Source organism: Chlorocebus sabaeus, chromosome 12, assembly GCF_047675955.1.
Source record: "Chlorocebus sabaeus isolate Y175 chromosome 12, mChlSab1.0.hap1, whole genome shotgun sequence".
Lineage (NCBI taxonomy): Eukaryota > Metazoa > Chordata > Mammalia > Primates > Cercopithecidae > Chlorocebus > Chlorocebus sabaeus.
In genome coordinates this window covers 64,695,902-64,936,415 of record NC_132915.1, presented here as the reverse complement: position 1 = coordinate 64,936,415, position 240,514 = coordinate 64,695,902, and the positions used below count along the sequence as shown (strand labels likewise).

The window sequence follows — 240,514 nt, the reverse complement described above, 5'->3', positions numbered from 1 at the left end:
ACAAAAAAATTAGCCAGGCGTGGTGGCGAGTGCTCTAGTCCCAGCTACTCAGGAGGCTGAGGTGGGAGGATCACCTGAGCCCGGGAGGTCGAGGCCTGCAGTAAGCCATGATCATGCCGTTGCACTCTAGCCTGGGTGACAGAGTGAGACCCTGTCTCAAAAACAACAAAAACAAAGCATTGTTATATATAACATTGAAAATTCGGCATAAAAAAGCAAAGTAGCCCCAAGAAAGGAGTTTGAAACTAAGTACTGAGCACTCACTGAGTTCCTAGACCCACTCCCTCTTTTTATGAGGCCCCATGTGGGTCTCATACAGGCATTAGAAACAATCCCAAATTACTACTGCTGTGTAACCACCTCAAAACTAAACAGCTTAAAACAACAGTAATTGTTTCATGTCGTGGTTTCTGTGGGTCAGGATTTGGGAAAGGCTCACACTTGACAGTTGTAGCTCAGAGTGTCCTGCACTTGTAGTTGTCAGCTAGAATAGCAGGAGGCTGGCTGGTGAGGCATCTCCCACTGTGTGTGGTTATAGGGTCTCTCAGGTGGCCCCTCTGTGTGGGTTAGTTTGGGCTTCCTCACCACATGGGTAGCTTCAGAGGTAGAATTTTTTATGAGGTGGCTCAGGGCCACCAGCTAGTTGTTCCAAACTGCCTTTTATGACCTAGCCTTGGAATTCATCACAGCATCACTTTTGTCACATTATTCAGTCACCTCTCCGTCTAGAGAATGTCACAGATTTTGTTGACATTTAAAATTGCCACCTCCCACCTCAAGAAGCCCAGCTGGTGTGGGAGGCAAGACTACCAAAAATAAGCTGCCCCAGGTAGATGGCCATGGGAGTTCAGGGGAAGGGGGGTGGCCTTTGAATTAGTTCTGGGATTTTGACATTTGGAATGGCATTAGCAGGTTCCAGTAGGAACAAAAGTCTGTGAACAGTGATTGCTTGATTGTAATCAGATTTGACTAAAGGGGGAGGAATAAGCAGAGGCCAGAAATGTGGGCCAGGTCAAGGAAAGCCCAATTAAGAAGCTTGGAAAGGGGGAGGTAGCAGGAAAAGTAATGAAAGCTCCTTCCAGCCAAAAATAGTTAACATTGAAGAGATAGTGGCCTTTCCTTCTTGGCAATGGCAACACCTAACCCCCATCCTGAGCATGGTATTACAGTTTACCTCAATCTCCAGTTTGGAAATACCAGGTAGTTATAAGATTACTGAAATATAGCTTTAATAATTGCTTGGAACATCACCTAAAACGAGCCAGGTACTATGCCAGGTTCTGAAGGCAGATAATGAACTTACTGGTGTCTGAACGAAGCACGGGCTCCTGGAAACACCTGTATAGATCAGCAGGATGCTGCTCCAGCATTCTTTCACATCAACGTCAGACCACCCCCAGTTTGGAATTAACTGGTGGGAGCTACAGCCGGGTCCAGTGCAGCTTTCTGTGACCATGGACATGTTCTATAATCTGTGCTATCCAATTCAAATGCCACCTAACCACATATGGCTACTGGGCACATGAATTATGACTAGGACTAGAAATGTATTTTAAATTCATTTAAATAGTCACATGTGCCTGGTAAATACTGCATTGGACAGCACAGGTCTAGATGAAGGAATTTACAAGAGAAATGTGAACCAAGTGCTTGGGATGGCACAGAACCCAACATGTGCTACGGGACTCAACAGTAATGGGGCTAGCCACACGTGAATGCTGTCCTGACTCAGACTTACTGGCCAGATCCAAGTGAGTCAAGGTCTTACTAGAGTCTACGTGCCCCAGACAGACTCCTGCTGAAATATACTATCCAAGACCCTAAACCGAGGGACACTGGCAAACAAGAGCCCATCTGGGAGAAAACAACTAGGTTGGTGAGAGGATTCACAGCTGTCTCTTAGGTAGATAATGAGGGGGTTAACCTTCAGCCATTAAACTCTCTTCTCAAATGAAAATGTCCACAGAATCCCACTCTAGATCCCGGCGCTATAACCCCCTCAGCCATTAAACTCCCTTCTCAAATGAAAATGTCCACAGAATCCCACTCTAGATCCCGGCGCTATAACCCCCTCAGCCATTAAACTCCCTTCTCAAATGAAAATGTCCACAGAATCCCACTCTAGATCCCGGCGCTATAACCCCCTCAGCCATTAAACTCCCTTCTCAAATGAAAATGTCCACAGAATCCCACTCTAGATCCCGGTGCTATAACCCCCTCAGCCATTAAACTCCCTTCTCAAATGAAAATGTCCACAGAATCCCACTCTAGATCCCGGTGCTATAACCCCCTCAGCCATTAAACTCCCTTCTCAAATGAAAATGTCCACGGAATCCCACTCTAGATCCTGGCGCTATCTCAGTTCAAGGCAGGGCTGTGTGCCCAGTGGCTGTGCCTCCTCAGCCCTACAAATTTCAAGGAAATTCCTCAACCCTTCCAACCTCACTCCAAACTACAACACATCTTGAGGTCAATAAAGAAGCTTCACATAATACAGTTTGAAACAGAAATTTATTCTCAGAATAATGCACAAAAGCACAGGTTGAGGCTACTGTTGGGAGGCTTCCCTCCCCTTCCTCTTACTCCTCCCCTTCCTCTCTGAATGCCAGGGAGAACACAGTTGAAGGAAACATGCAATCACAAACAATGATCAACTCTAAAGACAAAAAGGTTTGGTCCAAAAGAACTCAACATAATTAATCCAATGACTGTGAAGAGCTTCACTGAGTAGGATTATATTGCAGATGTAGTGTTTCCACAGGGTGGCTCTTCAGTGCACCAGCGGGGCCTGCTTGAGGGAGATGAGGACTGAACGCATGCGGGAGACGTCTTTGGCCTGCTTGCTAGACTTGGGGTTAAAGTCACACAGCCGGGCCACCCGTTCCCACTCAGTGCCTGGGGATGACTCGTCAATGTCATTTACAAAGGCTTCTTCTGCTGCCCTGGAAGCAACAACAAAATATGTTGGTTTATGTAGAACCCCCTTTGAGCAACCTGGTGGCTGCCTTGCTACACAAGCAACTGCCTGTTTGTCCCTTTCTTAATGGCATTCTGGCTTTCCCAAGATAACAGTCCCTGGCCCAGGTCAGACTCAGGTAGACACGTGGCTGGCTCTCCTAGGCACAGGGTGCCCAGACCACTGTGTAAAATGTTGGAATACAGGTGTTTGGTTCAGGGCTCACTATGTCTTTCTGTCTGGCTGTCTCTGCTCCCGTGGAGCATTAATAAAACAAGTCCTTAGCCCGCTACACACTGCTTTTATTAACAAGAACAAAGCAGCAGGCTGGTCAAGAACTTGAGTAGTTTATGCTGGGCTGTACTGAATTTCAAGGAAAGTTAGAGACTTCTAAAAAGCCCACAGATCATTGCACAATAGCCTCTAGATTTATTCCTAAGGCTGGAGAGAAACGGGGCAGATCAAAAGGAATTCAAGACAAAGCTCCCATGCTAGCAGGCACTAGAGACTAAAGCCATTCTGGAAGGGGGTTTGTTAGGACATTCTCCAGTCAGCCAAAAGTTTGCCATTTTCCCTCCAGCCAGGTGCCCTGGGGCCACTCAGGGCACACTGGCAGGAGAGCCAACGTGAGTTGCTTTTTGGCAGGATGCTGCTCCAACATTCTTTCACATCAAGGTCAGCCCACCCGCAATTCAGAATTAACTGGTGGGAGCTACAGCCGGAAAGGACAGCAGTAAGACACACTATATTCATCTACTCCAACAAGCATCACGGGCAAAGCAAAAGCAATGGAGATGACTGGTCTTTGGGACGGAGGGGTGGCACTATCACAGGGATGGCCGTGGCAAACACCGCTGAAGCCCAGAGCCACTACAACACTGCGACTTCATGGCACACACAGTTAGGGGCAGTGAGAAAGGTTTACTTAACTGTTCTAGGCTGTAGCAAGGATGGTTTATGTTTGTGCTTAAAGGTGAAGAGAAGAAAAGAAACGAGAGAAACTTTAAGTCAGATATAGAAAATGAGAATGAGCTCAATGCAGATGGTCAGTAAGCTGGACATGCCCTTGCCACTCTATCTGTGCTTAGGGACGTGCAGCTGGCTTTGCTGGCCACCCAGCTGCCCAGCAAAACCAGACTCGACCTTTCCAGTCTCCATTTCTACTCCAGAGAGAATGTGCAGAAATCAAATCAAACACCACCTGTAAGTCCAGCATTTCACAAGTCTCACTGCAAATGCATCTGGGGGCCCAGGAAACCCAGTTCTGTCTTCTAAGGGGATGAACATCTCAAGGTCATAGGCCCTGAGAGGCTCTACAGACCTGAGCTCATCGCCCACCTTTTACAGGTTCCTCTCCTCTTCCATTCCACCCTTACTTCTCTTGTAAAGCCAGCCCTAATTTTTAAGGAGGAGACAATGAGAACTGTTTCTAGCTCTTCAGCAATACTGCTTTGATAACAGGAATCGTTTTTTTAAAAAAAAGAAAAACACCTTCTCCAGCGAAGATGCAGGTTTCTTTTGGGGGGTCTGGGGGAGAAGCCCAAGTGGCCCATATCAGAGACTTCGACTATCCTGATCTCAAAGCTGGGGGCTTCCCTGTGCTAGGAGACAGGACATCAGAAGCTGACCACTAAATAGCAATTTCTGACATGCGAGACCACAGAAGAACAATTATAGACACCCACTGGAGACAACCTCCTCTGCTCTGGACTCTTCTGCCTGAGGGAGAGGCAAATGACCCCACATCGTTTGAATGAACCAAGTATGGAAAATGCTGCCCCACAGCTCTGACTTTGGCAATGCAAGGTGCTGCTGCTCACTGGCTCCTAACCTCCTGGGACTGCCACCTGCTCCCAGGTGGGGGAACCTCCTTCCCACCTGAGGCAGGCAGGCAACAAGGCATGGCAGCAGTGACAGCAGCAAGAGCAACAGGGCCGAGTTTCCCCGAGCTTCAAACCCTTCCCAGATAAGATCGCAAATGACACATTTTGAAAGTGAGTTAGCTTTCTTCCTTCCAAAACCCCCAATATGAAAAATGGTCATCAGAGGATGCAGGGAGTCACAATTCTGGAAGATCCATCAACGGATCATACCCCACTTATCAATTCTTAGGCAGCCCCCAAAATGCCAATTTGAAATAATTTAAAAAGCAAAGCAACTTGTGACATAAAAGGAGCATTAACTCTAAACAAAAAGTAGAAAGAATCACAAGAAAAAGGAATTAGTTTTGCAACATACACATAACCAATCACGTCAGCGAAGGGTTGTTTGTAGAAAGCTTCATCTGCCACCCTAGACAGCAAGAGGTCCAAAAGGCAGGCAAGCAGGCAGGAAAAAAGAGAGAACATTGAGAAGCAGAAACATCTAAAATCCACAATTGAGGTGCAACTGTGCTCTGAGGAGCTGCTCCCAAGGCTCCTTCCTAACCCCCGTGAGGCTTCCAGCGCTGGAGACTTCAGCAGGACTGGTTTCCCGCTGGTCTTCCGACATGGGGATTGCTCCACGACAGAGTGAGTACTGCCAACTTCATCCCTTTGGCTTACCCCAGCAACATGGGCATTTATTAAGCACCCAATTATGGACTAAGCCCCTTCACATACATTATGTTGATTCAATCCTTAACTCTAACAACCTATGACCCTGACTGTTCTCACCCCCACTGTACAGATGAGGTAACTGAGGCTTAGAGATGAAACAACTTACTCGGCTACACCACAGTGACAGCATTCAGGACTCACAACCAAGGCAGCCTGGCCCTAAGTCCAGGGCTCTTTCTACTATATAGTCACGCTTCTTCCCTGCTGGTGTGTGCCCAGAAAGTCACGCCACCTTCCTGCCTATCTCAGTATCACTGGGCAGGAAAGCTGCCAGACACCAGATGCGCTAGGACCCAAAGCCAGTTTTATCTTGGATTATCCAACTACTGCTTCCCCACACTGGCTGGGTGGGATACATTTTCAGAATCCTGGAACACATTTGATCATTTTAAAATCTCAACCTTACAGTAAAAAACGGCTGGAGGCGAGTGGTCTGGTGGGAAGAACACTGGACTAGGATCCTGGCCCTGGCTTATGTTGTTTCTGAATATGGCTCTCTGCTCAAGAAGTGGGTACAGTTTCTGAATATTTTTACACCAGACTCAATTGGCTTTGACAAGGTGCAGCCCAGAATCCAGAACTTCATCCCTTCTTAACTCTCAGCGTGGCAGGACTCTCAGACAGGAAGGAGGGGGCAGACTGGGTGGAGAAATTTTCACAGCAGGGGCCAGGCTGGCTTTGACTGTTGCCCTGGACTGACTCCCTGGGCTCAGCCAGCCCACTCTTGTCCACCGTGGCTGGGTAGGGAACCTCACTCACAGAGTCTTACCCTGTCCTTTGTCAAGTCGATTTGGGGTGAGCGAGGGGAAAGACGTTTTTCAAGGATAACCATGCCTGGTCATTAAGCTAACCTCACATATTTATCTGAAGGCAAATTCTAGTAATTTTAATTTAAGTTAATTTTGAAGCTCACACATGCCCTTCCTTCTTTCCCATTTTGGTTTACACACAGGAGGTGTTTTGTGGGAATTTAAAGAAAGCAAAAAGAGCAGGCTGATTGTAACTTAAAGTGACTCAGCAGGAAAACGGTTGTTTGTGGGCAGAATGAGTGGGAGGAAAAGGCAAGGCAGGCTGGCTTGTAAAGCCACAATCCTTTTAGTTTACACAAAGGGCTAAACCTGATCGATTTCAACTTGGGTTTCCCTCCACAAGAAGAGTAGAGGTTTCATGACTCCTGTCAAATCATCACTACGACAACAAAGTTTGAATGTCAGGCTCTTGCTCCTTTGCAGCTAGCCCAAGACCAAAGCTCCTCAGTGACAAGCATATCCCCTGTCAGGGTTGCAAGCCCAGAACAAACAGAAAATCAGACACACACACAGGTGGCCCTCCGCTTGTCTTTCACTTGAAAGTAGCAATCCTCAGCCAAGGCAGGAAGAGGCTCAGGGAGGCTCGGGAGATGGGAGGGAAGAGGAATGCCTGCCCCAGGACAAGCTCTGGAGGCATGAATACAATGCAGAACTTCATTCCATAAACAGCCTCAAAGTGGGCATAGAAAAAAATATTTGTCATCTCTGAGAACTGTGCGTTCCCCAAAGCTTCTCAAGCCTTGAAACAGCTGACAAGCACAAATGCTACCTGTAATAGGGTAAATGTTCTGGGGTTGTTCTTGACGCGCAAACTCATCCAGCTGCAGGAGTCAGTCACTGCTCTGGCTGGCTCCTATGAAAAGGAAATTCTTTTCCATGGCTGTCACTGAATAATTCACAGCTCTTGTGCCATGACACTGAGGCCCCAACTTGGGATAAAAGGAGGGAGATGCAGTCTGGGGACTGACAATAGACTACAGATTGTGCAGGGCAAGAACCATGTCTGCCGGCCACACACCAACCCCCAGTGCAGTACCAGGCGCGATGTGCTCCTAGTGCTTTGGTGACCGAGTGGTGAGGCAGCTGGAAGGCAGGAGGCCTGAGGATGCTCTCACAATTAACTGGATGCTCTTCCTGTTTCCGAGTTTCCTCTTTCAAACTTCTCATCTTTCTGCCTTATCTCTCGGGTCCCCTTAACATCCCAGAGAGAATCATACTTGCTTGAAATGAGCACCCCGTTTTCTTTTTGAGATCGAGTCTCACTGTCACCCAGCCTGGAGTGCAGTGGCGCAATCTCAGCTCACTGTAACCTTCACCTCCTGGGTTCTAGTGATTCTCCTGCCTCAGCCTCCCGAGTTGCTGGGATTACAGGCACATGCCATCACGCCCGGCTAATTTTTGTATTTTTAGTAGAGATGGGGTTTCACCATGCTGGGCAGGCTGGTCTCAAACTCCTGACCTCAAGTGATCTGCCCGCCTCAGCCTCCCAACGTGCTGGGATTACAGGTGTGAGTCAAGGTGTCTGGCCTCCATTTTCTTTTCTAAAAATATTCACTCTTTACCCATAGACAGATAACAAGGACGAATTACTTTATACATCTAAATGGGATCTATTCCTTTGAACTCAAGTTTAGAGTCAAGCATGGATGGATATATAAATATAAAAATCTCCAAGGGAGGGTGTAGACCCTTGGAAGAAGTCCCCCAAAGTGACTCTCAAATGGCTCCCACCTCCAACCAGTGAAGAATCACTGGAATAAAGTGTAAAAGCCATCTCTTCTGTCCTAGAGCCCTGCTGACAATGGCTAGTGTGCCACTAGCTTTATGCTCTCAGGGTCAGCCCTGTGCTGCAAGGTTCCCACAAGGCAAGTGACTTGCTTCCTAAACAGCTCTACATTCTCAGTGAGTGGTGGGAAAGTCCCTTTTTCTCTCTGGAACTTAAGAGGTTCATCTGTGAGACCAGCTTACCCAGCATTCTACAGTTCCAAGTAAAGAAAGGTACCAAGGCCCAAACTCAATGCCTGGAGGAACTAAACTTTTTAAGACTAAGCTCCTAAAAACAAGTGTCATTACTCCCTCTGAGAACACTGGATTCTGTATACAGAGAGTATCCCTTTCTTGACAGTTCAGCAAAACTTCCTTGAAAAAATTTCTGCAACAGAAAGGCTGTTACCAACATATTCATTATCTAAGTTTGAAAATTTGCGTGTCAAGTTCCTGAAGCATCACAGATCCTGTGCAGGGAGGGTTGGCATGGCTACAGTACCTCAAACTAAACTCAAGTGCCAGGGCCGCTGGCTGGGGGAGTTCCTAGGGCTCACAGGGTGCTCGTACACAGTCCCCACCTGGCTTTACTGATCTGAACTTGCACCTGGGAGAAAATCATCTTGAAGGAGCAGAGGACACAGGAGCCTGGACCTGTCAGCACCACCTACTGACCACAGGCTCGACAACAGCCCCACGTAGCTGATGGAAGCCATCACGACTGGCAACCTAGCCTGCACACCAGACGGCAGTCCCACAAAACTCCACATGGAACCTGAGAGGCACTCCTTGAGCACACTGCCCCCAGAGGAAGGTGACCAGAACGCAGGCTCAAGCTGGAATTCAATGAGCTGAAGGGCTGCTAGTATACAAGAGAGTCCAACTGATCTGTCATACTTGACCCACAATGGCACTGGCTGGCTGGCAAAGCCATTAGCTCTCTCTCCTGCCACATCTCTGTCTAACAGAGCTGCCAGAGATAAGGGCACTTAACCCAACCTGCTTCCTGCCTCTGCGTACAGGAACCCAAGGCTCTATCCTGAAAATTAAAAATATCCCCAGGCCCAGTCTGGCCCGTTTATACACTGAAGTGAATGGACTGACTATTCGGTGAAAGTTGGGCTCTGAAGCTGCCTGCCCTGAAGGAAGCAACACCACATATCCTCTCTTTGCTGCTTCCAAGAAGGGCTCAAAGTGCAGGGCATTAAAGCCCAGCTGCTGGTGGGTGGTGATATGAGAATGAAAGCATTTTTCTCCTCACAACTCCTTAACCATCAGTAACTAAATAAAATCTATTTCAAACAGAGTATTTTTAATAAGTCAATTCAAGACTTTTTAAGGCACAGATAAGTACCCACAGAACCCTCAATTCTAAAGTAATTATGCTGGAACATTCTTGGCTGTCTAATTACAAAGCACATTTTCCTGCGAATGAACCCCTTCATGAAGGGGTTTTCAGAGGGCAGGGCTATATTTAGGATACTCAACAGGACCAAGTCTATAATCATATCCAAAGTAACTAGATCTGGGTGTATTCATGACACCCAGCTTTCATTTCAGGGTTCCATGAAACGTAACTTTTCCCTTGGCTGAATCACATCATTTATTAACCAAACTCTCAGAGAGGTAAGCTCAGTACAGCTGGGATGGCTAAACAATAGGGTGAATTACGCTCACAAAACCTGAGAGACTTGCTACCTGTTTCAAGTACTTTCTTTAAAAACTGCAGACATTTCACACTAAAGGAGGCAGAAGACAAAAACCTAGATTGGATGCTGAGAATGGATTTGATTCAATTTTGGAAAACAAAATGTGCTACAACCACCGTGGACTGACCTGTTGTTTGCTTTTGTTTTCTGTAGCTGCTCGTCCTGTCTTGCATACCACTCTTCTAGCTCCTTTATTGCCTTTTCTTTCCACTCTGCTTCTTGCTTCCGAGAATTGGCATCTTTGAAGGGGGAGGAGAGAAAGACAATACAACTGAGGCAAAGTGCAAACTGAAGTTCATCAGTTTATTTTGGTCTTAATGAACTTACAGTGGATGCAGGTCCACGTTTATGTGCATGTTGGGGGAGAAGAGGAGGGAGGGGAAAATAAACTTCTGTTTTCCCTGTTTGCACAACCAACTCTGATTTCAGTACTTCTATCCCTTTCCACAGTCCTATTCCTGGATCCTATTTCTGGTCTTATCCCAGTCAACTGACATCTTAGTGGGTCATTCGTTTTGTTTTGTCTTGTTTTTGGCAGAGCGAAAGAGGAGGCTGTATGTGGAAATACTGACTTTTATTAATAATAAGAAAAAGGCCATCTGGGCACCAACGGCGGGAGAAACAATTATAGATGATTCTTCACCAATGCTGCCAATATTTAGTTCAGAGTAGGGTATTCATCTTAATCTTTTAACTCTTCTCCCAAACTAGTCCATATTCTAGGTTTGACAATGGTTTTGTGGAACACAAGGTGGCACTCTAATAACTAAATATGGTAGAAGCACTTCTGTGAAGCAGGGTGCTATTAGGACAATTACCAAAAGTAGAGATGATTCAGGAACCAGAGAATGCTAGAACACAGAATATTAGCACTAGAGAGGACCACAAAGCATCTACTCCTAGTTTGCAGAGTGTGTTTGCGGCAGAGCCAGGGCAGAGCTACAAAAGAAACTCCACTGGAGAGAAGTGCGGGGGGTAGAGGTATGGGATCATTGTTAACAGGTAACCTGAATGTTCTAGAAATGAGAACAAGAAAATGCACACCTAGCAGGTTTGCTAGATTGGATTCTCAAACATGAACATGAAGTTTCTGAGGACTAAATATGGTTTTCCCACAAGGGAAAGAGACATACATCAGTAAATGGTGAGAGATAAAGAAATACATGCCAGCTGGTCGTGGTGGCTCACACCTGTAATCCCAACACTTTGGGAGGCCGAGGCAGGTGGATCATCTGAGGTCAGGAGTTCGAGACCAGCCTGGCCAACATGGTGAAATCCTGTCTCTACTAAAAATACAAAAAATTAGCTGGATGTGGTGGCATGTGCCTATAATCCTAGCTACTGGGGAGGCTGAGGCAGGAGAATCGCTTGAATCTGGAAGGCAGAGGTCGCAGTGAGCTGAGATCGCACTACTGCACTCCAGCCTAGGGAACAAAGCGAGACTCCATCTCAAAAAACAAAAAAAAAAAAAACAAAAAAAAGAAACACATGTCAACACGTCATAGCTACTGAGGCAGCTGACACTTTAAGTTAACCTGATACTTCACTTTAAACAAGTTCTTCTGGATATTCTATCTGGCAGGTGTTTTACAGACATCTAACTCAATCTTTACAACAATCCCAAGAAGGTAAACTCTGATCCCATTTACAGCAGTGAGAAAAACTAAAGCTCAGAAAGTTTGAGTGAACTTCCTAAAGGTTATAGTAAGTGATAGATCCAAGATTCAAACCCAGATCTGGCTCTAAAGCTTACACTTTGCTTACCTCATTATGCTTCCTCCAAAGGGAGGGACAGAAAGGGAGGCAAGCCTAGAAATAATCACAAAATGTGACTAGAAAGTGGCCACCAGTGATCTGGACAGTTTTGAAAGTGCAGAGCAAGAGCCCAAACTGTAATTAGTGTATTTGAGAAGGACAGTAGAAAGCAATAGTGGCGTCAAGTAACTACTAGAAGGGATGAAAAATGAAGCATTCTTGGGCATTTTTAGGGCCTTTGCAAGAAAGGTCTTACAGTAACATGCAAAAGGCTGTGTGTAACCATAAGAAAAAGCCTAATAGCAGCTAGAAACTCCCCCAAGTTTCAGGTTAGAAAGAACATTCATCTTGGTATCTAATTTGTCGGAAGGTGATCTATCATTCAGAAGAATCATTTTCTCAGATTTTTCACTGATGACTGTAAAGTATACATAGTAAACTTTTTTTGGTTTTGAGATAGGGTCTCTTGCTCTGTAGCCCAGGCTGCAGTACAGTGGTGCTATCACAGCTCACTGCAGCCTCAATCTCTCAGGCTCAAGTGATCTTCCCACCTCAATCTCCTAAGTAGCTGGGACCACAGGTGTGCACCACCAACCTCAGCTATTTTTTTTTCCCTTTTTTTTTTTTTCAGTACAGATAGGGTCTCACTATGGTGCCCAGGCTGGTCTTGAACTCCTGAGCTCAAGTGATCCTCCCAACTCAGCCTCCTAAAGTGCTGGGATTACAGACCTGAGCCACCCCACCCAGCCTCTACAGTAAACATCTAACATGTATCTATCATGGCATGAAGCATGGATGTGGAATGGAAGATGTTATGCTGCAATGAGAAGCTGTGGGCTGGAAGTGCCATGTGGCAATACCTAATTTAAAATGTAAGGCCCCCTTTTCAATCGTGGTGAAATTACTTCCAAATAATTACCTTTTTGATTGGACAGTACTTTCTATGTATTTTGATGTTCACTTAAAATTTATTATACATTAGGTCTAAAATATAAAATTTATCTCTGAAAAATTAAATTAAAATGGTGACCTGCTGAACAGACTGTGGTTACTGCATAAAACAGTACATTTAAATTGGTCTTCTGGCTTTTGCAGCTTTAGTGCCACTGCAATACTAATTTAGAATTCTTCCCCTCAGAGGATGAAGAGGAAGAGTCCCCTTAGACAGCAAAGCACACTCACAGGTGCCTTCCATTCTGGCCACCCTCGTTACTGGTCATAGAAAAGAAAATTACTTGAGAATGTAGCCAGCAGCTAGGCTGAAAACCACTGGCAACAGTTCTCTATTTTTGGCATCGTGTGCTTTCTCAGTTTTTGCAAGGAAAAAAGGTGAAATTGAAGGAACACCTTGTCATGAACCAAGTGAAAAACAATTCAGTTGGAATGCAAGGCCAAATGATTTACTTCTCTCAAAAAAGCACTTTGAATTAAGAAAACAGTTCATAAGAGTATTCCCCAAGTACCCAATTTCATAACTGAAAAATTAAATCTTTCCAGACGCCAAAGTAGACTCTCTCCATGGAGAAGAAAAACTGCTAGAGCTTGGGAAAACTATGAGCCAAGATCGTGCCACTGCACTGCACTCCAGCTTGGAGTGGTTTGGGTTCTGTAAATTTGGGTTCTGTAACAAGAAAGATACTCCAGCAGTACTAAGACCAGCTAAATCTTGGCTCTAAGCATACTCAAAAGACACAAAGAACAAACAACGACCAAAGCTGTTAGGACCGATTTTCATCTTCCTACAGCTCCACTGTCCAATATGGTAGCTACTAGCTACATGTGGCTACTTCAATGCAAATTTATTAAAATTAAAGAAAATTTAAAATTCAGTTTCTCAGTCACACTTGAAATGTGAAGCCACACTTCAAGTACTAACAGTTACATGTGGTTAGTGGCTACCATACTAGACAGTACACATAAAGAATATTTCCACCAAAGAAATTACTACTGAATGGTGCTATAAAGGCTCAAATATTAAGTGTGTTCTTTGTTCTGAAAGTCACCTAAATTGCACTAGAGAGATAAAAGGACTAGAGAGATAAATGATCTGGCACTAATTGGCTGTGTCATCTGGGTCATGTCCCTTCCTATTTCTGGGTGTCAGTTATCCCATCTGAAAAATAAGGACTCATGTTTTCACCAGTTTAACAGTTCCCAAGAGGGAATAATACTGCTGACACTGTGGTTACATAGGAGAATGTCATTATTTCTAGGAGGTGTACATTGAAATATTTAGACATGAAGTATATGATGTCTTTATCTTAAAGTAGGTCAGTCAGAACAATTTGTGTATGTGTGTATATGTCTAAAACATATCATTTATATAAAGATAACCCAATATGGTGAAATATTAATTACTGATACTGGGGGTGCACACATTTATTTTCCTCTTCTTTCAGTTGTTCTGTAAAGTTGAGAAAAGATGAATCTTAAAGTCAGCTGATTAAAAAAAGAAAAAACAAACAAAAGGCCACAATGTGGATTATGTCCTCACACTCTGCATACTTCTCCAATCCACCATGTATAGACACAAGTCTCCCCTGATCATGAACCAACAGGTGACACTCTGTGTACACATCTCTTTATCAAACGCCAGGCCGTGTGGCTAGATGGCCATGCGCACTAAATGTTTAGAAAGCAATGTGGCTGATGGGGATGCGTAGTGACTTTGAAGCAAGGCAGACTTCAGCTGAAATTGTGACTCTTACCATTTCTTAGCTGAGTATTCCAAATACTTATTCTACCTCTCCTCCACTTTTCTTACCTGTAAAACTTACCTTACAGAGATATTAAGGTACGAAAAACAAATTGTGCATTTTTCCTAACATACCTCATTTTCCTCATGTTACCTTAAATTAATTCAGCCTTCAAATGAAAAATGGAGGCCGGGCGTAGTGGCTCACACCTATAATCCCAGCCCTTTGGGAGGCAGAGGTGGGTGGATCATAAGGTCAGAGATCGAGACCAGCCTGGCCAATGTGATGAAACCCCATCTCTACTAAAAATACAAAAAAAAAAAAATAGCCAGGCATGGTGGCAGGCGCCTGTAGTCCCAGCTACTTGGGAGGCTGAGGCAGGAGAATGGTGTGAACCCGGGAGGTGCAGCTTGCAGTGAACGGGGATCGCGCCACTGCACTCCAGCCTGGGTGACAGAGTGAGACTCCGTCTCAAAAAAAAAAAAAAAAAAGGACTGTGAAAGTCCATGGACATGTGAAACTTGAATCTTTCAAGTTTACACAGCTCCCTATAAACACCACCTGAGGCTACTCTTGAGGTCAGTAATAGCATCACTATGCTCTTCCTGTGAGAGGATCTTGGGGCTCTCCGGCTACCCTACTCCTCACACAATGGCCTGTGACTAGGCATCTCTGGGCAGGTAGCCTTGTAACCTTCAGGCTGAGAAGATATCTTCCCAAAGACCAGACAATGACACGGGTTAATCTGAAGTAAAAAGGGATAAAAGTAGAGTCCAGGTCAACTACTCCACTGAAAACAGATACCCAAAGACAGAAAGGGATTCCTTACCAAGGGCTTCCAAGCGTTCCATTTGCTCTTCTCTCCATTTACGGATACTTTCAGGCTCTGACTGCAATCGATCCACTTGTGAAATAGCTGCGTAACTGTCTGTTGGACCATTACTTTCCTTAACACAAAACACAATTGTGCTATATTAATACCAAAAATTCCTTCCTAAAATGCACTTCACCTGAGTTAGAACCCCTGGTTCTTCTTTTTTTTTTTTTGAGACGGAGTTTTCACTCTCGTCGCCCAAGTTGGAGTGCAGTGCAGTGGCACTATCTTGGCACATTGCAACCTCCGCCTCCCAGGTTCAAGCAATTCTCCTGCCTCCACCTCCTCCCAAGTAGCTGAGATTACAGGCGCCCATCACCACGCACAGCTTATTTTTGTATTTTTAGTAGAGATGGGGTTTCATCACGTTGGCCAGGCTGGTCTCGAACTCCTAACCTCAGGTTATCTGCCCACCTTGGCCTCCCAAAGTGCTGGGATTACAGGCGTGAGCCACCACACCCAGCCAGAGCCACCACAAGCAACCAGTCAGAACCCCTGTTTCTAACAACAATGGTGGCTGCTGTAAAATGTTAAAAGATTACCTTAAAAGCAACAACATAGGCCAGGCACGGTGGCTCATGCCTGTAATTCCAGCACTTTGGGAGGCCGGGGTGGGTGGATCATTTGAGGTCAGGAGTTCGAGACCAGCCTGGCCAACATAGTGAAACCCGTCTCTACTAAAAATACAAAATGAACCAGGTGGTAGTGGCGTGTGCCTGTAATCCCAGCTACTGGGGAGGCTGAGGCAGGAGGAGAATTTGCTAGAACCTGGGGAATGGAGATTGCAGTGAGCCAAGACTGCACCACTGCACTCCAGTTTGGGTGACAGAGTGAGACCCTGTCCCACCCCCCCAACCCCCCCCCCCAAAAAAGGCAACCACATAGGCCAGGTGCAGTGGCTCACGCCTGTAATCCCAACACTTTGGGAGGCCAAGGTGGGCGGATCACTTCAGCCTAGGAGTTCAAGACCAGCCTGGCCAACATGGCGAAACCCCATCTCTACTAAAAATACAAAAAATTAGCCAGGCGTGGTGGTGTGCACCTGTAATTCTAGCTACTCAGGAGGTTGAGGCGGACGAATCGCTTGAACCCAGGAGATGGAAGTTGCAAATGAGATGAGATCGTGCCACTGCACTCCAGCCTGGGCAACAGAGACTGTCTCAAAAAAAAAAAAAAAAAAAAAAAAAAAAGACTCAAATAAATGTTAATCTTTACAGAATTATTCCATGTGCCACTCATTGAACTAAGGAACATCACCAGGTTAACCTAATCAGACTATAAACAAAGATGGAAGAACTATTTAAAGTATTAGTACTAACTTACTGCACTTAACACAGTGTCATTTGAAGAGTAGTTTCTTTAGAATAAAGGTGGTAACACTAGGGGCAGGTAAATAACATTTTAAAACAGTTCTCTTTTTATCAATGCTACTTCTCTTTAAATCTTTCCACTTTGGTAGATAACATACCAGTCAGTAATACATCCAGGAAAGTCAAAGGACTGGGGTTTCTTTCTAGGTCAATTAAAATCACAGGAAAGGAAAACTCTCAATCACTATCAATGAATAGAATCAGAGTACTCTGTACCTGGTAGTATTCACCATTCATTACTCCATCAACAGCATCTGCAAGACATAAGATTTTGGTCTATCAATAAAGACTGGTCAAACACTGGGCCAAAGGGTTGTACAGCAGAATACAGCATTATATGCTGTATGAATCTTGAGCTACTAAATGCTATCCCTGTGGTAGGTGCTATATACAACAAAATAATAAAACCAAGATGTGCTTATATACAAACTTCACCAAAATGTGGACACATCTGTCCTCAAGCTCCCAAGTCCAAAACCTTTTGATTTTGTTTTCTGTTTTCTATTTTACAGTGGTAACAAATGGAAGACTGGCAGAAGAGTCTCAGAGAACAGTGTTTCTCTACGAAAGTCCTGCAGAAGAAAAAAAAAAGTGTGGCCTGGAATCACCCATAGTGAGCAGAGACCTGCAGCTTCATCTTTGAGATAGTCTTGCTCTGTCGCCCAGGCTGGAGCACAGTGGCCCAATCATGGCTTACTGTAGTCTCGACCTTTTCTGGGCTCAAGCGATCCTCCCACCTCAGTCCCCACAGGAGCTGGGATTACAGGCATGCGCCACCACGCCTGGCTAATTTTTCTATTTTTTTTAGGGAGGGGATTTCGCCACGCTGCCTAGGCTGCTCTCGAATTCCTGGACTCAAGTGATCCACCCACCTCGGTCTCCCAAATTGTTGGATTACAGGCATGAGCCACCATGCCTGGCCTCTCACATTTTCTTATTTTTCCTAGTTGACTTTTACTCCTATATATCAGTACAAAAATGAGTTTCTTGTAGTTTATTATGTCAGTAGCCTTTTACTACTTTAAGCCATGTGCCACCTACCTATATAGTTTTTAAAGCATTCTATAAAGTTTGGGAAATATGAAGTTTATCAAACTAGTGAAAGTATGGGGGAAGCATATTCAATTTCACCTCTGTAATAAATTCCTTGGTGTAGAATTGCTGGGTTACAGTCAGGCGCGGTGGCTCATGCCTGTAATCCCAGTACTTTGGGAGGCTGAGGCGGGAGGATCACTCAAGGTCAGGAGAGACCTGCCTGGCCAACATGGTGAAACACACCTCTGTATACTAAAAATACAAAAATTAGCCAGGGTAGTGGCACTGAGCCCATAATCCCAGCTACTCAGGAGGCTGAAGGAGGAGAATAGCTTGAACCCGGGAGGCAGAGGTTGTAGTGAGCCAAGATCGCGCCACTGCACTCCAGCCTGAGCAACAGAGCGAGACTCCATCTCAAAAAATCAAAAAACAAAAACAAACAAACAAAAAAGACGAAGAAGAAAAAAAGGAAAAAAGGAATTGCTGGATCACAGGATATGTATTTTATTTTTTCTGAGACAGAGTCTTGCTCTGTTGCCCAGGCTGGAGTGCAGTGGTGCCATCTCGGCTCACTGCAACCTCCACCTCCTGGATTGTTTAAGTGATTCTCCTGCCTCAGCCTCCTGAGTAGCTGGGACTATAGGTGTGAGCTATCATGCCCGGCTAATTTTTTTTTTTGGTAGTTTTAGTAGAGACAGGGTTTCACCACGTTGGCCAGATGATCTCGAACTCCTGACCTCTGACAATCCACCCGCCTCAGCCTCCCAAAGTGCTGGGATTACAGACATGAGCCACCGCGCCCAGCCAGGATTTATTTTATTTTATTTTATTTTATTTATTTTATTTTAGACAGAGTCTCACTCTGTTGCCCAGGCTAGAGTGCAGTGGCGCGATCTCAGTTCAATGCAACCTCCACCTCCCAAGTTCAAGCGATTCTCCTGCCTCAGCCTCCCGAATAGCTGCGATTACAGGCTCATGCCACCATGCCTGACTAATTTTTGCATTTTTTAGTAGAGACGAGGTTTCACTATGTTGGTCAGGCCGATCTCGAACTCCTGACCTCAGGTGATTCGCCCACCTCGGCCTCCAAAAGTGCTGGGATTTCAGGCGTGAGCCACCGCACCCCACCCAGGATACGTATTTTAAAGACTTCTAAAACCCTACACACTTGTTCCTATTAGTCTACCAGTTTATATTACTACTGGCAGCAGAAGCGCCCCATTTCTTAGACCTTCCCTGATACTAGCGACTGTGCTTGATCATGTTTTAAAATTTTTGCTAATTTGAAAATGGAAAAAAACCTCATGGTGGCTTTGTTGTGCCAATCTTATTTCCAGTAAGGTAATCACATACCCAACATCTGATTTTCTTGTTTACTGAATTTTCCGAGTTTGCCTATTTTCCTGCTATTTTTTTATCTCTTAAGTATTCGCTCTGTATTAATAGTCAAGTATTTTCCCTAGTTTCTCTTTTGATTTGGCTTATGGTATTTAACACCTGGAACAACTTAATTTGTGTATGTAGACATGATCAACTTTTTCTTTATGATTTCTGTATCTGCTTTTATGCTGAAGGCCTTTCCTATTATGAGGTAGACAAATATTCACTTTTGTTCTTTTATTTTTTAAATGTCTCTCTTTAATCCACCTGGAATTTATTTTTGTGAAGACATAAGAGTGAGATAGTTTTAAATCCTAGATCCTACAATGGCTAGTCTGGCCAGGGCTACATTATGGTTAATATAGTACAGTTGACATACCAACTATCCACTAATATAGTCCAGCCCTGGGCTGGAATATGAGAGACTTTGATCACTACTCCATATGCAAAACAAGAAGCAATCCTCATCCCACGTCTCCTTAAAAAATCACATGCTGTCTGTCTGAAGACTCCTCCAGACCCACTGGCATCTGCTTTCCTCTTTATTAGTTACTGTATTACTGCACTAACATTCTTACAAGAATCAACAACTGGCTCAAGCCAAAGGATCGTCTGTTGCTGTGGAAACATGCAGAAAGGACATGTAGGGCCTTGACTTACTAGGATAACTAAACTAAGCAACACGATGCTTCAGAAGGAAACTTTCTAGGGCCTTTCAGGAACTCCAGACAGAAAAAGGGCCAAAGTTTTCAAAGTGAAAGACTGTCCCAAACCCACCTTCAACTTTCCACATTCCAGAAACCTTTGAAGTCAAGCAGACCTAGGTTTGAAGCTGCACTTGAGCCATTTATTACCTTGCTACCTTAGGGACACTGCTCAACTTCCACACTGATCCATTCTCATCTGAAATATGACACTACCACTTAACCCGCGGAGCTACTGCCGGTATCTGAAAGTGTACCGGTATACGGCAAATGTGCAGTATAATTAACTATCACTCATGAGATTTCCCTAAACTTCCCTCCACCAGTGCTACCAATAAAATTACTTCTCCAGAAAGCTTCACTTTAATTCACCTGTGTCTCTTTTTTCTCCTACAAGAACTAACTTGTCACCAGGTGCAGTGGCTCATGCCTGTAATTCCAGCACTTTGGGAGGCCGAGGCGGGTGGATCACCTAAGGTCAGGAGTTTAAGACCAGTCTGGCCAACATGGTGAAACCCCATCTCTACTAAAAATACAAAAAGTTAGCTGGGCATGGTGGTGGGTTCCTGTAATCCCAGCTACTCGGGAGGCTGAGGCAGGAGAATCACTTGAACCCGGAAGGCAGAGGTTGCTATGAGCCGAGATTGTGCCATTGCACTCCAGCCTGGGCAATAAGAGCAAAACTCCATCTCCCCCCGCCTCCCTACCCAAAAAGAAAGAAGTAAGTTGTCAAAAACATAATAAATAGGCCGGGCACAGTGGCTCACGCCTGTAATCCTAACACTTTGGGAGGCCGAGGCAGGAAGATCACTTGAGGGCAGGAAGATCACTTGAGGTCAGGAGTTCGAGACCAGCCTGGCCAACACGGTGAAACCCCATCTCTAAGAAAAATACAAAAATTAGCTGAACATGGTGGTACACGCCTGTAATCCCAGCTACTTGGGAGGCTGAGGCAGGAGAACTGCTTGAACCCAGGAGGCAGAGGTTGCAGTAAACCAAGATCATGCCACCGCACTCCAGCCTGGGCGACAGAGCGAGGCTCTGTCTCAAATCAACAAAACACCTAATAGTGCCTCACTGCCGTACTCTGTCTGTGGCCTGTCTCTCCTGTTCTCTTCCCCCACTCAGCCCTCATGATTGAGAGCTTTTCAACAGCTCTACTTGTGCTGCCTCCTTCAAGACCACCTGTTCTTCCTCAATATCCCCCCCAGCTGGTTACCTCAATATCACTTCACCCAGCTGGTTACTTCCTGCCTCTAAACCTATATCTCTTTTTCTGGATCTCTTAACAACCAAGGGAGTCATCCAAGGCTCAGCCCTAACCTCTCGGGTTTTTGCCTGTGCCCATCCTCCACAGAAGCATTCCGCAAGGCTGGGGGCCAGTTTAGTTTCCTCTCATCAATCTGTCATAGCTGACTGCCTATATACCTCTGTATAATACATCAGAAAGAGAGCTCCCGCCTAAAACCTCTCAATTTACTCAGTACACTTCAAAGCCTAAAGGCCTTGTAACTCCTTTCTCCCACTAACAGTAGCTGGAATTCACTGGATACTTACTATATAACTGTAAGCACTTTATAGACACTCTTTAATGTAATCCTAAAGATGCCACATAGCATTATAAATTATATTATGCAACTTTTACAAAGGAGAAAACTGAGGCCGGGCAGTGGTGGTAGTTATATACATTGTCTGAGATCACAAAGCTGAACTCACACTCAAGCAGTTTAGGATAGCATAGAATCTTAACCACTGGAGCATATCTTAAAAAAAAAAAAAGAAAACTAAGAGAGAAAAAGTGTCCAATCAGTTCTCTAATCCCCAAAGGAAATGCTGACCACTGCATATTACCAACCTCAATTACATTGTCAGGAATCTGGCTTTAAGTCACCAAATGCTTAGTTCACTAAGAAAGTCCTTCCTAGGAACTAAGTCAGCAACCATTTCTTTCCTTCCCTTTGCTGAAGGCTTGATGCACAAAGGACCCGAGTATCCAACTCTATTCTCTTCCTTTTACTTTCCCTAACTGCCTGTCACCAAGATCTGTCAGTTCTACACAGGACCCTTGGATCTGACATTTTTGCCCATTTCTCTGTCAAACGTGAGCATCTACTACATGTCAGACACACTGCTAGGTAGCGGAGATAAAACAGTAAGGGTAACACTGTCCTTGAATCAGGACAATCTTCCAACTATAGATCTTGGGTCCTGCTTCTCCCAAATCTGTTCTACCTGGGACAGCCACAACTGCCTCTTATCGCACCACACCCCAGCTAAAACAACTAAACACTGCAACAGAATGTGGTAGACTTGGGGCTCATCTATTAACTCGTGCTTTTTAAAGCAAGTTATTTCTCTCTAGGATTGTTTCTCTTCTACTAAACGAGGAAGGTAAACTAAGGATCTAAGAAGTCAACTTTAAAATTCTCAGACAAATGTTAGAGACCACCCAATGAAAATATCTCCTAATCACTTAAGGCCAACTTCATCTCGCAATCACAGCCCAGTTCAGTCCAACCTACTTGCTATAAAGTTGCATATTCGGGCATATTACATGTTCCCACTAAGTTCTTATTAGGGGACTGATTTGCTTAGGAAGCAACATGGTGCAGTCAAAAACTCAGAGGCTGCAAACTAGCAGCACCCTCCCCAATCCATCCATCGAAAGGTTCTGCCTGGCTGGCATAGTAACTTGAGATTGCTGGGTCTGAATGCCTTTACACAGAGCACTACTATAGTGCACCAAAGTCTCAGTCTCCAACACTTCTACTGTCTCATGTCAAGTCAGCATCTCTCGTATATGTTACCTACTTGGCCCCTTAAGGTTTCAAATCAGATTAGTGTAGACACTACTCCTATATGCCCCAATAGTGCGCTATTCTCCCTTAGTTGGAAATTTTTAAGTGAATGAAAAGCCATATTTCATTTCTTCTGGCTGAATTTCCTACTTCTCTGTATTATTAAATAGGTCTTTTCCACTCATGATCCTAAGCATCACACACAGGTAAGGCATCCAAAAGTCAAACTGCCATCCTACCTGCCCCATTTTTACTTGAGTTTGGCTGAGAACATTCTCTATTCACCTCTTCATCCCTCCCTGATTGGTTTAGGCTAATCGTGGGTTCTACTTAGGCAATATTGCCTACCAAAGCTGTTCCCAGAGGGAGAGCTCCATAAGTTCTAGCTGTAAATCAATCGCTCAACCATGGTAAACTCCTATCCCGCTCGGCAGTTCTTTCTCCAGACCTAGACCATCTTTCCTGAGTTCCCTACTCACTCCTTCCTCCTCGTAATCCAACACTCTGTACACCTTAAGTGCTTAAATGCTGAACTGCATTGCTACTTTTGTTTGTATCTCTCAAAAAACAGTATTTCCATTCTTATTTTTTTTCTGCCCTCCTTTTCTAATAACTGGAGTTCTGTGCTCGGCTCAGACTTGCTTATAAGTCTGGAAAAACTGCGCCAATGCGGTTGCTTCAGAGACCAGACTAAAGGCACAGCAAGTGCATAATGAAAAGTTGCTGAATTGAACGGGCTTCTTCCGGCTCCGAAGACTGCCACCCTATACTTGCTTTCTCGCTCCGCCCGCGCCCAGAAGCACTCAAACACGCTGAGAACCGAGCAGGCTTCTCGAGCCTAGGTTTCTGCAGGACTGGGCCAGGGTCTCGTTTCCTCTTTGCACTGCTCCCTAACCTCCTAATTCAGCAAGGAGCACAAGTCACACAGAAGCTCTCGGACCCACTGTGGGCCGAGTTTCCAGACAAGTCCTCTCGCCCCAAACGCGACCGCACTCTCACCCGGACCCCCCGGCGGCTCGCCGTGCGGCTGGGGCCCGGGGGCGCCGCCGTCCAGGATGGCGAAGGCCTCGTCGTTCTCGATGCCCGCAATTTCGCTCTCCTGCTGCGCCAAGAAGGCCGCGGCCGGGTCTTCTTCGCCGGCGCCGGCCACTCCGTTCCCCAGCGCGGGACCGCCAGGGGCGCCAACAGGGGCGCCGAATGGATCCAGCTCAGCCATGGCGGGCAATTCAACGGCACGGACACCAACGGTGAGAGAAAAACCAACCGACCCACCGACACCACACCCGGCAGCCACCGCTGTGGTGCCGACTGGGAGAGGAGGACAAGCGGGAGGAGGGAGAAGAGGGAAGCGGAAGCCCTACCAGTGTATCCGGTCGGTCTAGGCGGTGTTGGAGAGCCAAAAAAGGAACAACCAATCAGAGGACAGCAATGGTTCAGGAGCTACCCAATCAGCAAGTGGAGGGGCGGGCCCCCGAAAACAACTCGTGACTGGGGTAGCGCAGGAGGTGAAGGAGGTGAGCTGCGCGGGCCCCGGGAGGCGGAAGTGCTGCCTGACAGGGAACGTCCTACCCTCCTGGCCTGCTGGAGCTGGACTGACCAGGGACGGCCACCCCTGAGGGGACTCTAGTGCTGTACTGGGAGGTGAGGTGAAGTTAGGCGGCGACGATTGGCCGATTACTAAAGAGGCATGCCACTTAGGCTTTCCGAACCTCAGTTTCCTCATTCTTAAAATGGAAACAAGAATCCTGCGCTTGCCCCCCTCCCGGGATTGTTAGAAGATTGAATCCTTAAAAAAAGAAGAAAAAGGGCCGGGCGCGGTGGCTGAAGCCTGTAATCCCAGCACTTTGGGAGGCCGAGACGGGCGGATCACGAGGTCAGGAGATCGAGACCATCCTGGCTAACCCGGTGAAACCCTGTCTCTACTAAAAAATACAAAAAAATAGTCGGGCGAGGTGGCGGGCGCCTGTAGTCCCAGCTACTCGGGAGGCTGAGGCAGGAGAATGGCGTAAACCCGGGAGGCGGAGCTTGCAGTGAGCCGAGATCCGGCCACTGCCCTCCAGCCTGGGCGACAGAGCAAGACTCCGTCTCAAAAAAAAAAAAAAAAGAAGAAGAAGAAGATTGAATCCTTTTATGTGTTTGCCCTGGCTTTATAAATTTAAAATATTTAACTCTTTCAGCCAGCCTGGATTATTTGCTCCCTTAGAGCCCACAGATTTACGGTAATTGATTCAGTCCACTCCGATTTTTCTCGCCCATAAGTATTTTTATTTAAAAATGAATATATCTTATTTTCTTCAACGAAGCACTTTTGCAGCCATTACGTCTTTTCAGAGCTAGACAGAAGTTACTAAACCTGGAAAATTCCTTAAGGATCACTTGCTTCAAAGGGAAACACGGTGGCCCTGCTGTTCAAGGGGCGTCAGTCACCCAGGGAGTCAGTGACCAAGAGGAAACGCCTGTCTCCTGGGGACTTCCAAGATACTAGCTACAGTCTCTTGTGTTTACACCTTTCCTCGCTAAGGACAGCAGGAAAAAGAAAGTTCAGTGTTTCTTTTTAAATCAGGGAGATGTTAATAGCTACATGGCTGATTTTGTCTACACCGTAGAAATAACAGTGATTCCAGTTAATCATGCTCATGTTGAGGGGGTGCGCTGATGCAGGGGCCACCAGAAGACCTCCTTCACCAACACCACCACCCCCCTGAGAAATGAAAAGCCAAAAAAAGAAACCAAAAAACCAGCCAAAGGTCAACAAGAAGCTTCCAGAGAGAGCAGGGGACAAGAAAGTTTTGTTTTAAAAAAAAAAAAAAACGCGCATATCTTTGATGACAAAAAAAAAGGGATAGTTATGAAGGAAAAATGAAGCAAATAAAAACTATTTAAAGCATATGTTTACTTAAAGCATAATTTTAAAGTCATTTAAAGTATGAGCTATAGGAAAGTATTGAAGAAAAACATTTAAGAAAGTTAAAATGTTAGGGTCTGCAATTGATTCTGTTTCCCCTGTCTATTGTTTTGTGCTCATCCCTAACATACATTTTCAACAGTGCATGAAGTATTTTCACATTAGCCTTGACATGGTCTCATGAGGAAGAGAGGGGCAGGGACTACTATGAGAGAGCCCAAGGAAGACAACTTTTAGTTGCTCACAACAGTAGTAGCTCCGGAACAGACAGCACTTTTTCTGGGGAAATGCATGACTTTGGGAGAAGCTCTCCTGTGATTCCCTTGTTAGAGGAGGCATTACATATTATGCAAAAGCAACAAATATGTATACACTCAGAATTGGAGGAATAGCTGATGTATTTACAGATGATTTCACAGAGGTGGCTTGGAGCTCAGTTTTGAAATATGGGTAAAATTTAGAAGTCAATAATGAGGGTCTAATGTTAGTGTCATGTAAAAGTTCAGAGGTGGGAAAATGTGTGGCATGTTTTGGGGACAGTGAGTAAATTAGTTGGAGTCTGAGGGGCTCAGCAAGATAAATAATTGAAGGTAAATCTGGGGACAGATTCCGGAGCCCTGAAAGCAGTCCATGTTAAGGAGTCTTAATGGCAATAAGGAACCGTGAAGTTTTCAGATAAAGGAATGTTTTGATCAACTGCTTCTTATGAGGTTAATCGAGTCCCTGGGTGCAGGATGGATGGGGCAGAGGCTGTGGGCAGAGATGTCAGGAGTGACATGATGAAGGTCTGGGCAGGGCAGAGGTATGGAACTGAGTGGGGAGCATTAATGGGAAAGCAGGTCCCAATAGGGAAGTGGCTAACTTGGTGACTGACCAGAGGTAGGGGCTGGGAAAAAGGCAAGGGGAAAGGATGGGGTCATAAATCAAGAATCTGTGAAATTGCCAGAACCATTAGTTTGAGGGCTTTAGGGGAGCTCAGGTGATTGCCAGGAGACAGAAGATTTAGGAAATGTCCAGAAACTAGAAGTGTATAACCTGCCATGATCCCTGGTGGACTGAAAGAGTGGGGTGGGCAACAGGAATAAAAGACAAGAGATAAAAGAGTATATTTGGAAGAAGAGGTCAGGGGCACTTTGCCTCTAGTGGACAAGGGCCCTGAGCTTTACATAGCCCTTCGTATTTATTAGGCAAAAGGGATAGTGAGAAAGGGGGGGTGATTGTCAGGTAATTGTCAGTCGGAGGTTTAGTTCACAGCAGGCTTGCGAGACTACATCATTTGAACAGTAAGTGCTATATTTCTTAGATAACTTCAAGGAGCCCTGCACCAGGGAGTGATGTCCATCAGCAAACCTTTTGGTGGCAGGTGCGTCCTACATTCATGACAATCAGTTTGCTGTTTGATCATATAGCCTCCAGTGGAATGCTGAGTTGGCCATGATCCCTTTGGCCTTTTCAACTCCCAACAGAAGTGTGTACAGGAGAGAGTGGGACCACAGATGGAGACTAGAGAGGGAAGGACAGACCTAAATCTTGGAGGATGGCTATATGCGAAGGAAGTAGAGGGGTGGGTCAGAGAGATTGGAGAGAGTTCAGTTAGAGCTGGGTGATGGAAGTCAAGGAGAGTTTGCAGAAGGAAGGAGTGACTAGCAGAAATGTGAAGAATGAGAGCTGAGCAGATGCTCTTGGCCATCAAGTTCCCTAGTCACCTTGGTGAGACATATGAGTGAATGCTAGGAGTGGAAATCAGTTTGCACTAGGTTGAGGGGTGGAAGCATAGTGGACATCTGTTGGTTCTGTCTGCCTACATCCAATTCCCTTTGTTCTGATACCAGCACTCCAACATTCCTTTGGGGAACCATTCTTCCTCATTTTTAGTTTTATGGTCTAGACTGAGCAGACCACCCCCAGGTGACCCAGGCCTGGCCAATTAGAACATCCCATTCCCTGCCCAAATGATTGGTTTGGGAATGGACAAGCGAGTCAAACTAGGCTCATGAGACTCAATTCCAGGACTGTTACTAGAATCTTAGAGAAAGAGTTACTCTTTCTGCTGGAGCTGACAAGCAGGCAAAGTGTAAGCTTGGAGCTTCTTGTGGTCATCTTGTCATCAAGAGGAGAGATTGAGAATGAGAATGAGGTCAACATGGAGGAACGCAGAGAGTGAGAAAGACAACGTCCTATTGGTATCATTGAGGACCTGGATTCAGCCATGCTTGAAGTGAAAGATCTACTTCTGTACTTTTCGGCTCTGTGAACAAATAAATTCTATTTCTTTTTTCCCTTAAGACAATTTTGAGTTGTGTTTCTGTGATAAAGAATTCTGCCTAATCTAAGCCAGGCACAGTGGCTCACGCCTATAATCCCAGCACTTTGGGAGGCCGAGGTGGGTGGACCATTTGAGGTCAGGAGTTCGAGACCAGCTTGGACAACATTGTAAGAACCTGTCTCCACTAAAAATACAAAAATTAGCCAGACATGGTAGCGCGCACATGTAATTCCAGCTACTCAGGAGGCTGAGGTAGGAAAATCGCTTGAATCCAGGAGGTGGAGGTTGCAGTAAGCCAAGATAACACTGCTGCACTCCAGCCTGGGCAACAGTGTGAGACTGTCTCAAAGAAAAAAAAAGAATTTTGCCTAATATAGAATGAGAAGTGAGGGCACATTTAAATGTAGAAGACATTAGAAAAGTTTGTGGCCAGGTGCCGTGGCTCACACCTGTAATCCCAACACTTTGGGAGGCCGAGGAGGGTGGATCACCTGAGGTTGGGAGTTTGAGACCAGCCTGACCAACATAAAGAAACCCTGTCTCTACTAAAAATACAAAATTAGCTGGGCGTGGTGGCGCATGCCTATAATCCCAGCTAACTCGGGAGGCTGAGGCAGGAGAATCACTTGAACCCAGGAGGTGGAGGTTATGGTGAGCTGAGATCACACCATTGCATTCCAGTCTGGGCAACAAGAGTGAAACTCTGTCTCAAAAAAAAAAAAAAAAGTTTGCAATGAGGGCTGGACACAGTGGCTTATGCCTACAATCCCAGCACTTTGGCAGGCTGGGGCGGGCAGATCACTTGAGGCCAGGAGTTTAAGATGAGCCTGGCCAACATGGCAAAAACCCACTTTTACTAAAAATCCAAAAATTAGCCAGACATGGTGGCATGTGCCTGTAGTCACAGCTATTGGAGAGGCTGAGGCATGAGAATTGCTTGAACCTGAGAGGTGGAGGTTGCAGTGAGCTGAGATCATCCCACTGCACTCCTGCCTGGGTACAGAGTGAGACTCCATCTCAAAAAAAAAAAAAAGAAAGGGGAAAGGAGGAAAGGAGGGAGAGCTGTGGCTGGAGAGGGCTCTAAGGTTGGGGTTATGTTTAGGTAGGAGAGACTTGAATGCTTGAACACAGTTGTATGCTGAAGATAGAAGTTGAAGTTATAGAAGAAGGAGAGACGGTGGAAAGGATGGGCTAAGGAGGAAGGATTTTAGAGGCAGAGATAAGGCTGAGGACAACTCTGAGGGACTCAATTGCTCCAGTAAAGTGAAAACCAGTAGAAAAGAGAGGAGAGGTTTAGAACCACCAAGGGGAAGCTCAATAGACAATGGCCAAGAAAAACCTAGAAGGACTATATTGTTCCAGAGAAACAGAATCAATAGAAGATGCATAATATGTATACATGTATATATATTCATATGCTGGGGAACAAAATATCACGGATTGGGTGGCTTAAACAGCAAAAATTAATTTTCTCACTGTACTAGAGGTTAGAAGTTCAAGATTAAGGTTCCAGCTGATTTGGTTTCTAGTGAGGGCTCTCTTGTTGATTTGCAGATGGCCACCTTCACTCTGTCCTCACATGGCCTTTTCTCTTCTGTCTCTTATAAGGGCACTAATAGTATTGGATCAGGGCTCCACCCCATATTACCTCATTTAACTTAATTAGTTCCTTAGAGGCCTCTACTCCAAATATAGCCACACTTGGGGTTAGGGCTTCAACATGAATTTCTGAGGGGACACAAATACATAATCCATAGTAATGTGTATACCTCTGTGAATGTGTATCTACATACATGTAGGCACACATACATGTATCTACGTGCATGTAGGCACACATACGTGTATCTACATGCAAGTAGGCACATACGGTATCTACATGCATGCAGGCACATATATGTTTACACACATACATGCGGGCACACACATATGTATATACACATGTACACACATGTATACACATACACACGTACATGTATATACACATGTATACATACATACATATACACACATGCATGCACATGTGCACATACACACATGCACACATGTATGTATATGCACATGCGTGTATACAAACATGCATATACACATGCATATGCACATACATTTATATATACATGTATGTATATGTATGTGTATATGAATACATGCATGCACATGTATATATGCATACATGTATGCATACATAGATGTACATGCATGTATGTAGACATGTATATACACGTGCATGTATATATACATACATATATACATGCATGTATATGCACATGCGTGTATACATACAGGCATATACAAACACACATACATACCTGTATACATACATGTATGCATGCATATACACACAGGTATATTTATATGCATATACATGCAGGTATATATACATACACATACACGCAGGTATATATACATACACATACACATATGTATACATACACATACAGACATGTATATATACATACACCTACATTCACATATATATGTATACATACACCTATGTACGTATATGTATACATACATACATAGAGAGAGACTGAGAGTGAGACAGATAAAGAGGGGCACAGGCACAGAGATTTGTTTCAAGGAATTGACTCACATGATTGTGGAGCCTGGCAAGTCCAGAATCTGCAGGCTAGGCCAGCAGGCTGAAGTCCCAGGAAAGAGTCAATGTTGCAGTTCAAGTCCGAAAGCAGTAGTCTGGCAGAATTCCTTCTTTTACAGGGAAGTCAGTCTTTTTTATTTTTTTCTTTCTTTTTTAAAATTAAAGTCTTTGGCTGGGTGTGGTGGTTCATGCCTGTAATCCCAGCACTTGGGAGGCCAAGGTGGGTGGATCACTTGAGGTCAGGAGTTTGAGGCCAGCCTGGGAAACATGGAGAAACCCTGTCTCCACTAAAAAATTCAAAAATTAGCCGGGCACAGTGGTGGGCACCTGTGATCGCAGAGACTTTAGAGGCTGAGGCTCAAGAATCGCTTGAACTGAGGAGGCGGATTTTCAGTGAGCCGAGATCACACTATTGTGACAGAGTGAGACTCCATCTCAAAAGAAAAATAATTAAAGCCTTTGACTGATTGTATGAGTCCTGCTTACATTACAGAGGATGAACTGCTTTACTCAGAGTTTACTGATTTAAATGTTAATCTTTAAAAAAAAAAAAACCTTTGGCCGGATGTGGTTGTTCATGCCTGTAATCCCAGCACTTTGTGGGGCTGAGGTGGGCAGATCACTTGAGGTCAGGAGTTCGAGATCAGCCAATATGGTGAAACCCTGTTTCTACTAAACATACAAAAATTAGTTGGGCGTGGTAGTGGGCGCCTGTAATTGCAGATACTTGGGAGACTGAGGCAGGAGAATCACTTGAACCTGGGAAGCAGAGGTTGCAGTGAGCCAAGACCATGCCATTGCACTCCAGCCTGGGCAACAAAAACCAAACTCTGTCCTCAAAAAATTTAGCCATGCATGGTGGTGAATGCCTGTAATCCTAGCTACTCGGGAGGCTGAGGCAGGGAGAAATGCTTGAACCCAGGAGGCAAAGGTTGCAGTGAGCCGAGATCATGCCGCTGCACTCCAGTGTGAGTGACAGAGCGAGACTCTGTCTCAAAAATCAATCAATCAATCAATCTTCATAGGAAAATCTAGAATAATGTTTAAAATTTTTAAATTTTTGGCCAGCTGTGGTGACCCATGCCTGTAATCCCAGCACTTTGGGAGGCCGAGGCAGGCATATCACCTGAGGTCAGGAGTTCGAGACCAGCCTGACCAATTGGTGAAACTCCATCTCTACTAAAAATACAAAACTTAGCTGGGCAAGGTTGTGTGCACCTGTAGTCCCAGCTACTCAGGAGGCTGAGGCAGGAGAATTGCTTGAACCTGGGAGGCAGGGGTTGAAGCGAGCCGAGATCACACCACTACACTCCAGCCTGAGCGATAGAGTGAGATTCTGTCTCAAAAATAAAAATAAAAATAAAAAAGGTAAAATTTTTAAATTTTTAATTTTAATTTCTTTGTATTTATTTATTTATTTTTATTATTATTATATTTTTTTGAGATAGAGTCTCGCTCTGTCACCCAGGCTGGAGTGCAGTGGCGTGATCTGAGCTTACTGCCAGCTCTGCCTCCCGTGTTCACGCCATTCTCCCACCTCAGCCTCCCGAGTAGCTGAGACTACAGGTGCCTGCCACCACGCCCGGCTAATTTTGTTTTTGTATTTTTAGTAGAGATGGGGTTTCACCGTGTTAGCCAGGATGGTCTCAATCTCCTGACCTCGTGATCCGCCCACCTTGGCTTCCCAAAGTGCTGGGATTACAGGCGTGAGCCACTGCGCTTGGCCTGTATTTGTTTTTCATTTTTGTGGGTACATATTAGATGTGTTTATTTATGGGTACATGAGGTGTTTTGATACAGGCATGCAATACATAATAATCACATCAGGGTCAATGGGGTATCCATCCCCACAAGCATTTATCCTTTGTGTTATAAACAATCCAGTTATACTTTTAGTTATTTTTAAATGTACTATTAAATTATTTTTGACTGTAGCCATACTGTTGTGCTAGCAAATACTAAGTCTTATTCATTCTTTTTTTTATTTAAAAATAGAGATGGGTCTCCCTCTGTTGCCCAGGCTTGTCTCAAACTCCTGGGCTCAAGCGATCCTCTCCCCTCGGCCTCCCAGAGTGCTGGGATTACAGATGTGAGTCACCACACCTGGCCTACTCATTCTACTTTTTTGGTACCCATTAACCATTCCCACTTCCTCCCTTCCTCCTCCCCCTATAACCCTTCCCAGTCTCTGGTAATCATCCCTCTACTGTCTATCTCCATGAGTTCAATTGTTTTGATTTTTAGCTCCCACAAATAAGAGAAAACATGCTGTTTGTTTTTTTTTTTTTTTTTTTTTTTTTGAGACAGAGTCTTACTCTGTCGCCCAGGCTGGAGTACAATGTCTCAATCTTGGCTCACTGCAAACTCCGCCTCCTGGGTTCGAGCAATTTCCCTGCCTCAGCCTCTTGAGTAGCTGGGATTATAGGCATGCACCACCATACCTGGCTAATTTTTGTATTTTTAGTACAGATGGGTTTTCATCATGTTGACCTGGCTGGTCTCGAACTCTTGACCTCAGGTAATCCACCTGCCTCGTTCTCCCAAAGTGCTGGAATTACAGGTGTGAACTACCACGCCCAGCCCAAAGTTTGTATTTCTGTGCCTGCCTTTTTTAACTTAATGACCTCCAGCTCCATCTACGTTGTTGCAAATGACAGAATCACATTCTTTTTTTATGGTGAATACTACTGCATTGTGTATATGTACCACATTCCCTTTATCCATTTGTCTGTTGACGGACACTTAGGTTGCTTCCAAGTTTTGGCTATTGTGAATAACGCTGCAATAAACAGGAGTGCAGATCTTTTTTTATCTGCTGATTTCTTTTCTTTTGGGTATATCAAGGAGTGGAACTGATTGATCATATGGCAGTTCTGTTTTTGCTTTTTTGAGGTACCTCCAAAGTGTTGTCTATAGAGATTGTACTAATTTACATTCCGACCAACAATGTCTAAGGGTTTCCTTTTCTCCACATCCTCACCAGTGTTTGTTTTTGTCTGTCTTTTGGATAAAAGCCATTCTGATTAGGAATTAGATGATATCTCACTGTAGTTTTGATTTGTATTTCTCTGGTGATCAATGACGTTAAGCACCTTTTCATATACCTGTTTCCCATTTGTATGTCTTCTTTTTTTTTTTTTTTTTTTTTTTTTGATAGAGTCTTACACTGTCGCCCAGGCTGGGGTGAAGTGGCATGATCTCAGCTTACTACAACCTCCGCCTCCCAGGTTCAAGTGATTCTCCTGCCTCAGCCTCCCGAGTTGCTGGGATTATAGGCATACGCTACCATGCCTGGCTAATTTTTGTATTTTTAGTAGAGACAGGGTTTCACTATGTTGGCTAGGCTGGTCTTGAACTCCTGACCTCGTGATCCGCCTGCCTCAGCCTCCCAAAGTGCTGGGATTATAGGCGTGAGCCACCGCACCTGGCCTGCATGTCTTCTTTTGAGAAATGTCTATTCAGATCTTTCACCCATTTTTAATTGGATTATTAGATTTTTTTCCTATAGAGTTGTTTGAGTTTCTTATATATTCTCCTTAGTCCCTTGTCAGATGGGTGGTTCCGCAAATATTTTATCCCATTCTGTGAGTTGTCTCTTCACTTCATTTTGTTGATTGTTTCCTTTGCTGTACAGAAGCTTTTTAACTTGATGTGTCCATTTTTGCTTTGGTTACTTGTGCTTGTGGGCTTTTACTCAAGAAATCTTCGCCCAGTCCAATGTCCTGGAGAGTTTCCCCAGTGTTTTCTTGTAGTAATTTCATAGTTTGAGGTCTCAGATTTAAGTCTTTCATCCATTTTGATTTGATTTTTGTATACGGTGAGAGATAGGGATCTAGTTTCATTCTGCTGCGTATGGATATCCAGTTTTCCTAGCAGTATTTATTGAAGAGACCATCCTTTCCCCAAAGTATTTTCTTGGCACTTATGTCAAAAATGAGTTTACTGCAGATGTATGGATTTATTTCTGGGTTCTCTATTCTGTTCCACTGGTCTATGTATCTGTTTTAATGCCAGTACCATCCATTTTGGTTACATTTGGTTATAGTGTAGATTAAGTCCAATGTTTGTTGATTGGCTTTCTGTCTGGAAGATCGGTCTGGTGCTAAAAGTTGGGTGAAGTCGCCAGCTCTTATTATATTGGGGTCTATCACTCTCTTTAACACTACTGAATTGGTTTATATTAATTTTATCTGGGTGCTCCAGTGTTAGGTGCATACATATTTGCAATTGTTATATCCTCTTACTGAATTGACCCATTTATCATCATATAGTGGCCTTCTTTTTCTCTTCTTATAGTTTTTGTCTTGAAACCTATTTTGTCTAAGTATAGCTACTCCTGCTCTTTTCTGGGTTTCCATTGGCATGGAATATCTTTTTCCATCCCTTTATTTTCAGTCTGTGTCTGTCTTTTGCTTGTTTGTTTGTTTGTTTTAGATGGATTCTCACTCTGTTGCCCAGGCTGGAGTGTGCAGTGGCATGATCTTGGGCTCAACCAATTCTCATGCCTCAGCCTCCCGAGTACCTAGGATTACGGGCATGTGCCACCGTGCCTGGATAATTTTTTATATTTTTAGTGGACACGGGGTTTCACCGTGTTGACCAGGCTGGTCTCAAACTCCTGACCTCAAGCAGTCCGCCCGCCTCGGCCTCCCAAAGTGCTGGGATTACAGGCGTGAGCCACCGCACCTGGTTCACTCTAAGTCTTTTGATTGGTGATAGGGTTTGGCTCTGCGTTCCCACCCAAATCTCATGTTGAATTGTGATCTCCCATGTTGGAGGAGAGGCCCAGTGGGGGACGATTGGATCAAGGGATGGACTTCCCCCTTGCTGTTCTTATGATAGTGAATGAGTTCTCATTAGATGGTTGTTTTAAAAGCGTGCAGCACCTCCCACTTTGTTCTTTCTGTTCCTCCTGCTCCACCATGGTCAGAAGTGCTTGTTTCCCTTTCACCTTCTGCCATGATTTTAAGTTTCCCGAGGTTTCCCAGCCATGCTTCCTGTACAGCCTGAGGAACTGTAAGTCAATTAAACCTATTTTCTTCATAAATTACCCAGTTTCAGGTAGATCTTTATAGCAGTATGAGTACAGACTAACAAAAGTGGTGAGTTTAGTTCCTTAACATTCAGTGTTATGCCGGGCACGGTGGCCCACGCCTGTAATCCCAGCACTTTGGGGGGCAGAGGTGGGCAGATCATGAGGTCAGGAGATCGAGACCATCCTGGCTAACACGGTGAAACCCTGTCTCTACTAAAAGTACAAAAAATTATCCGGGCATGGTGGCATGCACCTGTAGTCCCAGCTACTCAGGAGACTGAGGCAGGAGAATCACCTGAACCTGGGAGGCAGAGGTTGCAGTGAGCTGAGATTGTGCCCTTGCACTCCAGCCTGGGCGACAGAGACAGACTCTGTCTCAAAAAAAAATAAAATAAAATAAAATAAAATTCAACGTTCTTATTGATAAGTAAGGACTTACTCCTGCCAGTTTGTTATTTGTTTTCTGGTTGTTTTGTGGTCTTTTCTTCCTTCTTTTCTTCCTTCCTGTCTTCCTTTTAGTGAAGGTAATTTTCTGTATGGCATGATTTAATTTCTTGCTTTTTATTTTTTGTGTATCTGTTGTATGTTTTCTGATTTCATATTATCCCGAGGCTTGCAAATACTTTTAACCCATTATTTTCAGCTGATAACAACTTAACACTGTTTGCATAAACAAATAAACTTACAAGCAAAAAGAAAACTAATAAAAACTCTACACTTTAACTTTGTCCCTTTGCATTTTTTTGTTGTTGTTGTTGTTGTTTGAGACATACTCTCACTCTGTCGCCCAGGCTGGAGTGCCAGTGGCACAATCTTGGCTCACTGCAACCTCAGTCTCCTGGGTTCAAGTGATTCTCCCACCTCAGCCTCCCAAGTAGCTGGGATTACAGGTGTGCGCCACCATGCCCAGCTAATTTTTGCATTTTTAGTAGACATGGGGGTTTCACCATATTGGCCAGGCTGGTCTCGAACTCCTGACCTCAGGTGATCTGCCCACCTCAGCCTCCCAAAGTGCTGGGATTACAGGCATGAGCCACCGCACGCGGCCTGTCCCTCTGCTTTTTAACCTTTTTTTTTTTTTTTTTTTTTTTTTTGTGACAGAGTCTCATTCTGTTGCCCAGACTGGAGTGTATTGGTGTGATCTCTGCTCATTGCAATCTCTGCCCTCCGGGTTCAAATGATTCTCCTGCCTCAGCCTCTGGAGTAGCTAGGACTACAGGCATTAGCCACCGCACCCAGCCTGTTTGGGAAAGTATTTCTCCTTCATGTTTGAAGGATATTTTCTCCAGACGTTCTAGGGTAATTTTTTTTTCCCTTCAGCACTTTAAATATGTCATGCCACTCTTTCCTGTGGCCTGTAATGTTTCCACTGAAAAATCTGCTGCCAGAAGTATTGGAGCTCCCTTTTATGTTATTTGTTTGTTTTCTCTTGATGCTTTTAAGATCCTTTCTTTGTCCTTGACCTTTGGGAGTTTGATTATTAAGTGCCTTGAGGCAGTTTTCTTTGGGTTAAATCTGCTTGGTGTTCTATAACCTTCTTGTAGTTGAATATTGACATTCTCTAGGTTTGGGAAGTTCTCTGTTATTATCCCTTTGAATAAACTTTCTACTTCTTTCTCTTTCTCTACCTCCTCTTTAATGCCAATAACTGTTAGATTTGCCCTTCTGAGGCAATTTTCTAGATCTTGTAGGTGTGCTTCAATTTTTGTTGTTGTTGTTTGTTTGAGACAGAGTTTCACTCTGCCACCTAGGCTGGAGTGCAGTGGTGCGATCTTGGCTCACTGCAACCTCCACCTCCCAGGTTCAAGTGATTCTCCTGCCTCAGCCTCCTGAGTAGCTGGGATTATAGGCATATGCTACCATGCCTGGCTAATTTTTGTATTTTTAGTAGAGACAAGATTTTACCATGTTGGCCAGGCTGATCTTGAACTCCTGATCTCAGGTGATCTGCCCACCTCAACTTCCCAAAATGTTGGAATTATAGGCGTTAGCCACTGTGCCCAGCTGTGCTTCATTTTTATTCCTTTTTTTGGTCTCCTCTGACTGTATATTTTCTTTTCTTTTTTTGAGACAGTCTTTTTCTCGCCCAGGCTGGAATGCAGTGGTGCAATCTCAGCTCACTGCAAACTGCCTCCCTGGTTGAAGTGATTCTCATGCCTCAGCCTCCTGAGTAGCTGGGAGTACAGATGTGCACCACCATGCCCGGCTAATTTTTCTGTATTTTAAGTAGAGACGGGGTTTTGCCATGTTCGCCAGGCTGGTTTCAAACTCCTGGACTCAAGTGATCTACCCGACTCAGCCTCCCAAAGTGCTGGGATTACAGGCATGAGCCATTGTGCCCAGCCAAGTTTTAATTATTCTTATAATTTATTTATATTTATTGTAATTATTCTTACTTTATAATTTATTATTATAAAAGCAGAAATTCTGAAGTTGAAAAATGCAACTGACAACATAAGAATGCATCAGAGTCTATTAATAGCAGAAATGATCAAGCAGAAGAATTAGTGAGCTTCAAGACAAGCTATTTGAAAATACAGAGGCCGGGCACAGTGGTCCATGCCTATAATTCCAGCACTCTGGGAGGCCCAGGCGGGTGGATCACTTGAGGCCAGGAGTTTGAGACCAGCCTGGCCAACACGGTGAAACCCCATCTCTACTAAAAATACAAAAAATTAGCCAGCCATGGTTGTGCGTGCCTGTAATCCCAGCTACTCAGGAGGCTGAGGCAGGAGAATTGCTTAAGTCAGGGAGGTGGAGGCTGCAGTGAGCTGAGATTGCACCACTGCACTCCAGCCTGGGCAACAAGAGCAAAACTCCATCTCCAAAAAAAAAAAGAGAAAAAAAACTTCTTTTAGGGCCAGGTGCAGTGGCTCACGCCTGTAATCCCAGCACTTTGGGAGACTGAGGCAAGCGGACTACCTGAGATCGGGAGTTCGAGACCAGCCTGACCAACATGAAGAAACCCTGTCTCTACTAAAAATACAAAATTAGCTGGGCCTGCTGGCACATGCCTGTAATCCCAGCTACTCGGGAGGCTGAGGCGGGAGAATCACTTAAACCTGGGAGGCAGAGGTTGCGGTGAGCTGAGATTGTGCCATTTAGATTAGCTTGTTGCTTGGGCATGGGCAGCTTGGGCAATGAGAGTGAAACTCTGTCTCAAAAAAAAAAAAAAAACAACAAAAAACTTCTTTTAAATTATTTCGGTCTCTGTTAAAATTCTGAATTCCTTCTCTATGTTATCTTGAATTTTGTTGCATTTCCTCAAAACAGCTATATTGAATTCACTGTCTGAAAGGTCACATATCTCTGTTTCTCCAGGATTGGTCCCTGGTGCCTTAATGTTTGTTTGATGAGGTCATGTTTTCTTGGACGGTCTTGATGCTTATGGATGTTTGTCAGTGTTTGGGCATTGAAGGGTTAGGTATTTATTGCAGTGTTTGCAGTCTGGGGTTGTTTAGACCCGTTCTTCTTGGGAAGGCTTTCCAAGTCTTTGAAAGGATTTGGGTGTTGTGATCTAAGCCACATCTGCATTAGGGTGCACCCTATGCCCAGCAATGCTGTGGTTCTTGCAGACTCATAGAAATACCATCTTGGTGGTCATGGATAAGCACTGAAAGAATTCTCTGGATTCCTAGGCAGGGGCTCTTGTTCTCTTCCCTTACCTTCCCCCAAACATATGGAGTCTCTGTGTGTTGAACTGCCTGGAGCTGGGGTGGAGTGACACAAGCATCTCTGTGGCCACCAGCACTGGAACTGCTCTGGGTCAGACCTGAAGCCAGCACAGCCCTGGGGCTTACCCAAGGCCCTCTGTAACCACTACCAAGCTACCACCTATGTTTGTTCAAGGCCCTAGGGCTCTTCAATCAGCAGGTTGTAAAGCTAGTCAGGCTTCTGTCCTTCCCTTTAGGGCAATGAGTTCCCCCAGGCCCTGGGAAGATCCAGAGAGGTGTCCTATTGCACTGCTGTGTCACACAGTTCTTCCCACTCTTCCCTCCCCTTTCCATAAGCAGAGGAGCCTCACCCCATAGCCACCACTACAAGCCCACAGGGAGTACTGCCAGGCTACCACTGATGTTCAGTTAAGACCCAAGTGCTCTTTTTTCTTATATATGTATTTCTTGAGACAGAGTCTCTCTCTTTGGCCCAGGCTGGAGTGCAGTGACGTGATCTCGGCTCACAGCATCCCCTGCCTCCCGGGTTCAAGCGATTCTCTTGCCTAAGCCTCCTGAGTAGCTGGGATTACAGGCAAGTGCCACCACACCCACTTAATTTTTGTATTTTTAGTAGAGACAGGGTTTCATGATGTTGCCCAGGCTGGCCTTGAACTCCTGACCTCAAGTGATCCACCACCTTGGCCTCCTAAAGGGCTAGGATTACAGGCGTGAGCCACCGCGACTGGCCCCAAGTGCTCTTCAGTTAGCTGTGGTGAATGCTGCCAGGCCTGGCCTGGGACTCACTCTTCAGGGCAGTGGGCTTCCCTCTGGCCCAGTGCAGGTTCAGAAATGACATTTAAGAGCCAAGGCCAGGAATTGGGGAACTTAAGAGCCTGCTTGGTGCTCTACCCTGCTGTGGCCAAGCTGGTATCTAAGGTTCAGGACAAAGTCCCCTTTACTTTTCCTTCTGCTTCTCTCAAGCAGAAGCAATCTCCCCCTGAGGCCACCACAGCTGGGAATGTGCTGGGTCTCACCTGCAGCCAGTGCGTCTCTGAGTCTCACCCAAGGCGCACAGCTTACCACCTGGGTGTCGCTGCTGGCTTTTCAGGGCCCAAAGGCTCTTTAATCAGCAGGTGATGAATCCTGCCTGGATTGGATTCTTCCCTTCAAGGCAGTAGGTTCCCTTCTGGCCCAGGGTGTGTCTAGAAATGTGTAAGGACTAGGGTCTGGAATGGAGGCTTTCTGACTCTGGCTAGTGCCCTCTCCTACTGTGGCTGAGCTGATATCCAAGGTGCAAGACAGAGTCCTCTTTAGTTCTCCCTCCTGTCCCCAAGCAGAAGGAAGAGTTTTCTTTTGTAGCTGTGAGCTGTCCTGCCTGGGGTTGGAGAAGGGGTGATGCAAGCACTCCCTTAACCAGCTGGCTGGTATCTCAGTAGGTTGCATGCCCCCCAAGTCCAGTGGCTCTGAGCCCAGTTCAGCACCAGGACTCTCCTAGGAATTGTAATCTTTGTGGCCTTCAAGTTCACTCAGGGCCCCAGAGCACTCCACTCAATGGTGGTGAGGTTTGCCGAAACTCAAGCTGCAACTGCTGGCTGGACAATTCCCCCTGGCTTGGGCCAGTGCAAATGCTTCCTCTGTGGTCAGGCAGCAGCTGAGTATAGCCTGGTTCTGTGACAGGGCAGCACTGAGTTCAATGCAAAGCCTCACAATCACTGGGCTCTCCTTCCCCAAGCTCACATATAGAACTCCATGCTATGTGGCTGCTGGAGGATGCTGGCAGCATGGGTAATTCAAGATTGTCTTTCCTACCCTCTTCAGTGCCTCTTTTGGCAATATAAAGTCAAAACCAGGCACTGTGAGTGCTCACATTTTTGGTTCCTATGAAGGTGCTCCCCTTGTGTATATAGTTGTCGAACTTGGTTTTCCTGCAGAGGGAAGACTGGTGGAGCCCTCTATCCAGCCATCTTGCTCTGCCCCCTCAATTTATTTATTTGCGTCATTAATGGCAGGTAGAAAATAAATCAATAAAATAATAAAAAAGGAAATAACAGCCGGGCACAGTGGCTTATGCCTGTAATCCCAGCAATTAAGGAGGCAGAGGCATGAGGAAAGCTTGAGCCCAGGAATTTGAGACCTGCCTGAGCAACATAGTGAGATCCCATTCTCCACAAAAAAAGAAAAAGACTAAAATAAAATAAAATACAAATTTAAAAATAGGCTGGGCACAATGGCTCACACCTGTAATCCCAGCACTTTGGGAGGCCGAGGTCAGCAGATCACTTGAGGTCAGCAGTTCGAGACCAGCCTGGCCAATATAGTGAAACCCCATCTCTACTAAAAATACAAAAATTAGCCAGGCATGGTGGTGGGTCCCAGCTACTCAGGAGGCTGAAGCAGGAGAATCCTTGAACCCGGGAGGCGGAGGTTGCAGTGAGCCTGAGATCGTGCCACTGCACTATAGCCTGCACTGTAGTCCTGAGCAGGACTCCATCTCAAAAAAAAAAAAAAAAAATTAAAAAATATGGAATAATGTCTGACTAGCTCTCTAGGTGCCATACTCTAGCCAAGTTGACACATAAAATTAACCATCACAGGCCGGGTGAGGTGGTTCACGCCTGCAATCCCAGCCCTTTGGGAGGCTGAGGCGGGAGGATCACCTGAGGTCAGCAGTTTGAGAGAGCCTAGCAAACATGGCGAAACCCCATCTCTACTAAAAGTACAAAAATTAGCTGGGTGTTGTAGCGGGTGCCTGTAGTCCCAGCTACTCAGGAGGCTGAGGCAGGAGAATTGCTTGAACCCGGGAGGCAGAGGTTGCAGTGAGCCGAGATCACGTCACTGCACTCTAGCCTGGGTGACAAGAGCGAGACGCCGTCTCAAAAAAAAAAAAAAATAATAAAGAAGAAGAAGAAGGGCCGGGTGCAGTGGTTCACGCCTGTAATCCCAGCACTTTGGGAGGCCGAGGCAGGCGGATCACGAGGTCAGGATTCGAGACCAGCCCGGCCAACATGGTGAAACCCCGTCTCTACTAAAATACAAAAATTCGCTGGGAGGAGTAGTGCGCGTGCCTGTAGTCCCAGCTACTGGGGAGGCTAAGGCAGGAGAATGGCTTGAACCCAGGAGGCGGAGGTTGCAGTGAGCCAGTGCACTCCAGCCTGGGTGACAGAGCAAGACTCTGTCTCAAAAAAAAAAAAAAAAAAAAAAAAAAGAAATTAACCATCATAAAAATGATTCCATTTTAGACCATTTGAATGCAGAGTGAGCCCCGCCAACAGGTCTGAGACTCTGAGAAGAGAAAAAGTCCAAGGGGTGTAGGTCTGGGATTGAAAAAGAGGCTAGCCAGGACTTCCAGGACAGTAGAGGCCGAGGGAGAGAATAGTGTGTAGGGAGCCCCTGGCCTGGGTGGGGTGACAGGGATGAGGAGAGCACTTGACAGCCTATCAGGAAAGAGCCCTGGATTCTCAGGGAGGCAGACATTAACCTGTGTAGAATTCCTCCTCAGCACTCTCCCAGGGCAGATCAAGGGCCACACAATTATTTCTGAAGGGTACTGGCTGAGAGATTAAGACAGAGTTCCCACCTTTTAAAGCAACAAATGCCGGGCACAGTGACTCACGTCTGTAATCCCAGCACTTTGGGAGACCGAGGTGGGAGGATTGCTTGAGCCCTGGAGTTCAAGACCAGCCTGGGAAACAAAGTGAGACCACATCACCACAAAAAATTAAAAAACAAACAAAAAAACCTCCCCAGGTGTGGTGGCAAGCACCTGCAGTCCCAGCCCCTCAGGAGGCCGAGGCGGGAGGATCCCTTGAGTCCAGGAGTTTGAGGTTGCAGTGAGCTATGATTTCACCACTGCCCTCCAGCCTGGATGAGAGAGTGAGATTCCATCTCAACAACAACAACATCGAAAAAGCAAAAATTGATCTTAGCTAGGAGAAAGGCAGTAATCAATGCTTATAAATTACTGTATGATAGACGCTGGCGGTGACAGGGTCTAGGGAGGTGGCCAGGGCAGCAGAGGGCAAGCACTGAAAAGATAGGAGAGAGGCTAGTCATATGTAATTGGGAAGCCCCAGAAAAGTGGTTTTTGTTGGGATCCTAAAGGGCTACACACTAAGAATAAAGGTGGAAATAGACTAAAGCCTAACTTTGAATCATATAATGCCTCGATTGAATTAAAGCAATCCAGGCTTTCTAGTGCCCTTAGTATAGCTGCTTGCCAAATGCAAAAGTAGATTCTTTTTTTTTTTTTGAGACAGAGTTTCACTCTTGTCACCTAGAATGGAGTACAGTGGCGTGATCTTGGCTCACTGCAACCTCTGCCTCCAGTGTTCAAGCGATTTTCCTGCCTCTCAGCCTCCCAAGTAGCTGGGATTACAGGCATGTGCCACCATGCCCTGCTAATTTTGTATTTTTAGTAGAGACGGGGTTTCACCATGTTGGTCAGGCTGGCTGGTCTCAAACTCCTGACCTCGGGTGATCCACCTGCTTTGGCCTCCCAAAATGCTGGGATTACAGGTGTGAGCCACCACCCCTGGCCTTATTATTATTTTTTACATTAGAAACGGGGTCTCACTTTATTGCCTAGACTGGCCTCAAACTCCTGGGCTCAGGTGATCCTTCTGCCTCAGTCTTCTGAAGTGTTGGGATTACAGGCATGAGCCACTGTGCCCGGCCAGGATATGTATCTTTCTTCTCACTTTACTGGCCTCTCTTTTATCTCCAGTCCCTCAGACTCATATTCCTGGAGAAAGTTCTCAATGTAGTTCGCTTACCAGAAACAATTGTAAGGAACCTCCAACTTTCCCACAAATGAGACACAAACTACCGTAGCTGCATGGGCAAATACAGTAGCCAAGTAACCTTTGCCTCCCCTGTTCCTTCTGCCTTCTTTTCTGAGCCTTGCCCAGATCACTTTTTCCTTCCTGGCCATGAGGTTCCTCTCTTAGACCTGGGACGGGTCCTCATCTGCTTTTGCGGAAGACCTGAGGGAAGCGGGTGCTGGAGGAGCTTGATACTTCACAGCTCTGAGCGGATGTTTACCTGCTGATCTAGCAGATGCCTGAGAGGTAACCACAGAGGTACAGAATAGGGGACAGACATCGCCTTGGTCGGTGCCTGGGAGGGGACTCAATTCCACCCACCAGGGGTTCCTTTCCAGTCCCTGTTGGATACCTCCAATGACATAGTGGCCCTGAGTTTCCACCCACTGGGAGCAGCCCTACCCTAGGATCTCCACCTTCAGGGCCAAACATGGACTGGAACACTAAGAAGGAAACAACAGGCCATCTTCCTCTCTTTCTCTCATTAAATTGTGAATAATAATGCATTTACTTATTCTCCCACTTAAAATGTTGTTTAAATCCTTTGAAGAATCTTGCAAGGTAGCTTGGCTAGACAGCAGGCAGGACAGTCCAGTGCCTCTGGTGGGGGAGCCAGGGTCTTCCACTCGCCTGTCTTTTGGTCCAGCAAGAAGGCATTTGGATTGATGGTGTAGTCCTTTGTCTGGACATCGCTGGCAGTGGTGACACCCCCACATACAAACACCTTGCTGTCTCCAATGGAGCATATAGCATGGGACACATCCAAGGGACAGTTGTTGGGCAAGAGAGGCACTGAGGTGGTCGTCTTGCTGGCCTTCACTTTCTGCAGATTGATTTCCACGCTCTGCCGGTGGCTGTGCACGCAGAGGATGTTGTCCTGTTGGAAAGAGAGCAGGGGCCGGTGGTTGAACTCAATGGGGAAGGTGATACATTGGACGACGTCCCCAGTGCTAGTGTCAAAGCAGTCCACCACCCCGACCCGGGAGATATAACCTTTCACCAAGCACCGTCCAGTGACAATGTACAGATGCCGGTCACCTTTGGTGATCACGGCGGTGCCATCCATGGGGATGCTCATCTTTCCTGCCAGGCACCAGACTTCCTTCCGCTCATCATAGCGATAGATGTTGGAGACATACCGCCTTGGGGCAATGCTCCCGCCCACTGAGTACACCGTCCCCCCACAGGTCACCATGGTGTGGAAGACAAGCCCGATGGGCAGGTCGGGCAACTTGGTCCAGGAGTTGTCATCCATGTCATACCGCCAGGCTGTCTTCAGCCCTGAAATCTGCTCAGTGGTGCCACCAGAAATGTAGATGTAGCGACTGGCAGAGGTGGCACTAAGTGCTGCTGCCCGATAGGGCATGTCTGAGAGCTTCATCCACAGGTTCTCCTGGATGATATAGGCAAACACTCCATCATTGAACTGGCCATGGGCCTTCTGGCCACCGAGGATGACCACTGAATCAAGCAGGGCCCCTTTCCGCTGGTAGACCAGCAGGCTGCATGGCCGCTCCTGCTTTCGGTCCATCAGGACATTCTCAATCAGGGTTGCATGGGATGAGCTGTTCTCCAAGCCCACCAGCTTGTTGCTGGCAAACACCAGCGTCTTGTTGGAGACGGCATTGAGATTGATGTAACTGAAGAACTTCTTGAAATACTTCTCCCGCTCCTCCTTCCGGAAGTACACCCAATTGATGAGTGCACTGAGAGCCTGGTCTTCATTGAGCACGTGAAGGTTTTCATCACGGAGCAGGCGGCCGAAGATAACAGGGGGACAGCGCATGAAGTGCATGGAGCCCTCAGGACTGGCCCAGTAGTGGAAGTTGTCGCGAATGCCTGAGTAAGCTAAGTCTGATACCTCTTTGAGCTCAAACAGCTCGGCCAAGAAGAGGTAGCGCAAGCAGTTGGCACGGCGGATGGACTTAATAAGGAAGTCATTGCAGTGAACTCGAAGGCGTGGTGTGTTGAAATACTGAGCCCCACGAAGCAGCTCCTCCACGTTTTGCTCGGAGATCACCACTTTGCCGCTATAGAAGTAGTCCAGAAGCTGGTCCACTGTGACCGGGCTCAGATAACTGGAGTCAATGGTGATGAAAAGCTCATCGGTGGTCTTCATGTCATTGCTGGAGATGAGGCTCCTCACCAGCGGGGAGACAGCAGCCAGCACGTTGCGATGTGCAAAGAAGACGTGGTGGTCCACGCTCAGGGCCATGTCCCAGTACTCTTTGCGTTTCCTCTGTCTGTTCAGGTTCTGCAGCATGAAGCTGTTGTAGTTTTTCTCAGTGAATTCCAATTTCATGGTGCTTCTTGTTGGTTGAAACAGATCAGCAGCAGGTACTGGAGAACAGACTTTCTCAGGCCTTTGGGATTCAGATTGATGGTTGTTTGCAGAGCGGTTGACCAGGGAGAAGAGAGGGTGGGTGAGAGGATGATGTCATAGAATGGATGAGGTCATCACAATGCAGGCCTCCCTGAGGCCTGTCTCAGACGCACTGGGCCTTCCTCCCCTCTGATCTCTCCAACCTGCCAAGACCACATACCTTAGCAGGACCTAAAGCCCTGGGCCCAGAGCTCAGGAGGAACCTCAGGGATGGGCAGCAACTTCCAGCTGGGACTTTCAAACCACAGTTCAAGGCTTCTGGAATGTTAGAGCCAGTCTGGGTGGGGCAGTGGGGAGCAGTTTGTGTAGGAGAGATAAGGGGAGATGGAGAAAGGGAAGAGATATCAGACCTTCTGGAAGAATCCTCCCATTTCGAAGGAAACTGAGACCCAGAGAAGAGAAGTCACTTGCCCAAAATCACATAGCCAGTTGGAAGCAGAGCAGGGCCCAGAACTTGAGTAACCTGGCATTTTCCCTACCCTTCCGGAAGCTCCTGACTACCCAGATTTCCCCAGTCTCTGACTCTCAAGTCTCCAAGCACTCCTCCTGCCAAGGCTCCTGGGCATCAGAGAAAAGCTCTGTCCTTTGGCCTCTGACCTTGGTGGCCATGGACATCATTCTCCTTCAAAATAGAGAGGTGGAGGCCACTCCCTGGAGCAAGGATGCAGGAGTTAACCACAAACGGGGGCATGGGAGGGTCTTTAAAGCCCGGATGATTTCAGCTCCATGGCAAACTAGAATATTCCCCCCACATTTCCAAGTGTCCAGTTGGAAGTTGTTGGGGGCTTCAGTGGGTCAGCTTTCTCCATCAAGGGAGGACTTGAGCGAGTTGCTCAGACTTTCTAAACCTCAGTTTCCTCCTCTGTGAGATGGAACTAATATTTCATAGTAGTACCCGCTTCAAAGATTATTATGAGTTTATTTCTATTTTTATTTTTTTGAGACAGAGTCTTGCTCTGTCACCCAGGTTGGAGTACAGTGGTGCGATCTCAGCTTGAACTGCCTTTGCAAAATTATGACCGAGACAGTGAAAGAGATCAACTTAACTGATTCCATCTTGCTTCTAACCTGCAAGCTGTCCTTGTTCATTCCTTGGCAAAGGCTGAACTAACTTTGGGAGAAACCTATATATATAGTTTATAGTTTAAACAAAGACAGGCCTTTCTCAAAGCAGACCTCCTTCTTGCCTGGGGACTAGATTGCCTTTGTAGGACTAACATTAGCCACAAGATTAGAAATTATGGTTTAGGAGTCATGTAGCTGGAGGCTACAAGATTCTAACCTTCCCTAAACTAAGACCAGTGCTTGAGATTCTTTTTTCTTTCTTTTCTTTTTTTTTTCTAGACAGAGTTTCACTCTTGTTGCCCAGGCTAGAGTGCAATGGTGTGATCTCAGCTCACCACAACCTCCAACTCCCGGGTTCAAGCATTTCTTTTGCCTCAGCCTCCTGAGTAGCTGAGATTACAGGCATGTACCACCACACCCGGCTAATTTTGTATTTTTAGTAGAGATGGGGTTTCTCCATGTTGGTCATGCTGGTCTCGAACTCGCGACCTCAGGTGATCCACCTGCCTTGGCCTCCCAAAGTGCTGGGATTACAGGCGTGCGCCACTGTGCCCGGCCAGTGCTTGAGATATTTTGCAGATCCTGCACTTGATGGATCAGCTGGCACCACTCAGATCGATAAACTGGCTCATCTGATCTTGTGGCCCCTGGACCCAAGAACTGATTCAGCCCAAAAAGACAGCTCCGACTCCCTAAGATTTTATCTCTGACCAATCAGCAGCACTCCTGGCTCACTGACTTTCCCCTACCCACCAAGTTATCCTTAAAAACTCTGCTCCCCCAATGCTCCTGGAGACTGATTTGAGTAATAATAAAACTCCAGGCCAGGCGCGGTGGCTCATGCTTGTAATCCTAGCACCTTGGGAAGCCAAGGCAGGCGGATCACCTGAGGTTAGGGGTTCGAGACCAGCCTGGCCAACATGGTGAAACCCTGTCTCTACTAAAAATACAAAAATTAGCCGGGAGTGGTGGTGCATGCCTGCAATGCCTGTAATCCCAGCTACTCAGGATACTGAGGCAGCAGAATCGCTTGAACCCAGGAGTCGGAGGTTGCAGTGCGCAGAGATCGCATCATTGCACTCCAACCTGTGGGCGACAGAGTGAGACTCCGTCTCAAAAAGAAAAAAAAACCCAAAAAACCAAAAATAAAACCCTCCAGTCTCACGTACAGCCGGCTCTGTGTGAATTACTCTTTCTCTACTGCAATTCCCCTGTCTTTTATTACCCACCCACCCCCACATTCCCCCTGTAGCTGAGATTACAAGCGCCTGTCACCATGCCCAGCTAAGTTTTGTAATTTTAGTAGAGACGGGGTTTCACCATGTTGGCCAAGCTGGTCTCGAACCCCTGACCAAATGTGATCTGCCCGCCTCGGCCTCTCAAAGTGTTGGGATTATAGGCGTGAACCACCGCGCCCGGCCTATTATTAGAGTTTAAATGAGAAAAGGACTGGAGAGTAATGGGCTCGTCATAAAGCTCAATGAATACTAGCTGCCGTTTTCTTATTCATATTACACCAGTTCGCCCAGCTCCGGCGTTCGTGGCTGCTCCCTTCACAAAAACTTGTGGTCGTCGTGGTTCTGGTTTTGCGGTAGCTGGGGAAGCTGTGGCTCCCTCGCGTCTCTTCTGGGCCGGCCGCCCGAGTCCAGTCCAGCCACGCGGTGGCGCTGGAGGGCCGTCCCCGCCCCCGAGCGCACCGCCTCTGCGCCAGGCACGACCCCAACTCCTTTCCAGGATGGAAAAGAGGCGCGGCGCGTCCCCTTTTTCGCTTTCCCTCCACGCGCCACCGTACAGAGGCGGCAGCGCCGTGCGGTCCACCGCGACCCTGGAATTCAAACGGCAGGATCGGGGGCTCTCAGCCTGCCAGGACTCATTAGATCTCCCCAGACACACACCTGTCCCCACTTTGCAGATGGGGACGCTGAGCCTCCAACGGAGGCGCGCCCTCCAGAGGCCAGCAGACTGTCTCCGAATCCCAGTAACAGCTAGGGGGATTCCTGATCCCTGCGAGTCCTTTGTAGGGAGAGAGGAGGGTGCCCGCAGACTCGGACAGATTCCTGGCCGGCGTGGGGCTCCCGGAGTCCTGTGGGGCGTCTGTGGCACTGCTATTCGTGCAAGGAGGAGATAAGGGCCAGCTGGAGCGCCGCGGGCGGGCGGGAGGCGGCGGCAAAAGAGCCCATTGCCCCACCCGGACCAGTCTTTGGGAAGAGACCCTAGAGAAGGGCCTGGACTTGCATCTCGCCCAGGCATTCTCGAGAAGGTTCAGGAAGGAGTTGCCTCTCTTATCTCCCCCAATCTGGGTCCAAGCCCCACTCTAGACCCTCGGGCCGTTCTCGGCGTCCTTCCCAGGAAATTTCAGTGTCAGCCTCGGGAATCTGAGCCCTTCCAGCTCTTTCCCTCCGTGGCTTAGTCATATTCTCATTCTCATTGTCTCCCTCCCTCGTCCTTTCATTCCAGACTAGCCTTTTCCTTATTATTAGATTTGGTGACTTGAAAATTATTTGAAAATACCCCCCCACACACACACTTTTTTTTTGTTTGTTTGTTTGAGATGGTCTCGCTCTGTCCCCCAGGCTGGAGTGCAGTGGCCGGATCTCAGCTCACTGCAAGCTCTGCCTCCCAGGTTTACGCCATTCTCCTGCCTCAGCCTCCTGAGTAGCTGGGACTACAGGCGCCCGCCACCTCACCCGGCTAGTTTTTTGTATTTTTTTTAGTAGAGACGGGGTTTCACCGGGTTAGCCAGGATGGTCTCGATCTCCTGACCTCGTGATCTACCCACCTTGGCCTCCCAAAGTGCTGGGATTACAGGCGTGAGCCACCATGCCTGGCCAAAAATACCCTTTTAAACTGAATTTGTCCACCTTCCCACCCTAATGGGATAGAGAGACTTGGTCTCCTGGGATATGATACATGCACAAGGTGAAGGACTTCTGTTTTCCCCATTGGAAGAGGACTTCAATTTCAGCCTCCTCCTCCGGAGACCAGTCTCCCTGGGAGAATAATTAAGCTTGTCATAATGCCTCTTCAGCCCTTACCTTCTGCGAAGCAGCAGCAACTTGGGTGAAGGATGAGGCCTCTTGGTGCTGCTGCCAGACACCTTCTGGCTCCCATGGACATGCAGGTTGGAAGACCTCACCTCCTGGGGCATCTTCACCCAGGAGCAGGGGATGGGTGGGTCAGACCCTGCTGCTTCATACCTCCTTTCCCCTCTCCCCCGCCCTCCCGCCTGCAAGCTTCAGCCTTGGGAGCATTTTAGTGGAGGAGGTGGCCATGCCTGTTTGTTTTTGTTTCGGGTTCCAGAGCACCAAGGCAGGAATGAGCTCTCTCATCAGACACTTCCAGCATTAAGTTGGGTCTGGAGGTGTCATGGGGACCTGAGAGAACTGATAGACCTAACTCCATGTGACAGACCTCGTGCAGGTGGGTAAATTGAGGCTCAGGGAGAGGAAGAGGCTTGCACCCAGAGATCTTCCTCCACCCTCTGGCTACAAAGGAGAGCCGCAGTTTGGTTTGTCCTTGTTCTTTTTGGATTGTGAGGCTTGCCGTCTTCAAGAAATCCTTAAAAGTGAATTAGTGACCACCTGCTCAGCCAGCTTCAGTGTCTGGCATTTCTTTGGCCCAGGAAAGCTCGCCGGTTCAGCTTTTTCCTTAATCCAGCCAACTGTGGGAACAAACTCCAGCCCACAGAGGCGGGCTGCATTCTGGCTTCCACCACCTGGGGGGTGTGTGTGTATTGGGGTGGGGGGCTGACCCGAGGAGCCACCAAGACGTTCATTGGCTGGCAGCTTGCCAGGTAGGGCCAGAAAAGGATCTCAGCAGGGTCTCTTCACCCACAGTCAGCTTCCTGCCAGGATCCACATTTTCTGTTCAATGTCTCTCGTTAGGATGAGACGGTATGATTCTAATCTTTGGGTACCATCAGCTGGTATATCAGTTTTTTTGGAAGCCCTGAAGAAAATGAGGGGCATATTTTAAAGATATACAGATTTAGGCTGGAGCTAGAAAACTCAGGAACATTCAAGAATATTCTCAGCATCTCCTCCTCTTTTGTACCTCCAATAACTGGCTTCTTTGCTTCTATGTATTTCCCATTCATAACTTGGCTTGCAAGTAGCTTTGGTTTGCCATGGCCCTAATTCCAACTCATGGCATCCTTATTTTTTTCAGTTCCACTGGTGAATTCTCTCCACAATTCTTAGCTGAAATTCCCAGTCCATGGCCAGCCTGGTGATTGGCTGCCGTTGGATACAGTGTCCACTCTAGTCCAATCAGTTCTGTGCTGGTGGGTCACATGGCTTAAAACTTGGCCACTTAAGCAACACAGTCCACAGGGAATGGATTGCAGGTATTCTGGGATTATTTAAGAGAGGGATTCAGAGTCATGGATTGTCTCAGCCACCGAGAATCAGATATGAATCACATTGGAGGAGGATATTACACAAAGAAAAAGATTTTATTGTCTTCTTAGTCAATATCCCCGGCGAAATTAGAGGCATAGCTTGAGACTGGTCACAGTGCAATACAGACCCTCAGGAGCTGCTTTGAGGACTGGCCTGCCCAGATGCCTGCAGTTAAGCCAGCAGCCCGCTCACTCCCGCCCCTGCCATCTTGACAGACGGGGCTGCCATGGTTTCAGGGACACTTGGCAGGGCATCTGGGTTGGTCCCTCCCACATGGACCTTGTAAAGTTGCTATTCAGGGGAACCTGGTATCATTTCAGGCAAAACACAGAACCATATTAGCATTTCTAAGCCCCCTACTCCGGCCATCTCCCTGGAACATTTGGGCTTGTCACACATTCCAGGAGGGAGCAGCAGCACAGCTGCAGCCACAGTTGCCAGGAACAGGCCTGGGCTCCCGCCCTGTGTGGGGGGAGGGCAGAGGGTGGAGGGCTTCCTCTGGGGGCTCTGAGTAAACTCACCCTCACTCCACCTCTCTGACTTCATCCATCCAAGGCTGCTTGGCCAAGAGCCCAGGCAGGGTGAGGGGCTGTCTCCCAGCCCAGGACTGGGCTGCCTAGCAGAGGTGGGGGAGGGAGAGCTTCAGGCCTAGCCCAACTCTGCAGAAACCAGGGGTAGCCTGCTGAGCTCTGAAATGCCAGAAGTTTAAGAAAAGAGGGAAGGGGGCAAGAGGTGGTGGTGGTAGTGGTACTTTGCTATTTAAAGGTAGAAGAATGCAAGGAAGTAAAGCTTTTTTTCTCCATTTGTTCTCTGGCGACCCCATTGGAGAATTCCAGGAGGCACGCAGGATATCACATCATGTTTTACAACTGAGAAATCTCAGTAATTCTGTAAAATGGAGCCCCTGCCTGCTTCATGCTCCTGATGGAAGCTGCTTTATATTTATGTGCTTAAAGCTGTATTTTATGTCACATTTAAATGAGGGTTTAATAATCTTAATTATCTACCAAAAGTAGATTACGGCGCATGAAGATCACATAAAATGAACTTCACTTCTCAGCATCACAAACATTTGGAATACAAAAAGTCCAGGGATGGATATTAGAAGTAAGAAAAGTACAAAAGAAGTTTGCTTAAAAATAACAAAAAATTTAAAAACCGGATTCCCCCCTCCCCCCAATCCAAATAATCGTGGTCTAGGTAACGATCGGGATAAACGCTTCCTTTGCTCACTCCTGTAGTAAGAATGAGCTCACGCAGAACTGTATGCCCAAGTGTGTGTACCAGAAACACTCACATGCATCACACACACGAGCACATACACCCACAGGGACAGACGGACGGCCGGGTTTTGGTTGTTCTAGGCACTTCATATCCACGTTCTGAAGTCTGCCACCTTCCCATTACATTTAACAAGTTACTTCTTTGGTGGCAGGACGTTTTCTTCGAAGAAGCCCTCGTTGACAACATTCCCTGCTGGGAAGTATCTGGCCACCACAAAGGAGGATCCGTCACTTGCGGACGCCTTCCCCACGCCCATCTTCTTTGTGTTCTTCCATACCATGGCCGTGAAGTGTCCTGCAGGGGAACAGGTAGAGGGAGAGGGACGCGGCTGAATTAGCAGAGCCTGAAGAAGGATGTGGCAAGGGATTGTTGAACCCCTGTACCATCTTGCCAGGCTCAGGTTAGCATGGTCTTCACAGACCCCCTGCAGGGAAAGGAGAGACAAAACGCTCTGACTGCCTGACTTCTTTTTTTTTCTTTCCCAAGATGGAGTCTCGCTCTGTCACCCAGGCCAGAGTGCAGTGGCGTGATCTTGGCTCACTACAATCGCCGCCTCCTGGGTTCGAGTGATTCTCCTGCCTCAGCCTCCCAAGTAACTGGGACTACAGGTGCATGCCACCACGCCCAGCTAATTTTTTTGTATTTTTAATAGAGATAAGGATTCACCATGGTCTCGAACTCCTGACCTCAGGTGATTCACCTGCCTCAGTCTCCCAGTGCTGGGATTACAGGCGTGAGCCACCGTGCCTGGCCAGACTGCCTGACTTCTAAAGCAGGTCCTTTCCATCAGCCACACTGACCTTACCCACCTCCCCACCTTCCAACAGTCTCCCAGAGATCACGACAAAGCCCAGTGGCCCCAACAATTAGGATGCCACTTTACCTAGTGCCTGTGTCTAACTCTGTCCCCAAGCTGCAATCTCGAAGCTCTCCGGTGATCCCCTTTTTCTTCATCTTACTGGACACCTGATGAACACTTCCTACTCTTCTCCTTTTCAAGGCACCCCTCCCCCTTTTGGTTTCTAGGATGCCACAGTCTCTTGCCATTCCTCCTGTCTCACTGCCTCCTCTTCCTCCTCCTCGCCCTCACTTATAGATATTGAAGGACCTGCACTTCCCAGGGCTTAATCCTGGGCTTTTTTCTTTTCCCTTTAAGCTCTCTTTAGGGAATTTCGTCTTTCCCTGGCTCCCAAATTTATTTCTCCAGCTCAAATCTCTGCTCTGTGTTCCAGACATAACTAATTACTGGACATTTCCACATGGATGACTCATAGGCATCTCAGATTTAACCTTTCCAAACCTCACTCCCAGTTTTTGTCCCCCTAGATTTATTCCTCTCCCAGTCCTCCCATCTCCATCAGCGGTACCTCTATGCACACACTGCCACGGGGAGTCTGCATTCCTCCCTCTCCTTCTTTTCACCCACAACAACCTAGCATTCAGTCTTGAAGAATCCAACTCTAAAATGCATCTCAGGTCCACCCACTCCCAAACCCTTGGTCCCAACTGCAAACTTCTCTCACATGGACCATTGCAATAGCCTCCTGACTGGTTCTATGGCGTCCACCTTGGCCCCTCAAATTCATTTTCTTTTTTTTTTTTTTTTGAGACGGAGTCTTACTTTGTCACCCAGGCTGGAGTGCAGTGTCATGATCTCAGCTCACTGCAACCTCTGCCTCCTGGGTTTAAGTGATCCTCCCACCTCAGCTTCCTGAGTAGCTGGGACCACAGGCACATGCTGCCACTGCCAGATCATTTTTCAAAAATTATTTGTAAAGCCGGGCACCATGACTCATGCCTGTAATCCCAGCACTTTGGGAGGCCAAGATGGGTGGATCATCTGAGGTTGGGAGTTCGAGACCAGCCTGACCAACATGGAGAAACCCATCTCTACTAAAAATGCAAAATTAGCCAGGCGCGGTGGCACGTGCCTGTAATCCCAGCAACTCAGGAAGGCTAAGGCAGGAGAATCACTTGAACCCAGGAGGCTGAGGTTATGGTGAGCCGAGATGGTGCCACTACACTCCAGCCTGGGCAACAAGAGCAAAACTAGGTCTCAAAAAATATATATATATATTTTATATATATATACACACACACACACATATTATATATATTTGTAGAGACAGGGTTTCCCTATGTTGCCTAGGCCGATCTTGAACTCCTGGGCTCAAGTGATCCTCCTGCCTTGGTTTCCCAAAGTGCTGAGATTACAGGTATGATCCATCACGCCTGGCCAAGACACTCTTCTGATGACCAACAACTTCTTGCCCCTTGGTCTTAGCCTAAATATCACTTGTTCAAAGAAGTCATTTGCAAACACCCTTTTATTTATTTATTTTTGAGACGGAGTCTCACTGTTGCCCAGATTGGAGTGCAGTGGCGTGGTCTCAGCTCACTGCAACCTCTGCCTCCCGCGTTCAAGCAATTCTCCTGCCTCAGTCTCCCAAGTAGCTGGGATTACAGGTGCACACCACCATGCCCGGCTAATTTTTGTATTTTTAGTAGAGACAGGTTTTACCATATTGGTCAGGCTGGTCTTGAACTCCTGACCTCAGGTGATTCACCCGCCTTGGCCCAGCCAAGTTTTGGTATTACAGGTGTGAACCACCATGCCCAGCCTGTAAACACCCTTTTATTTACCGAACATCTCCCTCCCAAGACATTCTTACCACACTGTTTTTTCCCCCTACGTACCATTCTTCCCATTTGTGTGATGCATTTGCTTGATTATTTGTTTACTGTTTGGCTCCTTCACCAGACTATGAGTCCATATGGGCAGAGGCCAAGTTTGTTTTAGTCACCAAAATACACCCAGTACCTTGGCATAACCTGGCACATGGAAAGTGTAAAATAAACGTTTGAAAGAATGAGTGGAATTGATGAATAAAAGTAATATAGAAGATCCATCTCGGACTCCAGTTCTGCCTTCACTGGAAGTACAGCCTTCTATGTTTTGAGCTTTTTGAGATTTCGACACATTGCAGCCTCGTTCAAATCCTTCTGCTCTGAGCCAAACATCTCAGTTCCTTTTCAAGCTACTTGCTCCAGCTCCAGACACCGCCAGGTCTTGCTGAGGCCTATTAGCATCAGTCTCCCATTTCTCAGACTCCCTGTCCTTTCCTCTCTGGTCTTTTTAAGCTACGAATATAGCTTAGCTTCCAAATCTCCTCCCATTTGGGAGTCAAAGAGTTGATGCTGTAATGCATTCCTTGCTCAATGATCATAAATTTTTTTTTTTTTTTTTTTTTTTTTTTGAGACAGAGTCTCACTCTATTGTCTAGGCTGAAGTGCAGTGGCACGGTCTCAGCTCACTGCAACTTCTGCCTCCTGTGTTCAAGTGATTCTCGTGCCTCAGCCTCCTGAGTTGCTGGGACTACAGGTGAGTACCACCACGCCCAGCTAATTTTTGTATCTTTTTTTTGTTTGTTTGTTTTTTGAGACGGAGTCTCGCTCTGTCGCCCAGGCTGGAGTGCAGTGGCCGGATCTCAGCTCGCTGCAAGCTCCGCCTACTAGGTTCACGCCATTCTCTTGCCTCAGCGTCCGGAGTAGCTGGGACTACAGGCGCCCGCCACCTCCCCCGGCTAGTTTTTTGTGGAGACGGGGTTTCACCGTGTTAGCCAGGATGGTCTCGATCTCCTGACCTCGTGATCTGCCCGTCTCGGCCTCCCAAAGTGCTGGGATTACAGGCTTGAGCCGCCGCGCCCGGCCTAATTTTTGTATCTTTAGTAGAGATGGGGTTTTGCCATGTTGGCCAGGCTGGTCTCAAACTCCTGATCTCAAGTGATCCGCCTACCTCAGCCTCCCAAAGTGTTGGGATTACGGGCATGAGCCACCGTGCCTGGCATAAATTCTTATTTGTTGGGGAATAGAGGCGGGGTGTTCATCTCTTCCATCTTTATGGTTTAGCATTTACAGAGATCAATGAGACATTTGTTTTCTGTGTCACAGGATAACATTCATTTGCTAAAGCAACACTGAAGAGATTGCTCTCTCCTAAATATCTGGCTTATGATTGAGCAAGCTATATGAGGGCAGGTGCCACATCTGTTTTACTGATCACCATACACCTAGTGTTTAGCACTGGGCCTGGCACATAGTAGATGCTCAATAAATATTTGATGAAGAAAGGAAGAAACAGAGGGAGGGAGGGAGGAGGAAAATCATGATCAGAGTAGCTAAGATTCCCATAGGGTGGTTAAGAAAAAAAAGGGCAACCACTTCACACCCAGTAGGATGGTTATTATAAAAAACAGAAACAAAAATAATAGACTATAACATGTTTTGGCAAGGAAGTGGAGAAACTGGAACTGTTGTGCACTGCTGATGGGAATGTAAAATGGCACAGCTGCTCTGGAAGACAGTACGGCAGTTCCTCAAAAAATTAAACATAGAATTGCAATATGACTTAGCGATTTCACTTCTAGGTATATACCCAAAAGTACTGAAAGCAGGGATTCAGATATTTATACACCCACGCTCCCAGCAGAGAGGTTAAATGATTGGCCCAAAGTCACACAGCCTGGCCGGGCGCAGTGGCTCACGCCTGTTTTCCCAGCACTGTGGGAGGTTGAGGTGGGTGGATCACTTGAGGTCAGGAGTTCGAGACCACCCTGGCCAACGTGATGAAACCCCATCTCTATTAAAAATAGAAAAATTAGCCAGGTATGGTGGTGCACGCCTGTAATCCTAGCTCCTGGGGAGGCTGAGGCAGGAGAATTGCTTGAACCTGGGAGGCGTAGGTTGCAATGAGCCAAGACTGCGCCATTGCACTCCAGCCTGGGTAACAGAGTGAGACACCATCTCAAAAAAAAAAAAAAACCCATAAAGTCACACAGCCCAAGTATCCATCAACAAATGAAAGGATAAGCAAAATGTGGGATATATATATATATGTATATATGTGTATATATATGTATATATGTGTGTGTGTGTATAATAGAATATTATTCAGCTTTAAAAAGGAATTCTGAGGCCGGGCATAGTGGCTCATGCCTGTAATCCTAGCACTTTGGGAAACTAAGGGGGGTGGATCACCTGGGGTCAGGAGTTTGAGACTAGCCAGGTCAATGTGGTAAAACCACGTCTCTACTAAAAATACAAAAATTAGTATACCACTACACTCCAGCCTGGGCGACAGAGTGAGGCTCCATCTCAAAATAATAAAAAATAAAAAAATAAAAAGGAGGCTGAGTGTGGTGGATCGCGTCTGTAATCCCAGCACTTTGAGAGGCCAAGGTGGTCAGATCAAGAGGTCAGGAGTTCGAGACCAGCCTGGCCAACATAGTGAAACCCCATCTCTACAAAAAAAAAAAAAAGAATTAGCTGGGCACGATGGCGGGTGCCTGTAATCCCAGCTACTTGGGAGGCGGAGGCAGAATAATCTCTTGAACCCGGGAGGCAGAGGTTGCAGTGAGCCAAGATGAGGCCATTACTCCAGCCCGGGCAACAGTGTGAGACTCCTTCTCAAATAAAATAAAATAAAAAGGAATTCTGACACGTGCTCTAATATGGGTAAACCTTGAAAACATGATGCTAAGTGAAATAAGCCAGACACAAATGGACAAATACTGTATGATTCCATTTATATGAGGTAGCTAGAAAAGTTAAAACCAAAAGCAGAACAATGGTTGGGGTGGGGTGGGTAGGGATGGTTTCCAGATGAAACTTATTCTCATAAGGAGTGCGCAACCTAGATCCCTTGCATGAGGAATTCATAATAGGGTTTGTGCTCCTATGAGAATCCAATGCCACTGCTGATCTGACAGGAGGCAGAGCTCAGGCAGTAATCTCACTCGCCCACTGCTCACCTCCTGCTGTGCGGCCCAGTTCTTAACAGGCCATGGGCCCATACAGGTCCACCACCCAGGAGTTGGGGACCGCTGGTCTAAGGGGTCCTGAGTTTTAATCTGTGAAGATGAAAATAATTCTAGAGATGGATGGTGGTGATGATTGCATAACAGTGTAAATGTATTTAATGCCACTGAATCGTACACCTCAAATGGTTAAAATGGTAAATTTTCAGTTATATATGCTTTACCACAATTTCTTTTTTTTTTTCTTTTTGTTTTTTTAAATACATGGCTTCACTCTGTTGCCCAGGCTGGAGTGCAGTGGTGCAATTGTGGTTCACTGCAACCTCAACCTCCTTGGCTCAAGCAATCCTCCTACCTCCTACCTCAGCCGCCTGAGTAACCAGGACCACAGGCACATGCCACTGCATCCAGCTAGTTTTTAAATTTTTTTATTTATTTATTTTTTTTTTTTGAGATGGAGTCTCGCTCTGTCACCCAGGCTGGTCTTAAACTCCCAACCTCAGGTGATCCGCCCACCTCAGCCTCCCAAAGTGCTGGGATTGCAGGCATGAGCCACGGTGCCCGGCCTAGTTTTTAAATTTTTTTTGTAGAGATGGGATCTTGCCATATTGTCCAGGCTGGTCTTGAGCTGCTGGACTGAAGGGATCCTCTTGCCTTGGCCTCCCAAAGTACTGGAGTTACAGGCATAAGTCACCACATCTAGCCTATTTTACTAAAAATTAAAAAACGAAAGTGGGAGAGAGAGGAAGAGACTGGTGTCCACACTCTTCTAATTCTTTAGGGAAGAGACAAAGTTGATGCTTCCCATTGCATCCTGTATATGGTAAGGACTGAAATAAATGTTTGTGGATTAAATTCTATTTTTTCCCCTATAGTTAAACTTCTTTTAAAACCTTTTTTTTTTTTTTTTTTGAGACAGAATCTCACTCTGTTGCCCAGGCTGGAGTGCAGTGGCATGATCTCATCTCACTGCAACCTCCACCTCCTGGGTTCAAGTGATTCTCCTGCCTCAGCCTCCTGAGTAGCTGGGATTACAGGTGCACACCACCACACCCAGCTAATTTTTGTATTTTTGGTAGAGATGGGGTTTCGCCATATTGGCCAGGGTGGTCTTGAGCTCCTGACCTCAAGTGATCCACCTGCCTTGGCCTCCCAAAGCACTAGGATTACAGGCATGAGCCACCATGCCTGGCCATTTAAAACATTAAAAAATTTAGCTATAATTTATTTCTTTGTCTGCATTTGCAAAGGACTGAAAGTTACTAAATTGTTTATGAAAAAATCAAATGTAAACACGAATCTAGTTGACATGATACAATTGAAGAATGAAAAGAAAACAAACCCTAAGTACAATTATGCATATTTGCCACTATCTTTAAACTTGTATTAACTGCTGTTTAATAAGCTCTGGTTTCCACCCAGAATAGAGGATAAAGACTGCTTGCCTATTTGCCCTTGGCTCTTCATACGTTTGGGTCACAGCTCCAGGCTCTCAGCAGCCTGGTGTCCCTACTTCTACAGGCCATTTCCAAAGGCTCAAGTCCTTTCTTACACTAGCCTGCTCTCACAGGAGACCACATGCTTGGGCCATTGACCCTCCCACTCTCTCTGTCTCCCAGAAAAGGAAGAAGCTGCCATTTATCCACTGGTTGCCAAGAAAATAATTAGACACAAAGTGCACATCAGCAGCACAAGTGCCTGTGGCAGCCTTTTCCAAGCTGATGAGGCTAAGCAATCTTTTTTCTCGCGGGGGTGGTTTCTGTCTGCACAGAGGGAATTAAGCTATGGGTATTCAGAGATGAAGTAAATGACACAACTTCCTTAGCAACCATCAAATACACACTGGTTGCTAACTCTAGTCCACTAACGAAGGTTCCTTTTTGTTTTTCCTAAAGGGATGACATCTTCTTTCCTGCTGTGAATCAAACTTCCTAGAATATATCTTTGAAAAACACACTAAATATGTCACAGTATATCCTCGCAAGGGAATAATGTGCAGAGGTAAGAAAGAATGAACGAGCACTTTTTGTATGATATGGCACACTCTCTGACAAGCATAAAACAGGTCATATACTCTGACACCAGAGTGCAGAAAAGGGAAGAGAACATTTATACACACATGCTGGCGTAAGCACAGGATAACTCCGGAATGATTCACAGGAAACTGGTATCTCTGGTTGTCTCTTGGGAGTGAAAGTGCTAGGGGTCAGGGCTGGAAAGAAAACTTTTCACCTTCGATAGCTCCCAATGTTCATATCATATAAAAATATTATTCATCAGGAGGCTAAGGTGGGAAAATTGCATGAACCTGGAAGGTGGAGGTTGCAGTGAGCCGAGATTGTGCCACTGCACTCCAGCCTGGGCAACGGAGTGAGACTCTGTCTCAAAGGAAAAAAAAAAAAAAAAAAAAATATATATATATATATATATATATATATAAAATTCATTCAGAATAAGCATACATAATAAAACATAAATATAATTTAAACAGAATATATCAAAGTAATGATAAGATATTATTTCTCTTCACTCAGCACACTGCAGTGACTGACCAGCATCCTTCATCACAAGATGCTGGCCTGGGTGGGGTTGGATTATAGGGTATTTCTTTTTTTTTTTTTTTTGGAGACAGTCTCACTCTGTCACCCAGACTGGGGTGCAGTGGTGGGATCTTGGCTCACCACAACCTCCACCTCCAGGATTCAAGCAGTTCTCGTGTCTTAGCATCCCGAGTAGCTGAGATTACAGGCATGCATCACCACACCCGGCTAATTTTTGTATTTTTAGTAGAGATGGGGTTTCACCATGTTGGCCAGGCTTATCTTGAACTCCTGACCTCAAATGATCTGCCTGCCTCGGCCTCCCAAAGTGTAGGGATTACAGGTGCGAACCACTGCACCTGGTCAAAGGGTATTTCAAAGGCTCTTTCACCTACAACAAGGACTCAGGTCAGGGAATCCATGAACAGAGATGCAGCAAGGAGGAGTTGCAGACAGGGTCTGGGGGAGGCTGAGGCAGGATGGGCATGAAGATCTTTAAGGGTCTTGCAAGCCCCCAGTATGACACCACCCAAAATCTCATTCCTGTCTTAGGATCAGGCTCTGTCTGCCCCCAGGCACTGCCTGTTGGTACCTGGAACAGCACAAGGGCTGGCTGCTCTGGGATTTTCCTCTTTAGGGATGGGAGGTGTAGGGCAATGAGTGAAACGAGTAGTCAGTGATCATGGAAAGTTGGGCTCTGACTCTGGTGAGTCCTGTCTTGGAGTGGGAGTGGTGGAAAAAGCATCGTATCAGGGACAGAAGGCACGAGAAAGGCTGCTTCCCTTTTCTAGGCCTCAGTTTCTTCCTCTCCAAAATGGGTAGAATAAAGCCTCCCTTTTTTTTTTTTTTAAGACAGAGTCTCGTCCTTGTTGCCCAGGCTGGAGTGGGCAATCTCCGCTCACGGCAACCTCTGCCTCCCAGGTTCAAGTGATTCTCCTGCCTCAGCCTCCTGAGTAGCTGGGATTACGGACACCTGCCACCACACCTGGCTTTTTTTTTTTTTTTTTTTTTTGCATTTTCGGTAGAGACAGGGTTTCACCATGCTGGCCAGGCTAGTCTTGAACTCCTGACCTCAGGTGATCCACCTGCCTTGGCCTCCCAAAGTGCTAGGATTACAGGTGTGAGCCACCGCGCCCGGCCTGTGGAGGCACTTTCTAATTACCACGTGGCGTGCACACACACGCACAGTGCTAGTTAATAACTTGCTCAGACACGTGTCCGATTGCTCAAGAATCTTGCTCATGGGAAAAGCAAACCCAGAAGCTATGAAATAAGAAGTCTTCTGGACACCATCTCTATTAAAAGAAGACAAGGTCCTGCCTACACATCCTTAATCAATAGCAGAAACTTGTTACTGGTCCCTCCCCACACTCTTAGATATCCTTGCCCTAGAATCACCTGTTCACACTCAAAGCCCTGCCAGCCCGGCCTGGAGTCCTGCAGGGGTTAATGGAGGGGAGGAATGCCTCAGCAGATGCTTCTGCCTCTGCCCCAGAGTCCCAGGAACAACGCAACACAACATGGTTGCAGAAACCCCCACCCTGAAGGGCAGGCAGCAAACCACAGGAAACGGTGACTGGCGCTGAGAACCTGTCACTTCCTGCTTCTGGAGCACCCCTCTAGAGGGTGGAAGGCCTCAAGGCTCTACTTGTGGGTGGGACAGATGGGGTAGGAGGAACGAGGTGAGCAGAGTCCCTTTCTATGTTTTCCTGGTGCCTTCTGGTCAGAGAAACTCCCGCCCCCTTCTAACACCATCCTGGGCCCCAGGAGGCTCTGAGTCGGTTTTGAGGAAAGACAAGGAGCCTGGTGAGCCCAGCAAAAGGCAGGGGGAGCCCAGGGCACAGGGCGGCTGCCCAGAGGGACCCTGGGGCACAGGGCGGCTGCCCGGAGCTTTTGTTAGGGGAGGCCTATGGGAAGGGAACATGGACGCACGGAAGGTTCCTCCCTACACTTGAATCACCAGCTCTCAGGATATCCCTTAGAAGCCACCTTCTCCCTCTCCCCTGGGAAGAGGGGACAGGAATTGACTCAAGTCCACACAGCAAAGGGTGCCAGAGCTGAGACTAGATCAAGGTTCTCTGCACCCCAAGCTCCTCAACTGCAAACTAGAGCAGAAAGGGGAAGGGAGAAAGCCAGGGAGACCGCAAGGGTCGGGGAAGGGTGTGGGGTGTGGAGGGAGGAGTGCCAGCAGCTTGAGCCTTCTCCTGATGGCCCCAGGGAGCCATGACAATTGAATCAGGAGAGCATCAGGGGCAGAGACAATTTTAGAAGTACTGAGGCTGCTGGAGAGCAGGATGGATTGCAGAAAACAAGATGAGACGCAAGGTGACCAGTTCAGGAATGAAGCTCCAAGCAGTGGAAATCCAGTCTCCTATGACACACTCCAGGAATGGGAAGAGCTCTGAGCTGATGGGGCAGGATTCAGCAGCTGGGGGCTCACAGAGGGAGCAGAGCACGTAGCAGGGGGAAGCTGGAGATGTAATGGGAAAAGGAGAGCTTTGGTCTGTGGTCAAGGTCAATCCAGAGAAACATGGAAGAGGTTAAACAGGAAGGAAAGGGTTGATGTTTTTAGAGGGCTGGTTCATCTCTGAAGTCAGACACCCAACCTGCATTGCTGCCCAGGGCCAGGCCCCTGGTGAGACCCTGCCACTCACCAGTCCCCGAGGTGAAGCCAGGCTGCTGGAAGTTATAGTTCTTGATTTCACTGTACCATCTATCAGCCACCTCCTTTCCTGTGTGGAAATGACATTGTTCTAAAACTCAGCCACAAAATCCACCCACTCCCTGTTGCCTGCATCTCCTCCCATTAGCCCCAAGCCACCTATCCAGCAATTAGACATCTGAGAAAGCCCCAGTCAGCTGATGCATCCTAGATGCTGCTTTGCAGACTCCTAGGGACTCCTGCCCATGAGCATGGCCAGGCTGAAGAGTGGGCCTTCTGGGGGGCTGGGAAGAGCACTGGCCTGGGGTCAGGGAACCTGCACCTATCCCCCCACAACCCACACACACTGACTTGCTGTGTAATCCTGGGCAAAGCCTTCCCTCTCTTGGTCTCAGTACAATGAAAAGTTTGAAGGCAATATACTGCAAGGGCCTTCTGATGATGCTCCGAGTTTCTAGGAGACTATACTGTCATCTCACCCCAAGTGCTGCTCTTGAAACATCCATAGTTGGAAAGACAATCAGGCTGGTAAGCCAAGGATCTCCACTGTGGGCAGGAGGGCCCTCACCTGGGGCATCCACTGTTCCCACAGGTGTTGATATGGGCAGGCATTTCCCTGGGAGCTGATGCTCTCCCGGCCAGAGCCAGGAGTGGGGACCTCAGAGCAGTCAGTCTCAAATGTGTGCAAGAATCTTGTTAACGGGCAGATTCCGATTCAGTAGGTCTAGGGAGGGACCTAGGATTCTGCATTTCTGCTCCCAGATGCTACTGCTGATCCATGTTCCACACATCAGCCTCACCTGGAGAGCATTTAACAAATACTAATGCCTGGGTCCTTCCTCAGACCAACTGTGTCTGTCTCTGGAGGACAGACTCAGGCGTTTTTTGTTGTTGTTGTTTGTTTGTTTGTTTGTTTTTTCTGAGACAGAGTTTTGCTCTCGTTGCCCAGGCCAGAGTGCAACGGCACGATCTCAGCTCACAGCAACCTCCGCCTCCCAGGTTCAAGCGATTCTCCTGCCTCAGCCTCCTGAGTAGCTGGGATTACAGGCATGTGCCACCACACCCGGCTAATTTTTGTATTTTTAGTACAGATGGGGTTTCTCCATGTTGGTCATGCTGGTCTCGAACCCCTGACCTTAGGTGATCAACCTGCCTCGGCCTCCCAAAGTGCTGGGATTGCAGGCATGAGCTACTGTGCCTGGCCTGGTATTTTTTTTAAAGTTTCACAAAAGATTCCAATGTGTGGCCAGAGTAGGGAACCACTGGCTCAGAGACCACCTACCCAACCCCCTCTCTGTAGAGACGGGAAACTGGGGGCAGAGGAGGGAGGGACCTGCTTAAGGCTCCCAAGGGAGCCCGTGCAAGGCTGGGATGGACCGTGTCTCCTGAATGCCCACCTTCCTGTCCTATGCCCTTCTCCCGGGGCCCATCAAGGGCCACAGCCTGGGCTTGGGAAGGAGCCTGCAGGCTGAGGGCGTGGCCTCGGAGGGAGGGGTGAGTAGGGGGTTCCCCAGGAGCTCACACACGCCTCCCAGTGGGGGTGCCAAGGACCATGCTGCACAGGAGCCCTGACTTAGGCTGCCCTAGGGAAACCAAGAGGACTCGGGGGAACTCCCAGGAATGTGAGGCTGGGGAGGGAGTGAGTCATTCTCCCACTGGTGTTTGGAGAAAGCTTCAGAGATCCAGATAGCTCTCCAATATTCTTCCTAAAAAGCCACATCAGGGCTGTCAGGGTCAGAGGGTCAGAAAGCTCAAGAATGTGCGGGCAGCGCGGTGGGATCATTCCAGATTGAGACCTTGCATGGAGACGTTGTCTTTTCCATTATTATTATTTTTTCCAAAATGGAAAAAGCTCTATTGCTTTTCTTCTATTACAAAAGTAATACACCAGCACTACTGGTAGTGTATCACCAGTACAGTAGGAAAGTAAAATTTCTCGGGAAGAAAATAACATTTCTCGGTAGCTGGGGATGCTCTGGTGCCCACAGAATCAGGCTGAGATTCTGTACAAAAGCGGTCTGTCTCCCCAGCCCCCACTCCTTGGCCTCGGAGCTTCTCCGAAAGTGGGGGCCTGGTCAGTCTGACTCATCTCTGTGTCCCTGGCACCCGGCACAGGCCTGGCACTGAGCCAGCCATCAGAGACCTTGTGGTGAACTGAAGTCAGCCTGGGAGCAGATTCAGAGAGCTCTGGTTTTCCTTTCCTTTCCTAGGCCTGTGGCTACACTGCGAGGGTGCTGGAGCCAGGAGGCATTTGAGGAGGACTTGTCCTTCCAACTCCCGCAGAGAGGAGAGGAGCTGAAAATGTGACCCACCTGTCTGATCGTAGGATGCCCATGCGAGGTTCTCCCCACACTGGCCGCGGCTGGACTCTGGGCTGTGCTTGAGGATCCTCGTGCTGGCCAGGGCTTCAGAATACCTGCAGAGTCCACAGTGCCTCCTCAGAGCAGGTGCAGTTCAGAGAACCCCCAAAGTATGTGCCCCAAGCTAGTGTGGCTGAGTTTCCTTCCCTGCCCAGGGCTCACAGAGGAGCTAGCGGAACACCACTCCTGCATGACTGCTGAGCCTCCCAGCAGTCCCATTCCACAGAGGAGCAAGTCGAGGCTCAGGGGAACAAAGGGACCTGCCCAGGAGAGTGACAGAGTGGTTATTCAAGTGTGGTTGTATCTGATCCCAAAACCTGGTCCCCGAAACCATGTGGGGCCCCCCAACCTTTTTTTTTTTTTTTTTTTTTTTGAGATGTTGTCTCACTCTGTCACCCAGGCTGGAGTGCAGTGGCATGATCTTGGTTCACTTGGTTCACTGCAACCTCCACCTCCCGGGTTCAAGCGATTCTCCTGCCTCAGCCTCCCGAGTAGCTGGGACTACAGGCACCCACCACCACACCTGGCTAATTTTTGTATTTTTAGTAGAGATAGTTTCACCATGTTGGCCAGGCTGGTCTTGAACTCCTGACCTCAGGTGATCCACCCGCTTCGGCCTCTCAAAGTGCTGAAATTACAGGTGTGAGCCACTGTGCCTGGCCACAGGGCCCCTTTGCAACTGCAGCAGTGGCACATGAAGGGCCCAAGTCACCCGGATGTGCTAGGGGACTCACTGTTGAGCCTCCCGGTTGAGCTTCTTGCAGAGCTTCAGTGGGGGGACGCCATGCTTCTGCCGATACTCATTGTGGGCCTTCAGGACCTCATTATGAAACTGTTTGGAAGCTGGAATGATTACAAAATGGAGAATGGCTCAGTGCAGAGAAAACACTCATCAAAAGTGTAATGGCATGCTGAAAGCAACACCCAGCTCAAACCTCAGGCCATGTGGACGGGCTGCTGCTCCCCTCCAACACCTGGCACCCCAGCCAAGTGGCCCTGCTCCACGCCACTGCTCACTCTACCTGGCATTGTGCTCCATATCTCTGCACATCTAAAGCCCATGGATCATGTGGGGCCGTATGGGCCATGTTAGGGATTTGGGTCTTTATCCAAGGCAATGGGGAAGCCACTGAAAGGGAGCAGGGCAGTGAGCTCCGTGTGTTTCTCAGAGACCCTGCTGGCTGCTAAGTGGAGGATGCACAGAAACACAGAGCAGATTTGGGGACCTGGACAGTCAGCAATAGGACTTCGGAAGTAAAATATCTGAAGGAGACCGGGTATCTCAGGCTAGATCTAGGGAGAGCAGAGGGGACCGGAACGGGCCAGAGCTGGGAGTCCAGAAAGAGGCCTCCTGGCTGGGGAGGAAGGCACCTATGCTGGGTGGGTGAAGCCAAGGAGACAGAGGGACAGACAAAGAGACAAGGGAAGGACAGCCCTGGGGAAGCAGAGTGTGAGGGTGAGTTTTAGGTGCCGACTTGACTGAATTAAGGAATACCTCGAGAATTGGTAAAGCATTATTTTGGGGTATGTTTGTAGGGGTGTTTCTAGAGGAGACTGGTATGTGAGTCTGAGTGGGGAAGATCCACTCTCAACGTGGGTGGGTGCCATCCAATCAGACAACCTGGGGACCCACAAAGAAACCTACTGCAGCGGCAGAGCCACCGCAGAGTCCCCACTAGGACAGTGCCTAATGGAGCTGCAGAAGTGCAGCCACCCCAAGACCCCAGAACTGTGGAGCTACCAGCATGCAACATGGGCCTGGGAAGGCTGAAAGCATGAGGCTTTGACCTGAGAGAGCTGAAGCCGGACAGCCCTAAGCCTTGGGGGTGGGGCTGCCTGAGGCCCTGGGGCCCAACTCCCACCCAGTGTGCCCAGGAGGCAGGAGATGGAATCAGAGGGGATTATTCTCCAGCCTTAAGATTGAATGTTTTCCCTACTGTGTTGTGGACTTACTTGGGACCAGTTACCTTCTTTCGTATTTCTCCCTTTTGGAATGAGAATGTCTATCCTATGCCTGTCCCACCACTGTATTTTGGAGTAGATAAGTTGTTTTGATTTCACAGGCTCACAGCTGGAAGGAATATGTCTCTGGGTGAAGTGTGCCTTAAATCTCACCTGTATCTAATTTAGATGAGACTTTGGACTTTGCGTTGGTGCCAGAACAAGTTAAGACTTGGGGCTATTGGGATGGAATGAATATATTTTGTATGTGGGGAGGACATGAGTTTTGGGGAGCCACGGGCAGAATGCTTTGGTTTGAACGTCCTCTCCAAAACTCATGCTAAAATTTAATTGTCAATGTAACAGTGTTAAGGAGTGAGATCTTTAAGAGGTGATTAGAGGGCATTATCACAGGACTGGGCTCCTGGTAAAAGAATGAGTTTGGCCTGGCCTTCTCCCTGTCTTGACTGCTTACTTGCCCTTCTGCTTTTCCATGGGATAATGCAGCATGAGGGCTTCATCAGATGCCAGTGTCATGCTCTTGGACTTCCCAGCCTCCAGAACTGTGAGCCAAATAAACGGTTTTTTAATAAATTACCCAGTGTGTGGTATTCTTTTATACCAGCAGAAAATGGACTAAGACACAGAATAGGAGAAGAGTGTAGCAAAGAAAGTGGAGGTGGTGGGAGGGTGAGTGGTATGATCAGCAGGCCCAGGGCTGCAGTGGGGAAGAGGTGAAACCCATGCCCAATTAGGTCATGATCTCAGAAAGGGCAAAGTCAAGGAGGCTGTGGTTAGGGAGAGAATAAGTAGGTGAAGCCAAAAGCAAGCCAGATCAATAGTGAACAGAAGCCATACCAATTTGGATCTGAAATGATCCCCATCCATCCATCCATCCATCCATCCATCCATCCATCCAACATCCTCCATCCATCCATTCAATATCTTCCATTCATCTGTCCATCCACCATTCATTCAACATCCTCCATCCATCCAACATCCTCCATCCATCCACCCATCCACCTAATATCTTCCATACATCTATCCATGCAACATTGTCATCCATCTAACATTACCCATCCATCCAGCATCATTCATCCATACATCTACCATTCATCCAAGGCCCATTCATCTATCCTCCATTTACCTGTTCATCTGCTCTCTGAGTGCTTCCCCTGTGCCATGTCCCATATTGTGTGCTAAGGGTCCAGAGACAAGTCAGTCACATGTTGCTCTCAAAGAGCTCATATACAGAAGGCAGGCAGCCTTGTAAACAGACACTAGCCATGCGATAGGTGTCAAGATGCAGGTAAGCATAGATGCAAAAGGAACTTGGAGATTAACCTAATATGGGATCAGGAAGGAGGCAACTCCCAATATGAGGCCCCAGAAATGTCTGAACAGGGGCCAGCCAGCCAGGCTATGATGAAGACACCGAGCACCTTACTCAGGAATCTGAGAGTTCCCTTCTGTGGAAATGGGGGTGAGTTGGATGGGTTCTGAGTGAGGGCCACAGAAAGCCCTTCTGCTGAACTGGTCCCATCAGGCCACAGCCTGTCCCTCAAAGACTGGCTGTGGGTAGTGGCAGGAAGGGTGTGAACCATAAAGGAAGTGCCACGCTCTTCCTCTACCCCAGGTCACCTTCACCGGTGCCTTTCTCCTACTCTGCTGCCTTTCACCCAAGGCTGAGGAGATGATGCAACAGGGAGTCCTCGTCCCTTTTCTCATAGCCAGATCTCCCATGTCTCCTGGGCCCTCAAGTCAAATCCCATGGAATTTCTGAGGGGACGTAAGGGAAAGAAGACCCAGGGCTTGCCTTCAGGGGGTTTGGGGGCTGCAGACCCAGGAGCTGCAGACCCAGGAGCTACAGACCCAGGAGGGGAAGGTAACTGCAGGTCACACCTTCATGGTGGAGCTGTCCATGGGCCTTCTGAGAAAGAGGAAGTAGACTGTTAGATAAAGAGTACGTGGACCAAGCTCTAGAACTTGGGCTCATTAAGGCTGTCCAGTGAGGTCCAGTCACAGTAATGTGGGCAGGGCAGGGATATGGGGGCTCTGAACCCCAGGATTGTGAGGTTTTGGTTGCCAGGCAGAGGTGGGGAGACCTGGAGGTGGAAACTGATCATGGGGACAAGCGTTAAGGCAGAGGGCGGAGCTACAACCTGAAGTATCAGGACTTCCTGGCCAACAGGCAGACCAAGCCCTTGTCAATAGGAAAAACAAAGATTTCAGGTCTACGGTGGAGAGGAGAAAAGTCAGAGGTGTTGTTTAACGTGTATAGAGTTTCAGTTTGGCAATATGAAAAAGCTGTGGAGCTCTGTTGCATAGCAATGTAAATATACTTAACTCTACAGAACTGCACACTTAAAAATGGTTAAGATGATACGTTTTATATTATGCATTTTTACCATGATAAACAAAAAGATTTCAGGGTTAGCATGTTAATGTGGAATTTGGGATAAGGAGTCAGAGAGGCTTTTAAAGAATATCTCACAGGGAAATGCCAGGGGCGATGGCAACTCATGGGACCCCGATGGGGGTCTTGTTGACCAGTTTAAGAAGAGTCAGCTGGGTAGCATGGCCTCCGGGAACCCAGGGGTTCTTGGGCCATGGGCTGCTTCCCCAGCCTGGTCCCTGCTTTGTGCAAGAGACAGTGGTGATTTGAGGTGTGTTGAGGCTGGAAAGGCGGTTTAATGAGGAATTGGTACAAGGATGGGGAATGTTCAGCCTGGAAAGGATCAGCCTCTGGAGGACACACTGCAGGCCCCTGATGAATTCTAGGGCCCTGAGGGAAAGCTTGGGCCAGTGGGTAGAAAGGCAGGATGACAGATTTCAGCTCAGTCTAAGAAAGATCTTTCCTAGTTAAAGCTTCTGACGACCTAAAGGAACTACCTCACAAGGTAGTGAGCTCTCTGCCACTGAAGGAATTCAAGCAGGTGAGCCCCTCTTGGAGGGACTCAGGCCCTGAGTTAGAGGACCTTCAAGTCCCTTCCAATCCTGAGATCCTGTAACATCCCGCTGGGGTAGGAGTGAGAGGAGACAAGATGAACAACTGACCCAAGACGTGCAGGAGTTTCCCAAACAAGCTTCTCTCAGGAGCCACTGATCAGAACAAGTGAGTGTGCAGGCAAGGGCCCATATGGGTGACACCGCCAAGGTGACGGGGGTCCCCATCCGAGTGGCAGGGTTGTCCAGGCCCATCCTAAAGTCCCTTCTAGCTCCCATGTCCCGGACAGGCCACGGTGGGTCTCGTGGGACACCACGGGAGATGCACGAGGCTGAGTGGCACGTGCAGTGGTGACCACAGATGCGTCAGGGAAAGGAGGGCTCCCTGGAGGAGGTGTTCCTGGCTCAGGAAGCATGAATGGAGGAGGCAAACAGCAGAGAAAGAGCCAGGGTGAAGGGACCACGTGTATCCTGGGGCTCTGAAGAGGAGGGGGAGACAGGGGAGTGGGTGGTTCGATAAGGGGAAGCCAGTTGAAAGGCAGCCTGAGTGCTGGGGTCAGTTTGCACTGGATCCCATAGTGCTGGAGGCCCTTAAGTTTCCTTGGCAGAGAGGGACATATAAGGCTGCTAAAAACTAGGTCACTGCACTCCCAGAATGTGGGAAGTAAAAAGAAACAAAAGTGAAAGGTCCTGTGTCCAAGCAAAGCTCAGTGCTCAGAAGCTGCAGCTAGGCACTGTGTCCGCCAGTGCCAGGCCCCTGAGCCAGGGTTCTCTGGAAGCAGCCAGGAGGCCTTTCTGGTAATCGGTGGCGGGGAGCCCTCTCTCACCACTCCTGGCAACCACACCTTGGGCAGCCCCAGGAGTCCCCTCCCACCAAGGCAACCAGTCCTAGCCCAGGTGGCTCCTCTGAGAGGGCTGCCGCCCCAGGGAGGCAAAGTTATCAGTGGCAGCCACACCTAACAAGAAGCACACCCCACCCTCACCGAGAAACCCAAGAATACAGATAAACATAAGGAGAAAAAAGTCAGAGAAAAGCTGTCCACCTCCCAGTTAGGCAGGGAGAGCCTTCCCAGCCACCCTACGATGGGGGATGGGCAGGGATGACGTCCTCATTGTGTAGGAGGGTAAACTGAGGCTGGAAAGTCCACATGGTCTCAGAGTGCCAACCCTGAGGTCGGAGGAAGTTGCAGGCCCACCCATCCCAGGCCTGCTTTCTCCCACTCTCTGGGCATGTGCTGGGCCTACACATGATCTTATTTCTCACCATCTTCTGTGGGAGCTGCCATGGCCTTACCCATGTTTTTTTCTTTCTAATTAGGAAACTGAGGCTTGAGAAGGGAAGTTACCTGCCCAAATTGCCACAACTAGTCCAGATCCTATGCAAAGCCCTGTCCTAAGCCTCCATCCCTCCTCAGGGTCATGGGAGACAAAGGGAATGACGGAAAGAGACAGGGGGTGACTGAGGAGGCCTGGGAGGGGGATCAGACTCGAGGACAGCTGAGGAAAGCAGAAGAAAATAGACAGGGGTGGCAGCTGCCTTCAGATCTCTGAATTGAGCAAAGGAGAGGAAGGAAGAGAAGAGAAGAATGAAGACTTCTCAAGAGCCTCCTCTGTGCCAAGCCCTTTTTCAGCACACCTGGCTGAGGGGCCCCGGGGGAAATCAGGGACTGTGGAGTGCAGGTTACCAGGGTGCCAGACTTGGGGCTTAAAAGAAAGGTCAGAGCTGCTAAAAGGAGGCAGGAGCTGCCTGGGCCCAGCTCCCCAGGGCTGAGGGAAGGGGCTGGGCTGTCTTTGCTGGGGTAGAGGGTATAGATGTCCTAGGTGGGACTGCACTGGGTTCTCGAAGGTCCTTCTGGAGGCCAAGCCTCTACTGCTGGAGGCTCTGTAAAGATTCTGAGGACAAAACAAAAAGCCATGCGTGGTGACTCACGCCTGTGGTCCCAGACTGAGATGGGAGGATCCCTTGAGCCCAGGAGATCAAGGCTGCAGTAAGCCATGATCACACAACGGCACTCCAGCCGGGGTGACAGAGCAAGACCTTGTCTCAAAAGAGAAAAAAAGATTCTGAGGAGGTGTACGCCCCTCCTCTACCATTTAAACTTTTGGTTGAGACAGGCTCTTCCCTCAGCATCTTCCTCCTCTCCCGAGGCCTCCCTGAGCCCAGCCTGACTCAATCCTGGGCCCTCTCCAGGCTCCTCATGAAAGAGCCGGTGACTGTCAGGGCCCAGGGCAGGAACTGTGAACAGACCCCTCCAACTCCTTGGCAAAACGCTGGAAAGAAACCTGGTTCCACCTTGGGGGCAAAGCTGGTTTTGCTTGTTTATCAGGAAGAAAGAATAAAAAGTTGGCAGTTTAAGGAAAAAACAAAGAACGGATTTCAGCTGGGTAACTCCTGCTCTTTAAGCCGGTTCTGGGAATTTCAACAGCCAAATCCCCGCTCTGCCTGGTATTGGCCATGCGATCTTGGACACGCTGCTTCAACACTCTGTGCCTCCTTTCCCCATACATAAAATGGGAGCAGCAGTATTTAACCCTCACCATAGCCTAGTGTAGTGCAGTGGCCAGTGTAGTGAGGGTGAAATGAATTCATCTATGTTAATGCTTTCGAACTGTTCTGGAATATAACGAACAGTTATTAAATGCCAACTGTAATTATTATTATTACCACTGGACAGGGACAGAAAGCTTTTTGGGCTTCGGCTTTGGAAGAACCTGTTCCTGCTCCTTCCGGGTCAGGTCCCCTCCTGTCCTGCCTTTACATTGACGTTTGATGGCCTTTTTCAGCCCCTCTGAGCTTGGCTATTTGCTAAGTGAATGAGTGAGTGAACAAATGAATGAGGTTCGCACTTCAGCACAGTGAAGGCGGGACAGGATTCCTCTCTTCATTACAGATGAGGAAACTGGGCTCTTTGGATGGTGGGGGGCATGCGGATTGTCCAAGGCCACACAGAGTCCACATTAGAGCTGGGTGTAAGAATACCCCTCCCTTTACCCCCTCCCCTGCTCCAAATCTCCCACACTTTCCACTTTACATATTGCTTCCTCTTTTCCAAATGGCAAGAATGATGTCTATGAGGAGTTGCTCAATTGCTTACGGGAACAAGGCATCCCCTCCCCCCAAGCATTAGCCTCCCCTAGGCTGTCCCTCTCCATAGAAAGTGGTTGTAATTGAAGGGGAAGCAGCCGTTGTCCAGCCCTGCCTGCCTACTGTCACTCAGGCACATCCCTGCCCCTCTGGGCCCCAGGTTCCCCATCTGTGTGTGAAGGAAGGATGACATCTGTGGTTTTCATAATGTCTTCAAAGCAGGGAAACACTTCCTTGGAAGGAAATCTTCAATAAAAGCAACAGATGAAAATGAAACTGCTGGGGTTGGCCTGGTCCACACAGCCTCTCCCTGCAGAGGCCTGAGGGTCTCACTCAGTAGAAAACTCCTGGGCTCGTTGGCCCCTAAAGGCCTGTCTGCTCTGATTTCCTCTGGTGCTAGGTGGATGGAGGGACACTAATATTCTTAGAGCTGATGGAGGCTGCGCGGAAGTCCCCACCGGGCTAGAGTTCAGGCTGGCAAGGAGCAGGGTGTCAGGGCAAGTGGTCAGTGTGGGAGAGAGGACAGGACACAGTAGGGGAGTCAGAGAGCTGAGTTCAAATTCATTGGTTTGCTTACTGGTCAGTGTGTGAGCTTGGGCAAGGTACTGAACCTCTGTAAATCTATAGAATGAGGTGATAATAACTGCCTGGCAGTGCTGTCACAAATATGGTAACATAGAAAATACTGAGCTCTTTGCCTGGGATGCAGTTGAAGATTAATCATTGGTGTCACCAGTATTAGGGACAGGAGGCTTCCACTGAGCCCACGGTCATTGCCTTTCTCTTCCCCACCACACTTGCTGCACACCAAGTCCCAGCAGAGAAACCAGGGCTGGGAGCAGGACCCGGGAGTCTTCGAGCACTGGGTCAAGCGTCTTCTGGAATTTCAGCTGTGCCAGCTGTGTGACGATTTACAATAATGCCCGTTATGCCAGGCAGCTCTGGGGTGTATCTGAGGTTAAAGATGAAAAAGAGACTGGCTTCTGGGCAGTGAGGAGGAAACTGAGGCCCAGAAGGGGCAGGGACGGATTCCTTATGATGGTCTTTACAGAAGCACACAGAGCCCCTGTGAGTGCCACCTGCCCTGTGGACACAGACAGCAGCCCTGGGCTGATGGCCTGGAACTTCAAGGTTGGGCTTGCATTGAAGGCCCATTGGGCACTGGGTCACCCAGAAAAGTCATTTTCTTTTAGGGACCCTAGGAGAGCCAGATATTAATACTATTCTGGGGGCTCTCGGTTTTCCAGTTGGGGTGGGGGAGATAAATTCAATGCACCTGACTGTGAGGGAGAAAGGCCTGGGTCAGAATTCTGCAAGGTCCCTGGGTGTATATGTGTGTATTAGAGGTGGAGGTGGCCTCTGACTCAACCAGTTCTAACCTGCTTTCTGCCACTGGCCCCCTCCTCTCCTGAGTAAAAAGTAATCTTCCTCTGAAACCTGCCCAACCCTGCATCTCCAGGCATAGAAGCCATCACCCCATCATGCAGGCCTCTGAGCCTTCCCTCTGCTTCACAGTAAGTTGTCATCAAGTCTGCCCAAGGCCACCATCTCACACATCAATCCCATCCTCCTCTCAAGCCTCCATCCTGCCCTGGATGCCTCTGTCATCTCCTGTCTGTGTGACTGCAGCAGTCTCCCTCATTCTCCCTCCACCTTCTCTCCATCCATCCGATCCACCCTACATCCTGGCAAAGCTCTAGGCCCGCTGCTTTCAGATCAGTGCCTTTCCATGGGACCCCAGGTTCTGTAAGATGAAGTCTAAATTCCCAAGACCCTCTGGGATTTGACCACCTCCTCCAGGAACCCTCACCGGCTCCCATGCGGAGCAGTCTCCTCACCTTGAGCTCCCACCGCCCTTCACCAGCACCTATCTTGTGGTTTGGATCATTTCCCACCTCTTACTCAAGCCAGATAGTGCCTGTCTATCCCCTACATAGCTTTATGTATTCCTTTCACAATCCAAGTGGATGCACGCCCCAGCACTGGGTCCACAGCTTGATACAGAGCTGCTAGACAGTGCAAAGGAGGGATGGAGGAAGGGATGGACAGATAGAAGAATGGGCACACAGCTGAATATGAGCAGTTCTGGAAAACCATGCCTTACATAAGACGCTGGAAACAACTGATTAAGATGTGGCCTAGGCTGGGCACGCCTGTAATTCCAGCACTTTGGGAGGCCGAGGTAGGCAGATCACGAGGTCAGGAGTTCGAGGCCAGCCTGACCAACAGGGTGAAACCCCGTCTCTACTAAAAATACAAAAGTTAGCTGGGCGTGGTGGTGCGCACCTGTAGTCCCAAGCTACTCAGGAGGCTGAGGCAGGAGAATTGCTTGAACCCGGGAGGCGGAGGTTGCAGTGAGCTGAGATCGCACCATTGCACTCCAGCCTGGGCAACAGAACGAGACTCTGTCTCAGAAAGAAAAAAAAAAAAGTAGCTTAAGGGAATTTGTGGATTTTCTCCTAAATCTACAGAGAAAGGAGTTGATTTCCCAAGTAGATATCTCGAAAGACTTGCTCTCATCTGCCATACTTTTGCCTCATCACCACCTGTCATCCTGTTAACTAAATGGCAACCCATTATATCACCTTTCCATACCGTGAAGAACCCCAGGGCTCATATGTCCACCCTCACTGTACAGACGGGGAGGACCAGCGGGAAGGAGGCTTGCTCAGAATCACACAGCCAGTGATTGACTGGGCCAGGACTGAAAGCCAGACCTGCCTCTACAGCCTAGGAAGGCTGGTTAGGACCAAGGCCAGGGAAAGCCACTTGCTCCCAGCGCTGGCATCTCCTGAGTCCAGATCTTGGGGGACAGATCCTAGAAGGGACCTAGCATTACTCATCGGAGGTGGACAGTCCGGATGAAGCAGGACTTCTGAATCCTGTTCAACAGCTATTCCCTAAGAGCCTCCTGTGAGGCAGGAGCAATACTGAGATAAACACGGCCCCCGGCAGCCAGGGGTGAGGACCCGGCAGGAAGCAGGTCTGTGGCTCAACTCTTGTCCCCGGCACACTGCAGGAAGGGCTGCAGCGAGGAAAACACCAGGTTGGGCGCTCCCTCCCGGGGGAGGGGGAATCACGGAGTGGGGTGGGGGGGCTTTTCAGGCTGAGAGTGGGGGTGGTGAACGCCCGGCAAGGAAACCCAGGGGAAGGGACCTGTGCACCAGCCTCTGGACAGCTCTAGTGTAGGGCGCAGGTAAGGGGTGGGGACCCACTCCCAGGGGCGTGAAGGCAGGACTGGAGCGTGTCCTTTCACTGAGGACAATGGTGAGGAAGGTGTTAGGGAGCGACAGGAGGAGAGCTGCGCTGTAGAAAGTTCATCCAGACAGCCACAGTAGAGAGGATGGGGTGCCCCAGGAGAAAGGGAGCCAGACCAAGTCTAGCACACGGGAAGCCGGGTACTGCGCGGGTGCTCAGGAGAGGAGGAACAACAAACAGATGAGGGTGATGCTCAGGGTTGTCCTCGGGACAGCCGAGTGGGGCAAAATGCTTTGCAGCGAGAGCGGTTGTCACACTTTGGTGACTTTTCCAACTCTAACTCTGGCCTCCTGAAACAAAGCAGAAGCCACGCCTTGGCGGGCTGAGGCGCGCAGCCCCTCAGGGTCGGGAAGCCCTTCTTGGCGCGATCCCCGGTTCTCCGGCGGGGGCCTCCTCGGGCTCCCCTTCCCCCCCCCCCGGGTTCCCCGGAAACCGCGCCGGGGCGCTCCGCCCGCGCGCCCTCCACCCGCACTCCGGGCTCCCGCACTCCCCAGGACCTGGCTTGCGGCGGGCGAGGGAGACCGCGAGGTCCGGGAGCGCTGGGCTCGGAACCATTCCTCAGTGGGCGCGCCCGCAGGCTCACCTGACTTGCCCATGGCCGGCTCCGCGCGCTCCTCGCTCCCCGCGGCTGCGCTGCACTGCGCTCCCCCGGCCCAGCGCCGCCCCGGAGCCCAGAACCGGGCTGATGCTGCGGCCCCTCCTCCGGCGCCGCCCGGCCCCCGCCTTATAAGGAGCGACAGCTGAGGGCGGAGGCGCCCGGGGCCACCCCGCGGGCCGCCCGGAGAGCTCGCTCCGGGGAAGCAGCGCTGCGACTGCCGAGGGCTCCCCGGATGCGGCCGCAGGGCCCAAGCCTCCTGGATCCCACCTGGAGCTGTCCCCTCCCGAGGCGCGTGGGGAAGCCCGCGCCTGTTGGGCTCCGGGTGGCTGCTCTGCGCCGACGCGCGGCGAGGGCAGAGGGGCTCACGGTCGCGGCACGAGGGGCGTTCCGGCCGGCGCCACCAGGGGGCGGCCTCTCCCTGCCGCGGCCTGACCCGACACACGCAGCCCCGGGGTGTGCCCCCATCTCGGGTGTGCCCCCATCTCCGGTGACCCCGGGCTCCGGGGGGCAGCTGGTGCGGGGAGGGCGACGCTCCTCTCCCAGGACACGCCCTCTACTGCCAGTCGGGGTGGAAGCGCAGCCGCCTCTGACCTGTCCACTTGCCCCTCATTGCCTCCCAGCCCAAGCCAGTTCCACACCCCCGCAGTCTGGCTCTAGACCTGTCTCCCCAACGCCCCCACCTTTTCTCCATACTCCAGTCAAACTAGATTTCTTGTCATCCCCCAAACATGTTCTGGGATTTCCCACGTCCCTGCCTTTCCTCAGGCCGTCCCTCCGCCAGGAGTGCTGGCCCTGGAGCCACCATTCCAGTGCTGCCCATCCCTCAAGGTCGGCCGGTCTTTCTAACTGCCAGGTGCCCTGACCCTGGGGGCAGCACACACCAGGTATTGGGGAGACATGGTCCCACCCATGGCCCCTGCCCCGTGGGAGAAGAGCACTTACTTCACCGCACAGCCCAAGTCACCTGCGCCAGACTTCCGGCAGACGCTCCTTTCTGGGGAAGGGGCTCAATACACTCCAAATGAAGGAAGCGAATTTTAAGGCTTTTCAATCAACGGGCACTGAAGTGAGCTGGCCCACTGATGATAAGCCTAGAATTTGTAATACCGACAGCTTCCGAATGCCCCGCAGGGCAATGGCTGGGCACTGTGCTCTCTATTCCTTTCCCCATGTCAGGCAAATACATCTACTGTATTTTAGTACAGTCATGAGTAATGACATTTCAGTCAATGCCAGACCACATATACCATGCTAGTCCCAAGAGAGTATGATACCATGTTTTTACTATGTTTCTATGTTTAGATCTGTTTATATACGCAAATTTTTACCTTTGTGTTACAATCGCCTACAGTATTCAGTACAGTGACACACTGTGTATGTTTGTAGCCCAGGAGCAACAGGCTACATTATATATATATATATATATATATATATATATATATATATATATAGCCTTGGCGCACAGTAAGCTACAGCATTTAGGTTTGTGTAAGTACACTCTATGATGTTTGCACAACGAAATCACCCAGTGACACATTGCTTTTTTCTTTTTGGTTTTTTTTAAATGGAGTCCTGCTCTGTTGCCCAGGCTGGAGTACAGTGGTGTGATCTGGGCTCACTGCAACCTCCACCTCCTGGGTTCAAGTGATTCTCCTGCCTCAGTCTCCTGAGTAGCTGGGATTACAGGTGCCTGCCACCATGCCCAACTAATTTTTGTATTTTTAGTAGAGATGGGGTTTCACTATGTTGGCCAGGCTGGTCTTGAACTCCTGACCTCAAGTGATCCACCCACCTTGGCCTCCCAAAGTGCTGGGATTACAGGCATGAGTCACTGTGCCTGGCCTGCTCCGTTATTAATCAGATGTGTGACCTTGAAGAAGTCATTCAATTTTCTGAAGCCTCAGTTACATCAACTATAAATGGTGTTAATATTAATAGTACTATTTGCCTCACAGGTTGTGAGAATTCCATGAGATACTTCATTTAAAGCACATGGTACTATACTTACGTGACAGAAATACTTAGACAGTCTTGAGGAAGTGGTCCAGGAAAATTCTTGGGCATTCTTGGTCATTTGTCACAAGATAATTCTTCAAGTGGAAACTGTCAATAAGAGTGTGATACACAAGGCTCAAGCTGTTTCAATCCCATGAGATAACAGATGTGAGATATAACAGAGCATGGGCTGTTTGCTAGATTTTATGTGTTGCTGATTTGTAATATTATAGTCCTGTTAATGTATAGAGCAAATTAACCTCTCAGTGCTCCAAATGGGAAAGAAAAGCTAGTTAGTTGTTATCTCTAGCAATTTTGGATAAACAGGATGAAGATAGGAAGGTGGAAAGAAGAGAAGCAGTGACTAGGTAATGTCCATGGAGCTAAGCTGCAGGTGAGCCTCTGATTCTCTGATTGTACCCTCTTCTTCTTCTTCTTTTTTTTTTTTTTTTCCTGAGACAGAGCCTCACTCTGTCCGCCCAGGCTGGAGTGCAGTGGGGTCATCTCAGCTCACTGCAACCTCTGTGCCTTGAATTCAAGCGATTCTCCTGCCTCAGCCTCCTGAGTAAGCTAGGACTACAGGCATGGGCTACCACACCCAGCTTAATATGGTATTTTTAGTAGAGACAGGCTTTTGCCATGTTGGCCAGGCTGGTCTTGAACTCCTGACTTCAAGTGATCTTCCCGCCTCGGCCTCTCAAAGTGTTGGGATTACAGGCGTGAGCAATTGCATCCGGCCTTGTACCCCCTTCCTAAGAGGGGAATATCTGACTCTGCCCAGAGGGTTGAAACCTGTAAGGAAAGAAGATTCGCCATCGAAGGACTGAGAAAAACGTATAGACAGTAACTTCTTATAACTTAATACTTCCTTGACTTGAAAATAAAGGGATTTTAATGAAAAACTCCTTCTTATTGGCCAGGCAGGATGGCTCATGCCTGTAATCCCAGTGCCATAGGAGTCCAAGGTGGGAGGATTGCTTGGGGCCAGGAGTTCAAGACCAGCCTGGACAACATGGCAAGACCTTTATCTCTACAAGAAATTAAAAATAAATAGCTGGGTGTGGTGCACACATCTGTAGTCCCTGCTACTCAGGAGGATGAAGTGGGAGGATGGCTTGAGCCCAGGAGCTCAAGGCTGCAGTGAATTCTGATCATGCTACTGCACTCCGGCTTGGGTAATGGAGTGAGACCTCGTCTCTAAAAAAAAAAAAAAAAAAAAAAAAAAAAAAAATTAAAAAGTCTCTCTCTCTCTCTTTTTTTTTTTTTTTTTTTTTTTTTTAATTTGAGATGGAGTCTTGCTTTGTCACCCAGGCTGGAGTGCGGTGGCATGATTTTGACTTATTGTAACCTCTGCCTCCCTGGTTCAAGCTATTCTCCTGTCTCAGCCTCCTGAGTAGCTGGGATTACAGGTGCTCGCCACCATCCCGGGCTAATTTTTGTATTTTTCATAGAGACGGAGTTTCACCGTATTGGTCAAGCTGGTCTCAAATTCCTGATCTCAGATGATCTACCTGCCTTGGCCTCCCAAAGTGCTGGGATTACAGGTGTGAGCCACTGGGCCCAGTCAAAAAGTCTTTTCTTATTGACATCTTTTTCTTAGAATTCTGAATCTTATATGCATTGACTTACAAAAATAGTCTATTACCTAATTTGGAGTCTGGAGGGAGAAGATTCTCCCCTGATGTCTGATTTTAAAAATTTCCCTAAAATGGCCTGAAACATGAGAGATGGTTAATCTTTTTTTATTATTTATTTGTTTATTTATTTATTTTTGAGATGGGGTCTTTCTCTGTCTCCCAGGCTGGAGTGCAGTGGCATGGTCTCGACTCACTGCAACCTCTGCCTCCCAGGTTCAAGTGATTCTCCTGCCTCAGTCTCTCGAGTAGCTGGGATTATAGACCTTTCAGGCATGTGCCATCATGCTCGGCTAATTTTTGTATTTTTAGTAGAGACAGGGTTTCACCATGTTGGCCAGGCTGGTCTCAAACTCCTGACCTCAGGTAATACACCTGCCTTGGCCTCCCAAAGTGCTGGGATGACAGGTGTGAGCCACTGTGCCCAGCCAGTTAGTAAATCTTAAATATTATTATGTTACTTATTTAAAAAGAGAAAAGTAAAGCACTGAACTAAAGGAGCTAGACAACAAAAAATAAATGAAAGGAGAGAAACATAAAGAAATATTGAATGAATGCTGAAGTGTTTAGGGGTAAAATGTATTAATGTTTGCAACTTACTTTGAAATCCATAAAAAATTAAATGGATTCAACTTACTTTGAAACACATAAAAAGTAAGATGGATGGACAGAAGAATAAATGGATAAACAGAAGCAAATACAGGAAAATGTTTCTATAATAAGATTGCTATAAGATGTTTAAAATTGACTAAAGCAGTTAATGTAGATAAAAACAAAAAATTATATAGTAGAAAACAGATAAAGAGCAGGATTGAGAACTATAACCTAGAGCTGGAAGCCATATCAAATAGATATATCACTACAAAATCAAATAAATAAAAAAGTCTAAAAGAAAACTCAAATGTACCACATTAGTAATAAAAAGGGGATGTAATCTTTTTTTTTAGAAGTGTTCAGAAAAAACATATAAACAACTGTTCACTAACAGTTTTCCTTAATTGGGCAATTTTCTAACAAAATACAAATTATTAATATTTAAGAAGAGGAACCACCCTGGCCGATATGGTGAAACCCCGCCTCTACTAAAAATGCAAAAAATAGCTGGGCATGGTGGCATGCACCTGTAAGTCCCAGCTACTCGGGAGGCTGAGTCAGAAGAATCGCTTGAACCCAGGAGGCAGAGATTGCAGTGAGCCGAGATCGCGGCATTGTACCCAGCCTGGGCAACAAGAGTAAAACTCTGTCTCAAAAACAAAACAAAACAAAACAAAAAAAAAAAAGAAAAAGCCCCAAAACAAAAATACAAAAAATTAGGCGGGCCTGGTGGCACACACCTGTAGTCCCAGCTATTCAGGATGCTGAGGCAGGAGAATCACTTGAACCCGGAAGGCGGAAGGTTGCAGTGAGCCAAGATCACGCCACTGCACTCCAGCCTGGGCGGCAGAGAGAGACAACGTCTCAAAAATAAATAAATAAATAACATAATCAAATCAAATCAAATCAAATAAAAACTAGCTGGGCATAGTGACATGTGCTGATAGTCCCAGCTATTTGGAAGGCTGAAGCAGGAGGATTGCTTAAGCCGGGAGTTGGAGGTTGCAGTAAGCCCAGATTGCACCACTGCACTCCAGCCAGGATGACAGAGTGAGACTGTCTCAGGGGGAAGGAAAAAAAAGAAATATATTCACAATATTAATAACTCAAAGAAAAAATATACTGTAAATGGATACTGGAATATATTTGATACAATTGAGTATTTATTACTGAGTTTTAAAACACTCTTATTTTCCCATAGCAGAATAAAGAGAAGTCCCTTGAAACTAACAGTAAAACATGGTATGCTTAAAGCATATGTCATGCTTCACAATAAAACAATGAAGACATCCTCATTAAAATCCAGAACACACCAAGGTTTCTTCAGTCCCCACTGCTGTTTAATATTGTTCTGGGAGTTCTAGCCAAAACTAGAGCAACAAGAAGAAATAAGAGGTATCTTATTTCTTTGAAAAAGAAAAAGCAAAGTTTTCATTATGACTTCTCCCTGGAAAAACCTCAGAAAATCCAATAAATATAAATTAATATAAATTTTAAAATGACAGCCAGGGGGGTCCAAAAATTTTTTAAAAATCAATTGCTTTATTACATAGTGTCAATAACCAGTTGGAATATGTCATGGGGGAAACATTTACAATAGCAACCACAACAGCAGGTTTCAAAGTCATCCAATACGGGCTTATTTCACAAACACATGACCAAATCCACTTTATCATGAGGACTCTCTGCTCTGCTCACACATGGCCAGACTGGGCCATTGTAGGAAGAACATGAACACTCACCATGACAATGCGTGCCTGCTTTGGGGCAGCTTCCTGATGATGAAGAAGGTGAGCTGGATCCAGGCGTCCACCTTCCCCCTACTCCCCCTCCTTTTGGGGTCAGAGCCCAGCCCTCCACTTCAAAGCCAGCAAATCCCGGGCAGAAGGAAGTTTCTACAATAGCCTGCACTAGTGCACTGCAGTTCTGCTCTAGGCTGTTGGCTAGAAGAGTGCCAGCAAGAAGGGGGACAAGAAGGGGCAAGGGGCCTGGACTGCTTTCTTGGGTTGCACAGGGCTGAGGAATTCTTAGGGAGCTGGGTGGAGGCACTGGCAAATGTGGGCTTGATAAAGGGCTGTGAGAGGAAGACGGAGAGGAATTGAGGAGGCTGAGCAAGGTCAGGAAGGAGCCTTCAGCAGAACATGGTCCAAAGGGTTAAGCCGAGAGCCCTTTCTCCAACATGGGTGATGCAACCTACTAAGTGCTCTCCTTGGTGTCACCCTGGCCTGCTGTGCTGAGTATCTTTTTTTTGCTCCACTTCCTTCCTTATTTCCACTCTCTGCCCTGATGTCTGCCCCAGAAGGCTGACCTGTATGACTACCAGCACAGGCTCCCTGGTCCTTGGGTTTTCACTTGGGTTCCCAGTGGGAGTTGTGGGAGGAGACCCAAGGGAGAGAAGCAATGGCTTCTCCGTTAGGCTTAGGGGTTAGAGGTGCTAAAAGCTCCACTTTGAGGCCCGGCGTGTTGTGCTATGCCGTGTGGTTTCCCTACATCCTGCCCACACCTTTATAAATAGCCCCTTTATTAAACTTTCCTCCAATTAATCCTAATTTGGGTGGACCATTCATTTTCCTGCTGGGACCCTGACCAACATAAATGGTTAGTCTTCTCCTTCTCCTTCTCTTTTTTTTTTTCAAATGAGACACGGTCTTACTCAGTTGCCCAGGCTGGAGTACAGCGGCATGATCTTGGCTACTGCAGCCTCGACCACCCGGGCTCCAGTGATTCTCCCACCTCCGCCTCCCAAGTAGCTGGAACCACAGGCACATGCCACCATGCCTTTGTATTTTTTGTAGAGATGGGGTTTTGCCATGTTGCTTAGTCTTGTCTTGAACCCCTGAGCTCAAGTGATCTATCTGCCTCAGCCTCCCAAAGTGCTGGGATTACAGGCATGAGCCATCGCGCCCGGCCTAAGTGGTTACACTTCTGTTTGGCAAAGCAACTGCTTGCATCTGCAGTGGAGTTCAGTGGGAGATTGGTCTGGAGAAGATAGGGAGGTGGTCCTTAGGAAAAGACCCAACCCCTGATTACCTGGTGGGTTCTGGCCAAGATAGGGCTTTCACCTATGAACCTTTAGGCAAGGAAGTACCGCCCAGTAGACAACATCCCAAATATGAAACCCTTTCCCTGAATTTCTCCGCACAGGGCAGTGAGGTAACCACCTCCTTCCCATTGCAGACAGAGGAGGGACCTTGCCCTGATTACATAGAGAGATAGATACGTACAGAGAAGGCTCTAGAAGGATTCCGCACTCATTTATAGAGGCAGGGAGAGGAAGGTGTGGGATTTTTTTTTCCTTTTATATTTCCAAGTACTTGGGGGAGCGTGTGCATGTAACTTTTACAAGGAAAAAACAATAGAGTGAACTTCATTTTGGAATAATGGAAGAGTGGGTGGAGCCAGGGGACAGAGTGTTACCGAGCTTCCCCCTGTGAGGCTTCCTTCCCTCCCCTCTCCACCATCAGCCTAATGCCCTGAGGCTGGGCTCTGGAATGAAACTCAGCCTTAGACTTGGCATTCGCTGTCTGTGTGAGGCATTTTGCTTTGGGCCGGGAGACAACATGGTGAAAAGCACTCCTTAAACTGTTCTAGAAAGTGAGCTGGTGAGCTGTGTCAGTTACTTTTATGATTCCTGGTGCTCCTTGGACCTGTTTGCTCAGACCCACCCAAGCTCGCCTGGCCTTGGGCCTGTTTCACTCTGCTCACCTTCTGGTGTCTACCTTCATGGCAACTTCCTGCACGGCCAGTTCCATTTCTGAGAAGTACAAATCCTGCCCGGCTACCTTGTGCCAGGGAAAGCCCAGACCTGGCCTCTGGCCGTGGCTTCACCTTGACTCCCTGTGTGACCACAGCTTAGCCCCTGTGCTCTCAGTTTCCCTCTGTGTGCGCTGTGGAAATCTGCCCTCCAGCCCCAAGATTGCTGGACTGCTGAAAGGACTGGCTCGTTCCTGGGAATGACCCCTCTGCCTTCACTTTCCCTCAGCTGGCAAAGTGTACAACGCAAGCCTCTTCCGCAGCTGGGAGGCAGGGAAGGAAAGGACCCTGCAGCAGGGCCTCCTGTCCCTCTGAGAATAAGAGCACTCTCTGTGGGAGTGTGTGGGCCTGACTCCCATCAGCCCAAGGCTGAAAGAGAAGCACTGAATCAAATGAAGTAAAGTGCAGTTTCTTCAGTGACGATCAGTGTTGCTGGTGGGTTTAACTTTCTTTCCACAGTGAAGCTGAAAGAGACCCTGGCTGAACTCTAAGGGTGGGGACCAGGCCTAGGGGAACCCTGGCCCCCAGCCTGGCTCAGTTACTGTTTCCTCAGGAGAGTTCAGGATGCTCACAGGACGGAGGGAAGCACTGCCTAATAACGAGATCAGGGGATGGTCTTGAAGGTCTTGTGGCACTGAAGTTTGGGGCACACAATCCTTTGCAGGCTAGAGCTATCCGGGCTGGTCAGTGTAGCTGGAAGGACAAGGGCAGAGCCTTAGGATGCCACTATGGCCTGGCATTCAACCTGGGCACATCGGATCTGCCTTATACCTCCCCACACCACGCCCCTCACACGTCAGCCCTGCTGTTCTACCCCTGGAATGGACCTGGACTCTGTCGTTTCTGCACCTTTGCTCAAGCTGTACCTCCTACTTAGAATGCCTTTCTCAAAGCCATCTGGCAAAGCCTCCTGATTTCTTCCAGGCCTGGTGCAAACCAACCCTCTTTTCGAGGGCTTGCGTCTTCCCCCTTGTTAGACGCTCTCTCCCCCAGCTCATACCTCCCACGGCAGGTTGCCTGTACAATTTAATCACCTTCTCCAACCTGTCCTGTAAACACCTTGCATTTTTTCTTGAGATGGGTTCTTGCTATGTTGACCAGGCTGGGAACATCTACTTCTCTAATAAAAAATCTTGTCAGTCCTGGCTGTTGTCCTATCCTGAAGAGAAAAGACCTCTATGGTAGACTGTATTATTCAAAATACTTACTGTCCCTCCCCCAACACACACAAAACACCATGGGAAGACTGTACATCCCCACCCTTTGAGCTCTGGAGTGGCCATATGACTTGCTTTGGCCAGTAAAACGTAGGAAGAAATGACAGCATCACTTCTAAGCAGAGACTTCAGGGCCAGCTTGTGGTCCTCTATGTCTCTTTTCTCCCCTTTGTGAGGACACCGGAATGGGTCTGGAGTGAAGATAGCATCAGGCGTGGCAGCTGACCCACAATGGACATCTGAAGGGAACAAAATAGAAGCCTCTGTTGTAAGCCACTGAAGTTTTGGGACTTAGCCTAAGCTGTTTGGTACCATTTCTCTGGTCCCATCAGCAGCTCTCCACCTCCATGTTCCCATGGTCTCCCTGCCCCAAGTGTACCCTGGAACTGGAACATCAGGACCAGCACGGTGGGGAGAACTGCCTAGTATGCTCCTGGGTCTTGGAAGGCCTGAAGCTCTCTCTGTCCTGAAAGCTGAAACCTGGGGTCTTTGTATTTGACTCTGTGTCACTGCCTGCCCTCTGGTCTGACCAACTGTGTCCTAACTGGCCTGCTCTCCCAGGGCCCTTGGCTTGGGATAATAGCACTCTATTACTTTTTTTTCTTGTTTTTGAGATGGGGTCTCACTCTGTCTCAGGTATGAGACAAGTTGGTGTGCAGTGGTGCGATCTCGGCTCACTGCAACCTCCACCTCCCAGATTCAAGCAATTCTCCAGCCTCAGCCTCCCGAGTATATGGGACCACAGACATGTGCCACCACACCCGGCTAATTTCCATGACTTCTCATCCCAGAACAAAGGACACAGCTCACCTAAGAGTGATCAGTGGCTTCATTTTTGAATGTTGACATTGCTTAGAAGCATGCATGATCATATAAAAATTATTTTTATTAAAATAGAAAAGCTTTCCAGTATATTGCATTAAAGACATTTATACAGAAAAAAGGCAATTGCAACAGACATGCTACATCAGCACTGACATATTCTGAAAGCTTTAAGTGCCCACTTTTCAGCAACATTTGGGTATAATACGCATATCCCTATGTATTTCAGAGGGTACATATAATACTGAAAAAATACTTCATGTAAAATCTAAGTTCATGTGCATACACACAAGAAGTATTACATCAAATAGCTTATTTCAAACTGTGAAACACATTCAAAGTATTCAATTTCTTAGACAACATGCAGACATTTTAATACTCAGCTTGACACTTTTAAATATATAAACCATAATTATTTATACTTCTATATCAAAAAAGAAAGAAAGACAGAACACTTATCTACATTGTGCATATCACAAAAAGCAAATGTGTTTTCACGAACGGAAAGTACTGGGTTAACACACATGATTGTCATTTTACAAATATGGCTATTCACCTTCTTCATAATAAAATAGAAATATAATGTATTATTTACATGAACTACTCATTATTTCACTTTTTGGCAATTATATAAGTAGCAGCAATTGGTTTAAAGATTGATGTTTAAAAACTCTACATTTAACTCGGATGAATACCGATGAATATATATCTGGTTAATATAAAAATTGCATAATGCAAGATGCTTTGATACAATGTCACTTCTCCCTTTCACAAAAGTCATAGACACAAACCTGTGACCAGTGAGCCTGTCGCTTACAACACGTAATTATATGAGTGCCATTTAATCAGCTTGCTTTTGCATAAGACAGTAGTTGGGGTTCTGAATTAAATTTCTGTAATTTCATGCAAATTTGCCTGATAATTTACATAATAATTTCAAAGATGCTTTATCTATATTTCATATTCTCTAATGGCAGTGGCTCTTCACTGGGACCCCTAGCTTCTAGACAGAGTAGGTCATTATCTGTAAACAAAACAAACGTAATGGGAACCTTAATACTTCAAAAATAACTCTGAAATGAGGTTTGTGAACCTGATAGTAAAGTGAGTCGTCTTTGTAAAAAGTGGTCATCTCATTTTCCAGAGATAAATTTGCTTTTGAGTGGGGGCCCCATCTGATGAGGAAATGGAAATCATGCGGCAGTGGCCTACCAGGAAGACACGTTCTCTTTTCACTAGTATTTGGAACAACACATTTTAACATTTGTAAAAACAAAACAAAAATCCTACTGATATTGGTGAATTAAAAAAAAAAATACTGTGTGGTGAATAGAGGTGACATATGCCTTTCCTTGGCCACTATTCAACTACAAACCAGCAGTCCTGAATGTCTTTCTCAAGGCAGGAGAGTGAGGTGGAGGAGCATTCTGCACCTTCCGTGGGCAGTCAGTTATACGTCCAGAGCAAGTGCAAGGCAAGGCCCAGGCTGAGGGGAAGGAGGAAGGAGTGGTAAGAAGGCCTGGCCCTGACGCCAGCTGATGGCACACTGCTGGAGACCTGTACCTGGGAAATGATGAGGGCAGAGAGAGGGACATGGGACGCCAAAGTCGGACTGTCAGAGTTGATAAGGGACTCAATCTTCTCTGCTTCTTTATTGCAGGCTTCAATCTGTGAGGAGAAACAAGATTCTTTTAATATAAAACCACAGAACATTTTCAACGTCAAGCCAGACAAATTCCACATATATCCTAAAAGTAGCATGGCCTCAGATGGCATTTACTTTCTCTTTGTCCTTCTGTTCTTATCCTACGTAACATTTTATTATAGTTTTAGTTTATTACATAAATGTAGCAACATTAATGGAAATCAAACCAGAAAAGAAATAATTGGCCGTGTGTGGTGGCTTATGCCTGTAATCCTAGCACTTTGGGAGGCGAAGGTGGGAGGATAGCTTGAGCCTAGGAATTCGAGACCAGCCTGGGCAATGTAGCAAGACCCCATCTCAAAGAAAAGAAGAAAAAAGAAAAGAGAAAGACAAGAAATAACCCACAATGCCACTGCCCTAATCAATCAACTGTTTTCATTTTTCCACACCTGTTACTCACACCTCTTACCCACATTTAGACTTTATCCTTACATGGTTAATTAGGGTCACAGGAAATACAATTTTAATGTCCATTGAAACATGAAAAGGAAAACAATTGGACTAGATGAGTTTCTAGTGATTCACAGACTGCTTGCATTCATTCCCTTCCCTTGAGCCCTCACTGCCTTTGATGTTGAAACTTGGGTCTACATGAGTGGGGTTCTACATGTCTCTAGACTGATGAAGAAACAATGGAGCCCACAAGACCAGCTCTGATGGGATCTTCCTCCACAGTGGGCACACAGCTCTCAGGAGACTGGAGTCTATTCTGGCTTTATCACTGCATGACTTGCGCCAGTTACTGCCCTGGCTTGGGCCTCAGCTGCCTTGCCTGTACCATGGGTAGATTAGAGACAGTGATTTCTCGGACCCCGTCCAGCTGTGCACACTCCCAGTCGCAGTATCTTAATCCCTCTCCTACCCTGGTGCCTCTGCATCCCACTGTCAAATGTGCACCAGGTCTCAGCCACTGGCAAAGTGCTCAGTCCTTTAGAGACTGCCTTGCTTTTCTCCCTCCTGCCCCGTTGAACTTCCCAAATGCCTCCACTCCCTCACCCATGATCCTTCCTCGGTCCTAGTTTGTAACCACCCCCTCCTAGGTGCACCAAACTGGAAAGTGACAAGATGGCTTCACAACGTGTGCTGAACCCACCTGCAGAGCTTTTGGATAGTGATCGACAGGAACGATCAGGATCACAATTTCTGATTCAATGCTGAAGTATCCAAACACATCACACTGTGGGACAGACACGTGCATGCGGATTTTCTGAAGTATTTCCAGAACTGTTATTGGCTTTTTATTTGTTACCTGGAAAGAGAAAACATGCTATTACCTGAAAAAAAGAAGAATTCCTATGACTGCCTAAGCTCCCTTGCTTTGGGCTGCCAGCTGAGGAGGCTCTTTTGACCACACAGCCCTCAGCGGAAGGCCCAACCACAGCTTCGCTAGGCCAAATTCTGACTCTCTAGTCCACCACAATGGGGTTTTGCTTGACCGAGAAGCTCTGTAGTGAAGATAAATACTCTCACCAGAAACACTTTTTTTAAAAAGTGACTGTTCTGAGGTAGAGGTCACAGGGTTTTTAAAAATACAGGTGTAATCAAAATGGGGATAAATCTCTAGGTTGTGGCAAGTGTTGGGTGCAACACTTCTGGAGCCCTGTGATGGTGCAGAAAAGAGAAAGGGCAGAACTATGCAGGGAATGGGCATGGCTCCAGAAGGTCCCCTCAGGAGTCACGGGGACTGGTGTGAGGGGAGGCGACCTCAAAACCACCTGGGCACCCACCAGTCTCTGGCTACCTGGCTCTGCCTGCAGCCCCACCTATGCTTACTGTGCCAGCAGGGACCTTTTCTGAGAAAGGCTCAGGATGACTGTGATGTGCACAGCCAGGGTGTAGAGGGGAGGAACATGGGCTTGGGAGTCAGCCAGCCTGGGTGCAAACCCTCGTCCTACTGATTAAGGGCATATGGCCCTGGGAAAGTTGCTTTTCTGAAGATTAGTTTCTTTATCTATGAATGAGGACAACACATTCTACTCTCTAGGATTACTGAGAGGCTTAGCAGTAAGATTTCAATAGCATCTGCATATAAAGCCATTTACCTTGGCAATAGTATCCAGTTTTTCTTTGTCAAATAAAACTCTTAACATCCCAGCACATAATGGGCAACAAGCACCTGTATAACAGAAACCATTTTATGTGTGTTCAGAATTAGAAACAAATAGAATTGAAAATCCTTAGTGAAATGTCCAGCCCTTCATTTTGGGGAGGAGAGTTACAGTGTCCTTCCCAAAGACTGTACCTTTATATAAGTTCCTTGACCAACCTGGGGTCCTCTCATCTCTACATTTACCAAAATCCTTCCTCTACCCCTGCTTTTCATCCTTCACCACTCCTCGGAGTGAGAAGGTTGTGGTGCGGATAGCACAGAGAGAGCCGGCTTTTCAAGAGACCTGGGGACTGATCCTGCTCTACCTCAAAACTCACTATGTGATTCTGGGCAAATGCTTCTGCCGGGCCTTGCTTCCCTGTCTGCAAAACAAGGGAGTTGGTGTTTCAGGGGTTCCATGAGTGTTTGATTCAAATTTTATTTTATTTTATTTTTGAGACGGAGTCTTGCTCTGTCGCCCAGGCTGGAGTGCAGTGGTGCAATCTCGGCTCACTGCAAGCTCCGCCTCCTGGGTTCAAGGCATTCTCCTGCCTCAGCCTCTGGAGTAGCTGGGACTACAGGCGCCCGCCACCACACTCGGCTAATTTTTTTGCATTTTTAGTAGAGACGGGGTTTCACCATGTTAGCCAGGATGGTTTGAATCTCCTGACCTCGTGATCCGCCAGCCTCAGCCTCCCAAAGTGCTGGGACTACAGGCGTGAGCCACCACGCCCAGCCGATTCAAATTCAATTTTAAAAATTATTTTAAACTGTTAAAACCCATAACAGAATATGGCATAATCAAATATAATATTATGCCATATTTTAACACAACAGAGATTTAACCAATCCATTAGCAGCCTCTCTACCCTGGGTCCCTCCAATTCCCCTTCATTTCGTGTCATCGTACTTGCTGCCATCTGGTTTAGTGCGGATTTGCATGGCAACTTGTGTTTGGTCTGTCATCTCCCTCAGAACATGGTCTCCAGGAGGAAAAGGGCTTTTTCTTACTGCTGTGTCTCCAGTGCTGAGAGGAGCATCTGGCACATAGTGAAAGCTAAGTAAACATTTGATGAATTAACGGATGGAGGAATGAAGCTGTTAGACTCCAGATTAACCTGTTCTGTGCAGACTTGGAATAAAGTCTCTTCTGCTACTTCTGTTTGACTGAAGAGTGTGAGATTGTAAGGTAAGCTGTTTTAAAAAACATACTGCTAAAAGCAGTCTGTACGAAACGAAACTTTTCTGATTATATGCAACTAAAACAATTAAATTAGATGCTAAGGCCAATCTAAGACAACAACTGTCTTCTATTTCTCTCAATGTCAAAAGTTTGTGTTCATCAAAACTACTTTATTCATTAATTAGTAATTCATTATTCATTAATAAGTAAACTATGCATTTAATAACCCTAATTTTCATAATTGAATACTGCTTTATCTGTTTATATATTGGTGTTTGGTGTAAGATTTAGCTTGAGGCAAGGCTGCTGTATTGTTTTAAAATAGCAGGACACCAGATGATATCTAAGGCAAGCCCTAGTTTTTTAAGGTCAACCCAAAGTAGTGAGTATGATCAGCAGAAGAATCTCGTCAAGACTTTCTGAAAAACTTAAATGAACTAGTCAGCTCTCTTCTCAATGACTCACTCTCTGGAGGCAGATAAGCAAATCTTCCCAGTTCTCCCCTGTCCACCCCGATACTGCCAGCCTACCCGGTGGGATGATGGGTTTGCATCCAGCTGCCGAGAGCGAAGGACACTTGACAGAAGCACACTCAGCAACGGAGCTGTGCTCTGAGAGGACCCCGACGGCCTGGCAGTCCCCATAGTAATCGACCGCCACGCGATCCGAGTAGGCAGCACATACGCTGCTGTAGGTCTCACCATTGTGCCCACAAACGGGCTCGGTTGCTCTGCAAAAGGGCTGGGGCAAACAAATCACATTTAGCCTGGAAATGTCTATGGTGTACCTTTTCCAACCAAGAGTATACAGCATGCTTCCCTATTTTCAGGAAGGAAAAAAGACACAGGTATAAATTATGCGGACCTCTTAAGCTCCTGAAGTGGGCTAAATGCTGGGGTGGGGGTGGTGGGGTGGGGAGCAACATGGGTGTCTCCAGATGAACTCAAAGATTACTTTTCTCAGCCTCTCTGGGATCTGGGTGCTCATGTGAAATGATAAGAGATAAAAATCTTCTTTCCTGCCACCTCTCTCCGCTGTACCCAGACTTCTATTAGTATCCCAGAAGTGCCTCTTTGAAGACAACCAGATCAATCTTCATGCAAATGCAGAGGTCTTATCATTTCATGCTGGGTATGGGATAAGGAGAGGGAGGAGTAGAGGGAGCAGTGGGGTAGACAGACTCTGGAGCCAACAGGTAGGTCAGGAATAGATCAGAGAAAAATCACAGCCAGGAGGAGGGAACAAGTAGGAGGAGAAGACTGAGAATTTAGGGTAGACGGGATCAATGCAAACGGCACAGAGCTCTGAGAGAAAACAAGCATGTTTCAGGGAGACATTATGACGGAATTTTTCTAACCGTGAAGACCAGAGAATGTGAAGCAATCATCTCAAGTGTTAGTTGGTTGTGGGCAGGAGACGCTGGGCCCAAAGTGGGGCCCCAGGGAGAGGGGAAGCATAAAATCAGTGGTACATGTGAGAAACCTCAAAAGGAATTGTCCTTTTTTTTTTTTTTTTTTTTTAGACGGAGTCTTGCTCTGTTGCCCAGGCTGGAGTGCAATGGCATGATCTCGGCTCACTGCAACCTCTGCCTCCCGGGTTCAAGCAATTCTCCTGCCTCAGCCTCCTGAGTAGCTGGGATTACAGGCATGTGCCATCATGCCCAGATAATTTTTGTATTTTTAGTAGAGATGGCATTTCACCATGTTGGTCAAGCTGGTCTTGAACTCCTGACCTTGTGATCTGCCTGCCTCAGCCTCCCAAAGTGCTGGGATTACAGGCGTGAGCCACCGCACCCGGCCCAGTTTTTTTCCTTAAAACATGAATGCAGATTCCACAAACCTAAAAGACTGAGAGATAAGATGATGTAAAAAGACATTAAGTCTTAGAGAAAATTTCAATCACTTTTCAGTACCTTGGGAGGTGGGACCGATGTGGGAAGAGTGGGAAAACTTTTCTTGGTTTTTGACTCACATTCTTCCTGCTTTGTTTCTTAGTGAGGGCCCAGAGAACTATAAGAAGAATGATGTTGACCATGCCAGGGGTGTGAAACTTTTAAGTTCTTTTCCTAGGAGTGGGCTGCAAGAAGCCATTCTCTGTTCTTGATTGTACACCAGTTGTGCAAAGGTACACACACTAGCAAGAGAGCTTCCGGAGTTAGGAGAAGGAGCCAGTCTTCCTTTTTAGTGGAGGACTGGGTGCTATAGATTTGACAAGATTCACAGAAGACTCTCAGCTGGTCTTACTGTTGATTCATCTGTCAAAGATCATAAACCAATTTTATCCCTAGTGTACTTTGTTTTGTCAGCCAAAGCACTGTACCTGGCAGGGGCCTTTGTAAGAGAGGCTTTTTCCTCTTTGGTATAAAGTGCAGAGATTGTTGTGCTCCATGTGGTCTGTGTCACAAACAGGATCTTGGATCTGGTCACACGCGAGCTGTCTTGGTACACACTCATATTGGCTACATCCAAATTTATCAAAAGTCGTCAGGCAGACCTGTGGTTTGGGTATGCACCTGAAAAAGATGAATGCTGCACCATGAACCAATGTAGGGAGGGACTGTGGTGGGGCTAGCAAAGCACTAGATGAGGCATAGGAGGCTGAAGAGAGAGCAAGACATGAATTGGGGCAGTCCTATCTCCAAAGAGCACATGTAAGTGGGAGAGTCAAGCCTGTATAAAAAGTAGGCTAAAAGGTAGAAAAGATGTGCACGAAGCTCGCGGGGATGAGTCATTCTCGTCTGGGGAGCCTGAAGAAAGCATGGGGAGGAGGCAGTGTTCTAGCTGGAGCCTGGGGGGTGAAGGGGGCAGCACAGGCTTGCCAGGCTGAGACAGCAGCCATAAACACAGGTGTGATGCTCAAGGAATGTGGTGCTGGAGAAATGGCAGGTGACCCAGAGGGCAGGAGCCAAGGAGGCACAGACAGACCTATAGCAGAAGGGCCATGATATGAGGCCAACAGACAGGCTAGAGCCTGAGGCTGGAGGTCTTGCATTCAATAACAAATGAAACACTTCCAGGGACTTAACTTCCCGTTTGGCTAATATGAGTCAATCTTAAGAAAAGACCTCACTCTATGTCCTAAAATAATTCAGGTTTTTGTGCCTACAAGACTGAGGAGCTGATACTGGCTGGTTGCAAATGACTGAGAGAATGCCACCATGAAGCTGGTCTTTCCTAGTAAGATGAGGACCTTGCTTCATTCTCAATTCCTGAGCTCCTTCAGAGGGGCTAGGGATGGTGACTCTTTTCTTCTTTAGGCTTTTTTCTGCTTTCCTAATTTTTATAAAGGGTTTACATAACTTTCTATAAGAAGATAAGACCCATGAAAATGTTTAGCTTTCACTGGGTATTTTAAATACTAAGATATATAAATATTAGTTTATAAAATAAAAGAGGAAGCATACAATAGCTAGTGTTATTTTAATTTCAAAGGAAATGATTTATACTCTTTTTAGGGCTAACCTCCTGCACCAAAATCACTACCACCACCACTATGCATGAAATGGTTTGAAATTACAATGCACTTAGTCATGGTTTTATGGAAATTTAAAATATTTGAAGAGAAATAATGGAAAATAATATTTAGAACTTCATTACCTATTAATATGCAAGGGATGAGAAACAGGACTATCAGGGGAAATTTGGTAATTTTGAGAGAAAAAGCTTGATCAATTTGAGTATATGGAAATAAGAGGATCATAAAAAAAGGTTGAGAATCTGGGGGCAAATAAAAGTAAACGTGAGCAGTACAGAGACTTGATCTGTCTCGCTTGTTGCTATGTCCTAATATTTAGAAAAATGCCTGGAACATCAGTAGATGCTTGATGGGTGAATACAATTCTTTCTTTTTTTAACTATTATTATTATTATTATTTGAGACAGAGTCTTGCTCTGTCACCCGGGCTGGAGGGCAGTGGCATGATCTCAGCTCACTGCAACCTCTGCCTCCCAGGTTCAAGTGATTCTCCTGCCTCAGCCTCCTGAGTAGCCAGAATTACAGGTGTGTGCCACCATGTCTGGCTAATTTTTGTATTTTTAGTAGAGATGGTGCTTCACCATGTTGGTCAGGCTGGTCTTGAACTTTTGGCCTCAAGTGATCCACCCACCTCTGCCTCCCAGAGTGCTGGGATTACAGGCGTGAGCCACTGTGCCCAGCCACAATTAATTATTTTTTGAACAGATAAATACGAGGCCATGGTGAAACTTAAAAAGTACAAAATGGTACACAGTGAAAAATAGGCCTCCCTTCTACTCTTGTGTCCCAGACACCTAGTTCCCCTTCCTAGAGGAACCACTATTACCAATTTCTTTCTTTTAGTGTTTTTTTTTTTTTGAAATGGAGTCTTGCTCTGTCACCCAGGCTGGAGTACAGTGGCACCATCTTGGCTTGCTGCAGCTGCTGTCTCCTGGGTTCAAGCGATTCTACTGCCTCAGCCTCCTGAGTAGCTGGGACTACAGGGGGGAGCCACCATGTCCAGCTAATTTTTGGTAGAGACAGGGTTTCACCATGTTGCCCGGGCTGGTCTCGAACTCCTGAGCTCAAGTGATCTGCCTGCCTCGGCTTCCCAAAGTGCTGGGATTTCAGGTGTGAGCTATCACTTTCTTATTTATCCTTACAGATATATCTCATGTAAGGATAAGCATTTATATGTGCTGATCCAAAGGGTATGTGCATTTAAAACTGCAAATTTGCCCAAACTACCCTCCACAGAGGATGTAGCAATCCTCCTCCAGCTCCCTCTTGTATGAAAACAGCTATTTCCCTATATTATGTTACTAAACTTTAGCTTTGCCAGTCTGACAGATGAAAAGTGGTATACAATTGTAGTTTTAATTTAATTTACATTTCTCTTAATATGAGGAGGGTTAAGCATTGTGGCAGATTGTCTAGATGTTTATCAAATTCACTTCACTTTCTTCCTGGGTATGTATCTAAATTATATCTCCCAGTCTCCCTGGAATTCATTATGGCCAACAGACTGAGTTCTAGACAATGGAATGTGGCTGGAAGTAGTGATGAATGTTACTTTTACATGTGGCCTATTAAAGCTTCTTAAGAGCAATCCCCACTATCCCCCTTCTCTTATCTGCTGCCCAAATGCAGAAGACCCAGAAGAGGACTGTGAGGCTGTAGGAGAAGACAGAGTCACCATGTGGAAGGATCCCATGTCTCTGAATGATCACACGGAAAGCCACCTGCTGAATAAACAAATAGGCTTTATGTAATTATCTACTCTGTGAAATTATTGGTATTTGGAATTTGTATACAGTTGCTAGAATTACTTACCCTAACAAATAAAAGTACCTTTTCAAATGTTTAAGAACCATTTGGATTTCTTTTTTTATGTTTATGTCCTTGGTCCATTTTTCTATTAGGTTATTGATCTCTGTCCATTTTGATATTAGGTTGATCTTTCTCAAATTGATTTGCAGGGGCTCTTTATATTACAAGGACATCAGCGCTTTCTCTGCGATATTCCTTCCAGTGTGTCATTTGTCTGTTACCATGCAGAAAATTTTGAGGTTCATGTAACTAATTTTTCAATCTTGTATATACTCAGGAAGGCCTTCCCACTTTGACATTTATTTTTATTGTTTTATTATAAAAGCAGGACAACCTTATTCAGAAAGGCTAGCCAATGCAGAAAACAATGAACAAATATTAAAACAGTCCTCAATTCTACCTCCCAACACAACCTGTATTATTCTTTCAGCTTATTTCCTATGTGTTGCATCCTATCTTCTTTCCATAGAAACTTTCTTGGATTAGTTTCATTGTATAAACTTTGGCAGATGGATGACTAATTCTTTGCCATTTCTTTTAACACATGAGAAAATCTCCCCCTCCCTCCATATTACACCAGGGTTTTCAGGATGGAGAAGCAGCAATTGCTTAGGAAAGCACTGTGGCATTGGAATGTGTACTGTTCAGGTCATTCAGGTAAGCCAGTAAACACTCTGCTTCCAGAAGGCTGTAACCTAAGGGTCAGCAAGACTCCTGCCCTGGTGGCTGCCACATGCAGAAATCCATCATTAAGGCTGAGGCAACTGTCTTCTGAGCTCAAGTGAGGAAACAGTAGAGAAAGGAGCTCAAAACAAATACTTTCAAATAGTAGTGAAGTTGCATTTCCAGAGATTTCTCATGTCCAACTTCTAAAACGGATACATATAACTAGAAGAAAATTTCCCTTAACTATCAGGTGACAGCTACTAATAAAAATACACCCTTTCCTCTCATCTCTTCTGCTACCTCTCCTTATGCTACATTTTCTGTTTCAGTCCTACAGAACTGCTTTAGTGCCCAACAGACACCATGCTATGGAGATAACATGGAGATAACAATGTTATGGAGATAACATTTCCAGCAGCCACGACTCTTGTTAGTCTGCCTTCACCACCACCACCTTTTCTCTACTGCAAACCTTGCCTGCAATCTCTTACTCATCTTTCTAGATTCAGCTAGGTATCACAATCTCTAGAGGCTCCCCCAGAGCCTTGCCCAGGCTGCATTAACTGCCCTACTTCTGGGCTCCCAAGAGCAGCACCTTATCAAGCAGCTTTACATGGCTCTCTTTCCCTCCAGACTCCAAACTCTTCAGGGCAGAGATGATTTCTTAATTTACCTTTGGGTTTTCACTGTCTGGTATATGGTAGATGCTTTGTAAGTACTAGCCTTCAGTTGAATAAAATAAGAAGCCATTTGACTTACCTTTGGTTTTTTTGGCAGGGATTAGGATTACATGGATCCTTTGACATGCATGATCCAAACTCAAACTGATGGTCTTGGAGGCCCACACAGCGAGCAATGCAGGCACTGGGGTAAGTGCGCCCATTCTGCCCACATACGGGGACAAACTGATCTGCACAGTTACAGGGCAGACCTGAGGAGAGGAAACAGCCTCAAAAATATGTATGTGTATATTTCCCCTCCCCTTAGATGTTCCCCTCCCCTTGTATTTCCTTGTTAAGGCAAATCATGAGCAATCATGTGAAGGCCTCATGTTAAAATAGAATTGTAAATTAAGTCAGGAAAAACCTCTCGTATCTCTGACAGTGTTTTTAAAGGCAGCAATGCTCTGAATAGCTTGTCTGCAAGATGGCTTTCCTTTGTCCTTTTTATTGCCAGCTAGTTGAGGGCTTCTAGACCTTGATCCCAGATAGAGACCCCTATTAACAAGGCTAGAGGTAGGGAAAGTAAAGACTGTTTCTCCCGATTTGGCATATGAAATCTAGAATTTAGATGTTTGAAGTCTGGTGTGGGTATTTCTTGAATGTTAAAGGCTCATACCAAGCATAAGAAAGAGTGGGCTGGGCACAGTGGCTCACACCTGTAATCCCAGCACTTTGGGAGGCTGAGGTGGGTGGATCACCTGAGGTGGGGAGTTTGAGACCAGCCTGACCAACATGGAGAAATGCTGTCTCTACTAAAAATACAAAATTAGAACGGTGTGGTGGTGCATGCCTGTAATTCTAGCTACTTGGGAGGCTGAGGCAGGAGAATCACTTGAACTGAGGAGGTGGAGGTTGCAGTGAGCCGAGATCACGCCATTGCACTCCAGCCTGGGCAACAAGAGGAAAGTTCCTTCTCAGAAAAAAAAAGAAAGAAAGAGTGAAGGTTGTATGTTCCTTCCACTCTCATGTCCAAGATGGTAACTTAGAAAATTATTGTAATTTTAAGACTTACAAATTGTTATGAACATCTTTCTCTGAGTCATATTTGGAGTGGGACACTGGGTCCCAAGAAATGTGGCACAGTTATGGGTCAGTAAAATTTCCTTAGTCTGTTAGCTCAACAGTCATTGACTTAATTTATCCCAGGACACCATGGGCCACACACTATAGGAAACAGGGGTCTTGCTAGTTGTAAAGCTCAACTTCTAAAAACATTTAGACATTAACAAAAAAATAAAAAAAGTCTTCCTTGTAAATCCTTTGCTTATTGTTTATCCCCATATCCCTCTATGGTTTCTCTAAGCAGAATGAATAGTCCTCGCTTGAGCAGGGCAAAGGTTAATAATAAAGGATGATGATGATAAAGCAGTGAAGGCTGGGGTAGAGTTCGTCCTACCTCTAATTCCTTACCAGTCTGCCATTCACTTCTTATTTCTGATCCCCTTTTTATTTCCAATGGACTGGAAGTACAAGGTTGGTAAATCCTTACTCTCCTCTCCTCCACTTCTCCTCCACCCAGCCCCTACCCCTCTCCGCATGTAATACTAATTCTGGGGAAAGAATAATCAAGTTGCCACTGCAGCAGCATGAAATGGGGGCAAGGGCAACTACCTAGTAACTTTTAACCCACAACCAAAGGTATTTTAGATCTAGGAAAAAGCAGATATCAAGATAAACCAGCAGACTGTGCTGTTGCTATTGGCAACAATAGCTTCACAAGAGGAAAGCATCCCATCTCACTAGCCTTTTCACTTCCTTATGTTGGTGTAAGAATAATAAGAGCAGCAAAGCATAGGAAAGTCAAGAAAGTAATATTCTGGGATATTATTGTTTGTGGGAGTCTAGAGGAAGAAGTAAGCTAAGGTAGGCTGAGGAAGAAGGTGCTAAGAAACAAACTGAGAACATGCATGGACATTTTAGATCATAGCGGTAGGGGTAAATGGGGTATTTTATCAGGTAGAAAAGTTCAGTTTAATTAAACCCATTCCAATCACTGGCTCTGTTCTTTTTGACTCATGAAATTCCAGAACATTAGTGCCAAGGGCCCTAAGATACCATTTAGTATAATACCTTCAATTCATAGAGGAAGAAACCAAGATCCAGGGAGGAAATGCATCTTGCCCTTAGATTCTGTATTGATTTTATTGTGTACACTTGCAGTTAAGACTGGAGAAGCTGCCTTGAAGGGAAAAATGTGTGCAAAGAAATGATGGCCCCTGAGGACAGACTCTGGGCGATCAAGGTCACCTGTGAAGGTACGACGGTCATCTTCTGAACTGTGCTCACTGAGGCAAAGGCGGGTAGAACACACCAAATTGCCAGCAAAACAAGAACAGACATTGCAGTCAATACTAAAGGATGTTCCATGACCTGACAGAAAGAGAAAGAAAATGTTGATCTATATCACGCACTGAGAAATAGAGCACATATTACAATTTTAATAGTTCAACAAGTTTTAAAATGGAAATCCCTTTTTTTATTTTTATTTTTTGAGACAGGGTCTCATTCTATAGCTCAGGCTGGAGTGCACTGGCGTGATCCCAGCTCACTGCAACCTCTGCTTCCCAGACTCAGGTGATCCTCCCACCTCAGCTTCCCAAGTAGCTGGGACTATAGGTGTACACCACCACATCTGGATATTTTTTGTATTTTTTGTAGAGACAGGGTTTCACTATGTTGTCCAGGCTGGTCTTGAGTGCCTAGGTTCATGCCATCTGCTTGCCCCGGCCTACCAAAGTTCTGGGATAACAAGCCTGAGCCACTGTGCCCAGCCAAACATTCTTGAAAGATGACTTCTGAATGTACCAACTAGAGTAAAATCTGTGGTATTTATATTTTCATACTTGCCTCCTAGTGTATTTCTCCAAGCCCCTGAAGTGCTGGTCTTACCAGGCTGCTCCCTATCCTCTAAGAATATTTCTGGCTGCCCCTTCTGCTTTGAAAGCTTGTATCTTCAGGGCCAGACCTGATGCCATCTTTGGATCAAAGACTCTTCTGATGCCCTAGCAGGAATGCCCAGCTCCCAGAAGAGCACTTGGTCTGCAACTTTTTTTGGCTCAAATTCTCTCATCTTAACCCGTAAAGCATGATCTCATCCCTCATCCCGGTTTCAGCTCCATAAGGCACTAGTATGCTCGTTTATACGGAATAGGTATTTAGTCAGTGAAATGTTACAGAAGGAATGAATCTGTCCTGATATTTTCTGTTATACAAAGTACCTACCTTTACAGTTTAGTCGAGCAGAATATGGATTAAGAGATAAATACCTGACTTGGTCTAAGGCAGAAATTTGAGAGCTAATTTTAGCCAAGAGCACTCTTCTTTTTAATCAAATCTCACACAGCAGAGTAAACTAAATAGCATATAAAAGCTGAACTACTATGGTTGAAGGGGTAGGGGATGGGAGTAGAAATGGGGTAGCAGAGTAAGCTTGTGGGGAGGGAACAGATCCTCAAAAGTGGTGTTTTCTCACAATTGTTTGAAATCATATATTGACACGAACAGCTGTTGGGGCTACAAGCAAAAGATGGTTAAGGAAGCAGAGGAGTCTAAGATTTTTAGAGAAGGTGGTCAAAGTACTTTTTAATGTACTTTTTTCCCAAAAGGAAAGGGGGTCAAAGTACTTTTTAATGTACTTTTTTCCCAAACTCGTAACAGTGTAGTGCCTGTACCCACTTGCTTTCCATGATGTCAAAATCTGAGTTTCACTTCTGGTGAAGTGAGGGTGGGCTAGGGTATGCCTGAGGAAAGGGTTGGGGGAAGATTACCTGTGTCCTTTCCTGTGAAGGGTAAGGGATCTGGAGTCAACTAGACCTGGAGTAGAATCCAGCTTTGGTCATTTACTAGCTGGGTGACCTCTTTAAGCATCAGTTTCCTCATCTATGCAGTAAGGGTAATACAGGTATTATTGCCTATATCAAAGTATAACTTGGAGGATTTAATGAGATAATATAAGGCAAGACTTAGCTTTGTGTTTAGCACATGATTAGAATTCAATAAATATTAATTATTATTAGCCATTAGCCCCTTCTTGAAAAGACTTCTAAAGACTTCCTTAGAAGTCCTAGTGCTCTGTATAGTTTGAAAAATACTGCCCCGGAGTATCTGATATGCAGACCTTACTCTTTGGTCAGAATCTATCCAATATTCTTCCTACAAAGTAAAAATAACTAATCTCATATTAAAAACAAAACAGAGCTTAAGACTCACTTTTTCTTTTTCCTCCAACAATACAAGACTTCTGGAGGTCTATACAGTGCATTTCCATACAGTTTTCTAAGAGTCCACTTTGTCCACATGAACAGATTTTATAACAACCAACTTCCCCTGCAGATGATGGCACCTGGATTAGTGTCCCTTGACGGACAATGAAATCAGAAGCTTCTCCCAGTTTGCAACCTGTACAAACAAAAATGAGCTGAGAGAGATGGTACTGTTTTATGACATTGTTTTATAACATTAGATATACACTTGACAAAAGTCTTATAGGTACTAAATCACTATTAAAGATTATGTAATAGAACTTTCATCAAATTAAGGAATTGCTTTGGTTCATTGTCCAAAAGCATACCTCTCAAATGAAAATTCCATATTCTGGAGGATGGTGGTGATTACAGATCTGTACCCCAAAGTTACCTATCATTCAGAATAAAAGTGCTATAAGATATGTAACTTTTTACTTTTGGGGGCTAGTAAAAAATATTTTAAAATCACAGATATTTTAAAAAATGGAATAGGGAAACTAACAGTATATATATATATATATATTTTTTTTTGATATGGAGTCTTGCTCTGTTGCCCAGGCTGGAGTGCAGTGGCACGATCTTGGCTCAGTGCAACTTCTGCCTCTCGGGTTCAAGTGATTCTTCTGCCTCAGCCTCCTGAGCAGCTGGGAATACAGGCATGCACCACCACACCCGGCTAATTTTTGTACCTGAATAATTTTTGTATTTGTAGTAGAGACAGGGTTACACCATACTGGCCAGCCTGGTCTCAAACTCCTGACCTCATGATCCTCCTACCTCAGCCTCCCAAAGTGCTGGGATTACAGGCGTGAGCCACCGCACCTGGCCAGTATTTTTACAATAATATTGTTCAGAAAAACTTTTAGTGATGGAAAATAAGTACACCTTAAATTCAAGGAAAAACTGAATATTTGGGTGGGCTTATGGAAAGCCCATTTTCTATCTTATTATATGATGGGTTTTCTGAGTTTAATGAAACAAGAGAATGCACAGTGCCCCGCCCCTGAATTGAATTCTATATTTAAATAATATGAAATACAGATGTTACCATTTTAAGTAACTATATCTTATTTTCTTGCCAAAGAAAATACTGATCAACTTATAATGTAAGGGTAAATGGACAGAAAATACTATCTTGAAATTTAAAACCGTCCAACATTTCCAATTTTGACAAGATTTATTATGACTCTATAGCCGATATATTACAGTATTACATATATATTATAGATAATCCTTTGAGACATCATACTTATTTCTTCTTTTGCTTTATTTTACTTTAAAAATATTTTAAGGCCGGGTGCGGTGGCTCATGCCTGTAACCCCAGCACTTTGGGATGCTGAGGTGGGTAGATCACCCGAGGTCAGGAGTTCGAAACCAGCCTGGACAACATGGTGAAACCTCGTCTCTACTAAAAATGCAAAAATTAGCTGGGCATGGTGGTGGGTGCCTGTAATCCCAGCTACTTGGGAGGCTGAGGCAGGAGAATTGCTTCAGTTCAGGAGGTGGAGGTTGCAGTGAGCCGAGATAGCGCCATTACACTCTAGCCTGGGTAACAAGAGTGAAACTCTGTCTCAAAAAAAAAAAAAAAACTTAAAAAAAAATCTTGATTCTAACATGATAAAGAAACATTCTCAATTGGGAAATAGATAAAAAGAAGCAAAATGTTGCAACAACTATATTCTAAAGGGATTGACAGAAAGATAAAGACTATCAAAATTCCATGGGATAAAAATCCTTCAGCCTTAAAGTTATAAACATTTCAACATAACATTAATCTTTATGGAGATAGCTATACATTCTATTGAATATGCTATTTCTCTATATACTAAAACAAAGAAAAGAAAAAACATCAACAACATAGAGTATATTTTTTCAAACATTACCACATAGAAGAGAAAGTACAAAAAGCTGGTCTGAGCTTCTTTTCTTTCATAGTCTAGAACCCTGCAACTCATTATAAGAGTGAAGTTTTAGACTGTTATTATTAGTTTACAATTTAAATAACAACTGAAAATTACAAGTGTCTTTTTCTGCTTACATCAATGATGTTTAATGAGAAAATCTCAAACATTATAGAAAAACATAGAACATGAAGTCCCTTATAATCTCACTCCAAAGATAACCCCTATATTACAGAAGGAGCAGGATTGAAAAAAAGGAAGATAGCTCCTATAAAAAAACACTAGCAGCACCTATCCATCCTCTTCTCACACCCACCTACCTCTTACCTTGAACACAAGAGTATGGAAGACAGGGATCTCCAGATGGACATCCTTTTCGGTTTACTTCACAGAGCTCATTGGCAGGGCAAGGATTTGGGTTACAGGGATGAGTTACTTCTTCTACAATGTTACCTAAAGTACTTGGCCCTGAAAAAACCAAAACAGATTAGTTTAACCAACGTAAAAGAGTAAGAGAGAATTGTAAATTATCTGAATTAATTATGGCTGGAATAAATGAAGAGCTCATGAACATAAAGGCCTGATTCTACCAAGCTCTTAAAACACCGAGATTCTTTCATTTGTGAAATGATAAATTTAGCATAAACATACGTTCATTCATTTTTTAAAAAATTTATTGGGATCTACAATATTCCAGGCAAGGTTCTAGGTGCTGGAGATACTGTGATGAACAAAATAGACAAGTCTCTAACATAGAGTTTACATGTAGTAGAGAAACAGACAATAAATATACTATGTATGAGCCAGGCACAGTGGCTCACGCCTGTAATCCCAGCACTTTGGGGGCTGAGGCGGGCGGATAACCGGAGGACAGGAGTTTGAGACCAGCCTGGCCAACATGGTGAAACCCCGTCTCTACTAAAATATAAAAATTAGCTGGGCATGGTAGCGGGTGCCTGTAATCCTAGCTACTCAGGAGGCTGAGGCAGGAGAATTGCTTGAACCCGGGAGGCAGACGTTGCAGTGGGCCGAGATCATATCACTGCACTCCGCTTGGGAGACAGAATGGGACTCTCTTAAAAAAAAAATCCAAAAAAACAAAACAAAGCAAAAAACCCAAATTCAGCCGGGCGTGGTGGCATGTGCCAGCTAGTCGGGAGGCTAAGGGAGGAGAATGGCCTGAACCCAGGAAGCAGAGGCTGCAATGAGCTGAGATTGCTCTACTGCACAACAGCCTGGGCAACAGAGTAAGACTCTATCTCAAAAAAAAAAAAAATATATATATATATATATACACACACACATACATATATATGCTATGTATGTACATGTGCATATATAAACAAATAATTAAATCAGAAAATTATAAGTAATAAGTAGTGTCAGGGGATAGAAAATGATAGGTATATTTTGGATAGGGTAGTCAAATAAGGTGTCTAAGAGGAATAATTTAGCGTGTTTTATCATAAATGAGAATTTATTATGGTAATATGTATGGACTCCAAACCATGATTATATTTAACTTCAGAAATCATGGCCAAGGAAGAGTCTCACTTGATATAAATTATGTATATTTAAACAGATATTTAATTTTCCTCCCATTGATATAGTTTCCTTCTATACAAATATTTTCCTGCTGTAATAGAATCTAGAATTATAAATATAGTAAGTGTTCCTTACTTGATTTTAGGCCAGACTCATATTCTATGACTAACAGAGGTATAAGACCCCTTGGAGTTCATCTCATTTTGCCTAATTATTTCATAAATGGGGAAGCTGAGGCTCAAAGAAGTGATCTGCTCAAAGTCACAAAGGTCTAAATTCCAGTGTAATGCTCTCTTTTTTGCTATATTGGTCACAAAGTTTAAGGGACACACTTTGTTGGTTTTGAGAAAATATGGCAAATACTACCAGTTACAAATCTAGCACATACTTTTCTCTCCCCAATTACTAAAAGATCTCCAATTTTACTTAGGGCAGCAATGGGCCCACAGCTAAAAAAATAATCTTTCTCAGTTTTCCTTACAAGTAGGGGTAGACAGTGTGACTAGGGAGAAGTTGTTTGCTCTCTCCCTTTCTTTTTACCATCTGGAACTAGAATATGGTGGCCAGAACTCCAGTAGCCACATTGTGATGACAAAGTACATGAAGTAATCTTGATGATGGAAGCTAAATGCTAAGGATGGTGGAGAAGGATAAAAGAAGCCTGGATTCCTGATGATGAAGCCCTAGACTATTTGTTTCTGGGCTTTCTTTTACTTCTATTTGTTCTGCTTTTTGTTAATCCTATCTAACACAGGAAAACAAAGCAAGTAGGAGCTGACTTCACTGTCTGCCTCTGCAGCCAGCTCATGGCACAGATGCCCCCTGGTGGCAGCCTGAACACCTCCCTTATCTTAACTACTGAGTGTGTAGGAGTTCTACTTGTCATCCCCTGGTTTCCACCATGTATTTGTCTCACTGCCAAGAAGCTGAGCTCCAGCTCCCGGATCCCTCAATGAGATAGCAACACGCTCTTCTAGCTCTTGGCAGGAGTACTTGGCAGAGAAAAACTGAAGCAGTGAGATAAGTTCTATTTTTACGTATTAAGCTAAACTATCTTTTTTTTTTTTTTCTCTAGACGGAGTCTTGCTCTGTCGCCCAGGCTGGAGTGCAGTGGCGCGATCTCCGCTCACTGCAAGCTCTGCCTCCTGGGTTCACGACATTCTCCTGCCTCAGCCTCCCGAGTAGCTGGGACTACAGGCGCCCACCACCACGCCCGGCTAATTTTTTTTGCATTTTTAGTAGAGATGGCGTTTCACCGTGTTAGCCAGGATGGTCTCGATCTTCTGACCTCGTGATCCGCCCGCCTTGGCCTCCCAAAGTGCTGGGATTACAGGCTTGAGCCACCGTGCCTGGCCTAGACTATCGTTTTTTATACCCTGTTGGGTGAGTAAGTCTAAGCCAATTCCTGGCTCTCATCCACTGATACTCTGATAACAAAAAGCTGATAGTCTCTGGGGGGAAATTCCACTTTCTAGTCATTATTATGGTGAGAAGTCAGCATGATATGGAGGTGGTTATCTGAGAATGCTGGCCCTCTGAGTCACTGCTTAGAATTCCTGACTGACAACAGTTCATACTTCCTCAGACTGATAGAATCACTTCTGCTTACATGTTTTAAGACAACAATTCTTTCCTGGGCCAAAAAGGCCAAGCAAACAAGAGTCTGTGATTGAGATGGTATCACTGAACCCCATGTCCTCAACAGATAAATGCTCATCCAAAACAAATAGTAAACCAAATAGTTGGAAGAGAGAAGTATTTGAAATCTAAAAACACACATACAAAAAAGTACTTACTGAGGTATGTATCCAAAGGTATACAATTCTTCAGATCATCTGTAGGTGACAGAAGCTCACAAATACTTTCAGCTGTGTGGTCTTCAGGGAATTTGTTCTGATCTCCACATTTTTTAAGAATCTCCACACAATCTGATCTTGAAAAAAAACGCACATAAATTTAGAGCTTGAGGAACCTCCTCATGTTGTCTAGTCAGCATCACTTTTTTCTGAAGCTTTCCAGAAAGTGAGTTGTCATAACTTAACATGTTTCATAATTGGTTAAGTGTGGCAAAAGAGAAGAGGAGTCACAGTAGAGCTCAGGTTGAATAATAAATTCAAAGCATCCCTAACTTTCTGTTGTCTGAGACCAAAGCCCTTACTCAAATTGTATACTTCTTCGTACGGTTACTACAAGCAATGTGGCTTTTCAATATCTTTGAAAGGAAATTAAACGAAGCTAGTCTGATTTACTCCCTGCAAAAATCATATATCCTCACTTCTAGGACCTTATGCTTGCTTGTTTGCTTGCTTGCCTCTTTTCTCCTTCCCTTCCTTATCTAAGTCTCTTTTTAGTTATCAACATTAGCATCTGGCCTATAACAACTGGAAAGTCCACTTACTTTAAAATGTTCTTAGTCTTCAATAGGGATTTGACTCCTACAAGTTTTCTGTGCTAAGAGTCTACATATTCCCCTCTTGTTGCCTCTTGCTTGTCATCTAATTGTTATACCTCAGTATTTCCCCATCAGGTTATCCCCAAGCCAAGTCAGAGAATAGACTGGACTCTGTTTAAGGTTGAAATTGTTGAGGTACCCAGCAGCACTGAGCCACATACCAACAGCTGAGGGACTGGATATTAACTTGGTTTTGGAAAACTTTTGGAAAAAAAGATGTGTGAGGAACCATGGGCAGATTACTATGTGTTAAATGCTTTTGGTTTCACCCACTATAACAGCGCCCATCTTTTCTTGATCCTAGATTTCCTAAGCAAAATAAGCTCCTTAAGAAGAGCAAAGTTGGCTGGGCGCAGCGGCTCACGCCTGTAATCCGAGCACTTAGGGAGGCCGAGGCGGGTTGATCACGAGGTCAAGAGATCGAGACCATCCTGGCCAGCATGGTAAAACCCCATCTCTACTAAGAATAGAAACATTAACTGGGCGTGTAAGACCCAGCTACTTGGGAGGCTGAGGCAGGAGAATTGCTTGAACCTGGGAGGTGAGGGTTGCAGTGGGCTGAGATCATGCCACTGCACTCTAGCCTGGAGACAGAGTGAGACTCCATCTCAAAAAAAAAAAAAAAAAAAAAAAAAAAAGAGCAAAGTCTAACAGAATATAAGACAAGTACACAAATTAACATATAAAAATAGAATTGTGCATCAGAGGCATTTAATAAATGTTTCATGAACCAAGTTCCATAAGAGAAGTACAAATAAAGGTCTATAGGAATCTGTAGTAAGGATAAATTATTTTCAGCTGGAGAAATCTGGGAAGATTCTATGGGAATGTCTGGTATTTCAGAGGAGACAAGGACAGCCAGCAGGTGGTGATGAGGGGAGCAGTATTTCAACTAGAGGAGGAAAAAGTAGGAAAGCATTTGACTTATGGGGGTGACAGGCAAAGGAAGTGGTGAGAGAGAAAATTCTATGGAGAGGCTCTGGTTAGAGATCATGGAGGGTCTGAACTAAAGCTGGAGAATCATTAGGATGAAAGAAACTTACTTGCAAATAATACTTCCCCGGGATTTACTATGACAAGGTTTAATCTGCAGTGAACAAGCTATTGCTTTCCACATCTCTGGCTGGCACTTTTTAATATCGAGAACAGGTATATTGATAAACGGCATCTTGATGCTTCCTTTCTCCCACAACTTCATGTCATTCATGGCTCCTTGATCTGACTGTGCATTACAACTCCTGAAAAGTTCCGTTGGCCTAAAGAGAAAAAAGTCCAGAAAGAATCAAGAGACAATTATTTTCTAGAGAGAAGCAATGAGTAAAATCCTACTCATTTAAGCATCATAAAAATCTGGTGTTTTTAAGAAAGCACATACAACCCATGAAGGGATATCAGCTTTGACCCTATGAAGATTCAGTGTAGACACTAGCATTAAACTCTGATTGCATGTTTTCTTTTTAACAGATTCTTGTGAGGCAGTTTAAAACTTCACAATGCTCCGAAGAGGACTATTATCCCCAGACTGTCCCATTTCATTTCATAAAATAAATATTATGAGGCCAACTTTTTAAAATGGTGACATAATTTACAAAAACTAAATGCACTGATTTTATGGGTACAGCTTGATGTGCTTTGACAAATGTGTACATCCATAAGCACATCTAAATCAATTAAGGAACACATCTAACATTTCAGCCAGTTCCCTTGTGCCACTGTTGACTTAATGCCTCCCTGCTGACTGTAACTTAGAGGCCATAACTATTTATACTTACATCACCATACATTAATTTTGCCTATTCTAGGCTGGGTACAGTGGCTCACACCTGCAATCCTAGCACTTTGCGAGGCCAAGGCAGGAAGATAGGTCGAGCTCAGGAGTTTGAGATCAGTCTGGGCAACACAGCAAGATTTCATCTCTACTTTAAAAAAAAAAAAATTAGCTGGTGTGATGGCATGCCTCTAGTTCCAGCTACTCAGGAGGCTGAGGCAGGAGAGCCCAGGAATTCGAGGCCAGCCTGGGCAATATGGCAATACCCCATCTTGAAAAGAATTTAAGCAAATTTTAAAGTAGTTATCAAGTTATTTAAAATTATAACAAACCCATTACATGTTAATATAAGTATTATTTTTATGAAAAATAACACTTTTCCAAAGTAAACATTAGCGAGAAGGATAGGACTGTTTTACGGTTTTGCAAATCTCTGTAATGTCTGGCTTAATAGAACTCAGGTGGATTTTCATACCTGCTTCTGCATTCAGTCTGTTGCTGTATCACATGTTGTATAGCCACTGGAAATTTGTTTGTTGTTGTTGTTGTTTTTGAGACAGGTTCTCACTTCGTCACCCAGGCTGGAGTGCAGTGGCATGATCACAGCTCACTGCAGCCTTGACCTCCTGGGCTTAGATGATCCTCCCACCTCAGTCTCCCAAGTAGCTGGGACTACAGGCACCCACCACCACACCTGGTTAATTTTTGTATTTTCTTTATTGCCATGTTGCCCACGCTGGTCTCAAACTCCTGGGCCCAAGCGATCTGCTCACCTTGGCCTCTCAGAGTGCTGGGATTATAGGTGTGAGCCACCGTGCCTGGCCTAGAACATTTTTATCACTCTATAAAGTACCCTTGTGCCCCCCTCTAGTCAATCCCTGATTCCAGCAGAGGAAAGGATATTCTGATCTTTATCACCATAGATTACATTTGCCTATTCTTGGATCTCATGTGTCAAGAATGTATTTTGTGTTGGGCTTTTTTTCTCAACATAAGAGTCATCCATTGCTATCCCATTGTTTGGATGCACCACAATGTTATATTCTTTCATTCTCCTGATAGATGTTTTGGGTCCTCTCCCCCATTTTTCAGGCTCTTATGAATAAGGGTACCAGACAGGTCTTTATTTGGACATATGTTTTCATGTCTCTGGGGTAAATGCTTCAGGATAAAATTGTTAGGTCATAGATCTAACTTTTGAAGAACTGAACAAAAGCTCCAAAGTCCTTAAACTATCTTCTACTCCCAGTAGTAACATACTATAAGAATTCCACTTGCTTCAATATGCTTCATATGCTTACCAGTCTTTTAATTTCAGGCATTCTTGTGAGGGTGAGGAGGCACTGAATTGCTATTTTAATTTGCATTTTGCCATGACTAATAATAATGAACCCTTTAATGTACTAGATGGCTATTTCCTTTAAACTTTTTTTAACGGACAAAAATTACATATTTATTGTGTGCAACATAATATATATAAATATGACACATGTGGAATGGCTAAATTAAGCTAATTAAAATATGCATTACCTCACATACTTATCTCTTTTTTTGTGGTGAGAATATTTAACATCTACTGTCTTGGCACCTTTCAAGTATACAACTCACTGCTAACTATAGTTACCATGTTGTATAATAGATCTCTTGAACTTATTCCTTTTGTCTAAATAAAATTTTGTGTCCTTTGACTAACATTTTCCCAATCCTCTCCCCTCCCTCTTCCCTCTTCCCTCTTCCCTCTCCTCCTCCAGCACCACCCTCTCCAGCCACCCTCTGGTAACCACTATTCTATTCTCTGCTTCCATGAGTTTGATTTTTTTAGATTCCACATATAAGTGAGATCGTGCAGTATTTGTCTTTCTGCGTCTGGCTTATTTTATTTAATGTCCTCCAGGTTCATTCATATTGTTGCAAAAGACAGGCTTTCCTTCTTTATAAAGGCTGAATAGGATTCCACACTGTATATATACCACATATTCTTTATCCATTCATTCATTGATGAATACAGGTTTATTTCATATCTTGGCTATTGTAAATAATGTTGCAGTGAATGTGGGAGTGAAATATCTATTCAATACACTGATTTCCTTTCCTTTAGATATGTACCTAGTAGTGGAATTGCTGGATCATATGGTACCTTCTATCTTTAATTTTTTGAGGACCCTCCATACCATTTCCCACAATGGCTGTACTAACTCACATTTCCATCAACAGTGTCCAAGACTTCCCTTTTCTCCATATCCTTGCTAACAACTATTATCTTCCATCTTTTTGATAATGGCCATTTTAACACATGTGAAGGGATAGCTCATTGTGGTTTTAATTTGTATTTCCCTGATAATTAGTGATGTTGAACATCTTTTCATATACTTGATTAAATGGCCATTTTGATGTCCTTCTTTGGTAAAGGGTCTGTGAAAGTTTTTTGCACAATTTTTTCTTCTTCTTTTTTTTTTTTTTTTTTTGAGATGGAGTCTTGCTCTGTCACCCAGGCTGGAGTGCAGTGGCACGATCTTGGCTCACTGCAACTTTCATCTCCTGGGTTCAAGCGATTCTCCTGTCTCAGCCTCCCATGCAGCTGGGACTACTGTTGCCTGCCACCATGCCAAGCTATTTTTAAAAAATATTTTTTAGTAGAGATGGGGTTTCACCATGTTGGCCAGGCTGGCCTTGAACTCCTGACCTCAAGTGATCCACCTGCCTCAGCCTCCCAAAGAGTTGGGATTACAGGCGTGAGCCACCGCGCTTGGCCTTTTTGCACAATTTTAAAATTGAGTTGTTTTACTTTTTATATGAGGTTGTAGGAGTTACTTATATATTCTGGATACAAGTTCTTTGACAAATTGTGTGTGTGTGTGTGTGTGTGTATGCACACACCTGTGCATGATATGTTGAACATTCCCTCTCAAGTCTATGACTTGCCCCTTCAAGTTTTAAATGTTGTCTTTTGGCAAACTAAAGATTTTACTGTTGAAGTCTAATTCATTTTTTTTCTTTTAAAATTGTATATTTTGTGTCCTGTCTACAAAATGTTTGCCTGCACCAAGTTTGTGAAGATGTTCTTCTATGAGCTTTATATTTTTAGTTTTTATGTTTAGTTCTATGATCTATCTGGAAGCAATTTTTGTGTAGGGTGTGAAACACACGTTGAGCTTCTTTTTTTTCCCCCTCCATAAAGATATTCAATTATTCTAGTATTATTTGTTGAAAAGATGTTTCTATTTTTTTATTTTATGTTATTTTTTCTTTTTTTGAGACGGAGATTTTGCTCTGTTGCCCAGGCTGGAGTGCAGTGGCACAATCTCGACTCACTGCAACCTCCACCTCCTGGATGCAAGCGATTCTCTTGCCTCAGCCTCCCGAGTAGCTGGGATTACAGGCACCCGACACCACACCCGGCTAGTTTTTATATTTTTAGTAGAGATGAGGTTTCACCATGTTGGCCGGGCTGGTCTTGAACTCTTGACCTCAGGTGATCCACCCACCTCTGCTTCCCAAAGTACCATTACAGGTGTGAGCCACCATACCTAGCCTTTTTTTTTTTTTTTGAGACAGGGTCTCACTCCATCACCCAGGTTGGAGTGCAGTGGCATGACCTTGGCTCACTGCAACCTCCACCTCCCAGGCTCAAGCCATCCTCCCACCTCAGCCTCCTGAGCATCTGGGACTACAGGTGCGCACCACCACACCCGGCTAATTTTTTTTTTTTTTAAGACAGAGTTTAGTTCTTGTTGCCCAGACTGGAGTGTAATGATGTGATTTCAGCTCACTGCAACCTCTGCCTCCCGGGTTCAAGTGATTCTCCTGCCTCAGCCTCCCAAGTAGCCGGGATTACAGGGGCCTGCCACCACACCTAGCTAATTTTTTTTTTTTTTTTTTTTGTATTTTTTGTAAAGACAGGGTTTCACCATGTTGGCCAGGCTGGTCTTGAACTCCTGACCTCAGGTGATCCACCTGCCTTGGCCTCCCAAAGTGCTAGGATTACAGGCGTGAGCCACTGTGCCCGGCCAATATTTTGTATTTTTGATTGAGATGGTGTTTCACCTTGTTGCCCAGGCTGGTCTCAAACTCCTGAGTTCAGGCATTCCAACTGCCTCAGCTTCCCAAACTGCTGGGATTATAGGTGTGAACCACGATGCCTGGTTGAAAAGATGTTTATTTTTTGTATTGAATTGCCTTGCTGCTCTTGTTGAAAATTAGTTTACTATACTTGAATTGAATTTCCTAATCTTTTATTGAGGATTTTGGCATCTCTGAGTGACACAAGACTCTAGTTATCTTGTTTTTAATGTCCATGTCAGTTTTGGTATCAAGGTAACGCTAGCCTCATAAGAGGAGTTGGGATATGTTATCTGTTTCCTGAAAAATTATTGCATAATTTTTTCCTTATGTGTTTGGTAAGCATTACCAGTAATGCCAGAAGTTTTCTTTGTGTGAAGATTTATAATTACAAATTCAATTTCTCTAACAGTTATAAGAATAGTCCTAATTTGTATTTCTTCTTGTGTTAGTTTTGGTTTTTAAGGAATGCATCCATTTCATCTAAATTGTAGGATTTACTAGCATAAAGTTGTTCATAGTATTCTTTTTTTGAGAGGGTCTCACTCTGTTGCCTAGGCTGAAGTGTGATGGTGTGATCTTGGCTTACTGCAACCTCCGCCCCCCGGGTTCAAGCATTTCCTTTGTGATTTCTTCTTTGTAGCATAGATTATTTAGAAGCATATGTTTAATTACCAAATATTTGGGAAGATTTCAATATAGTTTATTTTTATTGATTTCCAATTGGATTCTGTTGTGTTCAGAAAATACACTTTTTATGATTTTCATCTTCTGACAGTGGTTGAGACTTGCTTTTTAACCCAGCATATGTTGTTCAAATTCTCTATATCCTCACTGATTTTTTTCCATTTGTTCTATTAGTGAGGGAGAGGTGTTAACATTTCTGAATATGATTGAATATTTCTCTCTCTTTAGGGTTTACTTCTGTTTTTAAGTATTTTGAGTATATGTACCTATCTGACATTCGGTGCATATATATTTATGTTAATTGTATCTTCATGATAAATTGAACTTTTATCATTATAAGGTGATACTCTTTATCTCCAATAATATTCTTTGTCTTTCCAACAACCTCTGCCTTTCAACTGATGTTTTTAGTTCATTTACATTTACGTAATTATTGATACAGTTGGGTTTAAGTCTCTATCATTTTGCTGTGGTTTTCAATTTGACTCCTTTTTCTTTCTGTCTTCTTTTGGATGGATCAAGTATTATTTTAGTGTTCCATTTCATATTTCCTATCAGCTTCTAAGCTATATCTCTTTGTGTTGTGTTTTAAATTAGTGGTTGCTCTACGCATAATATATGTCCATTATTTATTATAGTTTTCCTTGAATTAATACTATATAATGTCACAAATAATGTAAGAAACTTATAACGGTATAATTATTTACCTCTCTCATCCTTTTTGCTACTGTCATATATCATATATTTTACTTCTATGTATAAATTCCACAATACAGTGTTATTATTTTTGCTTTAACCAATTACTTTTGAAAAATAAAATATAAAAGAAAAAAAGAAAAAGAAAATAAAGAAAAAAATATTTTTCATGTTTACCAACATTTACCAATCCCAGTGCTCTATATGCCTGAGTTTTCCTGTGGTATTTTCCTTCAGACTGAAGAATTTCTTGTAGTGAGAGGCTGCTGGCAGAAAATTCTGAGTTTTTTTTTTTTTTTTTGGTTTGTTTTTTGGTAATATCTAGAAATACCTTTATTTTTGAAGAATATTTTCACTAAATGTAAGATTTTTTTTTTTCCTGAGTAAGGATACTATTTGGGATACTACTTGATGGTCTTTGGTTCTCCATTGTTTCTGAAAGGAAGTCACTTGTCATTTTTATTGTTATTCCACCATATGTAAAGTGTCTTTTTTTCTCCCTTTGGTTGCTTTAACTATTTCTCTTTGCCTCTGGTTTTCAACAGTTTGACTATGATGTGCTAGGTGTGTCTCTCTTTGTATTTATCTGGCTTGGAGTTTACTAACGTTTCCCAAAAAGTGGGTTAATGTACTTGATCATATTTGGAAAACTTTCAGCCAAGGTTTAATGAAATATTTTTCTGCTCCTTTCTTTCCTTTCCTTCTGGGTTACTACCAGATATGTTATATCACTTATTCTCTCTGTGCTTTGGTTTAGATAATTTCTATTGAGCGATCTCTGAGGTCACTGACCTTTTTCTTCTGCTGTGTCTATTTTCCATTCCCTACAATAAATTTATTTTAGATATTGCATTTCTCAGTTTCAGAGTTTCCATGTGGTTTTTTTTTTAGCACTTCCATATCTCACCTATATCTATCTTTACCTGTAGATCTTTCAACATATTTATCATAATTAGATTCTTATCTGCTAATTCCAATAGTTGGGTCACCAATGGGTATGATTGTTTTTTCTCTTAACTATGGGTCATATTTCCTATTTTTCTCATTTCTAGTAATTTTTGATTGTATAATGGACATTATGCATGATACTTTGTGGGATTTAGGATTTTGTTACCTTCTTTGGAGGAATGCTGTTTTCACACCAGCAGGCAGTTAAATTACTGACAAATACCTCCTTCTGGAGGCAGTTTCAGGTTTTGTTAAGGTTTTTCAGCTTTACCTTTAGCTCTTGGATGTTGTATGTACTCCCAAGGTTTGGCCCTTATGGGGTTTACTAGGCCCTTCTAACTTGGCATGATCTGAATTCTAAATTGTCTGCCCAGCAAATGCTAACTGCTATAATCTATGTTCACCTTCCCCTGGGTTCCTTGTAGTCTCATCCTGCAAAAGTACCATTTAGGAGTCAGCCAAGGACTTAAAGGGAGTCTGTTCATGGATTTTGGGACATTTCTTTTTGTGGTTCCCTCCCTTGTGCGATTTTTTCCCTTCAATATCTAGCCTCTCTGGCAGGACCAAACTGGTATCTCACTCCTTAGGCCAAGACTGCTGCTTTCTGCTTGAACTCTACTTCCCATGAAAGGAAACTGAAAGTGCCTATGAGGAAGAAGAGGACAAATGTGGCTTTTTTTTTTTTTTTTTTTTTTTTTTTTTGAGACGGAGTCTTGCTCTGTCGCCCAGGCTGGAGTGTAGTGGCCGGATCTCAGCTCACTGCAAGCTCCGCCTCCTGGGTTTACGCCATTCTCCTGCCTCAGCCTCCCGAGTAGCTGGGACTACAGGCGCCACCTCGCCCGGCTAGTTTTTTGTATTTTTTTTAGTAGAGACGGGGTTTCACCGTGTTAGCCAGGATGGTCTCGATCTCCTGACCTCGTGATCCGCCCGTCTCGGCCTCCCAAAGTGCTGGGATTACAGGCTTGAGCCACCGTGCCCAGCCACAAATGTGGCTTTTGCTCAGTGTGGTTTCTATCTTTCAAGAGATGTTGGCCGCTCATGGTGGCTCACGCCTGTAATCCTAGCACTTTGGGAGGCCAAGGCGGGCAGATCGCTTGAGGTCAGGGGTTTGAAACCAGCCTGGCCAACATGGTGAAGCCCCATCTCTACTAAAAATACAAAAAAAAAAAAAAAAAAAACATTAGCTGGGCATGGTGGCAGGTGCATGTAATCCCAGGTACTTGGGAGGCTGAGGCAAGGGAATTAATTACTTGAACCCAGAGGTAGAGGTTGCAGTGAGCCAAGATCACGCCACTGGGTGATCATGCCTGGGTGACAGAGTGAGACTCTGTTTCAAAAAAAAAAAAAAAAAAAAAAGATGTAGACCCTCCTGTTTTTGATCAGTCTCCAATACCTTCAAAACAACTGTTCTTTTATATTTCATAATTGGTATTGGTAGGGCTGTTATTCTCATACAAGCTATTCCACCATTACTAGAAACCAGACCAGAACTATGTGCCAAAGTTTAACTACCAAACATTTCAGATGTACTCAATCTCTAAATCAGGTATTTACTGGCTAATACTCTATCACCAGTTTTAAAGCTATCAAAAGATAAGATGTGTGTTAGCTTGAAGTAAACACCATCTGACAAAAATATCTAGAACTTCCTTCTGGCCCAACTGAATGACTCTCTTCCTTTTTGCCCTCTTTATTTCTGGGTTGTAACTTATAAAACCAGCCACCTCTTCTTTAGTAACTCTCTCTCTCATTTCTACATGGAGTTCTCTCATTTTGTGCTTCCGGTGCCCTTTTCTGTTTTCTTCGGTTTCTTCAACCATTAACTGTTGATATGCTCCAAGGTTCAGTTCTTGCCCCCTTATTTTTCTAATGATACTTGATACCCCAGGAAAACATCTATTTGAATTGCTTTTGTAAAGAAATATTTTTGTATGAAACAGGGGACTCACAGAGAAGGAACCTCAACCATTCTCAAGGTCCTTTAAAGTAAATTGTTTAAAAGTGAACATTTGGATGACCAAATAGTTCACAATAATTTATTCTACAATGAATTACTTCCACTGGTGGTACAGTAGAAGGGAGAGGGGACTGACGGCAGAAGAGATTCTTTGAATTCCAGAAGCTTGAGGTATCTCTAGATTGGAAGGGACTTTGTAATAGTGTTTCCTTTCCCAGAGGTGACTTACCAGATGGAATATTGCATTTAAAGATGAAATCATAAAGAAATATGACTTTCTTTTAACCCAACAGGAACAAAATCAGAATAAAGTGGTATTGCACTTATTTATAATTAGTGATAAAATATTTCTATTCCATGTATAATAATTTGTCCTACCTGTTGTTAAAATTAGTACAGTAAGTAAGGTTTCTACAGCCCAACTGGCAAGGTTCCCGGACATCTGCTAAACAGGTCAACATGGACACTTCCACTGGATTATATTCACAAAAGCGATCAAACTCTTGCCAACTCTGTGTATTTCCCCAGCTCATGCTGTAAAGTTTAGTGCAGAGTTCCCTGAAACAAGAGCACAAATGCAGAAGCAGACATGAGCCAACCAAGTAAATATTTGATTTGCATAAAACTAAAACTCTATGAACTATATACTTTGGAATATATGTGAGAAAAAAATTTAAAAAACCAAATGACTATTTCCTAGAAACTAGGGCAGAAAAAGTGATTGCTTTCCATGGAAAACAGGCTTCTTTTATCATCTACCTTTTCTCTTTTTGTCAAGGTTGCTAGAAATCTCAGTGCCAAATTTAATGTTCAATTACAGTATTTGTGCATCCTTAATTGCTGGCACAATTATTTCCCCCTATATCTTTCTGATTTCTTTTTTACTTTTACTTAAAGCACATGGTTTTGCCTCCACAAAGATATATTCCCTTATATTTATGTTCAGTCACAGAAGGTAAAACTAGGACATGGTCCTCTGATTTCTTTTAAGAAGCATGATAGATTTAGGGTACATTAGTTTCTTCTTGAAAAACTATACAAAAGCCATTTCTATTCCCTAAAATATTCCAAAGCCTCTATATACTATTGTAATTAATACACGATATTCTTATTTTTAGTACTCAGTGATTACAAAGCAACTTATGTGTATACAGCTAAAACATTTGTACCATTTCTAAAGTGATCTCACACATGATATTCATTCATTTTATTTATTAAATACATGTTTACAATATAATTTTCATATTATTGAAATATATAAAACTGTAAGTAAAAATTCATTCACCTTATATTTTATTTGACTGTCATATTTACCCCTATGATGAAGATATCTTTACTTTTACATTTGTTCATTCACCTCACCAATGTTTATTGAGCGTCTATCTTGTGTGAGGGCCTGTTCAAAGCACTGGAAATACAATGGTGAATAAAACAGACAAGGTCCCTGCTATCAGGGAGGCTTACACATTATGGGAATCAGGAAGCTGCAATCAAGTTACATCAGGTACCTTGATCTGGAAACTTTCCTTTTTCTAGTCCTTAACTTGCTTTCTTTCTTTTTTGTTTTGTTTATGGAGACAGAGTCACTGCACCTGGCTAGTCCTTAACTTTCTATAGGTTAGGTATCCCTCATCTGAAATGCTTGGGACCCAAATTTTGGATTTCTTTTTTTTTTATATTTTAGAATACTTGTATATACCTAATGAGATATTTTGGGCTATGACCCAAGTCTAAACACGACATTAATTTATGTTCATATATACCTTATACACATAGCCTGAAGGTAATTTTATACAATATTTTAAATAATTTTGCACATGATATAAAGTTTTGACTGCATTTTGACTGCGACCCATCACATGAGGTCAGGTGTGGAATTTTCCACTTGTGGTGTCATGTCAGCACTCAAAAAGTTTCAGATTTTGGAGCATTTTGGTTTTCAGATTTTTGGATTAAGGGTGGTCAATCTGTATTTGCCTTGGACGGGTTATTTAACATCTCATTGTTAGTTTCTTAAGTGTAAAAGAAAAATTACATAAATTTCTCCAATTATCTCCTAAGGTTTTATGAAGATGAAATCTGATGAAAATGAAAGCCTTCAGCAAACCATAAAACCCTGTATCAAGTTTAGAGAGAGGGAAAAGCCTTCCTTACTGAAGCTCTTTTGGGACAACACAGCCATTCCAATCTCTAGTGACTCTATGTAGGTATAAACTTTTTTGTAGGCATTCAAAGAAATACTCAGCATCCCTCCCATAAATATATTTATTAACTTCTATAAGCAACCCAATTTCCTTAAGTACAAGCCTAATTTAATTTCCCTTTAAGCCTTTTTGTTAATTTTCTTTGGATATTTTTCAGGTTTTTCATGTCTTTATTTATTTGGAGACAGAGTCTCGCTCTTTTTCCTGTCTTTAATTAATTAATTTATTTATTTTGAGATGGAGTCTCACTGCGTCGCCCAGACTGGAGTGCAGTGGCGCAATCTCAGCTCACTGCAACCTCTGCCTCCCAGGTTCAAGTGATTCTCCTGCCTCAGCCTCTCAAGCAGCTGGAATTACAGACATGTGCCACCACGTCCGCTAATTTTTATATATTTTTTAGTGGAGACAGGGTTTCACCATATTGGCCAGGCTGGTCTCAAACTCCTGACCTCAGGTGATCCCCTGCCTCGGTCTCCTGAAGTGTTGGGATTACAGGCACGAGCCACTGCGCCTGACCTTCATGTCTTTAAAAAAATTTGCCAAAGTTTGATTGACAGTTACTAAAGTTTGATGAGCTATTCCAGGCAACATTTTTTGCTAAAAGTCCATCCAATTTAGAAACCACAGGAAAGATTGTTTTACTCCTGGTATTTTATATTCATTTTGGGATATCCTAGTAACATGGGGTCCCTTTTTACCCCAAATATCTCTAATAAAGCACATTTCTATTGTACCTGTGTTCGACCATGATCTTAGTTATCTCCATTTGTTTTTGTCTCTAGACTGCAATTCCTACATCCTATATTTGTATTGTTAATTTTTCATCCCTAAGTGTATCACCCAGATGAATGCCAATATGCTACCACCTAACTCTGGTTATAAGTGTTAACCCAGGTTATCCACCAATATAATAAAAAGTTCGAAGTTTCATAATTTAATAAAGAGAATGTCCCTTAGATGTCAGATCAAAACATCTTCTAAACTGTAAGTTTACTTAATGATCTCTATAAGGATAGAATTCATCTACTGCATCATCTTAAATATTTATTACCCTGACAATGCTAATCCTCCACACCCCAAAATGCTGTGCTAAAAGCACTCAATATACAGAACAATGTTTTGTATATGGTACACAATGCTCAATACACATTTCTTGGATGAAAGAATATTTTATATTTTCTAAATGCTAAGCCTATACCATGTAAGAATATAACACGTTTGCTAGGCTTAAAATCATTAATTAAAATGCCATTTTCTACTGATTTTAGTAAAGGAAAATGAAATACTAACCTACATGTTGAAGTGTTTGCTTTAGAACAACAATGCAATTTAGCCCCATCAAGGCCCGTAGAGGGAGGAGGGTGTACAGTGACTCCAGGGTGAACAGATTGTGAGCTTTCAAGAAAACACTGCCAAAGAGGATCTTGAGGCAAGGGCTGGGTCTTACAACCCTCGATGAGACCATCAACAATCTCCATTTCCGTTTTCTTGGACATCAGAATTCTCTTGCAGGCATTTTGGCAAGTGTGGTCTTCAGCTCTGTCACAGCAATATAAACCTACATTTTCAGAATATAAGTGGCTTAATTAGCTGTTTGTTTGTTTTTATTATACTTTAAGTTCTGGGATACATGTGCAGAATGTGCAGATTTGTTACATAGGTATATAGGTGCCATGGTGGTTTGCTGAACCCATCAACCCGTCATCTACGTTAGGTATTTCTCCTAATGCTATCCCTCCCCTAGCCCCCAACTCCCTGACAGGCCCTGGTGTGTGATGTTCCCCTTCCTGTGTCCATGTGGTCTCATAGTTCAACTCCCACTTATGAGTGAGAACATGCAGTATTTGGTTTTCTGTTCTTGTGTTAGTTTGCTGAGAATGATAGTTTCCAGCTTCATCCATGTCCCTGCAAAGGACATGAACTCATCCTTTTTTATGGCTGCATAGTATTCCATGGTGTATATGTGCCACATTTTCTTTATTCAGTCTATCACTGATGGGCATTTGGGTTGGTTCTAAGTCTTTGCTACCGTGAATAGTGCTGCAACAAACAAATGTGCGTGTTTTTTTTTTTTTTTTTGGTCATGCTCTGCTTAGCACAGAACATGGCAGTATAGTGGAAGCCATTACTACTACTCTTAGTTATATGTCAGTATTTGCAGAATACAGGCCCTACCAAATTCTCTCTCTATTACTTTGCAGTGTAGCAAAAAGGTGAGGAGCTAAAGGTGGACAAGGTATCTATTACCAGAATTCACCACTGTCCCCAGTCATGGGATCTTTAGCACCATCCTTACAAAAATGAAAGGCTATCCTACACCTAAGAAGTTCTCACAGGAGAGGTATTTGACATTCTTAGAAAAGGTATTGTAGATCAAGCTGGAATTATTTCCTGCTAGAAACAATTACCTAAAAGGGATTATGTTCTTGACATGAGAGAAATGATTAATTTTTATAGCAGCAAACACAAACTCCATATTGAGAGGTGAAGCCAGCTGGGCTTCTGGGTTGGGTAGGGACTTGGAGAACTTTTCTGTCTAGCTAAAGGTTTGTAAACGCACCAATCAGCGCTCTGTAAAATGGACCACGCAGTAGAACCTGGCGGGGCCAAATAAGGAAATAAAAGCTGGCCACCTGAGCCAGCAGCAGCAACCTGCTTGGGTCCCCTTCTATGGTGTGGAATCTTTGTTCTTTCGCTCTTCACAATAAATCTTGCTGCTGCTCATTCTTTGGATCCGCACTACCTTTATGAGCTGTAACACTCACTGCGAAGGTCTGCAGCTTCACTCCTGAAGTCAGTGAGACCACGAACCCACTGGGAGGAACAAGCAACTCTAGACGCCACCTTTCAGAGCTGTAACGCTCACTGCAAAGGTCTGTGGCTTCACTCTTGAAGTCAGCGAGACCAAGAAGCCACCGGAAGGAACCAATTCCGGACACAATATTTCATCACATTCCAGGACCACATAAAGCTTTTATGTATCTTATGCTAATTAATCTACGTTGTAATGTAAATAATACAGTAGCGAACTCTGACAAGGTATCAGTTTGGCTCTGCCTTTAATTTTCTCAAAGAATCGGAAATGAAAAAACACTTTCAACCATACTACAGAATTCAGAAGGCTTCTTTGAAGTAGTTTTCTTTGACTTTGGAAGAAATCTGTGCATATCTGTTTGGCGCCTTCTTTTCCAGATTCCTCTGTATTGGCAAAGACGGAGATGGTTGTTCTACCCTTAAAACCTCTTTTGGCTTTTTCATTGAGCTGCCATCTCCTTAGCTCCAGCAGTACCTCTGTATAGACTAAATGTCAGAGAGCACAGATCTGCCTTTAAAACAAATGAAGGTTATTGGGGCAATGCTTCATCCTCTGATTTTGACCACACGGCTACACCACAGGATGTCAAAAGCCATTAGAGTTCTGATTTAGATGGTGGCCAAGCAAGGCACACAGTACTGCTTTTGAGTTACAAAAAACAAGTCTTTCTTTCTTTTCGTCTTTTTTTTTTTCCACCCCCTGAGGCAGGGTCTTGCTTTGTTGCCCTGGCTGGAGTGCAGTGATGCGATGATGGCTCACTGCAACCTTGAACTCCTGGGCTTAAGCAATCCTACAGCTTCAGCCTCCTGAGGAGCTGGGTGTGCCACCACACCCAGCTAATTATTACTATTTTTTTTGTAGAGCTGAGTTCTCGCTTTGTTACCTAGGCTGGTCTCAAACTCTTGGCCTCAAGTGATTCTCCTGCCTCAGCATCACAAAGCACTGAGATTACAGACGTAAGCCACAGAGTCTCTTTCAATATCCCAGTGTAAATCAAAACATTGACATCTTATACATCAGCCTTTGGTCAGTTTGGTCAATCAGTTTTTATAAATCTGATCACCTCTAGGTGAAGAAAATGGATTCCAGGATGTACAAAGCTGAGACTCTGAAGAGCCATATCAGGTACAGTTTCATCAGGAGGCCCTGATTTTTAAAAGATATCAGGCTGTCTTCTCATTTTTATGACTTTTTAATTACAAAAGTAATAATTGCTCATTGGCAAAAATTCAAACACTATGGAAAATATATAAAGTGAAACAATTAGGTATAAACTAAAAATGTATCACACTATATTTTTAGTTCTGTTATTTACTTTTTTTTGCTTAATACATCTTGGACTTCACTATTTTTTAGAGACAGGGTCTTGCTCTGTCACCCAGGCTGGAGTGCAGTGGCACAGTAATAATTCACCGCAGCCTTGACCTTCTGGGCTCAAGCCATCTTCCTGCCTCTACCTCTCAAGTAGCTAGGACTACAGCTATGTGCCACCATGCCCAGTTAATTTTTTAATTTTTTTGAGACATAGGGTCTCACTATGTTGCCCAGGCTACTCTTGAACGCTTGGCCTCAGGCAATCCTCCCATCTAGGCCTCCCACAGTGCTGAGGTTACAGGTGTGAGCCACTATGCTGGCCAACTCAGGCCAGCCTCCCTCCCTCCCTCCCTTCCTCCCTTCCTCCCTTCCTTCCTGACGGAGTCTCACTCTGTTGCCCAGGCTGGAGTGCTGTGGTGCAATCTTGGCTCAATGCAACCTCCACCTCCAAGGTTCAATCAATTCTCCTGCCTCAGCCTCCTGAGCAGCTGGGATTATAGGCACGTGCCACCATACCTGGCTGATTTTTGTATTTTTAGTAGAGACAGGGTTTCACCACATTGGTCAGGTTGTGCTCGAACTCCTGACCTCAGGTGATCTGCCCACCTCAGTCTCCCAAAGTGCTGGGATTACAGGCGTGAGCCACCGTGCCTGGCCTTTTTGTTTTGTTTTGTTTTAGAAGGGTCTCTCTCTGTCATCCAGACTGGAGTGCAGTGGCGGGATCTTGGCTCACTGCAACCTTAGCCTCGCAGATTCATGCGATTCTCCAGCCTCAGCCTCCCAAGTAGCTGGGATCACAAGTGTGTGAACCTGGATAATTTTTGCATTTTCTGTAGAGACAGAGTTTCACCATGTTGCCCAGGCTGGTCTCAAACTCCTGAGCTCAAAACGATCTGCCTGTCTTGGCCTCCCAAAGTGTTGGGATTATAGGCGTGAGCCACCACACTCAGCCTTGGACTTCTTTCTATGTAAGAAGTCCTTTCTTCGTTGGATGCCAAGTTTTTATTATTCTATAGGTATGCCATAATTTATTTAATCAATTTTAATCAATACTGTATTGATGGATATTTGGGTTTGTCATTTTTCTCTATTATACCAGCATTGTAGTGAACATCGTTTATATGCATATATATATATTTTTGCAAATTTGTATAAGTTTTCTTGTGAGATAAATTGTGAGAAGTGGAACTGCTAGATCAAAAGCTTATGATAATTTGAAATACTCATGGTCATTACCTAACTTCTCTCCAAAAAACCCGTATCAGTGAACTCTCCCACCCTCAGAATTGAGAATTCCTGTTTCCTCATACCCTCTACGGTCTCATCTTTCTTGGCCCCTTTTGGCTGTGACGATATTCTTCAATCTGCCAAATCTAAATACCAAAGGAAGTCTGATATTTCTCAAATGACCCAGACTGCAGATATCTACAAGAACATATCACTTCTTTGTACACTCTTTTACCAAAGATTGAAATGAGAAGAATATGTCCCTTTTACTTACTATCTGTTGGGTTCCTCATTGGATAAGATTGAGTATAATTGTTCACACAATGTATTAATTGTGGACTAATAGAGGCACAATAATTTTCCACTGCTTTGATCTGAGATGGACCAGGAGAAGAGTCTGTTCGAAAAATGGCTTGACAGTATTCTCGGCAGTTTGTGTGATGACCTGCATAACTGCAACAAACCGAGCCCACTATGGAGAAAAAAAGAGAAGGTACTGAAATGAAAACAGCTTTTTCTTAACGTTAAATCATCCTCATAATGATGGAACAATATGTCTTTCTAAATTTGAGAAATAAAACCATGCTACAGAAGATGAACACTTAAAATCGGTACTTCTGTATGTTTAATCATGGGGACATTCAAGTGCTCACTAGTATAAGAAAGTCATTATTTATCAACTTACAGTCTGTAGTCCAGTGGTTCTCTACAGGAACAGTACCACACCCCACAAGGAGTTGGACTACGACTGGCATTTAGTACATGGGGGTTAGGGCTGCTAAATGTCTTGTAACGCATAGGACAGTCTCAAACAACAAACGCTGTCTCTCAAAATGCCAAGAGTGCCCATGTTGAAAACCAGTGAAGCAGTGTCTTTCTGTGTTAGATTTGTAGAGGTTTATAAACACAAAGCAAAGCAAAACCAAACCAAACCAAACCAAAATAAAACAAAACCCCAAATCCCTCACATTTATAAAACAGGGCCAGTAAAAACTAAGTGATGAAAGGATCATTTAATAAATCTGACATTTATATAACTGTATATCTTGAAACAAAATCCCAAAAGTTCTATACAGTTTGAACATCTATCTGTAAGAGTATGCCTAAATTGAGATAGACTTCATCTCACAATTGATATGACCTGCTTCAACACTGAAAAGAAAACTCATTTGAAATAAATATTACTCTGGATTTATGTATTAAAAAAATTAATGGGCTGCCATTGAAGGTATTTTGGGAGACCTAGATGAGTACCTGGGGGTGCAGATGTGGGATCTGTAATGGACAAGAACAAGAATCCCTCACAGGAATCTAAGGGAGTCTGTGGGAGGCTGAAGGGAGAGGTAGAGGTATGGCAGGAAGAGGTTAAGAGAAAGCAGGGGGGTCGGGTGCTATGGCTCACACCTATAATCCCAGTACTTTGGAAGTCCAGGAGTTTGAGGCCAGCCTGGGCAAAATGTTGAAACCCCATCTATACTAAAAATACAAAAATTAGCTGGGCGCGGTGGCATGTGCTTGTGGTCCCAACTACTAGGGAGGTTGAGGTGGAAGGATGGTTTGAGCCCAGGAGGCGGAGGTTGCAGTCAGCCAAGATCTCGCCACCACACTCTAGCCTCAGTAACATAGCCAAACCTTTTCTCGAAAAGAAAAAAGGAGAGAGAGAGAGAGAGAGAGAGAGAGAGAGAGAGAGAGAGAGAGAGAGAGAGAAAGCAGGGAGGAAATTCTTGATAATTATTAGGGATAGATGTGGAGGAACCAGAATCAGGTTTCCATTGAATTCCAAAGACCAATGAGTAGGGAGTTCAGGTGACTTCCAGAAATAATGATAATGATAATAATAAAGTCATAATCGAAGAAACTGAATTAGGACTGAACTGATGTACGACAAGCCTCAGTTTTCCAGACCAGGAAACTATTCCATACCTACTGTACCACCTCTTTTAAACTTGCAACTACTACCAAACTTATTGTGCTTATTGCCAAAGAGTTCATTTTCTTCACAAATAACACTTTTTTTTTTTTTTTTTGAGACAGAGTCTCGCTCTGTCGCCCAGGCAGGAGTGCAGTGGTGTGATCTTGGCTTACTGTAACCTCCGCCTCCTGGGTTCAAGCGATTCTCCTGCCTCAGCCTCTCTAGTAGCTGGGATTACAGGCACATGCCACTATACCCAGCTAATTTTTATATTTTTAGTAGAGATGGGTTTTCACCATATTGGCCAGGCTGGTCTCGAACTCCTGACCTCAAGGGATCCACCCATCTCTGCCTCCCAAAGTGCTGGGGTTATAGGCGTGAGCCACAGTGCCTGGCCAAAGAACAATGATTAATGGCCACATTTATCACTATAAACCTCAGTGAGGATACACTGGGGGTGGTGGTGGGGAATAGTGAGGACATGTAAGAATAGACATACAGGAATAAGACAAGATGCCTATCTTCTGATTCTTCCAATCGGCTGGCTTTTTCACCAGTGTGGGAGGACATAAGATTATATGCCTGAGACCACCTGGAAAATCTTGAACTAAGCCCCAGTCAGAAAGGATAGAAGATAAAGTACAGACAGCAAATGTCTCTTATTATCCTTCAATATACTTCCCTGCTGAGCTAAAGAACTCTTTGTTCCTTACATGTGTTTTCCCATCTCTAACTGCGCTCACTATTCCCTTCACCTGTAAGCCCTTCCTCCAATCTCCATTTCCTCCATTCTCTGCTGTTCACATCTTACCCATCCTTCATGGCCTGGATCAGCTACCAACTCCATGAAGCCACCTCTAAGTACCCCTGCAAAATATGATCCCTTCTCTCTGAACTCCTGCAGCACTTTATCCAGTGACACTATTTCATATCCTACCACATCCCAGGGTTCTTTGTGTACAGGTCGTGTCCTCCACAGATGTGTGTCTGCCCCACACTGACCAAGTACTCAATCAACGTCTGCTGAATAAACTGAGACACAGTACTCGGCAAGTGCTACATTACATAGCGTGGGTGTACTTAACTTCTGAAAATGGGCCTATTTATTGGGTTGTGATCATCCTCTAGCATATACAGCTTTAGTCTCTGCATTGTAGATCTACAATTAGGACATGGGAATTGTTATAATACATGAATGACCTAAATACACCATGGGAAACAGTCTATCGGAATCCTGTTGTGCACATTGCTTCAGATGGCTAATTATATCTTTGGACTGCTTGTACAACCATTGACAAATATACTTACTTTCATTTCTGCTAATGCAACTGAAAAGAGCATTCTGTAAATTAAAGAAAAACAAATAAACAGAAATTAACAACCAGACAGAATTTGTAATTTAATTCTACTTTATGGTTACATGGAAATCATGATATTAAAACTATTTAATTATTCTCTAAATCCAAGACTGAAAACACAGAAGTTATGAAATGATAACCTGGTAAAAAGGGAAACCATCTTCCAACATATATCAGGATCAAGATGACTACTCGGAGCCATAAGCTGACCAAGTTTATATAGAGCAAACCAAGTTTATATAAAGCTGTGTGTGTGTGGGGTTGGAGGCGCTACAAAGTATTAATCTTAATTATTCCTTGCAGGATATAAAAAACTTTGCAGAAAATAATCTAATAAATGACATCTAGGGAAATATATATTTCATGTAACCATTGCATTTTAGATTTGAAAGGACTTTAGACATTATCTCTACTTGTTCTCAAACATGGCTGTACACCGGAATCACCTGAGTTTCCTAGACCTTACCCTAGACTACAGATTCAGAATCTAGGGGTGAGGCACAGAAATCCAAATTTTAAACAAGACTTCAAACATGGTTTTTTTATAGCCATCCTGGGACCAGAGTTTGGGAATCTATCATTTTGCAGATGAAGAAACTGTTTCCTCAGCAGGGAAAAGAGACCCGCCCCAGGTAACAGAAAAAGTCAAAAGCAGAGTTTGAGACTATAATTAGTGTCTCTAGAGTGCGTATTGTTCAGAAGACACACCCAGTATTAAAGTCAACGTAAAGAAAATAAAATCCAAAACAAGACAAAAATGAAAAACTTATACAAAGCCATTTGGATATTTAGGGCTTGTCAGCTATGATTAATATCAATCACAATGGGAAGATAATGACTTCCTAAAAGAAATAATATGGGCATAAATTACAGGCAGAATAAAATCAAGCACACCCTTATTGTTGAAACAAGATGATTTTGGCTTTTTTTTTTTTTTTTTTTTGTATTTTTTAGTAGAGATGGGGTTTCACCGTGTTAGCCAGGATGGTCTCGATCTCCTGACCTCGTGATCCGTCCATCTCGGCCTCCCGATTTTGCCTTTTAATTGCAGCCAAATTGCAAGCTGTCTAGGTGACAGGGATTTGTTAAGAGATCAGCTACTGGCATTTAAAACCTAGCTTCAAAGATCCCTCTATGTAGCTTTGTGAAGCTGTATTCATTCATTGTCTCTGCTAAATAATATTCCATTGTAGGAATATGCCACATTTGATTTAACAATTTAAGGCAAAACAAAATAAAACAGAAAACCCTGGGCCTCATAGATAAGGGTTCCTGAATTCACCCAATATGAATTCTTTCTGCTGGAGACTCCATCAAGCAATATAACAGGAGTGAAAAAGTAAATATTCTTAGTGTTCATTAACAATGATCTTGTTTATCTCTCTCTTCATTCATGTTTCCTTGTTTTAGTGTGACTTTTCAGTTATCCATTATCGATAACTCTCTATTTAAATGGATTCACTAGACTCAGGAACACTTATAAAATGATCTAAATCAATATTAAAAAGTAGTCAGCTACCAGCTGACCGAGGTGGCTCACACCTGTAATCCCAGCACTTTGGGAGGCCGAGGTGGGTGGGTCGCCTGAGGTTGGGAGTTTGAGACCAGCCTGACAAACATGGAGAAACCCTGTCTTTACTGAAAATACAAAATTATCCGGGTGTGGTGGTACATGCCTGTAATCCCAGCTACTCGGGAGGCTGAGGCAGGAGAATCACTTGAACCCGGGAGGCGGAGGTTGCGGTGAGCCGAGATTGGGCCAATGCACTCCAGCCTGGGCAACAACAGCGAAACTCTGTCTCAAAAAATAAATAAATAAATAAATAAATAAAAAATAAAAATAAAAATAAAAAAATTAAAAAAAGGTAGTCAAGTCATCAACTTTCTAGCCCTCTTTGACTGGATGAATACAACTCTCATTGCTCTTTTCTTTCTGATAAGATGTTTGTTCCCTTTGGTTTGGCTTTTTTTGACTGGTACCTGAATAAATATGTGTGATATCTTGGTGGCTGTCTTGGGTTGCATGGCCTGATTTTCTAGTATTTGACATTTTTCTAGTTATTTTTAAAGTTTCCACAGAAGTGGTTTTCAACCAGGGGTGATTTTGCTTCCCATGGTACATTTGGCAGTGCCTGGAGACATTTTTGGTTGTCACAACTGAGGGGTGGGGAGTGCCAGGAGGCCAGGGACACTGCTAAGCATCCTACACTGCACAGGACAGTCTCCCTCCCCCAAAACATTATCCAGACCAAAATGCCAATGGTGCCAAGACTGATAAACTCTGCTCTAGAGACTTACACATTTGTTCAACCTGGATGTTTAAAAAACTGACCTTACAAATAAATGTCACTCAGCCTATGGATCACTTAGCTTCAGAGAGAGATACTACTAAAGGAGGCAAATCCTGCGAAATGTCAGAAATCATCTAGTACAACTTCCTTATTTAACAGAAGCCAGAGGCCAAGGCCTAGAAAGGGGAAATACTTACAGACAATAGCTTTTACTTACAAACAGGGGCTGGCAAACTATAGCACACAAGCCAAATCTTGCCTGCCACCTGTTTTTGGAAATAAAGTTTTTATTGGAACACAGACATGCCCATTCATTTACATACTTTTAAAATTGTAATTTTTCATTTACATACTTTTTTAAATTAAAAAATTTTTAAGACACAGGATTTTGCTATGTTGCCCAGGTTGGCCTCCACCCTGCTGCCTCCCAAGTACCTGGGACTATGGGTGCATGCCAAGCTCATTTACACATTTTATATGGCTACCTCACACGTTAAGTACACTTCTATGGCAAAGTTGCATAGACAGAGAGTGAATGATCTCTAAGCCTAAAATATTTGCTATCTGGCCCTTTACAGAAAAAGTCTCCCAACACCTGAAGAAAAAGGAAAGCAGCACAGTTGCTTCCCTTGATGTCACATCCAGAGTTCAGAGATGTTCTTCAAACATCTCTTATTTCTCTTGATGTTCATTAATAGAACTTTCATGCCTAAGTTCACCTGAATTTGTTGAACTAAAAATCTTGTATATTTTCAGATGGCAGCATCATGTGAAAACTACCATTAACTACTAACATTTTAGTGTTAATAAATACCATCTTACCTCTTCACCCATTTTAAGGTTTAAAAGAATGTTCCTTCATTCCAGTTATCCAGCAATTGATGAATAAATTCTGTTACACCTATCATGATTTAATAGACTGATCGTATCTCCCTCTTTGCTGAATGACTCCTAAATTTACTATATGTAACTCTACCTTTTTACCGCTTTTAACTACTGCTGATTAGTCTGACAGGGCTTAGGACATACACATAATGAGTTATAGGATTAACTTAATAGTTTCTTCATTTCTTAAGTCAGCCTGTCTTGAAGTCTTAGCTAGTCAATTTTTAAGTTTTTCAAAAGTCTGCTATCTGACTTTTGAAAAGTAACTTTCTGACTTTTGGAGGTAACTGAGGGTTCGTATTCACTACTATGGAGTCTCTTTTCACCTGCTTACTAATGCCACACCCAATGTGCCCCCATATAACAGATCCCTCCCCTACTCATGTTACTCAAGAATAGGTCAAAACTATAGCGGTGTGGAGGTGAGGATCTATCATAACCTCAAAGACGCAAAGAACATGCCAGCATACTGGAGTTGACAGGGTCTCAAGAGAACTTCAAATCCAAAAGCTGTCACTATCTAGTCAGAGAGCCAGATATGCACACCAAGCAAAGGGCAGAGCCAGAACTGGAACCCAGACTGCCCTGCCAGTGCTCTTCCATGACACTGCACCGAGAATAGCCTGGATTGTTTTTCTCAATGCAGCCAATGCAAGGTTGAATGTATGTTCACAGAGTCATCTATTTAACCAGTCCCCTATTTTTAAAGTCAGTACCTTAAATTGTAACCAAAAAAGGTCACCATTTTCTTGAGGTTAATATTATTTTCCTTAAAAATATTTTGATCCTAAAAAAAAAAAACTTGTTCCTAAAATCTTTCCTGTGGTAGCTGCTCTCAATAACTAGTTCCCTGCCCTACTCTCACTATTAAATTCCTGAATATTTCACAATTAGTACGCCCAAGCTGGTAGATGTCAGCTCCAATATATTACTACATGGGGGTGTGTCAGGATGGATTCAGGAAGAGGGAATTCCAGGTAGAACAAGCTCTTTGATCCAGTGTTGGGAGCATATGAACTGTGGGCAAACCTGGCAGAAAAACAGAGTAAATCAAAGTTGAGGGAGCCCTATGTGATCCTTCATGCCATACTGGTTTTCCTTTTGGTGGGGAAGAGCCTTTGGGTGCGCCTGGGTGGTAGACTCTGCTGGTCCAGCCTCTAGCCCAGATGTTCGCTTTGCAATTTATTTTCTGCCTCTTCAGTGACCCTTTTCTACTGATTTTAAAAATAGGAAACTGGTTAAATAGATTAATCTATGAACAAACATTCAACCTTGCTTTGGCTGCATTCAGAAGAGAGAATTCCAAATAGTCCATACAATACAGTGAGACAAGACTATTCTCACAATGCAGTGTCATGGAAGAGCACTGGTAGGGCAGTCTGGGTTCTAGCCTTGGCTCTGCCCTTTGGTGCTATGTATATTTGGCTGTCCAGTTGGATTTGGCTTTTGGATTTGAAAAATATGGTTCATTCCTCCATTTGTCCACTTGTTTCAATCCTTTCTGTTCACTGCCCTTTTACTACTGGCTACTCCAGCTCTCTCTCATTTTCATCAGTGATAAGGATGATGACAACAAAACACTCATCATATGAATCTTGTAAAAAAAATTGCAGATTTGAATTTTGGATGATTTAGTTACTTTTGGACAAAGACCAAACAGAGAACATTTTATTAACTGTTATGTTAATGTTTTATATGCCCAGTACTTTCTACTTAACTAGGTTACTAGTTAAAAGTAAAGGAGCTACTTTGTTTCTAAGGCCTCAATAAATAGAAATGTTTCCTTTTCACAGATGGGTTGAAATTTCTTCCAGTTTAAAGTTTTGCATTTCATACAAGAAATCTAGCTCATGAAATGCTAAGTAGGAGAGGTTAAATATAACTGATCTTTAAAAACATAAATGTTTTTAAGCCTCTACAAGGTGTGTTTTCCTTGTGGATACCATGACTGTCAAAAAGTATAGGAGACTAGAATATGTAAAGGAGTTTAATGTCATGACTTGGATATATCACTAAACAAGTGATTCTTAAATTTCTTCAGCCTTCCAAATGATGTGTCATTTCAATAGATACGCAAATAACAATGAACACCCAAAACAGAAATGAGCTTTATAGGTCTAGACTGCTCAGAAAAATTTGCTCATTATCACCACAGGGCACCGAACCAGCCGGAAGCAAATTCACTGGCAAGTAACATCTGCAGAGACACACAAGGTCTAGAAGAGAGCCTAGCACAGAGTATGTGCTTGTGGTGAACTAACTGCAGTAATGGCCCCAATTTTTCACGTTTCCTTTTATCTATTTCTTGTACACTAACTCTGGCCTTAGCCATGTGACTTCCCTTGCTTTGGCCTAGTGGACACTAGGAAGCTTGAAGCAAGCAGTTGCCCGAACTACACTTGCATGTTTCCACTTTCTCTCTTGGACTCCTGCCACCACCACGGGAACATGCCTGAGCTAGTCTGCTAGAGGGAGGGGAAAACATGGAGATCTGAGCTGACTTAGCCAAGGGCATCCTAAAGCAGGCAGCCCCAGGCTGACCTGCCATCTGATTGCAGACGGATGAGTGCGCCCAGCTGGAATCAGCTAAGCCTGGCCAGAGCAGAACTGCCTAGTAAGCCCTTAGATTTGTGAGAAATAATAAATTGTTACTGTTTTAAGCTATGGAGTTTTGAGATGGCTTACTATACAACATTATTGGGATAACAGATAGTACTCAGAATGACAACATTCTCCACAGTACAGTAGAGAATGAGCACTTTCTCCACGCATTCCAAGAGTATAAAACATTCACACAGGGTTTCCACATAAAGCTGATACACTGTGTTACAAAGAACCTTGAATAATTCTGTTCTCCAGAGTGGGAAAAAGTCTATAAAATTTTTCTATCTGTAAAAGTAGTGACTGCAGCACTTTGTTACAGGCAACAGCTTTCTGCTCATCATTTAAGTCTTACCTGCTCTGTGAAGACTTCCCCATTTCCCTAGGCAGGGTTTTTTTTTTCCTCCAGGCTCCAATATATCTTGTACAGACTTCTAGCAATGTACTTGTCTCACTGTATTGTAATGGACTATTTGGATTTCTCTCTTCCCATGTACTAACTATCAGCTTCTTGCATACTAAATCCTTTCATTTTTGTACCCTGAGAACAATGCCTGATACATATTAAATATATTGGTTCAGTGTGTATCAGTTCAATGAATGTTAAGTGAATGAATGACAGCGACAAAGATAATTATATGAACTCTGTCCCAGGAACTCAGGGGTTAGTATTAAAAAGAGACATGTAAATATAGTTATGCTATAGAGTGACAAATGCTATAATAAAGCATGCAAAGGGCTTAGAAGTAGTGATCGGTTTTGTGTGTGGAGAGAAGAATGGGCAGGAAAGGCTTTAAAGCGGTGCCATTTAAACCAGGATTTAAGGCAAAGGTTACTCTAGTTCAATAGGGGTAGTGATGTTCTGGGACCAGCTTTTTTTTTTTTTGTGGGGGGTAGTTGTGGAGAAAAATCTGGATTTGTAGTATTTGCTATGTTCACGGTGCAAATAACTCCACCCATGGCTGATTTTAAGTTACAAGCTAGCTTGCAAAATCCCTGAATATTTAACAAGCAGTACTCCTTAGCAGGTAGGGAGCTGGTATTGTCAGCTCCAATATACTACACTTTTTGTTCCAAGATTCAGAAGAAGGAATTCCAGGTAGAACAAACAATCCGTACAACTACAACTATCAAATAAAACAACAGGGTCAATCTGGGAATCTATAAGCAGCATGCTGCTTAAGTGTAACAGAGAGAAGAATCAGGAGCTAGACTGAGAAAAGCTTGGGATACTGGGCTGAGGAGCATGCGCTGTGTTCTACAGGGAAGCAACTGAAGGGTTTAAGGAAGGTAGTGACATGGATCAAATTTGGTCTTTAAAGAGATGAATCTAGAAGTGGATATAGTAGATAAGAGGAGAAATTAAGACACAGGAAAACTAGTTTGGCAGCTATTATAGGCATCCAGAAAAGTGGCAGAAAGACCTGAGCTAAGGCAATACCTGAGGATCTGGAAGGGAGACTGATTTAAGGTATATTTAGAAGGCAACTCTTTAGGCTTGAGAGACAGTAATTGGTAGGAGGTGATGAGAAAGAGGAAACAGTAGACAATACCTCTTAGGCATTTAAGTTGATGTGCTTGGAAGGATCGTATTGGTACAACCAAACAAGAAATGCAAGAAAAATCGTAAGTTTTATTTTGGTGTGTGTGTGTGTGTGTGTGTGTGTGTGTGTGTGTCTGTGTGTGTGTGTGTTGCTGCTTAGGGATGGAAGGGAGGGAAGGGAAGGCAGAAAAGGTGGAGGAAGTAATAATCAATTTGGTTGACTTGAAATCAATCAATTTTGGTTTGATTGTTGTTCCAAGGGAACATCAAAAGTACATGTATCCAATAGTGTTCAGGAGCTCAGAAAAACGAGTTAGCAATGAAAATTCTGAAGTTGCCAGCATATAGGAACAATTAAATCTACGCAAGATGAGACTGCTTAAGGGGAAAACCTTGGCCACTTAAGATGAGACCAGATCACAATCTAATCTGATTTGATCAAATTTCCCTTTTGGAATGATCTCGTTCAGGTGACTTCTGAAAAGAATGAACTGGAAAAGGAAATACACTAGCAGCAAGGAGACTAAATAGGAGTTACTCCCCTCCCCAAACTACAAAACAAATATGACAAACCAAAACAACATACAAAGTTTTATGCTATCTTAAGCCAGTACTGCAGGACCTAATAGGTTTCGCTCTTTTTGGAGCTCATCAGCTGCAGGTAACGGCTCAAATCTACTCTGATACAGTATACCTGTATAGCATTTTACCATTTATAAAGCCTCTCATTCACAGTCTTCTATTTACTATATCCTGGCAATCTTTGAAGTTGCCTCAGCATAAACTAAAAGATGCTTTACTTTTAGGTCCTGAGGGCTTTGCTGGGGCAAAGTACCACACGATTCCTTTTGTTAAAATCCCTAAAAGCTGACTGGGCAAGGAACAAAACTGTCCATAGCCTAGGCTGTCGTCTGCCACAACCAGATGGTCTCCTCTATTCTTAGAACCACTGCAGCACAGATCCAATCATACTGAAGCTTAGGAGGCTTCTAGCTGTCCAGAGAATCCTGTTGGTCCTGACATCCCTGCTCCTCTTATCTCTAATTTGGGCTGTTTTTTCATCCCTTTTCCTTTATGCTTCTGGTAGTAAATCTAGAATCAAAGTTAATTTGAAAGAAAAAGAAACAAAATAAAATTAATAGATACACAGAAATCTTTAAGCAGAACATTTTACTGTGACATTTCCTGAGGAAACAGCATACAGTCTGGGTAGGCATACATAAATATACACCAAACACTGGCATCCAGGGGCAGAACAAAGTGTATAGTAAACTACCATTTGTGGTAAAGGAGGGTAGAGGATGACTATACATACATATATTTACTTTTATATGCAGAAAATATCTCTAGTAACTTTAGGAACTGGATGGCTGTGGGAAAGATAGTTCGTTATATACCATTTTGAATTTTGAACAATGTGAACATCCCCAAAATAAAATTTAACACATACCTGCACCATTCTATACATTTAGCTGTGTACTGATAGGTGGGGCTAACAGAAGACAGAATCCTTAGAGTCTTAATTTTAGCATTCTCACAGAACCAGAGCCCCATGGCAGAACAATATTTTAGCTGTACTGGCAACTGTTTAGTTTAAAACTTAACTGCCTTAAGATTGAAAAAAAAAGTTAGTCCTCACAAAAATACCCGCTACTAACTTTCCTTCATAGTTTCTCACCTTCCTTAATGAAATAACATCAAAAAAGTGTATTGAAGAAAGCTAGCAAAGAAAAGAGAGACATGAAAATGACATTTCTGAAAATACAAAGAAAAGCCTAGAGAAGAATCTGAGAAAGAAGGAAGAAACAAGTAAAAAATATAAAAAGTATGATGGCAAATTTGTAGCATTGTACTTCAGTGGCTCACACAGCAAATGGAAAGCATTTATATTTATGGTCATCATGTTAAGAGAATGGCAGGCAAGGTCTGTCATTAAAGGTATAAAATGGATTTACAAACCTCAAACTAAAATTTATCTCATCAGTTTATAGCCATTGGCAGTCTCTGGGAATTTATCAGCCTCATATTACCTTAATGAAGCTTATTCTGACATTCAAGGAAGAAAATAACCATCAACAACCAAAAAAATTTTTAAATCATAATTTTGGTAGCTAGAAGAAAATGTTCACAGCCAACATGTGAACGAAGACCATGCAAAAAGAATCTACAGTGTATTTCACACCCCCTGAAAAACACGAATTCGTTTTTACTTTAGTTCTAATCAGCCAGTGTGCACAGGGATGGCTATTCCTATGGTTTACAGCCAGCATCTGTTCTGACTACTGGTGCCTATGTAACTACAGTTGCTGAATACTTTGAATATCATCTCTGGTTCTATCTTCACAACACATTCACGAACCCCATGTGGCCTAACCAATACTTTTAGGTGGGTTAAAGGACAAAGCCTGTGAAAATGCAGAAAACCTAGAACTGAGCATGTCCACAATACTTGAACATGCCCATAAAGGAGTTATCAAGCTAATGGTTGATTTGGGTAGCTCCTACAGGCCAGGGTTTGGTGACCCCGCAATCAAAACAAATGTGATTCTCAAAAGAAGTACTCTTAAGTAGCGAATGATATATTATTTCTTAGGTATTCATCAGAATAAGAGAGCTATGGAGTTGGAAGAGAGATCATCAAATCTCCTATCTGTTGCAAAAATCCCCTTCATATGATGAATCCAGGTAAGTCTTTACTTGAACATTTCCAGTGAGAGGAAGTTCTCTGTTTCTGGAATATCTCATTCCATTTTGATCAATTTCAGATCAGTATCTGGCTCCTTCTTTTCTAGTTCCCTAAAGAAACTCAGCTCTCTACTTTTTTCAAAAGAATAGATTATTTTAGATTCTATTAGATTCTAAAAGATTCTATTCTCTTTCAAAACCCAGCTTTCTATTCTTTTTATACTTTCTCTTCTATGGAGCTCTCACTCACTCCAAGGTTCAAGGGTTACTTCAAGGTTGACTGTGGGCATGATAATTCTCCTCATCTTTAGTCTGGATTCCTAATCACCTCTGAGATATGGGTCTTTACATTAAAAGACCCTAACACACCATATGCTTCAATTTCTTCAAATTCCTTTCACAACATAAATGCTACTGCTGCTATGTTTTAATTCTTTCTTAAAAATCCAGTGATACATTACTATTGTTTTAAAAATCTGTGTCCTAATTTACCCACTTTCTATTTTCACATTCTCTTTTGCATCTCAAATAATTTTCTGTCTGAAGTAGATATTTCAGAACTTCCTTTACAGAGAACTTCTAGAAAGGGTCCACTAATGGCAATTCTGTTTTAGCTGTCTAGAAATAGCTTAATTTTGCCTCTTTCTTGAAATATATCTTTGCTGGATATAGAATGATATAGATTGATAGTTACTTTCTTTCGGAACCATTTAGGAATCATTCTACTGTCTTCTGGCTTCCTCTGTTGCTACTGGGAAATCAGTCGTTGGTCTTCTTTGAAGACAATGCCTTTTTTTCTGACTACTTTTAAAATCTTTGGCTATGATGTCTGTCTATAATATGTGGATTTTTCCCCCCTTTGATCCTGCTGGGTATTTGTAGGGCTTCTTTAAACCCTGCTTCTGCCCATCCTATTTATTTTTCTCCTAGTACTCCGATTAGAGAGGATTTTCTCACTCTATCCTTCCTGTGTCCTAAACTATTTTTCAGCCTCATGTCCCTCTTTCTTTTCCATATAATTTCTTTAGCTCTATCTTCCAATTTACTAACTTTCTTTGCTGTACCTAAACTATTATAACACCCATCCATTGTGTTTGTATTTCAATTATACTGTTCTGGAAATTCTCTTTGATTCTTTTTCAAGTATGCTTGCTCTTCTTCTTCTTCTTCTTTTTTTTTTTTTTTTTTGCAACCTCCACCTCCCAGGTTCAAGGGATTCTCCTGCTTCAGCCTCCCGAGTACCTGGGATTACAGGTGTGCACCACCACACCTGGCTAATTTTTGCATTTTTAGTAGAGACAGGGTTTCATTATGTTAGCCAAGCTGGTCTCAAACTCCTAACGTCAGGTGATCCACCCGCCTTAGCCTCCCAAAGTGCTGGGATTACACGTGTGAGCTACTGTACCCAGCCTGCTCTTCATATTTGTAAACCTATTTTATTTCTTAAACATATTAAACATTTTAGTCTGCATCTGATAATTTCTATATCTGAAGTATCTTTAGGTCTGATTCTGTTCACCATTGTTCCTGTTGGCTTTTATTTGACGAATCATGTTTTCTGGTGAGTTCTGTGACTTTTTTATTGTGAACTGCTTATTTTCCTTAGGACTTTATCTGTGGAAATCCCAAGAGGTCTGAAATACAAGATCAGTTCCTCCAGAGAGAATCTGTGTTACCTTTTCTCAAGCATCTGAGGGCCACTACCATTTCAGAACCACTTGAAATAAAATTCTCAGCTTGAGGTTTTATAAACACTCACTTGATATAAATTTGGGCTGCAAACTCATGTGAAGACCAGCTTAGAGTTATGAATTTTCAATGGAGGTAAGATTAATGTTAGAGAGAAACAGTTTTCCTGGAAAGGGAGATGAGCATATTTCCTGGTCACCCTAATACTAAGTGTATAGTCCCTTTGGAATCCCAAATTTATTGGTGGGAAGGGGAGGGGATTTCAATCAAATTTTCCACCTTCAATCAGAACCCAGGATTTGTCTCCTGACTTCTGAGCCTCATGAAGCTACAAAGCTATAAAAATTGATTCAGCAAATGCCCTCAAAGCTAATGCCTTCTTTACTGCTCTTACTTCTCTGGATTCCTACCTTCATTTAGTTTTTGGCTTGAGCATTCCGTATTTTCTTTCCAGCAAATTCATCTAGCATTTTAAGTTATTTTCACCTGGAGGATTGGTCCAGGTACCAAGTCTGCCCTATTGCCAGAAAGAGAAGTTTTAACTAGTACATTTAAGTATAGAAGAATAGTAAATGAATGCCAGGAAACTAAGCTTAAAAGATTAGATTATGTCCCTGAATATTATCTATATTCAATCCATCATAACAAATCTTGCTGATGGATTCTGCCTTTGAATCTCTGATTTATTCTTGAATATTTGACTCTATTACTATTATCCTAGTCTGGGATTTATTGTCTCTTTTTAGCTAAGCTAGAGGGGTTTGTGGGATCTAAAACCTAGCCTGCACAGGATTATGAGTTTAAGTTTTCTAAAATACTGGCTTTGTTATTTGTTATATATTGGTCTCCTTTTAAGAACCTTCATCATCACCCTCTCATTAATAATGAGTTGAGCCTCAAAATGCCATCTTTTCAGGATTTGGTCCCACTTTACCTGTCCGAGCACAGATTTGCAGACCAAAATAGGTCTGTCTTCTCTTTTCCTCCCGCATAAGCCATGTGCATTTCTGACAACATACCTTTGATCCACAGTCTTAGGTCTTTAGGTCTTTTTTTTTTTGAAACGGAGTCTCGCTCTGTCTCCCAGGCTGGAGTGCAGTGGCACGAACTCGGCTCATTGCAAGCTTTGCCTTCCGGGTTCAGGCCATTCTCCTCCCTCCATCTCCAGAGTAGTTGGGACTACAGGCACCTGCCACCAAGCCCGGCTAAATTTTTTATATTTTTTAGTAGAGACGGGGTTTCACTGTGTTAGCCAGGATGGTCTCGATCTCCTGACCTCATGATCTGCCCGCCTCAGCCTCCCAAAGTGCTGGGATTACAGGCATGAGCCACCGCGCCCGGCCAGGTCTTTAGGTCTTTACCCAAATTATACCAATCCTTTCAGGCCTCTCTCATTTGTAACTTTTTTCCTGATAACTCCAAACATTCTTGCTCTGCTTTCTTATTTCCCTGAGCCCTTATGTGTGCAGTATATATTTTAATTAGCCGGACTCAATTAGATATAATTCTATAGTATTTGGAGTTATGCTAAAAGTTGCTTAATCAGAATTCTAAACTAAGTCTGATTCCAGTTAATGCTCTAATATATAAAACTCTTGGTATTCCACAAGTACTTGTTAATTTGCATAAGAAAAACATAGACTATAAAATCAGATGTAACAATGCTTTACATTAAACTGGTTTATCTTAGGTTAGCTAGAACAAGACAAAATCTTAAATGGCATTAAAATTTTAAAGCTTTATTTAAGTAAATTTCTTAGCAAATCCCCTCAAAAGGAACTCTAAAACAGCTTACCAAAAAAAAAAAAAAAAAGAAAAACATTAGCTCCTACAAATGTAATTACTCATTCTCTGAAACTCAAATCAAACTATACATAAAACTACTCTCTGGGGTAAATGCTACCCTTAAAATTGCAAGCCTATGGAAATGACTTATACATCTACAAGTTCATCTCAGGGACCATTCCAGTGTTAAGGAAAAGATATTAAAAGCCTAGTTTATAAATTATTCTGATGTTGATAAACAACCAGTCCAGTTAAAATAGGCTATATTACACCAAATTTACCCAATTCACTTTGTAACAAATAGCTTTTATGTCTAGACTAGACTTCAACAATCATGACAGTGACTGTTATATGAGGTTTATAATGCAGAACCCTTTCTGCATTAAAGTACTCTTATCTCTATTTTCGTTTTTAAATAACGTGTAAGAAATCAAATTGAGTCTTATATTGAAGAATTTGTGGGATCAACTCTTAATATAAAAACAAAAGAACCCTTCTGCCATACATATTTTTGGAAAATGATTGGTTCATTCTAGGCCAAATTAGGGAAGATAGAGAAAAGTAAACTATTCTTAGTATTTCTATCATAGACAGTTTGTCTCTCTTACCTTTCCTGTCTCGTCCTTCATCAACACATACTGGCAGACTTCCTAGGGCAATGCAGAAATCCAGACAAGAGAAGGAAGCACACTAAAATAATGGAGGACAGGCTATGGAAGATGGACAGTGTCAGACATCATGTAGGAGAAAAGAAGGAATTATCACAGTTAGCCACTTTGTTCAAGAGAAACTAAAACTGGTTATTTCAAAGATAGAGAGATAAGAAAATAAAGATCTTTTACTTCTCTGTAGCAGGGCTCCTTTCAATAAGAACAGAGGAAAGCTATAACTTGGAAATTTGTCTTCAGAGGAATAGATATAACTTAGCAAACAATACAAAGGGACAAAAGATAAATAAGACTGTCCAGTTTAAAAATAAGAGAGACAGGCTTTGAGAAAAAAAAACACAAAACTATAACCTAGAAGTAGTTAAGAGAGTTATTCTATCTTCTCCAAGAAAACACAGCAATAGGAATCCCAATGTTTGTATACAAAAATGGTGCATGAGATATATGCACTTAAGTATCCTTAATTACACAGCCTTACACTATGAAAAACAGTAATATTGTCACATTTAAGAACAGAGTTCTAGAAAATGAACAAAGTAGCCCCAATGAGGAGGTTTTTTCATATCAGGGACAATCTTCTGCATATATTTGTATGTTGTAAAATACTTCCACTATACCCCTGCCTTAATATCTACCCCATCTAGATACCAGTGTTAGAAATCCCACCATTGAGAGGAGAGTCCTTCAGATTTAATATAGCTTTTGTAACTTAGTATTTTTTCCCCAAATGCAAGATTCTAGGAAAGTCTGAGCTATTCACACTAGCCCTGTGATTTTCTTTCATTACTTTTCTTTATGATTAGAGGTAGTTTATAGAAATGAATACCACCTGGATGGGTCAAGAGATAAGAGATGGGACAAAAGAGAACATGAAACCTGAGAAAAACTATTTCACAAGCTTGGATACAACTAGTTGCTTTGTTATAAAAATATTATAGGTTAAATCCTTTGTATGTGAGATTTAGGCATTTCTTTAAAATTAATACTTCATTTCAACAAAAATCAACTAAAACCAAAACATTTCCAAAAACAGTAAATGACATTTTTGTCAATGCTAAATTTTCTGTAAGGTAAAAGGGAAGTTGTATAAAAATAAATTCATTTAAAAAATTTAAGTAATTTTGTTAATTCTGATAACATCTGAATAGGCTATCTACATTTGTTAAATAAAATGCATACCTCATATTCTTTTCTGCAAACTTTGGAAATATCATTCTTTGAAGATGCCTAAAAACCAACAAATTTCTCCATTAATTTATTATACATGCTATTCAGCACAGGACAAAAAGAACATAAATTAGCATATGTTAATTACTGATATAGTATCCTTTATTTCATCAAGGAAAACCTTATGTTTGAATATTTTAAAGTCCCTAAAATACAATAAACAAATTTCATGCAATTTCTTAAAACGAACATCATCCCTAGGGCTACTCAATATTCTAGAGCTTTGCTCTAACTTTTATGGCTTTAATCTCACATAATAACACAGTCCTTTTGTTATTTCAGAAACTAGATGTCTTTGAAGGAAATTGTAAATCAGGACTTTTTTTTTTTTTTTTAGCTGAATTCCACTCTGTAGCAAATTTTCTTGTGAAGTTCTGCCCGGGCACCTACATTTTGCTTTTTCTTTAACTTTTCACATTCTAACCTTTCAATCTGAACTCGCTGAGTATATGATGGAGGGGGCAACTAAATAGGGAAGAGGTACTATGCCAGGCATTTAACAAGTTATTTTTGTGTAAGTCTCTTAACAAGTTTATAAAGAAGATACTAACCCCTCTGCAGATGAGGAAACTGGTGCTTAGAGAAGTAGGAAGTTATTTACCATACTTAAGTATATACTTTCTATATAAAAGAAGCCAAAAAAAAAAAAATCTGCTGAGGGGTGGTTGTTTTTCCACATGAGTCAGTCTCTATTCCAGAGCTGTGGGCTCTGGTTCCTTGCGCCATTCTTCCTGTTCTATCACCTAGGCCCGTGCAATTTAGAACAGGCCAGCTGATGAGGACAGGGAGAGCAAGAAGAATGGGCGAGCAACCATTTTACAACTCACTAAACCCATTATACTTCAAATCCTCTGCAACTCAGCTTCACCTCAATGCCTGGAGGACAGCAGCAGACAGCTAGGTCATGTGCTGCCCAGACTGTTGGTCAGGCTATAGGACAGTCATCTCTGTGAAAGTGAAGGCGATACCATATCTCATATACTCTTGTCCAGAGATAAGACCCTAGAAGAAGAAAATAAGAGAAGGCTTTCCAACTGTGGTTTCAGTTCCATCTAATCATTTCTAGTTTCCCAATTAAGTTTATTCCTGCCACTTGCAGCAGAGGAAACAGGAGGCTAGTATTTCCTCTCTGAGAAACCACTACTAAAGTATGCGAAGTGAGGACAAACTCAGGCACGTAAGCTGAATTGGGGCAGAACTATATCAAATCAAAAATAAGTAATAACTCATTGTAGGAGTCACATTCATCTTAGGCGCAGAGAAGGGATATAAGAACACACTTAGGGTAAAGCCATGATGAAACAGAGAAAAGAAGATGAAAAAATAAGCCAACTGTGTCAAATGTTCTCATCCAAGCATACCCTAAATTTACCCAGCCATTTAGAGTCACTCAAATTGACTCAGCATGATTGCAGGCAAAGTATGGAAGACTTAAAAATCATATAATATTTTTTTTGCATGGCAGAGACAAGGAAAGATAAGAAAGAATAAAAGAAGGATAAGGCCATATGCAGCAGTCATAAATAAAACAGCAAGTCTAAAAGGAAATGGTCTATACAACAAATGCTAAATTTGCAGTTTTTGTGGGTTACCTCTGCAAAGCTAGGAGGTGGGCAAGGCCCAAGACACATGCACAGCTAAAACCAAACTGCACTCCATGATGCTTGAGAGCCTCACTGCCCAGTGTTACCTGCTTGCATGCCTGTCGACACTCCAAGGCAATAGCCAGTTCACAGCAGCCTAAGCCAACCCAGCCATCAGACTTCTTAAATACACCTTAAAAACAAAATGTTTAAATGTTTTGGTCATAAGTAGCAATAAAAACAAATAGCATGCCAGATGTTTCATGGCTACTACTAAAAGTCAAAGCAGGTATCCATAAGAAAACAGGTTCAGACAGCAGGGCCTCAAAATTATTAAGGACCTCCCTTTACCCTCACTTCTATTATCAGTCTCTTTCAAAGTCCCTCACAGCATAATTATCAGGTCCTTTGTTTTTTCTCTTTTCCCTCCCACCCTAAATGCTCTTTAAGTCATTCTCACTCTTGGGTAGGTAACATCTTTACCAGAGGACATACAAGGGAAGAAAAGCAAGGAAGAGGGCTTTCTTACTGTTAGACTGTTGATAAGAGGCAAAGGTTTTAATTTAACTTAAGCAAACTAACAAGAAAGGGCACAAGTATTACTGTATTCAAAACAGTAAATACCTAGAATAGCATAAAATTCATGATCCTGTTTAAAAACTGATACTTAGTAAATGGGGCAATTTTTGTGAGTCAGGTATATCTGGCTTTGATGGGCACATTTAATCATGGGGCAAAATGACTATGTATTATTCTGGTTCAATTTATGTTCAGCAGTGACTCTTCCAACCAAATTATTGTGAAACTAAAAGATGATAAAATAATAAAAAGTGTTCTAATTTTTTTTTGAGACAGAGTCTCGCTCTGTCGCCCAGGCTGGAGTGCAGTGGTGCGACCTTGGCTCACTGTAACCTCCGCCTCCCAGGTTCAAGCAATTCTTCTGCTTCAGCCTCCCGAGTAGCTAGGACTACAGGCATCTGCCACCATGCCCAGCTAATTTTTGTATTTTTAGTAGAGATGGGGTTTCACCACGTTGACCAGGCTGGTCTTGAACTCCTGACCTCAGATAATGTGCTTGTCTTGACCTCCCAAACTGCTAGGATTACAGGTGTAAGCGACCATGCCCGGGCTTCTAATTTGCTTTTGCAATCATAAATGTCAATGAATTATTCCTAAGGTAAAAGTAGGAGATATGGCCGGGCTCAGTGGCTCCTGCCTGCAATCCCAGCACTTTGGGAGGCCAAAGCGATGAGATCACTTGAGGTCAGGAGATCAAGACCAGCCTGGCCAACATGGTGAAACCCCATCTCTACTAAAAATTCAAAAATTAGGGGGGCATGGTAGCCCATGCCTGTAGTCCAAACTACTCGGGAGGTTGAGGTGGGAGAACTGCTTGAACCCAGGAGGTGGAGGCTGCAGTGAGCCGAGATTGTACCACTGCACTCCAGCCTGGGCAACACCAAGACTGTCTCAAAAAAACAAAAAACCGAAACAACAACAACAAAAGGCTGGGTGTGGTGGCTCACACCTGTAATCCCAGCACTTTGGGAAGCCGAGGTGGGTGGATCACTTGAGGTCAGGAGTTCGAGATCAGCCTGACCAACATAGTGAAACATCGTCTCCACTAAAAATACAAAATTAGCCAGACGTGGTGGTGCATGCCTGTAATCACAGCTACTTGGGAGGCTGAGGCAGGAGAATTGCTTCAACCCAGGAGGCAGAGGTTGCAGTGAGCTGAGATTGTACCACTGTACTCCAGTCTGGGCAACAAGAGCAAACCTCCATCTCAAAAAAAAAAAAAACAGTAGGAGATACAAGAAATAATTATGAAAAGAGAAAAGTCTTATACTTGTAGGAATGCTGCAAATTCCTCCTTATTTCTTTTAAAATTGCCTAATGCTGCTTCTATGTAATACATAAATTTGGGAATCTATATCTGAAGCAAGTTAGATTATTATTTATATTTGAAAAAAAATGTCACGGATTCAAGGCAATAAGTAACATAGTTCTCCAAATGAAACTAAGACTTCACAAAACAAATAGAAGCATTCTGCTAAAAAGTAAAACAAAGCAAATAAATGGTTCACAGATAGACAAAGCTCTCAAAATATAATCAATTACCCCAATTATAAAAATTGACTAAAAATACTGCATATTATAAACTTATCTCTATGTGTCTTAAAGGTACAAATGGTAACAAATTCACATCTAGCCTCACTGCCTAGTATAGTTTCTTTTAAATCTTTGCTGCTTGCTATTCAGGTTCCTCACACGTTGGAAAGAATTTTAAATGGAACCAACGTAGGTCATAAACTCTGTGACGTGTTATATCATAATGAAGTATGCTGCTGTATCCAGGTATCCAGTGGCCTCTTAGAAAATATTAACTTATTCAACAAGCATTTATATTTACTGAGCTCTTACTATGTACAAGGTACTCTGTTAGGTGTTATGTGGGCTATGAAATTATGAAATAAATAAAATATATGATTTATCCTATTAGGGAGATTACAGTTTGTTAGCGTGTGTGTGTGTGTGTGTGTGTGTGTGTGTGTGTGTGTGTGTGTGTGTAGGATGCTGGGTACAGGGATAACTAGGAGACAGGCAAGGAGGTGGGCAATTTCAGGAAGGCAACCTGTTTGAAATACCAACTTCAAACACTGTGATAGCCTCTAGAATTCAGAGATACATAAGGTATACTTTCTTTTTTTTTCAAGAATTTGGCTCTATCCAGGGCTGGAAAATGGGCTGTAATCCTGGGAGATCATGAGTGCCAGGCTAGAGAGTTTGGGCTTTATTCTGATGGAAGTGAATATCCCCTGAGAAATTATTTTTGAAGAGGATAGGAAAGAAAGATATAATGTGTTGAAACATCAGTTATAAGGTTATTATAATATTCTATCCCAAGAGTGTAAAAATAAAGACTTGAACTAGAAATAGAGAGAACAGGTGTAATTTTGCAAGAGGAGAGTCAATGGAACTAGAAAGAACAAGGAGTAAAATATAACTTGAGGGTTTCCAGTCTAGTATCATTCACAACAGGTGCAGTTATGAGTTTGATCTTGGATTTGTGCTTCAGATGGCACCTGGATGCAGAGATCCAGGTAGAGATACCTACAAAGATATCTAGAAGTTACAAACAATGATTTAGATTTGAGAGTTACCTTCTCAGAGCTGATTAGTTAACAGTTCTGGGAAGGAATGAGATTACTAAGGTGAATGTGAAGATAGAAGGGAAGAAGACCACACACAGAAATAACCATAGTCCTTATGGCTCCATCTGCAAAAAAAAAAAAAAAAAAAAAAAAAAAAAGGTAAAGCAGAATAGATTCTGATGCCAAAGTGGAGTCATAAGGAGGTAGTAACCAATAATATCAAGTGTTTCAAGAAAGTCAAAGAGAGTAGTACTGAGAAAGAGCCCTAAGATCTAGGAACCAAGAGATCCTGGTAATCTTTCAAAGACTAGTTTCAGTAGAATGGCAGAAGTGGAGACAGGAGAACAAAGTTAAGGATTGAGTGAATGAGAATAAATTACATATTTGAAAATTTGGCCTGGACATGGTGGGTCATGCCTGTAATCTCAGCATTTTGGGAGGCCAAGGCAGGATGATCACTTGAGGCCAGGAGTTCAAGACCAGCCTGGGCAACACAGTAAGAAAAAAAAAAAATTAGGTGTTGAAGGGAAGGAGAAGATAGAAACTCCAGAGTATAAATTAGGTTCCAGGACAATGACACCAATTTTACACTCACACAGTAAGTTTTTAAAATTAAGTGCTAAATTTACACTTCTTTTTTTTTTTTTTTTTGAGACAGAGTCTTGCTCTGTCGCCCAGGCTGGAGTGCAGCGGCCGGATCTCAGCTCACTGCAAGCTCCGCCTCCTGGGTTTACGCCATTCTCCTGCCTCAGCCTCCCGAGTAGCTGGGACTATAGGTGCCTACCACTTCGCCCGGCTAGTTTTTTGTATTTTTTAGTAGAGACGGGGTTTCACCGTGTTAGCCAGGATGGTCTCGATCTCCTGACCTCGTGATCCGTCCGTCTCGGCCTCCCAAAGTGCTGGGATTACAGGCTTGAGCCACCATGCCCGGCCTAAATTTACACTTCTATTGCTTACCTGGCAAAGATGAATTCATACAACTCCAAATTTCAACCTAAAAGTGTAACCAACAAAAGGCTTTTATGTAGGTAACCAGTTCCTAAATATGACAATTAATTTCTACAGAAATTATGTACAGTTAATTTGATTATGGCTATGTCTATATAGTCAAAGTTCTAGAACTATATGTACATCAATCAGCTATTCGGGGGGAACAAAGCTGAGATACAGAAATATTCCTTGTTCTTTTCCCATCTGAGAGCATTAAGGATGAGTCTAGTTACTCAGGATACTTATTAGAATCACTGTTTCCAAGCATATAGACAAAACTGAAGACTAAAGGGAATGTGTCAATCAGAACTATTTAATCATCAACTTATTTTCCCTTTCACATAATACAAGCCACCATATCTAAAGAGGCTCTTGCAAACAAGCTCACACTTTCTTGGTCTGGCACATGAGCATCCCAAACACTGAGGATAGCCCAAGTATTAGAAACATTTTAAGTTACCTGATTCAGACAGGTAAGCAATATATCTATAGTATGTCAGAAAATTGAAAGATAATAAGTCATATATTTTCCCTTACCCCAAATTCAACTTTCCAAAATCAAAATAAATATTTAGTTATTATAGTTTTCATAAAATTAGTCAAACTATAATAATAAATAAAATTCTAAATTCCAGATTTTTTTTTTTTTTTTTGAGATAGAGTCTTACTCTGCCACCCAGGCTGGAGTGCAATGACGCTGCAATGACGCTATCTTGGCTCACTGCAACCTCCGCCTCCTGGGTTCAAGCAATTCTCCTGCCTCAGCCTCCGGAGTAGCTGGGACTACAGGCGTGTGCCACCAGGTCTGGCTTGTTTTTGTATTTTTAGTAGAGACGGGGTTTCACCATGCTGGCCAGGCTGGTCTCGATCTCCTGACCTCAGGTGATCCACCCGCCTCAGCCTCCCAAAGTGCTGGGATTACAGGCGTGAGCCACTGCGCCCGACCCCAGATAAAATACTATAATGAAATTTAAAGACAGGAACACGTTTATATTTAAGATTGTTTTTAGATCTATACCATAGGATAATAAAAGATGAAAAACAATATTCTATCTAGCAATTTACATGAAGATTTTTTTTTGAAGTACTTAAGTTAAACCTAACATTTTGACCACAAATTCCAATCACATTAAAAAATTTGCTAACTCTGAAAGTAATTCATTGGATAGTTTCATTTAGACAGAAGCTTCTACAGTTAAGTTACAATAAGACTTACCATTGTCTCTGGGCAATAATCTGGGGCTCGCTGCAACAGATGTTTTAGTCGGGATTCACTTTTTGAGGAGAAAATCTATTTGACAAAAAAAAAAAAAAAAAAAGGTTTTGTGGCATTTTTCTATAAGAAATAAGAAGAGGTAAAACTTATTATCCTCTAGATTTATCAGTTGTCTAAAATATTTTCCAACTTCCTTTTTATTTATTTTATTTATTTTTTAAGACAGAGTCCCATTCTATTGCCCAGGCTGGGGTGCAGTGGTGTGATCTCAGCTCACTGAAACCTCCACTTCACAGGCTGAAGCGATTCTCCAGCCTCAGCCTCCCAAGTAGCTGGGACCTCGGGCATGAGCCACCAACGCCTGGCTAATTTCTGTATTTTTTTGTAGAGACAGGGTTTCACCACGTTGCCTGGGCTGGTCTCGAACTCCTGAGCTCAAAGCGATCCGCCTGCCTCAGCCTCCCAAAGTGCTGGGACCATACGCATGAGCCACCATGCCCGGCTCCTTTTATAAGTGGAAAACCTTTAGAATGATCTAAGTTAGGTAACATTTCTTAAAAAGTGTTGATTAGTTTCGCAAATAAGCAAGAAAAGTCCAAATACAGCAAGTCGAGACCCTTTTCTATTGACCAAAAAAAGTGGAGAAACCCAGGCTACCAACCTGTTTAGAGGCTGGGGGTTAGAGAGTGAGACAAGGACGTAAAAAAAGGTAAGTTTATTCTAAACTGTTCTGTAAATTGCTTTTAGTCAACTGATAACAATGAAAAACAGACTGTCATCAAACCCGTGATACTGGTGAAGATAAAATTTGTAACAGCATTATGGCACATAAGTTCTCCATAAAATGCTGTCAGATAGAAACAAAAAAATTTTTTTTTAAGTGATGCTGATGAGCTGACAAAGGTTCACTCACCAAGCTAAATGGCTCACTTCCAAACAGGATGTTATGCAATTACAATATGGTGTTTCAGTAAATAATAAATCATTACACATATCAGACAGACCTTCATGATTACCTGCAAATAGCTGAGACGGTAAAATCCATGAATGCTATGGACAATGAAAAAGGATTTATCTCCAGTTAGCTTATTTATTAGCCATTTTCCTCCAAAACTACCAACTACATTTAAGAAGTGAAAAGAGATAGAATATCACTATTTTGCAACCCCTAGTGAATTAATGCATTTAGACAATTATCACAAAGACTGTTAGCATCACAAAAAGAGACATTTTGGGGGGAAGACTTAAACAAAACTAAGCCTCTGGATCTGTCTCCTAAGGTAGCTGTTAGCCACGTGTGGGTATTTAAACTTAAATCAAGTAAAATTAAATAAAATTAAAAATTAAAGTTCCTCAGTGTCTTTAAGCACATTTCAAGTGTTCACCTGGCACATGTGGCTAGTGGCTACCATATAGGTCTAGAATATTTTCATCATTGTAGAAAGAGCCATTGGATAGCTCTGCTCTAAATCTAACTGCGGAAACACAGAGGAAAGAGGAAAACGTTAAATGACACCAGGGGGATGTGAGTAGCAAAATTTGGACTATGGGAAACTCTATAGGACAAATGACCAAATTAATTCATCAAATACATTGCAAGGAGAAACCTACAGATCAAAAGATATTTAAAAAACATATAACCAACTTCAATATATATATATCACTTGAATTCTGATCCAAACTAAAAAAACCTTATAAAATAATTAAGAAATCTGAATAACTAGATTTTTGAATATTACCTTTTCAAAGAAGTAAAAACAGTATTGTGGTTATCTCTTTTTTAAATGACTTATCATTTGTAGCTCCAAACGGAAAATTTATGTATCAAATAATATGACAATTGAGATTTTGCTGCTACATAAATTTGCCTCAATATAGTGGGGAAAGTAAAAAGAGAGAATTAAATGAAACACAACTGGTCATGACTTAATAATGTTGAAGCTGAATATGGGGGTTTCTTACACTTTTCTCTCTACCTTTGTGTATACTTAAAGTTTTCTATTATAAAAAGATAAAAGGAAGAGTGAAAGAAAAGAAAAATCGATTGAAAAAGACAAAAATGAAAGATAAAGAATGAAAAAGAGAAAGAGGAAGAAAAAATGAAAGATATGACATTGGTAGCAGACTAGGAAAAAGCACAGGGAAGGCTACGCTCTCTCACTCGTACCTTCTTTCTGCAATTCCATCTCCCCTCAACAACAACAACAACAAAACGCAAAAAAACCATAAGCACTTGAAACAGGTTAGAACAATGAAAAGAATATGGAACTGAGAGTTGGAAATATACTCTGAATACCGTTGGGCAAACTACTTGGCCTCACAGGAGGTAGTTACATCCTGGTGGCTAAGGGTATGGCTTTGTAATCAGACACATTTGAGTCTGAGTCCCTGTTCCTTAAGTTATTGGCTAGGGCCTTGGTAAGTGATTTAAGTCTTCTATATTTCAATTTCTTTACTTATACAAATGACAATACCTCTTTCAAGGGCTGGGTGTAAGAATTAAATGAAATAATGCATGTAAACGGATATAGTAAAGGGCATGACACTTAGGGAAAAGTGTAAAATAAAATTTAGGTCACAGTTTCTGGTTTCCTGAATAGCTAATAAGTAAAATTAAAAAGTTAGATAATTTATTGGGTCCCTTCTGTCTCTAAAATTATGATTCTATAAAGTCAAATGAATTAAACTGATAAACATATACTTATTAGGAATACATTTAGCTTAAAGAAACCAGCACGTACTATGTAAACTTTCAGATAATAAGGTAGACTTGAATATAAAGTCACTTTTCTTGCTAAACAACTAGTAATCACACTTAAAAAGAAAGATGAATCCTTATTCAGAATACATACTAGAATACATACTATAATTATACAAATCATCTCCAAGCAAAAATTTAATAACCTAACTTGTATGCCACTCAAGGCAGAAGTTATCAGATCCTAGGGTTTACAATCTTGAATTTTGAGAAGTTTTTTACCCATACTTATCTCCTTTCTCTGTCATAAGTCATTTTTCCTTTGTCTTCAAACAAGTAAAAATGTTTCATCTTGAAACAAATTATTACTTCCTGCATTTACTGACTTTAACAGCTTTTTCCTTTCATTGTATCCATTTCTTCACCAATCAACTCAAAAATATTAACTAATCAGTTTGCATGAGCAGGGACATGAGTACAACATAGGCGAATAAGACACGATCCCTATATTCAAGGAATTCATAATATACACAGGTAAGACATATGCAAAAACTGAATATATTTTTGTAAGTCTGAAAAATTACATAACTATAAATATTTTTATTAAAAAATTTTTAATGATTACAGTGTGACTTTTAGCTCCGCTGCTCCAGTCGATCTAGAAATATTTATTGAGAGTTTTGAGTGTTAGATACTGTTCTAACTGTTCTAGGCACCAAGTAATTCATCATAAACAAAGCAAACAAAAATCCCTGCTGCAGGGAGATGTTTTTAGAATCTCCACTAACTGGCTTTTTAAAAAACAAACAAACAAACAAACAAACAAAAACTAAGGGTCTTTTCTCAGATCTCAAACTCCTTGACTTTTCTTTGGCATCTGACACTTGTTGACAGTTTCACTGTAAACCATCACATGTATTTTGCTGAATATTATAAGCCACCAGCCCTGACTTCTTATCTAAATTCAAATTCCAAAAGTTTTAATTCCAAATCCCTATCTTCACATAGTGGTTTTCATGATAATTCAACAGATCACCTTCTCCTCAAACCAAATCTTTTCCCTAACCTCCTAGAGTCATCAAGAATGCTGTTTACTCAGTTCAAAATCAAAATGTCATGAAGACTCCATCCTATCTGCATTCCCTACTGGTTGAAGAAATAATGATTCCTCACTCACAGTATTTCCTTCTCTTTGAAGTGAGCTCTATGAGTTTTAACAGCCCTGGTCTCTCTCCACACCCCTGATAACACTTCTCCCATGATCAGGATGGTTGACTCAGCTGACCACTGAATTTGGTAGGAGAAAGTAAACATATGTAACACAGCCCTTACCTCTCCTCTCTGGGAGTAAGTATAATTCTGTCACTTAGTGTGTGCCTAGAGATAAAAGTCACATTCGACATCTGTGTAACTAGTAATAAAAGTAATATTTTTGGATCTATCTCCCTTATTTCTCAATTAGTTATGAATTTGGTTGGGGAAGAATGTTCTTTATTAGGGTGATTATAGTATTCAATTAATTTGCTAAGTTATAGAATTTCTAATATTCCAGATTTTAAGAAATTAGACCTTGCCCGCTGCTGGTGCCTCCTAAAAATACCTCCTAAATACAAGATACCTCCTAAATATAAGATACTTCCTAAAAATCATTCACCCTATAGAACATCAGTCGAAAAAGCAAGAAACAAAGTGAAAAGTCAGGTAAGCCATGTTTCCCAAAGTAGCAGAGCTACTTTAAAAGCTTCCTTATGATATCATCAAGTGGCCATTTTTGCTTTAAAAAGCTATTCTTCTGGCAGTAAATGTGCAGCAAACTTAATTTGCAACAGTGACTTGACATGTCACTGAATTCTCTAGTAGCCATTTAGATGAATTGAATCAGTGTCATGTCTTATAAGCAGACCATATCTTGCAAAATCTTTCTACGTCTACATTATTATTGCTTATGAGAAGTTATAGTCCCAGTTAAGTAGTTCTCTCAGTTTTAAAAATAACAAGATCCAGGTTATTACTTGAAGACTCCTCTAAAAGATGATTGAGACTATTATTTCTGGAGTGCTAAGGCTAGACATACATGACCAAGACTGAAAGAAAGGTAGGACTTTATGAATGGGTAGTGCTTCAGTGGAACTTTCATAAACAGGTTCAACCAGAAAAATTCAAACCTACAGACAACTTTTAAGAATAGTACAATGAATACCTACATGGTCTTCATCAAGATGCACCCATCCTTAACACTTTGCAACATTTGCTTTAATTCTCTCTCTATATACACAAATTATTATTACACAGTATTATTTTGAAGGACTATGTTAGAATTTGTTATAGACAATATGTTCATTCATTTCTAAATCCTAGCATGTATCTCCTAAGAACAGGGACACCATCACACCCAACCACAATATAATCACCAAATTCAGAACCACAGTATTGGTATAATACTATTATTTAATATCCAATCTATATTCAAATTTCACCAATTTATCCTGATAATGTCCTTTATAGCAATTTTCTTTCATTCCAGGATCCAATCCAGGATCGCATATTGCATTTTGTTGTCACATCTCTTTAGTTTCCTTTAATCTGTAACAGCTTCTTAGCCTTTATTTTTTTTTAGCATTTTATTTTATTTTATTTTGCATTTTCTTTTTATTATGCTTTAAGTTCTAGGGTACATGTGCACAATGTGTAGGTTTGTTACATATGTATACATATGTCATGTTGGTGTGCTGCACCCATTAACTAGTCATTCTTTGTTTTTATAACACTGACATTTTTAAAGAGTACACATTGATGTTTTGAGGAATATTCCTCAAACTGGGTTTGCCCGATTATTTCTTCATAATTCAAATTACACATTTTTGGCAGGAATTCTATATTTTCCTTCTCAGTGTATCATGTCAGGAGACTGTTACTTTGCCCCATTATTGGTGATGTGAACCCTGGACAATTAGTTAAGGTACTATCCAACAGACTTCTCCAAAAACAATTATACTTAATAGTTGTATAACTAGTAGCCTCTATAATTTTATTTATTTATTTTTATTTTTTTAGAGACAGGGGTCTTGCTATGTTGTCCTGGCTGGTCCTGAACCCCTGGCCTTAAGCAATCTTCCCACCCTGGTCTCCCAAAGTGCTGGGATTACAGGCATGAACCACTGTGTCTGGTTGTCTCTGTAATTATTATGCAATCTTACCTGTTCACATACATCACGGCACATTTGGTTATCCTTTGAATGATTACAACACAATGCACCTAGGGAGAAAAAAATAAACATCAAATGTTGTTCCACTGTTAAACAAGATGACTAAGCTAATTCAGATGGTTACACAAACCATTTATTCAGTAGATTATTATTATCATTACTCATTTTAACTCAACAAACCTTTACTGAGCACCTATTACAAGTAAAGGACAGTGTTAGGTTTGAGGACATGGTCCCTGTCCTCAAGAAGCTTGCAGTCTAACAGGGGAGACTGTCATGTAATAATAATAGCTATTATTTAGTGTGTGCTTTCCATGTCCCAGAATTTGAATAAGTTTGCTGTATGCATTTTCTTTCCTTTTTTCTTTTTGAGATGGAGTCTTGCTCTGTTGCCCAGGCTAGAGTGCAGTAGCGCAATCTTGGCTCACTGCAAGCTCCGCCTCCCGGATTCACGCCATTCTCCTGCCTCAGCCTTCCAAGTAGCTGGGACTACAGGCACCCACCACCACACCCGGCTGATTTTTTGTATTTTTAGTAGAGACATGGTTTGACCGTGTTAGCCAGGATGGTCTCGATCTCCTGACCTTGTGATCCACCCGCCTCAGCCTCCCAAAGTGCTGGAATCACACATGTGGGCTACTGCGCCCAGCCATTTTTTCTTATCTAATCCTTACAATTACCATATGGACTAGAGCTCTTATTAAACCAATAATAAAAAGTCAACTGATAAAAAGATAGTGAATTTTGTTTTGAGCATGTGAATCTGAGGTTCCTATAGAATATCCTGGTGGAAATTCCAGTAAAGTCAGAAATTCAGGCCTGGAGTTCAGGTAAAGCCAAGCCTAAAGATCCAAATTTGGAACTCATCAACATAAAGGAGTATATGGAAATGAATGCTATTGTCTAGGGAGAGTTTCTAGTGAGAAGAGAATATCGCACCAGATTCTAAAGAAGAGCAACATCTGAGATATGGCAAGAAAGGAAAGAGACTGAGATGGAAGAGTCAGAAAGGTAGGTTAACCATGAGAATGGCATCAGAGGAGAAGGAGTAGTGTCATGCACCACAAGAGTCAAGTTAGACTGAAGAATGAAAAAAGGAAATGGGTTTACTAATTAGCTTTACAGGCACTTTCTATGGAACTGGCAGAAGTGAATGATAGTAAGGTGTAAACCACAGGTGAGGAAGTACAGACATCAAAAATAGAGTCATAAGAAGTCTAGTGGCGATGGGAAGGAAAAAGAGTAGTAATTATACAAAGATGCAAGGTTACAAGTTTTCTCCCTTTTTCAGAGTGGAAAAGACTTGACCTTCTTTACAGACAGAAAAGAGCAGTAGAGAGCTAATGTTCCTCTGACAGAACAAGTCTCAAGAGGACTCCAAGGGGATAAAACCAAGTGTATATGAGAAGGCACTATCCCTGGAAAGAAACAGGGAATATTTCTTCTTCCAAGATATCTATTAACTTAAAAAATTTTATGAACAACTTAAGTACTAGGCATTGATCATTCATTGAAAAAAAACATAAGTCTCTGGCCTCTTGAAGATTACATTAAAGAGCAGATATTAAACTATATATGTATCCACACATACACACACACACATATATATGGAGACAGAGAGAGAGAATATGAATGTGAAATGGTGGTAAATGTTATGGTAATAATAAAGCAGGTTAAAGAGTAAGGAGGATGTGTGTGTGGGAGTGAGTGGGTATTTTATAGGGCAGGCTAGGAAGGCTTCACTGAAAAGATATCACTCAAGCAGATACCTTAAAGTAAGGGAACAAGCCACAATGAATTTTCCAAAAGGCGGAAACAGCAACTGCAAAGTTTCTGGTGTGTTCAAAGAAGAGCAAAGAGTGTGGCTAGAAAAGAATGACTGAAGGGTAGAGTAGGACATAATGCAATGAGAGAGGGGGACCAGATCATACAGGTCTCTATAGGCTATTGTTAAGAACTTAGGCTTTTACTCTGAGAAGGATGGAAAACCACTAACGGGTTCTGAGCAGCATGTCATAATCAGAATAACATTTTTAAAAGACCACTCTGGTTCCTGTGTTAAAAATATAATACATAGGACTAAGGGAGGAAACACTAATAAGCTATTGCAGTAGTCTTGATAAGAGACTGTAGTGTCTTCAATGAGGGTGGAAGCAGTGGAGATGGTATTAAGTAGTCCGAATCTGGATATATTATGACCATAAAGCTGACAGGATATGCTAATGGATTAGAAGTGAAACATGGAAGAAAAAGAATTAAGAACGACTCTAAGGTTTTTGGTCCAAGAAAGTGGGAAAACACAAATATCTAGAAATACCATTAACTGAAATGGAAAAGACTAAGGGAGGAGATCTCAGAGAGACAGAGAGATGATTAGAAATTCAGTTTTAGATATAATTTTGAGATGCCTATTATATATCTAAAAGAATATACTGAGTAGGGAGTTGAATATATGAGTTCGGGAAGACTCCAAACTGGAGATGGGAATTTGGGAGTCACACTATGTAGATGATATTTAAAGCCACGATGGCATCTGGGAGCGACGGGATCTGAGGACTGAGCACTGCATGCCATCCTTCAGAGACAGGTGACAGTGATCAATGTATGTGAAGATAATTAAGAGAAAGAATGGTATCCAAAAAGCCAAAAATTATGTTTCAAGAAGATGTTAACCATGTTAGATACTACTATCAAGAAAAGAGGATTTCAAACTGATCACAGTATTTGGCAATGTGAAAGATATTGATGATGACCTTAAATAAGTGTCATCAATGTGAAATAAAGGGCAAAAGCCTGACTGAAGTGAGTTCAAGAGAGAATTCAAGAAAAGAAAATACAGACAATTCTTTTGAGGAATTCTACTTTTGAGCAGTTGTAGAACATTGTATAATCAATAATCTGACTGGCTTTTCTCCCTGGTTCCTGGGAGGGAGACTCTAAATCATCAGAATTTCCTGAGTAATAGGAGTTTCTTTGTCATGCTAATAAGGTGACCCACAGTCTCACCTATCAAGCTTGCCCAAACGGTGGCCCATGGGTCGCATGTAGCCCAGGCCCAGCTTTGAATGTGGTTCAACACAAATTGGTAAACTTTCTTAAAACTTTTTTTTTTTTTTTTTTTTGCAACTCATTAGCTATCATTAGTGTTAGTGTGTTTTATGTGTGGCATAAGACAATTCTTCCAATGTGGCTCAGGGAAGCCAAAAGATTAGACACCCCTGACCTAAATAGTTTCAGGATGGCTGGCAACACTAGAAAGAACAGCCATGTGTTTAAAGAGCTGGTGGGGCTTTTAGCCACATGGTATCAATCTGACCTCCCAACTTCCAGGGATTGAAGGGGGACTGCAGATTGATCTCAACCATATGACCAATAATTCAATCAAGTATGCCTATGTAATGAAACCCCAATCAAAACTCTGGACATAGAAGCTCAGTGGAGCTTTTCTGGTTGAACACATTGATGTACTGGGAAGATGATGCACCTTATTCCACAAGAGGACACAGAAGCTCTGCATTCCCTCCTAGATCTTACCCTATGAAGCTCTTTATTTGGCTGGTCCTCCTGAATCGTACCCTTTATATTAAAACCATTATTTAAAGTATAGTGCTTCCCAGGGTTCTGTGAGTTGGTCTAGCAAATTATTGAACCTGAGGGGGTCATGGGAACCCTGGATTTATAGCCAGTTGGTCAAAAGTGTGGGTGGCCTGGGGACCTTTGAACTGAAACTAGTGTCTGGAGTAAGGGCAATCTTGTTGGGGACCATGCCCTTTAACTTGAGGGGTAGATGCTGATTCTGGGTGGCAGAACTGAATTATATTATATTATATCCAGTTGGAAGTAAAACAGAATATAGAGAAACGAGGTGGTTCCTAGAAGGGTATGTGGATTTTAAAAAAAGAGGCATTGTGTTTAGGAATAGGATACAATAGTGAACAAAAGTTATGCTCTCTAACTTCACCCAGGTTACCATTTGGTAGTAGGACAAAATCTAGACAAGAGTAAAGAATTCAAGGACACCGATAAATTAACAGGGAAATTGACAGCGTCTCATTTTCTCAGTGAAATAGTGATTAGATCTGAAAATAAATAGGGCTGAGATAAGGTTGGGGGCTTGGGTTGAAATTATAGAGATCTGAAACAGTCACTTTGGAAAATAGAGAAAGGAAACAACTATAAATATGTTTCTCAAACCTGTGTTCAAAACAACACTGCTTCATCAACTTAGAGAAAGAAATGTCAAATTAGAGAAAAGGAAAAAGGTTGCCAAGCAGCATTATGGCTCCAGAGGAATTCATAAATTGGCTATAGCGATAATCATCAGAGGCATGTAACTATTGTAGAGCGCAGAAGACTGAAAAGAGGATAGAGTTGGAATGGTCAGCAGTTGTCTAGAATTGGCAAGTCAAAAGACACAGGAGGGAAAAATACTACATTTCAGGCAGGTAGATCTGGTACAATGGTTTAAAACACCTGTTTTTACATTTATATATATTTAACCTGTGTGTCTGTGGTGTGTATGCAACATAATCCTCTCTTCGAATGAAATCTATACAACTTCAGTACACATATTAGATAAAAGTAATTGGTATTGAGGAGAAATGAATGAATAAACAAATGAATAAAAGAAGTCCTCTCCAGATCTTACCAACCAGGTTTCTAAGTTTGAAATTGGAAATCATTTTTCCATAAAACAATGACAGGGTCTAGGATGTTACTGCCATATTACTATAGTTTAGTTTCATAAAAGACTGTTGTGGGGCTGGCTTTTTTTTTTTTTTTTTTTTTTGAGACTGGCTTTCTAACACTATTTCTATGTCAAAACATGTCTTGAAGTTCTAAACATTTGGTTTACAAAATTCTGAAGAACACATAAAAATTTCACTACATTTCAGAAGAAAAAAAATGTAACTTGATTGCCGTAAGTCTGTAGTTACTTTCTATGAAGGGCTAACATAAGGGAGGACCGAAGCACTCATGAGGGTTTGTTTTCTTTTCTTTTTTTTTTTTTTTTGAGAGTCTCGCGCTGTCACCCAGGCTGGAGTGGTGCCATCTTGGCTCACTACAACCTCCACCTTCAAGTGATTCTTGTGCCTCAGCCTCCCAAGTATTAATCGCTGGGATTACAGGAGTGCACCACCGTGCCTGGCTAACTGTTGTATTTTTAGTAGAGATGGGGTTTTGCCATGTTGTCTGGGCTGGCAAAGTGCTGGGATTACAGGCATGAGCCGCCACACCTGGCCGAAGCTTTCTTATAACAACTCCTCTGCAATGCCACACCAAACTACATCCATCTCCTAAGACTCTGCTATGTCCCTACCCTCATTAGATTGGGAGGATAGTCAGGAAAAAAGGCTCTCCTGAGTGATATTGATGAGCTCTTTCGAAGAGCTCTAGAAGTTCACACTTTCTACTACTAGCCTCTAACACAAAGGTCATATGAGGGCAGAAAATCCTGCTGGTGGTAAGCAAAGATAATTCGGGATAACATATGGTCCCAATAAACAGAAAAAGGCTCAGCAAAAAGTAAACAATCAGGCAGAGAGGAGTCTGATTTGGGCCTAGGGATTTTTGAAAAACAGTTTCTCAGAGCAAAGGTCTATTTAGAACAGAAACACAAAATGTGTTATAATTAAAACGCAACTAGCAGAGGTTTTACTAAAATGTAACTATAAAAGCCTTTTTTCCTATTTAATGGTGAACGTCAAATTTATAGGGGAGTATCCCTCAAAGTTAAATTTTTAAAACAATTCTTTTTTTCATTTAAAAAACCTCAAAAATTTGGAAAACAAGAAGAAAAAGAAAAATTATATTTCCACTGTCCTGCCACAACATCTGTTGACATTTTGGCATATATTCCTTCTAGTCTTTCCAAAAGACTTTTTGATACTTCTGACAAAATGCGATGAAAGGGGGCAGCCTCAAGTCTTCTGGTAGTAACTCCTCTCCCTCTCCCAACCAAACGTTCTTCTATAACAGCGTATGTCTTCCCTTGAGAGGACTGCCGCTCTCCACGAACAGGACAGGGGACCTCTGCTCCATCACATTTTCTACACTCTCTTCTTACCCTTAGCCATTATTGTATCAGCACACATTTTTCTTCCTTTGAAATAGTAAAAGCTTATTAGAATATTTAACATTGCATATTTTTCAAGAAATAAATGTCTACAAATAGGCATCCATTCATATGATTTTGTTATGAATGGGAGAAGAATTCAAATGCAATTAATGTGGCAATTAAGGGTCTATCTTTTTCAGAGCAACGAAAAGGGATTAATTGGGTCATTCAGCATTACAGTACAAACAAAACAAAACAAAACAAAACTCTGCCAGGCCTAATGCTTTCTATAAGACAAGATAATGAATTCTAGATAAATTCTGGGTTTATAATTTGATCCTAATATATTCTTCAAGAATAATAGTTTAAAACTCTGCTTATTCTCATAAAATGGAATTGAACAGATAAAGATGGAACAGTTCAAAATAAAATGTGACACTGCTATGATGAAAATAAAAAACACAGTGTTATCCTCATTAAAGACATCAGTATGAGTGTCGTATCTTGCATTCTTATTCCAAGAGTCTGTGATTATAAAATTAATAAAAATTAAAAATTGATTACTAAAGGCCACATTTTTTGGGCTTAAAAAGGTATTAGTGTAGCCTGAAAATATGCAAGCAGAATTATCCAATAATTAGAAACATCAAGTTTCAGCTGCTGGTTTTGGCCATGTGTATACTAAAGACAGGCAAGTAAGCAGGAAGCACATGCTCCAGCCACATGCAGAAAAACGCAGCTTCTAAAGCCAACTAGCTTTAAAAAAACAAATATACACCCTAATTCAAAACTAAGAAACATCCATAGAATTATAAGATTTTTGAAGTTAAAAGGGATTTTGCCACAGATGTCTCACAAAAGCTATAATTCAGTTGGCTAATGAAAAGCCATTCGTGTTTCCAAAAAAAAAAAAAAAAGATTCCCTCCAATTAATGTCTTCCTAAAGAACAACTAAAACAGTGTGTATGTGTATAAATATATATATATACACACACATATACATACATAGATGTGTGTGCGTGCACATGCACTGTGTATTACACACTTTAGGAGAAAAAACAAAATCTGAGTTGATACTGGAAAAAGGTCATTCTGAATTTTAAAAATTAATTTAAAAATCTGTTTTTTAAAGTAAAATCTTATTTTTAATCAAATTTTTATTTTCAAAACAACTTGGAAAACGACAATCACTTAAAAAACATTTAAATGAGAACTGCAACTTTAACTTATAAATACATTCATGCAATTGTCACATTTAACCCTTTAAAAATATACATGTGGGTATATCTGCATGTCAGATATACTGCATGACAGATAAAGTATACAGTCAGCCGAGGAAGAGCCAAATAGTGAGAGGATTACCCACATACCCACCACCTCGATTCAACATTGCTAACTTCTTGTCATACTGCCGTATCTATCTGTATGTATGTATGGATAAATACATATTTTGTTTTTTTCCCGAATCATTTGCAAGTTACAGATATCCTTCTCCACTGCTCGCCTCATATTGCACTGCGGCATCAGCCAATTATATTAAGTCAATTGTAGTACCAATATGACTGCCAGATTACTTTTTTTAACAGACCTTTCATGACATCACTCTTCTAATCAAGGGCCTACAATGGCTTCCTGCTATTCCAATTCTAAAATTTCAAAGTCTTTCTCTAGCCTTCCCTTCCCTAAACTTCTATTACTTTTAGCAAAGAAAATCTACACTTACCTAGAACACAGTCCTCTGACTGAAATGCTTGATGCCCACTTCCTGCTGACTCCAAACATATTGCAAGGCTTAACTACCATCTTAATTCTTAGTAAGCCTTTCTTCTCCAACAACTCTAGGCCTTGTTGATGTTTTTTGTTATTTAAGACCCTACTATTCTAGTGACAGTTGGAAACTTTAACACTTAACTCTTCTCTAATCATTTCATGTGGGTTCTCTTGGTATCCCCAGATTGACTGTAAGCTTCTTGGTACAATTAGCACAGTGCTCAGCTCAAGAATTAGATTCATTGATTAATAAGGAATAATGGAAGTCCCAGCCAGAGCAAATAGACAAGAGAAAGAAATCAAGGGCATCCAAATTGGTAAAGAGGAAGTCAAGCTGTTGCTGTTTGCTGACTATATGTTCGTATACCTAGAAAACCCTAAAGACTCATCCAAAAAGCTCCCAGATCTGATAAATGAATTCAATAGTTTCAGGATACAAAATCAAGGTATAAAATCAGTAGCATTGCTATACACCAACAGTGACCACTCTGAGAATCAAATCAAGAACTCAACCTCTTTTATAATAGCTGCAAAAAATAAAACAAAATACTTAGGAATATACCTAACCAAGGAGGTGAAAGACTTCTACAAGGAAAACTACAAAACACTGCTGAAAGAAATCACAGACAACACAAACAAATGGAAACATATCCCATGCTCATGGATGGGTAGAATCAATATTCTCAAAATGACCATACTGCCAAAAGCAATAGACAAATTCAATGCAATTCCCATCCAAATGCCATCATCATTCTTCACAGAACTAGAAAAAACAATTCTAGTTCCTAAAATTTCAATTTCAATCCTAAAATTCATATGGAGGCTTCGAATTATACTATAAGGCTGTAGTCACCAAAACAGTATGGTACTGGTATAAAAATAGGCACACAGGAACAGAATAGAGAACCCAGAAATAAAGCCAAATACTTACAGCCAACTGATCTTTGATAAAACAAACAAAAACGTAAAGTGGGGAAAGGGCATCCTACTCAACAAATAGTGCTGGGATAATTGGCAAACTCTATACAGAAGAATGAAACTGGATTCTCATCTCTCACCTCATACAAAAATCAACTCAAGATTGATCAAAGACTTAATTCTAAGACATGAAACCATAAAAATTCTTGAAGATAACATCGGCAAAACCCATGTAGACATTGGATTAGGTAAAGACTTTATGACCGAGAACCCTAAAGCAAAAGCAACAAAATCAAAGATAAATACATGGGACTTAATTAAACTAAAAAGCTTCTGCACAGCAAAAGAAATAATCAGCAGAATAAACAGACAACCCACAGAGTGGGAGAAAATCTTTGCAAACTATGCATCTGACAAAGGACTAACATCCAGAATATACAAGGAACTCAGACAAATCAGCAAGAAAAAAACAATCCATTAAAAAGTGGGCTAAGGACATGAATAGGCAGTCTCAAAAGAAGATATACAAATGGCCAACAAACATATGAAAAAATGCTCAACATCACTAATTACCAAGGAAATGCAAATCAAAACCTTACTCCTGCAAGAATGGTCATAATTAAAAAATTTAAAAATAACAGATGTTGGAGTGGATGTGGTGAAAAGGGAACACTTTTACATTGCTGGTAGAAATGTAAACCAGTACAACCACTATGGAAAACAGTAGGGAGATTCCTTAAAGAACTAAAAATAGATCTACCATTTGACCCAGCAATCCCACTACTAGCTATTTATCCAGAGGAAATGAAGTCATATGAAAAAGACACTTGCACATTCATGCTTATAGCAGCACAATTAGCAACTGCAAAAATATGGAACCAGCCCAAATGCCCATAGATCAACAAGTGGATAAAGAAAATGTGGTACATGTGTGTAGCAGCACAATTAGCAACTGCAAAAATATGGAATCAGCCCAAATGCCCATTGGATAAAGAAAATGTAGTATATGTGTGTACACACACACATGCACACACACACAGAGACACACACCATGGAATACTACTCAGCCATAAAAACGAATGAAATAATGGCATTTGCAGCAACTTGTATGGAGTTGGAGACCATTATTCTAAGTGAAGTAACCCACGAATGAAAAACCAAACATTGTATGTTCTTACTTATAAATGGCAGCTAAGCTATGAGGACACAAAGGCATAAGAACAATAAAATGGACTTTGGGGACTCGGTGGCGGTGGGGAAAGAGTGAGTGGGGGGTGAGGGATAAGACTACACACTGGGTACATTTTAGTGATGGGTGCACCAAAATCTCAGAAATCACCACTAAAGAACTTATTCATGTAACCAAACAACACCTGTTCCCCTAAAACCTATTTTTAAAAAGTAGTAATATCCTATAGTTATACAATGCCTTTTTAACAGGAAAAAAGTACAAAAAATTTTCTCTCACTATATTAATACTACTTCAGTACCATATTTCATATGGTAACTCACCTATAATTTAGAAAACATCATATGATTTTTAAATCAAAAGATAAATTGGACTAAATCATACACTCAGGTAAGAGGCAGGCAGCCAGTTGGTGGTGGGCTCTGCAGCTACAAGGTCAAGAAGAAGAGCTGGGGCTGGGAAGTTGACATTTTATGAGAGTGTGGAAACCATGTGCAAAAAAAAAAAAGAAAAAAAGGAAGCTGACTGAGGGAGAGAGGAAACTGGAAGAGATGCACAGAGAGAAGCCATGTGAGATACAGACTGTCTCTAAAAAAACACACAGGAAGTCTAATTTCCTCTCAGTCCTGGTTCCTGTCAACTTTCTAGTTCCTGTAGCAGTCCCTGAGGTAGAGATGTGCTGAATTTCCTACCCTTGGCTTTCCATGTGATTTCCTGTTAAATGCTATATAACCAGCTCCCTAACCCTGACTTATTTGGGGTTTTGTTCCTTAGAGTCAAAAGAGCCGTAACCTAGACATTCATCATTATGAAACAACTGAAGCAAATGATTCTTCTGAAGTCCTCTTCCCAGACGCTAACAGTCAGTACTCTTACATAATTCTCTTCCCCACTCTGCAGCAGGGCTCCCATCTCTAAACAAAGGATCTAAAAGTGTAGCTCTCAATTATCTCATGGTCAGAACACATCTCTTAATACTCCACTTACAGTATTGTTCGAGTTATCTATGTGCTTTACAGCATCCATCATACTATGTGCTATATACCTGATGAAACCACATGCCTTTTCCTCAAATATATTCTTCAGATTTAGGATATAAATAGGTATGTACTAATATAACCACATATTAGCAATGTAGGTATTATACATTTTGGGGTGATATTTCCTGTCTGAATTTCCCACTAAACTTAAGCCCTTATTTTTGCTTACCACTTTATACCTCTTCCTATCACAGTGTCTGTCAGTATTAATAACTTAATAAATATTTGCTGAATGGATTACTCACAGGTATGGAACTTGGCTTAATAAGCAATGGACCTAGTGTAATTATTACTAATATTCACCCCAAACATGTACAAAATAGAACTTTGTATTCTCTCCTTTCCTTACCTTCAGACCCTCCTCCAAAATGCTTTTCCTCCATCTTTCCTACTTCAGTAAATGGCATCAACTTTTATTACATTATGACAAAGAAAACCTATGAGTAATCCTTAACTCCTTCTTCCCTCACTTCCCACATCCAATCCATCAGCAATATATTTTAAATATCCCCTCTCCTATCTCCACACTACTCTACTCTTGAGTCAACCCTTAATTCCTGCTTGAACTAGTGCAATGGCCTTCCAGACATCCTGCTTATACTCTTACTCACTACGATAATTTTTTTTCATTCAGCAGCAAGAGTGACCTAAAATAGAAATAAAATCATACCAGTTTTACTTAAAACTCTATTGGTTTCTATCTGTGCACAGAATAAAATCCATAATCCTTATGCGGTTTTTTGTAAGGCTCCACACCATCTAGCCCTAGCACACTCTGTTGGTCACTATATTCCAACCATATAACCTTCTGTTCCTTATGCCTTAAGGCTTCTGCACTTCCTGGACCTCACCCCTGTCTTTCATAAGAATATCCACCACCTTCTCAGCCTTCAGATCTCAGTTCTAAACTTCACCTTCTCAAAGAGGCAGCTCTTACAAACTCTTTTGAAGTTCTTTTACATAAAGAACTACTCCCACTCCACTCACACAATTCTCTGTTAGCCATTTGGGTTTAGTTCCTTCATAGCATCCTTATTATACCTAGAAATCATTTTGTTATATATTTATCTATTTATGGTCTATCACCTCTCTCCTAGAATGTAAGCTCCTTGGAGCAGCAGCTCTGCACCTGAACAGTGCCTGACATATAATAAGTACTCATATAGTAGTCTTTGGATAAACAAACTCCATAGTATCTCTTTTGTTCTTTTAAAGACCACATTTATAAAATGTAAAAATAAACTCCTTGACCTCTTCCCCCTTTCTTCTGTAAGTGGCACACGGTGAAAAAGTATGATTAATGAAAGATTGCTTAAATTTATGGATGCCAGACAGAAACTTTTAGCTGCATACCAGAATAAACTGTCATGTCTGGTCTATCACCAATTCTAGCTCTTTCTACAGTGTGGGCCAAGATACTTCTTTGGTAGGAGAATTTATTTCTTACTACTTTGCTCCAGATAGGCGTTTGCTTTTTCTAACTTAAAATTCATTACATTCTTCCTCTGGATTCTAGGCTTGCTATTACACAATTCCTTACATGTCAACTTACTGAAACCTGGCCCTTAAGGTTATATCCTTCCCTCTTTTGTACTATTACAAAGCAACTTACATAAAAATAGAGCCATTATCAGGTGCCATGACACACAATGCTGATACTGCAGGATAGGGTCCCTTCTTATCCTCCAAAGAGAAAATCATTTCACTTTCACACTTTCCATCCCCCAGGAGCAGGAATAATCAAGGTAGATAAGATTTGCAAAGCTGTATAGTAGAGAGGGTCAATAACCTGCAAAGCCTTATACCATGGGAGCCAGAAGTACCCAGTCTTGGATGTGGTTAAGGAGAGGGGTAGGAAGACTGAGCAGGAATACAAGCAAAGCCTTCACTGAAATAAAATTTTACATTCTGTTCTTAATTCTGTTTAGGATTGAAAAGCATTTTCTATGCTTTCTACAATTCACAGTGGAAACCTTTGTCCATTATATTACTCAATGTCCTTTATGTAAGGAACCAGGCAATATATGCTTCCTAGAATTTAGTATAAGGAACATGTCTCACTTGTAGATCAAACTTGGAATCTTTTTTTTCTTTTTATCAAACAATGCAAACTATATGTTGTCATGAACTTACTTAGAAGGGCCTTTAGAAATCAACTAACCCATTGTTTTCTGAAGTGTGCTTTAGGTGTTATGAAGAAAAAAAGATTTTTATGAGCAAACAAGTTTCTTTCTGTAACAACTTTATTGAGATACAATTTCTATACCATGAAATTAACCCTTTTAATGTGTACAATTCAGTTGTTTTTAGTATATTCACAGAGTTGTGTAGCTATCACCACTATCTAATTTTAGAACATTTTCATTACTCCCAAAAGAAACTTCATACTCATTAGCAATTACTGCCATTCCCCTGGCAAAAAAGTTTCTTGTTTGTTTGTTTGTTTGTTTTACCATAGGAATCCTTGGACCCTTTATTGTGAATCTAATGTGTTTTGTGAATTTATAAGACAGAGTACCATGTGCAGTATTTCCCAAACATACTTAATAGCTAACACTTCAGTGCTTACTATGCTAAACGCTGGACATGTATTAACTCGATTAATTCTCATAATAAAATCTGTGAGGTACTATTTATAATAAATGTGGCTATTTGAGCACAAAGAGATTAAAGCTAAGTAATTTGCTCAACGTTCTTAACCACTCCACTGTACTACCTCCTGCAGAACTGGCTGGTTGTGGGAGGAGAATGGACAACTAGTATTTCATAATTTTGTAAGTGTTTCAGTTCAATCTCTTTTAATTTAACAGAGAGAAAAATGGGGCCCAGAAAAGTAATCTGATTTAGCCAAGAATACACAGCATTTTCTCTTTTTTTCTTTGGGATAGTTTACAGCTAAATTTGAAGCCCAGCTATAGTTAACACCCTTGTTGGAACGGACTTTGCTTTTTTTTTTTTTCTTTTTTTTTTTTTTTTGAGACAGGGTCTCACTCCCGAGGCTGGAGGGCAGTGGCATATCACTGCAGCCTCAACTTCCCGGGGCTCAAACAATCCTCCCATCTCAGCCTCGCGGGTTGCTGGAACGGCAGGCATAGACCACCACGCCCGGCTAATTTTTGTATTTTTAGTAGAAACGGAACGGGGTTTCACTATGTTAAGCAGGCTGGTCTCGAACTCCTGGGCTCAAGGGATCCGCCCGCCTCCACTTCCCAAAGTGCTGGGATTACAGGTGTGAGCCACCGCGCCCCGCTGACTTTGCTTTTTTTTTTTTTTTTTTTTTTTCCTTTTCAGGTGTCTCTCCCTGTAAGCAATGCACTTCACCACTTTTGCATGCACACATCCTAGCCATCTTTTAATGTCTAGTACAGCTAGGGGGAATCACTCCACTTTCCACTCATCCTAGGTGGATGTCCTCTCTCTCCCTCTGTGCACTCATACATGTCCCTTCATTTCCTCCAGACATTTCTGCCTTGAATTCGAGTTACTTCAAGCTCCTGCTGTACCCCATCTCCTACCCAGAGAGCTTTTGGAGGGAAGGAGACGGGGTACACTCAAAAGGCCAGCAAGTGGAAAGCAATCAATAGGCACCTAACAGTTTCCTATCCATCCTTGGTTTAATTCTTGTAGAGCAAGAATTCCTCTCCTCAAGCCTGCCAGCCCCCGGGGGGGGCAGGGTTTACTGATTTTTAATGTCTCCTGCCCGAGTCCAGTCCTGTCTGAGAGACAGGACACTGACCAGGCGGGCCGTGGGGACCGTCAATGCTCACCGCCAGCAAGGTCGTTCTGAACCAAGTGCGGGTCAAGCAACAAGTAACAATAACTGGGGCCGCGGTAGGGCGGCTGCGTATCCAAAATCCCATCCAAACCTCGCGACGATCCTGGGAAGGAGCGTCGCACCCTTTTCTGACAAGCACCAGAGGCAAGCGAAGGGGTCAGTGCCGAATAGGGGGCCCGTGTCGGTGGGTGACAGACCAAGGCCTCGAACCCTAGTCACCGCTCAGAAGATCTTGGGGCAGAGAGAGTTCCTCACTCGCCCCGCCTCGGCACCGGCCTCTGGAGCGCTGAGACCTCAGGTCCCGGGGTCACCGGACGTAGGCCGGGTCTGGGGGTCGCGCGCACCCCCGTCCCCTGTCCCGCGCCATCTTGGAGCGCTGAGGCTGCCGCTCCCGACAGCTTCGAACCGTTGCTCCGGAGGTTACTCACCCGCACTGCCCGGGGCCAGGCCCCCTGCCACCTCTGCGACCCCCGCCACGGCCAGCAGAAGGAGCAGCGCGCCTCGCAGAGAGACCCGGACGGTCGCCATGTCCGGGCCGGGCGGGTCCAGAGCCGCGGGATGCTCGGACCCAGCTTGGCCGCAGCAGCCGTCGCCGCCACCGCCGCCGCTGCTCGCGCGAGGCCCCGCCCCCAGCGCCCCGGTCCTTTGGTGATTGGCTGCGACGCGCTCAAGCCCTGCCCCCTGTCTCACAATGTTTCCAAAACCTCCTGGGGGCGGGAACGTGCCCCTTACCCGGGCTCTTTGTTATGGCCCAGCTGTGTGTTGGCTTTTGCCCGGAGTCCTCCAGCCCACGTTCTCCCAGAGTGAAGTCAGAGGATGTCAGAGCTGGGAGAGTCCTTAGAAAACCTCTGCCAGCTCCTGAGGTTTGGGGCCACTGAGGCTGAGAGAAGAGACTGACCTTACTCAAGATCACACTGCAAGTTCACCTGAGAACGAGGGCTTAGTCCAAGGCCGAACCGAAGGGGCTTCTCTCCTTCACGTACCCTCAGTAATCCTCGCAATATTCTTTCTGCCGAGAAGCTGCCTCGCACCCAAAGAAGGCGTGTCACCCGGGATTCTTCGGCCTCCTGCAGACTCGGCCCCCTGACAAGGGTTCACCACTAAAGCTCTTTGGCACATATAGCCTCAATGTGTCTTTGATGTACTTTAAAAATTATGTATTTATTTATTTACACAAGAGTTGCTCTGTCGCCCAGGCTGGGGTGCAGTGGCGCGATCTCAGCTCACTGCAACCTCCACCTCCCAGTCTCAAGCGATCCTCCTACCTCAGCCTCCTGAATAGCTGGCACCACAGGCGCAGGCCACCAAGCCTGGCTAATTTTTATATTTTTTTGCAGAAAAGGGGTTTCACCATATTTCTCAAGCTGATCTCGAACTCCTCGTCTCAAGCAAACCCCCCGCCTCCTCCTGCCAAAGTACTGGGATTGCAGGCGTGAGCTACTGCGCCTGGCCTTCATGTTACTATTAAGCACCTATTCCTGCTAGGAAAAGAGGATAGGAGAACGCTTGTATATCTAGATGTGGAGAGCCTTGAATATCTGGCTGAGAAGTATAGACTTTGTCCAAGAGACAAAATGGAAGTGGGTCCCACCCCACCCATCAGCCCGGCAGCTACTGTGAAGAATGTATAAGACGACCCACTGGCTAGCAAAGCTAATTCATTGTCTCTCTTTTTTTTTTCTCTGTGTGTTCCTGAATTAAACCCTTTTTCCTCCTTTTTTGAAGAAGCATAACCACAGTTTTAAATTCTCATGAACACACCTGGGGCTAAATTACTTAAAACACTTTTAAAAATTCCTTAATAGTATTAAATATCCAGTCATTATTTATATTTTTCTTATTGTCTCATGATTTCTTTTCACAATTTTTCAAGTTCTAAACAAAATCCATATATTAAAGTTGGGTTTTATGTCTTTGGGCTCTTACATTTATTCTCTCTTTTGAGTTTACAAAAGGAAAACATGAATATGTTAAAATATCTCTAAAACATCTGCTCTGATGACTCTCTTGCTTCCGCGTATAAGGTAAACTGAGGCACAATAAAATTTTAAAGTTTATTTCAGCACACGGTGATTCATGAATTGAGAAGTTGCAAACCAGAAGTGGTTCTGGGGCTCAGCTCTGTTGAAGAAGCAGATTTTTACAGAGTAAATGGGAAAGTAATAAAAAGAAAATATTTGATTGGTTACAGTTATAAAGTTGCCTTATTTGGTCTATCCCATTAAAAAGCCTCTAGTTATACAAGTTTGTGGACTACTTCTGATTGGTTGAGCTTGTTCTGTTTTTCTTTAATATATGCATTTACAAGATGTAGCTCAGATTAACTCAAGTAAGTTTAAGGTCACTTATGAGGACTAAATTGACTATCTGCTCAGGAATTCTGCAGACTTGGTCTTCATTTTAATTTATTTTAACAAGTCCCCTCTGAGAGTAATAGTACCACTATTGACACAGTCACTGGGCCAAAGAGTCATGATGCTATCATTATTAACAGTTGTGGCTGGGCACAGTTGCTCATGCCTGTAATTCCAGCACTTTGGGAGGCCGAGGTGGGAGGATAACTTGAGACCAGCCTAGGCAACATTGTCAGACCCCCATCTCAATTAAAAGAAAAAAAAAAATAAGTAAATAGTTACATTGAGATGTAGAATCGCATGTAGGCTCTAGCAGTTGGGGTAAGTTCTTCAAGTTGTCTAATCCTGATGGCAATCATTTGATGTGTGGCTGCTGGAAAGCATTAAAACTCTTGAGAGGGGCTGCGCACGGTGGCTCACGCCTGTAATCCCAGCACTTTGGAAGGCCAAGGCAGGTGGATCATGAGGTCAGGAGTTCGCACCTATAATCCCAGCTACTCAGGAGGCTGAGGCAGGAGAATCACTTGAACCTGGGAGGCGGAGGTTGCAGTGAGCCGAGATCGTGCCATTGCACTCCAGCCTGGGTGACAGAGCGAGACTCCATCTCAAAAAAAAACAAAAAAAAAGTAGACTTTATTTTTTAGAGCAGTTTTAAGTTGACAGCAAAACTGAGTGGAAAGTACAGAGGGTAGACAGTCCCTGCCCCCACATATGTATAACCTCCTCCCACTGTCAGCATCCTGCACCAGAATGGTACATTTATTACAACTGATGAGCCCACATTGACACATCATCAACTGAAGTCCATAGTTTACATTAGGATTCACCCTTGGTGTTGTACATTCTGTGGGTTTCGACAAAGGTATAAAAACATGTATCTACTCTTATTCTTTTTTACTTTTTAAGATGTAGCTATCAGAAAACTTAAAATTACATATGTGAGCCCAAAGTGAACCACAAATGTAATTTTGTTTTTCCTGAGACAGGGTGTCCTTCTGTTGCCCAGGATGGAGAGCAGTGGCACAACCATAGGGCACTGCAGCCTCAAACTCCTGGGCTTCAGTGATCCTCCCACCTCAGCTGCCTGAATAGCTGGAACTGCACGTGCATGCCATCATGCTCAGCTAATTATTTTATTTTATTTTTTGTAGAGATGTGGTCTTGCTATGTTTGCCAGTCCTGTCAAACTCCTGGACTCAAGCAATCCTCCAACCTGGGCCGCTCAAGCTGTTGGGACTACAGGCATGAGCCACCGTGCCCAGCCCAAATATGCAATTTTAGGCACTGTAAGAGTAATTATCTTCCATTCTAAAAAAGGTTAATGCTTAGAGATGAGTAAGACATTTTAAAAATGTTACTTACCAATGATTTTGTTTTGAGCCAAAAAACCATGATTCTCAAGGTCTTGCACCTTTCCTCCACTTTTTATATCTCTGACTTCATTTCCTACTTTTCTGTCTTGTCCAGCCATCACCTCCAGCCAATCTTGCTCAGGGCCTTTCCCTAACTGCTCCATGTAATGCTTGCCTCAGGACCCCTGTGCTTGGAGTTCTTTCTGCTTGGAATTAATTTCTCCCAGATAGTTTTATACTCTCCCTTTTCTTTTTTAGGTCTTCCTTAATTGCCTTTCTTAAAAATCACAACTCAACCCTACCTCTGAACTTCTTCTCCCCTTTCACACTTTACATTTTCAAAAGCCATGATTACCTTCTAATATATTAATAGGTTCTAATATACAATATTATAAAATATACTACCTACTTTCCCAAAGTGTTGCTCGTTTATTATTTGTTTCCCTACTTCATGAGGGCAGAGATTTTTGTCTGAGACTATAGACTATGCTTATTTCTTTTATACACACACACACACACACACACACACTTTTTTTTTTATGAGATAGGGTCTTGCTGTGTCACCCAGGCTGGAGTGCAATGGCATGATCATGGTTCACTGAAGCCTCAACCTCCCAGGTTTAAGTGATCCTCTTGCCTCAGCCTCTTGAGTAGCTGGGACAACAGGCGTGTGCCACCATGCCGGGCTAATTTTTTAAATTTTTTGTAGAGACAAGGTCTCACTATGTTACCCAGGCTGGTCTCGAACTCCTGGGCTCAAGAGATCTTCCAGCCTCAGCTTCCCAAAGTGCTGGGATTGTAGCTGTGAGCCACCGTTCCTGGCCAACTATCCTCATTTCTTAATTGCTTCCTGCAGCAGAGCCTGAATCTGTTTCAGAAAGAGAAACTTCTTAAATTAAGAATATGGCAGATTTTTAAGTAATTTTAATTAAATAGGAGTATTGTTTTTTAGAACTTGTGCATAGTAAATTTCTAAAGCCAATCTTTAATGGAAATACTTTTTCTGACTTTGCTTAGCCTGAATGTATTTGATCATAATGAATTGACCTAGCTTAATAAGGAAGAGGTCCATTTTGAGTTAGTTAACTAAGACTTTACGGCTTCTGATTCCATATATGTACAATAGGACAATTTCATGAAATATTAATGTATTTTCTGTTCCCAGTAATTCCTTCATTAGAACTAAAACATGAAGGCAAGGCATTCATATCTTCAGAGATGATCGTTAGAGTAGAAAAATAGTCAAAGAGGACAATTCCTAGCTCTTGGTTTTAAAAAACATACACTTAAAATTTCAGGCAGACAATGGCTTTAAAGAGAAAAAGCCTTTGAAATATCAGAACCTGGTCTATTTTATAGCTGAGAGCATAAAATATTTGTATGAAGAACAGACACAGAAGAATACTATGATTAGTCAGACATAGTCCCTCCTACCCCCTCAGTCCCCAGCAATTTGATTCACTCTGATGTGGGAGAAGGAGAGCTACTAGAGGAGAAGAAGGGGTCTCTGGTCTCCTTCTTCTGATGCAGTGGGGTGGGACATAGAACCCCCAGAAAGGCTTGAGACTATGAGATAAGAAGGGATCTGATTCTCCTTACCATGTGGAGCTCAGGAAATGACAGACCTCATAAAATTCCTCTGCACTTAATACGATGTGGGTATAGAGTAGAAATCGCTGCAAATGTGTCCTGTTTCATGCTCCACACAGAAGAGCAGCCAAATGTTTTCTATGCCCCTCAAGAAATGTAAGGTAGGAGACAGCTGAGAGCCTGAAGTGACCTCAAGATTGGGATGAGGAGGCTGTATCTGTTATTTGAATCGTCTGTATAAATGGATACCAGATGAGAATGCAGATGTCAACAGGGATTGATGATAATGACTGAGGACCAGATGTCCTGTCTTCTTCTCCAGTCCCAGTTGCTGGTTTTGGCTCTATATAGACCTCTCAAAGCTGGGGAGGGGTTTGTGAGAGGCCTTGACTAAACTGAGATCCCACTGAACTTACTGAGATTTAGTTTTAGCCATTCGGCAGGAAGGGGATGTGCAGAGTCAACTAACTGTCCATTGAAGATTTGATCACCCCTTCTAGAAGTGGTTGCTTGAAAGCAACTACCAACCAGAGACATCTTCCAATTGCTAGTGTGTCATGTTCACTGTTAATTTAATAACTGGGAGTAAGGCCTTGGAGAACGAAGGGTCCCTGTGCCTTGGAGCAGAACTGGCATATCTAACATCCTCATTGATCCCTACAGTAAGATCTAAGAGGAGGAAGAAAAGCCCTACCCCTAGGCATCCAACACCCACATGTTATGAAATTCACCATTGAGACCCCAGCTTATGATGCTGGTACAATATCCTGCCAGCTTCCAATAAGCCCTCTAAAGACATGAGCCTGTGAATATAAAATATGCGCCCCCCCACCCCCCGCCATTCTTTACTCTCTTTGGCTGTTTATTTTAGCAATTTTTGAACTTAAAACTATTATTTGTTATTTTTTTAACTATAGAATCATTTTTTCTCCAACAAAATCTTAGAGTTCTGCTGTATAAACCAGAAAAAAAGTTGTGTTATATTGCTATACTTATTTTATAAGTTCAAATTTATAGCAATTATTTAGTTCAAAGACAGTGAATGACAGTTCAAAGACAATGAATGAGAATTCAAAGACAATGAGTAAGATTTTGATAAATATAAAAACTTGAATTCTGGAATTATGGATGACTGTTGCAGTCACACAAGTTTCAGTTTCCAATTTATTTATGCATTTTCTTTTTGGTTGCCTGCTATAGAGAAAATCCTGATTCATAGAGATGAGTACCTTGCAAATGGTCACAGTTTTTGAAATAACTTACCTTGCAATCCCACACAACTCTTTATTTAAATTAAGATGGTATCTTGAAAATGAAGCGCTGATAAATTTCTGTTTAAATATTGGTTCATGAAAACTTATGTCCACATAAAAACTTGCACACGGATGTTTATAGCAGCTTTAGTCCTAATTGCCAAAATTTAGAAGCCACCAAGATGTCCTTCAGCAGGTGAATGGAGGAAAAAAAGACAACAACTTTGGTGCATGCAGACTGTGGGATATTATTCAGTGCTAAAAAGCTATTAAGTCATGAAAAGACATGAAGGAACTTTAAATGCATATTACTATGTGAAAGAAGCCAGTCTGAAAAGCCTCCATACTTTATGATTCCAACTATATGACATTCTGGAAAAAGTAAAACAGTGAAGATGGTAAAATGATTAGTGGTTGCCAGGGGTTGGGGGAAGGGAAGGATGAAAGGCAGAACACAGAGGATTTTTAGGGCAGTGAAACTAATCTGCATGATACTGCAATGGTAGATATATGTCATTATACACTTGTCAAAACCCATAGAATGTATAACACCAAACCCATAGAATGTATAACACCGAGAGTAAACCCCAATGCAAATGAGGGATTTGGGGTGATGATGTGTTGATATAGGTTAACCAATGGAAACAAATGTACTACTCTGTTGCAGAAGGTTGATAGTGGGGGAGGTTGTGCATATGTGAGGACAGAGGATATGTGGGAACTCCCTGTACTTTCCACTCAGTGTGAACCCGAGTGTGCTAAAAAAGTTTATTAATTTAAAAAATGCTAGATGTTAAAAATCTGAAAAACCTGATTCACTAATAAGATGTGATAGCTGCTCGAATTCCTTATCACACATTTAAAAGAATCAAAGATGTAGCAACCAAAACTCACTTTTAATCTTGATGCTATTTATAACGTAGTAGCGACCAAAATTTGTGGTTAATCCTGATACTATTTATAATGTGTATTATTTTTGTGTGACGTGTTCACTTGCTATTGTGCAATTGGCCATGATGCCATAAAAAGAACATGCACCAAGCAGATGATTCATAGCCTTGCCCAACACTTAATTGAGAACAGCACATATTTGTACTTCTTTGCATAATTTTACGTGAGCTATGTGCATAGGCTTGGATTAAAGAAAGATCATTTCATGTCTGAATCTGTTCTGGTAATAAACAGAAAAAAGAGAAAAGATAAGTGCAGAGCCACACTTTTTTCGAATCAAGGACTTTTAAAGAAGATTGCACAGAGATGGCAGGAAAATAATTATTCCAAGTTCTAATCAAAAGTGAGTCAATTCGACAGAACAAATGTTAATGTGGTAGTAGCCTCTAGTATGTCAAAAATTGAAAAATAGAACACATTTGTGTATGTCCATTGTCTTGCATATTAAATGTTATTTAGGATATCTGTATTTTTAAAGAAACTCAAATTAACTACTTGTGGGATGTGACAAACTTCCATTGGGGAAAAGTTAGATTTTTGTTTAATCAGGTTGTATTATTCCAGAGTTTTGTATAATGTATGTTTGAACATATCTATTTTAATTCTGATACCCTTTTTCTCTCCCAGAATAATGAATCACACTCTGTTCCACAGCTGGTTTAAATATGTCATTGTGTTCTTTTTTAGCTTTTTGTAATCATAACAGCATTTGTTGTTTAATCCAGCTGAAGTTTATGGAAGTGTATAGTGTGATGTACGGATCAAAGGCAACATTCAATTGAATGTTGTTGCTGTTCCACTGTTTATTAAAACATGATTCCTTCTTTAAGCTATTAATTTTGGTCTGATGTATATGTATTAAATTCTTACAGTTTGGATTCATTTTCTGGTATCATGAATATGAATGATTTTGCAAAACAAAAATCCAATGGTGTATAGTTCAATAATTGTTACCTCGTACATAACTTCAAATCTGGTAGGAAGAATCTGACATTGTGATCTTCAGAAGGTCCTTGTATTGTTCCATTATTCTTCACTAGCAATTTATGGTGTTCAGTAGAGTCTTTTGGATCATTTAAAACACCAAATAACTGTGCTTATAAGGCCAGATTTCCTATAAGCCCTACTTCAAACACAGTGGAATTTGAATCTTCGGGGACAGAGCCCAGCAATATGTATATTAAAGACGTTCGTTTTTGTTTTTGTTTATGTTTTTTTTTTTTTTTTTTTGAGTCAGAGTCTTGCTCTGTCACCCAGGCTGGAGTGCAGTGGTGTGATCTCTGCTCACTACAACTTCTGCCTCTCTTGTTCAAGTGATTTTTCTGCTTTAGCCTCCTGAGTAGCTGGGATTACAGGCATATGCCACCACACTCGGCTAAGTTTATATATATTTATATATGTGTATATATATATATATTTTTTTTTTAGTAGAGATGGGTTTCACCATGTTGGGCAGGCTGGTCTTGAACTCCTTACCTTAAGTGATCTGCCCACCTCGGCCTCCCAAAGTGCTGGGATTACAGGTGTGAGCCACCAAGCCCAGCCATATTAAAGAAGCTTTTTGTTTGTTACAATTTGAGAGCTTCTACTTTAGGAATAAAGGTCACTTTTATTGTAATTCTTTCCCCAAATCCCTGGCCAATCCCCCTGCTTTCCTTTATACTTTTATACTAGTCTTGATTGGGTGCAGTGGCTCACACCTGCAATCCCAATACTTTGGAAGGTCCAGGCGGGAGGATTGCTTGAGGCCAGGAGTTTGAGACCAGCCTGGGCAATATAGCAAGACCCCTAACTCTACCAAATATATATGTGTGTGTGTGTGTGTGTGTGTGTGTATGCCTAACTTTACCAAATCTGTCTATCTGTCTGTCTGTCTGTCTCTGTCTGTCTGCCTGTCTGTCTATCTATCTATCTATACCAGGCATAGTGGTGTGTGTGCCTGTGGTCTTAGCTGAGGGAGGCTGAGGCCAGAGGATAGCTTGAGCCTCAGGAGTTCAAGGTTGCAGTGAGCTGCGATGGTACCACTGTGCTCCATCCAGGCTGGGCAACACAACAAGATTCTGTCTCTAAAAAAAAAATAAATAAAAACAAAAAGAAAACAGTCTTATGCTTTTATTCTTGACTCGATCTGTCATGTCTGGAATCATGATTATTCTCAATTATTTGATATTTGTAATTATTATGAATACAATAGTATTCCTTGTTTTGTTTTGGTTTTTTTTTTGGTTCTTGGTTTGTGTTGTTGCGTGTTGAACACAGGAACATATATGTAGGTATGTGGGAATACAATAGAGTTTGGGGAACTTATTTCTATTTTCTAACTTTTCTGAACTCATATTACTGCTAATAGTTTTCTGGTTAATTTTTAGAAATACTGTAATGGGTTTTCTGCAAAAACTGACCTATATTTCTTTTTCCACTATATTTATGTCTCTTATTTTGCACTTGACCACATTTTTATATCTATTTGCACTTGGCTACATTTTAGAACTATTTGAAATGAGAATTAGGGTGGGGACAGTGTATAAGCTAAAGAAAACTACTAGTTCAGTCAGCTAAAAAATTACACATAACAATTCAGATAAGAAAGAGAACTGAAGAAAGAAGTTGCTTCTTTTTTAAAAAATTGACTGTACTGAGGTATAATTTGCACACAATAAAATGTACCCATTCTAGGCCAGGTGCAGTGGCTCACGCCTGTAATCCCAGCACTTTGGGAGGCCGAGGCAGGAGGATCACGACATCAGGAGATCAAGATCATCCTGGCTAACATGGTGAAACCCCGTCTCTACTAAAAAATACAAAAATTAGCTGGGTGTGCTGGTGGGCGCCTGTAGTCCCAGCTACTCGGGAGGCTGAGGCAGGAGAATGGTGTGAACCTAGGAGGTGGAGCTTGCAGTGAGCAGAGATCGTGCCATCGCACTCCAGCCTGGGTGACAGTGAGACACTGTCTCAAATAATAATAATAATAATAATAATAATAATACCCATTCTAAGACTCAGTTCTATGGGTCTTAAGAAATGTATGCACTTGTGTAACTACCATCACAAAATCAAGATATAAAATATTCCACCACTCCCCAAAGCTTCTTCATACCCTTGCAATCAACCCCACCACCTCCCGAGGCTCCAGGCAACAACTGGTATGATTTTTGTCACCATATATTAGCTATGACGTTTCTAGAATTCCAATCATACACCATGGACTTTTCTGTGTCTGGCCTCTTTCACTTAGTGTAATGTTTTTGAGATAATCCCATGTCTTAGCAATTTTTGGGTATTTTGTTCCTTTTTATTGCTGGGTAGTATTCCATTGTATGGATGTACCTCAATTTGTTTATCTTTTGACTTATTGATGGATATTTGAGTTATTTTCAATGTGGGGCTATTATGAATAAAGATTCTATGAGGATTTGTATACACATCTTTGTGTGGATGTATTTTTATTTCTTTTGTATAAACACTCATGTCTCAAGATGTACTCAAGGCATCTTAATTTATGTAGATGACTGAGTGGAGATACATGGAGGCCAATGCCTTTGAAATAAGATTTTTATTACTTACATTTCCCAAGAGGAGAGGTCACACCATACCATGCTGGGGCCATATGGGGAAGCACCAAGGTTTTTTCAGGAGGCAGAAGCAAGAGTGAGGGGAAAGCCTAGGCCAGAGACTCTATTAGAGTTTCCATGGGAATGACAGGGCAGGTGTGGGTAGACAGCATAGGACTGAAAAATATGTGGGCTCTGGGCTATGAGGGTGGTCTCTGGTTGTCCAATACATGGCCCTGGGTGGTTTAGGGCAGGGAAATATTGGTTGGTATGTGAGTTAGATAAGGAGGTGATTCAGAGTATAGGCTCTGGATCTCAGAGGAAATGTAAACAACTTTGGTTGTTAGTTTGGCCCTGAAATTAACGGATGTCAAATAGACAAATACAGAATCTAAGAAAACACAGAACAACTCAAGACTTGAACTACTGTCTCAAGAAAGTGTATATTTAACTTCATAAGAAACCAGTAGCTGTTTTCCAAAGGATTGTACCTTATTACATTCTCATCAGCAATGTATGAGAGTTCTAGCAGCTACATATCCTCCATAACACTTGGTGTTGTCAGTCTTTAAAATTTTAGACATTCCAATGAGTGTATGGTGAAATCTCATTGTGGTTTTAATTTGATTTTCCATAGTGACAAATGATGTTGAACAATTTTCATGTGCTTCTTGGACATTTATAAATCTTTTGTGAAACTCTTTTGTGAAGCTTCTGTTCAAATCTTTCCCTCATTTTGGGGGACTGTCATATTATTGCATTGTAAAAGTTCTTTACATATTATGGATACAAGTCCTTTACCAGATATATGCATTGCAGCTATTGTCTGTCAATCTGTTGCTTACCCATTCATTTTCTTAATGGTATTGTCTGAAGAGCAAAAGTTTTAAACTTTGGTGAAGTCCACTTTGGCACTTATTTCCTTTAGGGTTCATGCTTTTTTGCATGTTAAGAAACTTTTGCCTATTCTAAGGTCACAAAGATTTTCTCCTATGTTTTCTTCTAGACTTTCTATAGTTCTAGCTTAAGCATTTAGGTCTATGATTGATTTCAAGTGAAGTTTTGTGAATGGTGTGAAGTAAAGGTCAAGGTTCCTTTTCTTCCCCATATGACTCTCCAGTTGCTCCAGAAACATCAACGCCCAACTGGCTTGGGCCTGCCTTGACTCTGCTGATACAATGGACCCCTGAAGATGTGCCTAATATTCCCATTTGTTCTAAATCTTTCCATTCAATGACCTTGACCCATTAAATGGAAAGATTTAGTGATGGGGTCACTCCATCACTCACCATGGTGATCCTGCTGACAACATGATCAGATAATATATCCAACCACCCCTGTATCCTTCTAACGGGGACAGGAATTCTGGACCCCTTTCATGTGCCATCGGGGCTGAGAGTGTCTTGGAGTTGGTGGTCTGTTGCAGGCCCGGTCCTTCTGGGCTTGTAGCATCCATAACATGTTGGTCATTCTGGAGAAGTAGAGAACCATAAATATTCATGGATTTGCCCTTAACAAATATGGACTTTCTATCAGAGGTTTTTTTAAAAATTATTTTTTATTTTTATTTGTTTATTTATTTTTGAGACGGAGTCTCGCTCTGTTGTCCAGGCTGGAGTGCAGTGGCATGATCTTGGCTTACTGCAAGCTCTGCCTCCTGGGCTCACGCCATTCTCCTGCTTCAGCCTCCCAAGTAGCTGGGACTACAAGTGCCCGCCACCACACCTGGCTAATTTTTTGTGGTTTTTAGTAGAGACGGGGTTTCACCATGTTAGCCAGGATGGTCTCAATCTCCTGAGGTCATGATCCTCCCACCTTGGCCTCCCAAAGTGTTGGGATTACAGGCATGAGCCACCATGCCCGGCCTCTGTCAGAGGTTTTATTGTCTCAACATCACCCACAACCTCTAGCTTGGGTACCAGCCCAGGATGGAGAAGGTGTTGAATTCCTCCCTATCCACTCAATAGAATCTTACTCTAGTTCTATCTTTTCTGATTATCCTCTTCAATCTGACCAGCCTTTTAGCTAAGAAAGCACTCCATTTCTCCCTAAGGACATTGGAAACCTTGATTATTATATTCTGAATTCTCTCCCCTATACCTTTTAGTAAAGACAAAGGTAAACCGGAACTGCTGATAATCCCAAATTTTGCTCTTCATCTATAAAAGAGAAATTCTGGATTTTTAAAAACTCTCTTTTCTCTCAGAAAGCCTAATTTTTTTGAGAAGAGGTCTCACTCTATTTCCCCAGCTGGAGTGCATTGGTGCAATCAAGGCACACTCTGTGCAGCCTTGAACTTCTGGCTCAAGTGGTCCTCCTGCCCCAGCCTTCCAAGTAGCTAGGACTACAGGCGTGCGCCATCATACCCAGCTAGTTTTAAAATTTTTTGTAGAGATGGGGTCTCGCCATGTTGCCCAGGCTGGTCTGAAACTCTTAGCCTCAAGCGATCCTGCTGCCTTTGCCTGCCAAAGTGCTGGGATTACAGGTATGAGCCACCATGCCTGGCCAGAAAGCCCAATTTTTAAGATTATTGTCTAACTTGACACTCTGAGAAAACCAAATGTTTTATTCTAGGGAGTCTTTGTTCATCCCTATGAATTAATGAAACTATTGATTGAATAGGGGGAGCAACTGGGCAACTTGATTTTGGGAATATAAAACCACACTGGTCAAGGGTGCCTCTTCTGGCAGCATGAACAATTAGATTCTCTGAGTATTCTCATCTTGCTGAGTGTGGAACATAACTGAACATGCTGAATAAAATCTAAAAACATTTTTTTAAAAGGTATTGATGAGCTTTCCAGAAACTAAGGGATACTCAAAGGCCAAAAACTAAGTGAAATCTGCCCCCCCAGAGACTTAAAAGCATTGGCATTTTAGGCTTTTGCTGTGAGGGAATTTGCCAGGCTGGTGAACACCTCACAGGCTTGCTGGTACCCAAGGGCTTGGCCCACAGGAGGAGACTTGTGCGAGGAAGTCTTCCTAGCCTGCCTCTTCCTTCAACCCCTCTGCCCTGGTCCCAAATCTTCTAGGGCCTTGCTCCTCAAAGCATGGCCTGCAGAGTTCAGCAGCATAGACATTACCTGGAAATCTGTTAGAGATGTAGAATCTCAGACCCTACCTCAGACTCACTGAATCCTTATCTACATTTTCAGATGAGTCATGAAAACATTCAAGTTTGAGAAGCACCTATCTCAGGAGCTTGCAGAAATTTCAATTGTCAGCTTCAGCAATGTCCACCAGGTGGCAGGTTTGCAATAGGCACAGGTAGCTAGAGCTGCAACCGGCCACCCAAGTCTCTAAGTGGCACTAGAAGTTAGGAACAATTGCTCATGAACTGTGGAGGAATGAATGGAGGAGTGACCCCAGAGGAGACCCCTAATCAAAGAGTGGCGGGTCGGGGGGTGTGAGCCACAAGTTCCTCCTGTCTGGGCAGTCCCCAGTTGTATTGTCTAGTGAGAGGCATAGGCTATACCCTCTCATTTTACAGACAAAGAAATCAAGGCTGAGAGAGGGAAGGAGACTTAGCCAAGTGCTCAGCAGCAGGAAGTAGTATTAGGGTTGGACTTGGAAGGCAGGTGTCAGGCTGCCTGGCCTGGGCTGAGAGCACTCTACGGTCTAAGCTGACCTGAGCAGCTGCCTCTCCACTCCCTCCCCTCAGATGCTCTTTGAACAGCTATCTAGTTTTCTCTGGAAGTGCTAGAAGCTGCTGTTATAATAATTCAATTTGGATGGCCAGTGGTATTTTCACATGATATAGTGTGGATATTTGTCCTCGCTCAAATCTCATGCTGAATTGTAATCCCCAGTGCTGGAGCTGGGGACTGGTGGGAGATGTTTGGATCATGGGCAGATTCCTCATGGCTTGGTGCTATCTTCGTGATAGTGAGTTCTCCCAAGATTCAGTTGTTGTAAAGTGTGGCACCTCCTGCCTGCTCTCTCTCTCCCTTTATCTTTCTCTCTCTCTCACTCACTCCTGCTTTGACCATGTGAAGTGCCTGCTCCCACTTCACCTTCTGCCATGAGTAAAAACTCCCTGAGGCCTCCCCAGAAGCTGAGCAGATGCTGGAGCCATGCTTGTATAGTCACAGAACCATGAGCCAGTTAAACCTCTTTTCTTTATAAATTACCCGGTCTCAGGTATTTCTTTACAGTAGTACAAGAATGGCCTAGTACACCACAATACTCAAGGTCCTGTGGCTAGAATCACTGCCTAGGAAGGTCAACTTTGAAAGGACCTCAAAGCCATGAAGCCTAAAACTAGTTTCCAGCAAGGGAGAGAGACAGCTGAGGCCACAGAGGGGCTCCAACGGCCAGCCGACTGCCCCCACACTGCCATGTCTTATCATTAGTTCATTTGGGTTTTTTGTTTGCTTCTTCATTGCTTAGTTTCTTTGGTTCCAATTAGGCCTACTCTCACGTCATAAAGGATTTGTAGCAACCCAAAAATGTATTCAAGGCCAAAAAATTAAAAATAGATAAGTGAGGAAATGGGGCAATGGGAAACTAAAAGTAGAGATGTAGAGGCAATTTCCCTCCAGGTCCTTTGATAGAAGCTTCCATTACCTGTGACACAACAGGGAAACTCAGTTTACTTGTTCGTCCTAGTCCCATGGTTCACGGCCTGGACCTTGGGAAAGTCCCTTCTTTCCTCAGAGTTATCATTTCTCCATGAGCACAGTGAGGCACTTAGAGATCATAAGCCATGTTCTGGCCATCTGGGATCTTGACAGTCACTCACTCGGTTAGGGGTTTCTGAAATACCAGGTTCCTCACAGCAGCCTTCAGGCCCTTGTTCCTCAGGCTGTAGATGATGGTGTTCAGCATGGGGGTGGCCACTCCATAGGAGACAGAGATGAGTTTGTCTGCAAAATCCTGCTTGTCTGCCCCCAGTGGGTCCTTCGACTTGGGCTTCCCATATGTGAAGAGGATGGTCCTGTAGAAGACAACCACAACTGTGAGGCGGGCAGAGCAGGTGGAGAAGGCCTTTTGCCTGATCATGTTGATAGAGATGTCAGCACAGGCCAACTTCAGGACAGCCAGGACCTCACAGGTCAAGTGGTTGATGATGTTGTCCCCATAGAAGGGCAGGCGACTGATCACATTTAGTCTCTTCCCTTCCCTTAGGGCAGATGGGCCAAGAACTCCTCTGCTCTGGTGATATCAGCCAGGAGTCAGTCCAAGGTACCCTGTAACTCTAGTGCCAAGACCTTAAACTTTTACTGACCTTTAAGTAAATTTCACTTCACCAGCGAGCCTCTATGACTGGATAGCAAGGGGCCTCCTGCACGTTCTGGCCAAGTTGAAGTTCATTTCTCTCTGAACCTCCTTCCTCCCCATTTCCCATCAGCTCTCACGAAAGACACTGACTTGCTTCTGAGGCTGGTCCTGAGATTTCCCTTGCTTTTTTCAGGGAATTAAAAAATCTCTGTTTGGGACTTCTAGGTGCTCACATGTGATTTATCCTGGGTTATCATAAGCTTGTTGACAATCCAGGGGTTTTGCAGTTGGCTTTATTTTACCCTGTGCCTGAAAACCATACAAACTCTCTAGAAATCCATCTCCTCCGAGCTCTGCTTTGTGACCTGACCCCTTCCGAGGTTGTTACAGGAGCACTTCCTGCCAGGAGCTCTAAGACTCTCCTGTACTTGCACGAGCACACAGTGTCTGTGCCATGGCCATTTGACTCAAGTCAACAGATGGCTACTGAGCACACCTTCTGTGCCAGGCATGATTCTCAGCACTGGGGACTCAGAGATGAAAATCAAAGTTTCTACTTTAAAGAGCTCAATATTTAGGAGAAGACAGACATGCCAAGGAATCAGTGCAAGGGCTATAACAGCAACAGCAGCCGCTATAGAAGCAGTGGTAGGAACTATTATCAATTGAATATAAGTTTTGTACTAGGAGGTCAGATGAGGTGATTCACCTTTGTAATCCCAGCACTTTGGGAGGCTGAGGCAGGCGGATTGCTTGAGCTCAGGAGTTCAAAACTGGCTTGAGTAACACAATGAGACCCCATCTCTACAATTTTTTTTTTTTTTTAAGAAATTAGCTGGGTTTGGGGGCATGCACCTGTAGTCCCAGCTATAATCAAGCAGCTTAGCAGTTAAGCCTCAAAAGGCATTTTAAAACTCTTTTTACTTTCCCCTTTCTTCCTCCTCCCACCCCCAGTCTCAAGATACAACTTTGAGACAGAATGCATATGTGTTACCTTTCATCTTGAAATACAGCCTCGGAACGGGCTGTGAACCTCCACTCCCTTTCTTTTCCCACTCTGTGCTCCCATGCCTTATGCACATTTATTTACCTAGATGCTTGTTAAGCACACACCACACTCACTTATCTGGTCACATGCTTCCTTTGATGCTGCAGGGTCAGATCCTGATAGGGACCAGACACCTCCAGAATTCTCTCTCCAACAAAAGGTTACCTCAGGGTTGGAACCCACTCTCAGCTGAAGAGTGACCACAAGATTGACTGTGATTAATTTATAACCTGGTAGGATCCACGATGGCACCAGCCCCTTCACCAAATGGAACAATAAGTCAAGATGAGCCATCGGAGTGTCAAGGAACCTGGCACCTCCTAGCCCCCCTTGCCTCTTCCACATTCCAAAATGTTTTCTTTAAAAACCCCTGCATTCCCTCCACAAATTGAAGAGTGGAATTTGCTGTCTACTCTTCCCCTTGCTGGCATAGATAATAAAGGAATATTACTCTTCCTTATCATAACTCGTTATTATTTTGACTTCTTTCTACAAGCAGTGAGCAATCAGATCCTTTTGCTAGTGCCACAGCTACTCAGGAGGCTGAGGTGGGAGGATTGCTTGAGCCCAGGAGGTTGAGGATGTAGTGAACCAAGATCATACTGCTGCACTCCAGAATGGGTGAGAGAGCAAGACCTTGTCTCAAAAAAAATAAAAAAAAGAAAAATTATATACTAGGCACCTTATCTACTGTTATTCTCATAACATCCTCAGAAGGAAAGAGCTATCATCCGTTCTCAGATGAAGAGAGAAAGTGCAATAAAATCCAAAACATGTGTCTAAAGAATGGGGGCATATGTTCTTAATCCACTGGTAGGCTTTTAAGTTGGATCTGAGTCCCAGCCATATAACTGCCCTATTTTCCTCTCTGCTTTTAAATATAAAGGTCAGACTAAAAGACTGAATGAATATCCGCCTACCCCTGACATCTTCCATACACAGGTCAGGATCTGTAGGGACTCTGTCTAGGCCCCATGTCTCCAAGGTCAGATTCCTGTCTGACCCAGGGCTGGATGTCTTGATTTCCCTTGAGCAACTCCTCTTCTGTCTTAGGAAGGAAGCAACTTGGTTTATTCCACAAATGGAATCATGGTTCAAACCTTCATTCTCTTGTAAGAATAAAGATAAGGAATGCTTCTATTTTGGGATCACTTAAGCCTAATTACTTTGATTTGGAAGTATTAATGTTTGGAGTGTTTGCCAGTGTTTTTCTTTCAGTGGTCATGCAAAATAGTCATAGAAACAGCCATGGGATGGATGCTGTCTGCTTAATTGGGGTTTCCTAAAACACACCACCATACATGCCATTCTTCAATTCTGGCTTTTGTTTTGCTCATTGACAATGGTAGGTCCAAGCTTGGAAGGGGCCTTAGGGACTAATCAGGCCAACTCCTATGCAAAGCATACAGGCCCTACTACTTCTTGATCATGGTCCTCCAGGCTCAGCTGGAATACAAATGCCCCTCGACTTACAATGGGGCAATGTCATGATAAACCATCATAAACGGAAAATATTGTAAGTTGAAAATGCATTGAATACCCTTAACTTGCTGAGCGTCATGGCTTAGCCTCACCTACCCTAAATGTGCTCAAAACACTTACAGCAGTCTACAGTTGGGCAAAATCATCTAGGACAAAGTCAATTTTATAAGACAGTGTTGAATATCTCATGTAATTTATTGACTACTATACTGAAGGTGAAAAGAAATGGTTGTATGAATACTCGAAGTACAGTTTCTACTGAATGCATATCACTTTTGCACCATTGTAAAGTTGAAAAATTGTCAGCCAGCTTTCTTCCAGCACCCTGTGCTGAGAAGAGCTTTATGTACATAGGATACATTTGTTTAAATTTATGTGTACTTGGGTAATCCTAACCATTAATTTTTCCAGAAGTAAATACCTTGGGGATGAGGAGAGCCATGAAACCTCCATTTTTCTTTCTGGGGTCTGGCTTTGTCACCCAGGCTGGAATACAGTGGCACAATCAGCTCACCAAAGCTTTGAACTTCTGGGCTCAAATGATCCCTTTGCCTCAGTCCCGAGTATCTTGGACTACGTGTGCACCACTACACCTGGCTAACTTTAAAAAATGTTTTTGTAGAGATGGAGTGGGGGGTCTCACTCTGTGGCCCACGCTGGTCTCAAACTCTTGGCCTGAAGAGATCTTTCTGCCTCACCCTCCCAAAGTGCTAGGATTACAGGCATGAGCCACCATGCCCAGCCAAGAACTCCATCTTTCTTTTTTCTTTTTGGAGACGGAGTCTCACACTGTCACGTGGGCTGGAGTGCAATGGTGTCATCTCGGCTGACTGCAACCTCCGCCTCCTGGGTTCAAGCGATTCTTCTGCCTCATCCTTCTGAGTAGCTGGGATTACGGGTACCTGCCACCACATCCAACTAATTTTTTGTATTTTTAGTAGAGACAGCATTTCACTATGTTGGCCAGGCGGGTCTTGAACTCCCAACCTCAGGTGATCTGCCCACCTTGGCCTCCCAAAGTGCTGGGATTACAAGCATGAACCACGGCGCCCGGACTTCAGAACTCCATTTTTCTACTGACACCTCCTCTGGTTCCTGTCCTCACCCATGCTAACTGCTTTCAATTATATTCAATTGCTCAAATGGTCAGTTGCTCCATTTATATTGTCATTGGCTGCCTTTATTCCCTTCTGTCTTCAGACATGCCCAAGCATTTCAGACCTATAATGATGCATAAAAGGTGCCCACTCACTTTTGTACAAATAACATTGGTGTTATTTCCTTCTGAATATGCCTGGAACTAGAATTTATGTTATCTGGTGTCAGAGTCACAGAAATGCCTCATGTCTTGTGAAATAAGGCTTCTCTATCTTTTGTGCCTAAATTCATATTGAACCTATGCTATTTCTAAGGAGATGCGAGTGGGTGTATGCCAGGAATCACAATTTTTTCAAATTGCTCCTTGAAAGGGACTTCTTTAAAAGTCATCAGGCCATCACAGCCCCCACAGAGGAATATGCTGCTGCTCTGCTGGCCACTGCTTTAGAGAGAGTGTCTGGCAACCAAGAGATCCTTCAGGTTGGGATGGCTCCTGGAAACATCAAACTGCCTTGGCAGAGTGTAGAGGAAGGAGCCAAAAGGCTCAAAGAATTTGGTATGCTAAATGGACTTTTAAATTAGACCTACCAGACGGCTATGCTCCCTAGGAAGGCTAGGGGACACTCTCTTCACTAAATTAATAAGAAAATGCACTAGTGAGGTACATTATCGAGAAGTTCGGCAGTGTTTATCCTCTGTCAGCTGAGGCTGACTGTAGGAGGTGCTGTTTTGGAAGTGGGGTCTCCTATTTAATGGAGATGATAATTTTCTAGAATAGTAGAGGCCTGATGGCAGCACTTAACTATTAGGGGCAAGAAGATTAATTACTGTAATAGACAGCAAGGTCAGAATAGCAACCAGAGGACCAGACCCACAGGAATGTATGGTGATGAGTATGAAACTGTGATGTTCCTAGGAGCAAGACAGGTAGGCAATTTAAAACGTTGTAAATGTGTGTAATCAAAAAAATATCAAGCATGGATGAGCAGAAACCTGACAACAGCTTCCCTGTTGAAAAATTATGATTACTCACTCAATTCCAGACCTAAATTAATTCTCAGATCCAAAATACCTCAATTGAAGGAGAGGCTGGTCTCTAAGGAGGAATCCTGCAATGCCCTTGCATGTATATAGTAGTGATTTTCTCTATATTTCCCTTCAGGGACTTATGACTATTTCCCTGAGTAGTTGCACACTGGGGAAAATGGAATACCCCAATATTTTGAGGGCTGTTTGTTATAGAATCTTAACTGACACTAATACCAAGGAACCCAAAGGAACATCATAGATCCCTTTTACTGTAGGAGTATATGGAAATCAGGTGATAAATGGGGTCTAGACCCAAGTTTGTTTCCTGATAGAACAAATGGATTTTTATGGAACTAACCACTGGTAGTCATTCTCCAGGTTTCCAAATGTGTAACTGGCACAGACATACATAATAGCTGTCATCACATTTGCAGTAGGGGTGAGTCCTGCCTAGAGTGGGATCTGTGACCTCCACCTCTCCCCTGCCTCTGGAAGGAATCTTTCCTCCTTCCTGTTTTCATGTCTGCTCTTTCTTCTTCCCCTTCTGGACACCTAAATGTGTCTCTTTAATGGGCTTAGGCTTTTTAAAAAGTGAAGGGAACTGGTGAATTCCAGCTGTTTTAATTCTCTAGGCCACCCTCTCTATATTCTCATTACACTCTCACCAGTAAAAACGTATTTAGGGCAAAGACCTGAGTCTTATTTCACATGGGGATGAGGAAGAAAAAAAGAGAAAAGAAAAGGAGAAAACAACCTAGTATGTATTGGCATGGCTAAAGGACCGAAGTTTGGTAATAACTGACAGCTATGGTCTGAATGGTTTCCCTAAATTCATATGTTGAAACTTAATTATCAATGTGATAGTATTAAAAGGTACAACCCCATGAATGGGATTAGTAACCTTATAAAAAGGCTGGAGGGAACCAGCTAGCCCCGTTTTTGCTTTTTCATCCCTTCTACCATGTGAGGACATAGTGTTCAAGGTATCACCTTGGAAGCAGAGACTGGACTGTCACCAGACATCAAACATGCTGGTGCCTTGATCTTGGACCTCCCAGCCTCTAGAACTGTGAGAAATAAATTTGTACTATTTATACATTACCTAGTCTCAGGTATATTGTTATAGCAGCAAAAATGGATGAAGATGCTGACATTTACAAATATAAAGTGGACTGAAAATAGTCACTATAATACATTAAGTTTCACTCCTATCTCAGTCTGTTTCTTAAGTGTAGGAGGAAGTCGTGGACTTAGAGCTCTTTGGGCTGCAAAGGACACATGGCCAATCTCACTGGTGTCGCAGATGGTCTGTGATGACTGTTATTGCTGGCCTGTTATTAGTTGTAGGATTGAGAATTATTTTTGCATTTGCTTCCTCACAGTCTTTTTGGTGTTCCAGAACAATGTGGGCATACTCATGGAATGTGTGCTATGTGTAACTGCTATGTGTCATATTGGTTGCATGGACAAAAGTCTGGAAGCTGCTGGTACCCAGTCATACAGTACTTAGTTACTGCTGCAGTCAGGTGGCAAGTTTGCCTCTGAATTCCCCTGTGGTGATAATAAAGAGATGAATGTTGTGAATGACAAGATTCTTAGTGTCCATGAGATCAAAACAAAACAGCTGCTCAGGTCTCACTATTTCTAGTGCTAAGATGTGAGAAGAATTCCTGCCATAGTACTAATGCTCACCATTACATGTTGGGGCAGATGACATTTTCCAATTTATCCCCACATGAGAAAGAGCAAAGGTCTCTGGGGTGACACCAAATCAGAGTAAAGTAAGTAGCAGTTTTACATAGGACAAAACAACATTGGATTAGTCCATTCTTACAATGATATAAAGAAATACTTGAAACTGGGTAATTTACAAAGAAAAGAGTTCTAATTGGCTTGTGGTTCCAGAGGCTGTACAGGAAGCATGGCTGGGGAGGCCTCAGGAAACTTACAATCACTGCAGAAGGCAAAGGGGAAACAATCATATCCTACATGGCTGGAGTAGGAGGAAGAGGGTGAAGCAGGAGGTGCTACACAGTTTTAAACATCTAGATCTCATGGGAACTGACTCACTATCATGAGAACAGCAAGGGGGAAATCTGCCCCCATGATCCAATCACCTCTTACCAGGCCCCTCCTCCAACACTGGGGATTACCATTTCACAGGAGATTTGGGCAGGGACACAGAGCCACACCATATCCTGTATTCTTCAAGATCCCAAATTTTTGTTTGTTTGTCTCTTTTGACCACCTCTATAACTTTTATGGATATTCATCAAATTCTGTATCAAAGAATTTAAGATTTAGTCAGTAAAATATAGCTATGCTATGACACAGTATAGTTCTGTGTAAAGCCAACAAACTAACCAGCAGCCTCAGAAATTTTATGGCTCTTTCCACTGATAGTCTAAGGTCCTCCCTGGTTACTATTTCCCCAAGAGAATGATGAGGAATTTGGAGGTTGTGCATTCTGGCAGTCTGGGAATCTGTGACAGTCACTCTGTTAGGTGTTTTTGAGCCACCAGGTTCCTCACAGCGGCCTTCACATCCTTGTTCCTCAGGCTGTAGATGATGAGGTTGAGCATGGGGGTCACTACCCCATAGAAGAGGGAGATGAGTTTGTCTGCAAGGTCCTGTTTGTCTGCCCCCAGCGGGTCCTTAGACCTGGGCTTCCCATACATGAAAAGGATGGTCCCGTAGAAGACAATCACGACAGTGAGGTGGGCAGAGCAGGTGGAGAAGGCCTTTCTCCTCCCCTCAGCTGAGGGGATCCTCAGGATGGTGGCAATGATGAAGACGTACGAGACAAAAATAAAAAGGACTGGGAGTGCAAGGAAGATCATGTTGGCCACAACCATGCTGATCATGTTGATGGAGATGTCAGCACAGGCCAACTTTAGAACTGCCAGGATCTCACAGGTGAAGTGATTGATGACATTGTCCCCACAGAAGGGCAGTCACATTGCTAGGGATGTCTGTACTACAGAGTTGGTGATACCAGCTGTCCAGGAGCCGACAGCCATGGGCACATAAGCAGCCTTGCTCATGACCACAGGGTACCTAAGTGGGTTGCAGATGGCCACATAGCGATCAAATGCCATCAAGCTCAAGAGAACACACTCTGTGGCTCCCATGGCAAAGGAGAGGAACATCTGCACTACACAGGCTGAGAAGGAGATGGTTTTCCTGGGGGTCAGGAAGCTGTCAAGGATAAGGGGGACTGAGGAGGTTGTATAGCAGATGTCCAGGAAGGATAGGTTCCCGAGGAAGAAGTACATGGGTGTGTCCAGGCGGGAGTCAAGGATAGTCACCAGGATGAGGACCCCATTGCCCAACAGGATCACCACGTACATCAGCAAGATAAGCACAAAGAATGTCTTCTCCAGCTTTGGGTGGGCAGAGAGGCCCAGGAGAACGAACCCCAGGGGTTCGTTAGGGGAGGTCTCATTAGACCTGTTCATGGTGCATCTGCTCTGTCACCTGGAGGAACTCAGAGGTCAACCTCAGCATTCTCTTATTCCGAAAGTACCTGGAAGGCCAGGCACAAATCCTTGCCCTGCTGAACAACTGGGGAAGAACGCTGATGATTTGTTCATCTCTATGGGATTCTAGGAATAGTGTAGTACAGGTCAATATTTAACTTCTGCTTCCAGTAAGAACAAACAGGCTAATTTGGACTAACTGTCTTGCAGATGACAATTAGACAAACTGGAAAAAATATATAAAACATTGGAGAAGTAATAAGACAATGAGGAACATAGGGTTTTGATTCTGAGGAAAAGCAAGGACCTAGAGATGTAAGTCTAGCACTTGTGGCTATGATTCAACTCGAGCATTTACAGCTTCTGGAGAGAGCCCTGGAGAGATTGGGAAACATTACTGACAGCCTCATGGAGATGGAGAATAGGTTTTGTTGTGAAAGACTCACCTTGAAAGGCCGATCACTAAATGTTCTCCCTTTGGGATGGACTGTTAAAGGGCAGCACCATAAGAATAAGGGCAAATCAGAAGGAAACAGACATTTACAGATGCTGTAGTTCAGCTTCATATCTTCTCAAGCCCTGAAATTGAATTGAGGTGATACCAGAGTTTTGCTGCTCCCAAATGCCTCACAGGAGCAAACGCAGATCCACTTTGGAGGAAGATAATATCACCCCAGTCTCTAAATCATTTCTACAAATAATTTTGCAAACACAACATCTGGCACACACTAAAAAAGAATAAGGCACACAAGGAGACAAGAAAACAAAACTAACAGAAAAAAAGTGAAAACAGAAAATAAAGTGTCTCTTGGGGCATGTAGCAGCCAAGAGGATAGCTCTAGTGACACTTGCCTAGAGAACAAGCCCAGGCCACCTTGACACCTCTGGTGCCAAGGTCTCAACATTTGTTTGATCCTTTTATACATCTGTGGCAGCAAGTAGTCCCCTATGCCCCATGGCCAAGTTGAATGAGAGTTCCGACTGAACCTCCCCTGTTCTCTTCATTCTCCATCGCCTGCGGCCAAGGCATTAACTTGTTCCTGAGACTCTTCACAGAGCCTTGGGTCCTGCTCTGCTAGCTTTTTTTTTTTTTTTTTTTTAATGGAAAGGTTAAATCTCTCTTGATAAAATATTCTCCGATTTTCCAAACTTTGGCCAGGCACCTGAACCTTCTTCTAGGTCCATCTGTGTACTTGCTTATAAAATTCAGTTTCAGCAAAAAGCCCTGCTAAGTCAATTCAGCAAGAACCCCCCTCCTCAATATCTGATCATCCTCAATATTTGATGAGGTTCCTCATCCTCCACCATCCCCAGGTAATGTCTGATTACCGTGTCCTCTCTTCAGCAAGAATTCTGTTAGGTACATTTAACCAGAATCCCCTTTACCCCTGATGTTTCTTCTTAGTAATTTTCCATCCACTGACCTCCAGCCCCCTCCTTGGCTAAAAATTCCCACTTGTGCCTGCTGTATTTGGAGTTGAGCCCAATTTCTCTCCCTTACTGCAAATTCCCATGGCAGTGGTCTCTATACCTTTTGAGATAGTCCTTAATAAAGTTGGATTTGCCATGCTTTAACAAGTGTTGATGAATCATTATTTCCTCAACACTCCTCAGACTTCAAAGTGCTCCTCAAACTACTCGAACTATGATTTGTTCCGGACCAGTAAAAAACTTGTAGGCAACTGAGCAGTATGGTTTTATTAGCATTATATCTAAAATACTTACGAATCTCCCGGATATCCATCTCTCCAAGAACACTCAGTAATCCAGCCCCCTCCTCTGCTCTTGTAGGGATGCTTCCTGCCTAATGAGCTCTGAGATACTCCTATGTTGGTGGTTAGCACATTACAGCTGTGACCAAGTCAGTGCCCTAATAATTCAGGTCAGGTTAACATTTATCTATTGAGCATCTACTTTGGGCCAGGCATAATTCTAGGTGCTGGTAAAAAAGATCTCAAATTCTAGTGGGGAAATAGTCATGCAAACAAATACTTTCATCATCATCATCATCATCAACCATAACAATTACTTGAATGCTAACGATAACAGGTCTTAGGGTCTATTTAGTAATTGCTCCCTTTCTAATGCAGAAAGCCCCTTTCACATTCCTGATAGTCCTAAAACCTAGATTTGACTATCTGAGTAATGTGAGGTTCTTTATCTTCTGGTAAAGCTTACTTCATTTTGAAGTAGTTACTCTGTGATATTGAGCTGAAATCTGCCTCCATGCAACTTCTACCTGACCTTGTCTTCTGGAGCCCCTAAAGGCAGTTAATCTCTCTTCCACACAACTGCCTAAATATAGAGAAATAGCATGGCTTCAGCACGAAGATAAATAAGAATCAATCTCCCTTTCTCTCTTAAGGTCTTAAAAAAGTAGATATATCTCCTAGAGGCAAAAGAATCATCCAGGAGCTCACTACAAAGGCTGACACTGAGAATGGCCCCTAAGCTTGAGGATGACTGAGGTGCCCAAGACACACTGCCACTGCGACGTGTATGCTGGGCAGTGCATCTGTCCCCAGCTGGGTTTCTCACGGTAGGTTGGTCAGCCAACACTCAAGAACTTGCAACAGATCACATGAAGAAAATATTCCCTCTACGTCATCATTATCAGATCCAGAAACATGCTTATTATTATTGCCAGACTTTGTATCTAACTATGAAGTGAGAAGGAGCCCAACAGTTTTTATCAAGAAAGGACAACCAATCGTGAGAAGAAGACTACTAGCTGTATGGTCCCTGGCAAGCGCCTATTTCCTCAGCATGATGACAGGGTGAGGCCAGATGAGCTCAGACATTCTTGCAGGTTGAGGAGGTCTATTTGATTTTGTGAGAATAATATCATACCAATGAAATGGCTTCACATCAGCCATCCTCAAGCCCCCATTCCATTACAATCAAGTCTGATGATAGAAATGTAACCAAGCTGTTGATTAATGGGTGAAAATATACGGTTTGATCAAAGGAATAAGACCTAGTGTTCAATAGATCAGGAGGGTGACTATAGTTTACAATAAGCTACTATACCTTTCAAGATAGCTAGAAGATAATAATTCAAATATTTCTAGCATAAAGACAAATGTTTAAAGTGATGGATATCCCAACTACACTGACTTGATCCTTGCAAATTATATGAATGCATTAAATTATCAACTGTACCTTAAAACCATGTATATCTATTATATATCAATAAGAAACTGTTTTTTAAAAAGTAAATGTAGCCAATGCTAATGAAAATTGTGGAATTCCTTTCACCAAAACTTGCCCTTACCTTTATAAAAAAACATCGTGAGCAAGAAGGATCAATTTTCCAACGGTTGGAAAGAGGCTACGTGTCAGAAACAGAAACACTGGGTCTGAACGCCAGGGTGAGGGCCCAAGGTGAGGACTCGGGGTGAGGGCTCGGGGTGAGGGCCCGGGGTGAGGGCTCGGGGTGAGGGCTCAGGGTGAGGGCTCAGGACATGCGACAGGTGAAGGGTTCTTTCTGCTTCTCCTGCCTCGTGCCCTTGGGGCACAATCTCCAAAGGACTGGCCATCACCCTTAGAAGATAATTTAAATCGCAGTTTATTCTTTGGGACCACTGTAGTCCCTGAAGTCATTTAAAGTTTGGAAAGTGAGTTGTACTCAGTTTAGAAACTTTTTATCCTTCTGGGATAACATCCCCAAGAACCAATTATGTTGGCAGCACTGGAGGAAGTCAGCTGTCTGCTTCTTCTCCCCCTCCTTCTCTCCCTTCCTCTTTCTCTTCCTTGTCTCCTTTCTTTCTTTCTGAACATCATAATCCCATTAACAGGGTCCAACAACGGGTCAGTGATTCCGGGATTCATTCAAACCCCAAGTGCTTTCTCCTGTGCTGCAGCCAACCCCCGTCACCCTCAGTCTGTGCTTACGCAGTGGTTTGGGGCATCTGGGTGAAAGACCTATACTCTCCCTCTAAATGTTCATCTCATTGGATTAAACACCTTGAAGCAACCTGCTGTGTTCTGCCTCAATTCTCAGTGGGCACCCAAGTCACTGTCCTTTCAGCTTCTTGTCATCTGTGCATGTGCTCCCAGCCCTCATACGAGCCATGGACAGAATGTAACCCAGGACAGGGTTGAGTCTAGAGAATGGGCACATTCCTTTATTCAGCAAACAATTATTGAGCGTATGCTCCATAAAAGGCAGAAATGTGGAGTAACCCAGGGTCCCTGCCTTCTGGGAGTGCACCCTCTAGCGGCAAGAGAGAGGCACACGAAAAAAATACAGTTGACCCTCGAACAGCGCAGGGAGTAGGGCGTCGATTCCCATTGCAGTTGAAAATCCATGTGTAACTTCTAACTCCTCCAAAACAACTACTAATAGCCTATTGTTAGACTGAACCCCAACCGATAACATAAACAGTCGATAAACACATATTTTGTATGTTAAATGTATCATTATAGTGTATTCTTATAATAAAGTAAGCTAGAGAAAAGAAAATATTAAAATCATGCTGGGTGCAGTGGCTCATGCCTGTAATCCAGAACTTTGGGAAGCCGAGGTGGGTGGATTGCCTGAGTTTGGGAGTTGGAGACTAGCCTGGACAACAAAGTGAGACCCTGCCTCTATGAAAAATACAAAAATTATCCGGGTGTGGTGGCACGTGCCTGTGTCCCAGCTACTCGAGAGGCTGAGGAGGGAGGATGGCTTAAGCCTGGGAGGCAGAGGTTGCAGTGAAACAAGATGATGCCACTGCACTCCAGCCTGGATGACAGAGCCAGACCCTGCCTGTCTCTCTCTCTCTCTCTGTCTCTCTCTCTCTCACACACACACGTGACACACACATACATGTGACACACACACACAAATCACAAGAAAGACAAAACATGTTTACTGTTGGTTAAGTGGAGTGGGTCATCATAAAGGTGTTCATCCTCCTTGTCTTCACATTGAATAGGCTGAGGAGAAGGAGAAGGAGGAGGGGTTGGTCTTGCTGTCTGAGGGTGGCAGAGGAGGAAGAGGTGGAGGAGGTAAAAGGGAGGCAGGACAGGCAGGCACACTCAGTGTAACTTTATAGAAATACATGGTAATTTCTGTCTGACGTTTTAGCTTTTTCATTTCTCTAAAAATGTTTCTATCAGTACCAATTCTTCTACCATTTGCTTTAGTTTTAGTTTTATCAGAGAAGGGCCCATATCACAGAATAAGTCAAAAGCAGCCTTGAATACTCAGAGCCCTTCTGCCCGATTGTCTAATGCCAATTCATTTCCTGGCACTGCTTCTTCTATGTCTTCTTCCTCATTGTCTGGCACTGGTTCTGAAGCACTCATGCCCGTCAAGTCATCTTCTGTTAATTTCTCCAATGTGGTGTCTATTAGATCTTGAATTTCTCCGAGATCCATATATTAAAACCTATCACCCCTGGCCTTTCTTCTGCCATCATCACAATCTCTTTCATGATATCCTTGATTGGCTCTGTGAAGTCATGCACATCTGGCCACAGTTTTTTCCAGCATAAAATAATTGTTTTGGACTTTATGGCCTTCACAGCTTTTTCTGAAATAACAATGACATCTTCCATGGTGTAATCTTTTGCCTTTATGATGTTCTCTCTATTGGGGTTCTCTTCCACAGTGTTGACAATCCTTTTCATAGAGCACCGTGTGTAATGAGCCTTACAGGTCCTTATGACCCCCGGAGCTAGAGGCTGAATTAGAGATGTGGGGGCGGGGGGGAGGGGGGACGAGTAGACACTTCATTGCCTTCAGTGTTGAACTCATGGGATTCTGGGTGGCCGGAGGCATCGTCCAGTATCAAAAGAAATTTAAAAGGCAGACACTTAGTGGCAAGGAACTTCATGACTTCGGGGACAAAACAGAAACAGAACCAATCCAGAAGAAGGGTCTTCATTGTCCAGGCTTTCTTGTTGTGTTTATCTCTTCCCTTCAAGGATTAGGGGCTAGCAGCTTTATAGATAAGGGCAGCCCTGACCATAAACCTGACTGCATTTATACAAGGCAGTAGAGTTAGCTTATTCCTTCCTGACTTAAAGCCTGGTGTTCACTTCTCTTTCTTACTAATAAATGTAACATTTTTTTTCCACCTCAATGATTTTCTTTTCTTTCTTTTAGAGACAGGTTCTTGCTCTGTTACCCAGGCTGCAGTGCAGTAGTGGGATCCTCATTGATTTTCCTAATGGCGTCTGGGAACTCGTCGGCTGCCTATTGGTCTGCAGAAGCTGCTTTTACTATTATCTTGATATATTTTTTTAAAGCCAAATCTCTTTCTAAAATTAGCAAGCGGCCAGGCACGGTGGTTCACACCTGTAATTCCAGCGCTTTGGGAGGCTGATTTGGGAGGATTGCTTGAGCCCAGGAGTTTGATACCAGCCTGGGCATTTAGTGAGACCTCGTCTCTACAAAAAAATTTTAAAAAATCAGCTGAGTGTGGTGGTGCATGCTTGTAGTCCCAGCTACTAGGGAGGCTAAGGTGGGAGGATCCTTTGAGCCCAGGAATTCAAGGTGGTGGTGAGCTATGATCACGCCACTGCACTCCAACCTGGGCAACAAAGTGAGATTCTTTAAATAAATAAATAAATAAAATTAGCAAACCATCTTTTGCTGGCATTAAATTCTCCAGCTTTAGATCCTTCACCTTCTATTTGCCTTAAGTTGTTATATAATGATTTCATTTTTTCTTGAACATACTACATTCTATAGATATGCCTTTTGTATAGCAATCCTGCATCCACTTACAAGCTGCATTTTCGGTATGAGATAAAAAGATATTTTGCAAAAAGTGTAGGGTTTTCAAGGCTCTTGGCATAGCTGGAGCAACAGCTTCATGAATTTCCCTTTCTTTCTCTTTCCCTTCCTTCCCTCCCTTCCTTTCCCTTCTCCTTCCTTCCTTCTTTTTCCTTCCTTCCTTTCTTTCTTCTTCTTCTTCTTTTTTTTTTCCCCAGTGGTTCTTATACTGCATTCACTTATTTTGAAATGGCAGGCAGCCACAGATGCAGACTTCAATGTATGGCACATATCAAGCAATTCAACTTTTTTTTTTTGGAATGTCATAACATTTTTCTACTTATTGGGAGCACTTGCAGCATCACTAGTGACACCTTGTATGAGTCCCATGGTGTTATTCAAGGTTTACTGTACTGTTACAGGAAGAGGGCCCCAATTCAAACCCTAAGAGAGAGTTCTTGGATCTTGCACAAGAAAGAATTCAGGGTGGGTCCATAAAGTGAAAGCAAGTTTATTAAGAAAGTAGAGAAATAAAAGAATGGCTACTCCACAGACAGAGCAGCCCCAAGGGCTGCTGGTTGCCTATTTTTATTGTTATTTCTTGACAATATGCTAAACAAGGGGTGGATTATTCATGCCTCCCCTTTTTAGACCATATAGGATAACTTCCTGACATTACCATGGCATTCGTAAACTGTCACGGCGCTGGTGAGAGTGTAACAGTGAGGATGCCCAGAGATCACTCTCATTGCCATCTTGGTTTTGGTGGGTTTTGGCTGGCTTCAGCTTCTTTACTGCGACCTGTTTTATCAGCGAGGTTTTTATGACCTGTATCTTGTGCCAACCTCCTATCTCATCCTGTGACTTAGAATGTCTTAACCTTCTGGGAATGCAGCCCAGTGGGTCTCAGCCTCATTTTACCAGCCCCTACTCAAGATGGAGTTGCTCTGATTCACACGCCTCTAACAGTACCACACTATATGTGATCAAAAGTATCCAAGAGCTGCAAGAGATCACTTTTTACTGGGATACTCAATTTACTGGAGAGAAGAACTGCTCTCCTGGAGATGATTAGCATCACACAGCATTTTAAGCAGACATTTGAAATACCTAAGCTCACTGCAACAGCAGCAGGAGGTAGCTATAAAATTATTACAGTTGCACAGTGTATACTATAGTGAATTTTATGCAGTTGTGGTTTGATACTACATCTCCACATTTGTTTATATTTCTCTCAACTGTGAATGGTGCCACGTATGATCTGTGTTTGTTTGCATACGTTTTGATAAATTTTAAGTTTTTATAATAGATTTGTGTATATTTTATGGCAATCAATGATAAAATAGATGAGCATGTACATGTGCTTTATGCATTCATGACATACCTAACTTTTTCTTAATTTTTTTTGATATTTCTAGGCTACACAGTTTGTCTGTGAGTGTTTTCAAGTTGTCACAAATCTCCAAAAAATTTTTCCAATATACTTTTGGAAAAAATCTGCTTCTAAGTGGACCCACACAGTTTAAACCTGTGTTGTTTGAGAGTCAACTGTAGTTACCGAGCCAGGAAGGCAGCACGGGAGCAGGTGAATTTCCAGGCTGCAGTGAAAGCCCAGAGGGAGGCAGGGGTTAACCTTCCCAGAAGAGTGATCTCAAGGCCTGCAGTGTGCTAGAGCACTGGCCCGTCAACTAGCACATCTCCTCCCAGTTCCCATTCGGTAACTTCATGGGTAGCTGCAGTGAGAGTATTTACACCACAGAAATCAGGAAGTGCTACAGATCAGGGTTTTTTTGACCTGCAAAGTTAGTTGTTAAACTTCACTAGCACATCATGGGAATGGATGAATGATACTTTGCCTGATAAAGGGAAGTGAGGAAGCATCCCAGGCAGAAAGGGCTGTGTAAACAAAGGTACAGAAATGAGAAAGAGCCAGGAGTAGGGAGAGACCAGCAGTGCAGTGTTGCTGGCTCATAAAGGGGGCAGGTGCTGCTGATGGAGAGGAAGGCAGGCGCCAGACCTGGGGGTGGTCTCTTTGGGCATCCTAAGAAGTTATAATAGAACTTTCTCCCAGGGGAGAAGAAGGCACTGAGGGGTTTTAACTAAAGGCCCAATGAAATACCATTTGCATTTTAGGTTGATCATTTTGGGCACAGTGTTGGGGGAATATTGGGAGCAGAAGGATAGGAACTAAAGAGATGGTTCTTGAAGGCAGGGGAAGATGAGGATATGAACTGGAGAGTTACAGAGGGATGGCTAAGGCAGGAAGATTCAAGACATGTTTAATAGATGAAAATATTTGAGTTTGGTTGTATATAGCAGGCAGGGGAGGGGAGAGTCAATATTATTAGCTCAAATGATGGAAAAATGAGGGTAGTACCACCAACATAGAGAATATCGGCCAAATTGCTGGTTTTAGAAGAGAAGATAAATTCAGCTTGAGGCATGATATGTTTGAGGGGCCTGTGGAACATCCAGGTAGGGATGGAGATGTCTGAGCTGGAGATAAAGGTTTGTCACTCATCAGCTTACACATCATGTGAGGAGAGTGGCTGGAGCCCTGGAGATGTTGGAAATGCTTGGCTGTCTCTCAGTGTGACTCCAACGGCATCGCTACCGGAAATTGTTGGAGGCCTCCTGAAATGCAGATTCATATCTGTAGGATTTTCTTGACCTCTGGGCCACTAGGACCCAGCTGCTCTGTTACAAGAACCCTCTGAGGCAGCAGATCCTGGGGATATAAAGGAGGTTCCTTGCTGACACACTCCAGAGATCAGGGACCCAGAGGATGTCAGCAGAGGTGTGGGCAGTCAAGGGTCAAGGGTTAGGGGTTGGAGGCAAAGAAGGAGTGAAAGAGCAGCAAAGTAACAGGCAGTTACTCCAATCACTTATAAAAAATATCCTTCTTTCACTTGTGGTACCCTACCTTGTTTTAACCTGAACTGACTCTCCCTTAGTTAAGACAGCCAGACAGACTCCATATGGGCTCCTTCACTCGCAGCCCCCTACCCACTCCCCTTCCTCAAGGACTTAACTTGTGCAAGCTGACTCCCAGCACATCCAAGAATGCAATTAACTGATAAGATACTGCGGCAAGCTATAGCCGCAGTTCCCAGGAATTCGCCCAGTTAGTAGCGCCCAGAGCCCCCGTGTTTGTGTCCGTGTTTGTGTCCGGTTGATAACGCCCAAAGCCCCGTGCCTATCACCTTGTGATAGATTTAAAGCCTCTGCACCTGGAACTGTTTGCTTTCCTGTAACCATTTATCCTTTTAACTTTTTGCCTGCTTTACTTCTGTAAGATTGTTTTAACTAGACTCCCCCGCTCCCCTTTCTAAACCAAAGCATAAAAGAAAATCTAGCCCCTTCTTCAGGGCCGAGAGAATTTTGAGTGCTAGCCATCTCTCAGTCACCAGCTAATAAAGGACTCCTGAATTCGTCTCAGAGTGTGACGTTTCTCTGTAACTCACTCGGTTACAACATTTGGAGGCCCCAGCAAGATTTCGCCACCGGGTGAGTGCCGGACTCACTCTGGGATCCCCCGGACAGATTGTGGGCTTATAGGGGAGGCACCACCTGAGACGTTCCAGGGCCCTGTAGGCCACTGTCTTCTGGAGGGGAACAGATCAACAGCCGGTGTGTGCCCACCAAAATCAACTCCTGAGTCCTCCGTCTCTTGTCCCAGGAAGGTAAGTCAGATCTGACTCTGTTTCTCTAAGAGGGCAGAGGCCCTGATGAGGGCACCCCTCTGACTCTGTCCATATTCCAGGACGCTAGAGGACAGAGTCCTGGTTTCTGGTTTCTGTCTGATTCTGTTTCTCTGGGAGGGAAGCAGCCTTGAACCAGGGCATTCCATATTCCAGGATGCTGGAGGACAGAGTCCTGGTTTCTGTCAGGCCTCTCTGTAAGACTAGTCACTCTTTCTCTATCTCTTCTTCTCTCGTTCAGTTCTCCTGGAGACCTCTGTTTTAGAGTGGGAATAAGAAAATTGTAATAAACTCTGTGTGAATGAGTGTGTGAATGTGGAGTTCAAGGGCTTGCACTTGAATAGAGAATTTCCAGCTCTACGACGAAAGTTACGGAGTTCGAGTGGGCCCTCACCTGTGGTTCTGTGGCGACCTCATAAAGGCTTAAGGCAGCATCGGGCATAGCTCAGTCCGAGCTGGGGGTTTATACCGGCCTGCCAATGCCAAGAGGAGCCTAAGTCCCCTCTGGGGAAGCGGCCAGGTGGGCATCTGACTGATCCCATCACAAGACTCCCTCCCCTTGTCTGTCTATAAAAATTGTCATAATTGTTTATATACCCCAGTGTCTCTTGTCCTGTCTGGTGTCTGTCTAAGTTTCATATGTCAGGTCGTCAATATTGCCCAAGACGACTGGGCAAGGACTTCTTCAAAGTCCTGAGTGCAGATTTTCTAACACAGGAGGTCAAATTTCTCATCAGTCGTTTGGGCTGGCCTTCCCAGTCCTGCCTTTTCTGTCAGAAACAAATCAGGTGTTGTTATGGGGAGGGGTGTGGGAAACATTCGTCCATGTGAGATTTCTGGCACCACAAAGGCTGCTGGCATTTGGATTGCCACACACCACGCCCCAACGACAGGTCCACCTTCTCCTTGGACCAGTGGTGGATCCAAAATAGCCACCCCGCTGACCTCCTTGCTCACCTTTTCTGTCATCCCGTAATTTTTCCCGTGCCCTTGGATAAGGCACTGTGCAGAGAAACCTACGCCCGTGCTGCTTTACTCCGTCTGGACTCTTATTCTACTCCTCTGTGGCTACTCTCCTACCTTAGGAAAGATCCGAGTGGCCCCTTTCCTCTTCATCCCCATCCCTTACCCTGCACATCTCGTTTCCCTGTGTCGCAGCACGCCCAGCGTGTCCAGGACTTGGTTTTGTCCTCTCTTCTCAAACCCTTACAAGAAATGGCCAAGTTTGAACTTTTTGCTTTCGAGTTGTGGAGGCACCAACAATATTTGGGCTGTAAGTTAAAAAGGAGGAGGAAATCACATAAGTCCCACTGGCCTCGGATACGCCTCTTGTCCTCTCCCTAGATCTCAAAGCTTGAGGAGACAGGCCGTATGTAGCAAGAAGCATTGTCTATAGTCGTCTTCCTACTCCTTCTAGTTATACTATTTCTGTTCTTCCGATACACAGCCCCCTGAGGCTGTGAATTTCTCTGTCCGTGCTGGGTTTAACAATTCAGCTCAAACCTTGTTAATTGTCTCCAGAATGGGAAATTCTTCTTCCCAGCCCCGTAAAGATTGGAGCCCTCTCCAATGTATGTTACAGAATTTCTCTCTGGGCTTCTCAGATGATTATGGAGTCCGCCTTAAAAAAGGCAAACTCCGGACACTCTGTGAATTAGAATGGCCAAAGTTTGGAACCCGGTGGCCCCCAGAAGGGTCACTAAACCTCACAGCTGTTCAGGTTGTGTGGTGGGTTGTTGCTGGAACTCCTGGTCACCCCGATCAGTTTCCCTATGTTGATCAATGGCTGAGCTTGGTCTGGAGCCCTCCCTCTTGGCTCCGCTCATGTGCCATTCATGATCCCACCTCCAAGGTCCTTTTAATCCAGACCACCCTTTTGTCCCCATCCTCAGCTCCCTCAGCTCCTCCTGTATTGCCTCCCTCTGAAGAAGAGGAAAGTTTTTCTCACACAGTTCTGCCACCTTATAACCCTCCTCCTCCCTCAGAATCTTCCCTAGTCTCCTCGACTATATCCCCTGTGGGCTCTCCGCCTATAGCCTCCCGATTGCGGCAGTGGCAGGAGTAGGTAGCCCCCCTCCTCCCGCTAACAGAGGCACAAATCCCTCCAGGTGATGAGCGCTCAGCCCCATTCTTGGTTTATGTCCCCTTCCCTACTTCTGACCTGTACATTTGGAAGGCTCATAATCCCCCTTCTCTGAAAAGCCCCAGGTTCTGACCTCACTGATGGAGTCCATGCTCCGGACTCACCGGCCCACCTGTGATGATTGTCAGCAACTCCTTTTAACCCTCTTCACCTCTGAAGAGAGGGATCGTATCTGAAGAGAAGCCAGAAAGTATTTCCTTACATCAGCTGGTAGACCGGAGGGGAGAAGCCCAAAACCTCCTTGAGGAGGTTTTTCCCTCCAGCGGGCCTAATTGGGATCCTAACTCCTCTGGTGGGAGGAGGGCTTTGGATGATTTTCACTGGTATCTCCTTGCGGGAATCAAGGGAGCTGCTCGAAAACCCATGAATCTGTCTAAGACAACTCAAGTTGTCCAGGGGCCTGATGAGTCGCCTGAAGTGTTTTTAGAACACCTCTAGGCCTATCGAACTTACATCCCTTTTGATCCGGCAGCTCCCAAGAATAGCTGTGCTATTAATTTGGTGTTTGTGGCTCAGGCAGCTCCTGATATTAAAAGAAAATTACAAAAGCTGGAGGCATTTGCTGGAATGAACATTAGCCAGCTTTTAGAAGTAGCCCAGAAAGTTTTTGACAATAGAGAGTTTGAAAAGCAAAAACAAGTAGCTCAGGCAGCTGAAAGGGCTGCTGACAAAGCATCCGAAAGACAAGCGAAAATCTTAGTGACGGTCATCCAGGAAGCTAGAAAGGAAGGGCCCCCATTACAAAGCACTAGCCAGGGGACCCCGGATCCACACCAGAAAGGCCAGAAAAGTGAGCGGGGTTCCCTGCAAAGAAACCAGTGTGCTAATTGTAAGCAGATAGGACACTGGAAGAAGGAATGCCCATTAAAGCCAGAGGAAAAACCAGAAAAAAGAGGTCCTCATCCTCCCCACAGCAGAGGAATCTGATGATTGACAGGGCAGGGGCTCCCTCTCACTTGGACCCTGGGAACCCACGGTGACCACCACAGTAGAGGGGCATGGCAACATCCAGTAGCCTACTTGTCTAAGAGGCTAGACTCTGTGGCCTCCGGGTAGCCAAGTTGTCTGCGAACCGTAGTGGCAACAGCAAACTTAATCCAGGAGGCTAATAAACTGACTCTAGGCCAGAATTTAACCCTTACAGCTCCTCATGCTGTAGAGACATTGCTACAAAGTGCTTCTGGCAAATGGATGTCAAACGCTTGCATCCTGCAGTATCAGAGTTTACTGTTAGATCAACCTCGTTTAACTCTCTCTCCCACAAGGTGTTTAAATCCAGCTACTTTACTCCCTGATCCAGACTTCACTACACCTGTCCATGACTGCCAGGCACTGCTAGAGACTACGGAAACTGGCCGACCTGATCTCCAAGATGTGCCTTTAAAGGAAATGGATGCCACCGTGTTTCCAGATGGTAGCAGCTTCCTTGAACAAGGAATACGAAAGGCTGGTGCAGCTGTTACAACAGAGACAGAAATACTGTGGACTCAGGCATTGCCGGCAGATACCTCAGCACAAAAGGCTGAATTGGTTGCTCTCACTCAGGCTCTCCGATGGGGTAAGGACAAACGTATTAACATCTACACTGACAGCAGATATGCTTTTGCTACTGTACATGTACACGGAGCCATCTACCAAGAGCGAGGACTACTCACCTCAGCAGGAAAGAGTATTAAAAACAAAGGAGAAATTCTAGCCCTGCTTGAAGCTGTTTGGCTCCCTCAACAGGTAGCTGTAATTCACTGCAAAGGACATCAAAAAGAAGACATGGCCGTTGCTCGCGATAACCAAAGAGCAGACTCTGCAGCTCGGGAGGCAGCTCGGCCTCCAGTCGCGCCTCTGACCCTGCTGCCTGCAGTGTCCTTTCCGCAACCTGACTTACCAGACCACCCAGAATACTCCCCAGAGGAAGAAAAACAAGCTTCAGATCTTCAGGTCAATAAAAATCAGGATGGCTGGTGAATTCTTCCTGATTCCAGAATCTTCACGCCCCGAGCCTTCTGGGAAACTTCAATCAGTCGTCTGCATTCTACCACCCATTTGGGAAGAGTAAAACTGGCCCAGCTTCTAAGGAGCCGTTTCAAGATCCCCCACCTTCAAGACTTAGCTAACCAAGCAGCTCTCCGGTGCACGGCTTGTGCTCAGGTAGATGCCAAGCAAGGTCTTAAACCCAGCCCAGGTCACCACCTCTGGGGAGCCTTGCCAGGAGAAAGGTGGGACATTGACTTTACAGAGGTAAAAATCACACCAGGCAGGGTATAAATACGTCCTGGTACTAGTAGACACCTTTTCCGGATGGACTGAGGCATTTGCCACCAAAAACGAGACTGCCACCATGGTAGTTAAACTTTTACTCAATGAAATCATCCCTCAACATGGGCTGCCTGCTGCCCATAGGGTCTGATAATGGACTGGCCTTCACCTCATCCACAGCTCAGTCAGTCAATAAGGCACTAAACGTTCAATGGAAACTCCATTGTGCCTATCGACCCCAGAGCTCTGGGCAGGTAAAACACATGAACCGCACCCTAAAAAGTACTCTTACAAAATTAATCCTAGAAACCGGTGAAAACTGGATTAAGCTCCTTCCTCTAGCCCTTCTGAAAGTAAGATGCACCCCTTACCGGGCTGGGTTTTCACCTTTTGAACCATGTATGGGAGGGCTCTGCCTATCTTGCCTAAGCTAAGGGATACCCATTTAGCAGAAATCTCACAAGCTAATTTATTACAGTACCTGCAGTCTCTCCAACAGGTACAAGACATCATCCAGCCGCTGATCTGGGGAGCTCATCCCAACCCATTTCCTCACCAGATGGGGCCGTACCACTCTTTCCAGCTGGGTGACCTGGTGTATGTTAAAAACTTCCAGAAAGAAGGACTCACTCCTGTCTGGAAAGGACCTCATACTGTCATCCTTACCACACCAACGGCCCTGAAAGTGGACAGCATTCCGACTTGGATTCATCACTCTCACATCAAAAAGGTCAACAGAGACCAACAAGAAACATGGGTCCCCAGGCCTGGGCCAGGCCCCTTAAAACAGAGCCTAAGTCGAGTAAAGCCATCAGATTAATTATTTTTATTTACCTCTATTGTTTGTTTCTGCCTATTATGCCCTCTGCTCCATCCTACTCTTTCCTCCTCACTTCTTTCACGACAGGACGTGTGTTTGCAAACACTACTTGGAGGGCAGGAACCTCCAAGGAAGTCTCTTTTGCAGTCGATTAATGTGCTGTGTTCCCAGAGCCTTCCTGTGCCCATGAAGAACAATGCAATCTGCTGGTCATGGGAGTGGGGACCGTCGACCTTGCTGCAGGATTCGGACACTCCGGAAGCCAGACTGGATGTGGAAACTCCAAAGGTGCAGAACAAGAACTTCAGAATGTTGACTTTTACCTCTGTCCTGGAAATCACCCTGACTCTAGTTGTGGAGATTCTTACCAGTTTTTCTGCCCTGACTGGACATGTGTAATCTTGGCCACCTACTCTGGGGGATCAACCCGATGTTCTACCCTTTCCACAGCTCGTGCTTCCTGACCTAAACTGTATATTAAGAGAAATTGTAATCCCCTTACTATAACTATCCAAAACCCTAATTTAGCTCAATGGTATTACAGCATGTCATGGGGATTAAGGCTTTATATCTCAGGATTTGATGTCAGAACTATGTTCACCATCCAAAAGAAAATCCTGGTCTCATGGAGCCCTCCTAAGCCAATCGGGTCTTTAACTGATTTAGGTGACCCTATGTTCCAAAAACACCCAGACAGGGTCGATTTAACTGTCCTGCTACCATTCCTGGTTTCCAAACCTCAGCTGCAATGACAGCACCTCCAACCCAGCCTGCTGTCCATTCTGGGCGGGGTACATCACCTCCTCAATCTTACCCAGCCTAAACTAGCCCAAGATTGTTGGTTGTGCCTAAAGGCCAAACCCCCATGTTATGTTGGATTAGGAGTAAAAGCTGCACTTAAAATTGGTTTTCTTTCTTGTCGTACACGTGCCCATGCCCTCACATTAGGAGACGTGTCCGGAAATGCTTCTTGTTTAATTAGCACCAGATATAACTTATCTGCTTCTCCCTTTCAGGCTACCTGTAATCAGTCTCTACTTACTTCCTTAAGTGCTTCAGTCTCCAACCAGGCACCTAACAATACCTGGTTAGCCTGCACTTCAAGTCTCACACGCTGCATCAGTGGGACTGAACCAGAACCTCTCCTGTGTGTGTTGGTTCATGTGCTCCCCCAGGTCAATGTGTATAGTGGGCCAGAAGGACAACTTCTCATTGCTCCCCTTGAATTACATTCCAGGTTTCACCGAGCCGCCCCACTCCTCGTACCCCTTCTGACCAGCCTTAGCATAGCCAGATCATGGCCGCCCTGGTTCAGGGAGAAACTGGGCTAATGTCCCTGTCTCAACAAGTAGATGCTGATTTAAGCAATCTCCGATCAGCCATAAATATACTACATACCCAAGTAGAGTCTCTAGCTGAAGTAGCTCTTCAAAACCGCCAAGGCTTGGATCTGCTATTTCTCTCCCAAGGAAGGTTATGCGCCGCTCTGGGAGAGAGTTGTTGCTTCTATACCAACCAGTCTGGGGTCATAAAAAATCCTCTCCAAAAAATTCAAAAAAATCTAGATAGACGCCAACAGGAATGGGAAAATAACATCCCTGGTACCATAGCATGTTTAACTGGAATCCGTGGCTAACTAATCACTGGGTTAGGTGGACCCCTTCTTCTCCTATTGTTAGGCTTAGTCTTTGGGCCTTGTATATTAAATTGGTTTCTTAACTTTATAAAGCAATGCAAGCTTCTATCAAGCTTATATACCTTAAAACCCAATATAACCCCCTTGTTATAACTGAGGAATCAATGATTTTATTCCCCAAAAACACAAGTGGGGAATGTGGTACCCTACCTTGTTTTAACCTGAACTGACTCTCCCTTAGCTAAGAGAGCCAGATAGACTCCATCTTGGCTCCTTCACTCGCAGCCCCCTACCCACTCCCCTTCCTCAAGGACTTAACTTGTGCAAGCTCACTCCCAGCACATCCAAGAATGCACTGATAAGATACTGTGGCAAGCTATATCCGCAGTTCCCAGGAATTCGCCCAGTTAGTAGCGCCCAGAGCCCCTGTGTTTGTGTCCGTGTTTGTGTCCGGTTGATAACGCCCAAAGCCCCGTGCCTATCACCTTGTGATAGATTTAAAGCCTCTGCACCTGGAACTGTTTGCTTTCCTGTAACCATTTATCCTTTTAACTTTTTGCCTGCTTTACTTCTGTAAGATTGTTTTAACTAGACTCCCCCGCTCCCCTGTCTAAACCAAAGCATAAAAGAAAATCTAGCTCCTTCTTCAGGGCCGAGAGAATTCTGAGTGCTAGCCATCTCTCAGCCACCAGCTAATAAAGGACTCCTGAGTTTGTCTCAGAGTGTGGCGTTTCTCTGTAACTCACTCAGTTACCACACACTTAGATTCCTTGAAAGGAATAACTGGAACTCCAATCTTAAGAAAAGTCTGGTTGGATCAGTGCTTCCCAGACGTTAGTATGCCTCAGAATCTTCTGGAGGACTTATTAAAACAGACCAAACACACACACACACAACACACACACATACACACACACATGCACATATACACACACATACACACGCATACACACACACACACGCATACACACACACACACACACACACACACACACTGCATTGCCGGGCCCCATCCCAGTAGGTCTAGAGTGGGGCCCAATAATCTGCATAACTAACCAGTTCCCAAGTGATGCTGATGCTGATGCTGATGCTGATGCTGCCTGTCTGTGGGTCACATTTGAGTAGCTCGGGGCTGGATTTCTCACTCACTGTGTGAGGACTCTGGGTTTTGAGATTTGGGGTACTGCTAAAAATGTCTCTTCTTCTTTCTCCTCACTGCCTAGTGAAGTGAAGCCTCAGAGAGATCAGCCGTGGCATATTTGAGTTTCAATTGGTCAAGACAAAGCTTTGTGTGTCAGAAATCTCCGTATTCTGTGTGTGTGAGTGTTGGTATGTAAATGTGAGTCTGCCAAGGATGAGTGGAGCTGACCAAAGGTGTAGTCTGCACCCCAGCAACCCCAGCACATCCTGCAGAGACATCTGTGTTAATTGTGGCTTCCTCAGGTCAAATGTGGACTGCAGAATTCACACAGTCTTTGACCAGGTCCCTGGTCTAGGAGCTTTGACCCTCCTCAAAGACTTAGACATTCTGTTGGGAATCATGGGAAACAGACTGTCCTCAGTGGAGGAGGAAAAGAACCACCCACATTTTGAGATGAAACCAGCACAGGAATCAGGTACTATAAGATCAGAGAAGCAGAACTTCTCTGAAGAGGGAAGAGGAAAAAGGAGGGAAGGAGCAGTTGTCTCCAGGCAAGGCGAGGAGGCCAAGCTTTTCCTCCTGGCAGGGAGACCGCTCCTGCAGGCAAGGAGTGAGTATAATTCCTGAAGTCCGAATGCTGGGCTGTCCAGACAAGCTGGTTTGTGGCTTCATTTCAGGAAGCCTCACTTACCTGATATCCCCACATTCTCCTTCTGAGAAGTTCTGGGCATTGTTTCCATGCTCTGTACCATGAGGCACCCTGGTCACGAGGACCCACCTGACTGAGCCAGGTGGATGCCTGACCCAGGGGTAGTCAACACACAGGTTAGCCAGTGCCACGAGGCGGCCTGTGGACTTACCAAACCCCTCAGAGCTGCCTCTCAGGGAGCGTGAACTCATAACAGGGGGACACAGTCAGCAGTTGGTGTGAGGAGAGAAGGGAAGGAAAGAGAAGGCAGAGTAACATGAGGACAGAAGGCAGTGAGCAGAAGCCTGATCTGTGGTGGCTGAGGCCGCAGCATAAAGATGAAAGGAAGCAAGGCCAAGGTGGTTGAGTCTCCAAAATGGCAAAGCCCCTGAGATGGGGACACAAAGCCTTGCCACAGAGGGGCCAACAGGAGCCACTTGGATCCTGACTGACTTTCCAGGGCCCATTCAACTGTGCCGAGGCCCAACTGTACAGCTGTTCTTCCATGAACCCCACAGTATCCCCCAACTCTTAAGGAAATGTGGGTGCAATGGAAGGGAGCTGCCTGGCACATAGAGGGCAGAGGTCAAAGATGGTAGACATCATGAATGCAAGGTGCTCTAGCCCAGTGTGGGAGGTCACACAGTTGCTCACAATCCAAGTATCCTTCTACTGCTAGGATCTGTTTTTGCTCACAACACTTCTGACATGGAATGTGTGGAGTTTTCCCCACACCAATTAATTCTCCAACACTCCAGACCCCAGTTGGGTATCCTATAATTTAATTCTGATGCTAACTACCTAGAATTAGCACAGACCCCACAGGTTAAGGGCTCAGTTCCACAAGACTCCCCGAATTCCGATGCCCATCACAAGTCCAGGCCACCCATACTTTTGACCAACCAGCTATGAAGTTAGAGGTGTTCCCACAACCCCTCCCTTGGGTTCAATAATTTACTGGAAAGCCTAAAAAAACTTGGGAAAACACTTTACTTTCATTTACCTGTTTATTATAAAGTTTACAATTGAGGAACAGCCAAATGGAGGAGCTGCAAAGGGCAAGGAGTAGGGGAAGGGCGCGGAGCTTCCGGACCCTCTCTGGGGTGCCACTCTCCCAGTGTTCACCAACCTGGAAGCTCCCTGAACCCCTTTAGTTTTGGGCTTTTTATAGTAGTTCCATTATGTAGGCATGATTGATTAAATCACTGACCATTGGTGATTGAATGCAATCTCCAGCCCTCTCTCTCCCCTCCCTGAAGATTAGGGGTGAGGCTGAATGTTCCACACCTTTAATCACATGATTGGTTCCTCTGGTAACCAACCCCCATCCTGAGCTATCTAGGCACCCACCAAGAGTCACTTCATTTGCATAAACTCAAGTATGATTGAAAACGGCTTATGATGAGTAATGAAAGATACTCCCCTCACTCCTAGGAATAAGGAAATTCCATGGGTTTTAGGAGCTCTGTGCTGGGAACCGAGAATGAAGACCATATATATATATATATATATTTTATTATATCACAATATCACACCCTCATACTTATGTCAGAGTTGTTGGGAGCCTTAGATAACACAAGATTCAGAAAAGAGTTATTAATTAATGGCAACTCTTATTAATATTAATCCCTCACCATTATCTCAAATACAATAAATCCAATTGACTGTAAACTCCTCAACAGAAACTGTTTCTTAGTCATATCTTTATTCCTAGTAACCAGCCTAGAGCTAGGCATGATAGATGTACAGGAACTGTACAGTGAAATGTCAGAAACAACACCCTAGTCCCCCGACCCTGGCCCCAACAGGCTCCCCTCCTTACTCCATCATTGACTTTCTCCTAGCTTAATATTTGGTGTGTAAGGGAGGAAAAATATCTTTTCCTTCTACCCATCTTATTAGGTTCATTGGCTGGGGACCCTGTAAGAAAAGACAGATGAAGAAGAGAAAAGCAAACAAATGTATTTGATATAAGTTTTTCATGACACAGGAGCCTCCATAAGGAAATGTGGACCTGAAAAAAGTTAAATTTGTGTATTCTTTTTATTAGTGGGTTTGAATGGAAAGTAGTGAAGGATGTTAGGGCAGAAGAATGAGCTAAATGTAGTAAATGGAGGGAAATAGCCAGGCCTGTTGTTCAGATTGCTCTTGGCCTCCCTGTCTTTGGAGACAGGGATGCTTCCTTTGCTCTGGGTAGAGGGAGGGTGCCTCTCACATGAGGGTCTTATGACCTGCATCAGGGGAAGGTCAGAAAATCCTTCCCAGGTTTTATAACTTGCCTCAGGGGAGAAGAACAGGTGAAGGTCAGAGAGAGCTTCCTGTACATACTGTTTCCCAAATTCCTTCAGCTTAAAATGTTCAATATGCCGGCCGGGCGCGGTGGCTCACGCCTGTAATCCCAGCACTTCGGGAGGCCAAGGCGGGCGGATTGCAAGGTCAGGAGATCAAGACCATCCTGGTTAACATGGTGAAACCCCATCTCTACTAAAAATACAAAAAATGAGCCGGGCGTGGTGGCAAGCGCCTATTGTCCCAGCTATTTGGGAGGCTGAGGCAGGAGAATGGCCTGAACCTGGGAGGCGGAGCTTGTAGTAAACTGAGATTGTGCCACTGCACTCCAGCCTGGACGACAGAGTGAGACTCCGTTTCAAACAACAACAACAACAACAACAAAACTCCAAGGTGCTATATTTTCGGGTAGCATGCCCTGAACCCATCAGGTATCTTGGCCATTGTTGATTCTTCTCCCTCCTGTGTCTCCCACCTGAGATCTCTCTCTAAATCCTACAATTTCTTCCTTTTTCTTTCCTTTCTTCTTTCTTTCTTTTCCTTCCTTCCTTCCTTTCTTCTTTCTCCTTTCCTTTTCTTTCCTTTCCTTTTTTTTCTTTTCTTGCTTTCTTTCTTGACTTGACAGAGTCTCGCTGTTTTGTCCAGGCTGGATGGAGGGTAGTGGCATGATCTCGGCTCACTGCAACCTCTGCTTCCTGGATTCAAGCAATTCTTCTGCCTCAGCCTCCCAAATAGCTGGGATTACAGGCACGTGCCACCATGCCCAGCTAATTTTTGTATATTTAGTAGAGACGGGGTTTCACCATATTGGCCAGGCTGGTCTTGTGATCCGCCTGCCTCGGCCTCCCAAAGTGCTGAGATTACAAGCATGAGCCATTGCGCCTGGCCAATTCCTTCCTTCAAAATGTCTCCCAGTGCCACTCTCTTCTTCATCCCTGTTATTTTCATCCTGGGCTAGTTCTGTACACTCCTCCAGTACCCAGCCTCCAGGGTGGCTTTGTAGCATTCTTAGTCCCGCCTTAGATTACAGACAGTTCCATTCTTCCTGGTATTCTCTGAAGACAAGCACCCATTTCTGGTCATTGTGTCCTCCCCATCCAACCACTCTTTGGTGCCTGGCACATGTGACATGTTTGTAGCATAGAGAGATTCAGAGTGAGGGGCAAGCCAGTAGCAGTGAGACAGAGAGAGAGGAGAGAGAGCTGTGTTACTGGGTGAAGGGGAGGAGATACCTGGGTGGCTGGGGAATCTATGTGACCTGAAGTTTCTGGGAATATCTGGATCACTGAGGTGAAGCTCTTCTTGCCTTCTAGGCTCTTTGAGGGTCAGTGACAGTTACCTTGAACTAACTGTTGTGATCAAAGCCCAGGAGAATGCTGAGTACCTGGCACCAGCAAATGTTTTGAGTTGAGGTTTCCTGGTAGAGGAGAATTTCAGATAGATTTCCACAACATTGCCTAATTGGGTCTATGGGGTGAAGTCTAAACTCTGAGCCTCTTGCCAAACTTTAAATTGCTTCTGGGATAGGACCTGGCCCCAAAGCAACTGGTCCTAAATTCCCAAGAGAGTGTTTATGGGACTCTCTGGAGAGAGTGTGGTGCACAGAGAAGAGAGGGAGCTGGGCCTGGTGCCTGGGCATGGCTTCCCAGCCCGCCCTGGGGTGCAGGTGCCACCAGGCTGGGGCTCCTGGCTGAGCCTCCGGTTTGAGAGCCAGCCTGTGTCTCCTTGTCTCACTGAGTCCCAAGGTCAGGCAAAGACTTCTGGGGCTGCAGTTGCACCTTAGAGCCCTCTACACCCAGGGCCATTTCGAGACACCAGGACAGAAGACAGCAGTTAAAGAGTACATGCCCAAGTCGAGAGTGTGCACCTGTGTTGCCAGGGCAGCTCTGAGAGACATGGCCTCTTGGTCTGCTTGGTTTTTGGCAGGGTAGCACTCAGAAGGACAGGTGAAACCAGAGCCAGTGACATGTCCTGACCTCAGTAAACTGGCAACCTCCCCACTCCACTGGCCTGCCTTCCTGCAAACAATAGATGCAGCCCAATAGGATCCCAGACTGGACCCTAAAATGGGTAAGTGCTAGGGGACCTCTATGGCCAGTTCTTCACCAGCTGTGAGATGGAGGGGAAGAGGCGTGTACAAAGAGGTCTGTGCAAGCGGGGGGCTAGGGGTAGAATCGGGTTTGGGGATGAAGCAACTATTTCCAAAGCTCTGAAGGCTGCAAGTGTGTCAAGGAAGCAGGCAAGTCTAACAAGAAGAGCCCATAAGGTAGGCTTAGGATTAGTGGAGGAAGGGAAAAGCTAGAAAAAGGCAGATTTCAGGTCCGTGAAGAGCTCTAACAACCTGGGCTTTCTGACAATGACATTACCTTGAGCCCCTTGTTGTCCTAAATGTTTAAGCAGAGGCTGAGAAATCACATATTGAAGAGAGGATCCTATAACACGTGGCTCAGGGGTGGGGACTGGATTGGTTTAATATCTGAAGATTCTGTCAAGCCTCAGATTCTGCACTTCCTGATACCGAATGGGGTTTTTCTCTAAAAATAGTTCCCCGTCCCTTAATTCCTAATATCCTGAAACAATCTTTTTTGGACACTGTATCATTACCATTTAGAACAAAGCACCCCCACTCCCCTTCTTCAGAGGCAGGTGCTGCTCACAAACGTCTTCCCTGACCTCAGCTTCTCCACTTTTGAACTGAGAAGGTTTGAAACAGATTAGTGATTCCCAAGACCGGTATACATCAGAAGTACATGGGGGAGCTTTTATTTGAAAAGCAAAGCAATGAACAAAAACAGATTGCTAAGACAATCTGCCAAGGTAGGATCCAGAAATCTGTATTTTTAACCAGCACTTGGGTAGCTATGAGGCAATTGGCTTTTCGTCATTTTGGGCACCCTGTGTCAGGACCTGATGACATCTGGTGTTCCAAATCTCTTCGGAGATGAAATTGTGGTGATAATCCACAGTGCAGATTTTTGTATTCTAGAAGGTGGAGTAGGTTTGTGTGTGAGCATATCTGCAGATCTTCCAAATGGCATTAATGGGATGGCGTTTCTCATGGAACTTGATGTGGGTGTGATTCAAGGCTTCACCCAACCCAGGCTGGGGGTGTGAATTATGAGTGGGTTCCCACAATCAGGCAAGGCAATATGCCACCAATCTATTCCTGGGACAGCAAAGAGTCAGGCAGGTCAGACATGGTTACTGGAGGAAACACATGATTCCTTCTCCCCAACCAGAATTCTGAAGCCTTTGGTGGGGACTCCATGTTATAGGTTCCAGAAACTCCGTTTTGTCAGATTTTGTAGATCTGGTCAAGATCAGATGAATTGATTTATGCTAACTAAACTCACAAAAGATGGAAGTGCAAAAAGATACTGAGTAAGAAATAAAACTGTTAAGGAAATAAGAAGTTTTATGTTTTGAAGCCAGCACATTCTCTCCCTGTAAGACTGTCTGTATGAGAAGTTAAATTATAATAGAAATTTGCTGGGTGAGGAGGAGCCAGACACAGAGGAATGGGTCATGTGACCTCAAGGGCCAGGGTCACCAAGCCATGACAGCCTAAGGTCTCCAATTATATGGCAGAGGCAGAGTTGCTCAGAAGCCCCTGTTTCCCTACAAAGTGCTAGAGACAGCGCATGCAGACGTGTGATATTGCTTTTGGTATATTAATATCATTGTTTAGGCAGAAATGTCCTTCATTTTTTTCATTCAAAGTTTTATTAGATTTCCAAGGTCTATTCTTCCAAGGCCTGCTACACAGCCTGGCTTTTAGATAACTTGGTTTTTTATAGTTGAATCTAACAGGATAAGTTTATTTATAATTTTAGAGACATCATACTGTAATTCCCATGTATTGACTCAAGCAAGCCATCAGAAAATAAACATGTATTTTCTGCCTTCATTATTCCTAGGGATGAAAGAGAGAGTTTGAAATGGAGGTATCCAACCAGTCTTCTGTGACAGAATTTGTCTTGCTCGGCCTCTCTGCCCATCCAAAACTAGAGAAAACGTTCTCTGTGCTCATCCTGCTGATGTACCTGGTGATCCTGCTGGGCAACGGGGTCCTCATCCTGGTGACTGTGTCTGACTCCTGCCTGCACACGCCCATGTACTTCTTCCTTGGGAACCTCTCCTTCCTGGACATCTGCTATACAACCTCTTCAGTCCCTCTGGTCATGGATGGTTTCCTCACTCCCAGGAAAACCATCTCCTTCTCAGGCTGTGCAGTGCAGATGTTCCTCTCCTTTGCCATGGGAGCCACAGAGTGTGTGATGGCATGATGGCATTTGATCACTACGTGGCCATCTGTAACCCCCTTAGATACCCAGTAGTCATGAGCAAGGCTGCCTGTGTGCCCATGGCTGCCAGCTCCTGGGTGGCTAGTGGAGCCAACTCCTTGGTGCAGATCTCTCTTGCAGTACAGTTACCCTTCTGTGGGGACAATGTCATCAACCATTTCATCTGTGAGATATGGCAGTTTTGAAGTTGGCCTGTGCTGACATCTCCATCAATGTGATCAGCATGGGGGTGGCCAACGTGATCTTCCTGGGAGTCCCAGTGCTCTTCACCTTTGTCTCCTACATCTTCATACTCACCACTATTTTAAAGATTCCCTCAACTGAGGGGAGGTAAAAGGCTTTCTCCACCTGCTCTGCCCATGTTACTGTGGTGATTATCTTCTATGGAACCATCCTCTCAATGTATGGGAAGCCCAAATCCAAGGATCCCCTAGGGGCAGACAAACAGACCTTTCGGACAAACTCATCTCCCTCTTCTATGGACTTCTGATACCCATGCTGAACCCCATCATTTACAGTCTGAGGAACAAGGATGTTAAGACTGCTGTGAGAAGCCTGGTGGCTCAGAAATGCTTGACCCAGTGATGAGTTATATCCCATGATCCATGCACTCTGATGGGTCTCACTTGAGAATCTCAATTCCAAGCAAAGCTAGGTGAGGGGCAAGCTCAGTTTAGAGCAATGCTACTCACAGTGTGGTCCATGGATCAGCAGTATCAGCATCACCTGGAAGCTTATTAGACATACGGAGTCTTGGGCCCCATTGCAGAACTCCTGAATTGAAATCTGCATTTTAACAAGTTCCCCCAGGTGATTTGTACGGATGTTAAACTGTGAGAAGTATTGGTTAAGAGTCTGTGGTGGATGCTGTGGTGTGCTGCCCGGATTCCTGTTCACTCCACCTAGCACTGAAGCACTCATGACCCCTGTGAGTACTGACAGTCAACAGCATTCAATGGAGTCTCTCTGCAGGGTTGCCTTTGACTAAAGAGAACTACCTCACCCAAAGTCACATGCCCTTCTCAAGGTCAACTCTTACACAATGATGTCAATGTCAGTATAAAGACCCAGTCCTCCTTGCCTCAATGGGGTTATCTCTAAAGGGTCATCCCAGCTGGAGAGCTTTCCCATGGTAGTTCCAGCTCTCCCTCTGCCTAGCCCTGCTTCTTCTACCTGCTTACATCCTGTACAGGTGTTGATCTTTTAAAATTTTTATTTATTTTAATTTTTATGAGTACATGGTAGGTCTAGATATTTATGGGGTACATGTGATATTTTGATACAGGTATACAATGCGTAATAATCACATCAGGGTAAATGGGGCACCCATCGCCTCAAGCATTTATCTTTCCTTTGTGTTACAAACAATCCAATTATACTCTTCTAGTTATTTTTAAATGTATAATAAATTATTGTTGACTGTAGTCACCTTGTTGTGCTATCAAATACTAGACCTAGTATCACATACTAGGTCTTATTACTATATTTGTGTACCCATTAGCCATCCCCACTTCTCCTCTCCACCAACCTTCCCAGCCTCTGGTAACCAGTGTTCTACTCTCTATCTCCGTGAGTTCAATCGTTTTGATTTTTTGCTCCCACAAATCAGTGAGAACATGCAAAGTTTGTCTTTCTGTCCCTGGCTTATTTCACTTTCATAATGACCTCCGGTTCCATCTATATTGTTGCAAATGGCAGGATCTCATTTTTTTCATGATGAATAGTACTCCATTGTATATATGTGCTACATTTTCTTTATCCATTTGTCTGCTGATGGACATTTAGGTTGTGTCCAAATCTCAGCTATTGTGAATAATGCTGCAGTAATCATGGGAGTGCAGATATCTCGAATATGCTGATTTCCTTTCTTTTGGGTATATACCTAGCAGTGGGATTGCTGGATCATATGGTAGCTTTATTTTCAGTTGTTTTGAGGAACCTCCAAACTTCCCCATAATAGTTGTACTAATTTACATTTCCACCAACAGTGTACCAGGGTTCCCTTTTCTCCACATCCCCACCATCATTTGTTATTGACTGCCTTTTGAATAAAAGCCATTTTAACTGGAGTGAGTTTATATCTTATTGTAGTTTTTATTTGCATTTCTCTGATGATCAGTGATGTTGAACACCTTTTCACACACTTGTTTACCATTTGTGTGTATTCTTTTGAGAAATGTCTAGTCAGATCTTTTGCCCATTTTTTTCATTCAGATTATAAAGCTTCTTTCCTATAGAGTTGTTTAAGCTCCTCACATATTCTAGTAATCAGTCCCTTGTCAGACAGGTAGTTTGCAAATATTTTCTTCCATTCTTTGGGTTGTCTCCTCACTTTGTTGATTGTTTCTTTTGCTGAGCAGAAGCTTTTTAACTAGATGTGATCCATTTGTCCATTTTTGCTTTGATCCTGTGCTTGTGGGGTATTACTCAAGAAATCGTTACCCAGTCCAATGTCCTAGAGAGTTTTTGCAATGTTTTCGTTGAGTAGTTTCATAGCTTGAGGTCTTTGATTTAAGTCTTTCATTTTGATTTGATTTTTGCAGAGTGTGAGAGATGGGGGTCTAGTTTCCTTCTATATATGGATATTCCGTTTTCTAAGCACAGAGGTTTTGATCTTAAAAACACTTCTCAGTAAATGTTCTGCATGAAAATCTCCCCATCAGCACCAGCTTCCAGGGAACCCAACCAGTGACAGACAACAACAGTCAATCTCAGCACAGGCGTGTGAACAGTGTGTGTATACACGCCCTTCTCAGGTGTTTTCTGTACTTCCAAGGACAGTAACTTGTTGAATTCTTTTTGTTTAAAAATACCAGTTGTTCCCTAAAATGTATTTCATAAATTAAATTCCTCTAATTTTCATTTATATACATAAACTTGATTTGTGTTTACTATGTAAGTATTTTTACTCCTGAACAGAGGGTGCAGAGAGTAAGCAGGGTTGTTTTAGCTACTGGGCAGGAGGGCTCAGTAGCCAGGTCTTTGACATTTTATTCAAGGACAAAGACGTTTGAGCTCTGGAAAACATGTTAGTCCTTGACTACAACAAAACAAAACAAAACCTAAAAAAAACAAACTTAATTATTTAGTTACATAAGAGAGAACATAATGTTCTCTCTACAGAAGGGAACATTATGTAATCTTCAATAATGAGTAAACTTTTCTATTCATGCATCATTATTTTAGAACAATCTGTGGATTAGACACTTCTACTTTGCACGAATTCCTGCATTTTCATAGTTATTGTTGAGAAATCATAGAATTGTAAATTAAATGAGCCACTTATAAGACAAATAATGTTTAGAACAGAAGTAGAAAAATCATCTCAAATTTACCACAAAATTATACATAAAGTGGAATACATGTTCATTTTGACATAATGTGGGCTATGACCTCTAAATGTAAGAGTGCCCAGGCCTGGAACAGCCGTGAGGGGGACGCGATAGTTCCAGATCATATTTGTCTGCAGCACCTGGAGAAGTCATTAGCATACAAGTGCTTAAAAAGACACACAACTGTCTTTCCCCTAGTATCTTTCAATCTCTCTTGCTCCTACTCTTGTGCTCAGAGACTTGTGGAACGTGTGGCTGGTAGACTTCTACGGAGGGCTTAAGTGAGGGCTCAGATGGGTGAAACTTTTTCCCAAGAGAAAATCCAAAATATACCAGTCTCTAGCTTAAGGTCTGGGGTAGTCTATGGGCATGGGGACTCCAAACCAGGGAGGTTCAGAGCTTCTTTTCCTCAATCTTCAGGGAAATGACAAAAGCATCAGTGGAGATGTGAAGGGGTGGCCTGCCCCTCCACACCTGTGGGTGTTTCTCGTAAGGTGGAACGAGAGACTTGAGAAAAGAAATAAGACACAGAGACAAAGTATAGAGAAAGAAAAGCGGGGGCCCAGGGGACCGGCGCTCAGCTTACAGAGGACCCACGCCGGCCCCGGTCTCTGAGTTCCCTTAGTATTTATTGATAATTATCTTTACCATCTTAAAGACAAGGGAGTGGCAGGACAATAGGATCAAAGAAAAAGAGGAAATCGGCAGTAAGACATATGAACAAAAACCTCTGTGACATGAATAAGTTTAAAGGAAAATGCTGTGCCTTGAGATGCATATGCAAACATTTCCATAAACCTTTTAGCAGCATGTTTTCAGTCTATCACATGGGGAGAAACCTTGGACAATACCTAGCTTTCTTAGGCAGAGGTCCCTGCGACCTTTGGCCGTGTATGTGTCCCTGGGTAGTTGAAATTAAGAGAATGGTGATGACTTTTAACCAGCAAGCTGCCTTCAGGCACTTGTTTAACAAAGACACATCCTGCATAGCCCAAAATCCATTAAACCTTGAGTTACCGCAGCACAAGTCTCTTGCAAGGACAAGGTTGGGGGTAGGGTCACAGATTAACAGCATCTCAAATACAGAACAAAATGGAGTCTCTTATGTCTACTTCTTTCTATATAGACACAGTAACAGGCTGATCTCTCTTTCTTTTCCCCACAGAGATGGCCACACCCACACATCGTAATCAGAACTCTGTGCATGTTCCCCTGCAGTGACGTGTGCAATGACATCTATAAGGATGCCAAAGATGGTCAAAGAACTCTGATACCAACTTCCTTCTCCTTCTTACCAAGGCACAAGTAGTACCCAGAGTCTTTTTATTAGCAAATCATTCTGTATCGCTACATGGCCATCTGCAACCCCCTTATATACCCCAGGGTCAAAAGCAAGGCTGCCTACTGCCCATGACTGTTGGCTCCTGGGTGGCTGGCAAAGCCAACTCCTTATTGCAGATCTCACTAGCCATACAATTACCCTTCTGTGGGGACAACATCGACTTCACTTTATTTATTTATTTATTTTGAGATGGAGTTTTGCTCTTGATGCCCAGGCTGAAGTGCAGTGGCATAATCTCGGCTCACTGCAACTTCCACCTCCTGGGTTCAAGCGATTCTTCTGCCTCTGCCTCCCAAGTAGCTGGGATGACAGGTGCCTACCACCACGCTCAGCTAACTTTTTGTATTTTTAGTAAAGACGGGGTTTCACCACATTGGCCGGGCTGGTCTCAAACTCCTGACCTCAGGTGATCCACCCACCTCGGCCTCCCAAAGTGCTGGGATTACAAGCATGAGCCACTGTAGCTGGCCTCAATTTCCCTTTAACACCAGTCTTTATTTTATGTTTTATTTTGTTTTTAATTGACATATAATAATTTTACATATTATATTCATATACTGGGGTACAGTGTAATGTTTCATACATATATACATTTTGTAATGATCAAATCAGGATGATTAACATATCCATCATGTTAAACACTTGTCATTTCTTTGTGGTAATAACATTCAAAAATTATATTTTCTACACAATATATCCATTAACAAAATTACACTCGTACCCCACAAATTTATACAAAAAACAAACAACCACCCCAAATCCTCCCTTCTAACTATTTTGAAGTATACAATGCATTATTGTTGACTATTGTCACTCTACTGTGTAATAGAACACCAGAACTTATTCCTCCTATCTGTAACTTTGTAACCATTCACCAACCACTCCCCATCCCTGGTGACCCCACTCTCCCTAGCCTCTGGTAACCACTATTCTATTTTCTACTTCTATGAGATCAACTTTTTTAGATTTCACATATGAGTGACATTATGTGGGATTTTTTCTTCTGTGTTTGGCTTATTTCATTTAACATAACATCCTCTAGGTTTATCAATGCTGTCAAAAATGATAGGATTTCATTTTTTAAAGAGCTGAATAGGATTTCATCATGTAAATATATCACATTTTCTTTATTCATTCATCCATTAATGAACACTCATATTGATTCCATATCTTGGCTATTGTGAATAGTGCTGTGATAAACGTGGAAATGCTTTTATTGCTTTTAACATACTCATTTCGTTTCCTTTGGCTAAATGGCCAGTAGTGGGGTTGCTGGATCATATGGTAATTCTATTTTTAGTTTCTTGAGGAACCTCCACACTGCTGTCCATCATAACTGGACTACTTTGCATTCCCACCGATAGTATATTAAAGTTCTCTTTTCACCACATCCACACCAGCATTTGATATTTTTTATCTTTTTTATAATAGCCATCCTAACTGGGGTGAGATGATATCTCATTGTGGTTTTGATTTGCATTTCCCTGATGATTAGTGATGTTGAGCTTTTTTTCATATACCCGTTGGCCATTTGTATGTCTTTCTTGAGGAATGTCTATTCAGATCTTTTGCCCATTTTTAAATCAGATTATTTGTGTTTTCTGGCTCTGGTGTTGTGTGAGTTTCCTATATATTCTGGATATTAACCCCTTGTCAGATGCTTCGTTTGCAAATATATTGATTGCTTTTGATAGAAATTAAGTTTCAACCCAAGGCTCATCACTTACACCCTCTCCCCTCATCCATCCTAAGAAAAACTTCACATCCTCAGGCCCTGCTAAGCAGGCACAGCCATATTAACTGATTCTCATATCCCTGGCCCTATTTGAGGTGACTTGAAAGATTCTCTGCCCCTTGTTGTCAAAGATTCCTAACCAAACAGGCCTTAGCAAAATGCTAGTTACCTGCCTTGCCCATGATACCAGAGCTGCTTCTATCTAAGGCTTGACCATGTTGCTCCCTCACCAACCCCAGAGCTCTCTCTTGTCCTCATTTCCTCTGCTTCAATCTCTATGCTATCCTCTTGTAATAGGGAGGGTAGTGTCAATACCTCTGGCAGAAAGAGTCCCTTCCTAATTGGGATCTAAGCTGCAAATAAATTCCCCATCATCTAAAATTAGGGATACCATGACACTTACTATAGGATACCATTTAATGTCCTCTCTGGTCACACTGGCACAGGGTCTGGCCCTGTTTAATTAATTTGATTAGTTAATTAATTTGATTATTATTTGATGAATAATTTTTTAGTTGTAAGTGGTAAAAACCCAAAGTCGAACCAGCTTAGGCAAAAGGTTGAATTTATTGATTTATGTGACCAAACATTGGGAGGTAAGAGAGGAAGTAAGGTATAACAAGGGACTTGAATGCTGCCCAGACATTCTCTATATTCTCTTTTGTGTGTGTGTGAGCAGAAATTATTTATCCAGGTTTTTTGTTTTTTTTTTTTTTTTTTGAGACGGAGTCTCACTCTGTCACCCAGGCTGGTACAATCTCGGCTCACTGCAACTTTTGCCTCCCAGGTTCAAGCGATTCTCCTGCCTCAGTCTCCTGAGTAGCTGGGATTACAGGTGCGCGCCACCACATCTGGCTTATTTTTAATAGAGATGGGGTTTCACCATGTTGGCCAGGCTGGTCTCGAACTCCTGACCTCATGATCTGCCCACCTCGGCCTCCCAAAGTGCTTACAGGTGTGAGCCACCACGCCCAGCCAGATACTTTTAAAAAGACATCACAAGAGTAACCTTTAAATTTTTTTAATTGACAGGTAAATATTGTATGTATTTATGTTGTATAACATTGTATTTTTGTTTTCGTTTTTAAAGATAGAGTCTCGCTCTGTCACCCAGGCTGGAGTGCAGTGGGGCAATCATGGTTCACTGCAGCCTTGACCTCCCAGGTTAAAGTGACTCTCCTACCTCAGCCTCCTGAGTAGCTGGAACTATAGACACATGCCACCATGCCCAACTAATTTTTTAAAATTTTTATGTAGAGATGGGGTCTCGCTGTGTTGCCCAGGCTGGCCTCAAACTCCCGGGCTCAAGCAATCCTCCTGTATTGGCCTCCCAAAGAGTCAGGATTATAGACATGAGCCAGTGTGCCCAGCTATAACACTATGTTTTGATATATGTATACATTGTGGAATGGCTAAATCAAGCTATTTAACATATGCATTACTTCACATACTTATTATTTTTGTGGTGAGAACCCTTAAAATCTACTCTCTTAGCAACTTTTAAATATGTAATATATTATTATTAACTATAGTCACCATGTTGTACAATAGATCACTTGAACTTGTTCCTTCTGTATAACTGAAATTTTGTGTCCTTTGACGAATATTTTCCTATTTCCCTCACCCCTTTCCAGGCTCTGGTAACTACTACTCTCCTCTCTGTTTCTATAACAGAGTTTGACTTTTTTAGATTCCACATGTAAGTGAGATCATGCAGTATTTGTCTTTCTGTGCCTGGCTTATTTCACTTAACATAATGTCCTCCAGTTTCACCCATGTTGTTGCAAATTTAGTATCTCATCTTCTGTTTCTTGCCTCCGTTTTGTTTTCTCATATAGGCATCTTCCACAAGGCTGGCAGTATGGTCTCCAACAATTTTGAAGCTCACCTGTTTTGCTTCAGTCCTGTCTACTTTCCAATGGATTTATAGAATTCCAAGTTAATAAATCCCAGAGGAGGTGTGTGATTGACTTGGCTTAGGATAGTTTCCAATCCTGGTCAATTAGAGTTACCGCAGGTTTTGGAGCAGTGGTATCTATTTATCTATTTGCCTTCCATTTGTATTGTATAGTTTAAATAAGGGAAGGAGCATTTCCTAAAAGAAGTACATATTTCACTGGGCACAGTTGTGCACACCTGTAGTCTCAGCTACTTGGGAGGCTGAGGAAGGAGGATCGCTTGAGCCTTGGGCAACATAACTAGACTCCATCTCTAAAAAATGAGTAAAAATTATTTTTGCCTGGGCACAGTGGCTCACGCCTGTAAACCTAGCACTTTGGGAGGCCCAGGTAGGTGGATCACTTGAGGCCAGGAGTTTGAGACCAGCCTGGCCAATATAGCCAAACCCTGTCTCTACTAAAAAGAAAATACAAAAATTAGCCAGGTGAGGTCATGCATGCCTGCACTCCCAGCTACTCAGGAGGCTGAAGCATGAGAATTGCTTGAGCCTGGGAAGTGGATGTTGCTGTGAACCAAGATTACGCCACTGCACTCCAGCCTGGGTGACAGAGCGAGACTCCATCTCAAAAAAAAAAAAAATTTTTTTTTAAAAAGTAAGTAAATATTTCAAAAGCAGAAGAGTCCTTAGAGAGGAGAAAATATGTCTCTTACACGTTTTAGACCTAATGCCATTTACCCTGTCTGTATTTATAGATATGGTCATTGCAGCAATGGTTTCAAATCCCTCCCTGTGTCCAAACCACTGTCATGGAACTCTGCACTGCCCTCCCGTTTGGACTCTGGCTCAGCCAAGAGGCTTGCTTCAGGTCAATGAAATAATGGTGAGTGTGACACAACCAGAACCCATATTGGTGGTTGCTAGGGGCTGGGGGTGAGGAGAAATGGGCAAAAACTTCTTCTGGGTGCAGAGTTTGATTCTGGAGTGATGGAAAGTTCTGAAACTAGATAGAGATGGTAGTCACCCAACATCATCAATGTACAAAATGCCACTGAAGTATTCACTTCTGTGAATTTTATGTTATGTCAATAAAACCTCAATCATTTTTTAAAGAATCTAAAAAACAACCCAATTAAAAATGGGCAAAATATTTGAATAGACATTTCTCCAAAGAAGATATTCAAATGCCCAATAAGCACATGAAAATATGCTCAATAACATTAGTCATAAGGAAAATGCAAATCGAAACCACAGTTAGATGCCACTGATACCACTTCATTCTGATGAGAATGACTATAATACAAAAGATGAACAATAACAAGTATTGGCAAAGGTGTGAAGAGATGGGAACCTTTCTAAACTGCTGGTGGGAATGTAAAATGATGCAGCCACTTTGGAAGACAGTTTGGCAGTTTCTCAAAAAGTTAAACATAGAGTTAACCGTATGATCCAGCAATTTCATTCATATATATATATACACACACACATACATCCAAGACAATTAAAAACACATAGTCACACAAAAACTTGCACACAAATGCTCATAGCAGCACTATACATAAAAGCCAAAAATGTAAACAGCTCAAATGTCCATTGACTTGTGAATGGATAAACAAAATGTGGTACAATGGAATACTATTCAGTAATGGAAAGAAATTAAGTACTGATACATGCATGGAGGAACTTTGAAAATGTTATGCTAAGTGAAAGGAGACATACACAAAGGACCATATATTGTATGATTCTGTTTGTATGAAATGTCTAGAATGGGCAAATCCATTGACAGTAGATTAGTGGCTACTGAGGACTGAAAGGAGGGGGAGTAAAAGAGAACAGTTGCTAGCTGGTACAGTGTTTTAAATTTGTTCAGATATTTTAAAATCCTGGAATTGATTGTGGCAATGGTTGCATAACCTTGTGAATATACTAGAACCACCAATTGTCTATTTATTTTTATTTTTTATTTTTTAGTGATACAGTCTTGCTCTGTCACCCAGGCTGGAGTGCAGTGGGACAATCATAGCTTACATATCATAGCCTCAAATCCCTGGGCTCAAACAATCCTCTAACTTCAGCTAGATTACAGGTATGCACCACTAAGCCCAACTAATTGATTTTTGTTTTTTGGTTTGTAGAGATGGGGTCTCGCTCTATTTCCCAGCTTGGTCTTGAACTCCCTGGCCCAACTGATCCTCCCGCCTCAGCCTCTCAAAACGCTGGGATTACAAGTGTGTGCCACCATGCCCAGCCACTAACTGTATATTTTAAGAGTTAATTTTATGGTATTGAATTACATCTCACTTTTTTTTCAGTTCAAAACATTACAATGAGCTTGTTTTTAAGGTTTATTGAAGTATAATTCACATATGCATACACCCTTGGAGTGTAAAAGAAACCCACCTTTTTAAGGTATACAATTCAATGAGTTTTGATACATATTACAGTCATGTAACCATCACTCAAATCAAAAAATAAAATATTTCCTTTATCCTAAATGTTCCTACATGCCCTTTTGCAGTCAGTTCCCTCTCTGCCTCTAGCTCCTGGAAACCACTGATCTGAATTCCACTCCTATAGTTTTCTCTTTTCCAGAATGCCACATAATGAGTCATTCAGTATATGGGCTTTTCTAAGTATCTTACAATGGACTTGGTTTTAATGGGACTTACCTTGACCACCATCCAGACCCAGCAGTCAAACAACAGGGCTACTTCTCTCTAGAACCCAAGGTTGCATACAAATAACAATCAAATCTAAGCACTTACTTTACAGAAGGCAATATATCATAGCAGTTAAAATCACAGTATGTAGAATTAGACCAACCTGGGTATATTAGTCTGTTTTCACACTGCTAATAAAGACATATATGACTGGGTAATTTATACAGGAAAAAGGTTTAATGGACTTATAGTTCCACATGGCCGGACAATCATGGCGGAAGGCCTCACAATCATGGTGGAAGGCCTCACAATCATGGCGGAAGGCCTCACGATCATGGCAGAAGGTCTCACAATTATGGTGGAAGGCAAGGAGGAGCAAGTCACGTCTTACGTGTATGGCAGCAGGCAAAGAGAGAGCTTGTGCTGGGAAACTCCCCCTTATAAAATAATCAGATCAGCTGGGTATGGTGGCTCATGCCTGTAATCCCAGCACTTGGGGAGGCCGAGGCGGGCAGATTACCTGAGGTTAGGAGTTCAAGACCAGCCTGGCCAACTTGGTGAAACCCCATCTCTACTAAAAATATGAAAATTAGTTGGGCATGGTGGCACACATCTGTAATCCCAGCTACTCGGGAGGCTGAGGCAGAAGAATTGCTTGAACCCGGGAGATGGAGGTTACAGTGAGCTGAGATTGTGCCACTGCACTCCAACCTGGGCAACAGAGCAAGACTCCTGTCAAAAAAAAAAAAAAATCATCAGATCTCATGAGACTTATTTACTGTCATGAGAACAGCATGAGAAAGACCTGCCCCCAAGATTCAGTTTTCTCCCACTGGGTCCTTCCCACAACATGTGCAAATTCAAGATGAGATTTGGGTGGGGACACAGCCAAACCATATCACTGGGTTTGAATCACAGTTCTAAAATTTCCTGTTGTGATAAACTTCAAAAGTTTACTTAAACTCTCTAAGCCTTTTCCTGATTTCTACAATGTGAATAAAAATACCTATTTCATTGGGTTCTTGAGAAGATTCAATTAAAAAGAGAGAATGAATGTCCACACAATGCTCAGAACATAATAGGCAACTAACAAATAATATCTATTATTACTTTATTACTATTATGATTATTACTGATTGGCAGAAGGCATATGACCTGTAAGGACACTTAATTCCTTATTTTCACACAGTTGTCATGCCTTAGAGACTTCCCTAACTATCCCTCCAGCTTCAACTCGCCTGAGTACATGATTTTTGTTCTAGTCTTGTATATCTCATAGCTTCTAGGTTATTTCTATTTCACTAGAGACCTTGGGAAAGTTTGTTAATCTCTCTAAGTTTTAGATTCCACATCTAAAACAAGGGATTGATAATATTACTTACCGTATAAGGTTGTTGTGAGGTTTGAAAGAGGAAATGTACTTTACCTAGTGCTTGCTACTTAAGTAGAAGAGAAGCCCTCTTACCTGCTGTAGTCAGGGCCAACATTTGGATAGTTAATTTAATTAGTTTTTTCAAAGTTGATGAAGAGGGGGCAGTATTATCTATGTTTACATCCAGTCTTAAACCAATAGTTCTTAAAATGTGATCTGGGGACTCTGGAGAGTCCCTGACACACTTTGATGGCTCCATGAGGTCACAGCTATTTTTCTAATAATACTAAGATTTTATCTGCCTTTTTCACTGTCATTCTCCCACAAGAGTACAGTGGAGTTTCCCAGAAGCTACATGACAAGTGACAATGAAGCAGATTGACTGCAGAAGCAGATGTGAGAATCCAACTGTCTTCTCTTAAACCAGACATTAAAGAGACTGCAAAAAGTGTAAAACAATGCCACTCTTCTCACTAAATGTTTTGGAAAATATAGTTATTTTAAAAATATTTAAATGTTTTAATTTATATTAACATTTAATGTGTTTATTATTGTTAATTTGAAACATAATAACAAATAATTTATCAGTTTTAATTTCTAACATGGTAAATATTGACAGATATAATCCACATAAATAAAAGTTCTTTGGAATGTTCAATAATTTCTAAGAAAGTAAAGGGGGGGTCTTTTGGTTTCTGGTCTGGCATGTCAGGAGCTTGAAAGTTATCATTCCATTCTAATAACAAGTGAAAAGCTGAATCAACTGAAAAATCAACAACTCTTCTTAGATCTGTCAGGCAGACACAGAGAATTACAATTTACTGGAGCAGAGACCCACAGGCAAAACCTCCATTGGACAGTACCAGGGTGGGAAAACATGAACTGCAACTAAGAAATTGCTGGAGGCTCAGTGTGGACAAATCCCAGAGTTCAAAAGCCCTTGTGGGGGAGGGGTGGGGTGCTCCCCATACTTTATAGTAACCATTTTGAAATACAACAAAGCATTTTTTTTTTTTTTTTTGAGACAGTGTCGCTCTGTTGCCCAGGCTGTAGTGCAGTGGCACTATCTCTGCTCACTTCAACCTCTGCCCCTGCCTACTGGGTTCAAGTGATTCTCCCGCCTCAGCCTCCTGAGTAGCTGGGACTACAGGCATGTGCTACCACATCCAGCTAATATTTTGTATTTTGAGATGGGGCTTCACCATGTTGGTCAGGCTTGTTAAATACAGTAAAGTTCCTCTTCAAAGACACAGTATGTACAACTTTCTTGTTCTTTGTTCTGCAAGTAATCTTTCCTGCCTTTGCCATGCTCAGACATGTCCATGCATGCCTTAGCTTTAGTCAGTCTATAACCCAGGTCCCCTTCTTTATTTGGGAATGTGTTAGCTTCCTAGTTCCCCCAAAAGTGACCTCCTCCTTTCCTTTGTTCCTCCATTGCGTGTTTACCTATTTAGGAAAAGCTTAAGATCCTGGCCAGTTGGGATCAGTTTAGCATGTGTGGTCCAGTTCCAGCCAATGGAAGCAGGACACAGAAGTAGGGACAGTGTCAGGAATAAATAACCCTGCTTTCCTTTGTTCCTTGTGCTCTTGCAGCAACCAAGAGCATGAGCAGCACCCTTCAGCAGAAGTAAATTTGCCTTGTTGAGAAATCCTTTGTTTGAGTGCTCATTTTCTTTGTGACTCCAAGCAATTGTTTGCAACAGGCTGATCACGAACTCCTGACCTCAAGTGATCCACCTGTCTCGGCCTCCCAAAGTGCTGGGATTACAGGTGTGAGCCACCATGCCTGGCCCAGAGCATTCTTTTACCAAGGTCTAATCTACTGGGGTTTTATCAGAGCCTAACTGACCCAGCATAAGAGAAATGCCTAACTCTAGCAAGCTCCAGACCTTCTGTCCCATCTAAAGGGGAGAAAAAAACTAAGAGGCACTTGTACTGATCACATTCCAGTGACACAGGCTTCCTAAAAGACTGAGACCCAATCATGGGGTTATAGAACACTTCCCACCACCCATCTCTCCCCATCCTACCCTCTACCGCCACATTACTAAAGGCCCATTTACTGCAGGTCCTTTTACCCACTACCTCATGTCTGGCTTTCAACAAAAACTCACAAGGCATATTATAAGGCAAAAAACATAGTTTGATGACAGAACAAACATCAGAACCAGACTCAGATATGGCAGAGATGTTGGAATTATCAGACTAGGAATTTAAATAACTATTATTAATATGCTAATGATTCTCATGGAAAAAGCAGACAACATGCAAAAACCGATGGGTAATCTAAGCAGAGAGATGGAAATTCTGAGAGAGAATTAAAAAGGAATGCTAGGTATCAAAACCACTGTAACCGAAATGCAGAATGCCTTTGATGGGCACATTAATAGATCACATATGGCTGAACAAAGAATGTCTGAGCTTGAGAATCTGCAATAGTAACTCTCAAAACTGAAAGGCAAAGAGAAAAAAGACTGTGGGAAAAAAACCCGGAAAGAATATCCCAGAAGTGTGAGACAAATGCAAAAACTGTAACATACGCAAAAGAAGAATAGAGAAAGGGACAAGAGAAATATCTGAAAAAAAAGGAGTCTTGAGGTTAAGAAAAAGTTTGAGAATCACTACTTTAAACATTTTCGAGAAAACATACAACTGTATTTATTTTCCAATCTTTTGACACAGAGAGAGGATATTTTCTTGTGTGTGAGTCCACTAATTGGACTCTTAAATAAATCACACCCATGGCACATTGTCTACAATTTTCAATTTAAATTTCTTAAAGCAGAGTAAGAATTTGAAGATTTTTGCAGAAGAATTGTGGTGCAGAATCTGTCTAGATTTTAACAATTTTCTCCCTGACATCTAATATGACAACAATTTATTTTACTATGAATCTATCCAAAGCATTCAACTTAATTTTCATAAAGACAACATTTTCCACTCTCTTTTTAGGTCAGTTTGTGTAATTTAAATTAACTTAATACAACTACAAGATTAACAATTGGCTTGAGTAGGCTGGGAAATAATCATAACTACCCTTAGTGTAACTCCCAGCTACAGGGAGCAGGCATTTTGGGCAGCCAGGAACCTGACATGGGTGCTGGTACCCACATTTTGCAGTGGGAATGGAGAGTATAAGTTAATCTCGGTAGCCAGGTAAAGGGAGATTGATTAAAAGCATTTTGCAAAACGTGGAAACCACTATTAATATTAGTGCCCGACTATTAACTCAAACCCTCCTTGCCCACTAATCCATAATCCTCAATTATAAGAAAGACTTCTTGGCCGGGCGCGGTGGCTCAAGCCTGTAATCCCAGCACTTTGGGAGGCTGAGACGGGTGGATCACGAGGTCAGGAGATCGAGACCATCCTGGCTAACACGGTGAAACCCCGTCTCTACTAAAAATACAAAAAACTAGCCGGGCGAGGTGGCAGGCGCCTGTAGTCCCAGCTACTCGGAGGCTGAGGCGGGAGAATGGCGTGGGCCTGGGAGGCGGAGCTTGCAGAGTAACCATCACAGTGGGGATAACTTGGGGAATATTTTGATACCAAGTCTAAACAATCCTTCAGTCCCCAGTCCCCTATGCTAGTATAAATATCCTCTCCTTTGTACCTCCTCTGTTTTTTTATTGTTGTTTTTGTTTTGTTTTGTCTTTTCTCATTTTCTTTCTCTTTCTTGGTTTTAAAACCCTGCCCTTTGCTCAACCTTTCTCTTTTTCCCTGATCTGTCCCTAAGCCCTGCAATGTCTTCTGCTGGCAGGTCTCTTACACTGGACCCCCCTCATGCCCTTTTCCCTGACGTTCTTCCTCTGACTCTTCCCTGCCCCCAGGCTCTCATATAAGTTAAGGGCACTTGGCAATTATCTCACAGAATGTAGCTGTCACCAGGACCTTTCTGGAGGCGAGAGGCCCTATCCTTGTCATTTCGCTCTCTTTCTAGCATCTGGTGCTGGCCCATGGCACATGTCCCTTGCTTCCTGATTTCAAGGGCAGGGGCCAGGGCTGGTCAGCTCTGGATGTGTGCTGAGGGGCTGCAGGGGAGGCCATGCTTGGGGCACATGTAGATGACCAGTATGTCTGTCTCAGCAGAGGCAAAGTTTTTCCCTCTTGTTTTGACAGTTAGGGTTGCAAAGGCAAGTGGCACAGCCTCCTCAGACAGACATAACATTGTAGCCAAAGCATGGTCAGAACTTAGTTATTGCCTCTACTTGCAGGAATGCCAACAAGGACAGGATAAAAACTTTTTAATCCAAGGAACATGTCTTTTTTTTTTTTTTTTTTTTTTTTTGAGACGGAGTCT

General features: G+C 43.4%; 4 protein-coding genes, 1 long non-coding RNA gene and 2 pseudogenes across 7 annotated transcripts; 2 read left to right on the top strand and 5 right to left on the bottom strand.

Annotated features, from left to right (window-relative positions):
• Positions 1-2,492: 2,492 nt before the first annotated feature.
• Positions 2,493-23,813, bottom strand: CLTA (clathrin light chain A). 2 transcript variants are annotated; one of them, XM_007968751.3, is made up of 6 exons: positions 23,447-23,809; positions 16,747-16,784; positions 15,116-15,233; positions 9,963-10,074; positions 3,887-3,922; positions 2,493-2,942 (listed from the first exon to the last, which is right to left on the bottom strand). In XM_007968751.3, the coding sequence occupies exons 1-6, from the start codon at positions 23,661-23,663 to the stop codon at positions 2,771-2,773; spliced, it is 693 nt and encodes a 230-aa protein (XP_007966942.1). In that variant the 5' UTR covers positions 23,664-23,809; the 3' UTR covers positions 2,493-2,770. The 2 variants fall into 2 exon arrangements, with proteins under 2 accessions (XP_007966942.1, XP_007966943.1); XM_007968752.3 differs by lacking the exon at positions 3,887-3,922 and having other exon boundaries at positions 23,447-23,813.
• A 20,379-nt stretch (positions 23,814-44,192) lies between these two features.
• On the bottom strand, positions 44,193-46,143 carry CCIN (calicin). The gene has a single exon (XM_007968753.3). It carries the CDS (start codon positions 46,025-46,027, stop codon positions 44,261-44,263), a length of 1,767 nt encoding a protein of 588 aa, XP_007966944.2. The 5' UTR covers positions 46,028-46,143; the 3' UTR covers positions 44,193-44,260.
• Positions 46,144-51,607: 5,464 nt separating this feature from the next.
• On the bottom strand, positions 51,608-78,366 carry GLIPR2 (GLI pathogenesis related 2). The gene is made up of 5 exons (XM_007968755.3): positions 78,049-78,366; positions 66,970-67,078; positions 66,188-66,291; positions 63,868-63,945; positions 51,608-53,151 (listed from the first exon to the last, which is right to left on the bottom strand). The coding sequence occupies exons 1-5, from the start codon at positions 78,059-78,061 to the stop codon at positions 52,991-52,993; spliced, it is 465 nt and encodes a 154-aa protein (XP_007966946.1). The 5' UTR covers positions 78,062-78,366; the 3' UTR covers positions 51,608-52,990.
• Positions 53,158-66,183, top strand: LOC140712966 (uncharacterized). The gene is made up of 3 exons (XR_012094834.1): positions 53,158-56,239; positions 60,569-60,674; positions 66,086-66,183. It is a non-coding gene; the product is annotated as an uncharacterized lncRNA (long non-coding RNA).
• A 9,755-nt stretch (positions 78,367-88,121) lies between the features above and the next one.
• On the bottom strand, positions 88,122-174,411 carry RECK (reversion inducing cysteine rich protein with kazal motifs). 2 transcript variants are annotated; one of them, XM_007968758.3, is made up of 21 exons: positions 174,215-174,407; positions 159,028-159,086; positions 153,133-153,207; positions 151,884-151,920; positions 147,879-147,964; positions 146,141-146,188; positions 130,765-130,798; positions 127,819-128,016; positions 123,479-123,746; positions 120,363-120,542; positions 110,913-111,125; positions 109,214-109,350; positions 106,200-106,340; positions 103,936-104,124; positions 101,974-102,096; positions 99,764-99,935; positions 95,375-95,567; positions 93,586-93,796; positions 91,826-91,899; positions 90,877-91,032; positions 88,122-89,746 (listed from the first exon to the last, which is right to left on the bottom strand). In XM_007968758.3, the coding sequence occupies exons 1-21, from the start codon at positions 174,312-174,314 to the stop codon at positions 89,525-89,527; spliced, it is 2,916 nt and encodes a 971-aa protein (XP_007966949.2). In that variant the 5' UTR covers positions 174,315-174,407; the 3' UTR covers positions 88,122-89,524. The 2 variants fall into 2 exon arrangements, with proteins under 2 accessions (XP_007966949.2, XP_037854190.1); XM_037998262.2 differs by lacking the exons at positions 88,122-89,746; positions 90,877-91,032; positions 91,826-91,899; ... (8 more) ...; positions 120,363-120,542; positions 123,479-123,746 and adding an exon at positions 123,807-125,514 and having other exon boundaries at positions 174,215-174,411.
• Positions 174,412-197,206: 22,795 nt separating this feature from the next.
• LOC103219204 (olfactory receptor 13C7-like) lies at positions 197,207-198,172 on the bottom strand (annotated as a pseudogene).
• A 25,290-nt stretch (positions 198,173-223,462) lies between these two features.
• Positions 223,463-224,461, top strand: LOC103219203 (olfactory receptor 13C7-like; annotated as a pseudogene).
• The last annotated feature ends 16,053 nt before the right edge of the window (positions 224,462-240,514 follow it).

Bases quoted from the DNA above. Each gene is read 5' to 3' on its own strand.
- RECK (XM_007968758.3), bottom strand. From the start codon at position 174,314: ATGGCGACCGTCCGGGTCTCTCTGCGAGGCGCGCTGCTCCTTCTGCTG. The intron at 120,543-123,478 runs GTTAGTATTTCA...CTCTTGTTTCAG, and splicing joins GCAAACACTTCAACATGTAG to GGAACTCTGCACTAAACTTT. The intron at 89,747-90,876 runs GTGGGTTCAGCA...TTCTCCTCACAG, and splicing joins ACTATCCAAAAGCTCTGCAG to ATTGAAGCCTGCAATAAAGA.
- GLIPR2 (XM_007968755.3), bottom strand. The intron at 63,946-66,187 runs GTGGGTCACATT...ATTTCCACACAG, and splicing joins GGCATCCTACGATCAGACAG to GAAAGGAGGTGGCTGATAGA. The intron at 53,152-63,867 runs GTGAGTGGCAGG...GTTCCCCTGCAG, and splicing joins TGGCTTCACCTCGGGGACTG to GACACTTCACGGCCATGGTA.
- CLTA (XM_007968751.3), bottom strand. From the start codon at position 23,663: ATGGCTGAGCTGGATCCATTCGGCGCCCCTGTTGGCGCCCCTGGCGGT. The intron at 15,234-16,746 runs GTACAGAGTACT...TTTTGTGTTAAG, and splicing joins TGAATGGTGAATACTACCAG to GAAAGTAATGGTCCAACAGA. The intron at 3,923-9,962 runs GTCAGTCCACGG...TTCACCTTTAAG, and splicing joins AAAACAAAAGCAAACAACAG to CACAAACATAAACCATCCTT.
- CCIN (XM_007968753.3), bottom strand. From the start codon at position 46,027: ATGAAATTGGAATTCACTGAGAAAAACTACAACAGCTTCATGCTGCAG.